We start from the raw sequence: 266,749 nt of genomic DNA, 5'->3' as shown, positions 1-266,749 counted from the left end.
TACAAAGCCTTCAAGTATCATAATACATCATAATTACCGGACACTCACTGACTTTTTCTTTTGGCCAGGATTATAGTGCATTATAATTCTTATAGTTGTAATGCATTATTAATTACATGTATTATGTATTATAATCACTAGGGCCCTATAAGTAATTATAAAATGCTTTATAATGTGTTATGATTATTGTTATGAAGCATTATGAGTATTTATGAGTGCTTATCCTATCCTACATATAATTAAAGAAAAGTCAGTCAGTCAGTCACACACACACACACACACACACACACACACACACACGGAAAGACCGTCTGTCCTCATCTTCATACCACTGGCACGCAGATTGACATGTTCGATGTTCCAATCCTGGTTGCTCAAACATCTTAAACATCAACTTCTCATGGTTGTGTGGGTGGCAACCATTCCACGTCGGGTTGTCGGAGCTGCACTGTGTGTGTGTGTGTGTGTGTGTGTGTGTGTGTGTGTGTGTGTGTGTGTGTGTGTGTGTGTGTGTGTGTGTGTGTGTGTGTGTGTGTGTGAGCATACACAGCACAAAGTCTGCAAATACTTCCGTCAGCTTTGGGATTATGGAACTTACTTTCTTTCTTATTTACTCCTTTCTTGATAAAGAGGAGAGCAAGCCGTGAGAGACTCTCCTCGCTCATTGTCGATGTCTGTAGACCTATGTCTCTATTTTAGTCTACTGATAAGAGCGTTATACTGCACACTATTTATTTTTTTTACAACATATCATATCAATAATATGATTATTGTATGAGAAAACTATGTTCTAGGGGATTGTCTAGATAGTTCCATCCATAAAATCTCAATTTACTGTGTGTGTGTGTGTGTGTGTGTGTGTGTGTGTGTGTGTGTGTGTGTGTGTGTGTGTGTGTGTGTGTGTGTGTGTGTGTGTGTAGTGGTACAGTTCTGGCTCTAGTTCTGAACAGGGTAGGTGCCGTCCATCATTGGAGGAACATCCTTGGTCCTGCTGACATCACCAAAGCCAAAGAGGAGCCTGATTGGTGAGTAATTTTAATGGTACAGCTCACTATCAGTGAAAACAAATCGCTGTGTCATAGGCAGATAAGCAGATGTTTGAAAGCCTTTCAGCCTTTCTCTGCTGCGAATGCACTTTAGGTTTACTGTTATTATTGCTCACATGGCAGTACTACTCTGAAATAGGCATTGCAGTCATTTAAAATCATGAAATACATCATTGGAAAGGTAGCCATAAACTAATACGTAAATACTGTACATAAATAATAGGCAACAATAACTGTAATCAATAATCCTATTTTAAAACACTGCATCAACTGTTTAACCACATGAACCCTAGTGTCCCTATTCTGAGCTTGTAGATTGGCTATTTTCACTATTTGATGTTTAACAAAGTATAGGGTTAAAGAAGTGGTTAAAAGCCTATAGTCACATGATTCTCGTTCAAACCTCCTGTGAGAGGTTAAGATATTTGGGAGGAGGTTGACTTCTACACACTAATGTGTTTGTGCCCATCTATCCCCTGACCCTCTAGTCTAAGAGCTCAGTTTGTGGTGGAGAACGAGCCCATCAACCAGCTGCATGGCAGTGCAAGCAGTGAAGAGGCAGAGAGAGGGATTGAATTCTTCTTCCCTAAGCAGCATACCCTGGCTGTAATCAAACCAGACGCCATGGAGGGACACCGAGGTACACAGCCTGGAAGCACTATGCTGGTTAACAAATCTATCCACTTAGCCTCTGCATAAATAGAGCAGATACAGTATGTACAGTATGAACTTCATGACAGTACTGGTTATTTCATGTCCTCTTTGTCTGCCTCCTCCCCCTCCTCTCCCCTCCTGACAGAAGCGATTCTAGAGGAGATCCGTGGGGGAGGGTTCTCCATAACTTGCCTGAAGGAGACCATTCTGTCCAGGGAGATAGCTGAGGAGTTCTATAAAGAGCACAGAGACGAGCCATTCTTCAGCCAGCTAGTGGAGTTCATGTGTCGGTTAGTTGCTGTCTGGACATAATCTCCAAGAAGAGCAGACCAAAGCGACCACATAACAGTAGACCTACTTTAAATTCCACTTCCGCTGCAAGCTGCAGTCAACCTTTTAAACAGCAATGTTTTTGCAGCTCAGAATCAAGGAAGCCCCAGGCAAGGGGCTAGAAAGTCCATCTCTGTTTCATTGTTTTTCCACTGTGCATCTAGATTTAACGCTGTATCTTCAGCTCCGATTAGGCCCTTTCACTGAGTTGTTACACAACGGTCCAGACATAACAGGCTGAGAGATGGGTGCAGCTTGGAGTTTCAGTTTAAGAAACTCTCACTCGGCATCAGCTCAGGTTGACCTCTAATTGTAGCAACAGATTCAGACCATCTCAGTGTATTTCTAAGGATGTATGTTTACCTTCCAACTCTGTGTCAGTGGGCCCTGCACAATGATGGTCCTGACCAAGGAGAATGCAGTGGAGGAATGGAGGGCCATGATGGGCCCCACAGACCCTAACCAGGCCAAAGAGATGGCCCCAAACTCCCTGAGGGCCCGCTTTGCTTCCAGCATTCTACAAAATGCTGTTCATGGTTCCTCCAGTCAGCAGCATGCAGAGGAGAAGATCCACATGGTATTTGGTGACATCTGCTCAGAGGCAGGGCTCAACAACAATGGAGAGGTTGAAACCACCCCTTTAGGTAATCATTTACCTAATATACAGTACATCTGCAGTAGTTAATATCAGTAAGTTTCTTTTAAGTGGAGAATTTCCTATCTTTTGCATTAACCCGAGATCCATTTTTCCTTCAGGAATACAACATGACAGTTTTGCAGATGCCATGAATTTCAGACTGTCAAGATCTACAACTGGAGAATTTTCAGGTAATATTCAGCTAGGAAATCAAGATATGCTGGGTATAAAAAGCGATGACAGCTCAGAAACTGCACTATATTCCTTGCATTCTTAGGAGACTGCTAAAAGTCTCTCAACACTGACATTCCAGATACCAACCACAAGCAAGCAGAGATGGCCTCTCCTGACTCAGAGAGAGTTGATGCTGCTGATATTCACAGTGTCGATAGCAGCAAATATGGTGAAGGTAAGACATCGCAGTATTTTTGTGTCAAACATTTTCTAGATCTTGGATCAGCAGCCTAGGACTCACTTGTCAGTACTGTAACTTTACATTTTCTCGATTCCCCAATAAAAAATGATTCCATTCCTTGTGCTGGTCCTATGAGCAATTCAAGACATGCAAAATCAGTGGCTAATCTGCTTTTAATTCACCCTAATAGTACTGTAGTATGCAAATAGTACTGCTTATTACAAGTTATTATATCATATGATCATTCCCTTTACATCACAGGAGACATGACACCGGAATCAAATCCTCTGAGTCCTACGGCAGCAGAGCCTCCAGAACCAGAGCACGAAGACTAAATTACAACCCTGCAACCCAGCAATGAAGACTGAATCTGTTCCACAATGATCATAAAATAAACGTAAAAAAAAGTAAAAAGCTGACGGTGAAGCCTCATTTCATAAATGGTGGAGATTATCAACATTAGTAAAGGAGTGGACACGCACTCTAATGTGCGTGTCAAGCTCCCTGAATTTTCTCGTCACCACGGTTTAGTTATCTACCTATGGTATCTCTTTTGCTTTGCATTCTCTCCTGGTCTACTTTTCTCCAGCTGTACTCCCTCATAGAAATGTTGTACCATTTTATGGAGTTTAGTTATACTTGCCTTTCCTTGTTAGAAGAATCGATTGTTGCCAATTTGGCCAACTACTGTGAGCTGTTCAGTTCTAATTCCAAAAAAAAAAAAACAGCTCAGAGTTCTGTTAACATTGGATACAAAACTCACTGAACTGAATTGTAGTTACGGATGTATTTATTTATTCAGACAAAAGCAAAATAAACAGTTTTGTTATTTATTCAACTAAAATATGTGAAGGCATTTTCAAAATAAAACATCGGTCATGATAAATGTCAAAATAAATGTCAAAAGACAAATGTCTGCCTCAGGCAACAATAGTCTATAGCGTGTCACTTCCTGGGGGGCTGTCCTCCCAGTCATCAAAAGCCTCCATTAAAACAGATTCATCCATGGCTTCATCCTCAGTGAATGACCTCTGGAACATCTCTGTGATGGTCCTCTGCTTAGGATCCTGAGCAAAACCCAAATAGAACTTGTGAGACAATGAAAACAGACCAGTAATCTACAGGTATATCTTTAGCACGGCCCTTAAATTAAGTAAATAACCTAGGTTCAACTACACAAATACAGTATATTGGTATTGTAGGGACTTCAATCCCACCTGACACCCATGCATGGCAGTAATTTAAATAGAATACCATATTATCTATCTATCTATCTATAAATGCACGGAAATTACGTGTGTGTGTGTGTGTGTCCTGGCTTTCCCTCACGAGAACTGTCCAAATTCAAACTTGCTGTGTGTGTTGCAGAGGACCTGAGGGAGTGCAGTGCCGAGTGGGAAGTCAAGAAATGTCTATAAATCCACAAATCAGTCTGTCTCCCTTTTATGTCAGTATATAGAGAACCGAAGGGGCATGCATTCTAAACGCATCATAAGCAGGCTTCCAAGGTACTACCCATGACAATGGGTACTGCAACAGGTATAACATAACCGAGTGGTGCACATTCCCATTGGGCATCACCCTAGTAAAAAAAAATCATATCAGGTGGAACTTGGGATCGACATGGGAACAGCATGGCTCCAATGTGGATCTTTGACTTCATGCCAGGCTGTGACGTCAGTCATCTATGACGTCATGCATTAGATATGACATATTCAATGTTTACATTCAGGAGAGGATCACAGCTCCATTGACTTCCACTATAAAATGTAAACATATTTCAAACAGTATAAAACGGAAAAAAATAGTAGTGGTGTCTGATAAAGTTTGGCACCGATAGGTCCAATGGTTTGGAGACTTTCTCCAGACACAGACAGAACCACTGACGGCTAGCGTCTTGATAGTTCAAGATAATTCATTCAATAATATTTTTTACAGCGTGGCTCTGAAAAAGACTAGGGTTTGTGTGTCTGTATGCGTAAGTGTGTCCGGAGACAATCTCGCAGCTGAACCGATCAGTGACAAAATTTGCATGCATGCTGCCAGTAGGCCACAGAAGTACATATGTTTTATCGGTTTTGAAATTATGTTTACATTTTATAATGGAAGTCAATGGAGCTGTGATCCTTGCCTAAAACCTTGACCTTGATTTTGGACTCAAATTGTGGTCCTCACTTTAACTGTGAATATTAACTGTTCATTCAAGAGTCCAGCAAATTATGTCATGAGTATACCAATTACAAATATACAGTAAAGCCCACTGAACATTATACAAAATAATTTTACAGTATACATAGCCCACCTTGGAATGGAAGCTGGCATTTTCTGCATTCTCTGATAAGTTTGACTCAGACAGGCCCACCTGCCCCAAGATGTTCATCTTCTCCTGAATCATGGGCCTGTATTAATAAATGCATTGTAAAATTACAACCAACGTACAACAAATCACAACATACTGTATTACAGAACATAAGAAAAGCCAGTGAGATGTTGCAAAGGCCAGTGCAATACAAACTCAAACCCCAACCTTCCCAGTGGTCCGTAACAGAAGTATGTTGTGAAAGACCCAGTTATTATTGTGTTTGAATCTGACTCAAGACAGAAGCAACATGCTTGCTCAGAGAAAAAAAAAACTCCCCAGATAAATAACAGCTAAAGGGCAAACACATTTAGATTGATTTTAATACACAGTAGGAACATAGGTCCCAGTGACAGATACAGTACGTACCACAGGTAATCATCAGCGGTTCCTTTGGCCACCAGGTAATGAATATCCACGTTGCTGGTCTGTCCAATACGGTGCACTCTATCCTCTGCCTGAATGAGGACCTACAGTTGGAAAGCATTCATTCTTTTAAGCAATGCCAAGAAACTGCACTGAGCTGTCACTTATTTTAACCACCAATCTCCAGTTTCTTGTCTAATTCTCCGTAACATACTCACTATGGGATATCAGCGCCCCCTGGCGTTGATGCAGAGCTACATACCATAAACTCCCGGGCCATTCATTGGCTGAGAAGGGTATGTCACGTGTCCGGTAGACCGGAAGAGGTATAAAACCTCTTGCGTGACGTGGCTCATCCTCTTTCGCTTCTCTGCATGGCAGATGCAACAGCTCAAGACATACCTTAATAATAACAAACGTAACTTTGATCAGGACAGAAACCAGCTTTAGCCCACTCGGTGGTACTTGTACTAACCAACGGGTTTTCCTCCTATTAAATAAAAAAAAAAAGTTTTATTATTTCCGCTCCCGCGGCTATCTTCTCTTTCTTTCTTTTACTGCTAAAGCAAGTTTTCCGCGCTCTTAGCCTTGCGGCTGAAAGCTAACAGCTCGAGCAGCGGAGCAGTGGAGTCCCCTACCGCGGGCTTCTCTGCTCCAATGCTCTCTGTATATAAGCTCGAGATGGAGGTTCCACGTCCCTGCGTGTTGCTGCTCTGCCGCTTGATGATCTCCGGGGATGACCCTCATGGTTTCTGCATCTCGTGCCTCGGTCTCTACGGGGCCGAGGCATTTCCAAGATGCACCGGGACGCTGCGAGGACTGCGCTGTTCTCCACGCTGCACCTCGATAGCCGCTTAGCCAGGGCAGCGCCCTGGCTGCGGGAGGCAGCGACGTCTCGTCCCCGGTCGTCGCGGATCCAGCAACACGGCCCAGGGAACGTGGGTGGTGGGGCCCACCACGTGCGCTCACAGTCCACAATGGGCCCTCCGGCAGTCCCGGCTGCGAGCGGCGTTAGCCCCCGCTCGCAGCACCTCCAGGCTGCTACACAAGCCGTGCTACGCAGCACTGCAGCAGCCGCTAGCACCGTGTCTGTGGGAACCACCCAGGTGCAACTACCTAGCGGCACTTCCTCCCCCTCTTCCCGGCCGTCTACTCCGCTGCCACAGCAAGCGTACCGGGCCAGCGGTGCGTCGCCAGGAGACAACGAAGGGGCTCCGGCGACGGCAGCATAGGCGAGGGGAGAACGAGGCAGAAGCTCGTGAGTGAGTTAGCCCAGACTAGCTACGTTAGCTGCTTCGCTAGGTTAACGTCGCCTTAGTCAGGCAGTGTTTTGTTGGCTTAACACCCATGCAACAGGTTATTAACAGCGTTGTCCTAGCCTAGCTTGCCTCGCTAGGATAACACCAGCTTGTTAGCCTTCTCACTCTGTGTATCGAGCAAACCTCGGGGGCTTCTGAAGATCACCGGTGCACAGACCGGTTCAGCCCCCCCTCCCCCCCGGCCGTGCTGGGGAAGAGGACCGTGGCTTTACAGGCCTCGATGGACAAGATGGACGGCTCCTCGACTGCCAGAAGGCCATGTTTAGTGGAAACGAATGTGTGTTTAAAAGTACAATTTTTTTTCTGCCAAAGAAATAAATGTGTTACATGATACAAACGATCTCGTTCTTTCACGTGGCTTGAGAGCAGCGGAGCAGTGGAGTCCCCTACCGCGGGCTTCTCTGCTCCAATGCTCTCTGTATATAAGCCCATAATGTCTGTGATGCCCGGACTCCGGTATCCCAGACATTGATGGGATAATATCTGTGCATGTAATGTAAATGTATCAACGTTCTCATTTGCATAAGCCCACACTGTCTAGAACACCCGAGTCCCGATGTTCTAGACATTGTTTCACGTGGCTTGAGAGCAGCGGAGCAGTGGAGTCCCCTACCGTGGGCTTCTCTGCTCCAATGCTCTCTGTATATAAGCCCATAATGTCTGTGATGCCCGAACTCCGGTATCCCAGACATTGATGGGATAATATCTGTGCATGTAATGTAAATGTATCGACGTTCTCAATTACATAAGCCCACACTGTCTAGAACACCCGAGACCCGATGTTCTAGACATTGTTGGATAACATCTGTGCATGTATAAGGTAATATAAAAACCCACATCACCCCTGTCCGCCAGAGGGCGCAAATGCGCCAGTGGAATGGGGTCACGTCGGTTTTGCCTTTCGCCTCACAGGCTTCCGTCTCACGGGTCGCAGCGAAACGCCACTGTGGACCGGAAGTCCTTGAGTCAGAAAGAGCGGACCTCTGTCTCCGCCGTTTTGGAGGGACAGATGCCCCCTTTCCCGCACCGCCTCACGATTTGCAGGCCACGTTCGCCAAAGCGTCCCCTACGGGGAGGAAGGTTTTGTCGCCTCACAGGCATCCGTCCCACAGGAAGTGCCCAAGCACCACTGTGAACCGGAAGTACTCGCCTCACGATTTGCAGGCCACGTTCGCCTTTAACGAGCGACGAAGCATCCCTTACGGGGAGGAAGGTTTTGTCGCCTCACAGGCATCCGTCCCACAGGAAGTGCCCAAGCACCACTGTGAACCGGAAGTACTTCGGTCAGACATGACCCCTTGGCCGTACCGCCTCACGTTCGCCGCTGGAGGGCGACAAAGCACCTCCTAGAGGTTTGTCGACACTCCGTGCAGAGCCTTTGGGCCCAGACAAGATGGCGGCGGCCAGAGTAAGTTAGGGAGAGAGTAATGACAGTAGCGTCAATCCCATTGTGAGAATGGAAGGCGGAAGTGCTCTGTCTACGTCAATGAGATAGTTCCAATGTTGGAACTATAGCCCATAGAGGCCCGCTTTGCGGCGAGAGCAAAGCGTGACGTTACTCTCTTTTCTACACTCTGGTGACGGCCAAGGTAGGATTTCTCATATATATATCCAGTGGTGTGATCTAGTTTTCACTGTATATATCTATGGGCTTAATTCTGACGCCGGGGTTTTTTCCCGTGGCCAATCACGTGACTCCTCCGAGTCCTCCGTTGGCCAGGGCTTACCAGCGCTACTAAACGAGGGCCACACAAACGGTCCCCATGGCAACGCTCCCACTCTCCGAGCGGCCGATGACGTCACGTCCAACCCACTCGCTCGGTGTGTGAAGCAATGGAGGTTTGCAAGCCGAATGCTTAGGTATTGCTCACAATACTAAAGGGTTTCAGGCTGCATTTCTCCACAAAACCCCCCGTGACAGAAAAAGTATTGTTTTCCCGTGCAAGGGGTCCAGCAGCCAATACTCTGAGGGAGGAGGTCTCCTTCCTCTTGAGCTTGGGCGCTATTAAAGAATTACTTCCGATACTTCTGTTTACTATCCCAGTACATCAGCGTTACACTGTGTGTGTACAGGGTTTTTCAGTACAGCAGTGACACACTGTGATTGTACTGATCAACTCCCCTGATCCGCAACAACACATTGTGGTTGTACTGGTGTGTTTTCCACGTGCTCTTATGCATATAATCTCCTATGTCGGACACGGTGTTGTTCCTCTCATGCAGAGGATAAGGCAACCATGTCTCTGAGAGAGGGGGTTCACTCTCTCTCCATAGTGAATATGTTACGAAGAATTTGTCTAGAAACGCGAGGTTACGTTGTAACCCCGGTTTCCTTAGAATTCAGAGTAACATAGTCAGAGAACTATCTATGAATCGGAACCAACTGGTTTTCTATTCGTAATATTTTCTGGTGGAAAAGAAGGGGGGGGGGGTACGACCCATTCTGAATCTGAAGGGTCTCAATAAATACTTGGGTCAAAGAGCGGACCTCTGTCTCCGCCATTTTGGAGGGACAGATGCCCCCTTTGCCGTAATGCCTCACGGACTACAGACCTCGTTCGCCACTAACGAGCGACAAAGCACTCCCTAAGGGGAGGACGACTTTGTCGACGCTCCGTCCGGAGCCTTTGGGCTCAGACGAGAGGGCGACGGCCAAGGTAGGCTTACTTCGGACGGCCCCGTTTGTCAGGGTGACAGCGCCGTTGGTTTCCATGGAAACAGACAGGCTGCGCTGGCGGACAAACCGGATGCTGACGTCAGGCAAGGTCCCCGTGACCGGTCACGTGACCCCGCCGGGTCCTAACGGACCGTTAGTACCTCTACTGCCTCGGGCGGTCACCTCAGGGTTAGCACCGCTGGCGGCAGTGGCAGCGTCGCTGGTCCCCATGGCAACGCACACAGGGTTAGCGCTGCTAGCACCAGTAGTAGCGTCTTTGGTCCCCATGGCGACGCACACACAAGAAACCGGTTCCCTTGGAAACGGATCTCAACGTTTCTTGGCTCATGGTGATTTAGCCTTGACTAGCTTGTTAGCTGCTAGGTTTGCAGAACCTCCAGTCAGGCTACTGTTGCTTCGATTGGCGGCTAACTGGCCTCACTAACAACAACACATTGCAGTGTTGTTTTTTGGTGCAGCGCATAGCCAGCCCCGCTAAAGCAACACCACGGTGGCCACCTTCCACCGCTACCCTTCCACGGTCTCTAACGGCCCCGCATGTGCGGGTCCGCTGGATCACGTGGCGACATCACCGGTCCAGTTGGAAACGTGTGCGTTGTCCGCACTGGGTGACATCAGAGCCCCTCCTGACTCGCTTGCTGAGGCAGCTTGTTGGAGAGTTTGCAGTCCGGAACTGTTTTACTATCCCGGTACTTCAGTGGTACACTGTGTGTGTAGGGGTTTTTTCAGTACAGCAGTGACACACTGTGGTTGTACTGGTCAGCTCCCCTGATCAACAACAACACACTGTGGTTGTACTGGTGTATGACCCTCTCTGCGGACGGTGCGGTAAGGAGATGGGTGGACCAGCATTGTTTTCAATGCTTATTTCCACGTTCCTTTCTATCCACCACAGTCAGGAGGTGGCGCGGCACACAGACGTGGCCGTTTCCCCACTTGACGTCGAGGGGTTTTTCACCGTCACCGTCCGTCGAGCGTCTTGGTCCGTCTCAGCAGACCACCTTCATAGGGGATCTCGCTGGGCTAGACCAGGCTCACGGCGCGTCTGTCCCGGGCGGGATAGACGGCGTTTCGGCCTAGGGTCTTCTCGCGTGAGACGACAAGTCACATACAGGCTATGCGTGCAGGCGACGGGTCTCATGACTTCGGCCTTACACCTGTTTCGTTTGGACAAGCCCCACGTGTGACCTTTTTTCCCCGGAGGTGGATGTGGGCTCTTGGAGCCCCGTCCACCTGAGGTTGTCATGTCCTGATCGGAACCGACAACACCACGACCGTGTGCTATGCCAAAAAGCAGGGAGGCCTGGCCTCTCCAGTGTTGGACAGGCTAGCTGGCGATCTGACGCTGTGGTGCGACGCGCGCCTTACGTCAACCAGAGCCTCACAGGTACCGGGCCTCCTGGACAGTGGAGCGACTCTGTTGTCCAGGGGCATTTTTTGGTACGCAGATTGGCCTCTCCTCCGGAGATAACAAGCCAGATCTGGGCCAGGTTGGCCGACTGAACTGCTTTATGCATTCCCGTCACTGGAGTTGGTCCTCTCAACTTGTCAGACTCCACGGACTGTCAGTGCCACTAGTGGCACTGGCGTGGGGCGCATGGAGGTTAGGAATAATCCTCTCCTCTACAACGAGCCCTGGGCCCTCCCCCCGATCAGAGATCTGCTACGGCAGGCAGGGGTCGGAATTTTCCACAAGCAACCTCAGGACCTAGACCGGTGGGCTTGGCCCGTGAGGGGGAGACCTTGACTTCTTATGGCCTGCCCCCTGAGGTGGTAGCTACCATCCAGGGGGCGAGGGCCCTTTCCACGAGGTCTGCGTACGACGACAGGTGGAACCTGTTCGTGTCATGGTGTCTGGGTCAGTCACCGCCGGTTGAGGCCTTCCGGGCCTCGGTACGCAGCATCCTCATGTTCTTGCAGGACAAATTGAACCAAGGTCTGGTTTTCTCGACGGTTAAGGTGTACCAGGCGGCCATTTCCGCTTGTCACGTGGGTTTCGATGACATGACGGTTGGCCGACATCCGCTGGTGCGTAGTTTTATGAACGGTGCCAGGCGGGCCAGGCCGGTCTCTAGGCCTCTGTTCCCGGCCTGGGACCTGGCGGTGGTGCTGGGGGCGCTTTGCCTCCCACCGTTCGAGCCTTTTCACTCTATGGATCTGGAGATCGTTAGTCTCGAAACGGTTCTTGTGGTTGTTTTCACTACAGCTACACGGGTCAGCGACATACATGCGCTCTCAGTAAGTTCGGAGTGCATGAGGTTCTTGGGAGACGACAGCAGGGTTTGGTTAAGCCCAACATGGCGTTTGTTCCCAAGAACGGAATGGTGACCCAGACACCGGTTGAGCTGAGTTTTTCATCCGCCTCCTTTCGCTTCGGCAGAGGATAGGCGGCTGCACTGTCTCTGCCCAGTGAGGGCGTTGAGGCTCTACTGCCAGAGGACGGCGGTCGGCCGGTCGTCGTCGCAACTTTTTGTCTCCTTCGGCCCAGATGGTCGGAGGAAGGCAGTGACTAAGGCGACGCTTTCTAGATGGAGTGTGGATGCCATTAGGCTGGTCTACGTCAGTAGTGGCGCTCCAGTTCCAGAAGGACTGAAGGCTCACTCTACTAGAGGCGTGGCTACTTCCTGGGCCCTCTCCAGGGAAATGTCGGTCCAGGAGGTGTGCGCGGCCGCAGACTGGTCGTCTCCATCGACTTTTGCGGCTTTCTACAGCCTGGATGTGGCAGCGTCAGTGGCGCACGCTGTACTGGACATAGCGGCTGTTTCTACTTAGGGTAGGGGAGGTTAGGCAGGTCTTTTGTGTAACCTGCCTTTTTTCCCTTCTCTACCTTCCTTCTCTTGAGTCCCCTCGGAACCACCGTTGGTAGGTTTCCAGGGGAGGAGGCCCTGTTTCCTTGTTTTCACTTATGGGTCAGACTTGTGTCTGTTCATTAGATGAATAGGCAGACTTGGTCTGTCAGGGTCCTTTTCTTTCAATTATATACCGCACCCCGGCCCGGAGGGCTGGGGCGCCCGTGAGGCCGAAGGTCACGTCCAGGGGGACGGGGCCTTATGGCTAGGGGGCGTGCGGACCTGAGATTCGGTATGGCTATAAGCCCCAGGGGGGTTTATGTATCCCATAGTGAGTATGTTACGGAGAATTAGACAAGAAACTCAGGGTTACGGATGTAACCCCGGTTTCTTTAGAATTCGGAGTAACATACTCACCTAACACCCCTGTTTGTGTGCATCTGCATGCAGGAAGCGTGTTAAAGAGGATGAGCCACGTCACGCAAGAGGTTTTATACCTCTTCCGGTCTACCGGACACGTGACATACCCTTCTCAGCCAATGAATGGCCCGGGAGTTTATGGTATGTAGCTCTGCATCAACGCCAGGGGGCGCTGATATCCCATAGTGAGTATGTTACTCCGAATTCTAAAGAAACCGGGGTTACATCCGTAACCCTGAGTTTTATCACATCCAATATCGAAGACTTATAATAATAGAACGGAAGGCAGGCAGAGTGGTACAGTCAGCGTAAAATGGATTATATGCTGTGAAAGCATAATAATGAAAACATTTTAACAAAGTGAATCATATATTCGGGAAGGTCTTCTCATGTCTTGCCTTACCCCTGGGTTCCAAAAGAGCTCTGCAAAAACCACTAGGTCAGCAGAGTGCAGGGTTATACCCATGTTGGCTGCTGTGATGGATAGCACAGCCACACAACAGCCTGCACAATGCTGAAACTTCTCACACAGCTGCTGCCGATCAGCTGACGGAGTGGTCCCGTCGATGCGGATGTAACTGATGTTCTGTGGAAGAGATGTGACAATCACAAGTGTTGATCGGTTATAATTGTATCAATCAAATTTAATACATAACCTGTCAGCAGGAAGTGTTGGGCGGGAGGAGTAGGACGAAGGCCCTACGGGTAAAAAATAATTGGCTACTCTAAATATATATTTTTAAATACAGAACTAAAACTAGAAAGGGGTGCTCTGCGGAGTACATATTTCTGCCAGGCTGGGTTGCCTAGACAGGGCTGTATAAGTCGTGGCTTTGAGCCGTCAAGACCAGATGAAGCAGAGGGGGGAAATAGCGTTTATACAACATACGGTTTAACTTTTGATTTTCTAGTTATGGTCCCTCCATTAAACTTTGGAAGGCCAATCGGAATAGAATATGAATAATCAGAATGACTATCACATGACTCCAATGTGTACCGATTTCTGAAAGGTTTAGAAATAATCTGTAGTAGCAAAAAGTACTATATGTTACAAAAATTGGTAAAGCAATGTTGATATTGCAGTATTAAATATACGGTAGTTAGCTACACTACGATAAATTGTTTGAATCAGCAGCATGGACCAGGAAAGTCCAGACGCTGTGCAACATAGTGTTATTATGAAAACGTCTGAAATACGTCCACTACTTCTCTGTTGCAGCCATAGGGTTTTATTCTTTTTTATATGGGTTGCAGGTATGAGGGGATATAATTCCTTTGTCGAGTAAATGCCTATGAATTGCATTGCACACTGAAATAAGTTGGTTGACATTCATTAGGCTAAAAGTTAGAATAATCAGTCTCCTCGACCCACGCGATCTTAATAATGCAAATGAAGAGGCACAAATTAATTAATCATACAGTGTTATATTTGCGTAAAAATAAGACAAAGGAGCGGAAAATACCAAGTGTTCTGCTGTCTGTGACTACGGTAATGTGGAGAATGTAAATAGCCTACAGTTTAAGAAGTCATTTGATAGAGCCTATTTGACACATAGTTATCATAACTGATTAGAATCTATAGGGCCTACAGTAGGTGTGTGTGTGTGTGTGTGTGTGTGTGTGTGTGTGTGTGTGTGTGTGTGTGTGTGTGTGTGCGCGTGCGGAGAGAGAGAGACACAGAACATTTTTAGAAAATCATTAGCGTCCTGTCTCAATCTCGCGCACATATCACAGGAACCTTACGCGTTTTTGTGAACAGACAAACGCTGGTGATGCGGAAGGAATACAATAGAATAGCCTACAATAGAATGTAAAATAATAGAATAGAAAATAAATTAGCCTACTTTATTGACCGCCGAGGAAAATTACAGTTGCCCTCATCAAATAGAACAAACATGAAAGACAATAAGCAATAAATATGAGATTTAAAAAAATATTAGAATGAATTGGAATAACAAAATGTATTGGGTCTGGATCGCATCCTGGTGAAATCTTGCAGTGTGTGATCCCTTGTCGGCGATCAATCATATAGTGTGAAAACCACTACCATATTATGACAGCCGATTTCAAGACAGAGTTGTATAGTTTTGTATAGTGAGTGACCAACGCTGTTCACCTAAGACCTGATCATTTTATTTGACTCCTTAGTACTTGGCAGCACTGAGAGTGGCCTCCAGAAATCCCAGAGTCATGCACCACCAACCAAGCTCAAAATGGAGACTTGCCACAAAGTTGGAGCTAGCACAGTCAATCCCTGTAACACAGCAAAGTCTCTTACCCTGAAGATGTACCTGCTTCTGCCTGATGTGGCAAAGAAATAAAGTATTTCATATTTGAACTGTTACTGTACCTTTTTAACCAGTTCACTGGTGATGTTGTCCAGGATGATCTTATGATGGGCAAAAACAAGAAACTTCTCCCTTCCACACTCCAGCATGTCTACGATGTACTCCCTAATAATGATACAAAATTACAACACTACATTCAATACAAAGTAAAAATCCAAGTGTTCATTTAACTAGGAAGAGTTTTTAAATCAAAGCAAATGAACCAGTTAAATTAACACTACGGATTGTATTGTGTAGAGAACCACAGTCATTATTAAGAGTACACAAAACATATCTAATGACTGAAAGACTAATGTCATCAAAGACAAAAAAAATGCCTTTATGAAATCTATGCCGATCTAACTTGCTGTTCCACCTTAGGAATGATTTACGCACAGTATGGCTGGTATCTTTGCTTCAGCCGTGTGGTTATAGAAGACGAGGAGGGCTTCCTTCTCTTTCGTCTTCTAAAAGAGAGATAAAGAACATGCGATAAGAATTGACCCAAAATTTTGTTTGATGATTCAATAAAGTTGCCATTAGTTAAGAGCACTGCGATAATGCACACTCAAGGTCAACTATGCACTTGTGTATGTTTATATATATAAACATTTAAAAGGTAATCTTCTCTCAAATATTCCAGGTTGCTTTTAAAGCAGTCATGTTGTAGATGTATCAATTTGTGGACATCAAGGCTCTCTCTCCCCTCCATAACAATTCACCTTTTTAAGAAAACCATGATACTTTGATTGTAAGATATATTTAGATATTTTGTGATTATATTGTATGACATTACAAACAGCACAATTTCAATTATCAATGTTTATCAGTATTTTTTATCAAGAAATTTGTTATACTTTCACACTTTTATTTTTATTTGCCCCCTTTTCTCCCCAATTTAGTAATTAACCACCGCACCACCCATGTGCCCTACATACTGTATACCGTCACCCTTAACTTATTATTCTAGTAGCAGCGAAGACTGATGTTAAACTTAAATATTAAACACCAAATGAGTTAAAAAATTAATCATATCACACAAAGTGTCTGCATAATATGCATTCACTTCTCATAAAACTTTCTGGGCTTGCTTGGTGTGTGCAATTTTCCAAATTCCATGTCCATTTGTCCATGTTTTCCATATCTACTGTTCGAAGTCAATGTAAACTCACATTGCCTTGTCCCTTGACCAGCTCCTTAGCTGCTGCTGAGAGGGCAGCCTTGGTGCGTGTGTTTACTCCATCTATGGTCACCGTGACAACTTTGCGCTGCTTGGCGGGTAGCTGGGAGAGAACTTCAGACTTGAGGCGGCGCAGCATCAGACTCTCGTCCAGCAACAGCTTCAGCTCCCCGAGGTTAGATGAACCTGAGTAGTCCCAGCCCCAGGCCAGCTGAAGAGGAGAGTATGGCGCAAGGAGTGGATGTAGGGGGACACAGAGACAAGGACTGAGGGGTTGTTTTTACACGGATTCTGTTTTTATTTATACAGTTTTTCCTTTAATTCGACAGCTAAACATAGAGAGACAGGAAGCTGATTCAGGTATTGAAGCGGGATGTTGCAATGATGAGGATGACACGGTATCCAGGCAGCTACCCCAGATGAAAAAAAGACAAAGATATATATGGTGGACAAAAAAAGTTAATGAAAGGGGGAACAAATAGGGGAAGACGTAGGGAAGAATGGACAAAAGGGTGGACATAAAGGGGGAAAAGACAGATGAAGAACAGAATGATTACTAGAGATGGTTGGAGTAGGACTGCAGGGAGGATAGGAGGGAGGATTAGTGGACAGAATAGAAGAGAAAGAGAGGGACTGGCGGTGGTGTGTGCCTTTATCTTCGAAGAGGGCATCGATTCATTAGGAGGAAAAGGACTGATTACAAATATCACAGCTTCCCTCCATCCAAAACCCATGCAAATGCAAGAGCAGTAAGCCAATTAAAAAACACTCTACATAAATGCCTAGAGAGCAAATTAAATGGGTGCCCGCTCAAGCAATGAAGACAACAAGTGAGGAGAAATACATTTAGAGAAATATCACTAAAGGGGACGTGTTCTGAAATGTAATGTTATACTTAATTTTTTTAATTAAATACATAAATACTACAGTACACACAGTACATCCATTGACTGTAGCTAGATAAAGTACTAACAATAAAAATATCAATGCTTCTCCCGTGTCATGTGTCTGGCAGCAATCTGAAATGTTATCCCTTACAGTATGTGTACATACAACTCCATCAGTGTAATGTAGACCCTACCGTGTAAGCGAGCTGGAAGAAAAAATAAGAGCTAATTCCACACCTAACATTCTTCTGTGTGGTCGCAGGTCTCTTGACAGGAGGCCAGATATTAAGTATTACAATCAAGAGAGGCGTTGCATGCCGAGGGCTTAAAGGGATAGTTCACCCAAACAATGACTTTTTTTCTATCGATTAGTCACCCCGTGGAGACTTGACTTCATGGATATTTTTTTGTTTTTGTCGCATTCCTAAGCCAATAATTTGATGACCAGCGGCCCGGTAGGTTCCGGTCATTCAAGTCTCGAAGGGGTGAGTAATCGATAGAAAATAAGTCATTTTGGGGGTGAACTATCCAGGTACCTGTTTGGCACTGCAGTAGCGCACCCCAAATTCATGAAAGCGTGGGAAGAGGGTCGGGTTGACAGCCAGGATCTGCGTGTAGAGCTCAGAGGGTCTGGACATGGCAGGAGTCCCAGATAGAAGGATCACTCTCTTCGCTGCCTGAGGACGGAAAATTCGAATCGATACACTGGTTAGTGAGTCTACAGTTAAGGTAGAAGGGCGTTGAAATGAATACCATCAGATTCAGATACATTTTGGCTGTGGCTGATATCTTACTTACAATGCCCAGGTAAACCTTGGGCATTGTGGGAGCAGCTACTGTTGCCAGAATGCCAGGAGGTGATTATATCCACTGTTTTTAAACCCAGTTTTAAATTCAGAGCTATGCATACTCTACTTTTGAGGTAGACTTTTTTAAGATTGTCACTACTTGTCCTATGTGGATTAGTGTACAGACCACATATCATTTATGGCCACTCACTCTACTAAACTGTTGACTGTAGGGGATTTTAACCTTCATATCTGTTGCTCAGTAAAACCTGCATGGTCAAAGAGCTCTTATGACTTGTGGATTCTTTTAATATCACTCAATCAGTTTTGGGTCAACACATGATAAGGGTCACACAGCAGATTTTGTGTTATCATCTGGTTATTTAATCCACATCGTGGATAATTTGGCTACAGACTTGTTTCCATTGGAAAAAGAAATGTAATGATAAAAGTGAGGAACCGTCATGTAAATCACCCATGTTTTTTTTTATCACCTGGGAAGTCCAAATACTAAACTCACTGTCTATCATGCCTGGTGGGAAGCCAGAAATGGAACCAGCCAGGAACTTGATTTGGACCGAGTAGAGGGTTTAAATTAGACCTCCCCACAAGTTTTCAAGTAATAAACCATGCCTTCAAAGTATTGGAAATGATGGGTTGTTGTTATAGAGATTCCTAACCGATTTCATATTCTTAAGATAAAATGCCCAGTAGTGAACCAGAAGACAGACTTGTTTGTAAATTCAAAGAAGTGCCTGAGAAGACACCAAGATTCCTTACATAAATGTACTGTTTGAATGTCTGTTTCAGATGCGTTCACACATTAAGGTAAATACTCAGTTTGATAAGGTTCTGGGTCTGGGTAGTAGACGCACACATCAGCTACTCCCCAAGTAAATATAACACAGGCACAGCCTGAGGGAGATGCGAGGATTAAATGCAATATTTTTCAGAGAACATTGGTCTCTATATACAGGAAGGTGTGCACTGCAGAGGGAAGCGTCAGGTGTCTCGTTGTTAGTAGTAAAGGTGAATATTTCCAACTCAAACGCTAATAAAAAGCAGAATGATTAAACAGTTTTTCAGTTTTCTACACTCTCCAAACAGCGTAGCGCTACTGCTTGGGATTCATTGCTTATGAATGCAACTTTTTTATTGCTATAGCACATAATGTGCTATATAATTTTCAAAAAGCTTCAATTCCTATTGCTTTTTATATATATATATATATATATATATATATATATATATATATATATATATATATATATATAGAATTTTTGGGGGGGATTTTCTTCCTTGGATAGTACATTTTAGAGTGACAGGAAACAGGGAGAGACGGACGGGGAGTGACAGGCAGCAAAGGTCTCGGAAATCGAACCTTAGAGCCTACGTATATGTGGTATGCTTTAAAGAGTCCAGTGTTGGAGCATGGCGAATCCCTATTGGGAGAGAGTTCCACAGGGTGGGGGCTGCCCCACTGAAGGCTCTGTCCCCCAAGGTTCGCTTGTTTGTTTTGGGGACAGAGAGGAGGTCCAAGTCTTTGGACCGCAGGTTCCATGACAGAGTCAGTTTATGGAGGAGGCCTGAGAGGTACTGTGGAGCCAGGGCGTTTTGACATTTGTAGGTGAGAAGGAGGAGTTTGTAATAGATGCTGAATTTAACAGGAATTTATCAGTGTCCCCTATTGCTTCTGTATTGTAACCAGCAGCTACCAACCTGACTAATGAAGTGGCAGCTAGTTTCCAGTGTAAACTCAAATGTCTAAGTAGGTTCCCCACCCCTGGCAAGGGTAATATATGAATCATTTCACATTCCCCAAATTAAATACCAGGATTAGATTTTTACATATTGGCAGAATCCACTTTGTTTGCATTTCCTTTATGCACAGAAAGTGTGATTTTGAGACCACAGACAAAGAAGACCAACAATCTTTTGCCAGTCATCATACAAACATAAGGTTCTACCGAAGTCCAACATCAGTCACACTTTAATGTGATCAAATCAATAAAAAGCAAAAAGTACCTTTAGTAGTGGCAATGCTGCTTTACAGCGGGCAGTCTTCATGTTCTTCAGAAAGTGGGATTCATCCTGCATAGTATAACATAAACATGTTCCCTCTGTCACATATACAATAAAACATAGTATTATTTATCAGTTCATTCGTTTTCATCATTTGCTAATACCAATCACCTAATGAATCGACTGATGTAAATTCATTCTGTATTTCTAAAAACTAAAAATTCTGAGTGGAGAACTAGCCATGTAGACCAACCACACAGTCACCCACTAACCATGATTAGAACATTAAAGGGATTGGTTGTCTGCTGCTTGTCCATCCTGCTGAGGAGATCATAGCTGGTGATGTTGACCAAACCGGCACGCAAGTTGTCCTTGGCCTTCACCACCACATTAATGCTGGCTGGACTCACAGAGGGAAGCCACCGTCTGAAGGCCTACAGACAGACATTTTTGCAGAATGTTAGTCTATCATGCCATGCCCAGAATTGGAACACTAGGGTTCATGTGGCTAATAAGAGTTTTAAAGATACTACTGCACCTTATGCTGTCAACAGTGGGGGTGAATATTCAGCTGAATATTGTGCTGACAACTAATAATCTGATACAATATGTGAAAATTGTAGTAGATTTTTAATGCCACAGAAACTAATTTAATAAATGTTAGTGACAGCTGATGCAAAGATTACACTTTAGACTCAGCCCATCTTATGTCACAGTGTTTCCATTTCTACACACAGCCAATCATGTAGTGAAAAAAGAAGAAACAGTGTCCCAAATCATTCTGACAATTCACTTCCCTGCTCTCCACTCGCCTGTCAACCTGGCTTTAACTCACTCCGTTACAGCTCACGTCCTTTGGAGTATATCTGGCTAAATGCAAAACAACAATGCAGATAAGATGCCAGCCAGAGAGATGTCAGTTTAGACTCTCCTCTCTGATCCTAGGCCTTGATTGGGGGGATTGGATCCGATGCAGGGAACCTATTTAGAGGACAGACTGTATCCATTTGTCAGTAGAAAGAAGTCCAATGTAATGTGTTTGAAAATATGCGGCTGGTGTAGCTGCTCATTAAACAGGGATTAATAGAATCTGAGATAAAAGTGTGAGAAATGAGAGACAGTGGAAGAGAACTCGAGAGTACAAGGAGAAAAGGGGGGGGGGGGGGTTAGAGCTGAGGCACACAGGGTTTCAACAATAATAAACAAAATACTTAAGATCTCAAGTCAGGTAAAAATTATCTTGGGGAAAAGACACGATCAACAAAGCAGCAGAACAAATAAATAAAAAAACAAACAGCTTAAAATGTCAGTGTCTACAACCAAACAAGTGATTCATGGTTCAAATTACCAAGTGCACCCTTGAGACAAAGAAATAGATGCATGAAATTCAATACTGCCGTCTTCTCTCTTGAAGATAAATTACCCATCAGAGTGCCACCAGTCTTTGGGGATGGCATTCAAATTCCTCAAATACAGGCGGCGCTGAGAGGTAGATTGAAACGGTACCCTTAAGAGTGTCTGTTGATTTAATACTAACGGCATCCGTCCAGTTCAAATAGAAAGAATATGATAGAGTCTAATACCTCAAAAACAATCTCAGGTGGTGGCAATTTTCCCATGTAAACAGACTTTGATTACTTAGAGAGGCACTGTATAAATCTGAGGTATATATATTATTATTGTCTCCACCAGGCCAAAGGCGTGGCCGAGACTATGATTTCGCCCCTGCCCGTCCGTCTGTGTGTGCGTCCGTCTGTCTGTGTACAGCTAATCTCCGACACCGTTGGCCCGATTGACGTGAAACTGTGCACACACACTCCCTGTAGGCCAGAGCAGAGCCTCTGCCCCAGATTTTTCACATCGGCCTGTTATAGTGCCACCAGGAGGACGATTTTTGCAAAACACATATTTTGACGTTACTCCTACAGATTTCGTCCAAACATCACGCAAATCGGTACACATTATATGTCCGATTTTTCATATTCCATCCTAATTGGCTAAGATTGGCATCTAAAGTTTGCAGGAGTGGTTCGCTTGAACAAAATGCCTCAAATCATGAACGCAGCATCCGATTGCCGTGAAAGGCAGAGGAAGAAATGCCACCCTTTTCACATTGGCCTATTATAGTGCCACCAGGAGGCCGATTTTTGAAAAACATTACTTGTGCACATTTTGTCCAAACATCACGCAAATCGGTACACATTATGTCTATAGTCATGACTGAATTCCGAACATTGCTGTCCCACAATAACCAACCTGACCTGGTGGGACCTTTTTCTAGTTTCACCCAATTCCTTACTTCACAGGACTGAGATCAACTAGATGATCTGAGAGAATGATTCTCACCTCTGCCCAGGTGAATCGCACAGACGAGGGAGCCACAACCAGTAATGGCCACTCCTTCTTGTAGTAGGCTGCGATGCAGATGGCCTGCACCGTCTTCCCCAGCCCCATGTCATCAGCCAGGAGGAGGCGGCCCTCCTTAAACACTGCAAAACTATGGACACAACCACTGAATACTGATGGCAGCAAATCACAGCAGTAAAATGAAAGCTATACTGATTCAGCACTACCAATGTCTCAACTTCAGTGTCACGAAAGAAACAAAGTACAGTACATTAAGCCACACACTGACCTCTAAGGTTGACGTTAGTAAAATGGCACACTTGGCAAACAACTATCGTGTTTATTTTGCACTCAGAATGTCAACTTTACATACACAATATTTAATAATCTCTCTAGAAATGTGTACAATCTCTGCGTATCTCTCCCCAATGTATCTCGAGAACCATCCGACCGATCAACTTCAAACTGGGGGCTGAGTGAAAAGTCGGTCTGATTGGCGGTTGTCCAGAAATATTTAAATCAGACCGTTCCTTGTGGTCCAAAGGCGAGAGCTCTACCAACTGAGCTACCCTTTATCGATTGTTAAAAATTGTGATCACCCCAACCCTATGAATGAGCAAACCATAAACGACCTGACCGTAAGCACCTATTAGGCAGCTAGATAAATTACATGGACAGAGTGCAGGCACTAATGACTGTCTGAATACACCTACTTGACTCCCACCCTCTGGAAGGGCATGAGGCTGCTTGTGAGTGAGGGGTCGATGCTGGAGAGGTCTGCCTCAGGGACCTCTAACGATCTGGCCCGAGTCCCGTCAAAACTGGCCGCGAAAGCCTGGATGACCGCCCTGGGCAGAGGCTCCACCTCCACTGCCGCTATCCCACTGAGGACATCCACTGGGTATATGGAACACAGAGCGCTCAGACAAGATGACAAATGCAACAAACACAGGTAAACAATATGTGCATAACAAAGGCATATTACTCACCCAGGCTTTTGTAATCCTCCAATGAAAAGCTCCACTTCCTTGTCTTCATGTCTAAGCGCACCAAGAATCACCAAATCAGGCTTTGGTACAAGCACAAGTTCAACTATACATACAAGGACCAAATAAAGTTGGCATACAATATAATCCAAGAATCTTTTACCATAGTTTTTGGATGGCATCTGCTTGAAAGCTGCTATGACATCAACGTGGTAGCCAATGTCAACTTCAAATTGGGATGGAGACACCAGACCGCACTGACCCTGGACAGTGGCTCCAGGTTTCTGCCAGCCTTTACACAGCTTCAGCAGCGCTCCCAGTGCTGCACCGTCACGAGGGCGGATAGATGATGCACCCATATCCAACGTCTCCATGCCCTCCAGAGGTTTTACGGAGACTGATGAGATAGAGCCAGCTTCTTCCACTACAACATGGAGAGGGAGGAGCAGTTGACATACGGCAATACCAAAAAGGGACATAAAGCATTGCAACATTCATAATCAAAATCCTTGTTAGTTTTGAAGGCCCCTTTAATCCATAAGAGTAGAATAAGCTAATACAAGGTGATAAGCGCGACCCTGTGGTGAGGTGCTACAGCATTGCAGGGGGGCGTGTAGAGACAGTCCCATGAAGTTACTAGTTATGCCCTCAGATTCATGCAATAGTTGCTACTGTACATTTGTTATTACAGTACCTATACTAGTTTGCCTAAATACAGCACACATATAGTGAAACGATGAGTACTTCTTACTTTCAGTTTCTATTTATACTTACTGATAGATACATTGTTATTCAACACACAGATAATTCATAGTAAAGTCAAAGTGTATTACATTACAAATAATACAATACAAACCCTAGTAATGACAGGAAAAAGGAGTTAGTTGAGGACCACTCACTTGGAGTTATGAGACAAAATTACCAACAAATAAATGCACATGAAAGTACTACAAAAACAAGGCGCTCGTAGTGGTATAGTGCCTGCCCACCACTGTGGAGGTTGTGGGTTCGAATCCACCGTGGTACATCTGGCTTTGTCGAGTGTCTACACAAACACAATTAGCCTGTGTTCGGGGGAGGGAAACCGGGCAGGTAGGGTGATATTTGTCACTGCATGTATTCCTACGGGATGGGGGCGGCACCTATCAGCAGGGAGTGTTGGACGGGAGGAGTGAGATGATGGCTCTAGGTCCTCCCGGTGGGGGCTCCTCACTGGCAGGTGAGACAGCAGCGACAACAACACACAAATGTGTGTGGGGAGGAATCTATTGGCATAACGACTAAATTGGGGAGAAAAAGGGGTAAAAGCAAAAGGCAAAAAAAAAAAAGTGCTCCAAAAACTACTGACCCAGTAAACCCACTATTTTCTCTGGTGCTCATTCATCTGTAATGGCATGCATGCGAAACATGGAAACTTCAATGGTACAACTTGTCGCAGCATAGCAAACTTGTACTTGAATTATCAGTTGAAAGTGGCACAGTCTGTTCATGAGGAAGAGATCTTGGTGAATGATCTCTCGCTCTCTCATTGGCTGGCACAGATAGGCCTTCCAAGCTGAAACAGGACTCAAAATGAGCGGTGTGTTGTTGTCTGCATTTCAGTATGATAATTCATATTTTTACACTTATGTTGACTTAATGCTGAAACAGAGCTTCCTGCATGTGAATACCGCAAGTTATATCAAGTTATATATATTTGTTTTGCATGTTGCCCATTTAAATACACATATAAACACATTTAGGACTGTCCTTACATTAGTAAATAGGCTGTTATTACTAGCAAAGACAGTAGCCGGGGGGAGGGAGGGGCAGTTGTCTCACCCCTGACCAGTGACCACTGTCACTGACTTTGAACCTGCACTAGGAAAAAGGCAAACGTACCAGAATCTGACATGGTGGTGGCAACAGCTCCCTATTCTACCTTTATAATAATTACACCGTCTCTATGTAGAGTGACGCTATAATTGAAATGTGGAAAAATTAAATTCACTCATCTTGACAATTCATAAATAGGATTACATACTTAGCTTCTGATAGTCCTCCAGACCAAAGTTCCACATTTTCGTTGCAGGGTCTAAAGTGAAGATAAATAAATTTAAAAAGATTTCAATCTGGTGTGAAAAATAAATCAACATCAGGGGTTTCAGTTGCAGGAGGTCAATTTGAAATACAAATCACTTGATGGGTACTTGGCAGTGACTCACCATAGCTCTTGGAAGGGATGGCTTTAAACACAGCGATGAGCTCTGCATGGTAGCCCACTTCTATTCTGAAGCGGCCCTCTGCGTGAGGCACACACTTCCCTCTCACAGCGATGGCAGGCTTCTTAGCAAGTACAGCATTCAATGTTGAAGGCTTTGAGGAAAGCTGTGTCCTGGGACTTTGGGCAGGTTTGGCACTTCCTTGTTTGTAAAATGCAGAGCTACTGGATGTAATGCTAGGGATGTTCACGTTCACATGTTGGATTTTTGTCTGAGGAAGAGGGTCTATCGTTTTTATCTATGGGGAAAATACAATGCAAAATATCAAAGACACAGTTTGTCCTCCATCAGTGCTAGTGCTAGAAGAAAATGACTAATAGAATACAGTCTCATAAGTTCCAGTTCCTCTCTCACCTGTCTCGGACCAGGGTTACTCTGTTCACTTTGCTTCCATACACCAGAGAACAACTGCTGGGGCTTGTCTTGGTTTTGGTGGATAGGGCTCTGTGATTTCCTTTTGAGTGGAGGAACAAACTGCCCTGGTCCAGAAGTTGAAGTAGAAACTGGTCCAGAAGTTGAAGTAGAAACTGGTCCTCTTTGATGAGAGGAGTCACGATAAGCTGGCACATTGTGGTTGGAGTATTCTGGGGTACTGGTGGCGGACCCTGTTGAGATTTTCTGACTGGTGTCGTTGACAGTCTGATTTGCTCTTTGGGCTCTTCTCTCTAAAGCCTTACGTCTGTTTTCCTCAATTTTTCGCTTCTGTTCTTCAGTCAACTGAGCGGACATTATTGAATTACATGCAGATACTGTAGCGTCAGCCTGCAAATACCTTACCCACTGATTCAATGTCCAGGCGTCCCAATACATTTGCTAATAATCGAATGAGCAAAGTGTACGACCCAGCAGCCCAGATTGACTAGCTTAAACATAATGTTAACGTTACGTTGTTGTGGCGGAAATCTAAGGCTGAAACTGAATGCCAGCAGTAAGACAGTGAGAGGAAAAGTCTGCAGCCAAGTCTCTGCTGCTTGGTCTGCTAACGATAGCAGCTAGCGAGGCTAGCAGGCTATAGCCACTTTAGCCAGTGAAAAAAACACCCAGTCAGCAGTAAAACGTCTTCGTCAGCAAATTAGATAAACAATCCCTCCTTTACAAACCTAACCGCTTGAGTGGTATGGATCTGTTGAAGCCGATTACAGACCTATAACTATTGACTGCGCGTAAAGTTGACAGTCAAGTAGTGTGTCTGGTCTATGGCGCTCTGCCGCGCAGGAAACTACGTCTCAAAACAAGAAGACACGTGGAGGCGTTGCCTGGGATACAGGATAAGTGGGCACTAGGGACATCTGGGCACCTCGATGTAAAATAGGCTATTTTGTCCAAAATGTTAAAAATAAATGATTTGAAAAATGCTCTTAAGTAATGTAAAGTATACATGATGTGAACAGGCACGGTACATCATTATCAGACTTAATTCTATCCTTAAACTTCTTGTTTATGCCCCAACTTGACTGGATATACAGGTTTTGTCGCAATTTGTAGAAATTGTAGAAATATTAGACCTTAATTGTCGAATGTTTAAGCAGGTTCTAATCGTGTATACTTTACTTTACTTGAAATCATTTTTTTAATATTTTATTTTTTAACATTTTGGACAAAATAGCCAATTTTACATGGAGGTGCCCAGATGTCGTTAGTGTTAAGCATCATGTTGTACGTATTTCTTATGTCTGAATAAATAAATAAGAATGTATTAATTTTGACTGAATAAACTCAATAAAATAAAACCATTAGCCTACTTAGGTTTAAGCATGTAAACTTCAGCTTTTGTTAAATATTATTGAATTTGCTTCTAGTCTGACGTATAAACGCCCACAACGAAAGTAACTTTTATATTTGGTTAACTTTGTAGCCTGATACCAGCACATTTGTATTATAGCACCGTCTACTATTTCCTCAGCAATAGATTCTGTTAGCATGTAGATCAGTTGTTTTTGGTAGGTGACATCGTACTACTGAGGGTGTAAGGTATAACTAAGTACATTTACTCAAGTACTGTACTTGGTACAATTTTGAGGTATTTTTACTTATACTGGAGTAATTTTCAGTACTATTACTTCTACTCCACTACATCTCAGAGGCAAATATTATACTTTTACTCCACTACAATTATTTTAAAACTTTATAGTTACTAGTTACTTTGAAGATTACAAAAAATACATACCCACTTCATACATTTCGGCAATTTGAAAATAGCCGACCTACTTTTACTTTTGTACTTTAAGTAACATTTTGATACCAATACTTTTGTACTTTTACTCAAGTACATTTTGATTACCGGACTTTTGCTTGTAACAGAGTGTTTCTACATTGCAGTATTGATACTTTTACTTAAGTAAAACATTTGAGTACTTTTCCACCACTAGTTGGGAGTAGACTTGAGGCTTCCAGCCTCCGCTTGCATCACTGTGCTGGTGGTGGTGACGTGGGAGCTGTCCCAGGAATCATGGTGCTGAAGCTGCAGCAGCACAATGATCACAGATGATTCTATTCACTATAGTAGTAGGACAGTCCGAGAATCGTGCCTGAATTTGACTGATGGAGGGATTTAAACGCACATGTGTAGCTATACTTCCCGAATATGGAAAATAATCGATAATTGGCGACTAAACATGTAAGAGACTTAATTGTCATCAACCCATGGCTGCTGCAGCCCATCAGCTTGGAATCTATCAGAAAACCTGAGAACGGAGACTAATATGGATCATTTGGAAATCGGTGTGGCTGTCCAGGTAAGGTTTTCTTTCTAACGCGGTTCAGTCAGTGGAAAGGACATGGACAGCAACAAGAAAAAAAACGAGTTTTCATAGATTATTTTAATATTCAAGCTTGAGCACTGCTATATAGGCTACTGTTTCATGATTGACTAAACTGAGAGCCGTTATAATTGCGGATATGATTCTTTCTGCATTGGATGAGAGAAGACAAACCAGATAATTAATCTATTATAAATTCACTGTGCAGGCCTACACTATTGGAAAGGATGACAGACATTAATGTGCGCGCCGTGGACATTTGAGTGAACGAGCCAATTTACTACTTGAATGAATGCACGTTCCTCTGATTGTAAATCTAACATTTTAATTTTCCCTTTTTAGCAAATAATGTATTGAACTTAATGGCTTCAGACACTTGTTTGCATCGATGGGAATTGTAATGTCTTTGGATTCACTTTCTTGTGGGAAGAAATTAAAAGACATCAACATTAACTGAAAAGAAGAATACGCATACTGTAGTAGGCGCAGAAAGCCAAACAACAATACCAACAAATATCGCAGGAAAGCCATTGAAGAAGTGCCTGCTCATGACAGCGGGGGCACATGTTGTTTGCAATCAGCATCATTGAACGGTGCTGTGAATTTCTAGTTGGAGACGGACTGATGTTACGCAGCCAGGGCATGCTGAAGAGCCGTTGTTGCGTCCTGCTCAGTGACCTGAGGGTGCTGCTTCTCGGGCCACCGGCACCGGCGACACCATTGCCTCCGCTGACCCCCATGAGCGGACAAACGACGGAGAGCCACGAGATCGGCGGAAGCGCTCTTTCAGGCGACAACACTGTCCCGGACAATAACAACACATTAGTGCGGGGCCATCAGCAGCAGCACCCAGCAGGTGGCTGGACGTCTCCACCCGCAGGAGGAGCCACTGGGCCGGGGGCAGAGCGACCGACGGCGCGCTGGGTGGATGCGGCAGAGCTGACGGCAGCCCTGCGCGGCTGCAGCAGCTCCTCCGATGAATGCTCGAAGGGAAAGCTGGAAGAAAGATTCTCCATCACCAGCTACTCTGAAAGTGGCTTCAGGACGCCTGTGTGTAGGATCTGCTTCCAGGGACCTGAGCATGTAAGTGGATCTCTCATTGGCAAGTGGTCCCTCTAAATGAGAGGATAATACTTATGTTTATATGTCTATATAGGCCTGACTTCCCCTGATTGACGTATCAGGCATTCTTTTACAGGCAGTTGATCCACTGGTCAGGTTTATTTTCAGGGCGTAAGAGAGTGCCCACTCCCAATTCCTTGTTAGGAAAATCACACAGTGGCCTGGGAGTCTGCTCAGCGAGGCTCACACTGCATCATGCTCTCATCAGTTGGTGAGGCATGAAAAGACAGTGGGAGATAATGAAATGAAGGACCTTGTCCCCCTTGTTGACAAGTGTGGAGCATACACACCGATGCCACACCAACTCATTAGAGCCATAAACTGATTATGAATTCAATTCACATACTTTACAATTATATGCATTGTTAATCAAATAATGCGTTTTCACTCTGTTGATCACACACCGCCTTAACAGCACAAATGAATGTGAACGGAGCAGGAGATACTTAGAGAACTGGAGATTCATTAGTCACAGTGTTTGTCTCTGCCTTTGAGACTATTGATGATTCTGTTACAATTCATGAATCAAGTGAAAGGATGGGAATCTAAAGAAAAGCCTGACAGAAGATACTGTGGTAAGGGTGTGCTGCAATTAAATTGTAACATACTGTAGCAGCAGGAACCTAGATTTACCAAATTAGTCACTGTTCAGCAGAACCTTTGTGATCAAATTAATAAATATATCACACTTCAGTAATAGTGGGTTGTTTATAGAAAAATACATCTTGAAAATTATGAGAAAAATACAGAAGAATATAGTCAAGGTGTAACACTATGACATTCTTGTACTTGTACACCTCTGCACTGTGGTGTACCTAGATTTAGATTACCTGACTTTTCAGATTCAGCATGTCAAAGCCATACAAACAAGTAGAATTTGTTCGTTGCTGTTTGTATTCACAACATTCAAAGTTGCCCCCTCCTCCCCAGACTCAATGACACCAATATTGCACACCTACTGCCCAAAGGTTGACAACCAGAAACATCCCGAACAAAATAAAATAAGAATAGAGGGAAGGGTCTTTACAAATACAGATAACCACACACTTCTAGTGGTCATAAGTGATGTATATTGTATGTATATTGTATGATTCTATAAATAGTTTTTTTTTAGAAAATCAGACTTGTTGTACCTTTAAGTGTTGCATGTGTTTTGTCAATGTATTACTCCAGTCGTGATACAGAGCATCAGTCTACCTCTTAGCTTACACTTTAAAATCATTGCTGCCATGGGATCTGAGTGGAAGACAAGGACTCATATCCTTGTTGTTTCAAAAGCTCCACAGATAGACAGCAGATCTGCAATGCATACAAAACATAGACAGCCTCAGAAATTTGCAGTATTACCCATGGCTTTCTCCAACACATCCTCAAGGAATCCCCAGACATTTCAGCTCCTCTTTGTATAGCACTTTATTTTATGCCATATAGTTTCATTATGCAAGTCCTTATCTATCACCATCCTTCCTTCTCCTATCGCCTGTGTTGTTGGTTTGGGTAAGGTCCAGATATAGATCTGCTGAGGTGTAAATGGGCACAGGAGCAGGCAGCTCTATTCCAAAAGAGAAATGAGTGGACAATGTGTGTGACTGTGTGATACAGGCAGCAGGGGACATTAGTTATCCTCTGTTCTTCCTTAGCCTCTGGGATGTCGACCAAGGCAGCCAGTATCTGATCTGACAATCCACCTTCAAAACACTTCCATTTTCGGGGGCTGCCTGCAACAGTCAAGATAATGTGTGGAAGTTCAGATAGGGGCATATTTTCAGTTAAGTAGCCTGCTAAAGCTGAACATATGACACAGGAAATTATTTGGAAGAAGTTTCTGATTTATAGACCCATCTAGTTTCTAGTAGATTTGAGAGGTACCCTATCTTGCTAATCTTGGTGAATAAATCTTGGTGTTTTTCAGAATTGCTGCACAATAAAATCCAGCATGTTAGAGTGACCCTTAAGGATCCATTTGACATTTTCAGAGTTAAATGAGCACTCTATATTTTACTGTGTGTAATGGAGTTGTCCCATGTGATTCACAGCTTTAGTCGCAATTGTTGTTTCAAGTCAGAACACTACTTTTGGAGTTAAGTCATATAGTCTCAGACACAGTAAATAATGAACTGTTGAGCCAGTTTCAGATGAAGTGTCAGTTTGACATTTCAAGGTAAAGACCTATAATAAATAAATGTCTGCTTTTACCTCGTGCTATGGCTTATTCATCTTGTTTCCATTTACTGCGACCTTGAGCCCTTTTTAAAGGCTTTTTTCTATCAGCGATGTTCAACAAAAGCCGAACAAGAGGCAATTACAAAAGGACTTGCACTTCTGCAGGATAGCCAGATCAAACCACACTTAAAATGGTTCACCAGGGTCTCTGACAGACTTTTGTCCTTTTGTTCTATTCAGGAGTATACTCTCAGGCTCAATCTGCTCTAGACTTCATCACTCAGAGATCCACCATGGAACAACTCCCCTGCCGTATCTTTCTCTGATCGTACAGATCAGCAGATAGAATAATACGGTATCCCATGCCCTTGAAGTAGGCTTATATCAAAGTGAAGCCACACAATATTTCCCCTGTCTGAGGGATCGTCTTCTGGAGTGTCATGCACTATTACATTGAAGTGCCCTTTGGGGCAGATGCTTGCACTATCTCATCCTCACTTGAGCTGCATGTCAAGAATGTGCGACTCCCTGCTGCTTATAAAAGACTGGCTTTCACTCCTAAATCATAACACAGATAATGCACTCCCACAGTTCATTTGTCAGAGGGACAATGAGAGCCCTTGAGGGGCTGAGTTAGCATCATTCTTTCTCTGAGCCCCCACAGCACTGAGGCACTATGCTTTCTGCATTCTATAACACATACAATGTCTCCTCAAACATTTCTTGGGGAATGGGATATAAACAAGTTATGTAAGGGAATTAAATATCTTGCCCTGTGCCAAAATCTATTGGCAGGAACGATGAAGCCATAAACATTAAATCAAGAAACCCGTTATTGCTCTTCTATTCAATTACTCTTTATTGGGGCCATTAACTATTAACCACAATGGTTCTAGCAGAATAAGCAATGAAGAAATTCTGCTGGCATATGTTTTATGACTGGTCATTATAGGTAAATAAATCTGAAATGACATGTGACCCTTCAATTCTATTCAGTATCTATGATACCCTATTGCATATTCTTAAAAGACAAAATGCTTTTATCCGGAAACTCATTATTGGACACAGTAAAACAATTTCACTTGTTTGGTTTCTTGGTGAGCGAGTTGTTATCTCACTATGTCCTCGTCGCCTATATTTAATAGAGTTCACCTGCCTTGATTTTCCACCCTTTTCCACCCAGAAAATGAGAAACCTATTTGAAATGCACTTTTATGTCATTTTACAGTAGAGGCCAGACGCGATTCAGGTTTTATAAGAGCAAAATGAAGTGCACCAGGCTGTCTGTGGAGGAGAGGTGATGCGACACAGAGGATTTGAATATACTGCCCAAACCACCATAGGGTTATTAGTACAATACACTATTTAAGTGTGCAAAGTTTCAAATAATCACTGATTTTTTGTTATCAGTTCATGTGAGGGTGTGTGTGAGATAAAACGCCACATTTGATATGGTTCTGCTCCTCACTCTCTGGCCTCTGTTTCTTGGGAGTGGATCCGGGTTTCAACTCTTGGCTGTGATCAGCCGTGTCACAGCGAGTAGCTCGAGTCACACTGGACAAGGCAGAACTGTTCTGGTGCTCCTGCCAACACACTCCCACCATGGCCATCTGCATGATGGGCCTTTTCTCCTTTACTGCTCCATTCTTTCCCTCCCTTCGCTGTGACCAGGGTGCTGCTCCTTATGTCAGACATGTCAGGACAATGATGGTGAGGAGATCATTTGGACCCTCGCTGTTTTTTCCTTCTCCACAAAATGTCTGCAGTGCTGTGTTCATAGTAGATATAGTATGACAGTGAGTGTGAATTCTGGATGAGCAATGCCCCAGGTTAGAGGGTAAGAGAGTCTTGCTGCAGTGGAGAAATCAACTTGTTTTTTCAGCTAATATCAACTTAATATTGTATTATAATTAATATTGTAATATTGTGTCTCTTTTAGATCGAGATATATTTGCCAGTCCTGGTTGGATGGTTTCATAATTCTACTGTACATTTCTTAAATCTACAGGTCAAAACCCCCAAATGGGTTGAGTGCCTATATTTTGTGGGCCCCCGATGACAAGAGTAGTAATATATTGTAATGAGCTTTGGGCCCAGGACAAGAGAATACATTTGTCATATTTTTGTCCAACAAAGGGGTTTTAAAATCCAAGATGGTAGAGAAGAAACTAATTTTAGTCTTTTGTGCTGTAAGTCGTAGTGCTTAAATTTAGCTAAGTCAAATCACTAGAAAGAAGTGCTTGGTTTTTGGAATAATGTAACCGGTAGAAATATTCCGACATTATAAATGTTAGATCCTGTTCATACATCTGTAATGGAGTGCTAGGTGATCTTTTTCACAAAAAAGAAGCAAATCAGTGCATGTGATGGAAGAATGTAGGGAAGAAGTAGACATGATTTAAGGGGACAGATGGAGGAATGGAGACATGCCAAATGTGAAAATATTTAGTAATATATAGGAATACACCATAATTCATATAAAATCACACAAGAGTCAAAGTGCATAACCATGATCAACACAACTTCATTGCAATATTTACACTGTTCAGTAATATACAGTTTTCATTTTTGTTTTTCAACAGAAGCTTCAGTGACTAATCCCTGTAGTTCTTAACCCACCCAGCCCAGTTAATCATTCATTATGACTGCCAACTATGTGGAATATATAAGACTTCCAGGCTGCTATGTGTTAACTGACAGGCTTTCTCGTGTAACATAATGGTGAAGTGTTTGTGAGTGTTTGCATGTGTGCATTCTACTAGGAAAAGCAAAATGACATTGCAAGGGATTGACAATATACTGTACCAAGCATGCTCTCACTTACTCAATATTACATTATTATTCCCTGTAGCAGGTTTTTCTGAACAGTGTAACTAAAGTTAAAGGTAGGGTAAGTAACTTTTTTTGGTAATTTTTGTTTTTGTTAAAAAGGTTAAAGCACTATATTCTGAATCATTGCTACAGAACGTTTGTAAGGTCACAGGGGTCTCTCCAGCTCTTTAGTAAACAGAATATAGTACATTTTCAGGTACAGTGACAGCATTTAAGCCAATCAGGAGAGACCACTGAAAATGCATTTTCTGTTTAATAAAGAGCTGGAGAGACATGGGAGACTCCTTTTACTGCACAAACACTCTATAGCAATGAGTACTATCAGAATATAGAGCTATTTAACACCAAAGTAAATCACTTACCCTTCCTTTAACCAAAGTATTTGTGATTAAAAAAAAAACTAAATTCAAAGTAACTGTTGCAACATTTTAATTCAAAGTAACTATTGAGACATTTTAATTGAAAGTAACTATTGGGACGTTGTCTGTTTTGTTTGGTTTCACCAAAAATAAACAGAGTGGATTTCTGAAAAACACTAGGCCTAATACATATTTATCAACTGAAGAAGCATGTTTTCATTCATTAAAACAGATTGGAACTTACCAATCTCTAAGAACCAGAGGGTTCTGATATATATTTATCATTACAAACCACCCTCTCAGCATTAGATTGGTGGCACTGAGTACTGACTCTGTCTTATTCCTACAGGGAGAGCTACTAAGCCCATGTCGGTGCTGTGGATCGGTACGCTGCACGCATCACCCCTGTCTCATCAAATGGATCAGTGAGAGAGGTTCCTGGGCCTGTGAGCTGTGCTACTACAAATACCAGGTCATCGCCATCAGCACTAAGAACCCACTACAGGTGAGGTGTTAGTGGAAAGATTAAGTGCTGTTGTCTTACAGAAGGTCCACATTTAGGGGAATCTATTTGTGGAATGAGGCAAGCTTTCAGTGTAATTTGCTATACTGGTGTGTTAGAAATATGCAAAGTTAAGAGTTTTAGAGGTTCTTGGCACTAAAGACAGGACAATTAAAATTCAATAAAAACTAGAAGTATGAGTGCTAAAACCCACATTTGTCACAAATCATCTGTGTTGAATTATTGTGAGGGGAGTGGGGTGGTAGTACTAATCTATAGATAGTCCGTTTTTCCCTAATAAAATTACCGTTATTCACAACACCGGGAGCTTTTAGAACAATATGTTCAGTAATAACCCCCACTGTAAGCACAACTTTCGCCCTGCCCTGATTATAAACCAAATTGACAGTTATTTGGTCTGTGTTGTGAATTTAGTAGACCCTCAATGTGGTCCTAAGAAAAAGGGTAGAGAGAGATGACAAAATGACACCAGGCAGTGTAACACGACAAGTTCTGAAGTTTAAGTACAATACTTACAGTACAGTACAGTGAATGTATAGTGTGGTTCACAATAAATGACCAGAAGATATGAGCTGTAACAGATACAGAAAGGAACAGAATAGAGTATGATATTAATAAGTACACAATAAATCATGATGTTCTACAGTGTAGATTCAACAGCTGTATCTTGTATCATTGGTCATACAGTATCTGATGAAGCAGTGACCATGGGTTACTATTATATATTACCACAAGTAATATATGACAGTCTGTGTCTATCTATCCCAGTGGCAGGCCATCTCCTTGACAGTAATAGAGAAAGTGCAGATCGCAGCGGCCATCTTGGGTTCCCTCTTCCTGATGGCCAGTATCTCTTGGTTGGTGTGGTCATCCTTCAGCCCCTCAGCCCGCTGGCAGCGCCAGGACCTACTCTTCCAGATCTGCTATGGCATGTACGGCTTCATGGACATCGTCTGCATCGGTGAGTCAGACAACAACACTAATAGTGTATTTATACTCCATTGTGCAACAAAGTAAGGGACATAACTATAAATATATAGTTTTAAAAATCATTGCAACTTAAGTGGATGGCAGACTCCACACCACAACTATAATAAAGTTATAGTTATCGTTATAGTTACAGAGCTTGGTGTGAACGGCCCTTAAATCAGGCTGAACCTTCAGCTTATAGGGGCTGGATTACTGTTCGGGTTAGGATCACTACTATTAGAATCTTTAAGCTTCTTGTAGAATTACTGTATACTAGCATAGAGTTCTACTGCATTTAACTCCCTCTGGACAAGTCAGCTACTGTACAAATAAAAGGTAAACAGACATGACATTCATCATTGGCTTTTGGAACATTATTCAAAGTCCTTGATGTATATGTGTATATACAGACAGTACTATGTTTTACAGGAATCAGAATTGGCCTTACAGTAGCTAACAATTAATAATCTTAATGTAACATGAATTATTGCTAACTAACATTGTTATGTAAATGAATGGCAAATGTTTTTAGATTAAAACACTTCTGGGGTCATTTTAACGTCTACTCTGGCTTTTGTGTACACCCCAGACAGTTTGTAATTTGCCTGATTCAATATTTGGATATTTGATATTCATTTAATCTGACACTGCTCCCTCCTACAAGCCCATTCAAATTCAAACTCCATGTTAACTACCGGTATCTTTGAAATCACACGTCCCTGGTTCTGGTGACTGATACTGTCGTTCTAATGCATGAGGGGACTGTAATTCTTAGATTTTATTAAATGAAAGAGAAAAAAAAGTAATTGAAAAATTGTGATCCCTTCATGCATTCGAAGTACAATATCAGTCACCAGAACCAAGAATGTGTGTTTTCAGTGAATCGAACATGCTTAAAGGGTTAGTTCAGATTTTTTGAGTATTTTCTGTAGGAAATACTTGCCATTAATGTAGTGGTTGCAAAGGTATTAATTGATTGCCCGAGTCCCGTGGTCAGAGTTATGGTCCGGTTCTGATGAATATGAAGTAGTTCCGGTAGATTAGTAGATTTGGTGGGGGCGGCTCATTAAAAATAAATTAATTTAAAAAACTAGCATCATTTGTATTGTTGACCTATTTCTACCATACAGTGCAGGTTTCGTTCAATTTCGACCCCTCTGTCACATGGTACTATTTTTTGTGTCATATATTTTGTGCGTGAGTAGGCTGCCGCGGCGCAGTGATTCTGGACACAAACATTAGTACCATGTGACAGAGGGGTCGAAATTGAACGAAACCTGCACTATATGGTAGAAATAGGTCAACAATACAAATGATGCTAGTTTTTTTAATGAATTTATTTTTAATGAGCGGCCGGTTTAATCTGAACTAACCCTTTAATGTGGAGTTTGAAGTTGAATGGGGGGGGGGTAGCAAATTTCAGCAAGCAACAACATTAAGCATCAAAATAGCGGTCCTACACAACCTTTCAAGGTCAGTGTACTTTGGGATAGTCTCTGAGAAATAAAAGAGCTAAGGCATTTACACCCAGTGTTCAGGATTTGTGTGGGTGTCCTAGGGCTTTAAACTGGTAGAAATCTTATAGCATAAATCCATCCCATAGTGGATGTTCTCCTCTTCAGCCTGTGGCTGGTTGATGGCATCACACATTGAAAAAATCCCCACCTGCCACTGCAATAGACAACGGGATAAGAGGAAGAGGAGATTGATTGTCTCCGGTTTGGTAGTGGGGATTGACTGTGGAGTCATTAACTCTGTACTTTATAGAGATTAACATGTCACCTGGCAGATTTTAGTGAGAAAATAGCTGACTTTCCCCTATCAGCGAACAGAGACCAAGTAGGAGACAAACAAATAACTCTGGAGGAGAGGTACAGTAGGATTTCTTGTCATTAGACTAAATTATTAGCTGCCCATCATATACCTGGCATACTATTCTTACTTTTAGTTGCTGCATATCTTAAACCTAGTGCACCTCTTTCTAGGATGAAATTTAAGACATCAACAACAAAATAATGAATATAATAATAATAATAATAATGAATCCAAAATGTTTACCTCAGCACAAGTAGAATAGAATAAAATAGAGCACCCCAAATTTCCCTTTACAATAACCTATATGTGACAAAATCAGGCAGTGCAATCAAACGACCCCAGCATCTCTTGTTACAGATTGATTTTCCAGCATACTGAGTTCAATGAGGACAAATCAATAAGCAATTTTGAACTCTGACAAGACATTATTGAACAAAACCATGGAACTAATACTTCATCTTTATAAACCCAAGACCTGGATTTGTCATGTATCACAGTGTCACAAGCTGTACCATAGCTACAGCCAAATGTATTTGAGGAGTTATGGTTTGGCTACCTCTTCAAGGGTTAGCTTTGTTGTTCTGCCACTCCCTCGGCTGATGCCAACTGTAAGCCTCACCTTCATTCTCTGTCCTTATCACAGTCACACGGCACATTGCTGCAGCGATATATCACCCTGCTGTATCATTAACACTGCTGCCAGACAGAGGCGTTGTCTAATTGATGTTCTGATCCCCACAGCGCTAATCGTCCACGAGGGACCCTCTGTGTTCCGCATTTTCCATCGCTGGCAGGCTGTCAACCAGCAGTGGAAGGTTCTGAACTATGACAAGTCAATGGACAGTGAAGATAGGAAGGACACTACTATGGAAAGGACTGTGTCTCCATCCGGCCAGGACCATCACACCGGGGTAGGGGTGTCTATGTCCACCTCCTCCCTTATGGTAGTAGCCTCCACAACACCGGGGTCAACCGCTACAACCCTGGTGACAGACACAGCGGCGCTGAGCACACTTGCGGACCCCGGCATCGATATGGCAGTGCCAGACCAGCATAGTCCCTACAACATTCTCCACCTCCTCAGCCACTTGAGACAGCCGGAGGCCCGCGGTCAGCCCAACAGCAGCACACGCGAGCTGGTCATGAGAGTCACCACAGTCTGAGGATTCAGTTGAGGCCTTATCTTGTGTGGAGAAGGTGGATATTAATATTAAACTGGGTGACAGTTAAAACGGCCTTGTCCTAACTGCACTGGATTAATACGATGTTCTTGTTTGTTTCAAATGCATCTCGGATGTCCTTACATGGACTCAATAAAAAATGAAATTTGTTTGATTTTCAAAATTGGTTGGTAATGTTTTTCTGTATTTTTTAATGTTGATATCTGTTGAGATTTTTTATTAGGAGTTCTGTAAATGTCAAATAGCAACAACTCAAAAAGACATATTTTACTTATAGTGTTTTGAAAATGAGTATTCTCTAACATTTTCATCAGCATTTGGTTGACTTTACATAATCTAAAGAACTGCATGTTCTGAAGTACAGCTGTCTTCAGTGAATAGCTAATTTGGCTTGGTTCTCATTATCACTAGGTCCTGCACCTTTATGAATCACATCCTCATCTCTATGCTAGGCCAGTCCACACCAATGCAGTTGCTACTGCAACTCCTCTCTAAAACGGTTTTGTTGCAAGGAATTTCATTGAAGTTGCATTGTTGTATTTTTGGAATGTTTATGCTTCATTTCATATAGGTCATGTGGAGAGACAGGAAACCAAGGGCAGAGAGAGAGAAGACACATGTGAGATTCAAACCCGGATCCTTCCGCTCACAAGGAACAAATGATCTGTGCACTACTTACAGTAACTGGCTCCCCACACTCCCCACAGACACACATCATGTTTTGGCTATGCCACCAACAAGCACGTCCCAGAGCCATTGTTTGTCGAGTCCCCTCTTCCCATAGTATCAAAACCAGAAATGCTCTTTGATACTTGTTCAGAGTGCATGATTCATGTCTGTGAATGATCTTAGTTGTCATCATGAGGGACAGTAAATCTCAGAAGCATATTGTGGGAAGGAACAAACACTGTGATAAACATGCAGACAGCAGTACAGGTTCATTCAACTTAAACAGAATGATGATTGTATTGGCTAGTACTTTCTATACACTGTGTGCTCATTAACCACGTTAACCCTAGAGTCCCTATTCTAGGAATGTCATAATAGGTGAACACTGGGCGAAAATAGCTGATCTTTAAGCTCTTAGAGCTTGTAGATCAGGATCAGCTATTTTCAGCAAAGAGATTTGGGTGTAGAGGGGAAAAGGTGGGAGCCAAGTATAGAGCCCTTGGGGATCCCGGTCAACTAAATATACTGTACTGTACATAGGGTGGTTAAGACTCCTTTTTCCAAAAGCATTTTTGGGGCTGCGATAATCCAGTGTAAGAAGGTTAGAAAAACACAATTATGCTCTTAATGTTTTGAGAAAGGCTATCCCCCTTTCCAAAATGCATTTGACAGAAACATCATCACAAGTAAAAGCTCATAAATACATCAAATGTGCATGATCTGCATTAACCAAAGTTATGTCGCAGGCTTGCAGCTCAACCTTTTTTGTAATTATGCTTCATCAGCTACACTTGTATGCCCTTGGTTTATTTGTTGTACAACAGCAGTTCTTCTAAATAAGCCACATTGTGGCCAAGTTTGATCGATATAACATGGTGCTGACAACAATGATTTAACCAGCTGAGCATTGAATTATATTTGACTTATCAAAGCATACAGTATAGCATGGTGCTCCATGGTGACAGGCACAACAGTTCAAAGAGCATAATTTGGCCGAAGTGTTGCTTCTCTCTGAATTTCACATTAATTTATCTACCTGTATCTAGTATCTGCAAAGGTTCAGGTACTGTAGCTCAGTGATTTTCTGCTGAATTATTCAAGTCATGAAGTGCTGATATTGATGGGTGGAAGCTACTGTACAACATCGACTCACAAGCAGCCGGGAGGTTGTTGAGAGTTCACCATGAATACATTTACATCCTTTTTATATTCACTCCCTGACTAGCTTTGATAAGCCCCAAATCAAAGGTGTGTGTGTGTGTGTGTGTGTGTGTGTGTGTGTGTGTGTGTGTGTGTGTGTGTGTGTGTGTGTGTGTGTGTGTGTGTGTGTGTGTGTGTGTGTGTGTGTGTGTGTGTGTACATGCGTGTGTGTGTGTGTGTGTGTGTGTGTGTGTGTGTGTGTGTGTGTGTGTGTGTGTGTGTGTGTGTGTGTGTGTGTGTGTGTGTGTGTGTGCGTGCGTGCGTGCGTGCGTGCGTGCGTGCGTGTGTGTGTGTGTGTACACGCGTGTGTGGGGAGGGCGGGGAAGGTTGGCGGGCTAAATAAACCTTATGGAAATTCTTTCATTGAATGTCATCCTTAAGGGTTAATATACTTATATTTATTTTATTTTATTTTGGGGACAGAATAATGTTGTGTCACAGGGTGAAGAACACTTCATTTTACTGTTACATTGCTGTGTTAGCTGTTCTCAGATCATCTTTTTACACAATAAATCCACCCATACAGTTTACAGGTATAGTATGAACGTTTTTTCAGTTCAGACAGTTTTGATTTAAGCACTGAATGGTTCGCAGTTTCTATTTATCCATTTTCAATTTGAAGGATTTTGCAGACGAGTGGAAAGGAATACTGATGATAAAAGCTGAATCTTTTAATAGGCTCAGTGGCGGCTCGTCCATTATGTGCGATGGGGCGACCCCCCCCCACCCCCCACAGGAGAAAGAAAGAGAAAATGTTTATTCTACCATGCAACTCTAAAAGCTGTGACTGGCATTGTATGGTGTTACACCAAAAGTGGTGTTTTCAAACCACCTACAGAATATCACTATCAGGGTCAAGAGTAGCTGTAGGCCCGCCCCTTTGGGGGGCACCTGGGTGCAAAACATGATTTGAACATTTCAATGCATTCTCACTGCTGCTGCGATATATCACCCTGCAGTATCATTAACACCTAATGTATTTGTAGTCTGCACGTAGGTAAATTAGAAAATGCAATATGACAATGACAATTCAACCTGATTTATATATATATAAAATGATATATACAGTATATACACATACACATACAGTCGCAAAATAATAATGTAATGAAAACAAAATCATAATGTTTCTAAAAGTAGCAGCATTTCACCTCAAGCAGCATTATAAGCCAGATTTGTGCACAGCCATGTTGACCATATCAACATACAATATCAGTTTGGCAAGATAACAGGAAGGGCTTTCTATCAACCATGGTATAAAGTAAATTGTATATTCCTTCCATTTAGAACCATGAGCCTTTCTACAGTAAATGGGTAAACTACAAGTTTATATGCTATCCAAACAGACCATCCCAAGTCTGAATCAAAACAGCAACACATTCACTAGCTGCAACTAAACTGGTAAGGAGAACCTTCTCAAGTTCCCCACATATTTTGTGGTGGGATGAAATGACAGCCATTATGTAGCACAGAAGCATCATCAGTCAAACACAATAGAGGAGAAATTATAGATGAAGCATAAACTCTCTTGTAACCTCATTGTGAGGTTCCACTATTCTGTGTACAGGGGTATTATATAAAAAAACTAGAAAAAGTGCTCCTCGGAGCACAGGTCTCCGCCAGGTCAGGTACGTTATTCTGGCTTCCTGGTGGCGCTATAATAGTCCAATGTGAAAAGGGTGCCATTTATTGTTAGGTCTTTCATGGCAATCAGACACTGAATTCATGATTTGAGGCATTTTGTTCCAAAAATGTGTTTTGCTAAATTAGACCTGCTGGTGGCGCTATAACAGACCAATGTGAAAAGGGTGGCATTTCTTCCTCGGCATAGTGGGAATGTGCGTGTGAAATTTCACGGAAATCGCAAGCTGCGTGCATAGTTTGAGGCTTTTTGTTCAAAACGGACCAATCCTGCAAACTTTGGAAGCCAACCTTAGGCAATGAGGATGGAATATGGGAAATCGGACAGATCTGTGTTGATCACATGACTGTAGAGATACTGTGTACCGATTTGCATGACGTTTGGATAAAATCTGTAGGAGTAATATAAAGAAATGGGTTTTGCACAAATCGGCCTCCTGGTGGCGCTATAACAGGCCCATGTGAAATATTTGGGGCAGAGGTTCTGAATTGGCATCCAGGGAGTGTGTGTGCACAGTTTCGGAGCGACCGGGCCAACGGTGCCGGAGATTAGCTGCTAACACACAGACAGGACGGACGGACGGACGGACGGACGGACGGACAGACAGGGGGTAAAACATACTCTCTCGCCATGCCTTTCGGCCTGGCGGAGACAATAAAACATCAAATGCAATCAGTGTATTTGAGACCTTTCATTATAAGGAAACATTATATTTTGAAGAGATACTGTAGATAAAGTATGCAAGCCAAAGTGTATTCTCTTTATCTCTTTATACTATATTCAAACTGAATGTGGACTAAAATGTTTTGGCCCTATAGGACCTTTTTAAAGTCAGAGTAAGGATTACATAACATAAGGTACTTAACAACAGTCCGTGATGGTGTATGTGCCACAGGAGCATACATAATTAGTAGGGCCTCTCAAAAACATAATTTGTGTTGATTCCAGCCATAATGTCATACATTACAATATTAAAAAGTGATAAGCTACAGTCATACATCATAATAAAGATGTGTTGTTATAGTAATTCACGTAACTTGAATAAATACAATAAATAAATGAAACTCAAAATCAAGACCTAAAATTCTAGTCTATACATGAGTTTTAGATATTCACTTGTTAATATTGTAACCCTACTACAGCTATTTCCTCTATGAGAGGTCCTACAGTATACTCCAATGCTACTGTGCATGTTCCTTATGTTATCCTTTCCGTATGTGATTTCTTACTCTGTCTTGAAAAAGGCCCTGGGGTGAAACATTGACATTTTAATCTAAACTCAGTTCGAGTATGGAATGAAGAGATGTGTGAATGTTTTTCTATCCATTCTTTATTTTTGTAGCCCACATGGAAAGTAGCACCTCAGTTGCGTCACCTTCAATTTCTTGTTTAAAGAGATTGGTGCCATGATGAATAGAAAAAGAGGCCTGTAACTATCCTCTTGTCAACACAGAAAAATTAAGGTGTCAACTGGAACCGAAACTGGTTCTTCAGAGTGATGCCATAGAAGAACGATTTTTGGTTAAAAAAATTACCTTTTAGACCAAAGTTCATTTTAATGGTTCTATAATGAACCCTTGTAAGTAGTGAACACTGAAACCCTATATACTTTGTCGACTGGTGTCAGGGATCTATACATGGTCTGCTCCTTTTTTCCTCTCCACACCAAATGTCTTTGTTGAAAATAACACATCTACACGTTTGTGAGCTTGTAGATCTGCTATTTTCTGCTAATGTTTGCCTATTAAGACATACCCATAATTGGGATGCTAGGGGTTCAGTGGTTAAAGGTGCCCCAATAAAAAAGGTTCTCGAGGAAAATGAAGCCATTCACTAGATAAAATTGTTCTTTAGTCGGTGGATTATTCGTGGAACATAGCCTTTAAAAGAACCATTTTAAAACCATTATTTTTCTGTGTGAAGAAAAATAGTCATCTGATAGAAGAATTATGTAGCTTGCATTCCCCTCTGGTGGCTTATTTATGCACTGCTCAGAAAGGCCTGTAATTCAACAACTACACTCTCCCTGTCCACAACCAGTGGCCACAGTGCAGTACCTTTACTCAAGTCCTGTACTTTTGTTGAAAGATTTTTTGGGGGCTTTTCATGCTTTCATTTTTTTCTAGAGAGGGATAGGGAAAGTAGGCTGACAGGAAATGGGTAGAGAGGATTTGGAATGTACGTATGATGATGTTGATTGGCGAAACGTCTTAGAAAGAGCTCAGACAGTCCTGGTCTCCACGAAGCATAGACAAATGCAATTCAATATCTTTCACAGGACTTATTTTACTCCACTAAGGCTACATAAAATCGATGGAAATATTTCTGCCATGTGTCAGAGGTGTAAGATTAATGAAGGTGATTTGACTCATATGCTTTGGAATTGTCCATATTTGGTTGATTTTTGGAAGTTCATTATAACCACTGTTTCAGATGTCATAGAATTTGAGATACCTTTTGACCCCAGGATTTGGATATTGGGTGATGTCAGTTTAATTCATGTGAATTTTCACAGGAGGTATTTTGTTTCACTCGCCAGCATGGCTGGGAAAAAAAATTATCCTTGTGAATTGGAAATCAGAAAATTCTCCATCACAAAAGCATTGGTTGAATGAACCTCTTATTGTACTCCTGAGAAGATCCTGTACAATGTAAGGAGAAAACCCGAGACCTATAACAAAATTTTGCCTTCACTAACTCTTGGTTGAGGTTATACGTTGCTATTACTGCAAAGGTTGTTGTAGTCAATGATGTTTATTGTGCCATTCTGGGGTGGGGGGAGGGTTGTTTTTTCTGTCTTTTTGCTTTCTTTTTTCTATTGTTTCTTTTCTTGTTTTGTTGCATAAACATGTAAAATGGATGGATGTACATTGTACTCTGTCAATAAACAAATCTTTATTAAAAAACAAAAAAGGAAGTGGGGAGAGAGATGGGGGGGTGACACGCAGCAAAGGTCATCGGGATCGGGAGTCAAACTCACGACACGCTGTCAGGCTGGCATTGCAACCTAGGGTGCCTGGACCGCCATGCTACAGCCCAGGTACAATTACAGGTACAAGTACAATTTTTACTTCAGTACTTTCATTTTTTTATACTTCTACTCCACTAAAACTCAGAGTCAAATATTGTGCTTTTCACTCCACTACAGTTATTTCACAGCTGTAGTTATTATAGTTACTTTGCAGATTTAGATTAATACCAAACATGCATTCAAGTGCTATTTTATACTTTAGCTATTTGAAAATAGCAGATCTACAAATGAATATTTTTACTTTGATTCATTGGGTGTTAATTCATACCAATACTTTTGTACTTTTCTCAAGTAAAAGTTTGAAAACAGGCCTTTTACTTGGAACAGAGTATTTTATATTGTATATTTTACTTAAGTAAAAAATCTGAGTACTTCTTCCACCACTATCGGCAACCAAATTGAACCAATATCCATCCAGTTCAATCTCAAAATGTGGTTACTCATTAATATATAACAATATATCAATGATGATATAGCCACTTATTAGGCGGTGTCATAAGGTGAACTCTTGATTTGCTGGGCCTATAATAATGATAATTTGTTATTACTATCCAAAATGTTTACATTTAAGTGTTAAAAAGCGGTATTTCTGTGGACACATCCAACACCTCATTACAAATACTGGATTCGATTTTTTTCCCAGCCCACTTGCATCCCCCACCCAATCCATCTGACCCTACCAAAGCACCTTTCTCTCTACATGTCTATCTCCGTCACCAAATGGAAATAGTAATATTTTAAACCGTTTTAATTAATAAAAACGGTTTCCCCCAACATTGCTGGTGTAACTAAGAATTACATTAGCTGCCAAGCATGCATGCATACATTACGTGTAAGATTATGAAGAAGCTCCACACTCTCTTGTGACAATATATTTTCTGGTTGTTGAGGTGCATTCACATCAGGCGTATATACACGTACAGTATACCTATTATTTTGAGTGATGCAATTCAATATTAAGTCAGGTACATGGTCCTGATACATTATGTCAAGAGACTACAGAAGCTTGAAGCTTACAATGAGAAACAGAAAATATACAGGAAAGACATCCTGGTACATTTTAACCACATAGTCTTTGCAGAATATAGCCATTCTACAAGCTCACAACGCATCGCAATATGACACGTTGTCAGCTTGTAGATCTGCTCTTTTCCCTGAACATCCATCCCATGATAGGGACGCAAGGGTTCAAGTGGTTTGTTTTCAAAGACGCCAGGCCGATTCTCATTCGGAATCTTCCTTTCACTCTCAAGATCTTTCAGTCACACAGGAATATACATACAAACAGACAAACAAGACAGGATGTTCTATAAAACAGCTGCTGCGCTCTGAGATCCGGTCAATGGCAGCATCACTCTGCTCCTCTAATTGAGCCCCTGATGAGTGTCTTCCTGAGTGCACTTCCTTTGAACATTGATAAACAGTCAACCATACAAAAATGATCATGTAAAGCAGAGGCCCAGTCTCTAGTGGCACGAGGGCTCCCCCTGTTGAATCGCTGTCACCCTGCCACTGGCTTTGCCTACAGGGATGCAGCTCTATGTCAGGGACTGACAGATCCTTTTTATTTTTACGCTTAAAGTTATTGACTTGTCACATACACACTGCACTGATGGGTGGTGGGTCAGGGGTGGGGGTATTGCTCCCCCAACATGTTTTAAAAATAATAATAATGTCGGACCAGTGGCCAGCCTGTGACCGTCACATGACGTCAGGAGTCTATTATTCTCTACTGCGGTGGGAGGGACTTCCAGCTTGTCCACCACCCGGTGGACATCTTCCGGTCTGCTCTTGTGTTAAGCCATTATTCTCTGACATTTAGAATATGTTTTGTTTACGTTGCTTTTTTCAATTTCATTAACTTGAGTTTATCATTTTTGTTTGTATTGTTAATATAATTTACAGTTCGTTTTGTGTTTATTGTTGTCAGTGTCTTTATCAGTGTCTTTGACGTTTTTACAACAAATACTAAACATTTCAGAAGGTAGGTGATTTTCCGCCTAAATAAATAAAACCAACAAACAAGAAAAGCGTTCATTTATTATGCTATATATTATGTGAGGACGCTTTTGCTGCTCGCTCTGCCCTATGCTTACATTCCTCAGCTGATATCCATGTTTTATTTTTATTTTTTTCCCCTGAGAAACCACGAATGGATCCTGGATATTTATAAACACATGGGACTCTATTTCTTCTATAGATAGAAGCTTTTGCCATATTTCAATATACTATTTTTCGATCTATTTGTCGACCTCCAGTGACTGGGTACGTGGCATATAGCCAAAGCTAATTAGCATCAGGATGTACCCGACTGTTTCAACAGAGGAATACCAAAAATTGCTTCAAAGGATTGCAGTGCTGGAAACGGACTTAAACTTTTTAAGAGTTAATGTGGAAGTGAATCAACATTATGGAATTCCACAGTCTCAGAGCAACGGACAAGACCATGACAAAGCTTTCTCATGGAACACTCTCGGGGCAAAGCCAAAGGCTTTGAAGGGGCGAATAACTGGCAGAACTCGGAGCCCTGTGATTACAGATCTGACCGGCTGGCCTGCGCTACCACCCGCGCGTCACCATCATCGCCCCCGGACACAGGGTACCGCGTCTTTCACCCCCCTTCAACAGCGGAAAACTGCCAACGGGAGATCTACAAACAAATCTCCCAAAACATCGAGTGCTGAGCGTCCGGTGCGGCTGGGAAATAGATTCAGCCCATTGCTTCAGGACCCCAGATGCCCGTCTGATGACAGACCAAACAAATCCTCCTCACCCAGCAGGGTAAGAACCAAGAGTAACTCAGAAGGAAAAAGGCTATATGATGAGCCTGAATTTCTGATCATAGGGGATGCCGCTATTAAAGATGTTAAAAGCTTGATAAGAAGAAAGGCAAAAGTGTTATGCTTCCCCAAAGACAAAGTCTCTGACATGAATGACAGAATTCTGAATCTTGTCGCTGAACACCCAACGGTGAAAACCCTGATTTTGCACGTTGGCACATGTGATACAGAGGACAAACAGTCAGAAATCCTAAAACGGAATTTCACTGCCTTATTCAGCAAAATCAGCTCACTTGATGTGAAGGTGTGCATCAGCGGCCCAATACCACCTACAAGAGGCGGCGATGAACGTTTCAGTAGACTGTCTGCACTGAGCAAATGGCTTTCAACTACGTGCACCAACAAATCTGTACATTTTATTGACAATTTCAATTTTTTTTGGGATAGAAGACACCTATTTTCCTCGGATGGGCTTAAATTGAACAAGCTGGGAGCAAAATTGTTCATGTCTAACCTTTTCTATAATGTTCCTATGTCTTCACCAAGCTCTCCCAAGGCCAGAGCACAAGATTCCATAACAACAGATAGTGCTCTGTTATCTGCTACCGCTGCTGAAAAACATGAATGGCTTTGTGTAGACGCTACCACACCATCCCCCACCGCTGCTGAGGGGGAGGGGGGCGCCACACCCCCCCCTACCAAGGATGGTGGAACATCCATAACAAATGAACTCTCTGATAACTCGGAAACAAAAACAAAAGCTGATGACAGCCTGGAGGAGATTGTCGACTCTGATGACAGCCTGGAGGAGATTGTCGACTCTGCAGCCACGGTCTGCAGAGGGTCACGCTGGGAGGGATGGACTCTCGATGAGGAAGATCAACCAACTCTATCACCTTCCTCCTCCTCATCATCATCTTTTTCCCTGTCCCCAATACCCCTTCTGGAGTTCACCAGTAGCATGAACGACTTGATTAAAGAGGGGACTAGAATCACCCCCCAAATCAAACGCCAGGCCCCACAACCATCAACCGTGCCCTGCCCCCCAACCATCCCCCCTCGACGGTTGACGCTGTTGGCACTAGCGATACAGAGGCGCAAGATCAGGAACGAAGAACGTGAAGAACAGCGCAAGAATTGTCCCTACGAATTGTCCCTACGTCTAGAGAATACATTTGACTGCTGAGATAGGCAGGGTCCATTATGCATAGCCAAAATCATGTCTGGGCCCAAGGCTATTTCAGTTAGCCTTGTTGAAAACAAGGTTTACAATATTCCCACTGTTATCTCAAATAGAGCCTCCGGGACAAGGAGTGACTTTAAACACTCTGCAAATATAGCAAATTTAACACGCATCCCCTGTAGAGGCAACAGCCAGATAGTTGAATGCCTGAAGCTAAACCTGGCCCTATTTAACATCAGGTCACTTAATGACAAGTCTTCCTCTGTAAATGATATCATCTGTAAAGAGAAACTAGATATTATCTTTTTAACAGAAACTTGGCTTGGATCTGATGGAGCGGTGCCCCTAGCTGCAGCATGCCCACCAAAGTACAGTTTCATTCACTCAGGACGTGAGGGAAAAAGAGGAGGTGGTCTGGCGAATATCTTTTCTGACACTTTAAAATTCAAACCTCTGCCAAACCTCGGCAGTTTTAAATCATTTGAATACCAGGCCACCATATTGGAGAGTCAATCCTCTGTGCTTATGATTAGTATGTATCGACCTCCAAAGTGCAGCAAAGCCTTATTTCTAACAGAAATATCAGAACTTTTATCTATCTGTTCCACTAATTATGACAGAACTCTGATTACTGGAGATGCTAATCTACATGTTGACATTGTTTCGGATGTTGTGGCTATGGGTTTCCTACAGTTACTGCACAACTTTGACTTTATTCAACATGTTGTTGGGCCAACACATAAACATGGCCATACCCTGGACTTGGTGATCACTAAAGGTTTGAATATCACTGTTGACAGTATTATTGATAAGCCCGAACTAACAGACCACTATTTATTGTGTTTTAATATGACTGTCTCTGATCTAGGGAAAAACAATACAGAATATACTATAAAAAAACGTTTTTTTAGCTCATCTGCAGCAAACGAGTTTCCTCGTCATCTGGCGTGTGTGCAGGTGCCCCCCCTACTTGATGCTCCCTCAGTGAATGATATGGTTCAACATTTTAATCTCAAATTAGAGTCAGCTCTCGACATAGTGGCTCCTATGAAAACTAAAAAGAAACTTAACTCTAGAGTAACACCCTGGATCGACGCGCACATGCGCTCACTCAAGAAAGAATGTCGTAAAGCTGAGCGAATTTGGAGAAAAAACAAACTCACTGTCCACCTAGAGATCTTTAAGAAGTCAACAGTGGCCTATAACAAAGCACTGCGCTTGGCAAGGCAGGCATATTTTTCACGCATTATCAATGACAACAAGCAAAATGCCAGAGTCTTATTCTCTACCATTGAACATCTCTTAAACCCCCCCCAGGCTTACAAGGAGTCGCTCCCTGCTTCTAAAGCTAAGTGTGATGAGTTCGCATCCTTTTTTGAAAACAAAATTTTTAGCATTCGAGCTGGTATTATGAATGCTGCTGCTAGCACTGCAAATGCGGCAAATGGTGCATGGTGCAAAAATGTAGATCCCTCCAGAGGAAGCCTAATATCATTCTGCGCAATTAATGAAGAGGAACTCCGTAAAACTATATCACAGATGACATCATCATCTTGCTCACTGGATGTAGTACCCACCCCGTTTCTCAAAGAGGTTTTAGACAGTGTTATTGGAGATATCCTAAGAATTGTAAACAGCTCTCTACTTTCAGGCGTCTTTCCAGACTCACTGAAAACGGCTGTAGTCAGGCCGCTACTCAAGAAACACAACCTTGATCCATTGGTGCTGGGTAATTATAGACCAATCTCAAATCTGCCATTTTTGGGCAAGGTCTTAGAAAAAACTATCTTTCATCAACTGGATGTGTTCCTACAGAACAATAAGGTTCATAACAAATTCCAATCTGGCTTCAGGAAAGGTCATAGTACAGAAACAGCACTTGTAAAAGTAATTAATGATCTAAGGGTGTCCGCTGACGACAAAAATGTATCTGTTCTCCTACTTCTTGACTTAACCGCTGCTTTTGATACGATTGATCACACAATTCTACTACAACGTTTGGAGTACTGGATTGGTTTGTCAGGCACAGCCTTGTCTTGGTTTCACTCTTACCTAACAGGCAGAAGCTATTTTGTCAGTCTAGCTAACTTTGACTCAGACAAACACAACATCTGTTCTGGTATTCCACAGGGCTCAATTCTGGGTCCCTTATTGTTCTCCCTGTATATACTACCGCTGGGAGAACTCATCGCCGATCACGGAGTGAACTTCCATTTCTATGCTGATGATACCCAGCTGTATCTTTCAGTAGCTCCAGACGACCCCTGCGCTCTAGACCCATTGTTGACCTGTCTGTCCAGTATAAAATGCTGGATGAGTGAGAACTTTCTTAAGCTAAATGAGGATAAAACAGAAGTTCTCATAATTGGCTCCAGTGAGCAGAGAGAATCAATAACAAGTAGACTTGGTAACCTGGCTGTAGAAAGTAACACCACAGTAAAGAACCTGGGGGTGATTATCGATTCTGAATTGAATTTCAATACACACATTAATCATGTCACCAAGATTGCTTTCTTTCATCTTAGAAATATTGCGCGAATTAGAGACTATCTGTCGTTAGACGATGCAAAGACGCTGATCCACGCTTTTGTTTTCTCTCGGCTTGATTACTGCAACGCACTCTACTCTGGCCTGCCAAAGAAAACAACTGACAGATTACAACTTGTTCAAAATGCGGCAGCCAGAATTTTAACTAAAACCAGGATGAGAGAACATATCACTCCAGTTCTTGCTTCACTACACTGGCTCCCGGTTGTTTTTAGGATTGATTTTAAAATTCTTTTAATAGTTTATAAAGCTCTAAATGGTCTGGCACCTACCTACCTCTCTGAATGCCTAGAGAGATATGTTCCAAACCGGGCCCTCAGGTCTTCAAGTGCTGACCTGCTCGAGGTGCCTACAATGACATATAAAAAATACGGTGAAGCAGCATTCTGCTTTTACGGACCGACAGTGTGGAATAAACTCCCATTACACCTAAGACAGGCAGCCTCTGTCGATAGCTTTAAAGCACAGCTCAAGACCTATTACTTCACTCTTGCTTTTAGCTGATTCTTTGGTTGATTTTTAATTCCTCACTGTATTCCCTATTTTAATGTTGTTTTATGCCTTTGCTTTTGCTTGCTTTTATTTTATTTTATTTTATCTTTGTTTGCTTTATTGTTAAATTGGTTCTAACTGTAATTGTATTCTTGCTCTGTAAAGCACTTTGAGCTGCATTTCATGTCATGAAAGGTGCTATACAAATAAAGTTTATTATTATTATTATTATTATAAAGCTTAGTATACTGTACATTTTTATTCTGATCTCTGTTCAAAATTGATGCCAATTAGAGCATAAAAAGCATTCAGAACTAGTCAAATCTACAGTACAAAAACAGTACAGTAATGCCTGTAGAATGGGAGTCTTCCCCTCAAATGACTACAACCTGCTGAGTCATCTATAAGTTCTTTGAATAATGTTTTTACAACGGCATATCTGAACTTGAAGTTAAATGAGGCAGAGTTTCAATCACCAGGACAATCGAATGACCTCACTGCTGTTGCTGCAGCAGACACCTGCCCGTCACTGATGTATTGAAAACATGACTAAAATCAAAGAGCGTGAAAAGACAGCTAGGTCACCTGTAATAGCCTACTATTGTGCCTGCAAGGAAGAACGCCCCTTTCTCTGTAACAGGGGAACAATGAAGATTAGATTTTGGTCTCATGGCAGTCAGAAGTAGCCTAAGCAGATATTACCGTCCCAACAGTGCCATCACATAGAATGTTTCCATGCAACTGTAATCTACAAATATATGTATTTGTTTATTATGTGTATAGGCATGTTAATGTTTATGATTTTAACCACTTGAGCCCCAGCATGCCTATTCTGGGGGGAACATTTGCCAAAAATAGCAGATCTACAAGCTCACAACGTGTCGCGGTGTGATGCGTTGTGAGCTTGTATATCAGCTATTTTTGGTGAAGAGATTTGGTGTAGACGGGGGAAAAAACGCTCCAAGTACAGTGCAGGTGGAGAAGGGGTTTCCACATAAGTCCACAGGTGTGGTGTTCCCTTAATGATGCTTATATGGAATGCAGGGATCATTGTGGTTTGAACTGATAACTTGCAGTGCCTCTTGTGTTGAGGGTTCGGTTCATACTTGTGTTTAAAAGCTTGCCATATACCGTTCCCCCTGTATAGAGGGTGTAAGGCAAGCGTTAATGTGCCATGTCCATTGGTGTGCCTTAAACTATATTGCCTTGTTTGCTGTGTTCCTAACCTGTACGGGATCTCTGTTTATCCTGGGGTGGCCCCTGATCCCTGCCGATCTCCTCACCCTTTTTAAGCGGTGCGCCTTGCCAGCCGCTTCTACAAGTGACTTTGTGTGTTTGTTTGTATGTATGCATGTCTGTATGAGTATGGCATAAATAGCTGTGACTGATTGCAACACAAAGCTGCAACTAAATGAGCGTTGCGCTTAGCACAGACATGCGCAAAGCAAGTTCTGTCAGGGAACTCAGTGCAGTTGTTGGCGGCTGACCATTGGGCCACCTCAGCTCCACATCCACTCATCCAATCACACCCTCATTTCATTCTCAGACCGCTCTAAAGCTGGAAGTTTGCACTACTCAGCCTAGCCCTGGTTCAGAGCGTTAGTGAGTTCCCTCTAACGCCCTGAAAGACCCCTCGCTCTGCGCATGTACAAGGAATTCCACTGCCCTGCCAGCGCTCAAGAGTAGTGAAAATAAACAAAACCATTTCGCTACTCACTGAAGCAAAGGCTGTTTTGTGTTGTTGAAAGTCTATTCTCCGCACTGGGGAGCCTCTCAGCACCCCACCTACTCTGTAAAATACACTTTTTGGGCAGAAAATAAAATATGTCAGCGAGACGGAATTAAATTGTATTTACTCCACAGTGCCCTCTACAGATCTGGAGGATTTCACAATTTCATTAAAGGAGGAGTTCACCCAAAAAATGACTTATTTTCTATCAATTGCACACCCTATGAAGCCTTGAATCCATGGATTATTTTTTGTTTTTGTCGCATTCCTAAGCTAATAATTTGATTCCCGTCTCCTACCGGCTAATGTATCCGGTAGGAGACACAAAGTAGATTATTTGTGTCTCCTACCGGAAATACACACGGTCATCAAATTATTATTTTAGGAATGCCACAAAAACAAAAATAAATCCATGAAATCAAGGCTTCATGGGGTGTGTAATTGATAGAAAATAAGTAATTTTTTGGGTGAACTCCTCCTTTAACCAAAATCTGTAGAGGGCACTGTGGAGTAAATAAAAATAATTTCCGTCTCGCTGACATATTTTATTTTCTGCCCAAAAAGTGTATTTTACAGAGTAGGTGGGGTGCTGAGAGGATCCCCAGTGCGGAGAATAGACTTTCAACAACACAAAACAGCCTTTGCTTCGGTGAGTAGCGAAATGGTTTTGTTTATTTTCACTACTCTTGAGCGCTGGCAGGGCAGTGGAATTCCTTGTACATGCGCAGAGCGAGGGGTCTTCCAGGGCGTTAGAGGGAACTCACTAACGCTCTGAACCAGGGCTATACTCAGCCCTGCTTGCTTTTGCTGCTGCTCATGCTGATGCTGCTGCTCTCACCACTGCTGTCTTGCTAAAAAATTGCTGCTCACCCTCCACCACCTGTCGTTTTGGATCTGCTGTTTATGTACAGGGGAGTCGGAGTCCCTATGGTTGACAGATGCGCTTTATCAGAGTACCTAAAAGCAGATCCAATTCATTGCCAAACCATAATAAATATATTGCTAATTTTATATTAAATTAAAAAAAAATATCCTTCATGAGTTGTCCTTTATCCATTCATGAGTTGTCCTGACAGAATTGCATTAATTTAACACAAACAGGAGGCATAGTGCACCACACATACATGCACCTTGCATGCAGACGCACATGGGGCAGGCCCCCACCTGCAACTAATTAGCAGCTGATTACAACACAAACAGGACTGCAGTGCCATTTAAAAAGACAGTAGGGAGCAGCAGGGAGTCAGTAATAAGGGAGCATAGGGCAGCATAAGGCAAGTAGCGAGTCAATAATAAGGCAGCATAAGGCAGTAGGGAGTCATTATTAAGGGAGCAATATAAACTCATCAAAGGCACCGATTTCTTTTCCACCTGATTTTTATTTGAGCAGATGATTTAACCTTCAACTGTATCATATGTGGTTATTCCAATGATATTTAACTGCAGTGTTCTATAGAAAGGCATTTATTGTATTAGCTACTACAAAACAATAAGCCATTCAAAAAAATAGCTATTTAAAACTGCAGCATTTCAAGCTCAAATATTAGAGGGCGTACATTGAGTAGACTGGCTACTAACATTGACCCAAAAAAAACATTCTGTAACATTTATTGAATAGCCAAGAGCATAAACAAACACGACATACCACGAATAAAGCAATTTTGTTGAAAGACAGTAGGCCTATGGCCCTTTAAGTAAAGATGTGTCCAGTCAGTGGCCGACACTGCGAGACATAGATTATAGAAGCAACAGTTGGAAAGAAGCTGGAGAGACGCATACATCATCCATGCTACAGCCTTGAGATATACACAAAGCTGGAGGAGACACACAGCTCACTCCATGTAAGGGAATGAAGCCGTCTGGAGGCTGATCTGTAGACACAATCATTTAGGACTGACTGTCCGCCGAGGAATGCAAATTACGTCTTTATTATATCAACAAAGTGCACTAGGCAAATAGAGTAGTCTACACTATAAAACAAGGCATTTTAAAAAACATTTAGGGATTTTAGGGGAACATTAGGTGACAATTAGCTACTCTACTCGGCAACATTACACACGAAATATTCACAAATGGCACCTCTTGGCAAATCAGCTTTAGATCTTAGCTCAAACGTCCGAGAACTATCTTGCGAAAATGAGTATATTCTGCTGTTTGACCTCTGCCAAGGGCCAAGAATTTGGAGCAGAACCAGTGATTACAGCATGTGATTTCCAACAGCTGAGTTGCCGAGTATTTGCAGTGGTGTTAAGTAACTAAGTACATTTACTCAAGTAGGCCTACTGTATACTCATAAGTACAATTTTGACAATTTTAGGGCGGCTGTGGCTCAGGAGGTAGAGCAGGTCGTCCATTGATCCGTGGGTCGGCGGTTCGAATCCCAACTCCTCCTGTCCACATGTCGAAGTGTCCTTGGGCAAGACACTGAACCCTACATTGCCTCCAATGATTCGGTCGGCGCTAGCTTGCCACCATTGGTGTGTGAATGTGGGAAAAGTGGGGACGCTGGCGTCGACTGTTCGCCGCTCCACCTCCCAATGCCCCCCCCTGTATGAATGAATGAACCATTGTAAAGCGCTTTGAGTAAGTTTGAGTACTTAGAAAAGCGCCATATAAATGCAATTCATTATTATTATTATTATTATTATTAATTTTGAGGTATTTTCACTTTACTTGAGTATTTCCAATTTTCATTAGCCTATACTTTTACTTCTACTCCACTACATCCCAGAAGCAAATATTATACTTTTAATCCACTGCAATTATTTCAAAACTTTAGTTACTAGTTAGGCTACTTTGTAGATTTTGATTATTATTACAAAAGATACTTTAACCACTTCAGCCCTATTTACATTTCGGCCACTTGAAAATAGCCGATCTACAAGCTCACAGTCACCATGCAAAGAATTGTGAGCTTGTAGATCTGCTATTTTCAAAACATATATAGGCTACATTTTATACATTTGAAAACTTGTGAAAAGGGACGTTTCTGCATAATGACTACTTTCTACTTTTGGTACTTTTTGTAGGCCTACTTAAAGTTGTACTTTAAGTAGGCCAACACTTTGATACCAATACTTTTGTACTTTTACTCAAGTAAATTTAGAATCCCGGACTTTTACTTGTAACAGAGTAATTTCTACATTGCAGTATTGATACTTTTACTTAAGTAAAACATTTGAGTACTTTTTCCAGCACTGAGTAGGCTATTTGAGATATTGGGCTCACACACTGCACTGGGCTGTGTTTCGGAGTCGGACAGATACGCGCCCCATTACGCGCGGAGCGCCTGTGCGTGCACGCAGATGAAGCGCTACTCGACCAAGAGCTGACCCCGATCCACTCCACTGATATGGGTACTTTCCGATGAAGATGGCAATCTGTTGTTTATAGTCTGTGGAATTTGCCTCAATTACAGACCGACTTTTCGCAAACGGTGTTTTTTTTTAATACATCCTCATTAGCCGGCTGGTAGCAGGCTAGACTAAACTTCATACCCTCATTTTTCCAACAATGCTGTGTGGAGTGGAGTCGGCACAAGAAGTTGGCAAAGGTAGTGTAAGCTCTTTAATAGTTAAGTTAATTGTTTCACATAATGGTTGTTAAGAACTTATTTGGATCTGCTTGATTCTAAACGCATAGCTTTTTGAAGATAATATGGCAATGTAGTATCTAATCGATTGATGCACTGTAGCATGATACAGTAAGATATACGTTGTAATACCTACTAAATTAAATGTAATCTGAATGTAAAGTAGCCTACAGAAGGTGCGATGTGGCAGCCAACAGTTCCATTTCACCATTTTATTTTATGTTATATCGTGTGCTTATACTCCAAGTGTGGCTATTCCTTGACATTGTTTAAAACAACTCTAAACATTCCAAAGCCCTCTGGAGATGCCTTCTGGGAGGACTCACTTGTTTGACAGCCATTTCCTGCTGTGCAAAGGGAGCATCAGAAAGCTGCTTCAAACACTATCCTATCCACCCCGCTGTCCTTTCTCCTCAGGGTTGAGCACCATGATGCTGGTCTCAGGGTTCCTCTTTCTGTGCATTCTCCAAGCTGCAACCCCTCAAGGGGATTTCAGCCCTCGTGGACCAAGGCCATTTCCAGGACCAGGTGACCAACCGAAACCGACTCCACCCCCTGTCAAACCGCCATCACCTACAGGTTGTGAGAGTGAGTTAAGTAGCCTGTAAAAGCTCTGAGTCTGGATTCTGGCCTGGGTCACTTTAGTGGGACTTAAGTGAAATTGTACAAAATGTATGTAACCAAATGTACTCGTAAGGGTCCATTTGGTTATATTTGTACACTCAGAAATGTTTAGGTCACTTTAGTGAGAATTTAGTGACGGTGTACAAATGGATAAATCTCAGTATGAGATTTGACTGTTTACAGTTGCATGAACTTCTACATGTGTTTAGACCTGTGTTAATATATTGTGCTCTCTCAGAGGTTATTGATTGTCCTATCCGGCTACATTTCACCATCGACACGTCTGAGACCATCGCCCTACAAGAGTACCCTGCTGGTATACTAGTGGAATATATCAAGGAGTTCACCAAGATTTTTGCCGAGGATCTTACTGATGAAGTGTACAGGGACCAAGTCAGGTTCACCTGGTCCATAGGAGGACTCCACTTCTCCCAGAAGCAAGTGGTCTTCAGCCAGTTCAACACCAGAGAGAGCTTCATCAGGAGCTTAAGTGGGATTGAATACCTGGGCAAAGGCACCTACATCGACTGTGCCCTAACCAACATGACTTATGAGATGACCCACCACAAGCCTTCAACAAAGACTGCCCTGTTTTCCGTGGTGATCACTGATGGACATGTGACAGGAAACCCATGTGGAGGGATCAAGGTGTCAGCAGAGAGGGCCAGGGAGAAAGGGATCCACATCTTTTCAGTGGCAGCCTCCAGGAATATAGATGAAATAGGAATGAAGGAGATCGCTGACTCCCCCTCCGACGTGTACAGAGATGACTACATAGCTGTGGAGATCGTTGACGGACGACCAAAAATAATGAAAAATAAAACCATTGACCGTATCATAAAAGCCATGGTGAATCAACCCTAACCCTATATATATACGTGTGTGTGTGTGTGTGTGTGTGTGTGTGTGTGTGTGTGTGTGTGTGTGTGTGTGTGTGTGTGTGTGTGTGTGTGTGTGTGTGTGTGTGTGTGTGTGTGTGTGTGTGTATACAAATTATATGCTTATATAATATATAACATAAGTACTTCCTCTTTTATTTTATTTACAGAAATATCAAGCCTATTTACAGGTAAGACTATTTTAGATTAGGCTGCAATTTCAAACTGTTTTTCGAAACAGAGTATCAGGTTCTCTCTGGGAACTGCTTTCGCATTATACCCCATAATTATCCAAATCAAAAACATTGCAAAAATCCTCCGCAGTAAGCTTTTATCCATCAGACAACTTACAAATCTCTAGCTTTTCTCTTGCTTTAGTAATATTAGTGTTAATGTTTTCAGAGGTTTCCACAGCTTAAATAATTTGTATCCACCATTTCACAGTGTTACCAACATACATGCCTGGAAACTCCTGGTATTCCTGGGCCAAAAGGTTATCGAGGTACAAAGGTGAGGATGCTAAGAAATCATTAAGAAGTATACGTTTTTGCTTTACACCCATCTTAAAACATCAATATTTTTTATTTCATTTCAGGGTGCAAAAGGAGGTAGTGGTCTTTCAGGACTGAAAGGTGAAAGGGGTCATCTAGTAAGTAGGGACTCTGACCACAGGAATTTGCAGCAGTCTACAATACTGTAATATTGTTCAGTTTAATATGTGCAGTCATACAAAGAATTCATACCAAAAAGCTGCACTGTATAAAATTTGTGTATCTTATGTCACAGGGTGATCCTGGTATTGAAGGCCCAATTGGACGACCTGGTCAAAAGGTTTGTTGATCAATGATCCAACATGTTGCAGAGACATTCACATTCTGTATTATATATGTCTCTTAAACATGTCTTGTGTTGTGCTGCCATACAGGGAGAGATTGGTGGTATGGGTGAAAAGGTAAGATTAATGTTCATGTTCAAGCTTTTGCATTTCAATCTTTAAAAAATTACATTTTAATTTGTATCTACGTGTGGCTTATTTTTGGACAGGGTGAAATTGGAGCCAGTGGAGCAAAGGTGAATACCATTGTCTTTGATGTCTACATTTGTATATTCGCCTCTTCTCAGTTTAATATGTTCTATGCTGACTGACTTGTTACTACTCAGGGCGTTGCTGGATTGCATGGTAGGAATGGAACAGATGGACAAAAGGTGAGACTCCTTTACTGAGTCCTTTACTACATGTTACTGGAACAGAATTGTGGGTGACACCTACGTATATGGAAACTGATATGGTTGTCGGTGTCTTCAGGGTAAAGTTGGGCGAATTGGAGCTCCTGGCTGCAAAGGTGATCCAGGAGACATGGTGAGTCCAACATTCATACAGAATATCTGTTCATACAGTATATACACTGTTTTGTATGTTACTTGTTTTTTATGTTGGGGACAAAATGAGAGAATTTGCATCTCTTGCTAAATTATATGTATTTACAGTGCATTTTATGTATTGTTGTACCTCCCAAATAAACGAATGAAATTAAAATCGAAACATGTATTTTTTATCATGTGCTGTTATCAAGGTGGAGCTTGATGGCAATGTTTTCCTCAGCAAGGTTCATCCCATAATTACGCAAGCATATTGCTGCCATGCCGGGGGGGGGAACCCTATCACATTATAACAGAAAAAGCTTTTCACAAAAACAAGATGTTTTTCACATTATAACAAGATATTGATACCTTTTTTCATGTTCGTTACGACTCTGCAAAACACAAGGAACATAAAACACAGACACACAGCAACACCACACCCGTAACAATGTTATTATAACTAGATAAAAAGCAACGTAAAATGTTTCACGTTATAATGTAACGTGATAAGTGATCATGTAATAACGTGATAACTTATCTTGTTAAAACCTGAAACGTTTCACGTTATAAGGTGATAAGTTACATGATGAGTTGTCATGTAAGTTGTTTTCCTGCCATGGCAGCAATACGCTTCCATATTATAATCAATGTCACTTAAAAAAATTAATTGTGTGACTGTGTGTGTGTGTGTGTGTGTGTGTGTGTGTGTGTGTGTGTGTGTGTGTGTGATATTATAAAAACATAGTTTTTTAATGAAAAATGCATTTCAGAGGGAAACGTTTTTTCTGTTTTGTTCTGAAAGGGGCCAGATGGCTATGCAGGAGAAGCTGGTGGCACTGGGGCACCTGGACATGAAGGACAGGAGGTTTGTACAGCACAACTAAATTGAATGGTTGAAATTGTCCAAATTTAAACCACTGTTCCACAAAACTTCGAATGCCACAAAGGTTGTTAACTCCCCATCGCAAAAGTTGTGACAGGAAACGGTCATCTGTTTGTCATTATTATTCATGAAAATATCTTTTAAAATATCTTTTAAATATCTTATTTGGTTTCCAGTAGTTACGCAACAGCAAAAGCGAAGCAGAAGTGTGTGTGTGTGTGTGTGTGTGTGTGTGTGTGTGTGTGTGTGTGTGTGTGTGTGTGTGTGTGTGTGTGTGTGTGTGTGTGTGTGTGTGTGTGTGTGTGTGTGTGTGGGGGGGGGGGTATCCACTTTATTTTCTATGCATTTTCAGTGCTTCCGATGTACAGCTTGTTACATGGAAGCATCTGAATATTGTGTGAGCCAACAGTCTGTCTCGAGATAATACTATTTTGCAAATGTAAACTGTTAAACACAAAAACAAGCTGGTTTAAGACCATGGTTTTTCTATTTTGTATGTTCTATTTTTAGGGCCATCCAGGTCGCCCTGGGAAACCTGGGCCGTCTGGCCCCAATGGTGATCCTGGGCCAAAGGTATAAACACATTACATAAAATATTCTGTGCAAATGTATACTCTCCTGTACCTTGACTCCAATGAATGAGCAAAATGTTCTTCTCATACAGGGTGACATAGGAAATCCTGGCTATGCAGGGCTGCCAGGAACAAAGGGATTACAGGTTATTATTATTATGGTTATTTATTTGTTTGTTTGTACAATTATAGCTGTTATTAAAGGTAGGGTAAGTGATTTGCATTGGTTAAAATAAGTGTTAAATAGCTCTATATTCTGATAGTACTCATTGCTATAGAGTGTTTGTTCAGTATTAGGAGTCTCCTTGTCTCTCCACCTCTTAATTAAACAGAAAATGCATTTTTGTTTCAGTTTCAGTTTCATTTCCAATTTTATCCAACCAGGACCGAGAATTAAATCAGGATATAGATTAAACAAGTGAAATTGGAAGTGATGACACTAAGAAATGAGCAGACAAAATTGGAACTGGAACACTATACAAATTAAGCTTAAAAATAGGTACTTTCTCCTGATTGGCTGAGATTTTGACACCTACCGAAAAATGTATTTTCTGTTTATTAAAGAGCTGGAGAGACAGGGAGACATCTGTTACTGAAAAAACACTCTATAGCAATGATTACTATCAGAATATAGTATTTTAACCTTTTAACAAAATACTTTTTGTTTTAACCAAAAAATATCACTTACCCTACCTTTAAGTTATGAAGTGTATTGTAAATGACACTTTCTTTTTTCTTGTAGGGCATTGGAGGGGAATCTGGACCAAAAGGCGAACCTGTAATCCAATACTTTATTTTGTTATTGTTGTTTTTTATATTGTATTTGTAAGTCTATTATGAATAATTGTAACATAAATGTCACCAGGGTAGGAGAGGAGATTATGGACCTAAGGGAAAACAAGGACGTGTTGGGCCAAATGGCGAGAAGGTACTTTTAACACTCTTACAGATGTCTACGACACATACTGTAGGATGTAAAAGATTTTTACTTCATTGAGGTTTTCGTATTTTCATGTAACCTTTTTGATTCTAAAAATGTCTTCAAAATCCTACAGGTTTCTGAAAAACCTGCTATATCAGTGGTTCTCAAACGTTTTCATGTCAAGGACCCCCAAAATTATGTATTTGGCTGTGGACTCCCATCTCAAAAAAAAATTGTTCCAGGGACCTCCAGAAGCAAAGAAAAGTTAAAAAATGTTTGCTTTAAAAATAAATGTATATTCAAAAGTTTGCACCGATTTTCATGATTTTACAAAAATAGCAGATCTACAAGATCATAGGGCGGCACGAAGTGACGCGCTATGAGCTTGTACATCTGCTATTTTTGAATAGCCAAAGAAATCTAAAATGACACAGATGCTTACCTGGTTTTAATGGGTTAAAACAGTCCCACTGAGAACAGAAATCCCTTCCAAGGAGATGACGCCAAGAAGTCAGCAGCATAAACTTATACAAACAACAATGAAACAACATTTAGCATGGAAATAATTAAACGATGAAAGTAGAAAGATTGAATGAAAAAAAGTTGGCAGAGAGGGAAATAGTCTGGGGACAAAGATAGCGATAGAGATAAAAGGGTGCAGAAACAATGTTCTCCCAGCAGATTTATCATCCACACGCCCAAATAATACTGTTCTGAGCAAGGCAAGAAAAATAATTTCAAGAAGTCTTTGTCCATACTGTTGCAAGATCACTTTTCCAGTACAACTCAGCACTGCAGTAGAATGTTTCACAGTTTCTCCCACAGACAGATTATCTACATGGTTTGTTAACAGCATGAAGATTACAGTGACTACACTTAGAAATATGCTCTGTATATATTGTTATTATTATTATGATTAATGCTGCCTGGTGAAACTTGTTCATTTGTTTTGAGGGCGAACGAGGGCCAGAGGGAATCAGAGGTCATGCGGGGGAAGATGGATTAAAGGGCACAAAGGTGAGAGGACAGGAGATGTGAGTGCTTTTGAAGAGATGACTCAGCAACTGTAAGACATTTCACATTTTCCAGTTCCACTAATGTTACTCCTTCTTGAAATTCTGCCAGGAGGACAGCCTGATCCGAGGCTTTTATTTAAAAAAAACGAACGTTCACTGGACATTGAGTCCATAACTTTCTAATTCACCTTGAGAAACTTATGCAAATTGAATGATTTTGTGTGTATTTTGACTAGCAGCAAAACCAATGGTCAGTAATGGTGTTTTGTCTGTGGTACTGTCCTGCTCTTTCAGGGGGACCTGGGTCTACCAGGGCCACGGGGCCAACCAGGAGCCCAAGGCAGCACTGGGGGAAATGTATGTTGTTTTCTAAGTTTGGGTGCTCATGTGGATCAAACAACAAAAATGTAATTATTACAGCTCTTCAAAGTAAGCAAAAAATACTCTTCAGCACTCTTCAGTAACTACAGGAATAGGAACATAAATTAAAAGCCTTTATTAACAGACAATAAAAATGACCGGAAGGCCTTCATCAGGGTGTGTGTGATAAAGACCTTCTGGTCAAAACGTGCTGGCATTTTTATTGTCTGTATTCCAATAGTCACTGTAATAATAAAGGCTTAAATAATTCTATTACTTATTTGAAAAGCTGGAATACTTACCTTTGCTAATGCTAATTGTTTAAGATTGCTTCGAAATATTTAGCCCACTATCACAATCTACCCATTTGTTATCTCCCTTAGTTTGACCTGGAAGATGAATGTAGATATCTCTGCTGATAAGAACAGCTGAATGGACCTCCAAGCTCACAGTGAGGTTGGAGGTCAAAAGGGGGTGGAGCCTGGAGTCAGCTAAACCAGCTAACTCCACCCCCCTTTGATGGAGTAAGCTGGTTTAGAAGAAAGTTTGAGGATCCAATGGAGTTAGCTGGTTTTGTCAGAAGCACTTTTTAATACTTATCATTGGTAGCACTGATTTATGGAAAAAAATGCAAAAGCGTAAAAATTGAGTTAGCTGGTTCCTGCCGGACAGCAACAATATGTACAATGTAACAGTATATACAATACAAATGATGATGACAGTGCATTGTAATGGATCCTCTTCCTTGTTACAGGGAACTGGAGGAAACCCTGGTGATGCTGGACCGAGAGGAGAGCACGGTCCGCGTGGGCCAAAGGTGTGCCCAAGAGGAACTTATTTTTCCTACACACTAAATCTGTGAAGAAAACCACAACGTTGAACATTAAATAAATGTTTCATCTTATTTAACTTAGTAAAGAACATGGCAACTCTATAAATATAACATTGTTTCCTTACTTCCCAAAGGGAGACGATGGAAGAGGTGGATTCAGCTATCCAGGATCAAGAGGACCCACAGTAAGTTTACCTGTCTCTTGTGAGAGCGTTGGCTTCTGTCACTATACTGTGATTGTATTTTCGACAGTCATTCGTTTTCATCTAGTGATGCAGCTGTGCAACAAAGTATAAATGAGGCTTTATTCCCAGGGAGACAGAGGTGATCCAGGCAGTAGAGGACCTAGGGGGAGCAGAGGTGATTGTGGCACCAAAGGAGAACTTGGAGACAAGGGACCATCAGGAGAACCTGTAAGTTAACCAGTTCAAACTAAGTACAGTGGAAAGTTATGATATTGTTTTGGAGAAGTGTTGAAGGACTACGGTAAATACATTGACAACAGTCACCTAACCAACTAAAATGTCAGAACCAAAACAACATACAAATTTGGAATCCTCAGTGTATGCAGGAAGCTTATCAGGAGCAGGAAGTAGATCAACGATTATGGAAAGTGGCTTCATGGCACATACTCATCCAAATGTTTATTTTAGTCTCAACCAAGCCTTCAGCCTGGCGGAGACAATTTGTAGGGCCAATATGCCAATCTACGCCAGGATACGTCTTTTCAACGCGCCCACAACACTTGACTTGGGCTGTCTCGTTACTCGATGTTGTTTATTGTTGCATCTTGATGGATTCGAACAGGTTGATTTATGGAAGGAGTTGTGTAAAAGTTTCAAATAAAACGGGGGGCAAACAACGAAACAAGAACAGGCTCCAGACTTAACTAAAAGGGTTTCAAAACAAACAGGCGCAGCATAAGGGTTCAAATAAACTCAAAATGATTCTAACAAAGTCTTTCATTCATAATCTGCGCTGTGTGTGTGTGTGTGTGTGTGTGTGTGTGTGTGTGTGTGTGTGTGTGTGTGTGTGTGTGTGTGTGTAGGGAGCGAGGCAGCGAGCAAGCGGTTGAAAATCTGTTTCTCTTCTTACTGTGGCCTGATTAATAGGACCATGGTGCCATTTTCGAAGGCGACCAGTGGGGGCGCCATTTAGTCAAAAAACATTAAATCAAATGAAATGGCTCCTACACAATTATTAAATAACAATCAAGACAAGAATAGAATAGATTAATTCATCAAATCTGTAGAGGTGCAGGTGACATAAATCTCCATGGACTTGTCCTTTAATGACCCCCTGGAATTGGCCTGGCTTGGATATTGTGAGTTACTGCAGCTGTCACTGTGACATAATGGGAAATGTCACTTTTACACATAGAACTGTATGTCAGCCAAAATTGTGTGAGGGAAGTATCTACTTGATAATGATGTGACGATGACTCAATTTCATTTTGACAAAAAATAAGTTCTACAGTACACACCTGGCAAATCGCTGCGGAAAGTCAGAGTATATGTTTTTGGATTGTTGGTTTCGGAAAGTAATGTTTGGACACACTTGCACATCGCTGGCCATTTGCACACAGCATGACATTGAGAATAGGGGACTGACAGTTGCACATTGTCCTTTCAATAATGGGTAGAATAGAATGGATTCTATTCTATTCTATTCTATTCTATTCTATTCTATTCTATTCTAGGATGGCCCCATGGGTCTGGCAAAAAATGGATATTGTATGACAATACCACTGGTAGAGTGGTAATAAAATTTGCTAAGAATGATAAAAGGGAACCACATCGAATTAAAAACTCATTCCAGAGTATTGACCAGTGTCGCATTTCGTTGAATCACATCCCAAATGTACCAAAAATATGTCTAGCTCTTTTCCAGAGAAATTACTAATTTCTACCGAAAAATGTCTACTTTGTACTCTTCAGGCTGAGCCAGGCCTACAAGGTGAAGCAGGGAAGAGAGGCCCGAAAGGAGAGCCTGGAACTGATGTAAGAAAATAGAATCTGTCGGGTAGAAACTTTGTATGTCCAAAACCCCACCATTACTTTTCAGGAAATTGAAAAAAAATAACCTGTGTTCCAATATGGATCCAATGTAGTGATTATTGAGTCACACGCTATTGTTAATACTTTTCATTGTTTAAATACTTATAAAATGCAAAGACCTCTTTCAGCCTGGCATCCCTATTTTTGGCATTTCATTATAGATGAAAATCTTCAAAATGTTTTAAAAAATAGTGAAAATAGCAGATGTGCAAGCTCACTACACATCGCAACACGTTGTGAGCTTGTAGATTGGCTATTTTCACTACTTTTGTGTGACCCTGGCTGTCATACAACAAAGTATAAGGTATTGATTTATGAAAAAACATATAACAATGAAAATGTTTGCCTTTTGTTCTATACCCACAGGGTGATATGGGACCAGCAGGAGATCCAGGCCTCACTGTGAGTGATTTCTTAATTATTATTTGTTTTTAAATGAATATTGATCTACTTTTTCATAGCTGTGACGATGCTAATCTGTGTGTGGCTTAATGCAGGAATGTGATGTCATGTCATACATCAGGGAATCATGTGGTTGTTGTGGTAAGTAACGGCTATCACGTGTGTGTGTGTGTGTGTGTGTGTGTGTGTGTGTGTGTGTGTGTGTGTGTGTGTGTGTGTGTGTGTGTGTGTGTGTGTGTGTGTGTGTGTGTGTGTGTGTGTGTGTACAGTACATTGTGTGCAAATAAAATAATTATTACAAAGGTGTAGTAGCGGTTACAGCATGTTGTGTTTTTTGCATCAATACACTGAACCCAACGTTGTCTTTCACCAGACTGTGAGAAGCTCTGTGGAGCTCTGGACATTGTGTTTGTCATCGACAGCTCAGAGAGTGTTGGGCTGACAAACTTCACCCTGGAGAAGAACTTTGTTATAAGCACCATCAACAGGCTTGGCAATATGGCAAATGACCCCTCATCACTTACTGGTACAGTTAAGCAAAAGCTAAGAAAAATAAATTAAAAGAAAACGGGCACCAGTATAAATCCTTTTGCAGACATTTTTTCAAAAGGAGTGAAAATGGAGACTGCCGCATTAGACAACTGTTTCCACAGACATAATCAGCCCACATGCTAAGATACACTATGAACTCCAAAAGTACTTGGACAGTACTGTAATTGCTTTGGCCGTGAAATGACAACGACTGTGAGGTCAAAGTGAGAACTGCCATCAGTTTAAGTGTATTTTCAGCTTTCTAAATGAACAGATCACACCTGTTTTACCACCTCATATGCAAAATAATGATAATAGATTATTTAAAATATTGTTTTTCAGCTAGTGAAATACACACTATATGAAAGTCACTTGTATGAAATTATTTAAAGAAATGTGATGCTTAACTAATGTACTGTATATGGGGAGGCATAGTGTTTGAATATTGTACCTAACACATGCCTGTCTTGCCTATAGGTGCCAGAGTTGGAGTGGTACAGTACAGTCACAATGGGACCTTTGAGGCCATTCATCTCAGTGACCCCAACATTAACTCCATGTCTGCCTTCAAGACAGCCGTGAAGAACCTACAGTGGATAGCCGGGGGCACATTCACCCCCTCAGCTCTAAAGTTCACCTACGACAACCTCATCAGGGACAGCCGCAGAGCCAAAGCCAAGGTGTCTGTGGTGGTGATCACGGACGGGCGCTTTGACCCGAAAGACGACGACACTCTTCTCTCCTACCTCTGCCATGACAATAGTGTGGTGGTCAACGCCATCGGAGTTGGGGATATGTTTGGACAGATTGAGGATGATGAGATCCTGACATCTATAGCGTGCCAGCGGAAGGACCGTGTCACACCCATGAAGCGTTTTGTTGATCTGGTGGCTGAGGACTTCATTGACCAGATGGAGACTGTGCTCTGTCCAGGTGAGGATTCATATAACTAGATTGTATCTATTTTTGAGCTGTGATTTGGTATACACCCTAGTTCAGTAGGATGACAACGCTTAGCTTTTATGGCACAGACCTTTATACATCTTTTTTTCCAGAACCGGTGATTGTTTGCCCCGATCTTCCCTGCAAAATGGGTAAGCTTTGCGTTGCGAATGGTCAGCTAATTATCTGTATAACATCATCTGCATGCACGTTAAGTAGGGGCCAGTGTCGGTCAGACATGAACATTATGTGAACTGAACTGCAGAGGTGGAAAGAGTACTATAACACCTTCAGCACTGTTAGTTGACTTAAATATTACTCACGTAGAAGCCAGATTTACTTGTGTTGACCACTACTCAAGTAAAAGCAGTAGCAATGACTTGCCTGCATATGTGGGTCAATGTGACATCCTAAATGTATTTTTTTCAATATGAATATGCCCTACCAAACAATCTCTCCCCAATTCAGTGAGGCCCTCCAAACTGGTTTTACAGTAACGGTAGCATTTATTACTTTTGACCCACACTGAATTGTATATTGATATCTGGCTGTTTAGATTTCATCACTTGAATGGTTGATCAATGATTTATTGTGTCCATCACTGCAGAGTCAGATGTGGCCAGTTGTGCCGAGAGGCCTGTGGATGTTGTATTTCTGCTGGATGGCTCAGAGCGTCTCGGCATGGAGAGCTTCCGCCACGTCCATGGATTTTTGCAGAGGGTGGCAGATACCTTGACCTTAGCTCGGAGTAAGACTGACCACATGCGTGCCCGTCTGGCGCTGCTTGAGTACGGCAAAGAAAATGAGAACCACCTGGTCTTTCCTCTAACGCATGACCCGGCCGTCATCGCTGATGGCTTGAGAAACATGACGTACATGGATTCCTCCTCTAGTGTGGGGCCTGCCATCTTCTATGCAATCAACAATCTCTTGACTACTGGTGGCGCACGCCAAACGAGACGCAAAGCAGAGATAAACTTTGTTTTCATCACCGATGGTGTAACCGATAATAAGAGCCTAGAAGAGGCTGTAAGCGCCATGCGTAGGGCACAGGCCGTCTCCACAGTGATCTCCGCAGGAAGTGATATCGACCAGGAGGTTTTAATCAAGCTGGCCATGGGTGACCAGGAGGCCATCTTTAAAGGAAAAGACTACTCTGACCTGTCCCAGTCAAGTTTGTTTCAACGTTTAATCCACTGGATATGTTGAGGGGCCATTGTCAGGCGGACATGAACCTTGAATGTGCACTGTACATAACAGCAGTGCTAATGCTGTTGTATCCATTATTTTATACATGGAGATATTGGTTTACGATTAATTCTACTGCACTGCAAGGGCTGTCCATGATGTCACTTACTGTATATGCATTGTTTGTGCTTCACGGGATTTGGCACGAAAATGTATTCACCTTGGATATAATGTTTTACAGCAACATAATAAAAATTCTGCACATTTCATCCACCATAAAACTTTACTGATACATTTATGGTTAGATTAAAAAGACATTTCTGAGACAGTAATGTTGTAAAGTAGGAACAAATCGAAATAAAGAGGGGAAAAAAACACTTTTATTTAGCCTAAGATTAGTAAAAACTTGTGGAAAAAGAGCTTCATAAAAATAAACATATAATAGCATCTAACATTTTAAAGATGAGACAAACAAAACTTATCAATGGCACATTTTTTTCTTTTAATTGGTTACAATTAACATTCAAACATTACACTAATGCAAACTATAGGCTAATTAGCTAAATAGCCAATAAAGGCTAATGACTTTAGCCTCACATTCCTTTCGAGCGTGAGACAGAACAAAGGACGGCAGAATGGGTTTGGTTCTGATTGAATGGATGCCTTCTTCTCATTCCACTATGTGTGCTCGAGAGGCTTCCCATCATCTCCCTTCTTACATCATGTCCAGCTGCACAGGAAAAGAAGAAAGGCAGAAACTAAGAGGTTATATCAAATGTCTCAATGGCCAGACGCACAATCGGGTTTCTCACAAGAGCATTTCCTGCAAATGGCCTTAATGTACTCCCACAGTGATTTCTGTGCACAATAATGAAGTAACACTGAAAGTTCCTGTGAAAGAGAAGTCAGTTGGGGTCAACACATACCAAGTCATCCACATCTCCATCATCCTCCACTGCAGGGGCTGCTGCCTCCATCTTCTGCTCTTCTGTAACCAGGAACTGAGGGAAAAATGTACCATATTCATGTCAGCCATTTTGGCAGCGGAGGTATAGATAAAGTATGAGGAGCTTCTTCAAGTTACCTCAGCAGCATCCTGTTTGGATATAGTGCTTCCTTCGACCTCGACCTTGCTGATGAGAGTTATGGCATCTGTCAAACAGGTCAAATCAAAGGTTAAGGATACAGAGTGAACAAATATGTAATGAGTTGTGCCAACTATTTCTTTTCAGCCCAGGAACAGGAAAACAGCTGATTTAGCTCTAAAATAGCAGCAAGCTACCAATGCACAAAACTATGAAGAAATTGACTTATGTTATTGTTCCCTGACACAAGCAGGTAGGGTTAGTGTGATGGCACTCTTTACCCTGCAAATAAGAAATCTCACTGAATGACCCAAATAAGAACAATCTATAATTGCAATATCACTCCCCAAAATGACTGACGATGGAAAAGGGAGGCATTTACTGTGTGTGAAGTATGTGTAATTTGCATCAAACTATTTATTCGGATAGCACTGGAACTGACAGAGAAAGTGGGAGTTTATTGAAAAACAGGTGTTATTTCTCCAAGAAATAACCTACCCCTGTTACTCCCATGGAAATATGATCCCCATAATAATCACAAATATTCCTATTTTCCACACAGTGGGCTTTATATCAGTGAATCGCGTTTCTTCACCTCATCCAGTAAAACTAATCTCATCCGGGCAGGACTTACGCCCACTATCAACTACACTTATTAAAACAGACGTATACTCTGATACAACCCAGAGCACAATTGCAAACATGCACTCAGTCTTATCTCCCTAACTCTGGCACAAAACACACTGGAGAGAAATTTCAAGACATATTCTTGGGTGTGTGAGGATTTGACTAGAGGAAATCCTATCGTCTTTAATAACCAGGGCCTTATCGTACCTTGAACAAGCAGATCCCAGAAGTCCTGCAGGCCTCTGTCTGGAATGCTCCTCTTCAGGGACTGTAGGTAGCTGTTGTACAGAGCAGCATTCCCCAGCTGGATTTGTAAAAACATACAAAATTCAGTGACCCATTTACAATTCTGCTAACTAACACAACATTCTAAACAGGTCTCACACACACACACACACACACACACACACACACACACACACACACACACACACACACACACACACACACACACACACACACACACACACACACACACACACACACACACACACACACACACACACACACACACACACACACACACACACACACACCTCACTCGTTCTCAGTGTCCCACTCTCTCACTCATGAGACACTAAACAGACTCTGTAATCTTTTCAAGTTGACTCATACTATGTGGTCTGAATATCAACATTAGATTCACAATGCTTCTCCAAACAGACAGACAGTTTATTTATTTACCTTAATAGACTGCTCTCTAAAGGTCTGGATACAGTTGATGCATTTCATGAAGTACTGTGTGTTCTTGATGCCAAGCAACTGCTCTATCCTTTGAGTTAGCTGCTGACAGACTGGGAAGGACACATGGGTCATCATCACATATGAAACAAAGAGAAAATAAAAACAGTATTGATGGGGCTGAACATGACTTATCACAGTATTTCAAAAGGCAAACAAAATGTTAAGCAAGCTCACACACACACACACACACACACACACACACACACACACACACACACACACACACACACACACACACACACACACACACACACACACACACACACACACACACACACACACACACACACACACACACACACAAGATCTGATCTAACCTTCTCCAAATGGAAGCGTCTTCTGCTTGATTAAAGAACGGAAGTCTTTGACTGGATCCACACTACCCACCTAGTGTAGCATTGAGTAATGGTGAGACTCAAGTCATAAAAGATGAAAGCATTCTCCTTCAGAACATGTACATGTTTGATGATTTATGTTTTCTAAATGTTATCTTAGAGCGGTCCTCTTTGATCTGTCAGAAACATCATAATTCATACAGTCATGCAATGATGTTTTCCAATACATTTCAAACTATATAGTGTAGTGTCTATCTATTTAGGACTCCATGTGCCTCTCACCGAAGTGGCATTGCCTTCACTGATGTCAGCCAAATTGAACTCCTCTTCCTCATCCACCTTTGCCTTCTTGGAGTCAGGCTCTTCTGAGCTATAGAGTGAAAGGGTCAGTTGGACAGGCTGTATACACTACACAAACTCCATATAGAAAATTCTTGTTCATAAATGGTTTTGTAAACCAACTCCGCTTGTACTGCAACATAAACATAGGGGCAAGTAAAAAATATATATATATAGTGGAAAATGTAATTTCCGTAAAAGAAATATGTAAGGAATATGGCAGAATGTATATTATTATAGTGATTATTGTGATTTAAGTAATTAATTAATTACATGTACAGTAGACTTTTGAGATATTGCATTTTTGATACTGTGTCATGAATCTAGAATTCATGACATTTCATATATGAAAGTTACACTTTTTGAATTAGATTACGGAAAAAGATTGAACTTTTCCACAATATACATTTTTTTGAACGTTTGGGTAAGATGGCTGATGGATTCATGAACTAAATTTACAGAGCTCTGCAAGGTAAGTACAAACTGTATGACAACACTATAAAGTATCCCCATTATGCAAGTAAAGAGAATAAAATTCGATATATATTGTAGGTTCATAATTAATAGGCATACATATTTAAGAGGTTATTTCAAATCGGTGACCGCTCACATGAGCGTGTATGGGCGAGTGAGCGCAAGTGAGCGTGATGTAGTGCCCCACTAGTTAAAAAATCCCCACAACATCCCTCTCTGTAAAACACAAAAAAGACAAGCAACAAAGCAACTAAAAAGGGCCCTTTTTCCTTAAGAATTTTTCTTCAATACAATCATTAGCTTTTGAGCTTTTGTTGCTTTTGGACACAAAATGCACATATTTCTTACATGACCTACGGATAGCCTCCCACCCACTTCCTATTTGGCTTCAGGCCAGACATACCCTTGGCCAAAAATCTCAGCACTGGTCTTCAACTGCTTCTTCTTCTCGACCTCCTTCAGAGGGAACAGCTTTTTCATCTCCTCCAGTGGAGCCTTGCAGGATGTACTGATCGCCCTGGGTAGCTCCAGAATGGCCTTTAGCCATGGCTCTATGGAGGGCAGAGGAGTGTCAGGGCTCACTGCCCGATGGTGCAGACACTGAGGGACAGAGATGGAAGGGTTGGGGAGATCATTCACAGTCACGGGCAATGTACCAGAATAAGATTAGTAAAGATCAGAAAAGAAATGAGACATTTCATAAATGGTTGATCTGAGTCTTTCTGGGATTATTCAAGAAGAAAGGAATCTTGTGGGTGTCAAACGATGTTTTCAAAATGCTTAGCCAGAGCACCTTACAAAGTGCAATGTCACAATAAGCTGCATGAATGATAGTCAACCAACAAAAAGCTAAGTGGTCGAGTAATTAGACCAAGAAACAATCTAAGATTTTCAGCAGAATCGCAACACCAGAGAATTTACAGTAAATGAAATATTTTGATGTTCTGTCTGTTATTGAGTGATTTACTGTTTGGCAAAACTGGGGTGACGAATGAAAACTGGTGGACGTCATTTCTTAAAAGGATGTGACAGGGTTTCAGTGTCAAAAGTGTGTAAAAATTACACACCTATCCTTGCAAAATTTACTGGCAAACAGTAGATACTGTTAAGAATCATATACATTTACAATTTCCGGGTGGACTGACACATTGGCACATTCCCAAGCAAAGCACTACAGCGCTGCATCCTCTTCACACAGTTCCCATACCAACTATGTTGTAGTACCTGGAAGAGCCTCTGGAAGGCAGGGTTGGGAATATGGTGGACCTTGAACAAATCCTCCTTCTTTCCGTTCTCATCCTCTTCTACCAGCATCATGGAGTCAATCAGAGAGTCCACTGCAGACAGCTGAGTCTCTGGCAGTATCACAAAGCATACAAAAGTCAATGTTTCTCTCAACCAAGATGTACAACTTTGAAGCACAGCTGGCAAGTATCATATACTGTATAAGTACATTTTGTTACTTTAAGAGCAGTATTTATACCTGAGGGATTGAACTTCTTGTTTTTTTCTAAAGAAGGAAATGTGAACTGCCTGAGGTCTTCCATGTAGGGCAGCTGAACGTACATGAGACACTGTGAAACACAAAAGAACAGGAGTTAGCCCAGTATTTCTCTATTTGCATTTATTTTTCGAAAGCCATATTTACTCTGAATGCTCATACAAATAATTTTGCTTCATATTTTTCAGAAAACTGAATATAAAAAAGGCATTACATTTTGTAGCTAATGACCTCACCTCGTACTTCTTCTTGACACAAGGGAAGGCTGCTCCTACTTGAGGGTTACTGCGCCGGTCATAGGCGTAACGGACAATAGCCACCATCTTGAGTTCATCCAGTGCCTGAATAAGAGCCGACAGAGCCACTCCTGCATGCTGCTCAACACAGAGAATATGTTTTATGTTGTTGATCCATGTTGACCTTCTGTTAAATTTGTATTTTGAAGTGTATGTTATTTCCTTTGTTCAGACCTCATCATCGCTGGGGGCAAATATTTTGACAACCTGGTTTCCCATGAACTGATGTCGCTGGATCTGCAGAGACAGATCAAAGTGTCAGCAGAGGAATTATATACACATTGGAAACAATAATTCACATTTAATGGAGAGAAACTACAAAAGGTGTGCACTGTGGAGCACAAATCTCCGCCGGGAGGTATCTATTAAAAAATAATAATAGTGATGTATGCAGTTAAATTTCTACCTAGATCCATGAAGGAGTAGTGTGATTACGAGTTGTAGATTGTGTCTAATGTACAACTCCCTCCTCCCTCTCTACACAGATGGAGAAAAACCTTTCAACCTGAATCCCATCGTTCTGATGCAAGTTGATGAATAATACAGGGAAGCCAAAAAAAAGTCTTGTGTATTTCTCTGTGAAATGTTGAAAAACGATGTCAAACATCTTCTCATGTCATACGAAGTACGCTCGAACGACGCATTTGACATAATCTTTCAGCAGGACAGGTGCCCTACTGAATAGTTCTGATCCATAGTCTCACAGGGCGCGTATCCAATAGCCCTGAGGGACGATTACTCTGCATTTATTTTAATTCTTTATGACATTATTGTTGTTGCCCGATTTGAAAAGATATTAAAGAACTTAGATACTAGTGGTATGTGAGATTATATACGGGTGGACGGACAGACAAGACGGAGGCAAATGTATGATTTCCTGGCAGAGATAATTATAACACATCAGTGCCACACAACTGTCATTCCCTCAATTCATGTCTCTTTCAATTGGCATTGATATTCTTAATGGTCATACAGAATGACAGTAACAGAGGAAGTATAATACCAGGTTCTGTTTGGCAAAGCCCAGGACAGCAAAACATTTCCCATCATGCTTGTATTTCATCTGATCCTGGTCTACTTTGGAGAAGGGAACAATGTCGCTCCCATAGCGGAATCCTGAATACAGGGAATAAAAGAGAAAATGACACTAGATAATTTCTTGGTTGCTAAGAAGAAATAATAATAATAATAATAATTAAAGCTATGTTTTTAATCAAATAAAACCAATTTATAGCAAGCAGTTCTTGTTTGAACATCATTTCCAATTTAATGGCAATGGAAATGGGACATGTGTGTTTGCAAAAGCTTGTGTGTGTGTCTGTAATTAAGCAACCACACTCTCACCATGAATGGTGTCCTCGCTCTGCACCTCGGTCTCATTGTCGTCGTCCCGACAGAATACGGTTTCTCTCTTCACATCTTCTTTGCGGTGGGACTGAGCATCCACTGTAGTCCACGTCTTCCTGAGCTTCTCACTTGTCACCTTCAGGAGACACAGTGGCTCTTCATAAGATAGCCTTGATCTTGTCAGAAGAGCATTCTTTTGCTATTAAATAACCACTTTGAAGTTCAATCTGGTGTGCTCAGATCTACAAGCTCACGCAAGCTTGTAGAATCAGCTATTTTCACCGATATTCATCATAGATGAAGTACAGTATATAGGGTTTAGGTGGTTAAGAGTACTACTACTAATGTTCCATTATGTATGCGTTAAGCGCGCAATAATTATAATAATATTATAATTATTGCGTGCTTAACGCATACCATATTATGGTCAAAAACCGAAAGACCATGTTGAAATATATTTGACATCAAGTACAGTGTGTGCAGTCATACTGCAGTGTGCATACAAGTTCAGATACACAGTAATTATTCCATATGCTTCACAGTCTACTTACTGCTTTGTATCCCACAATGCGGATGGACAGAGAGCCGCCGATGGTGAGCAGACAGGGCCAGGCCATAGGTCTCTTCTCAACACACTTGAACATGGCCAGCTTCTCAATGGCACCGCTGCAACAAGAGTCAGTCACATGGATAACATTCAATAACATTATGATAACAATACCATACAGTAAGACTCAATACTGTCCTTCCATGATAACTCTCAGTTCTATTTGATGTTTGACTTGAGATAGGAGATTGTGAGGCTGCATAAATGTGTGCTGGAAGACATAAGATAGCTGGATTAACAGCCGTGACTGGCTCCCAACCTGAAGGAGTAAACTTCATCCAAGCCGTCTACGTCATCCAGACCCAGCATGATCTGTTTGACCAAATCCAGGCCGCACTGCTGTTCCTGGGACAAACTTTTGCCACTGCCTGCATGACTGGATCCACTACTGGCCCCGTCGGCTTCTTTACCATCATTAACGTCCACTGGGAAAGGTAAACTGAAAAAGCAAATGTTATGGGTGGTCAAGGACCAAAATCTGGTCAAAGTAGATACACTGGTTGACTGACATCAGATGATTTGAGGATTTAAAAGATTTGAATTAATTAAGAGTTTAATCTGGTGATAGACCATTTACATTTTTACCCCCAGTTTTTATTTATTTAAATCTTTTTTGTAGTATTTACTACAAAAAAGGTATTTACTCGTTTGTGCAACTGTTCTGAATATAGTCCACACAAGATAATTGATTAATTCTGAATAAATATAGGTCAATATCTAAATAATACTTCTGTTATATAAATAACAAGTATAATAGTCTTTATGAATTAACCATGGAGGGTTGGAATATAGCATGTTGACTTAAAGATGTTAGCTTCAAAATAACAGTGTCTGAGTATTACAAGAACTGCAGGTTGATGTCATCCTTTGACAGATTTTGAACGATAACCTCCAGCTGGTCCTGGTTGGCCTTGGCACTGAGGTCTGTCAGGAGGGCAATGTTGAGCCGGTCAAACTTTTTCACTCTGAAAGGAAAATAAATGCAATGACACTCAACTTGACGGTAACCGGAATGTTCGCCCCATGACAGACTCGCGGACCGCTCACCCCCAGCAGTTCTTGTATTCTTGTATTCGTTTTACTGAGGTAAAGGTTACGAATACGTTTAGGACTAGCCATAGTTTTACTTAGCCCCTTTTGGAACCCTGTATACCTTTTTTGTATTTGGGATGTCGGTATCCAGGGTCCCTTGAAAGTCATTGTCTTCTCTCATTCACCCGCTGGTACCACACTCTGGTCTCGAACAAATGAGGCGCAGTTTACGGAGCTAGTTCAGGCCAGGCAACTCAAGGGATTGGGGCAACCGATCAGGTGACTAGTCACATGCACTTTCCTCCTGATCGGGTGGTTATAGGTACTGCGTTGTTACCTGCTCACTCTGGCTGCCCTGTCTTGCTGAGCTGACGTGTGTCGCTACTGCTGCTGCTGTTGCTGAGATCCTGCTACCGCTGCTTACCTGCTGCTGCCCATGAAGTCATATAAACTCATCTTCTGGTCGTTCGTACTCCTCACCATGTCCTCCTCCTCCGGACACCGGGATCGCGTCCCTCCCCCTGGGGGCATCCCGGGTTCCCCCGGCCAAAGAGATCGACTCTGGTAGTCCAAAAACAGCTGGGTACCTACGTATGCTGCTGACCATGAATAGTCTCATATTGTTCATGTAGGTGGTCATACGGCGTCGTTGTTCCTTGGTTGATGGTTGTAATCATAGCTACTCAGCTGCGTGCTACTGGTTCTAATCGTGGTATTACTTTCTTACTTAAGTAAAAAACTAAATTAAATTATGGCTAAATCTCTTGCTAAACGCTCAGCTCAAAAGCAGTAGCGTTCGTCATTGCTCGATATCAGTATGGTCAACTAGAGTGTAGAAATAGAGTAACGACACGCTTGATTCCGCCGCAAAACGGGCTCCTTGGGCGTAGTTCCAAACATTGAGTTAGACGGAGCACTTCCGCATTCCGGGCTATAGTTCCAAACAATGGGACTGCCTCATTGAGTTAGACGGAGCACTTCCGCATTCCATTCTTACAATGGGAGTCGACGCTAGTGTCAGAACTCTCTCTATGGCACTGGGTTGACGGTAATTCACCAACAGTGTTGCTTAAGTTGCTATGTTTTCTTATCGTAAGCAACGATGGGCTTGGGGTTCTGTTATGGTCCCCAGTTTAGCGTGTATTTGTTCAAAGTAGTTCACTTTATCTCAAGATTGGGTTTCTAGACCTGGTTGTTTACTTCTCTCTCAAGAGATGACGTCACCGATCTGTGCGCGCTGATATGGCTGGTAAGTGCTACTGCTTGGTAGAGAGAGGGCATGGCTTCACTTTGTGATTTGCTTTGCTTGTTCTGGCTCTAATGTTCAGATTAATATCTTTATGTACTGGTTAAAACACGGATATGCTCAGTTGGCTGCATCTTGCTTAATTTATAGTTTAATGTATCATGGTTAGTTCAGTGGCTTTAGATGGTACTCTTATTCTGAAGAGATCGTCCACCGGATGTTGTTTGAGGCTTATAGTTGATGACCGAACACTTCTCTACCCATGCGAAGGAGAGATGGGAAGCTAACTTGTGAGTAGCGTTCAAGAAGTAGTTGTTAATGCTGCTAGAATTCATTGAAATTGATTTAGCAGTTATCTATAGGAGGTTCTGTTTTGGCGTAGGGCTGGAACGGATGAACTATTACGTTATGGGATAAAGGGATACGTTTTGTTCCGTAGTCATGCTGTCTGACTCTATGATTGGTTGACTTTTCTGGTGTAACCTGGGAATTGTAGTCTCTGCTCAAGCCTCCGGCGTCAGATCAGTGGTTATGATACAGGCAGAGATTTTATTCACGTGCCAATCGTGGCATAAGCTATATTTATTATTTTATGTAGTCTGCGTGGTAAAATAAATTTCAATCAGGCTGGATGGCATAAGATGTTAAGTAATCTCAGTAAGCCACAGCAACTAAAGCATTATATTGATACAATTATTATACGTTATGAACTTGTTGTGACTTGCAAATACGTGTTAAACAGCAATAATACTAAGTATCACAGCGTAGGATTAATAAATGTGCAAGTCTAGTTGGTGTTAAATATCATAGGTTACGGGTCCGTTCGGATTCCAATCATCATTTAGCAGTATCTTTATCAGAAGGCTGCGAGCATGTTGTAAGGATGTGCATAGATCATTCTATGCTTAAAGCAGTCTGTAGTTGTGCAGACGGCATTATATCGCGTTAATTTTATTTATGGTGCTGATGGTGGCTATAGTTTATCGCTCGTGTAGCTATGTCTGGCATCTATTTGCAGAGTAGGAAAATGGCACCAGACGTTGTCAATTCATGTAGCAGTTCAATTGCTCTAATATGTGGTGGAGGTGAAGTAGGCCGTTCATATTACGATGAAATAAACAAATGAACTTGCAGTGCAGATTAGACGTTATTGGTTGCATTCTATCGTTGCTTATGCTCTTGTATTGCTAAATTACACTTGTTAAGGATCAGGATGAGTTAAAGGGATTCTCATTTTGCTGCATACACTTGGATAAGAGATGGTAGAGACGTTGTAGCACAGGCTAACACAGTACGTTTGCTTCTTTGTGGAAGCTTTAGATTGTCGTAGCACAGGTTAGCACAGCATGTTTGCTTATGTGGAAGCTTTAGATTGTTTGTAGCACAGGCTAGCTCAGCATGTTTGCTTCTATGTGGAAGATTAGAGTGTTGTAGCACAGGCTAGCACAGCATGTTTTGCCAACGTGGAGGCCGAATTGTTAGCACAAGCTATCTCAGCATGCCTTGCTACGTGGATAGCTCTGGATTGGTTGTAGCACAGGCTAGCATAGCATGGTTTGCTTCCCACGTGGAAGCTCGAATTGTCTTAGCACAAGCTATCTCAGCAGGCTCGCTACGTGGATAGCTCTGGATTGTTTGTAGCACAGGCTAGCATAGCATGGTTTGCTTCCCACGTGGAAGCTCGAATTGTCTTAGCACAAGCTATCTCAGCAGGCTCGCTACGTGGATAGCTCTGGATTGTTTGTAACACAGGCTAGCATAGCATGGTTTGCTTCCCACGCGGAAGCTTGGATTGTTCGTAGCAAAAGCTAATTCAGCATGTTTGCTTCTCATGTGGAAGCTTGGATTGTTGGTAGCACAAGCTAAACACAGCATGTTTTGCTTCCCATGCGTAAAGCTATCAAATTGGTTGTAGCACAAGCTAAACTCAGCATGCTTACTTATGTAGATAGCTCTGGATTGTCGTAGCACAAGCTAAACACTGCATGCTTGCTTCCATGTGGGAGGTACATGGTATATAAAAAAGTTGGCTGCCAAGTGATGTTGTCATGTTATGAGCATCAAGATTACAGAAGTAAAGTTATTGCAACAGGATAGATAGTGGAGCTTCAGTAGAGTCAAGATATCAGTCATTGTCCATGATTGGCTGGTGCGCATCGATTAAATAAAATATATATATTTCGCTGCGACATATCTCGCAGGACGGATAAAAGAGGGACTCCGATCCTGGCTGCTCCTGTTATCAATAGTTACACTATGTTGATGGGCTTTGCTTGTCTCATGCTTATCAAAAGCTGGGTGACTGGAAGTATTTGTCCCCGTATAAGAGGCGCTGCGGTATCCGCCAGAGTGGGATGCTCACGGCATATTTAGCACCACATCACGGTGTGTTCATCACTGGTGACGAGTGTTGCAGTGCAACCAGCAGCTTGCGGTGTGCGACTGACTGTGTCAGGATTGAGGCCACACTCGTGCATTGACGTGCAGCATGCGTCCCCACTCATCCACAGTGAAGCACGCACGCTTCACCGTGGATGTGTGAGTGGCTTCAGGAAGTAAATTCCTGTCCCAGCGGTCTATAACGGCGTCTTCTCGTCCAGGGTGGCTCATCATGGTAATTGCAAGAATAATTCTGGTTCTAGATTCCAGGTTGAGCTACCTACGCTCTTGGCGGCACTGTGAGCTCTCAAGGCAGCGTGAGAGAGCTGCTTGAGATGTGGGCTTCTCAATGTTCTCAGCACTATGCTGCATCATCTACTGTGCTTGAGATGTGGGCTTCTCAATGTCTTCTCGGCACCTATGCTGCATCATCTACTGAGCTGCCTAGCCTTGCTGCTAAACTCTGCTAAATCAATTCTGCCAACCTCTGGCGTCTGGCTCTATTGGGCCGATCCAGACTTGCAACAGATGGCATTTCGTGCTAAATCTATTAGGCTATGGATGGAGAGGGATATCGGCGTTAGTTAATATTATTCACATGTCTATCAATCTGCGTCAAGCTCTGCAAGCTATAATTTAAGTTGTATACCGTATTCTTTCTGCATCAACTGCTATGAGGCTAATTGCTAATATGCGCCACAGGGCGCTTAACCAATTTAGACCGAGGCCGATTCTAAAATCGCCTTCTAAATTTTGACTAAGTTCTGGAAAATTTCAAATAGTTATTCCAAAAATACAAATGCATGTTGCTATACGGTAAATGGCAACATGAACCCAAAATGGGTTAAACTGGTCATAGGATGGCCGGGCTAATCCAGAATTGCAATAACATTGTGTTTGTCTCTCCATCTGTAGGCCTAAACTCGAACTGGTTCTCTGCAAGCTGCGAGAGATCGGCTCAAGCTGTGGGCTTTCTCCAACCTCCGTATTGATGCAGCTACATCTACAGCGCTGCTTGTCTATGCTTTTCTTAAATCTCGGGGGCAATGGTCCTCAGGAGCTTACGTAGATATTGGTTAAGGATTACATTCTGCAGGCTAAAAGCTCATGAGTATGAGTGCTCACGCTGTTCTATCGCTAATTCAATAAATGCTGCTTGCGTATTATTGACGCTTTAATTACAACTCGGGTGGATTGCTGGGGATTTAGTTTAGTGGTGATGTCATGGTGCTAAAAAATGTTGGTTTATTCCTATAGCGCTAAAAAAGTTTTTCTATGGCTATGTAGTCAGGCTAATCATATCAAGCTCAGTCTATTAGTAATTGCTGCTCAGGTATCGTTGGGTACTGATTCAGATGTTAAGTAAAGATAGCACGTCTTTACACACATAGTCAGTACACTTTATTTATTATGGATGATAAACAATAGTTATCATTCATCATAGGATGACCTCATTTATATATATACGATATATATATATATATAGCAGATTTCTTTGAAAAAGAAATAAATATAGAATGTCCTTTTCGAATCCTACTCGTGGTGCGGTACAGCAGTGGACACTGTAGTGTTAGGATACCGTCTAGGACTCCTGGTTTCAGGATCAACAGGTACCTGGATTCATCAGGCTTGTTGAACACATGGTTGCATGCTGCATTTGTTTAAGTTAAAACTTAAAAAATTAAATGTGAGGAACACTATCATGTTAGTAAGAAACAAGTCATGGAGCTCCACCATTCTCACAGATGGTTGGTCTGGCGTCAGGCCCTGTGCTCCCAAGCCGTTTTGGGGGTTCTTGCTGTTTTGGGGGTTTAATTCATTCCCTGTAAATGCTAATTGGCATGTAACATTCATTAAAATGTTATCCTTACAGGGAATGAATGGATTCAGAGGCCTGACGCCAAACTATGCTTCCTCTTGTTTTCTATACCATGCTCAAGCTTGCAAATATATATTGCTAATAAATATATATTCTAATCCAATCTAAGAGTTGTCTGACTGAAATGAGGCGCAGTTTACGGAGCTAGTTCAGGCCAGGCAACTCAAGGGATTGGGGCAACCGATCAGGTGACTAGTCACATGCACTTTCCTCCTGATCGGGTGGTTATAGGTACTGCGTTGTTACCTGCTCACTCTGGCTGCCCTGTCTTGCTGAGCTGACGTGTGTCGCTACTGCTGCTGCTGTTGCTGAGATCCTGCTACCGCTGCTTACCTGCTGCTGCCCATGAAGTCATCCCACCCGCCTCCCCGGCATCCACCTGTAGGCTCTGTTTCTAGATCCCCTTGGGGGTTTAATTCATTCCCTGTAAATGCTAATTGGCATGTAACATTCATTAAAATGTTATCCTTACAGGGAATGAATGGATTCAGAGGCCTGACGCCAAACTATGCTTCCTCTTGTTTTCTATACCATGCTCAAGCTTGCAAATATATATTGCTAATAAATATATATTCTAATCCAATCTAAGAGTTGTCTGACTGAAATACTGTATAACGTCTCTAAAGTTTTGCAGAGATTTCAAAGATACTCTGAGCTGCATTAGGGTCCCGTGGAAACGTGTGTTGATCGGCGCTAATTGGAGTTGCCATTAAACATGTTTAATCCTTATTTTAAAATGTAGTTTTGGTATCTCTCACGCTCTATGTCCCTCCTCCCCCGTCTTGTGATGCTGGAAAAGTGCAACTAGCCAACGGGGGAGGTGGGACATGGAGCGTAGAAGAGAGGAAAACTAAAATAAGGATTATACATGTTTAATGGCCACGCCGATTAGCGCGGATCAACAAACGTTTCCGTGGGACCCCAACGCAGCTCAGAGTATCTTTGAAATCTCTCTGCAAAACTTTAGAGACGTTATATTTGTCCGAGACCAGAGAGTGGTACCAGCGGGTGCATGAGAGAGGCCATCGACTTTCAAGGGACCCTGGATACAGACATCCCAAATACAAAAAAAAGGTATACAGGGTTCCGAAAGGGGCTAAGTTATACTGAGGCTAGGTTTAGGAATACAGTAGTCTTACTGACGTTACGTTTAGGAATACAGTTAGGTTTAGGCATACTTTGACTGAGGTTACGTTTAGGAATAAGGTTAGGTTTAGGCGTAGTTTTACTGAGATTACGTTTAGGAATACCCGGTGGCGACTGTTCTGAGGTCACCGGATTTGACCCAGGTGAGCGTGTTCGGGGGGAGCATTCTTGTATACAATATGACAAAGTGGGTGCCCAATCTGCCCATGCAAGTTCTTGATCAGTGATTTTAGAATTGATTCTGTGTGAGCAGCAGGTGGTCTTACTGTGTTTCTCTCTGAAGAAGATCCATGCAAACAACAAGAGCATCGAGCCCTGGTGAACAACAGTTAAGGGATGTGTACACATTTGAAATTGGACAATTGTGCAATAAAAATTAGTTCTACTTTATTTACACAACACACATCTAAACGTATACCAAAAATAACATGCAAGAATGAGGGTGAGCAATTTCAATGATAATTCCACATTCAACACCCTAGAAATATTAGCTCATTAGCTCAGTCTACTGAAAGTAGAGAGTGATTTGAGAAGGGATACAATCAGATTGTTGACTTTCTGTTTCTGAATTCTGAATCTCCTCCAGAAGCTCAAAATCAGGTATCGACAGGTTGCGATGTACAGTGATGTTTTGGTACTCGCCACTTTGTGCTAGTTGGTTCTTGGTACCATCTGTGCCAAAAAGAACCAAAGCCAATTCATCTTTTGTCTCAGCAAAAACCTGGGGGCGGGGGGAGACACAGACAAAGTAATTTTTCATTGTACAGTACACTGGGTAGAAGAAATATAAAACAAAACAAATGTAGTACTTTTATTTCTTTCAAAACAAGAAGAGGCATGTAGGCTACCTGACGCTGAACAAATTTCTGAATGACTTTTTTGGCTTCATCAAAAGGAGATTCTTGGCCTTGAGCAGAGTTGGACATGGAATACCCCACATCCATGCACAGCACCAAAGCTGCCTGCAAGCGGAAAAACATTACATTTCATTTAGTTGGCTTTACATTGATTGGTTGATTGAATGCTTTATTAACAGTTTGCAAAAAAACACAGAGGTACAGTTTCATACACAGGGATGCTAAAAGGATAAACCCAAGAAAGCACTATGGCTTGTTTCGATTGGGGTCCTGTGTACCCAATTCATCGAAACATTTAAAGACAAACAATAATTTACAAAATATGCAAAGACATCATATAAACAAGACAAGAATAAAACATTACTTAAGGTGCTCGTACATTTAATATAAGGGACTCTCTGGTAAATCAAACTCATAGGGGCAGATTAGCCTTGGATCAAGACTATCATAGATGCATTTGATCAATTTTGACATTTTTAAACATACGAAAGTAAAAGTCAGACTCAATAAAATACATCTATGATAGTCTTTATCCAAGGCTAGGGGCAGATGGTGAGATTTAAACTGTTAGCCTGCTGCACTGCTTTTGTTATGGTCGCTGAATGAATAGGGGGCGTGACAGTGTGTCAGTGTTGCCAGGTTTTGCGAAAGAAATAAGCAACCAGGGTCTATGAAAACAAGCCCAAAAGCAGCGACTAGGCTACGGCTATTTGAATATAAAATAGCCAATCTACAAGCTCACAACGCGTCGCATGCTTGTAGATCTGCAATTTTCAAAAAAAGAAAATAACACAAAATACTTTCAGATGACAGTATGGCAAATACATATTAATTTGGGGGGGTCCTTGACATGAAAATATCAAAAATGAACCACTTGTTTAACAACATTAGGAAACAAGTCCAAATAAGCAACTACACTTTAGAAACCAGGCCCAAAAAAACGCCACCACCGATATTTATAAGCAACTTTACAGAAAAACAAGCCCACAGTAGCTAGCAGACATGGCAACACCGTTCGCCGTCGTCTCAACTTGTCACTACATGCCCGAAAGCTAAATGTAATGAATAATGAAACAATAATACAACCATCTGCATGTCACGTAAAACTGTTTAATCACTTCGGAAACCAAATGTATAACTCAATAATATATTGCATCACAGCGCGTGATGGAAAGTACCTTAGATGCTGGTGGCATGATTTCTTTCTTTCTTTTCCCTCTTTATTCCTAGATACCGTGTCACTCTGTTATGACTCCGGAGAAAACTAACTAACAAAAGGTTCCTGGTTGCGCTGTAATCTCGCGTCACCAGGCAGCTGTGGTGTATTTACTCAAGTACTGTACGTGTACGTACGTACTTAAGTATATATATATATATATATATATATATATATATATATATATATATATATATATATATATATATATATATATATATATATATATATATATTATTTTTTATTTTATTTATTTTTTTTACTTTAATTGAGTATTTCTGATTGTCAGACTCAGTGCTTTTACTTCTACTCCACTCCATCCACTTATTTGAAAACTTTTAGTTACTAGTTTGGATTATCATTACATTTGCATAGTAGTGTACATTTGTCTGTCATAAATGTTTCGATAAATTGAGTACAAAGGACCCCAATGGAAACAAGCCATAGGCTTTCTTGGGTTTAAAATCCTCTTAGCAGACCCATTGAACTGTAGTTTCCTGTGCTTTTTCTGTGCAAACTGGCTGCTAATGATTGTATTCAATCAATCAAAAAAATAAAACATACATTAACCACTTCAGTCTTATATACATTTTGGCCATTTGAAAATAGCTGATCTACAAGCTCACAATGAGTACTTTCTACTTTTGGTACTTTAAGAACATTTTGATACCAATACTTGTGTACTTTTACTCAAGTACATTTTTAATTCTGGACTTTTACTTGTAACAGAGTATTTCCACATTTCCACCACTGCCAGACAGTTGCCCAGATAGTTTTCTTTATACATTGTATTGTTTAATCAAAGTAGTAAACTACTATAGTAAACAGTGCGTGCTGCACGAATGTGTTGATGGTTTGTTCTTCAAAAATACTATTTAGTTCTGGTAAAGAATTAAACTTGTAAACATCATTGTCAAAACAAAAAAGTAGGTTAAAACGCCCTCCAGTGTTCATAATGAATTATGCGTGCACTGTAAAATGCATGCTCATGTTTTCATGATCACTGCAAATGGACCCAGCAGTTCATAAAGTGATACAAAACAGTGCCTGCAGGTTAATACATATACTGTAGGTAATTTTATCTATTTATTTATTGCCCTTGATTGTTTTATTTTGTGTTTTTAACCAGGTAGCCTACAATCATTTTGAACTCTATGGGGACAATGCACATCAATCAATCAACATTTCTGTTTTCACGTCAATGTATATGTGCCAGTTAGCTATACGAAATACATTTCATCAGGAGTCTCTCGGCTTGTTAAAATTGGTGGTTTACTCTAAAATGTATCAATTCAAAACAATACAACTAAACATAAGTACAGAATGACTAAACAGTTACAGTATAAGAAAAAAGAAGACACAACAATGAAAATTGAGCTGGTTATCCATGATTGCAAGTTTGGTTTGGTTTAAGCCGTCTCTTACGTTTCAATAGTTGATTATAGCTGCTCTAAGGTATTTGGCACAGAGTGCGTGCTGGTCATGGAAATTGTCCAATGTCTATAGCCCTAGTCCCATATGTAGACAACACCAGGGTGCCAATAATCAGATCTGAAAGCTGAGGAGCATCACCAACCTGAAAAAGAAAGGTTAACCCCCCCAACACCCCACAGAGAGCCATCTGTAGCCTAGCTATAATTTCTGAGATATGCAAACCTCATCTTTTTCAAAGAGCTGAACAATAGTGTTGTTGTGTTATTGTGTGATTATACATACAATATTTCTCAGAATAATGAAGAGTCAATGAAGACAACACATCACACAGAATTTCATGTGGAGTGTTTATTTCAATTTGATGTATCTCTTTGCATTGCATCATCTAGAGGCAAATTACAAAGTACAAAAAGCATCCCATATATACAACTACTAATTCATGCTTTGAATTGTCATACAGTATTTGAAAATATAGAATCGCTTCACATATTTGGTCCGAAATATGAAATATGTTAACTTCTCCAAATATTTCAACCTGCACAGTAAATCCTTTATTTAACTCCGTTAGTCTCTTATTACCTAACATCAAACTTTTTGTCCTTTCTGTCATATCAGTCTTATATTATGTGAACACATCTCTCAAATAACAATATATCAGTTGTTTACCATACATTTAATCAAGTCTCTGACTATACAAAACACCTCTACCATCTACATACATTTGAGCCAGTTTGCCCAACTCAAATGTATTAAAAATAAATTAAAGTAGGCTACCTCAAAATAACAACAAAAAGTATCAAATGTATCTTCTGGTGCAAATACACAGACGTCTTGATTTCATTTGAGTTTGGACCATAATTGTGAAAACATCACCGAGTGGTTCAATATTCCAAACACCTGTTCTGCTGGTGTTAAAAATATGTGAGAACACAGAAATTTGCACAAAATCTCTGATTTATCAGCTTATCATGACTATGGCTTAAAATACAACTTCAATGCATAATAATAATAATAATAATCACTTAACTTGGAGAACACTTGAAATTTTCATTAAAAAGTAATGATTACAGTGTACAGTACATAGACATCAAACACATTAAAAGAAGTATATTTACATAAAAGAGGTATGTGTCCATTTGTGTCCAAGATGCACCCAAATCTTAACACAGGAACTGGAGAGAAGATGTTATCAATATGGTATCAATCTTTTCTGAGTAGAATTGCTATTCTAGGATAATCATTAATCAATGACCATTTTGTACTGTATGCAGAAAGATGTGTAAGTATATAAACCATAACCTCAAAGTAAACAAAAATGCCCTACATGATTGCCCCTGACTCAGAGAAGCCTGATTAATACAGACCTGGCTCAGGTAGTACTTGCTAATCTTTTTTCTCCCTGCTTTATTTTCGATAGTGACAGTGAAAGACTGGAAAGGCTGGAGAGAGAGGGTACTTGCAAATCTTTGCTTTTTAAAATGCTTGGAACTTTAGGGTAAAGTTCCATCACAGTAAAGTGTTTTAAAGCAGCTTTCAAATAATTTCCTGTACTGGTCCTACGTGGCAGTCCACAAATGTAGGTACTGTAGGTAGCCTTAATCAAGTCTTTAAAGCAAATCCAAATACTATTTGACCCAGGTCTGGATCCATGTGTGCCTTGGACGTAAGCGTCACCCTGTTTTTACACTGAGGAAGTCTGAGCGAATTCACTAGGGGCCTTGCTCTGCAGAGTCCCAGAGAGAGTGTCTGAGTCCAGCAGCTCCACAATGCTATAGGGGGAGCAGTCCTCCAGGCCTATTTTCCCACACGCCCAGCCACAGAAGCCTTTCTCCAGGTCTCGTACAACCTGCCACCACTCGCCGAATGCCCAGGACACCTGCACTACAGCAGAGTACAGAGCCAGTGACAGAGCCATGGGCATGATGAGCATGGGGTAGAAGAGGATGAGGAAGGGACACACAGTGATCTTGTGCCAAAATGTCCGCTCCTCATTGTAAACCAAGAAGACGTTGTACCATGTGAGCGTCCCGTAGTAGAAGGAGGTGATGAAAGAGAACAGAAAAACCAAGGGAGCACAGGAGAGGCTCCAGAGGACAACATGTGGGCCCTGGCACATGCCGAAGCCACACGTACACTTGGCACCGTCCCCTGCCTCACATTCGGCGTCAAGTCGTTCCTTTGACTTGGCCAGTTCCCTGAGTTCCTTTCCTGTCAGCGTGACGTGGATGTCCACCATTTGACCTTTCTTCTTACCCCGGGTGATGGTACCTGTCAAGGTCACGTATCTACTGTCTGGAGGTAGATTCCACCCTGCCCCTGTTAACAGGTCACATGACACTATTAAAATACATGTTGTTAATTATGCACAATAATGAATTATTTGCATGAATTGCAAAAACTTGAACACAAAAAGGCTACAGCAATAACAGCATATCAACCCAATGGCAACAGCTATGTATTTAAATCCTACGCCTTTTTGCGTACAATTTTGCACAAAAGTTGTCCTTGAACTGAGTGGCTTTCAATCGTTTTCATTGTCATTTTTGAGGGGCTGTTTGGAAGGCCTATTCAGATCAGTTTCAGATTAAAAAACAATGACATGATAAATCACAAACGGACACAAAATTCATGACTGTGCTCATAACATCAGAAAATAACAATTTATTATAGTGCAGTGTCAGGTGTAGTATGTCAAATGCATGAGAATTGTTCAAATGAATGACTCATTACTGTTGTGTTGTACCTGAGTTGAAGTTAAAAAAAAAGACAGCATCTTCTCACCTTCGCCTGTTGGTGCAGAAAGAAATTTAGCACCCTCTTCAGCGTTTCTCTCTGCACCTTCCTCACCCCCTTGTTCCTCTCCAGGTGCTCTTTCCATGTCGGACCGGTAAACAATGATGGACTCTGGGCGAGGATCTTTCTTCTTCTTTCTCTTCCTCCTCATGGCAGGTCCCACCTCTCCTTCCTCTGCATGGCTCCCTGATGTGTCAGACCTCAAGGAGGTCATCGGGGGGCTACTCGCCCCTTCTGTCTGTGGTTCCTCTACATGGGCCATGGTCTCACCTAGCAGAGTGCCCTCTGACTTTTGACTACTGTTGGGGAATTATATGGAAGCTAATGGTGATTTATTTGACAGGACAGACTGCTGCCATCCATTGTAAGGAAATCTACAAGGGACACTATACTATTACTGTACATTGCAGTGTGTGTGTGTGTGTGTGTGTGTGTGTGTGTGTGTGTGTGTGTGTGTGTGTGTGTGTGTGTGTGTGAGAGAGAGAGTGAGAGTGAGAGAGAGAGAGAGAGAGAGAAGTTATACAAAAATAATCGTTTGAACAGGGCTATGAGGATAGCTGTCTGATACTGAATAATTTTGTTCTCTCTGTAGTCCATGCCTGGATTTTGTATGAGCCATATCAGGCTATGATCATTAAGCTAAACCGTTCTCTTCTGTTAGCTGCTATCTGTAATAAGGCAACTGAACTGAGGAAGCAGTTAAAACATTTTGCACCAAAAACATACAAAACGTAAATGTAGTTCTCAGTTCTGCTAAAAATATAGCCTGATAAGATCCTGCTTGCACTGCCAACACCCATATTATCAACCATCACGAAAATCCCGGGGCATTATAGGAATTAAATCATTATTACAGTAGACCTGGCTAACTTACATTGTGGACAATGTGGGGAAAAGGCTATACATGCTTTTAGGCGGATTTTCCAAAGGCTGAGAGGGGATATCATATCCACAATGTCCAGTCTACACAGCTGATCCCCCACCCTTTAAATCACACCCATGTCTGCTCTTTTGTCTATAGACCCCAGCGACGAATGCAAAAACTGGATCTAAAATCGCAAATGAAACAGAATCTTACCTCAAATCAGTTGATTGGACACACAACTAGATGTGCACATGATCTATATCGTCGGCTGTATTCTTGTTCTATTTGTTTGACACACATTCGTGGTGAGCAGCAGATACAGATGCGCTCCGCAAACTGTATTCCAGAATAGCACTAAACCCGCCCCTACCCCACCTCATCTGTCAAACCATTATCCTCGCGTCACCAGGCTTTTCCACTAGTCAAACCTAGCCATGGATCCAAGACGGATGAACTTCAATATAGTATTTGCACCTTTTCCCTTTTGGCCTGAACATCTACATAAACGTTCGGATTTCAAATATGAAGTAATAACCCCATGGCCACGGATGTCACAATTATGTACGGGCCCTCAGAAGTACCCTTGTGTTCCATATTGTTTAATGAAAAGCATTTTAATCCAATTTGTGGCCATTTTCTCATAGTTCTAATGTTTAAAAGTGCAATACACCTCCCAACCGATAGGATCACGAGGTTGAAAGCGTGGAGAAAATATGAAAAATGTGGCCACCGATCGGATTAAAATACTTTTTATTGAATAATACAGAATATACGGCTACTTCTGAGGGCCCGTACATAGTTATAACATCCGTGGCCATGGGGTAAGCATTTTATACTTGAAATTTGAACGTTTATGTAGATGTACGGGCCAAAAATAAATAAAGTGCAAACACTATGTTGAAGTTCATAATATATGACAGTCATGTATCAGGGCTAAGTCAAACCATGAGCAATATGCCATCTTCCTACTGTACACAGATCATTCACTTTACTTTATTTTTTATTAAAACATTCAGAGAGACAGGATTGGGCTACAACAACTTCTACAATTACAAGACAAATAAAATAACAGGACATAAAATAACGTACGGGGGAGAGAAGAAGAAAATCATGATATGAGACTGCAAAATGGCACGTTTAAAAATAGTTATCAAGGTTCATTCCGTCCATTGTTTCCATCCATAGAGCGTTTCCTTCACTGTTGACATGACTTCCCCTCATAAGTGAGGCTGGGACCGAGGCTACTCCTCAGGTCAAATAACGCGCTCTTTCCAAAACAGTGGTTCGGGACCCATATGTGGGTCGCGAATACATTTGTATGGGTCACGAGTAAATACCATAGAGGTATAATATAACTAGAGGGCGGATTGCCCCGCCCCCAGCTATCATTTCAATGAATGTGCTCAGTGGCGTTTTGAAGCAACCGGAAACCTGCCGGAAGTAGAATTATTGGTTTGATTTTGTACCCCCATAGAGTTATGAGCATGCGCACTAGTGTCCTTTTTGCGTTCTACGGCAGCCCGTGTGTCAAGGATTGAACGCGATATATTTATTAAATACACTCGAGATGCCTATGTATAACTAAATGCATATGTGTTTATGTATAATATGTTTACATATTTATATCTATATATATAAATATCTCTCAGCATGTTTTGCGCGTGCATGTATTTCTCCCCGCCTGCAGTTCCAGCTTTGGCCACTGGGGTGGCAGCTTCAATGTTTCTCAGCAACTCTGGGGGCTTGGTAAATACACATCACTTAATTTTTGTTTCCTACATTTAGTTTTTAATTATTATTATTTCAAAATATTAGTAAAACAAATTCAATGAATTCAAAATAATTTCATAAAAAAAATAATAATAATAACCAAAAATTAGAAAACAAATATTCAAGAAGTAGTGAAAATAGCAGATCTACAAGCTCACAACGCGTCACGATAGTTGAGACGTCACATCAGATCTCTTTTGGGTCTCGAGCTAAAACCTTTGAGAACCAGTGAAATAACGCATCCTGGCGCCCTCTACCGATTAAGATCCAAACTAATTGACAAATTGACAGATTAACCGTGTTTGTTGGCTGTTATTAGCATTAATGTTCACATGGATGAATGTTGTGCTGTAGTTAGTTAGTTAGTCCTGTTCTTTTAATAGTTAATGTCAACGTGTCAGTCGAAAAATGGAGGACCAGAATTCACTTGATAGCCTCATGTTTCAGTTAGGTATGAGATGTTTCGTTTTTTTTCTCCATTGTTAGCTTTAGCCAACACAAACTATAAACTGGTTCGCTAGCTAATAATACAGAGACTAACACATTGTTCTAATTTCATCTGTTGTTTCTCTATGTTCTAGTTCTTGAAACTCGAGGGTTTTCTCAAAAGAAGAATGAGATAAACCAACAAACTAAAAGTAAGTCAGACACCTGCCCACATGCAGTGGTGGAAAAAAGTACGACATTTATTTGCTTAAGTAAAAGTATTAATACTGCAATGTAGAAATACTCTGTTACAAGTAAAAGTCCGGTAATCAAAATGTACTTGAGTAAAAGTACAAAAGTATTGGCATCAAAATATACTTAAAGTACCAAAGTAAAAGTAATCATCATTATGCTAAATGTCCAGTTTCACAAGGTATCATATGTATGTATGTATGTATGTATTATCATCTTTTGAAAATAGCAGATCTATAAGCTACAAGAACTTGTAGATCTGCTATTTTCAAAGAGCCAAAGTTTAAATAGGGCTGAAGTGGTTAATGTTTTGTAATAATAATTAAAATCTACAAAGTAACTAGTAACTAAAGTTTTCAAATAATTGTAGTGGAGTAAAAGTACAATATTTTCCTCTGAGATGTAGTGAAAATTGGAAATACTCGAGTAAAGTAAAACTATCTCAAAATTGTACTTAAGTACAGTAGTAAATGTACTTGAGTAAATGTAATTAGTTACTTTCCACCACTGTCCACATGTAGAATTATGTGAATGATTGATATGAACCTTAGCATCTCTTTTTGGAATGATAGTGGATCTACAAGCTCACAACTTGACACGTAGAACGGCTATTTTCAGTTTCGGCAGATTTTTGGTGTAGAGGGAAAAGGGAGGGGGCCTAGCTATAGACCCCGGGGACCCTGTTCAACAAATTAGGCCTATAATTTTCTCAGTTCTTAAACTTGCAGTAACATGATCTGAATTCAATAACATGAACATCTTTGATGACGAGGATACTTTATTTTTTATCAACAGTTTGCAGAGCTGCCATAGCAGAGACGAAATCCCACATCGAAACAACCAAAATAAGTATCCAGAGACTTGAGGGAGAAATAACTCCAAAACAAAACACTGTGAAACATATCAAAGACAATGCAAAAAGGTATGGATGAGTAACTTCAAAGAAGGTAGCTGCATTGCAAGGACGGCTATAACATATTAAGTATACTATAGTTGTTCAGTTTGTTAATAACAGTATATCAACTTGATATCTGCCCAGCATGAAGGCAACGAACAGCCTACTTCTTCAGTATGAGAAGACACTGAAGGCCGAACTAGACACACGTCGGGACAACTATAACCAACACATGTAAGTTCAGTGGTGGCTGGCTGCCTGCCATGTTAAATTTGGACATGAAATTAAGAGAATTGAGTGGAAAACTGTTTTCGATTTGAATCTAAACAGGTGCGTGCACGAAGAGCGGGTTGCAAGCTACAAGAAAGTGTACCAGCAACACAAGGAACATTACTGCCAGAATCCCCTTGCTAAAAAGCTCCTCACAATACAGGCTGAAAAAGAGGAAATTGAATGTCGCATTAAGGATCTTGAAGATGAAATGACAATGAAACAGAAAGAGATGGCAAATATAATTGGTAATACACTTTCTTTTATACAATCCCAATTATTTTCCTAATGGGCTTTCAAGATTTATTGCACTTTACACAAGGCTCATTTAATTTCTGACTGTGCAGGTCAAGCAGTGAATTCTTCTTCCACCGGGAACACACCAGAGAGGTATCCTTTTGAAAAAACTTAATGACATGATGGGGGGAAAAACGTACCTTAAACAGTACTCAATTTTTCTGTAACTGACTCTGATTTCCCTTTAGTATCTCTGACCAGCTGACCGTGACAGAGACAGAGAAGCAGTTGGATAATCCGACTGAGGACATTCATTCTTCCATAGACATCTCCTCTATTCATCTCACCCACACAAAGGTATTCAGTCAGCATTCTGTTTATATTGTATCCTGAATATTTGTTCCCATTCTCTAGCATTGTGTTTAAGTGCCTTCTTTGGTTCACTTTGAACAGAATTTGCAGGATGTTCATAACTTATCTTGGGAAGTAAACACAGAAGAGACTCAGGAGAGAAACATGGGAGAGGATGCTCCTTCTTACCCTCCTGCACCACAAGAAGAAAGCCATGAACGGACTAGTCAAGAGTCAGCTGGTATGTACCATCTTAGTAAGTTGGACATGAATTTTACTGAATGCAATAGACATAGCTTCCCATATAATTTTTTTATGTGGTGTGTTTAAGTCTATTTTCCAGGCAACCTTACAGTAAGAGTCATTTTATTCCTTCAGAACAATTGCAGCGCTCAGAGCAGATGCCAAGTGTCGATCAGGACCAGGGTTGTGGGCCAATGGATCAGGTCTTGTGCTTGTTTGTTGACTGTCTAAATTCAGATAGAGATTAATTTAGTTTGAATTAGTTTCAGAGAGTCAGATAACTATAATGATTTGTTGACCATTCCCATCACACTGTTCCTTGTTTGCTGATACTGTTTTTTGGAGGCATTTCCTCTCCCAGGGTAAATGTTCTCTCAAGGTGTTCTCTTGATCAGGAGGAACATTCCACCATGTCAGAGATAGAGGATGCAGTGGACAAAGGGACAGAGGAGAGAGTCACTGTGGAAGAGGAGCAGGTGGAGTTTTCTACAGACGAGGAGGAAAAAGATGGAGCCGCAGCTTTTCCTCCGTCTTCACCTCCATGTGTCAATTCTCAGACCCCGCCGACAAGAATGAAAGTTGTGCCCTCAACTCCGACCTTTTCACTCAAGTAAGGCCTTTGTGTTTGTGTTGCTTATGGGTACAGTAAGCTACAGTAATACAACTCAGCCAGGGGGGGATATGAATGCCAGTCACTTGTCACTAACGAGAGTATGTGATAACTCAATTTAGCAGTAGCCCTGGCAGCTCGCCAGGTCACGGGACCTCTGATTCCAAGTCACCTGCTTTCTCCATGCCGTTCTCGAACCCTAACGATGACAGCACCCCAAGCTTCTCTGGATTTGGATTTGACATGGGTTCTGCACAGGAGGAGGTGAGGAAACTAACTGATCAGTTTTCAATGTAATAAGTAATTCTGTACTAATTGAGTACCAGTAGGTCATATTGTACTGATATATGTATACTGTAACTGTTTCCTTACAGGACTCACCTTTCACTTTCACCAGCTCATATTTCAGCAACAAGGTACCATTACATTTATAACATTATAACTTGACTTAATTTCTTTCTTCTTCTCCTTTTTCCTCTTCTAATGTTTATGTATCTGAAGTCAGTGTTTATCTCTCTTTTCAGAAATCTTCTGAATCCAAATCCCCAACTGGTAAATATGCAAATATTATAGCAATTTAATATAGCAAATAATAGATATCGTTGCTGTCAGGCAGAAACCCCTCACCTAAATTTTTCGTAGATTAATGCACTACTTTGTTGTACAAGAGTGTCACACAAAAGGAGTGAAAATAGCCGAAGTACAAGTTCAAAAGATGCCTTGTGAACTTGTAGATCTGCTATTTTCACTATTTTAATAGGTTTATTAAATAATAATAGGAACGGTTTTGGACATACAAGGTTTTCACCCGACAGTGACGATATAGCAAGTGCTAACTGTGAGGTATAACATGTTTCAGGGTTCCTATTCGACCAGACAGAGAGATCTGAAGATGATTTCCAGTTCTCTTTTGCGTCCAAGAGTCCTGAGGCAACTGTAGGCAGCAAAGAAAAGCCGAGATCTGAAGATGATTTCCAGTTCTCTTTTGCGTCCAAGAGTCCTGAGGCAACTGTAGGCAGCAAAGAAAAGCCGAGATCTGAAGATGATTTCCAGTTCTCTTTTGCGTCCAAGAGTCCTGAGGCAACTGTAGGCAGCAAAGAAAAGCCTGCTGGAGATGCTTTCCCATTTTCATTCAACTTTGGGAAGTTTTAGAATAAATATCTGACTTTGTAAGATGTTAATTTCCTGTTCCCACTATTAATATTCTTACTTGGAGGACACTGACAAATGTGTTTCAATACTGTGTTTCAGTATAGGTTTTATTACTTTTGGGCATATTTAGTTGAACATATGTATTCAGTTGATTTAAAGACCAAATTCAAAATTGTTTGGGAAATTTCTCGTAAGCTGCAGATAATTTATTTGTGTTTGCCTTCACATATTAACACCCATTTGTTTTCTTTAAATGAAAAAAGTGTTCTATTTATGTTCTATATTGGTTTATAAAAGACATTTCTGAAACGATCTTTTGTACACAAGTTTTTATTTGAGACATACATGCAGTAGTATTAAAATGTATCACAAGGACATAACATTCACATTACTTCTAAGAAGTCTCCTGCAAGTTGGTGTAGGGACGGTGTCATAATATTAGACTTTAGAGGTGATTGCACATAAAATGTAATAAACTGCATATTAGTGAAATGTACTGTTCAGTTTGTATCAATTAGAAAAATGATGGCACTGGTGCTTCAATTACAAGCAATATAATAATTTGAAATGTACATTTCAGAGAATAACTGGTTCCAAAACATGAGCTAAGTTATGACTGTCAACTATCAAGGATGTTCTGCATCAATTGACACTGACAGATCCAACTAATCTCTTACTTCGTAGATGTATTGCCATTGAGACATTACCTTAAAACAACAGTCCTACTCAAAGGCGTGATTCATAACACACACAAAAAATTACTTAAATGACTGTATTTAGATTCCAGATTCATTATCTTGGATTCCAGTTTGCAGATTAATTTATACAATTTTAAAATAGATTCACTCTTGTATTAATGTCCAAAGTATTACATTTAAATAATTATCTTTGTTAAAGGTGGTGTTTGCAATGTATAGGTGCAATTATAATACATTTTCACATTTTAACTTTTCAGACTGTGCAAATAATAGTCATAGTAATTTATAATGCATAGAAATGTATTACTGGGAACATTTCGTCAATAAAGGTTTCTTTGGCTTACATTGTTTTGAGCCTCATGTGAAATATTCAGTGTTATACTGTTGGACAGTAGTCAATCTGATTAGTAGCTAAACCAAGTGATTATTATCATCACTGAAAATATTATACATTATACAGTATACTGCTGTAGCAAGTGCAACGACTAAAATGATTGAGTTCAGTGCTCCTTTAAAATGCCATTAATCTCTCAGGTACACATAATATGCACAAACCAAATACAATACAGTTTTTATATAGAACCAGGCAGGAGGGGCTGATTGATAAGGGCTATTTAAGAGAGAACAGAGTTCCGGAATGTCTAGAACCCAGGGTCGATGCTGATTGATCGACGAGTCACATGTTCGATCTCTCCTGGGATGTATTCAGTGAAGCTGGTTTGGTACTTAGCCAACATTTTAAGCATTGGCCGCAGGTTAATCCACCACTGGACTTTGGGCATCCGATGCCTGCATAAACCAAGGCAGAGTTATTTACCCATTGTGCTTACTTAATTAACATACAGTACTTATATACTGAATACTGATATGGTCATTTGATAGTACAGTGGATGTAGCTTGGGATTTCTTACTCAAAATCTGTCTCAGCCTTCAGTTCAGTGACAGGGATAAACGAGACAACCTTCTTTTGAAGACCAAGCACACATGCCGTCGCTGGTGAGTTGGCATACACACGCCCTGATGAGAAAGAAACGAACATGTCACTTAGAATTATTCAATTATGTCATTGTTACTATTTTCCTATAACGTTCAGAAATAAATCCTTTGCAACAAGCATACATTTTTGAAAAGAAACGTATATATAATTGACCTACCTTGCCGGAGGTTTTCAGTCAAATGCTCAGAAAGCCACTGCATAGCCTTCACTCCCATCTTAGTGCCCAAATTTCGATCAAAGGGTGAAGGTGCTCCTCCCTAAAAAAAACATGAACAGAAAACAGAAACACAGCCACAGAGTCTATCTAGTGTTACTACCAATGGTCAAGTATAAGTATATGTATATGAGCAAGTATGTGCTTCCCATTCACATAAACCCTGTGACATACTGTAGTGGCTCCATACCTGCTGAAGGTGTCCCAGCACATTGACTCTGCAGTCAAAGATGCCTTTGCCCTCCGCTGAATACAGCTTGTGGATGAACTCAGTAGTGTAGTGCTCATGGCATTTTTCATTCCTGATGATACATAGTGCCGATGACATTAATATAACAATATTCATATTATTATTATTGGCTTAACAGTCAGCAGTTGATCTCTATGCATATGAATGAAGGCATTATGTACCTCAGTACCAGACCTCGCTGGATATCTTTCTTCATCTTCTCTGTCAAATGCTCCACATTGGTCTGGGCAAAAGGCAAGGTAATTAAAGAGCAGTCTTATCAACTGATGAAGAATATCTTGCTGTTCTTAAACTAAAAGGTCACACAAATAGACTTGCAGTTGCTGCATATATTATTTGTAATACTACTCATCACCATCAGCCACTATCACACTAATGTCAGACTGCAGGGAATTTATTTATTACTCATTGCTTAATTCACTCTCTCTTTGTCTTGTCAAGAACTGGAAAACAAGGATGGATTGTTTTAGCAACACCTTCTCCTTAATTGAGACCGCCGATCAAATACTCAACATCCCTGGTTTAAGCAGCGCTATATGTCATTCCTCTCTCTTAAAGGTGTGTTCAGACAGAGGCAAAATATTTTTTGTTCCGGCATGATTACATACAAAGTTAATGCAAAGACAGGAATTGGTGCAATGCTGCATCTGGCGGCACGAATGAGACGAAACGGGCGACACAAATGAATGAATTTAGCGTATTCCTCCTATTTGCTCAAGTTAAAATACCAACAATACCAAATAATACCAACTTGAGTGAAGTTTGCTTCACCATTTGCGTCTCGACATCCATATTTTTACAGTATTTATTTTGGTGAAATGATGGGGAAAAGTCAGGGCTTCCATTTGTAACTCTGAGAACAACAAATGGATACATTCCCAGAGTTAAATTAGCACAGGTAAATTAAAGCTGGAGGTGTCCTTGTGCACATGGTCTTTGAGTCAACAAACTGCTTATATTTAGTCCCAATGCCAGTCTTATCCCATGCAAGAGAGTTGCCAGCCGGGGAGAAGAAGAACACACACTGTGTGCAGTCTTTGACAGCTTGACTGTAATAACAGTTTTAAAACTGTTATTAGAATTCTGTACTGTTTCTTAGTATGTGTACGGTGATTGTCAGTATGCGCAATTAAGCAAATAGGTGAACACACAAATGAACACTTTTGTCCCAGTGACTAGAAAAATATTTTCGCTTCTAATTTGAACACACCTTCCCTTTCCTGTCTCTATTTACTGCCCATGCCTAAAAATAATGTTTGAATAGAGAGACAGGAGGGAAGGCACTGGTAGGATACAAATGCCTAAAAGGCCCTAAATGGTTCCTCTGTGGTGTAGTCAAACTACAACACACTGGGCCTCGACAGAAAACAAAAAAACATATTCTCACCTTCAGGTCGCGGATGCTGAAAGGCTCTTCGTAGATATAGGCTGCATCGGCACCTACTGCTATGCCAGTGCTAGTAGCCAGATAGCCACAGTAACCTCCCATGGTTTCCACTACGAACACGCGCCTCTTGGTTCCACTGGCAGACTGCTTGATCTTGTCGCATCCCTGGAGAGGAAATTGGTGACATGACGGTATTACAGGATGCACACAAATTAACATTCTAAACTAGGATGAAAGCATTTTGAAATAGTATGCCGGCATCTGTTCTAAAAGTTCCGTCTTTGTGACAATTTGACATCACCTCCATGGCGGAGTTGACGGCAGTGTCCGCTCCAAGACTGAAGTAAGTCCCAGGTACGTTGTTGCTGATGGTAGCAGGAATGACACACATGGGGATGCAGAGCTCATCAAAACGACCCCGGGCTTCAGACAACTGTACCAGACCCTCATAGGCCTGTCAACACACAGATGCAGAGTGAAAACCATATTCATATTGACTAAGGCCTGATTTATACTTAGTTGCACGCCAGTGTCGCACACTGACAATAGCATTTCCACAACATGGCACAGCGCAACACGTTGTGAGCTTGGAGATCTGCTATCGTTGGTTCACGACACTGGTGCACAACTAAGAATAACTAAATATAACAGGAATGTAGTATTTTAGTGCTGGCTCTGCCGTTTTGAGCCTACCTCAAACCCTCCAATTACAAGCAGAGCTGAGATGCTGTACTTGTTGATTGTCTCCACAATCTTTTCCATTAATTTACTTGGAAGGGTTCTAAGGGAAGATGCAGAAATAAATTTATTATTTTACGATGAAGCACAGCAGCATGGATAATCATGTGTAAATTATATTAAGACTACAAAAAAGTTTATATATATACGTACATATGTATATATATATATATATATATATATATATATATATATATATATATATATATATATATATATATATATATATATATATATATATATATATATATATATATATATTAATAATAATAATAGTAATACAGCACCATTGTATTTGGGGTTTTTTTATGTAAGAGTACACAAGCGAGAACAACTAGAAGCAGGAGATGCCCTAATAATAATAGCTTCTGTATGTATGCAGTTAAATTTCAACATACAGCTATGAATGACTTGCGTGGCATTTGATTTTCCAATTGTACATCGTCTCTACTGTCTTCCTCCTCTCTCTCTCACACACATTCATTGTCTAATGTCTACCTTTCTTCTTCTCTGCTTTGCTGATCATCCTCTCTCTAAACTCTGTAAAAGGGGCTAGACTGAGAGAAGGTTCAGACTGAGTGTAATGTTTACAAAGAAGGTTGTTGTCATGTTCATAGATATATATTTTCGTGTCAAACTAACGTCGGCTTGCAGTGAAGTTGCGGGTCTGGCTACTTCCGGACATCTCATAAACCGAAGGGACAGGAGCATAGTAATTGGCTAGTTAGTAGCAGGACACTTATCAAATAGCCTGGAGGGATGTTAACTGAAAGATTATTGATTTAAAGAAGACATCATTCTTGTTGACTGACTAGAAAAATATTTGAGAATTGAGGTAGACAGACAGACAGACAGACAGACAGACAGAGGATGTGCCTCACCGTTTCGTGCCTAGCACGGAGCCTCCTTGTCCAGTCCATCCAGCCACAGTGTGCCATTGCATTTCACTCACCTACAAAAAGCAACATGCCATGTCAATGCCATATAGTTAAAGACCAATAAAAAGCAAATAAAAAACAACTGTCGAGTGAGTCTCGCGATACAGCAGAAGCATGGCAATCAGAAGGCCTTACTGCTCCATTGGCCAGTCCTTGAAAGCCATCGTTGACACCATAGACCTTGTGTCCATAAGCCAGTGCCACTCTCACAGCAGACCTCACTGCAGCATTCATCCCTGCTGCAGGGGCTCCCACATTCAGAATGGCTATAGAGTGGTTGCTCTGAGGGAGGAAAAAACAAAAGAAGTTGTAATTTGTTCAGATGGTGTTTATACAGCACCATTGTATTTGTTTATATGTAAGAGTACACAAGCGAGAATAACTAGGAGAGGGAGGGAGAGAGAGAGAGAACGGTGAGTATTACCGCAGAAGATGGCTTCGGGAACGCAAGCATTTTGTAGATGTTCAAGTTGTTCTCAAAGCTCCTATCAAGACATTATAGTTCAGTTTTGGGTTAGGGTTATTTGTAAGATGATAAAACATATGATGAGGTGCTATACTGTATCTGAATAAACAAAACTAGGTTGTGCTTCTCAAAGTTTCATGGCAATCCACCCACTGGATTTTGATACTGTATGCGTGCAAGTGGCCTTTTTGCCTATAGGTGGTGCTAGAGGGAAGGTCATGGGGTCATCAAAATCTAAATGAGGCTTTTTATCAGAATTGTCTATCTTTCCTTTGGGGGCTGCAGAAATGGGGTTCAAATAACATCTTGGTTCTTTTTTTTTTTTTACACCAAAGCATGTCCTGACAAATGTTACATCAGTGTGAGGTTAAGGTTAGGCGTCGTCTTTTGTGTGGTTAAGGTTAGGTTTAGGTAGCCTCGCGTGGCCAGACTATTTTTTTGCACTGGCAGATTCGTCTGGTCCCAGGCTAAGGTTTAGGCATAGTTTTGTGAGGTTAAGGTTACCGTTAAGGTTGGGTTTAGGCATAGTGGCAAGCGCTCAAGGAAGAAGTTGGATAGACTTAGACAAGGAGGAACGTGGCCACGCCACATGGGCGAGACCATGTTTCTCTGCCAGAAAGCCTTGAGGTCAAACTTCTCCCCTGTGCGCATGTTTCATCCTCCAGTTACTGTAGCATGGTGCACAGCCCTTTTGGAACATTTGGGACGAAAGCGTTGGATGGACATACAGAATGGAACAGACAAGTGACTCTCTTTCTTATGTGTATGCCTTCTTTTGCAAGTTGGATTTTTAGACTGCTGCTATAGTATAAGATAAATTGAATCTGCACATTGTACTTGTACATTTTTGAAACTGCACCTAAAAGATAAGTGATTGTGTCTAAGACAAGACCCTATCCCTTAGGCTACATCCAGTATTTTATCATTATTGTATTAACTTTTTTTGTATTGCAGTATTATGTTTGCACAATTCTGCAGAACAAGTCCCACTAACATTTCGCTGCTTGTACTTGTATAAGTAAAGTAAGTGACAAAAAACTTCTTGATTCTTGGACTGATATTTTGGAATAAACATTCCTACTTCAATTTAACAGCCAATCAATTCCAAAGCCCAAAATCAAAAACTACAACAGTAACTATCATGTAAATCATTTGGTAAGCCTCTATTCAAAATGCTTGTTATTTTGGAATTAACTTCTGTGTACAACTTCGAAAACAGTAACAGATTCACTCACATTAATATTTAACTAGACACTTAACATTAGAAACCCCTCTGGGGAAAATCAGCAATTGCTGTTTATTCCATGCATGAATGTCATTCTTTATATACTACTTTGTAGTTACAATAAGTCAATCCAAACCAATGACAATTTGTTTTAAATGTATCAACAGAGTGCAATTGATTTCTTATAATGGCCTTTAATGCATGTGCTTCTTGAAAATGTACTGTATGTTTTATTACTTTTGTTTACTATGTTGTATCGTAGCCAGACAGTTCTATTATAGAGTGCACAGCTCTCGGGCACATCCGTCTGCATAAATAAAGTAACTAACATAAAACCATCTATTGTACAGTACATCTATTCTCTCACCCGCCACGTAGTTTGACAGCCTCGTCAAATCTCTTCTCATTCATGGCGGTCTGCACCAGTTTAGTCTGCAGATGGGGATACAGTGTATGTTAGTAAAAAAAAAATACATATTTGACGTTTAATGGCTACATCTAATAGAATTAATCAAGGTGAAGTGTACTAAGAGGACAATGAGAATGATCTACCATCTCTACACACTCCATCAGAGGCAGACGCACAGCTTGGTTACCGGACAGGCCAATGACGCAGGCTGGAGTGTCAGGAGTGGCATCCATCAGAGCCACCACTGCCTCCAGACCCTGCTTACTGCTCTGAAATGACACACACACACAATGACACACACGCACGCACGCACGCACGCACGCACACACACACACACACACACACACACACACACACACACACACACACACACACACACACACACACACACACACACACACACACACACACACACACACACACACACACACACACACACACACACACACACACACACACACACACACACACACACACACACACACACACACACACACACACAATCATCAATGTTGTGCTAAATATAAACACAGAAACCAGATAGCATGACTTGTACCTCTCAAAGTCCACTTACTACAATGTATTGAATGCAGGAAGACTATCTGAAGTGCATGAAGTTATGAGGTGGAAGAATGATAAAATGTTAGGGAGAGTGTCTTGCTCTGGGACCATTCGAAATGTAGACGGTCGTGCCGAGGATCAAACCGGTGACCTTCTGATTACCACACAGCCTCTATAACCACTCAGATATGGCTGAGTGTTTCAGTTTAAATTTAACAGAACCAATTCAAAGACCTAGACAATTCAAGGACCTTGGGCGGTCCTTAATATGGGATGGTAGCAGGATTGGTTTCAAAGCAGTGGGCATGGGTTCATTACCACTGGTTTTCTCTGGTGACCATGCCCATTCATTGAATTTAGATTCAGGCTCCGCCTACTGTTACAGACGTATCAGTAGCCGGAGATCTTTGATTGTCTGGCTATGCAAGACTATTCAATATGTGTTCGACTTTTCAGCACCTTGCCAAAGTACAGACAGAGCCTTAGGTTCTACAACTCACCAGTATTCTGTCAAAGGCAGAGGGAGTTCCTCCTCGCTGCACGTGTCCCAGTACAGTCACCCTCGTGTCATAACCCAGCCTCTTTACCACCAGCTAGAGACAGGCATAGGTTTAGTTTATTACGCTACATGTAACGTCAATGTATTAGGCAGACATAACTTATCATGTGGATATGGTCCAGAGAGTCTGCCAATTCCAGGATCATCAATAATAAAATGCTTACATCCTTAACGTAATCTGCAGAGATTGGTTCGCCGTCTCGGTTGATTGCCCCTTCTGCCATGATGATGACGTTAAGCCGGCGACCTTTACTGCGGCTCTGAAAATAAATACATTATGGCATTAACATATGCCTAGGGCAACCACACTAACAAGCCTGTGTTGAGAGAAAAAAATACATGTTTAAACTATTCTAAACATGCCCAAGGACAAAACTTTTAAGTTTATTTTTGGTCAATATCAGTGGTGGAAAGTAACATTTAAGTACATTTACTCAAGTTCTGCACAACGCTCACGTTATGAGCTTGCAGATCTGCTTTACTTTTTGTATAGCAATACTTATGTACTACTAAAGTAAAAAATTTAATCCAGGCCTTTTACTTGTAACAGAGTGTTTTTATATTGTGGTATTGTTATTACTCAGTACTTCTTTCACCACTGGTCAAGCTGTAGTACGTCTCTGAAACAAAATGTCAGTCCTGTCCTATCCTTACCCCTTCCAGACGGGCACACATACGGTCCTCCCAGCCCTCCAGAGGAGGAGCCTCTGGAATGAAAAGCCAGTCTGCCCCAGAGGCCAGAGCAGACACCAACGCCAGGTACCTGAATACCACATGACAGGGAGGAAAAGGGTCATTTAGAATGACAAAACACACACCAACTAATGGTAATTAATCAATATTGCATGATGTAGTGAGTGCTGAGTGGCATAAAATGACAAACAGATAAAGACTTACTTACCCACAGTGGCGTCCCATGACTTCTAGAACAAATGTACGCTGATGGCTGTTGAGAGGAGCATTATTGTTTTTTATTGGTGTGTCATATTTACTATTGAAAAAGACAATTACAATTACAGACCACAACACACAAAGAAGGTGTTGAATAATATATTTGGAGGTTGACTGTTGTCCAGTGCAGTACTAGAATGCTCAATCGCAGGGGAACAAGTATGGACAAGATTCCTGCAAGCATGAACAAATAGGCTTGAATGTGAGACATGGATATTACCAACAGTTGGCCTGTGTTTGGTTGACTTCCAATGCAAATGTCTTAATTCCACGCCATTCATTAAAATGTAGAGGCCCAATTACTTTGCAAGATCTCTTTGATTCCAGTGTCACAAACATACAAAAATAACAATGTAAAAAAGAATAACGAGTGTTATGTTTGCATTATACATTATGGCATAATTTCATGAGTAACTACTATACAAATGAAATGCTACTTCAGTCAGTGATTTCTTGGCATTTGTTTTCAATGGTAGGTGGTACAGTGCCATCAGGGGTGTGCTGGGGTGCTTTTTAACTAGTGGAGCGCTACCTCGCGCGTACGCTTAGGTGCTTGCGCATACACACACACGATCACCATTTGAAATAACCTCTTAAATATGTAGGCTTATTAACCCACAATACATCACATTTCTTTCTATTTACTTTCTTAAGAATATCTGACAGCTATGCTACACCTACAGTACTTAACAGGTCACACAATGGACCATTGGTATGCATCCAGCCAGGGTTAATTAACGCACTCTCGCAGGTACGTACTTGCATGTCCATAAACAGGTATGTCCATGCATGTGCGGGCACGAGTGCAGCTCAAACAACTAGTGGAGAGGTGCTCCATCCCGCCCCGACCCAAGTACACCCTTGAGTGACATCAGTGCTGTGTTACAGTGTAACAGTCTGACCTTTGAGCAGTGGTGGTGATGGCATCAACGATCTCCATGATGCGATGCAGGGCAGAGTCTGCACCGATAGTCATGTCAGTGCCACAGAAGTCATTGTCTATGGAGCCCACAAGGCCCACAATGTTCAGGTGGCTATGCTGCTTGGCTAGTGTGTCTGTGATCCTTCCTATAAGTGAGACAAACACACATTAACAGACAGACATATCTGTGAACATCAACGCATCGCGAGCGTGTGATCAATTAAATCGATTAGTTTGATTAAGCAACCCTTTTGACTAGTGAGACAGCATTTGACAGAGAGAATCCTTACCTTTCTGCACCAGCTCATCCAGCAGTCCGCTCCACTCACTGCGAAAGATGTTGGCCCCGGTGAGACTGCCATCTCCACCACACACACACAGATTGGTGATTCCCCTCCTCACCAGGTTAAATGCTGAAGCAACACGACCCTCACGGGTCGTGAAGGCCTTACATCGAGCACTGCCTATCACAGTGCCACCCTGTAGCAGAGATATAAAGTAGCAAGACAGATCACAATCTGAGCTAAGGGAGGCACATGTAGGAAAACATATAACGCTGACTTGGCCTGTCTGTCATTGGAAACGGTCATGCTGAATGACAGATCACAGACCCTTTAACTCTGGCCCCTATAAAGCAAATCAGGGATAGTAAATCGGAGGTTGCGTTAGGATTTAAAACTGCCAGCCAGAATGTCCAGCATGATTACAGTTTACCAGACATTTGTCTATTTTAACGACCATATCAATTTTCAATGCATGCCATGAACAACACTATAGCGTAACTTGCGTTATGGTGCTAAATAACCCATTAGAGCTTGATGTTACATCGCTTAACAACAAACACATTAACATGCCCGCATGCTTAACTGCGGGGCACACAAGCATTGACACTGTACAGGCAAGACCCACATTCTAAACCTTCTGAATCTGTAAACCGCTTCGTCTTTGTCTTAAAATTGACGAATTTGCTGTGCTGCGTGTTTGTAATGATGAATCATGCATTATTAGTTTATTAGAAAACATTTTATTGTATGAGTTTTGACAAATATACCTTTTTGATTCTTTTTTTTTTCACCTCTATTTAACCAGGTAAAACAAAAACATTCAGAATAAAGAGCAAAGAAAGGGTACTGCAAAAAAGGCACTTAATGGCTCAGCTGGTCGGCAATAAATCAAAATATAGGCTACTCACGGGACATGAAAATATATACACTAGTATTCAGTGGTGAGTGCCTTCCATGCGTCACTCTGTGAGACCGTTTTGGGACAGTTGATTAAGCTTTTGCAGAGATCTTGTACAGCTGTCTCAGCTTATCAATTAGATTGGTAACATTTTATGGAACAGGACCGTGTATTTATTTTTTGTGATTAGCCCGGCACTTTCACCTGCACGCGACAGTATGGATGGACAGCTCACAGCTGTTGTGAAGTCTCTTTGGGCAACTGTGTTGGATGCTTTGTCTTCAAATGCATGCACATTGTTGTTCATTTGAAGTAGGACAACTTGGCATTGCACAGCTTGCATTTGACCTTGTTTTCACTCACTATCAATGCCGCTATCACCCTCCCGGGTGAAAGTCGGTCTGTGATGTGTGTGTATGAGTGTGAGTGAGAGGGAGTGAGAGAGGGCGAGAGAGATCGAACAATTGTGGCAGTTGTTGTTTTTTTTACAGGCCAGGATGTCCGGAGAATAATAGTTTCTGGTATTTGTCTTAAAAAAGAAAGAAACAGGCAAAACCGGTAATTGCCAGCCTAACATGACCTTTGAATCAGATATGTCCAATAATAAAGTTGATGGCTAGCGCTTCCTGCGTTGGGTGTTTGAGCTCTATAAATATGGATCTTACTGAATGAATTACAATGTCAGTATAATGGCAAATACACCATTAAATAAGCCTGCAGAAGACTTAGGCAATACTGAATGTATATGAATACAATAGTATTGAAACCAAGACTGCGTATATTTCACACAACAGGCTCCTGTGTTGTGTCACAGAAACAACAAGAAATTGCAACAAACAACAGACAACAAAGACACTAAGTAACGTGGATGTAAATGTATATTCTAAGCAAGCCTATAGGGCAGGTTTGCTTCAGTTCTTAACTCAGGTTTTGGTTCACAAAGCATGCCCTTTAAAAAATATCAGATGCACAAATCCAAGAGAATGAATAACATGGGGTACAAATGGATAAAGAAAATGCTTCCAATATTCGATTCTATAAAAACTTGCAACTTGCTGCTTTTCTACTATTGAGGGCTACAGCACATGCAGCAAGATGCCTTACCGGTTTATAATCAGTACTAGACACGTAGGGAGAAGAGGTGTAGTGAAGAGAAGGGTGAAGAGGTAACAAGAGTAAAGACCACACAAATGGGAGGAAAAGAGAAACGGGGAGAGAAAGAGAGTCGACATGAGACGAGAAATATAAAATTACAAACCAATAATATACAAATAGTAGTGCTGGTGCATTATAGTCAGCGAGGAACAGTGTTGTTGTCTGCCTACCTGCTGAATGATATTGGTCACACTGTGCCAGTCCGCAACTTTGATGTTGTCGCCCCCATCTACCAGGCCTTGGTACCCCTAGTAGAAACCAACAGCATTGACTTAAAATGACAGCACTGTGCAGTGTGGGAAGTCTGGGAACATGGATTAATTTGGTAATGAAAAATTACAACAAAGAGGGCTCAACGAGATGCTCTTCATTGCTAAGTTGGAACAAATCCGTCATGACAGAATACACAAGCTAAATTCCAAAAAATGTGGATGCCGTTCCTGGCATTGCTTGATCTGGATATCTGGCTGCTATGGTGCAACCATGAAACCTGCACTTATGGACTATCCCTGCTTTCTGATTTTCGATCCCACCCATGTGTCCTTTTTTTGTGTCTAATTGATTTTTATTTGTATGTACTATGTACTGTACTGTTAATCTTATTTTTCTGTCATTTTGTGTCTTGCATTGTTGTGTACTATTTGACAAAAAAAATCTAAATAAAGTATGTAAAGAAAGTAAACACACAACTACAACGAGGAGCTGTTATTGGATCGACTAAGTGCCTCACTATAAACAAGACAGTATAAACAGTTCACAGCAGAAGCAGGAAACAGGCCTAGCTCAGCATGTACTGTATGTTTGTTAATATATCATCGTGCAAAGGGGATGAAAGTACCTCATGAATAAGATAGACCTTGGCCCCAACATATATACCCATCCGGGTCACAGCTCTGACAGCAGCATTCATTCCTGGTCAAGAACAAACGATACACATTTCAGATTGCATAGATTACTACTACTATAGTAGTAGTAATCTATGCAGTGTCATCATGCAGTGTACATGTTTCATAAGAGCTAAGACTTCAATGCAGTAACTGCACTGCAGTCATAGCTGTTATGAAAAATGTAAATTGCATGATGTCACTGCATGTTTATTGCAACATCTCTATTTAAGCAAAGGTGCTGCTATATCCACTCTGACAACCTGCTGCAACATTGACAGTCCTTTTAGATTTTACAGTTTGGAGACACACCCCGCATCCGCACCCACTGACCTTGTGAAGACAAGGCAGCTTTCATTACATTCTTATCATGCTTCACAATCTGAGTAAACCGTACTGTCGATCTTCACAAGATGTACGACCTTGGAGAAACTAAATTATTTTTAGATCAGACGCAATTCGGCCTTAACTCTGTCATTTATCTAGCCTTGGATCAAGATCAAGACTATCATAGATGTATTATATCGATTTTGATCTATATAGAATAGATAATGTCAAAATCTATAAAATACATCTATGATAGTCTTGATCCAAGCCTATAATTTACCCATGTAAACTACTGTCAATATGGCAATTATTAACAAGCCAACACTAACGACATAATCATACATTTGACAGATGACCAGCACAATGTCACAGTCATGTTACCTTGTGCATCTCCGCCACTGGTCAGAACTGCTATGGCTCTTCCAGCGCACGTCATCTTCAGCTTCTCCAAATCCATCGAAGACATGTCGACCACGTTGCTAGCTATAGATCTGTATCTGAACTAGTAAATGAGTTGTTTAATATTTATTCAGTAGCTTCTTAATTGAACAGCAGAGCGAGTTACAGCTTCCTTGTTGGGAGCAACAACATTAACAACCACTTGTCTGGAAATGCAACTGGCTCCGCCCCCATCAGCCCAGCTCCAAAAAAATGTTATTGTTATGCAACACAGAGTCTTCCAAAATACTGTGTAGAGCAGGGGGTCTTCAACGTTTTTCAGGCCAAGGACCCCTTAGCTGAGAGAGAGATGAAGCAGGGACCCCCGTACATATCGTATGAAATTGTGTTGCAGATTAAACTTTTTCATCGATTTCATAGATAGTTTAGACGTGTTTGACAGCACTGTCATCAGTGTATGTTGGATTAGTAGGATTACTTAGGATAAGTCGGGGCTTGATCAACCCTGGCTGGGTCACCTGGGCGAGGGTGTATGTTGCGAGGCCCGAAACATTCTATGACCCCAGGCCACAACACTGATGATACGTCCCAGGTGCATCCATGTGATGTTTTTTCGTTATGGATTCATGTTAATGTGTATTTTCAGACATTTAACCACAACCCTCAATACATAAACTTGACCTTTGGCGCTGTACATGGTCTGCTCTTTTTCCCTCTACACCAAACCTCTTTGCCAAAAAATTGCTGATCTACAAGCAAGGCATTGTGAGCTTGTAGATTGCTATTTTTGGCTAAAGTTGTAGGGTTCGAGTGGTTAATGTAAAAATAACAAAACAAAAGTTTCTATCACACAAAGATTTGTCGGACCCCCTGTAGTAACTCTGAGGACCCCCTAGGGGTCCCGGACCCCTGTTGAAGACCCCTGCTGTAGAGCTTATCAGCTACATTGTATCCAGTACGCTAACAATGTATAATTTGGAGATTATGTGCGGTTAACCACCAAAATTGTGAAACAGCAGATCTACAAGCTTACAGAGCGTCGCATCGCAATGCATTGTGAGTTTGTAGATCTGTATATCCTAGGCTTGTAATATGTGTGTAAAACAGACTGATGGAGACACCCTCCTTTCCTGCCCTGCTCTTTGCCCAGGTAACACCCTCAGGTGAATGATGCCAGTCTTTTCCGGCTATGGGAGATACTCACTTATGCTTACAAATAAGAAGCCAATCTGTCCTTCACAAAATTAAAAGAAATTAACTGACAATTAATTAACTGAAGTTGTTTTTCTTTAGAAAACAGACAGACAGAGACCACAGGATGTTTGGTACAGTACATCAGCGTTTATTCCATGCAGTTGTTTGCTCTGATTTTATTCTCCCGGATAACCATTGCACTGTACACAGAATAATACAGGACATTGTCAGGATTGGTTGATCATAATGCCATTCAAGAGGAGAAGGAATTGGAAATATGAGAGTGACAAAGAAACAGATGTTTGGTATAGGACAAAGCAAAAATTATGTTCTACAGTTAGAGTCACTTGCACAGAAACTCAAGTAATTGGTATTTTGGTTAAGAATAGGGACAGATCACTGCAGAATTGACAGAACCTGCATTATACATGTCTCTCGGAGACTGCCTTATAGCCTATATCAAGACATAATCTTTAGGAAAACTTGATGTTGCTGTGCATAATTGTAAAGCCAGCAAGATAAACCTGATGTCTAATGATATCAAAGAGAAGTTCTACACAAGACTTTAATTGATGAGTTTTCAGGATTTTAATTAAAAGACATAAGATACCCCAAAAAAAAATTAAAAGATAAGATGACCAGATCAATGCTGTGATTATGCCTTTTTATGCTTCACAATACTGTCCGCTTCCCATACCCATTTGTTGTGCTTTCTTTTCATAATACTTATCATGAGAACTAACCCGAGACATAACATTTCTAAAGCTGCCTGAAATTAAAAACAACACTAAACATGCCCAGTCATTCATTCATAATAAATTAATTCCATAATCATGTAGACCAGCTACAAAAGAAAAACAAAACAAAAAAGCAAAAACCTCAAAATAATTAAAAACTTTACAACAATTATACCTCACGGGATATATGCCAGAAAGACAATGCTGTTATCAGCTTGGTCTAATTCCCAGTAATTATATTACACTAGGTTATAACATTTCACTCGTAAACATGAGAAGGTTGAACATGGACAGACTCTCAGGTGTATTCAGTACCAGTGGGAAGCATCTCCATCCAGCTTTGAAGCAAACGTTTTCTGGCCTCCCAGGCACAGACTTTCAAAATGAACCCAGTTTTTATGAATCACACCCCAATGCAATGTTCAATACTGATGAAATAACAGATGAGGATCATTTAAATAGCTTGCTACTTGTGGACAGCCAGTTGGCTAGTCAGCAACAAGAGGCCCCAAGCTTGTTGTAAGATACGTTTGGAGAAGACAGAAAACAAGTCACATTACATTTTACAGATGCTTATATACAGGAGAAGCTAACACTGAGATGAGGTCGTTGAAAACCAAGAGCGGACTGGTTGCTCTGTGGCCTTGTCTCTGGCTTATATTCCTTACATTGAATCACAGCCGACTCCACACACTTCAATTATGACATGTATACATTTGACATTAACTTGTTAACTTCAACCCTGACTTGCTATTCTAACTACACAATGATCTAGATGGATGACAAACACTGGGACAAGGAAAAATACCTTATAGCTCCCAAAGATGCAGTATCCCCTTTCAAATATGACAAGATTAAAAACAAAAAGTTATATTGCTAGGATTCCATGAACACAGTGCTCACATCAACACGGTGCTCATGTCACTGGCTGAGGATAGAAGGAATGAAATCATTACATTTACACAAAACAAGGCAAAACAATTCAATGTAGCTGTCGCCATCTAGAGGAGATTGATATATTACTCCAACTCTCATTCAGCAACTTAAACCTGAGCATCAACGTAGGAAAAGGCAAGTTCACAGAAAAAAGGACAGTTTAAAAATATAGGTATTCATAAGCTAATAGCCATAAATTGTTGTCTTTTGTCACTAGTCACTCTGTGTTGTGCCCAGCCAGCTAGACACCCCTTGTCCTGAGCAAACAATCCTTCACCTGAGCATCAAGCTACGTTATTGCTGTTCATTCATTACAACAAAGGAATCAATTAGGTGCCTGTACTTTCGACATTGCATTTCACTGAACGGTGCAGTTAGTGCCTTGCCACAAACACACAACTCTATCGTACTGTATTACCCTGCTAGAAAATTGAAAATGGGAGAGTGTTGGGCCTAATGTTTTTTTTCCTTTCTTTTTTTTGTACAAAAAAGGATACTGCACCATAATGGCAACTAAAACGCTCTACTCCGCTAAATAACATTAATGTCTATTACCACAATAAAGGGTTGAAGAACAAGGCTATCCTTAAGACGTTTTAATATACCTGCATGGTCCATAATAATATGCCACTCAAAAACATTCAAACACACAATTGGTCCAGTCTGGTTTCTCACAGTTCTAGAGCAATCCTGAGATGAGACTTGAAACCATCACAGTCATGTGAAGAGGAAAGGCTTCATATTCATAAACACTGACATTTGATCTGCTCATGACATCTGATTAATGATGATGATCATGTCGGTATGTCTCTGATAAGGATGAGTTGGGTCACACTTGGAACCTGGGAGAGAAATGTCTCTTTATTTATTCTTTTCCTTGTTGTGAGCTGGGTCTGTGTCTCCTCTCCTCTACGTAGGTTGTCCACTCATGCAGTCTTCTGGCAGCCTTTGCACGTACGAGCCAAATCAGACATGCTAGGATGTTTCAGCAGGAATCCTGATGACTAGATGCATACCTTGGTTGGCCAACAAAGGGGAGATGGGCTGGGAGGGTCAGGGTGGATGAGACAGGCTGTTCATGCTGGTGTTTGGACTTTTTTCATGTCTCCCTGGTACACTGCTAGCCAGGGCAGGGAGCACGTTCTGGGGGTTTGTACTGTAAACTCATGATAAAGCAATTAAGTCATTCTGTTGTAATCAGAGAGTGCTGGTTAGTGGGTGGGTGGGTGAGTGGGTAGGGGGATTGATCTAATGCATTGAAAATCTTACAACGGCCACAGCCACTCTTTCGACCTACATCAGAATACTTTTTATGACACCATAAGTATGGGTCAGTCACCTGAGAGACCAGCGCTTACTGATAGACAATAGACATATTTGACACGCACCATAATGACATGACCCTCACTGGTGTCCAGAGGATAATTTCTTCACTGCATCCTTCCCCTCCTCATCATCTTCATTCATCATCTTCACTCTCGATCTCTCACCACCACACAGTCAGCCCATGCTCAGTTTCGTGTCTTTTGTTGTTTTGTATTTTGTATTTTGTTAGTCTCAGAGAATGTACAGAGTTCCTGATTTTCCCTCAAAACTCAGAGAAAAATAAATTATGAATGTTACACGATCTACTGTACAATATCATTCAAAAGGGAATCCCTGCCTTTTGGTTGCCTGGATGCTGGGTTGAAAATGGGGGCAGGTGGTGACAAGAACAAGGTTGGATCTAAGAGCGACTGCATGATGTTTTTGCCATGGGAAGCGTTGTTTACAGTGTGGTCCTCTTATTGCTGTAGTTCCTGTAGGGCTGAGTGGGTTACAATAGCCTCCAGGCAAAGAGAAAGTCCCACTGGGGATTTCACCATGAGGATGGGGCCCCCTGTTTGTTGTTCCTAATGGTGGCATCAGAGCATTCTGCTTCTGAAGAGTCACAATCAGAGTCACCAAACTGTAGTGGATTCTGCAGGGAACACAGTCGAAAAGACAGAGAGATCTTAGTATATATTCAGTGTTACAGATCAAACTTATGCTCAAAAATACATTTATTACAGGGCAGATTCAATGTTCTGATTCAAGGCAGTGTAAATATCAGAGAAAAGCAAGTTATAGGAATAAGGAAAATACTGAGATAAACATTGAGGGGTGTAAAGAGTAGAGGTGTGTGTGTGTGTGTGTGTGTGTGTGTGTGTGTGTGTGTGTGTGTGTGTGTGTGTGTGTGTGTGTGTGTGTGTGTGTGTGTGTGTGTGTGTGTGTGTGTGTGTGTGTGTGCCATATATTTCTGGCCTACAAGTCGTTGATTACAGTGTTAACATATCATATTAAGCTAACAAACTAAAGTGTTACATTTCATATAGATTATCACCCAGGCATTCGTTGCTGCCTAAACCCTCTCTGTGCTTTTATCACTTCTTTCTCCCAGGGCAAATAAAGGCTGAAGAATAAAGACTTTATGAAGCTCTAGAGGCCCCTAGAGGTGATAACTGTTATCAGCCCCCCACCAAACACATGGAACTCAGTTTACACACACATTTGCAATCAAAGGACCACAATGGAAATAAGCTTGAGCCTTTTGGTGTTTTATCCTTTTCACAGATATGTTCAAATATATGGTCATATCTATTTCTTTGGTCAGTAAAAGCATCAATCAATCAAGCCTTTGGGCTGATTGTCAGCTGACCAATGAGCACAAGCTAAAGTGCCACATCTCACTTAATCAAATCCTCTATACTTAGTCAACTTGACCAGTGTCAGCTCAAACTGGAGACATTGACAACAGGAAACAGCTAGTGACGTTCAGCGGATTAGTGAATCATGGCCTCAATATACAGTCTACTATACTATACAGTATATTGTTTTGTTTTTTTACTCAATGACCACCGGTACTGTAGACTTGGCGTGGTTTTGTGCCACATCTTATTTACGGGTATTCTTCTTAGCAGTGTAGACACATCTATGTTCTTTTGGGGATTTCACTATTTTGAGGAATAATTGTGGAAAATCTAACAAAAAAACACTACACTACTTACTGTAGGCCTAATTCCTATCTATTCTTTACATCCTGGGATGACTTGAGTTCCTCCACCCTCAAAACTCTCCTTCTTTTCCTGTCACTACCATAATGTAAAATAAATAAACCTAGCTGTAATAGAGATGCACCGATACAGGTTTTTTCAATTCCGATCCGATCCGATATATCAATTAGGATATTTTTCGATATCCGATATATATGCCGATATCCGAGCAAAACTTTAAATACAAAAAAAAATGCATTACCTTTCAATTAAAGACATTTATTACTGAATATTTTAAAGTACAATAACAGTAGAAAAAACCCAAATACACTATGATCTATCACCAAAAGAAAATACCTATAAATAATAAATTAAAACAATGTGCATACTTAGCTGCTTCTTAAAATTGTATTAAACACAAAAAAAAAAAAAATTACTTTTTTTTATCGGAACGTGGATCGGTTATGTCATGTCCGATATCCGATACGTGAAATAAGTCATATCGGTAGCCGATACCGATACGGTATCGGTGCAACTCTAAGCTGTAACAGCAATGACTGACACTTATCCATACCTACCTATATACCTATACCTGTATACTGTATACTTTTTTTCTGCATACATAATCTACTCAGTTGTCAATTTTGCTTCTCTTTTCTTCAGGGGACATCGCATAGAGTCTGCTTCATTGAATGCACTTTGCTTCCTCCATCTATAACTCACACAACCTCAGGCCACGAGAACACCCTTATTACCCACATCACCTGCATCTCATATCTGTCCTACATACCACTGCAGCATGCCCAAAAGCAAAGCACCTCTTGTACTGAAGACTCTCTGCGGCAACTTAACACATTCAAAATATCATGACTGATAGTTGCAATTGCATTTCACCCTCTCAATAGGACGAAAACCTCCAGGTATCGACCACTCATGTAATTCCCTCGAATGTATTCACCCCCTCCTTGTCAAAAGGAATGCCACCTATTACCCCCTTCGGTGAAGCTTTAGAAAACAAGATACTTCATATCCTCCTTTATATACAGAGCTTTCCTTTTCTGTGCATTAGACCAGAGGAGCATTCAATTTTGGTCATCCTGCTACAAGTAACCTTAGCGAGTCACCCATTTTGCAACGTTAAGCTAATCATCAAATACAGCAACTAGTTAATTCCCCTTATTACATTGTTTCACTCCAACACAAATCTTCAATCACTATGTGTCTCAGTTGACCTTCAATAGTTAGTTTTTTTCTTCACAAAAGACTTCAAATGCATCTATTTACATCTATTTTAAGTGAGATTTCTTCGTTGACACTGCCCCCACCATCCACAACTACAGTGCTCCCAAGTTGTCCCAACCCAAATTATGCAATGAAATGTATGCAAAAAACATTATGCAAAAAATAAACTAAACTAAAACTTCACAAGGCCTTATTATCTGACCTCAAAACTGTGGTCATCAGAGCACAGTTTGCCAAGGGAAATCTGGGTCTTGACCCTGCGTACGGCGCACTCCTTGTCGGACAGGCCGTCCGACTGTGTGGAGATGTCAATGGGGATGTCTGGCGTGTGCGACAGCAGCTCGTCCAGGTGCTCCTCCTGGCTGGTGCTCATCCGCTCCAGGGGCCCGCTGTGGGAGTGGTCGCTGGTGTTGCCCTCCTCTCCGTCGGACACAGACAGGTTCTCTGAGCTGAAGGTGGAGTAAGACTGGAAGCTGCTCATGCAGCGGTGAGGTCTATGGGAACGTAAAGAGAAGGCAAGGGAAAATGGAGAAGGACAAGGGGTAAAGGGGAAAGATAGACAGAAATAGGGAAAAAGTAGATGAGGGAAGACAGAGAGAAAGGATGAGGCAAGAGAAAGGGGCGATGTCCAATAGAAGAGAGACACACAGTAGGGGAATTAATGTAATTATTGACAGAGATTGTTGTAATTCAGTGGTTGTTATCTGACTGGTACTGGGAATTCTAAAATATCATATCCGTCTGAATGAGTTGAGTTAAATCCATGTGAGCAAAATGTTAATGCTAACGCATCTATTACCTCTGTCTCCTTGGAAACTCCACTTCACTGTCCACCTCCCCCTCCTCCTCTTCAGACGACTCATCACCACCCTGATAGAGGAGCAATTATGATCATTAATCCATCATAGTTTCACTGGTCGGTGTCACTGCCTCCTACACACACACACACACACACACACACACACACACACACACACACACACACACACACACACACAATCTCGGCCAGCCATAGCTGTGTACTTACCTTCCTGAGTGGTCTAATTGTGCGGGGCAATCCAGAGGACGCCTCCTGTTCCTGCGGCTCTGCCTTCTCTGCGTCTTCTCCGTCAGCAGCGGGGTCGGGGACCCTGCCAGGCGCTGCCGGTGTGGACGGTGTCCCCTCCTGGGTGCCGAGCAGAGAGTGGAGGGGCGGTTCTGGGTGGCTGGAGGCAGGAGGGGTCTCCTGACAGTGCATGCAGCCAGGGAAGGGGTGGGCCTGGCAGCAGGGGCACAGAGAGCCCGCACCACTACCTGGAATGGGATCGGAACCGGTGGACGTGGTTCGCTGGCGGGAGGCCGCATCCACAGCGGTGGAGATGAGGTCCGGGCTGGAGCCAGAGACGCGCCGCTGCAGGTGATCTGTCTGGGGGCTGCGGAGGGCGGCAGCTGGGCCGAAATAACGCAAGTTGTTGGCACAGTTGGCGATGGCCTCCACACGGCCCTTCAAGGGCAGGAGGGGGCCATCTGGTGGTGGGTGGTGGTGATGAAGGTGATGGAGATGATAGTGGTAGTGCTCCCCGTCGAGGGGCTGGGTCTCCTCTGCCGCCCCAGGACCAGGCTTCAGCATCCCAGGGAACTCACTGTGACTGCCTTTGCTGTTGGCGCGGCGGTGGCGAGGTTTGCTCCGGTAGCGGGCCTTGCCAGGAGGCGTGGAGACCTTGGGGCTTCCAGATAAGGGTGACGGGGAGGGGAGGGGATCAACACTCGGGATACCATCAGAGCGAAGCAAGTCCGGCCTGGATAGGAGTACAATGAGCAATATGAATGCACAAGAGGTAGGTAATTATGCCTATGTTGTTACATTCTATCTTGTGTTAAGAATTGGCCAATGATGCTGAACAGTATATGGCACATGACTTAACTGGAACATAATGAAAGTTGAAATCGAGGTCAATTTGTCTTACTTTCCTGGGCTTTTGGGGATTACTGTATGGATTAGTGTGTGTACTGTATGTAAATCCTATCTTGATGAACCTGCAAATTCTGACATGTGCAGAGCAGCAACAACAGGGAATTATTGCCAAAGGGCTTAAATGTTTTTTTCTCCTATAGAAATGTGTTCAGAATGCCAGGGCTCAAACCTTTTGGTGGGAGGCATCCCAGGTTTATGCGACATGCTTCCTTTCTTTTTGATGAGCTTCTCCACAGCGTTGGGCCTAACAATGGGCCTGACCAAGTGGCGCTTGTAGTTGCCTGGATACTTCTTCTCCACCACTTGTTCTCTCCTACAGAGAGGTGACAACAGCATTAGTTGGGAGATACTGCAGCACAGTGAAGGACATACAGAGCCAAGTGCTTTCTTCGTTAAAGCCCAATGATAGACTGATATGAGTTTTTAAAATGGTGTTTTCCTTGGATGAGAGAACCTAATCTAGGACCATGCTTAATGCATGTCTGTGAAACTCAGGGTTCTCAAAAGATGCTCATTAATGTACAAAAGAATGTACACAAAACTGCAAAATATATTATGCAGAATGTTTCAGTGTAAATTGAGGTCAGGCAAACGACAACAAAACAACAGTTAACACTGTTAACTCATACCCATGAGACAACTCATACCCCCACATTTTTTAATGAAAAGTCAGTCTAAGTAGTTTAGGCTGAAACCAAGAAATTGTCTGAGAATTGGTACTCATGTGACTCACAGAATATACCTTATTGTTTGACTAACCGCAAAATGGCCCAAAATAGCTCCAGAATGCTTCTATGCCCATTATGAAGACACAGTGAGGCATTGCTCCAAGCATGACTATAACTCACAGTAAGTGGCTGTAGTCTGAATATGATTTAGGTAATCTTACTAGGCAGTTATAATAACGGTAATTAGCAGTCAGTCTAATTGGCACAGAGCAGAGTCCATGGCATTTGACAATAACTACAGAAACAATGGGTACAGAGAGTCCCAATAATGGATTAGGATAAAGGTAAGAGAGGATAGTTTGCAAAGCAGTAAGGGGTTTATCAGTGTACTTACTTCATCAGGTCCTTCTCTCGGACCTCCAGCTGCAACATGATGGCACTCAGCTCCATATAGAGGTTGTTGGCTCTCTCCAGTTTTCTCTCATAGTGTTCCCGGATGTCCAATGCATGCCTGAGAGGATCGGGAGATACAAGTATGCACTCTCAATTTCAAATGACTCTCAAATCTGTTTCAAATCAACACTGTTTAGTACAAAATAGTGAAGCTACATCCAGATGACACTGTAAGGCGCTTTGGGTAAGCGCGTATAAGCTTACATGACTTAATACCTGAGTTCATCCCTCCTGCGTCGGATCAGCTCTTCATCCAACCTGTGGATGCAGGTGCCTTCACTTTTGATCTTCTCAAAGTGTTTCTTCACTTCTTCCCTCCATTCGGACTATAAATTACGGACGCACACACACACACACACACACACACACACACACACACACACACACACACACACACACACACACACACACACACACACACACACACACACACACACACACACACACACACACACACACACACACACACACACACACACACACACACACACACACAGTCAATGGTCAGAGAAATGCTTTCAGACTAGCTCAACTCAAGGGTGTGCGCAAAAAACAAGAACAATGTTATCTAAAACATTTTAAGATACAGAGCTTGAAGTTCTTGAACTGCAGTTGAAACGCTATGCTTTTGCATACCAGACTTATCTTTAAAAATCATTTTCTTATCTTGAACCCTATAGCCTATACAAAAGCTGATGTCGTGCAGCAGACCTGGGACTTGAAGTAGGTCTCCTGAGCGGTTCCGAGAATATCAGCAGAAGCGATGTCCAAGTGTAGCAGGATCTGACGAAATGATGGCCTGTTCCTTGGCTTTCCTTGCCTGGGAGGAACAAATGGAGATGGCAGGGGGTAACTCTACATGTTATGCACACAGCTACTGTTAGGGACCAGCAATTTTCTCATTGAGCTTTACTGTGAATTTAACAAAATATATTATATTATTAGTAGCACTTGAGAAGCAGCACTCATACATTTGTATATAATAATTAACATTACTATTACTACAGAATAATGATAAATAAAGATACTTGTATGGCATTTGTAAGTAATCTAAAATTAACTCACCATGTTTGTTTCATGAGGATTTTGAAGCCATCGGGGCAGGTGGAAGGGACAGGTAGGTGGAGACTATTGCTGCCGACCCCCCAGATGATGGCCGAAGAGTCCACGTCTTTGTAGGGGATCTCTCCTGTCAACAGCTCCCATAATACGACGCCAAACGACCTGCGTCACACAAGCAAGGTTACACAGCTTCTAATACACTGAGCAGTAGAACTTTGTTTTCCTCACAGTCCTCCTCATTAGGCCACACACCTCTCAGAAATATGACCAGTGAGATCAAGTGTGGATTATGCAATTATCAACCTGCTGTTTCTCTTCCTGTAACAAGCTAGAATGAGAAATGTATTGCAATTGCAAATCGATAGCTGTAATTTGCTAGGTTCACTTACCAGATGTCTACTTTCTCAGACACAGGCTCATTCCTGATCACTTCTGGGGCCATCCATGCCACTGTACCCGCAAATGACATCTTAGTGCTCTTATCGCTGAGCTCCTTGGATGTTCCAAAGTCAGAGATTTTCACAAAATCGTTGCTGGTCACCAAAACACTAAAACACACGCACACACACAAGAAAATAAGATGTCTTGAAGGTCTTTCAAATGTAATCATTATTATTTAGTCACCGGAACAAAAGACTGTCACAGATCTTTGTGTCTGAATCATCCTTCTGGGGGAGGGAGAGTGACCTATCCAGCAGATTCAGTCTGTTACCATTCTGCTGACTTTAGCGCTGCCGCAGCATAATGATATTGATTAGGGTAATGGGGATAAAGTGAGGGCTGCATGGGCTGGACAAGCCAGGACACTGTGTCTTATAGACTCGCTATAAGGGCTAACGGCTGGTGTTTTCTTAATGCTGAAAATTAAATTCCAGCTCAGACAGACAGACTGGCTAAGAGTCAACTGACTGAGTTGTTGCAGCTTTACCCCTGGAGACCAAAAACACACACAGGGCTGCCTTTCCTCAGCTTTAGCACATTCGTCATAGTAGCTCATGTGCTAATTGATGAACTAAAACATATTTTAACTTGTGAAACAAAATAACTGGGATCGTCCTCTGCAGCTCATTGGATAATCAGACAACGTGTCACTCACTTGGGGGACTTGAGGTCTCTGTGGATGATCTTATGGAGGTGTAGGTAGTTCATGCCACTGGCGATGCCCGAGGCCCAGTCCACTAGAAGCCTGGGAGTGACTTTCCGTCCTGCCCTCAAAACCTCGTACAGCTGGCCCTGGGCGCAGTATTCCATGATGATGCAATAGCATGGAGCCTGGGTGCACACCCCCCTAGCATGGAAAAACACACGGAGAGGAACTGAATTTAAACAAATTACATAACACAATGGCAATTATTTCCTTGTCTCTTATCAGACGCTTGCTAGCCTAACTTCAAATACAAAGGACAGGTGTGATAGGCATTCTGTCCCTAATGACCATCAATTAGAGTGTAATGTGAGAGGGCCACACAGTGCAGTTGCATGTTGAGTATTTGTCATCATAGCAAGTAGTGAAAAGAGCCTAAAAACACACAAGGTGATCACAGACTCACTTGAAACCGATGATGTTGGGGTGCTTGAGTTTTCGCAGGTGTTTGATGTCCGTCTCCTTCTGCTCGCGCACCTTCTTAATGGCCACCTCCTCGGAGTGCAATTTGCCCAGGAAGACGGCTCCCTGAGCCCCGCTGCCCAGCCACTGCAACTCCGAGATCTCCTCAAACGGAACCTCCCACATGTCTGGATGCACCGATGGAAAATGTCAACACATAAAAAAAAAAAATCACATTTTGAAAAATACCTTTTCAAAAACAGCAATCTACAGATCTACAAGCTCAAAACCTTGTAGATGATAGATCGGCTATTTTCACTATTTGTCATACGATAAGAGTATATAGGGCTTAAGTGGTTAAATTAAGAGACGATAGCAGGCCAGTGAGAACAGGACAGCATGTACAAATATAAAAAAATAAACCTCTCATAGCGGTTATCATTTGGTTTTCATTAGATAAACCTTGTTAGTATATATTGTGTTTTATCTATTAAGTAGAAAAACACATAATGTACATAATTAAGGGAGATATGCCACATTATCAGCAAACCACACCAACCAAAAATAAACTGAAGGCCTCGCATGAAAAAGCTGTAAGTGTCCATGCATTGAGGACATGAGTCACATCCTGTTCCATCCTTGTTATGTGGTTATGGAACAAATGTGGAGGAGAGGCTGTGCTGCTGAACACACACTACTGCTATTGGAGCACAGAGGAATGCCAGCTGACCAACCACAGGGCCTAACCCAATTATGTCTGACCATAACTTGTAGGCTGCGCGTCCAGCTACGCCGGGCAGCCCCTGAAGAGGGAGTGAGGCCTCACCTTTACCCTGACCCCAATTCAAATGGACAGCTGTAGCGCCCCGCATACAGCAGCCAATACGCTCGGCCAGGGAAGGCCTAGTCAATTATGGTTTCTAAATACAACGTTAGAAATGGGAGAGGCATTTGAGAAAGGGAGTGGAGTGGTATTAAAAGGGCAGGAGAACTAGGATTGATATTTGATTCCCCCCGCCCCTCTATTCTCATTAATATATGATTTTATTAATGAATTGATTATAATTAACCACAATTCAACCTTCGCTAAAGCTCCGCCCCCACCACCAGGTCTGGCAAACAGCGCTACACATCCATTGACTTGCATTGGAAATCACGGATTTTCCTACATAAATAATCAATCATTTTTGGAGCCAGAGCTTCTAAATCTCTTCTAAATCTCATCAACAAGGCCTGCAGTAGTCTACATTGCAGTAGTAATACATTGTAAAAATGTGCATGATTACTATACTATTTAAACAAACATAATACAGGCAAATATCACTACCAAAGAAAGAGGGAGAAACCGGGTGAGTCATGCAATTTTCCCGATGTTAAGATGTGTGTGAGTTTGTTCAGCAACACAGCTATAGCCTTGGCGTTTCCAGTGCAGATTACAGCTTGGGGAAAGGGATGAAACAGGCCCCCTCAAACCGCTCTGGGTAGATGAAATCACTGTTGCTGGTCCCCCAGCACCTTAGTGTTATTGTGGTATTCCTATTATTGCTATTAATGTTGAAAATTATTGTGTGTGTGAGGGCTATTTCACATTGACAGCCATGATATGAGAGGGGAGCATGCCAGGCCATATGCCAGATGGCAACGGTTGCTAAGCTAGGATTGGACTATCGCTATTGGGGGGTGGGGCTTAGAGAAGGGCAAATTTGTGGCTAGCAAGTGAAAAAAAAAAAATGCACCTAATCTTTACACTTGTAAACTTGTCATGAGATAAATAAAGTGAAGTTGAAGATGAAGTTTTGAACACAATTGACCATATTCACATGGCGGGCATTTTGTTCTTACATTATATTCGGCATGGTGTAAACTAAATTACAGAATGGCATAATGTATAACAAAGTATAACCTAAGAACAAAATGGCCTCAGTGTGAATTTGGTCCATGCATATCAATCCCTAAAGACAGTAGCAAGAACTGACCTTGCTGCTGCAACTTGTACTCTGTGGAGTAGGTCTTCCCTATAATGTTCCAGACAGGACGTAGGCAGCCAAACAGCCCCTCCAGGAAGCCCCCCGACCCAGGCCCTGCTCGGTGGAAGTGCAGCTTGATGTCGTCGGGATGTGGGTGGTGGTGGTGGTATTGGCTCTGCCGACCACTGTGGTCCATGGGACAGTTCCCCTCTCCCGTGCCCTCCTCCCCTCCACTGCCACAGCCCACATGGTCACAGGAGGCCGGCGACACAGCCTCCTCATTGTCCTGCTCCTGGAGCTGGAGCACACTGTTGTCAAAGTGTCCCCCTTCACTCCGCATTGAGTCCTCGCTCAGGGCCGTGTTGGGGGTGCTTATTCCTCCGCCCAGAACTGAACCCTCGTCCTGGCCCAGGGGCTGCGGTGTCTGCGGAGGAACGGCCAGGTGTGTCGGAGGGGCCAGATCGGTGATGATCTGGGGGGGTGGGTTAGAGGGAGGGGCCTGAGGCGGCTGGGGTTGCTGGGGGGCGTTGGGCACATTGGACTTCTTCATGGTGTCCCCGACCACGGTGAGTTTGAGCTCCTCCTTCAGCTTGCCCACCAGCAGGCTCGGGCAGGAGGTCCAGGAGAGCACCTCGGGGGAGCTACCCATGGTGCCGTGCATGTGCATGGGCTGCCCGGCGATGTGGGAGGGGCGTGTTCCTAACACGCTGGTCTGCCTGGATGCTGGGGCAATTCACCTGTAGAATTGAGAGAGAGGGATAATAAGACATTAATAAGAATATAACGAATCGAGCATCGCAATAGTTCAGGGTGGTCATTGTGTGGTCCCACACTACAATGTACTAGCATGGTTATAGCTCTGGTCATTCAACTTGCACCACAATGACACAAATGTCAGATAGCTGGGTTACATCAATTGATAACTCAATGCTTGTGGGTACAGTATATTGCTTGATCTCAGTGCGGCTTTTGATGTGATGAACGACATTTTAATTTCCGAACGTAGTAGTTATGATTTTAAACCCTGATTGAATAATAGTTTAAGAGTAGTATGGCAGTACAGTACAAAAACTGTGCGCGCATGCGCTTTGTTCAGCCTCACATTGTCTTCACAGAATATAACTATTTATGTCTTGTCTGCCATGTCAGGATGTGTTCTACAGCGTGTAAATATGTATTGGCTCGTGGGTGGGGATTTAAAAAAACGCTTTGTATTAGGTCCGCTGAGAGCGGAACATCTGGCACGCACGGCCTATTCTCACTGCATAACGGTTAACCGACTGGGCCGGCCTCAGCCAATGCAAAGGCCTGCATCCAGCTGCACAGCGAAACACACCAATTAATCTACAGTCCAGTGCATTCTGCTACCAGGAAGAAAAATCGAAACATCCTAATCTGCTGGCTACTGTTATGCAAGTCAGTGCTGAACCGGGGGACAGGGGCAGAAAGGTAGCTCTCCAAAAAGGTCTGATAAGAGTCTAAATACACAGGGATCGCAGAGCAACCAAACACCCTGATGACTGCAATAGTGTGGGGCAGCTGCGATGTTGAGTAGTATAATTGTTTCTGCTACTACAAGCACGCAAATCCTTCTCAGTAAACATTTAAGCTAAAATGCTAATTTGTTTGCATGAAAAAGCTATATGAAAATGCTCGTACTCTGCATCGGCTCATACAAAAAAATAAAGCACTCGTATTTGGTCATAAATAGGTGAATCAGTGCACCCCACATTCAGTTTATTATTAGGGAGCCCAAGATTTCTAGCTGCGCCTCTGCATAGGTGCTTCCCTCCCCAGGACAGGCCAACGAAGCTACAGCATAAGTTCTGTTTTCAGACGCTGACGCCACATCAACACATGAACAAGGCATGGATACACAATACATTGACGAAACAAGCACTACATTAGCTAGCCTAGCACTGCTAGCTACCGCTCCCTCTTTGTACCATGTGGCATTAACCACATTAACCCTGGCGTCCCTATTTTGGGCATGTCATTATAGGCTAAATTCTTTCAACAAATTGCAAAAATAGCAGATCTACGTGTTCACAACACAACGCAATATAACGTATTGTGAGCTTGTAGATCTTGCAGATCTGCTAAATGGATCAGGTCCATTTGGGTCTATTTCTCAGAGGTTTTTACACTACATACAAAGGTTGACATGGCAAACATCATGACAGGCTGATATGATGTAAATATTTACAAATCTGTCAGCCAGTGGAAACATACAGTGTGTGTGTGTGTGTGTGTGTGTGTGTGTGTGTGTGTGTGTGTGTGTGTGTGTGTGTGTGTGTGTGTGTGTGTGTGTGTGTGTGTAGGGGGGGGGCATACCACTCTCATATCACTCACCTCTGCAAAGCAAAAACATGCCCATTCCTAATGATCTACTACATGGTTTTAAACCACTGAAGCAGCCAAGAAAACATCTGAACTTTGCCATCCAATGGTCAACCACCTACCCCACTTTGCTGCGCTGCCGCTTTTAATTGGTTGTGACTGTAGCTCACCCTGTGTGTTTACAGACAAACAGATGGCTATTTATCCTCAGTCTTACTGTGCTTATTTACCAATCTATGAAAAAACAAGTCAAAACACATGGCGGCACTGAATAAATGTCAGCGTAAATGACCCAACTTTTTCATTTAAATCCCCTGAGGCCGCTCTGAAACCAAATAAAATTTGAACTGAATGGAAAAAAAGGAGCACACTGGTGCAGTTAGGAAATATTAAGAGCAAGTAACACAGAGTGAGAGTGATGGTGAGAGAGAGAGAGAGAGAGAGATCAGCGTACATTCAGTACAGCTGGAACCAAAGTCCACAAGGGAAGAGAGAGAGAGACAAATAGAGAGAGAGAGACAGAGAGAGAGAGACGGAGAGCAGAGTGGAAAGGGAGAGCAGGCTCTGTGTAACGTGGCACAAACCTAAATCCAATTAAAATGCACCCCGTCTACACTGCAAGGTAAAATCCTCAGTGTTAATTTAACCCTGAACAGACACTTTTATTTTACTGTATGTAGTTTTTTTGATTGATTGAATACTATATTAGTCAGAAATGTAAACAGCATGTGGTACAGTAAGACATAAGGCTAAAAGGATAACACAAAAAAGGTCCTGGGGACTTGTTTCCATTGTAGTGCAAGGGCTCTGAAATAGCGACGGCTATGAACACACATTTTGCCCACTTGGCAACATGCACAAGCGTAATCAAATTCAGCTGAACCAGTGTCATGACCATAACTGGACAGCTGCCAAACACTGCCTAAGGGTGATTTATTCTTAGTTGTGCACCGGTGACACGCACCGAAAAATTAAGAGCTACAATCTCTGAGGCGTGTTGTGAACTTGTATATCAGTTAATTTCGGTGCAGGACACCCACGCTCAAGTAAGTATATAGACATCCAGACTAGAGCATAGACTCTGGACATCTTGTGCCTGGGTTCTGTGTGTGTGTGTGTGTGTGTGTGTGTGTGTGTGTGTGTGTGTGTGTGTGTGTGTGTGTGTGTGTGTGTGTGTGTGTGTGTGTGTGTGTGTGTGTGTGTGTGTGTGAGAATGCATGTGTATCTGCTGGGTAACCTGAGCGTTGTGAGAGTGGAGTGACTGCCAGCAGCTCATCTATAATGCAAGCCTTTCTCTTAGCAGGCTGCTGAGAGTGCAGGGGGAAGGAGAGAACAGCTCTCTCAGGTATCCGATAAATCCTTCCCTTCCACAGTCGAGACAACCGACCCTAACGAGTACAGGGCCCCACACTGTAATTCCACCCCACGGACGCGCCTCAGAGCCGGGCTTCTGACGTGGGCCATGGTGGGCGGACATATTCGAGCGGATGGAAAGACACCCGTGCATGAAGATGCATGCATACATGCACACACACAGGAGCATGCATGCATACACATGTGCGAGTGTGAGCACACACACAGGAGCATGCACAGACAGGCATTCATACTAACCCCTGTAACCCCATTAGGCCACTCAAACTCTATTAAAAAAACACTGTTATCATAATAATTACCACAGTGCACAGCAGGGAGGACTAAAAAAGCACCTACAGGTGGCTGCATATTGTAACTGGACCCTGTAAAAAGGAAAAAGTCTAAGCTTATCACCAAAAATTCCCCCCCCCCCCCCCCCAACGTTTACTGTACATCATTTCTTGCTTATTACTACTTGTATATATGATTTTTTTTGCATATTATTGTATATTATTGTTTGTCTTTAAATGTCTCGATGAGTTGAATACACAGGACCTTAATGGAAACAAGCCCTGGGTTATCCTTTTAGCATTCTTTTGTATAATTCTGTGCCACCGTGCCTTTTATTCAATCAATAAAAAAAAATTCAAAATGTTTTCTATGCAAATATCTACAGTATGTTACAGTATGATTGGAAAACCAGTCAGATTGAAAAAGGAGTGCTCGTTTTCTTTCACCACCCGCGCTCCCCCGTGGCAGGGCGGGCCCCCCCGTCCAAAAAATAAATGACGTCTCAGAGGTACCGAGACGATGATTTATGATTCTGTCCCTATCGGCACATAACTCGGACGGCACTGAATCGGCTGAAGGTGAATTCGCAATGTTCGGCACGACGACTCGCTCGCCTAAGCGTGCTCAGCGGTGCCTATCGTGGCTCAAGTCCCCTTCAGATGGCGCGTCTCCATCGGTGTTGAAAAACAAGTGCACCTTTTTCAATCCGACTAGTTTGCCAATCATACTGTAGCATATACACGTACATGGGGACTCTCTCCTGATTGTCTGAAATCTGGCAACCCACTTAACATTTATTTTCTGTATATTAAAGAGCTGGAAAGACAGGGAGACTCCTGTTACTGAACAAACACACAACAGCAATGATTACTATCAGAATATAGTGCTTGAACCTTTAAAAAATAACTTTTTGTTTTAACCAAAAAATATCACTTACCATACTTTTAACATTTCCATTTGTAACTCAGAGAGTGTACAAATGTAACCAAATCGACCCTTACAGGTCGATTTGGTTACATTTGTACTCTCTCAGAGTTCTATTAACATTGAGGATTATATAGTGTGTAGAGGAGAGGCTGTGGTCTTAATTTGTGTATCCATTTCTGACACTGAGAATAGGAAATGGGCTTCTCTCCGTTTCTGCCATTAATCACTAATGAAAGATCTCTATTGCCATAGAATCTCATGAATAATGTCTGCATCCAATTCACAAAGGCCTCTGGTGTCATTTACACAGTCATTTATTCACAGGATTTTCCGAAGTGACCACGGCTGGGCCTCGGTGCACTGACCATCTACTGTAACTGGCCAGAGAGAGAGAAAAAGAAAGCACGTTTGACAGACATTCTTCAGACACAGCCATCCAAACTAAATTAATTAGTGTGGTTGCCCCTAGGGGCTACACATTATAGTGTTTGTTCACCTTTATTTCTGGACGAACCCCAAAACTTTGGCACGCTACTTCTCCCATAGTGTTGGTAGCACACACACAAGCCATAACATGTCGAAATTCACTGGCTTTATCTGGAATGGTGTGCTTGCATTTTGCTAAGTAATATTTTTCCTAGTTTAATTAATGTATTAGTTAATTACATTTCCCCATTGATATTTTTTGAATGGGTAAAGGGGACAGCTACCATTCAAGTATTTTTCTCTCTGAAACAATTACCACACTTGGTAGAGAGAGGTTCACGGTCCAGTGTCCTATGCAGGAAAACATAATTACACCAGTTGGCCTCATGGTGTTACTATAACAGCCCACTTTACATTTTGGCCTATAACTCTTGAACCATAGGCTCCCTCGATTCCTTGGATTATGACGCAACTCCCCATATAGGCCACGACCATTTGCATCAGGCTAGATTTTCCACCATTTAGAATTTCTTTAAAAACACACTTTTTGCTCCTCCTCCTACAAATTCTGTCCAGATCTCACAATAATTGGCACACATGATCTCTGGACCCATGTGTTAAAAAAGCATCACACAGAATTGTAATAGTCTATAACGTTCTGCCGTAATAGGCTTCCAAAGTTAATGGGAGGGGACAATTTTACTAGCCTGGGATCCAGCCTGATTCACTACGTTCGGCAGATAATTTTTTCTTACTTTGCTTATTTATGGTCAGCTTCCGACTTGACTCGTATTTCAATTACGTAGGCAAGTGTGATCAAGGCAACCACACAATTTCCCCAAATTGCACCTTTCTAGTTGCAAATTCATACTTTGTTGATCGGCATGATAAAAAAAAATTGGTTTGTTTTTAACAATGGAAAATTATGTTTTTGTCGTATGACGTGGTCAAATGATAAATTTAAGTATTAAGTGTAAATTAGCCTTCAGTGTGGGAAGTATGAGACCTAGAAAGGGGACGTCTTTAGTAGGCCGATATATATCGGTCATTATGTGACTTTTTTGACGACATTGCATCGGCAATTATGCAGCCAATGTGTCCCAATTTCTAACCTCTTTCAATCTTTCCATCCCTATATTTTGGGCTTGTAATTCTTGGTGAAAATGTTGAAATTTTTTCACCAATGTTCAAAAATAGCAGATCTACAAGCTCTCAACATGTTGCAAAGTAAATGTTGTCAAATAGAAACTATAATCAAATCCAAGTTTTTCAAATATATTAAAAGATGCTGCACCTTTTGACAAAATAACGGTCAATATCGGTAATCGATGGTTCCAAAATTGGGATCGGCATCGGACTAAAAAAGTCGGGCTCTAGTCTTTAGACACACAATGGCCAAAATAAACTGGATATTGAGAATAAAAGGGAGAGAGAGGCAGTGCAGGGCGGGGGTGGTGTGGGTGTTTGAAAGAGAATTATCAGGGGCTGATCCTTTAATCCTTCAACAGGACTCTAGAGGCAGGCCTGTACATAAACACACACTCTGCCCTCCCCCTCCAAATCTCCTCTGTATACTGGCATCTCCATGGAAGGGCTGTCACAATCCCAATCCACAATAATACAGTATAACATATTAGATCTGGCACAAAAATATATTATTGGTACTGTATCATTCATGTATGTGCGTGTGTCAGCTGTGTGGTGTATCAGGTCAGGGAAGAAAAAGATAGATGCAAACACACACACACACACACACACACTATCTGATTTAAAAAAAAGGAGAGCACACACAAGCCAAATGGACACACATGCCTCAGGCTTGTCTGGCAGGATCCAATAATCCCACTCCTCCCAGCAATCCACTGGGGAAGGCCGTTGTGTTCTGTACCACTCAGCAAATTTCAAAGAGGCTTCATAAAGCAACCAAGGCCTTAGTTTAGATACAACTGTAGTGGTGCAAACGGTTGAACCCCCCCCCCCCCACCCCAGCACACCCTACACACCCCACACACACACACACCCCAGCACCCCCTCTACACACACACACACACACACACACACACACACACACACACACACACACACACACACACACACACACACACACACACACACACACACACACACACACACACACACACACACACAGCATCTGTGTCCCCATCAGTCTGGCCCTCATTAAGGGAAGCCCTGCTGGGACCCACAGGGGGACCGTCTTTAGTTAACAGCTGCTCCTGCAACAAAGACCCAATTTAGACCCCATCCCAGCCCAATCATTCACATGTTACCATGTCAACGCAGCATCCATCCTGACTCTGTTATCAGTCATCACGCGCACACACACACACACACACTTTATGGTGTGTTTCATTAGTCGTCTCTCGCAGTATCTCCTCCCCCTTGGGTTGTTCATCCTTTAGCAATGTCCATGACCACAACAGTGCTAAGCTATCGCTAACTCTACCAGGAAACGATCTCCATTCTAACCAATACAGCCCACCAAAACAAAGTTTCTGGTACAATTAAGGTAAGAAATAGGCCATGCGGTTGATCAACATTGATTAATTAATTTCATTTCTAGTTTAAACGTTTCTTAATAGTTTAAAGAGCACAACATAAAGAGACTTAAAGATAAATACGAGAAAATGTTCCATTTATTGCTACAGTGACATTTATATTTACAAGAATAGTGAAATGATTTTAAACAGCTCATGCTACTGTATTTTGGACAATGTGCAGTGTAGATGCAGGAGAGAGAGAGAGAGAGAGAGTGAGAGAGAGAGAGAGAGAGAGAGAGAGACAGAGAGAGAGAGAGAATGGAGGCATAACTTTGGCCTACAGAGCCGCTGGGAAACCCTGTCCACCTGTCAGTTTTTCAGTCAGATTTTCAGATCAAGCCAGAGGGAGGACAGACAACGTTACACATGTGGAGAGCGATTTTGTCGAGAACACTAGGGTAGCCTCAAGGGCTTTCTACCCATCCAAAGAGGCTTGACAAAATCCCAGTGCTGAGCTCCCTGTCTCCTGCATACTTCAAGACTTTCTCCCTTGGAGACACGTGGAGTGAATAATGGCTGCTGAAATGGCTCGCGAGGGCTGCACAGAATCAAGCTCATTACCATTGGTCACCTTGAGGAAGTCATAAAGGGAAAGTTAAGGCTAGTAAAATCAAAGGAGGCCATTGGACTAACTGCACGGTGGAACATTAGTGAGTCAGGGGTCAGCACAGTCAAAGTAAGTCACAGTGATCTGGACTGTACACCTGACTTAGCACTCTCTTGTTTTTTCTGGGTCGCACAGTGAAACAGTGAGTTACTCTCTGGTAACTGTTGTTTCTTTCTCTGCATCAACATGCAGAGAAAAAAAATGATCAACTTTCCCAGGGTCACATTCAGCAGGCGGGTATACAAACAACCTTGTGAAATGTTTTGGCAGGAAATTAAAAAACAGTATGAGGACATATTGTAAATTGTACCTCACCTCTCTTTAGAAAATGGAGGTAGGCTCAGTTATATTGAGATTGGACGTTCAAATGATAACTCCAGTCCACACTAGTTATAACGAAGTCCAGTCCGGAGAGTCAAACATACAGATGTCCTGAATACCATTCAGGTTCAGAAAACCTAATATGACCAGCAGAGAATGTGGGACAGTCAAAGCTTTCCCTCATCTCTTAGTCCCTGGCCCGTAGGCTCTGCCAGGGCAGACTGGGCTAGTTGCTGTGCCGTAGGTGGGCAAAAGTAATAATCTCCCTGTCTGTCCAGGCGCACAGATGTAGAAGGAGAAATTAACACAAAAGTGCTCAGGCATCTGTCGAAAGTCGTCACGCAGCTGACGTTTTAGGCTATAATCCCGCTCTCCCCGAATTCCGATCCTGGCTGGTGCAGTGACTCACCTAGCTGACGAAAATACCTGGTGGTCGCCGGAGGGGAGTGCGGACCACAGGAGCAGTAATGCAGCCTGCCTACCATGGTGTTCAGACGGGTGCTGCTGGGCTAAAGAGAACAAGGTCAAAGTGAGCACTGCTCCGCTTGTCGGAGCCATAGGGAAGGTGTCAGGTGGAATCATCTGGAACGTGCATGGTTTGTTTTGAGTGCTGGGTTTCTCGGGGAGGGGGGATGGGGGTAGTCAGGTGAATGAGTGTGATATCGCTCGAGCGCTGTCGCTGACAGACAGACAGATAGATAGAGGGCTGGACAAGAGAGGGAAGTGAGACAGATGCAAGTCAGACTCAGATGTTGCAGTTGATTCAACTGCACAATGGTACTTTTTGATGGTTGGTTGGCTGATCTGCCAGTGAATTCAATTAGCCTTTACACAGTGAAATCCTCAAGGTTCACTTAACTCTGAGAAAGTACAAATGCGTAAAACTCTACCCAGTTGGGTCCAGTTTTTGAGTCACAAGTTAAAAATTAAATTTCAGTCAAGGAACAAATAGCCTTTACACATCGCAAGAAAACACACACTAGTCAGTACATGTGCAGGCGTGAGGACATACTTAAACTCAGACACTGCTGCATGCATAACAATCAATATGGCCAGTGAGAGTGATATACCACACACACACAGGCCTGAAATAGTCTCATCCGGTACCAGCCAGAACCGGAGAGAACAATAAACAAGTGTGTGTGTGTGTGTGGCGTGTCAGTGGCGCACATGCTCTCTTCTTCACGCTTATAAACGTGAAGAAGAGAGCATGTGCACAACCGACACGTCTCTCTGACTCTCTCTCTCTCACACGCACGCGCACGCACACACGCACACACGCACGCACGGTCTCATTCTTTCAGCAACCCCGCGAGGTTGCAGGGAGTTAGCAAAAAAAAAGCACTATATAATCTGCAACTGTCACGCACGCTGCCCCCTCAAAGGCCTACTCCTCTGCCCGGCCCCAATCTGTGTGCACGGTCACGCTCGATGATAAAGCACTCCACAGGCTCTATACTTACGCACTCACTATGCAGATCCATCCAGAGAGAGATGATGATGATGATGAATGCAAACAGACAGAGTGACACACAGGGGTCAAGGAGTGGTAGGAGGCCAGATAGGAGAAAGCAGGGAATTAACAAATATAACAGACTGATAATACAGGAAGAGGGAATAGGCCGCAAAGACAAACGGACGACATTGACAGAGGGGGTTGTGAAATGAGAGAGATGCGGAGAGAGAGTGGTCTGAGGGAGATGCGACGAGGGACAGAGGAAGCAAGAGCAGGGAGAGCAAAAGAGAGAGAGAGAGAGAGACAGTGACAGAAGGACAATGAGGAGAGTTGGAATAGAAGCCGGTGCTTCTTTGCTGCTGTTGAATTGGCTGCTTGCAGGCTGCACCCACACAACTCTGGTGGGAAACACTCCCAGAGCGACAACAAAGGACACAAGTGGAGCCGGCTCCATGTGAACTGGGCCCGTCTGCCCTGCGCGTGCGGCTAGGGGACAGCACAGATACGCACACATGCACACGCACACGCACACAAACATACATATTTTTGTACTTCATATTTTTGTACTTCTATTCTGAGGACTTTCGACTGATTTCCGTTGCCTGCATTCATTCCCTATACTCTAACCATAACCTTAACCTTTGTTAAGAAAAAAATAATAATTAAAAACTGGCTATTGAAGAGTGAGGACCAGCAAAATGACCTCACCTGTCCATGATGTTTCCTCATCTTTTTATACTATAGTGTGAGCGAGGACATTTGGTCCTCACAAAGATAGGACAAGCACCCCCCACACGCACACACACACACAAAACACACTCTGAATAGCAGCTGCTGCCACAACAATCCCCCTTGTGCTCTTTTAATAGGGCCGTCTTGCCCGGCTCGCCAACAATGAGGGACGGAGACAAGGCCCACACAAAAAAACACAACAGACAAACACACATCTTGCAGGAGGCTGGCCGTGACTGACACCACTTTTATGGTGGGCAATGCGAAAATGAAAACGTTCAATAAAAAGACAACAGGGGTGGGGGTAGGGGGGTGTTAAGTTTTGAGGAGAGGAAATGAGAGTTGCACCGCATTCTTTCTTTCATTTGAAGACCAAAAGGAAGCCAGGAAATCAATACATACAGGGGGGGCATACTATCTCTGTTTTCCCCCTTGAAAGAAATCAAAGATGGATGTCATCCCCATTTGGATTCTCAGAAAAATCACGTTGAAATTCTGTCAGCGCTCAGGCAGAAGGCCAGCCCTCTGAAAAGGGAGGACAACGCTCACTGATATAAATGTGGAGCCAATGTTCACTGCTCGGTGGAGAATGAGTGGATGTGTATCTTTGCTCCTCTCTCTCCTCTGAAGCCTGGCTGCTGGCTGTAGTCATCCTGCACCGTTACATAAACAAGGACACACACACACACACACACACACACACACACACACACACACACACACACACACACACACACACACACACACACACACACACACACACACACACACACACACACACACACACACACACACACACACACACACACACACACACACACACACACACACACACACACTTCTGTCTTAACAAGCAAAGAAATATGCCTGATGGAGAAGAAAGGACAAAGAGAGAGATAGAATAAATGTTCAGGAGAGAAATGGAGACAATATGAATAAGGCAAAAGACAAACTATGACATGAAGAGAGAGCCTGTTAGGCTATCATCCTTCATTTCAGCACAGGGCTGCGTGTTAGGCTACTGATGGAAAAGTCTGTCCTCTCTGGATATCAGCACTGTGTGTTTTAATGTCATCGAACTGGTGGTGGTGGTGGTGGTGGGGGGGAGGGGTCTGCTGGTCTCTGTATATATAGCATTACCTACCCCCGACAACCTGTCCTTCATCAGAGGGCACCCAGAGAACTCTACTGCATCAAACACCAGCAGAAAGCATCACTGACAGAGCTGCTGTTGCCGGAGCCCAAAATAGCTCTGTACGCACACAGCGCCAGGACCCGCTCGGCACGCTCCCATAATTGCAACACCGGCGGCATCCGGTAGATGTACACACATCACATACACAGTACCCAGGATGCTACTGAGCATACGTTAACCAACTGACTCACAGAGGGTTTGAGCACATACACATGCGAAAAGGGGAGACACATGTGCACACGCCACACGCGGAAACAGAAACAAATACTTAGGCACACAGAGGCATGCACATCTACTACGCAAGTACGCAGACACACACATAGACAGATTCGCCCACGCAAAACTATGTGTGTGTGTCCAAGTCGACGGCACTGCACCAGTACATTACTCACAGCAGCAGATGCAGCTCAGACGTATGGTCCTTCCTCAATTCGGACGGGGAGGAGATAAACCCCATGTCCCGACCGGCGGGCTGGGGAAGAAATACTAACTAGACTGACGGACGGTCGTGGCGATGCAGGGGGAAAAAGGTGGTGCTGGTGGAGGATAGACACATTCCTTTAACTGAGTCCTGCAGTGGACACTCTGCGAGTGGATGAGCAGCGTCACCAGCAGCTGGAGAGAAGCTGCTCTGCTCACGTCACGCTTTTCATGAATGGAGACCGCCTGACGCAGAGAGCACGAGGAGGGGAGGGGACAGGAGAGGAGAGGATTGAAAGAGAAGGGGGGGGGGTGAGGGTGAGGTGTTTGTAAGGGATGGAGGGAGGGATATTTCAAAGCAGAACGAGCTGGGAACAGCAGGTTGCTTGGGCTGGTGCCTGGCAGTGGCGTCTAGCCCTCTGTAAGTAGGGCAGGCTGCTTCCTCGCATGGGAGAAAATCCTGTTGTAACAGATCGGTAATCGGTACCAGGCCAACAGGCCGGGAGGTGAAGATTATGTTTTCACCCCTGCGTGTGTCTATCTATCTGTCTGTATGTCTGTGTCTGTGTGTGACTGTGCTTCTCTGTCCGTGACTCATCATGTACTGTATGCATGCAGGGTTGCACGTGTCTCAGAAAATAACACAGGCGCGAGCGTGCACGGGCATACACCTGCGCAGTAGTTCCTTATGTGTAAGTGTCATTTATTATCCTACACCACATCAGCGCCCCAAACACGGCTATGGGAAGCAATCAACGCCTCCCAGGCGATGGGAGGCGATTTCATTGGACAGAGATGCAGGTTTTGTTTGTGCACACGTGCGCAGTAGGGCGGCCCCCTACTGTGCAAAATCTGAGTTTTTATCAAAGTTTAAGAAACATTACGACACTTAAAAGCATGAAAGCTAGCCTATTAAATGTCCCCAACTCATGACTTATATTTGTGCAAAGTTTGGAGACAATTGCACTTCTGGTGTGCTGTGAGAAGGCGAACGGACATATTAACAACACATTGGTAATTATAACTGTAAGATTATAACTCCCCACATCGGCCATGCCTGTTTCTGGATGTGACCCAAAAACTATATTTTCTGCCATTTTGCATTATCCTCAAAACACACTTTTTGCTACCACTCTATTGGTCATGCTTTAAAAATCATGTACGCAGCATCCGATCAATCCCAAATATGAATTGAACACACATTGAATGGCCTCGATCAGAGCTAAAAGCATTTTCACTTCGACCCAAAGGGGTGCCACAAATGCTATAAAGGTCACTGCTTGTTTCAGAAACGAGATTTTTTCCCCCCACCAAATTAGGCACAAATGATCTTGTGAGTCATGTAACAATGAAACAGGGGCTTGATCCCTACTGTTTGCCGGTAATTGGCAAAAAGATTTGTGAGAGGGGCCTATTTCTTTAAAAAATACGCAAAATCCCCCAAACCCAAATTGGAATCGCATGTTGAGGGGTATCTATAGAGTGCATATCAAAAAACACTTTCACTTCTGCCCATAAGGGGCCCAATAAACTTTATGACATACTATGACAGCTTTTTAGGGTCCTGACAGCTGCAACCAAAGACTTAAACGGCCCTGGCTAGGCAACCCACCTACTTCAACTACTGCTACTTCAACTTTAGCTGTCTCTGTCTGTGCATCAGCAACTGGTGTAATATACGCTGAATTCACCCCAGCAGCATCGAGTGAATGTTCAGTGTGTCAACGTGTGTCTGCTACCCAGGTAAAGAAACGGTTGCGAATAATGATAACAACGTTTTCAACTAGCAGCTGTAGATGTGAAGCTGGGGAGTTTACAGACACTCAATGCTCATCTCTGGCAGCTTTTTTGTAAATTATTTATACATTTTAGGCTATAGATAGGCCATTCAGTTCCATTTTAAGTAATTTCACACCTATTAGCTACTTCCATAAAGTAATCATTTTTGTAGAGTTAAGTGTATATGCCTACTCCACGCCAATTTCAGAGCACAGTGCACTGATTGGCTTGTCGCTCTGTGCAAAAGCGTCAAAGTTGAAGTTTTCTCAACTTTGACAGTTCACTTTTTGCCAGCTCAGCCCCCAAACGCAGTGAAGCAGCGGTCGTCCTCTCCATAGACTTTGCATTGAACCTCACTGCATTCAGCGTTAGTGATAACTAACAACAAAATTAAGTAGCTCTAATAAACCTTTATGAAAGCAGCCATTTTTACATATATAATACGGTAGCAAGGTACTGAATATACAGGTGTGGCCATACTAATTAAGGTTGTGTTCCATTCAGGTCGGACAGAGTCAGGGCGCTGCTATCATGCATGTTGCCTCACTGGAAAGGCTCTGCTACACTAAATAGAATGGAGCATGAGTAAGTATCATTGGTAACACCTGTATTCACCCTACTATTTCATTTCAATATGGTTGCTGCGAAAAAGGTCTATTAGCCAGCTTCCAATATCCATACACTGGACAGTGGACACCATGAATAAGAAAGCAGTCTACAGCAAAGATGTATAGAGAGGAATGTTTAAGCCATAGACAAGGTTAAGAATGTCTGAGAAATATTAAAAGGTCAGAGGCAGTGTCAGCTTGTATATCTTCTATTTCCGCTATTTGTTGTTGTGCAATGAAGTATAGGGCTTAAGTAGTTAACCACACAGATCCAAAGAGCAGAGTCACTCACAAGGTCAGTTAATCAACGTCAAAACTCTTGGTCTGCAGGCTATGAATCCTGTGCGCATGCACTGTGCTTTCGGGATCTATGAATGCAAATGCATGTACAGCACACATGCATGCATGTGCACGTGTTTGCATTGCACTGGTGTGTGTTTTGTACGGACCTGGTTGTGGGGAGCATCTTGCAGGTGTGACGAGGGAGCAGACTAGATTCTCAACGCCTCTTCACCTGCATCAACAAAAGAAAGAGTTCAAATCAAACCAGCGAAACATAGCCACTGTGTACAAACTCATGAGATGCATTCAGGGCCACCCCCTGGTGGAAAAAAATGGTGACCCACCTGAAAATGTTCTGTTTATTAAAGAGCTGGAGAAACACTGAGCTTAAAATGTATAACAAAAACCTTTTGTTTTAACCAACAAATATCACATACAGCACCTTTAATTATTCATACAGTATATACATACATAGTAAGTCTACAGACTAGAGTAAGAAGAGGAACTTTCAGTCTAACCACAGATTGACTGAGCATCTGATTCTCTGCATAATGAAAGGGAGAGGAGAGAAAAAGGAGGCTAGGAAGGTAGTGACTGATGAGATATCATATCAGTGGTGTGTGTGTGTGTGTGTGTGTGTGTGTGTGTGTGTGTGTGTGTGTGTGTGTGTGTGTGTGTGTGTGTGTGTGTGTGTGTGTGTGTGTGTGTGTGTGTGTGTGTGTGTGTGTGTGTGTGTGTGTGTGTGTGTGTTAAAAAGGACTTGTGATTGAGTGGGAGGGCCGAAGGCTCAGGGAACAGATGCTCCTTCCCCTTTCATTACGGACCCAAACATTTGGGGTGTGGAATGGGACAAAGAAGGGTGGTTAGCGTATGTGAGTGAGTGCAGGTGCGTGCATGCTTTCTTCTCCATCAAGACAGAAGTGTGTGTGTGTGTGTGTGTGTGTGTGTGTGTGTGTGTGTGTGTGTGTGTGTGTGTGTGTGTGTGTGTGTGTGTGTGTGTGTGTGTGTGTGTGTGTGTGTGTGTGTGTGTGTGTGTGTGTGTGTGTGTGTGCGCGCGCGCGTGCGTGCGTGTGTGTGTGTAATGATCCATGGAGTCAGATGGGGGGGATGGGGGAGCACAAGAGTGACGTTTTTGTCCAATCTCTGCCCTCCAGGCCACCAGACCCCAGCCAGCTGGGGGTTGTCCAGGAGAGGAGGCTAAAGCAGAGGCCTTTCAACACACCCTATAAATGGCATGAAATTACGTTCAAATGAGTCATGGCGCAGATGGCCGAGGACAAGTGGGTCAGACTGGACCAATGTTAGGCTAAACATCAGAATGCCATGGTTGAGCATTGGCTCTGTCCAAAACCTAAAAACTGGTTTATGAATCCAAAAATCCTAAAGAATATAAAGTCCCTTATATCAACCAAAATGGCTTCTCCAACAGACAAATAATAACTTTGTTGTTGATGATGATGCTGCCTGTAAAAGCACACATCAGGGGGGTTCCCGTGAACTAGAATTCTAGTTGTACATTGACCAGCAAAGTTGAAAGAGAGACAAAACACAGAGGCAGGGAGTTCAGCTATCAGACCTGTTTGCTTTGCAAGATTGTCTATCTCTGTTCTATAACCAAAAATTCCAAAGGTCAAGAGATCACAAGCTTGTGTGCTCATGTGGAAACGGGCAAAGCCACGTAGCATTAGGAAAAGCACACAGCAACTCCCTTAAGCGCGTGTTCTCCTGTACAATTGATGAGTTTCAATCTTTGAACATGAATAGAGAAATTGCACAACAAAGACACAACAAAGAAGAAAGCTTGTGCCGTGGCTTTCACCATTGCTGCTGGGAGAGCATGTGAAATGGCCAGGGGCTAAGTGAGCTGCTCCATTATATAGAAAGAAATGATAGGATAGGCGCTGGCAAGCGAATGCACAGTTCATACACGCTGTACTCTTTGAGTCAAGAGGAAATATAGCCCAATGCCCATTAAAACAAAGTATTGCAGATAAGTATTTGTGAATGTATTACCAAATCAGACCTCCAAACCAGATGTCATCTGCACATTCAAAATGTAGGCTTAATTTGTAGACACGGTCTGCTACCCCCATAGAAAGACTATCATACTGGTGTTTACATTGTGATAGAATGGGGATAACAAGGCCAAACAACAATTTCTAATAAGGGAGATCTCACCTCATTCTCTCAGTTATCCGTATTCCAGTAGTAGGTAAAGCTTTATTCCCTGTCATTACTGACACACAGCACAGGCCGACAACACTGTACCAATAGTCAGGGTTGCATGTGGCCTGTCCTCTCCAGCTTGTAAGTCACACTGGTCTAGCTCCGTTACACACACTCATTACTATTTCACCAGCAGCGGAACAGCAACACTGACAGCTCCTGTGTCTCCCACATAAATAAGAGAAAAAGCATCATCGGCCACACAGTGGTTTACCTTTCCGATCTGCCAACGCACAGCACAGCAGTCACGCACATCCATGCTGACGCTTAAGCAATAACGTACACGTATAGTACACAAAATAATGTATGCCGCGAGTTACCTCTACTGTACATTTCAGGCTGTGCCGGTGTATAGATTAAACATTCGACAACATTTATTGATCCCAGAGAGGGAAATGAAAATGATATGCCAGCATAAAAGGAGTAGTTCACCCCAAAAAATACTTATTGTCTATCAATTACACACCTCATGAAGCCTTGAATTCTTGGAGATTTCTTTGTTTCTGTCGCATTCCTGAGCCAATAATTTGATGACCGGCGGAAAGATGCTAATGCCTCCGGTACGAGACTCAAAGAGTCTCCTAGTGTCTCCTACCTGAGACTCTGAAGTTAGAACAAAAATAATTAATAAAATGCATAATAAATCAAAGAAGGGAGATATACACATGATAACTGCAAGGTAAGCACATCTTCTATGCTCTAGTATTTGCTGGTTCAGTAACTGTCTATAAGTCATCTATGCAATAAACTTGTGTCGTGTGCGATGTAAGCAAACGAAAGGCGAGGGACTTTCTCAGCCTCTGTGATTGGCTTAAGAAGAACTATTGAGGCATAAACAACACAAATTTTCTCTCTTTGGTTATCCTCATGAAACAGGGTAGGTCTGAGCCCACAATATGATTCCCAAGCATTTTTTGTTCACCATTCTATAGTAAAATGCATGAAGATATAATAGCAATTCAAAACTTTGTATGGACTAGGCTTGGTTCTAATCACTCTTGCACATTGTCTTTCAATAATTGCGAAACCTTGGTCAGGAAGTTTAAATTCCTTCGGTATAGCTGTGTCGAAAACGAAAAGCAGCCATTTTTCACCACATAGAAACAAAACAACATACGACTAACAGAAAAACAGAAAAGGGGACAGACAGAAACAGGACTGGCTCATTGGTTGGAAAGGGGAACGCAGGCATGGCAGAGTGAGTGGCTGTACACACAAATTCTGATTCCGAGAGACAGATAATGCTAGTGAGATTACAGTGAAGGCCGGGCCCACCAACGGCCTGGCCAAGCCGCGTTGTGAGGAAATTACATAACGACTGTTCACTACTCCCAGAGGAATCTGTCCACAACAATCCTCCCTTGCTCGCTTCCTCCCCCCTCAATCCGTCCAACCATCCAGATTCCCTCAATCATCAATTCAGAGTAGGCAGTAGGAGGAATCAGAACAGTGGACAATAAGTATGCCAGGTTGTTGCTGCTCCCCCTCCCCCTCCCCCCCCCCCCCCCCTTCTCTCATTCCACAATACTAGATACCTGGTAATCCCAAGCCTGGTTCATGTGGGATTGCGTGCATGGCTTTTATATAGAACCCAGCAGCACAGCACAGCAGCACATCGTCTTAAGTACAGTAACATTATCTAAGACAAGATGTCTTGTATTCAATTATGACTCTTGCAATTCCACTGAAAAGAATTACGGGGCGTGAGTCGACAGAAGCCAAGTGAACACACCCCAGGAGCTAAGACGGTGCTCATAATGCAGCCATCTGTATCATCCCAGATTTGCAGGAGGTTATAGGGGGATGGGGAGAATTAAATTGATGGGGTGGGTGGGAGTGGCAATTTTAATGTGGAGCGAGAAAGAGAGAGAGAGGGGGGATTAGGGAGGAGAGGCAGGGGGTGGCAGAAGGTGATGGTCTGGCTGAGATTACCACTGTGGGGTAGAAGGGGGTAAGGTATGGCCCCGGTTGCCTGCTGCTCGATGTGCTGTGTCAGACTGAGGTGATGCACAATGTCAGTGTAGAGCTGAGGGGCGAGCATGGTTGTCGGGGCAGAGGCTACTCTGTGTATAATATGCACTGAAAGGACACTGGGAGGATGCAGCCCATGTACATACTTTATTCTACATGAATACCCACAGATACCACACAATGCATAAAAGCATGCGCTCGCACACACACACACACACACACACACACACACACACACACACACACACACACACACACACACACACACACACACACACACACACACACACACACACACACACACACACACACACACACACACACACACACACACACACACACACACACACACACACACACACACACACACACACAATATAGCCGGAGTGCCTTGTGTGTGTGCTTGAGTTGTCGCTCATCCACTCGTGTGTGTTAATGTGCTCCCCATGAGGTGCTGCAGGCTGGGGTAATTATAGAAACTCAGCTTGCACAGAGATCACAAGAAAGCATTACATTTACAACCATGTGCATATTGTGCACTCTCATCTACACACATACTGTACACATAAAATCAACCCACCTGCACGATTGTAAGCAGTCTTCCAAGAAATTACACTTCCAAGAGAAAATACACACGGTGTGATTTCTTTAGCATTCACAATTAGTTAATGGTTCAGATATGCATAATTATGCTAGTTATCACTGTGCTGCCATAATAACCACCTGACATGACCTGGTGGCATTGCGACAACATTCAGCAAAGTATATTTAGGTGGCAAAGCCATTACTATAACAGTAGTAGCATTGCCACAGTGCACAAATTTGAACGAAATCCTCACTGTAAAACTTCTGGCCCAAGCGCTGTGGGGCATAACCCAACTTTTCAATCACTCCTTGAACAGGCTGACCAGCAGAGAGAGTCTGCAAGTCTGCTCAATAAACCCTTGGCAGATGACAACATTCTATCTCCAGCATGGCCAACAGTACAGGGTGGCCAAGAGGACAGAATATGCTTATTTTCTTCATCAAGCCAAGTCGTCATTACTGGCATTTAGGAGTCTATGGATTTGTGCAGCGTGCCAGGCAGCCTCCTAATGTGACACGCCAGGCCAGGATGGAGAGCACAGTAGGGGAAGGATGAGATAGAGTCAGGGCCCTGTGGAGCTCAGACAGTGTCATTACAGAAATGTCACTCAGTTGGAAGGAAAGGAGAGGGTGAGAAGAGAAGAGAGGGAGAGAGGGGGCCAGCCATTTATGTTCACATTCACAACCCTCCTTTAGTCCGAGGTTTGCCTGTTGTTTGCGTTTTTCCACTCAACCACTTCCTACACAAGGTCTCTATTTTGGGCGTGTCATAATAGGTGAAAATGAAAGATCATAATAAAAAAAAAACATGGGCCAACGCCAACCGCCCAAGGAACGGAGCAGACCGTCCAGGGGACACACCCTCAGCAGAAACAGCACCCGCACGTATGATTCAGCGTCGCACACCAGGTCAGGTCCAGTAGCCAAACCAGACAATCGAGAGATCGGGCTTCTCAGAAGCAGACAGTTGAAGTTTTCGAGTTAAAAACTAAATGAAAACAGGTCCAACAATAACAAAATAACAACTAGCTAAAAGTTTAAGATCACTGGAACGGATCAACGGTAATTTGTGAGGAAGAGATAACATAAGAACAAATAAACATAACATCTAGCAGCGCGTGTAACAAGCGTGCCGCCATCTTGGATCCTCGGCATGTCACAATGAATACATTGTGAGTTTGTAGATCAGCTATTTTCGTTATTATGTATGACGACAAGTCCTTTTTATGCCCATAATGGAGTTCCGTGTCATACAATGCTGTCTCACCCCCAAAACTCATATTGTGACTTATTGACCAACGTCAACATGTGACTTGAAGGGGGGGGCAAAAAAGTAACATTTTGGGGAATATATTATTTACGATTCTGTCCCTATCGACACACAACTCAGACGGCACTGCGTCAGCTCAAACAGACTTCGCAACGTTCAGCACGGCGACTCGCTCGCCTCAGCTTGCTCGGTGGTGCCTCCCATGGCTCAAGTCCGCTTGAGACGGCACGCCTCTGTCGTTTTAACTGTTTTTTTTAATTCCCTATATCCCCCTGCTGTTTTATATTAAACAGTCCTCTAAAATATCCAACAGCCATGTCATATAGCCTCGCTCAAACATCGGATTGGATGCCAATGCAAAATAAGTCACAATGTTATAACCTATTAAAAAGAGTGCTATTGTGTTTGCATGTAAAACAAACAAACAAACAGGTTAACAAGAAGCCAACATCCTACTCACTGTTATGAAACAGAAATCTCAGGGCTTACTCATGCATCTTACAGCTTGACAGCATACAGAATTCCCTTTCACTGAGCCCTTTGCTATAAAAATGAGACCTAAAACAAACACTGTAGGCCCTGGTCTCAAGGGCTGGGATTACAGAGATCAGTCCAGCTGCATGGCAGCACTGCTGCTGCTACACATGTCAATTACATAAATACAGCTTCCTGTCAGCACCAGCATCAGAGCCCGCCCCCTTTCTATGTCAACGCTCGACCACGCTTCGGACTGAATGATGATGGCTCAGATGTGTGGGTTCCCTTGACAACTGGACAAACCACGTTGCTATGCAACAGCGTCACTGTGGGCGACCCTCTTCTTCAGGACAAAAGGGCCTAAGTGTTGAACCGAGGACCAATAATCGTAACACGTGACGTTAACCGCTCCCTCCATTTGAATGAAATGAAAAGGCAAATCCCTGACCCTGATGCATGGTTTCTATTCCAATGGTTGTGGTGCTGATCCACTAAGCAACCCACCTATCCCAATCATTGACTCTGTTATGTGGCTAGATGGATGCATGTTTTTATCCAATAGTAACAAACAAATCTGTTGATTCACAGATGATGGTGCACAAGATGCTAAGTTCTATTTCAAAACATACAAGACTCTAATGTAGGCCTATACTCTATGGAGCCAGTTGTTACTACACCAAGAACACTGCAAAGCTATTGTAAACAAATTACCACAGTTTTCTCCGTAAGTGGGTTGGTTATCACATTATCCTTTTGCCTTTGGGGTAGAGGGCCTAAAACGCAAAACCACTCCACGCTTTGCTATTCACACATTTTACAGCTGGTGTTAGGTGACTTTGTGCCATAGTTAAGAACACAAAGAAAAACATGAGAGTGATGTAGCCCTTCAACACGTTTGCGGGGGACTACATTTGGCTGATTGGTGCCTTGTGTGACCTGTAACTGCACCCTGCACCACTCAGCTGATGGCAGACGAGCAGCGGTTACAGGAGCAGTAAGCCATTGGTGACACACGTGGACACACTTACTGGAAATGTCCCAGTCAGCACAATGGAGTAGAACACAACACCGCTCTCTCATGACAGTACACAGCATCCAGGCGTCACACATGCAGCAATTCACATATGGCTCACTGTCAAACCAAAGCACAGCACAGGAGTGAAAAGCAGCAATCGCTTGAAACTGTGGGTCAGGACCCATGTTTGGGTCGCGGACCACTTTTTATGGGTCGCGAGTAAATATCCCCTTTTTTTCGTTTCCTACATTTAAAATATATATATATATATTATTTCAAAAGATTTTAAAAAGTTTGAACAAAAGAAAATCACAACTTTTCATCAATTAAAAAACAATTCAAATCCCTTGATGAAACCCTTTTTTTCAAAACTATTTCATGAATAAAATTTAAAAAATCTAATAATTTCCATAAAAAGTTTCCACTAGTTTGGGTCCTCGGGCAAACGTAAGATTTTTCTTTTGGGTCTTGAGCTAAAATGTTTGGGAACCACTGGTTTAGATGAACAATTCAATGGTTCATGACACATTTCAAGAGCATGATAGTGGAAGTGTATAGACAGCAAGCAGGGAATACAGTCTGATGAGTGATTTATTGGTTTATATAAATTATATACATTGTGAAAGACTATATCCCTCTATTCCTCTGGCTACATTATGTCATCATCCGTACCACACAAGGCAATAGGGAAAATGCTCTGATAACTATCAAACAAAACAGTTCTTCAGTTCTGCATATTCAGCATGTACAGTATCAGGTCGACAATACACCATAGATGCGATACAATGCGAGACACACAACTCCAAATAACCTACAAAAGCTATTTCCTTTTTCACTGCTTGCACGTCATAAAAATACAAATACAATTATTGTATGTATGTATGTATGTATGTATGTATGTATGTATATATATATATATATATATATATATATATATATATATATATATATATATATATATATATTCCAATAGAAGTCTTTACAATGCTCCAATATTCCCCCATCTCTTGCATAAGTGCAATAGCCTATAACTTCCTACTAGGCTACTGTACCACAACAGGCAAGGAAAAATACTTATATATGCCTGTTGTTGTAGAAATACATAGTGTGTGTGTGTGTGTGTGTGTGTGTGTGTGTGTGTGTGTGTGTGTGTGTGTGTGTGTGTGTGTGTGTGTGTATATATTGTGCTTACGATTTAAAATATACAACTAGAGAGAGAGAGAGAGAGAGAGAGAGAGAGAGAGAGAGAGAGAGAGAGAGAGAGAATGCTACAGCAGCACTGTCCAGTTGGTTGGTTACATAATAATGGTGAAAAAGAGCTCTAACCTATTAAAACTCTATAAAAGCCGGGACAAGAGACCCGGTATCAACAATTTCAGCTACCCTTTTGAATGAAAATAGTTGACATTAAATAGACCTACTTCCATTACCAGTGACTTACATATTGAGTTGCAAGAGAGTGTTATTCTATTATAAACAGTATCCTAGTGATAATATATTAGCGCTGTAAATGCTTGTTAATGGTAATAATGCCTCAATGCCTAATAACCGAAGCTCCAAAGACAGCCGCTTTAGCCATTTAGGCTACATGCATCCCACAATGAAACCATGTCCATAAATAATACAACTGTAGTAACCTAAACATTTTCACCGTTGTGCTCTATGCAATTTAAAATATAAAACTAATAATAAAGAAAGCAAGGTACCATTCACTACGTCGCTCTGTCGGAGGTCCCACCGTTCCTGCTCGGTCCGTCTATTTACTGTGTAATCCAATGGTTTAATCGGTGTTGCCAGGTTTCGCGAGAGAAACAAGCAACCAGGTCTAGGAAAACAAGCCCAAAAGAAGCAACTATAAGCACATAAGCACTTTAAACCCAGACCCAGGTCGCGATGCGACGCGCTGTGAGCTTGTATTTCTTTTTGTTTTTGCAATAAAATATGGAATATTTGGAATATTTTTTGAAAAACAAATTCTCCCTAGCAAAAAATATTTTCATAAAATATTTGAGAACCACTGGTTTAAATAAAAAAAAAACAGAAATTGGAAGCAAGCCTAAATAAGCAAGTACACTTTAGAAACCATCCCAAAAAACGCAACCCACACCTACCAATTTATCAAGCAATTTTACAGAAAAATAAGCCAAAATCGCTTATAATAAGCCGACATGGCAACGCTGGGTTTAATCCATGTCTTGTGAGCCTCGGCGTCACTTCCGGACTCTGTTCTGTACACCTGTAACCTCTGCTTGGGTTGATGTGGGATAAAAATAGATCCTTCACTTCGGGGTGGAGCACATGGCGGCAATGGGGTATCAATCAAATGGAGACCAAACTGACATCAGATGATTTAAACACAAACACTGCGCGAGATCGCCATCAGAACATCCTTGATCCTTCGGAAAAATTATTTCTTTAAATTATTTGTTTTTCTTTCTTCTTTTTGTGAGGGTTTTAAATCCTAAACAAGGGAATGTATTGTAGCTGAGCCTGCGAGGGCGTTGAACCGATACTGCACTCTGGCGGCTGGCCACCTAAGCACTTTCACTCAGCCAATGAGCGCCCTCAGAAGTTGGCTCCGCAACTACAGGAACGAGGTGGGCTTGACAGATGGAGAAGGAATATTCTGTTTGGAGTTGAGTGAGTTGACAGATATTGATTATGAACTGAATTCAGAAAAACGCAGACATGACACTCAAAGCATTTGAATGTGGTTTATTTTTGTTATGCAGCAAATTAATTATAAAATAACTTGTATGTATTTTTCTATAGCATATTCACATTTATTTAGGCCCATTATTTTATTATTGTGTAATTAATCAATATTAAGGCTAATGGTGTTTGATTTAATAAACACGTGGAATATACAGTACTGTATGTATACAGTACTGTATACTGTATGTACACAGTGTGTGTGTGGGTGTGTGTGTGTGTGTGTGTGTGTGTATGTGTGTGTGTGTGTGTGTGTGTGTGTGTGTGTGTGTGTGTGTGTGTGTGTGTGTGTGCGTGCGTGCGTGCGTGCTTGCGTGCGTGCGTGCGTGCGTGCGTGCGTGCATGCGCGTGCGTGCGTGCGTGCGTGCGTGTGTGTGTGTGCACATACATAAACACACACACACACACACACACACACACACACACACACACACACACACACACACACACAGTATAATTAACACCTTGACATGCCAAAATGAATAGAAACTGGTTAAAGTGCAGATTTGAAGGCATATATTCATCATACTGTATATACAACATTAGAGTGCACAGTTCAGTGTGTGCCACATAAATCCAGATTACAGTGCCAATATGTTTATGTGACACATAACAGGTAGACTATGGCATTGTATCTTTAGCATTGTTGTCAGATGCTGTCAGTGCATTAACATTAGTCTTGATAAATGAAAGGCCATATTTTAAGACAAATTTTAAAACCTGAGGACGGATCACAGCCTGTAACAGTATTGCAGTCACGTTGTCAGAACTTCCTGTTGTGTAGCTCTGCGACCCTTCGTAGAGCGTCTCTTTGGTGTGGGCACAGTTGTGTTTTACTGCTCAGCTCCTGCCACTGGATAAATTCTGCAGAGCCATGCAGGCTACTGGCCACCTGAAGAAATAATGAACCCAAACCATTCAGTATAAATACAGAGGATTCAGTAAATAAGTGTCAATGCATTGTCAAAAAAGGACACCAGTTACCTATTAACCTTTAAAAATGTTATAATTTTGTACTAATACAGTAGCAATCACTTATTCAAATGGTGGACATCTTATTTTGGAATGAAACCATTTGCATTGTACCTATTTGTACAAACAAGATATTTGAGTCCTCACCATATGGTTGATGTCTGACATAAGCAGGCCCTGTCTGTCCAGGTGAATGTTTAGAACAGTGGTTTCTACCCAAGCATGATCTGTATTCCTGCAGTCATCCACGTAGCCCTCAAACACCTAAAGCATAACAATGTACGTGTGCTGTTTGTTAAAACACCTCTGCATTTAGCATTAGTTGCCTCCGCCAGGCCGAAAGGCATGGCGAGAGAGTATGTTTTACCCCCCCCCCCCCCCCCCCGTCCGTCCGTCCGTCCGTCCGTCCGTCCGTCCGTCTGTGGACAGCTAATCTCCCGCACCGTTGGCTTGATTGCAGCAAAACTGTGCACACACACTCCCTGGATGCCAATTCAGAACCTCTGCCCCAATTTTTTCACATGGCCCTGTTATAGCGCCACCAGGAGGAGGCTTTTTGGAAAACACATTTTTTCACAGTATTCCTACAGATTTTGTCCAAACATCACGCAAATCGGTACACAGTATCTCTATAGTCATTAAACGAAACGGGTGTTTCAGATTTTTCATATTCCATCCTGATTGGCTAAAAATGGCTTCCAAAGTTTGCAGGACTGCTCTGTTTTGAACAAAATGCCTCAAATGATGAACACAGCATGCAATTTCCGTGAAACTTTGCACGCACATTCCCACTATGCCGAGGAAGAAATACCACTTGAGATTTTTCTAATCAGCCTCATGGTGGCGCTATAACAGCCCGATTCGTGTTTTTACCTATAACTGCACCAATCTGTGTAAAACTTTGTATGTGCACTATAGAGGTCAAGGAAAAACCTTTGCCCTGCATTTTTCACATCTGCCTTTTATAGCGCCACCAGGAGGCCGACTTATGTAAAACATATTTCTTTACATTACTCCTTCCGATTTTATCCAAATTTCAACGCAAATCAGTACACATGATCTCTATAGTCATGCGATTAACACGGATCTGTTTAATTTTTTCATATTCCATCCCGATTGGCTAAGATCCACATAGTTTGCAGCAGTGGCCCGTTTTGAACAAAATGCCGCAAATCATGAACGCAGTGTCCGATTACGGTCAAACTTTGCACGCACATTCACACTATGTTAAGAAACAAATCTTACCCTTTTAACATTTGCCTGTTATAGCGCCACCAGCAGGTCTAATTTAGCAAAACTAATTTTTTGAACAAAATGCCTCAAATCATGAATGCAGTGTCCGATTGCTGTGCAAGGCCTAAGAAGGAATGGCACCCATTTCACATTAGCCTATTATAGCACCAACAGGAGGCCACAATAACCTACCTGACCTGGCGGAGACCTGTGCTCCGAGGAGCACTTTTTCTAGTTTCATTATCAGTTACACAGAAACAGGAATGAAACAAATGAGGGGTGATGAGAGGATGGCAATAATAATTATAGACCATCCTGAAATGGAAACGTCACAGGTTCCATGTCAATAATAGCTGACCTTGCAATGTGTCCTTGAGCAAGGCAGATTATTGTTAGTTTCCCTTATAGCAGTGTCAGATAAATGGCTAATTGTAAGTCAGTTCGAGATTTTGTTGAAACTGCTTACCTTGGTTCCCTGTCTGACCTTTGCTTTCATTTTTTCAAAGACCTGTTTCCCCATGATTCTTGTAAGCGTCACTGGAAGGAGCTCATCAGATTGGACAGGCCCCTAAAGAGGACGTTTCAAAATCAAAACACATTATACTTCGTTGCATGACCGCGTCACTTGACAAGAATCAAGTATTTTTGTCGTCCGTATCACTAAGTATAAATTAACTTAACCATCTTAAGTCAAAGTATAATACATAAATTAAACCCAAGTCTAACCCAGCCAATCTGAACAAAATGGTTAACACAGCTCTCAAAACGAAGTGAACAAACTGCTAAGCTCACCCCATGGCAGGGTCCATGTCATTTGAGTCTCATTCCAAAGAGCCAGAAACTCCAAAGAACATCGCTCAGCATTTTTTTTCGTGTATTGGTAAACAAAATGCTCTTCCCCTGATGCCTGTTCTCCCTCCTGGGTTTCTTATGACAGGGTTATGACAGGAAAGATGAGTAATATGACATATCAAAACATGTTTGTTATAATAATACTTGTTATTTAATGTCACATGTCTCATATGGTATCATACCTGTAATTATCCAAGAACAGAGACTCTGATCTGTGAAGGGCATACCTCAACACTGGTGCCTTATCAGATGACACAAACCCCCTTAGGAGCCAGGATGTAGTTGATTAACTTTAAACGTGATCCAAGAAAAAACTATTTCCAGCTCTGAAAGCAAAACTGTTGTCTTCCTTTACGTAAAAACATACCTTCGATATTTTCAGAGACATAAAAAGGGGGCATGTATGAGGTAAAGCTGACCTAGAAAAGAGAGGATATTACTTATTAAATCCAATAAACCCAAACGGTTATCATGCAGCAGTCATCTAGGACCAGCTACAAAGTCTCAGCATTGATTATTGAATGTCCTCCCACGGCACCTTCTCCTCAGGCACAGGAAAGCCATTGACATTGCTGTCTGGGTAATGGAACTAACGGGCATTCACATGAAACTTGTCACAGTCTCTTTCTGACATTTCAATAAAAGAGAGATCACGCCAATTTGATAAAAAAGAATGTTTATTAAGAGTAGATTTGGCAATTAGACTCCATTAGCATTTAAAATACATAGATTATGAATAGGAGAGAAAGCCCCCATGGAGTCTAGAGTAGACGCTGGTGGTGGCAGTGCAGAAGAATCGACCTCCCTTCGGCTCTTGGACATCACGAGATGGAGGTGGGTTGCTGTTCGCCGACTGAAAGGAGAATGACAAGTTAGAGGCGGTGATATTTGATAGAGCGGAGCCCAATCGCTGATTGGCTGGCTACAGATTGGTCAGTATTGCTCGCTTAGATTTGTGAATGGCAGCGTGGGAACGGAAGTGACGCAGAGTATAGCGAGGCGCTACGACATATAGGCCTTAGGTCTTCTTTATTGAATTTGCGCTTAGAGCTCTCCTTATTTCTGGGGAGTCACTTTTTGAGTCTGTATTTAATACTGGTGAGGAGACAAGCGCAAGCAGTTGAGGCAAAGTCGTGTCAAATTCATTGTGTGATGCTTTTTGTCAGTGTATTTCAGATACTAACTCAGTTGTGGTGGGTCCTCTTTGGCCACACGACCCTGAGATTTGAGACTGTCCATAATCCACTGCAGGGCTTTGGCTGACTGGAAGACCTGATGAGATGAAAAGAACTGGGTCAAATACTGTCACTCACAAGCATCCAATATACATGCACGATTGAGCGAGTCAAGAACTATGTCAAGTTGTGAATCAACCCTGCAGTCATACAGTAGCATAACAGTGACTGCTTAAGGCTATTTTACTTTGTCGTATGCCCGTATCGCTCGACAGAAATTAAACGAGTCATGTAGAAAACACATTGTTTTTGTCAAGCGACGTGCGATGGCAGCAGCTTATTAGCTCTCATACAGATACAGATGCAACATCAGCAATAACTGAAGATGGGCTGACAACCTGCTCCTCAAGTTGAACTAGTCTTTTCACCAAGGCAGCAGAGCTTCTCTTTTCCTCCTGCTCCAACTTTTCTGTTATGGTGGTAACCCTGAGGACATAAACAAGCACATACTTTTAACAAGCAACCTCTGGAGTGAATTTAAAAAAGAGGGAAAAAAACATGAGAGTACACTACAGAGGCACAGCTGCATGTTGCATTGCCACCTCAATATACAGTATGTATATTTCCAGTCAAAGTGCCCAAGGGAGCTTCTAGGGAGCTAATAAAGGCTTTTACTTTTGAGCTGTGTCTAGAATGCGGCGCTCCATGCTCTGACTCTGAGAACGCCTTGTGGACACCAGGTAGTTGTCCTTCATTAAGGCCTCCCAGGACAGCAGTTCCTTTTCTTCTGCATTAGGCAACTCATTCTCTGAGGAAACACAGGAATAAGCATTATTACATTATAAGTGGGACAAATTTTACAATACCTTTTTTTTTACCCTAACACTCACGGACCACGACACATAAAATTCCCTCATTCCATTTCTCTCTCACATACAAACACAAAAACGTGGGTTTTGTTAACTTTTGGGGACATTGCATTGACTCCTTAACCTAACCTTAAGCATAGCCAATCTAACCAATACCCTAACCTTAACCCAAACCTTATGAAACTTCAGTTAAATCCAAATGGGACAGAAAGTTTGCCCCCACACACACACCCACCCACCCACCCACCCACCCACCCCCACACACACACACACACACACACACACACACACACACACACACACACACACACACACACACACACACACACACACACACACACACACACACACACACACAGTTCACCAGTACTCCACTACTACTTTACAATTGTAAACGTTAACTAACTTGGCACTTACTGAACTCCTTAGATTTGATGGGAGGCTTGCGCAACACCATGCGCCTGATGAAGATGTAGAGATGGCTGAGGATGATGAAGGGAGGAGGGGCAGCGGGGCGGCTGTAGTACTCCTTGATCAGCTCATACCTCTGGAACTTCCAGATCCTGTCCGTGTTGTCCTGCACCACCTGGAAGGTAAAGCTGCGAATGAACAGAGAGGAGGAGACGAGGAAAAGACAAAATATTGGCGTCAATCCACGTTTACACCCACAAACTTTACATAATAATTGTTCTACTTGAGGTGATCGTTTGGCTTCAGATGACTTGGATTATGCTGCATAAGCTGTATGGAGTAATTTTATTGTGATGTATTTGCCCTTGGTGGAGCTGTAAAGAACTGGTTATTTTTGACTACAGCTGTTTAGGATAATCTGCTAGAGTTGTGCTGGCAACCTCCCTTAGTGTGATGTGGACAAAGGAAACTCACCTAGCCTACATTTCAATTGGCATGAGGGAGAATTTGGAGTTTTAGGTGAACTTTAACTTGAATTTGAAGCGCTTACTTACATACATACCTGTTTTCACATATGCTATCAATCTGAATATAGGTATATATCTTTATTTGATCTATTTAACCTGTTCTCTATCTCTATCCCTGGTTTATATCCCTTTGCTCTCACTCTGAGATTTCGGTTATAGGTGAATTTTGGGCGAAAATGTGCGGTTTTCAGGTGGATTTTGAGCGTTTTGGGGCATTTTATTGTTACTTTATTTCGGTTTTAGGGTTAAGCAAGAGCTAGAGAAGGTGCTGCCATCCTGAGACGAAGGAGGAAAATGCAACTTTCACTTTTATAAATCTTTTTTATTTTTTTGAAGGTGCAGGCGGGCCGTTCATAATACAATTTAGGAATGAAGCCAAGGGCCGTATAAAATTGGTCCTCGGGCCGCAAATGGCCCGCGGGCCGGACTTTGGACACCACTGTCCTAAGTGATTCAGTCTCTGTCATGCATATATGATTGAACCAAAGAGCACAGATGCTCAAGGTGAACTCACTTGAAGATGGCTATGAGGAGGTTGAGTAGCAGTATGTTGGCAAAGAGCAAATAAACACAGAGCAGGATGATGGTGAGCCACTCCGGGAATGCTGGCATCTGGTTGTCATTGAGCACAGGACACTTAGGCTTGAGAGGATCTGTGCCATTTACACTGCAGGAGCTTATGTCAAACCCAGCATCTATAGAGGAATAAATACTTAACATGGTGACATTTCACTCCCAGCAATGGGAGTTTGAACTACAGAAATGTCAATACGTTTAGGATAGAACTACAGCATGGCGTTGAATACAGTGTCTAAGGTGTTTTAAAGGCAAGCAGACCTCCAGAATAATTGTCTGAAGCTAGAATCCTATCTGTCTGCTGTGGCCTGTGCTACCACAATGTCACTTCAGTAATGCTTTCTCTAAATGTACTTACTTATGTACTTACTTATATATTATGATTAAACTTGAAAAAAGTTCCAGGAGTTTGAAAATGATCATTATTTGTTTGTTAGTACAGTACACCATGCAGCTCAAATAAAAAAAAACATAAGCGACTGGAGTCCCTGGTGGCTAAACCAGCTAATGAATGACCAAGTACATATTCGCCCGTAGCTTAGTGGGTACAGAGGTCATCTGGTAATCATAATGGCACTGGTTCGTGAATGGCATTTTCTCTGTTTGTTCTATCTCCACCTATCTCCATCTAAATGTTTTAAAATAATGTGTAATAACAGGAATAGAATGGTCCTTCTGCACTCACTATCAATATTTGAAGGGACATTCCCAAAAATGGTGAGGTATGGTTCGTACACAGCACCCCGGACAATCCAGTCCAGCCGGTCCTCGTTGTGTACGAGGATGGCCTGTTTGGCCACGCCATACGCCACCACCCAGATACTCAGCAGGAACATGAAGAAAAACATATCCGTCATCTGTGGGGTGGAGAGGCAAAGACAAACAAGAGAGATGCAACAATTGGAACAATGGAGGATGATAAGAATACAGTATGCTTAGAAACCAGGTGCCTGTTACATCTTAAAGACAGACAACAGTCACAAACTAGAAGCACTGATGTCTGGTATCAGAATGGAAATATGTCCACAACAAGATACCAGGGTTGTGGCTCTTTCGGAGTGGGAACTTTGGGGGGGGGGGGGGGTGGGAGGGGTAACATACAACATTTCTTGAATGCTTTTGTTTTATTGGCCTGTATGTAAAATAGAAAATACCAATAAAGAAACCTTGAACAAAAAATAATAATAATGGAAATATGTCTGGAAACATTGTTACCTTTTGTATTTATTATAACAATTTACAAACAACTGCATTTCAAAACTTTCACTGGGAAACGTTGTATTACTCTGGTTTTCTATCCTACCAGGATAGAAAACCAGCAGTACTTGGGAACTCAGAACCAATATTGTACTAGATGAAAAGGTGTTTTGAAGCATTATGCTGCCAGGTCTACATCTGCTGTCAGTTTAGCCATCAGTGTCAATAGTCACAATACCAGAATGGACTATCCCTCCCTCATCCATCTTCTCACCATTCTCCTGACAATGATGATCTTGGGGCCCAGGGTTCTACTGATAGTGAAAATGGCCATCAGACGGAGGGAGAAGACTATGAAGTCAATGCAGAGGAGGATTTTACCTACATAGAACAGCTCAGTCTTTAACCTAAAAGAGAAGGAGAGCATAGACAGAGTCGTTTAGCAAACCCAACAACTTGTTAATCTTTTGATTATATCTGCCTTTCTCAGAGGGGTGAAGCTCACCTAAAGGCAAGGCCGATAATGAAGAGGACAATGGAAAGCACATCTAGTATATTCCCCAACTCATTGATGTACATCCTTGCCTTCTTACGGAACCCGAATCCATCAGGGTCATGAAAAAGCTGAAACAGGAAGGACGGGCAAAAATATAAACAATGCTGTTTTAATGCGGTCATCAGTTCATGAAGTGATCCTCATTGTAAAAGCTGTTATTCATTGTTTGCAGTGGTGTTAAGTAACTAAGTACACTTACTCAAGTACTGTAAGTACAATTTTGAGGTATTTTGACTTTACTGGAGTATTTACAAATTTCTGTACTTTTACTTATACTCCACTACATCTCAGAGGCAAATATTGCACTTTCACTCCACTACAATTATATGAAAACTTTAGTTAGTTACTTTGTAGATGTTTGATTATCCTGCAACACAGAGTCCATGCCCTTTCTGTACCAAAAACTTTAGGTACAGCTCACGGCCAAAGCAGTGGTCCAATTCACTCCCAACTTGCTACAAAAATCGCTCATGGCTTTTCTGACAATACAATCTAATTTATTTTCCACTTTCACATTTGTCTCCACTTCTAATAATCATAAAGTGTTTGCAATATTTCAGCTCACAGTTTACTTCCGGGATGTGTGCAACGTTAAAATTATCACAATCTGGCAAGCCAATCATGTGCCCGTTTCACATCCGTGAAAAAGGGGCGAGAAACAAGCGCTGGCGTGGTCTATGAAAACGAGACCAAAAGAAGCGACCAAATAAGCCCAAAATCGCTTATGAAATAATCGGACCTGGCAACGCAGGCTAAGCCAATCAGGTGCGAGAAACAAACAAGCAAGCAAGTGCTGCACTGGGAGTGGGGGGGGGGGGGGACACTCGCGCTGCGACGCCATCAGCATTCCACTGTTGTAAGGATAAGGATAATTCCTTTTAACAGGATGTTCATGAAAGTCCTTGCGGGCTTGTTTCCAATGAGGGCCTGTGAGCAATTAGGGGTTAAGAGTCTTGCAGGACAAATTTCATTTCATCGACACATATGCTGGCGTGGCCTGGAATCGTACCTGGGGCAACCAGGGCCTCTGGCTCCCTAGGCGGGCTCACTAACCACTCAGCTATGGCCGCCCCCATGTGTTGACTACAACTCATGCTACGAACAACACGTTGAATGGAGATGCACTATTTTCTTATACAAACTAATCATCATGTCACGGAGAAACCGAGCACCAACATCATGCACTTGCATCGCACTACAGCTAGAGAAACAGGTCGTCATTATGTCAACATATATGTGTGTGCGTTTGCATGCGCAGATCCGTACACGCACGCACGCACGCACGCACGCACGCACGCACGCACGCACGCACACACACACACACACACACACACACACACACACACACACACACACACACACACACACACACACACACACACACACACACACAGTGCGTTGCCTGCGATGTGTGCGAAATAAAGCCAAGAGAGTTACTCAAGGGCTGCACCATGTACAATTGATTCACATAACTACAATGCTGCGCTCCTCCTCAGTGCAGATCTCCGCAAATCAAGTTCTCTACCCAGGGCCCGCAAACTTTGCCAGGCAGCCATAGCCACTTGGAATGGGAAAAAATCATAACTTTTCAAAGAATGTTAACTAATCTTCTTCAAGAACAATCTGAAAATGTCAATGACAGTTGATCAAGCCTAAAGTTTCTATTATCAATATTAAGGGACAAGGAATGACAGATAGAGATCTCCATATATGGCCATATCAGTTGGATTACTGGTACAACGTAGCTGGTGGATTTGCGATGCGAGGTGGACGCTACGTCAACTAGCCCAAAAGTAGCGCGCGCGCGTTTGTGTGTGTGTGTGTGTGGAACACGTGTGCAAACGTGCACAGAGACACACACAGGGGGAGAGAGAGACAGAGACGGGGAGAGAGAGAGGGGAGAGCGACAGAGAGAGAGGAGGACAAAGAGAGAGGGGAAGGGGGCGAGAGTGGGAGAGAGAGGACCGTGGATCTGGCCGATCTGCGCTGCAAAGTGGGCGCTACGTCGCGCTAGATGTGAGGCCCACGCAGCGGGCCGAACTTCTAGTTATTACAAAACATACGTGACCCACTTCAGCCCTATATACATTTAGGCCTGAACTGTCACTACACCTTGGGAAAACTGAATCCATTCTCTTTGGGACCAAACATTCCCTCAGACAGATGGATGTAAATGATTTCAAGGTCAAAGTCGATGACACAATTATCTCTAGCAAAGAAGAGATTACCTATTTGGGTTGTGTTCTTGACAAATACCTGACAGGTGAAAGCATGGCTACAAAGGTGGTCAAAAGAGTAAACCAGAGAACCAAATTTATGGGCAGAGTTTCCTCTTTTGTCAACCCTCAGGCCCTCAGGACCCTCTCTGGGGCCCTGATTCAACCACTTTTTGACTATGCTTGCACCTCCTGGTACTCCAACACCTCAGTGTCACTGAAGACTAAGCTTCAAACCTCCCAAAACAAACTGATTCGGCTACTCCTCGGATTGGGGCCCATGACCCACCTTTCTCCCACCCATTTTGCCAGCCTAGGCTGGCTCAGGGTGGAAGACAGGATTAAACAACTAAAAATGGGACTGGCCTTCAAAATTGTAAATGCAAATTTGCCCGATATGCCCCCTATTCCCGCATATCTGAGTAAATACCTCCAAAAGGTTAGCGACACCCACAGTCACAATACCAGAGGGAGCGTTAACAACAATTTGGTACCACCCACCCATAAAACAAACATGTGCAAATTCTCCTTCTACAGCACTGCCACCCAGGATTGGAATAGTCTAACTCCATCCCTCAAAAAATGCAGTTCGCTGGGCTCATTTAAAAGAGCCTTAAAAAATCACCTTTCAGGAGGCCAAAGGAGGAGGTAGTACCATTTTCCCGTTAGACAGCAGACCCTCCCCCCCCTGTTCTTGTACTTTTTTTTTTTTTTTTGGGCGGTGAAACCGCCCCTATAAGTGAGGTTTGGATATTTGTACAACAAATCCTGCGCTGTGATTGGCCAAAAATGTACCCCGCCTAACCCTGCACCGTGATTGGCCAATCACAGTCTATTCAGGACTGTGATTGGCCAGTGTCACATGACACATGTGCATAGCCCTATATAAGAAACCATAACTTTAAAAAAAACATACATTTGTTTTTTTTAAGTTATGGTTTCTTCCATCATAAAGAGTGTTTCAATAAATGTATTTATTTTTTGTACATGATTGGTTGACTCCATTCAGTATTGTGATTAGCTAGCAAGACACCGCCCACTTCACACAGGGTGTGATTTTTCCCCTCTTTTCTATTTTTTGTTGTTGTACATAGTGTTATTTTTTTTGCTGTTTATTGTCTCCGCCGAAGGTGGAGAATATGTTTTCGCTTTGTGTGAGCAAACATTGTTAGCCAAGCTAACATTGGGCAAGCTCCACGTGACACGTGTCAATTTGTTGACACCAATGCCTCTGATTGGCTAGAGGGACGCGTGACGAAATAAAATTCTATAAATAGGTGTGTCACTTCAAAAAGCTTCTACTTTTTGAAGTGAGGTAAAACAGGATCAATCAGATTTGATTGGAACAGTACCTTCAGTAAGTCCAAGTCACCCGTCTGTGCGTGTGTGTTTCCCTCTGAGAACACCTAACATTGGTCAAGCAAAGGCGCAGAAGGCCAAAGCTAAGAAAGCATACTCATCTACAATTGTAACGTAGAAGAGGACTAGAGTTGAAATGATCCCACAACAAAGCCGAACTCTTAATACGTGTCAATATGTTGACATCAATGTCTCTGATTGGCTAGAGGGACGCATGACGAAATACAATCCTATAATAAAAAGGTGTGTCACTTCAAAAAGCCGTTTACGTTTTTGAAGCGAGGTAAGACAGGATCAATCAGTCTTGATTGGAACAGTATCTTCTAGTCCAAATCACCCGTCCGTGCGTGTGTGTGTCCCTTTGAGAACACCTGACATTGGTCAAGCAAAGGCGCAGAAGGCCAAAGCTAAGAAAGCATACTCATCTACAACAGTAACACAGAAGAGGACTAGAGTTGAATTGATCCCACAACAAGACCGAAATCTTAATACGTATTAATATGTTGACACCAATGCCTTTGATTGGCTAGAGGAATGCATGACGAAATACAATTCTATAAATAGGTGTGTCACTTCAAAAAACCGTTTACGTTTTTGAAGCGAGGTAAGACAGGATCAATCAGTCTTGATTGGAACAGTATCTTCTAGTCCAAATCACCCGTCCGTGCGTGTGTGTGTCCCTCTGAGAACACCTAACATTGGTCAAACAAAGGCGCAGAAGGCCAAAGCTGATCAAACACACCAATCAACTGCTGAAACTGTTCAAAACATATTTTTAAACATTAGAAGACAAAATATGATTTTTAAATCATTTTTTTTTTAATAAATATTTCTTTAACATACACCTTTTTATTTAACTACAGTATATATCTTTTACTCTACTGTATCTCATTAGTTATTGCTATGATAATATAATTGCTATAGTCTGCTGGCGGAGACTTGTGCTCCGAGGAGCACATTTTCTAGTTTTGTAATGATATTTGAACTGTGGTGCCACTATATATGCCTATGAATTGAATACCAAGGCCCTCATTGGAAACAAGTCCGCAAGGACTTTTATGAACGGACCTGTTAGACAAAGTATTTTAAATGTAACTGTGCTGTTTTAATTTTTTTGCCTAATAAAATATTCAATCAAAAAAAAAGGCCATTTGAAAATGGCCTAAATGTATATAGGAAGAGGGAGAGGCAAACCTCTCCGGTGATAAAATGGCCGAAAGAGTGGTCAAAAAGGTCAACCAAAGAACACGCTTTTTGTATAGGATTTCCTCTCTAGTCAGTAAGAATACCTTGAAGATTCTTGCAGGGGCCCTCATACAAGGTCATTTCGATTATGCATGCTCCTCATGGTATCACAACACCACTAAGTATCACCACTCACTTTCAAAACTGCCCTAAAGAAACACCTTCAGGAGGCTGCAATTCCAAACTGACCCCTCTCAAAGTCTTAACCCCCCCCCCCCCCCCCCCAACTTTTTTTCTTGTACTGTACATATTTCTTATGTTTCATACCAGTAACCTGTAAGCTGATTGTATGACGTTCTGTAGAGTAGTGTATATCTGTCTGTCTCTTATATGTCATCATGATTTGTGTGCGTGGGAACTCATTTTAAACAAGCTTAGTGCTTTATGAGTTATCCAGTTTAGTAGACCTTGTATTGTGAATTGTACTTCCATGTACTGTTTCTCATGTCTGACTAAATAAAGTACATCAATCAATCAATCAAAATAACCGATCTATAAGCTCACAATGCGCCGCGATGCGACGCATTGTGAGCTTGTAGATCTTCTATTTTCAAAGGATTTTTATGAATTTTATACATTTGAAAACGGACATTCTGCATAATGAGTACTTTCTACTTTTGGTACTTAAAGTATATTTTGATACCAATACTTTTGTACTTTTACTCATGTAAATTTAGAATTCCGGACTTTTACTTGTAACAGAGTATTTCTACAAAAAGTATTGATACTTTTTGTTAAGTAAAACATTTGAGTACTTTTTCCACCACTGATTGTTTGTCTGTGTTTGTGCACATGCAGTATGTTATGCGTGAATTTCCGCACAGATTGATATTAATTTTTTTTAATTTAAGCTGCTTTGATGGAGTCAACCCACTGCGGTCGTCTTACCTGTCTGACCTCCTCACACACTAAAGAAGCGAGCCAGATGTAGAGCAGAATCTCTGTCCAGGAGGGCGTGACCTGGAAGTCAACCATCAGCACCACGGCAAACAGGAAGAGGAAGGCAAAGTAGGACACGATGTTCCAGTAGAACTTGACCTGAGGAGAGCCGTACAGGCTGACCAGTCTGGACCAGCACCCCAGAGGCTTCAGGGCCTTCAGAAGGGGAAGGGTGCTGAGGAGAGCAGCAGAAGTCACTGAGCTTAAATGGATATCCCTGTAAACGCCCTTGATAGCCAAATGTCCACAAAAGTTATTTGTTTTTGTGCCAAGAAACCACTCAGAGCCAGGTAAGGAGTGGATACCAGCATGTACTGTATGTACAGTAGAACACTATAAACATTCAAACACACGTAGCTTGCATATACATAGCGTTCACATTTCTGCCGTAAGCATTCAAATCATACAAAGCACACAGCTATTGTCCACTTACGGAACAAAAGACTTTCTCAGAATGGAACTTCCTGTAACAGTCTCCATGGTGATGATCTCCTCACTCCGCTCTGCTTCTCTTTGGATGACTTCATCACGTCTTTTTTTATTCACAAAGAAATGTAAAACACATGAATACTGTATAGAACTCTTTTAGGTAACAATTGCTATGTATCCTAGGTCTATAATGCATTATAATTATACTTATAATGCATTATAATCTGCTTATAACACAGTATAAATATAGTTATATAGTTAGAAGAAGAAGTATTATCATATTTCATAATTGCTGGACACACAGAAATTTTTCTTTGCAAGGATCATAGGGTTTGATTGATTGATTGAATACTTTATTAACATTTTGAATCAGTGCAATGCAGGTATGCTAAAAGGATAACACATTGTGGTCCATTGTGTCCATTGTGGTCCTATGATCCAGGGTATTATTAATTGCCATAGTTGTAATACATTATAATAATGTATTATAATCACTGTTATAATGCATTATAGTGTGATTATAAGTCACTATAAGTGGCCATGGGATGCTTTAAGTAAAGCAATTACATTCCTGAAACGTTTTGTGTTGTTCTTGCACAAATGTGATTCTATTTATTTTATTTAACTTAACTTAAAGCACCCAATGACCATTTATTGTGACTTCACACACATAATGCATTATAATAGTTAATATAATGCATTATATAATTATTATAATATATTACAACTATGATAAAACTATGATCCTGGTTAAAAGAAAAAGTCTGCCAGTGACCAGTGATTATGAAGTATTATGATACTTGACTTTTTTATAAGTCATTATAAAAGGTTATAATTGGATTATGAGTACTTATAACTGTAATTATGAGTGTTATAAGTAGATTTTAATGCATTATAAGCATGTTTATAAAGCATTACAGACATGGGATGCATAGCAAGTGTGTTACCTCTGAGGTATACAAAGTTTGTGCTTCACTGCCACCATGTGCTGATAGATGTGTACAACATCGTTTTGATAATAATGACTTCTAGCACTGTTGTATTACAAAGCAACTACATATCTATAAAGAATATTATATAGGCTATAGCTACGTACGTACCATTAGGATTATAATACATGATAGCTCATAACAATTAATTTATAACAGTGAAAAATGCAGTTTTTACTTGAATATTGTTATTTTCAGCGAGCCACACGGCATACCACAAAGTATAAAGGAGGCTTATAAGAATACCCCCAACCTAAAAGCCAGAAAACCAGTGTAGATAAGGGGGAAGAAGAACATGCAGGTCAGTACTATCCACACAGGATTGTCCACCGCTAGCTCCCCACACCAGATCTGGGTCAACAGAGCCTGAGGGACGAAGACACTTCAACTGGTTAGATCATCCATCTTTATAAGCGAAGCATCAGAAAGTAATATCTACACATCATTCTCTATTATATTCAAATAGAGATTAAGACAGATTTATGTACAGCATTTTGTGTAAATAATCACGCAGGGGTCATCAACATGTCCGCACACGGACAAACGTGTCCGTGGCAAGACTTGTCCATGTCCGTGGCACATTTTGTATTTTGGTTATAATGTGTACATATCTATCCTAAATATTCACAATATATTTTTTAGATAATTTGTTTGGATGATTTTGGTGACTCGTAAAGTGTCAGGATGACATGCTCATTAATACGCTGCAGGAGATTTGTTGTGTTGGTACCCGTACATGATTGCATCAGGTGATGATGCAAGACAAGACAGACAGCTAGAAGTAATATTTGCTAATAGCTGCCTTAATTCTTTCATTGTTCCACTGGCATACCTTACATCATACCACCAATGCATGGTCTGAGACTTTCTCAACAACATCGAGGTGCATCGAATACTTCTTCAGCTTAACGGAAACCACAACTCTTGAAACTAACAAATGAGTGGGGCAGTATGAATTAACACTGGATTGACCCTGGCAGCATATCAATGGTACACGCTACTACTATTTTTTCAACCACATCTAATGAGACAAGACATCAGTTGAATGCGTTTGGGAACAGACCTCATGAGACAAAAGACATAGTATACAACACATTATTTTGGATGGAAAAATAAAATGCAACCACAACTGACACTTTCTGACAAACCATAAATCATTTGACCTTTCCAGCAGTCCCTGGGAAAGCTGAGAAAAAGGAACTGAAATCTCAGCCACATGTATTTGTGTACCATACATGGAACTGGATAGAGCCCTCTCATCATTATTCTACTGTAAGTAGAAAGAAAGAGAACTTGAAAAGACACTTGCGGACAAACCACACATCATTTGACTAGACATTTCCATCAGGCAGAGAACTGAGAAAAATAAATAAACTAAGAAACTGAAATTTCAACCATTGCCATGTAAAAATATCAAGTCAAGTGCAATCATCAGTATGTTACACTTTTTCCATAATTATACATACCTAAATGACTTATTCTCTTGGCATTATTTGAATTAGGGGTCTGTAATAAGATGAAAAAGCGTTGGCTAAATAGATCATGCCCACCATGAAACTGTTGGGGCAGAGAGGGGGCCCTTCTGTTCTAACCTTCTTGAATTAGCACTCACGTCACGAATGTGTTTCGTGTTGTGAGCTTGTAAATCTATTAAATGTTTTCAGATTATATATATATATATATATATATATATTATCTGAAAATGTCAGTTTCTTAGTTTATTTATTTTTCTCAGTTCTCTGTCTGCTGGAAATGTCTAGTCAAATGATGTGTGGTTTGTCCGCAAGTGTCTTTCCAAGTTCTCTTTCTTTCTACTTACAGTAGAATAATGATGAGAGGGCTCTATCCAGTTCCATGTATGGTGAACAAATACATGTGGCTGAGATTTCAGTTCCTTTTTCTCAGCTTTCCATGGGACTCCTTTGTCAGAAAGTGTCAGCTGTTATTGCATTTTATTTTTCCATCAAAAATAATGTGGTGTATACTATGTCTTTTGTCTCATGAGGTCTATATATATATATATATATATATATATATATATATATATATATATATATATATATATATATATATATATATATATATATATATATATATATATATATATATATACACACTGTATATAGTGGCTCAGTATTTGTGGCACTAGTGTTTATGCTAGTTTTAACATGTGCAGCACACTGGCATAGACACTATGGCACATTAAAAGTCCATTTGTTTACATTTAGCGCTAGTCATTTGGGTTTCTGGTAAAATTATTGACCAGTTATTTTTTGTATGTCCGTAACAACATTGATCAAAATGTCTGTCACAAGCTGGCATGGTGATGACCCCTGAATCACTGAGGTGCTGTTTTAAGTTTTATATACTAGAGATCTTTTAAAGTCACATAATAATAAAGCTGAGGGTACTGTACCTGCACCCCTGACTGAGCCACAAAGCTTTTGTCATCTGCCTCTAGGGCCAGTCTAAGGCATGTGGTCGACCCCCAGGACGGTGAGACTCGAACCAGCAACTTTTGTGCTCGTTCCTCATCACAGCTATGGCACTCGCTGAACACACCTGGAAAACACATACACGCACACACACACACACACGCATGCATGCACGTACACACACACACACACACACACACACACACACACACACACACACACACACACACACACACACACACATGCCCGTGCGCGCACGCACACCCACACACCCTTTTAATTTCAACAACCCTCAGTTTGATTTAAAGTAGACCACGGACCCCCATTTGAAACTATTTTTTATCTCTGAGACCCCAGTCTACAATGTAAAATCATCAGTGTTAATTTAATTCTGAGAATGTACATGGAGTAAGGGTTAATTTGGTTCCTAACAGTCGGTCATTTAGCAGGGGATCAGCTGGAACCCTCTCTAGACCCAGACCCTACGTGGGGAAACAGTGGTTGAAGACGTGGTGGTGTACCTATGGCATGCCTCTCATAGTGATCGGCTAGCTCTTTCATTCCCTCCGCCTCGTCTGCATCGCCGACCTCTGAAGCCATCTTCTTCAAGATCTTACTGGCAGCCAGAGCAGCAGATATGCCGTCTCTGCACTGTACGTACACACACACACACACACACACACACACACACACACACACACACACACACACACACACACACACACACACACACACACACACACACACACACACACACACACACACACACACACACATATATACTGTACTTATGAGCAGATGTGCATACGCACACACAAGCAAGTAAAGATTCATGCTTTCATGCCTGATAATGTATAAGGCCATGGACCTCACTCATATTAATTTTGCTCGTTAAAAAAAAAGGCTGCCGTGTGAATATCGACATTTATCACCTGCTCCCAGGCAATTTCAGCTAAGTCCTTATTGTTCTGGAGCACAGCCCACAGGAAAAGGTCTCTCCCTGGGTCTCTGAATGGCTCATCTGTTCGTTCTCTGTGCTGGAGCTGAAGAACAGGAACAGAAAGTACTGTATACAGTAGCAGATTAATTTGAAGATAATATCATTATATTTCATTGAAGTTACAGTAGTTTGGTAGCCAATTAACAACCATATCATACTGTAGGTGTGGCCTTCTACATGGATGTCATTGTCTATAGTGGTTCAGTTAACCTTCAGTGTTTTTATAAACGGACTGCAACATGTTGGACAGATAGACAGAGAGAATGGCTTGCTGTCTGCCCTTTGCTACGCTACTCACTGGCACAGAGGTGTCCTGACTGTCCTCGGTGTCATCACTGTCCATGTAGAGAGAGTGCCTCCGCTGCCTCGTGGTGGACAGAGGGTAGAGCGGCTGGGTGAACCTGCCCAGCAGGTGGCACAGCTCTTCTGAGACGTGATCCATAGAAATGGGACGATTTTTCACCCGCTTAGCCAGCTTACGGAGGAAGTAGCAGCTAGGCAGCTGGTTGTAGAGTTCACATAGTCTGTCCTTCTCCTGGAGGAAATGCCTCAAGGACACTCCGTTGTCCAGCAACAGATGGACAAACTGAGGTTTGTCACCCACCAGTGCAGAGAACATGGCCTGTTCGAGTTCACTGGACTAGAGAATGGACAGAAAGCATGACAGGAGGATGGACATTGTATAAGCTACAGTATACAAATCATTTTCATGACTATACTTGCCATTTTCTGTTGGCTGTTAGACTCAATTGACTGAATTTCAACAATAGCCGAGATATGTTTAGTTGACCTGGAGTCTGACATACTGTAACCATCCAATCATCCATCCATCCATTCATCCTCTACCACATATCCGGTCTATCCGGAATTAACAGTTACAGCAGAGAAGTTCCCAGACCCGGGCCACATTTGCTAATTCTGACTGGGGGATCCTGAGGCGTTCCAAGGCCAGCATGGTGATATCATGTTATGTACCTTCCATTGGCTCTCCTCAGTGAAGATCTCAGTTTCAGCTATGTCTACACGGTTCCAGGCCACAGCCAGCTCCATTTGTCTCTGCAAGTTCTTTCTGCACAGGGACTCACTGCTCCTGGAGGCTAGGAGGACAATAAAACGTATCTACATGAATGTTTTTTGACTGATGTGATTATCCAATTAGTCTAATGAGATGCCAGTTTGCTCAAGGATACTTGAAAAGGGGACAAACTCTGCGAATACTAATGCCCTTTAAATACTATTTATAATGTGTCATTCCTCTGTGGTGCTACACAGATTTCATGTTAACTGGAATGCAACCGAACACAATCAAGGGACAGCGATATTGACCTGATCAAAAATATAGTCTATCAAAGCCAAAATACTTCAGAAAATACTTGTTTAGGGCACATGATCAGACTGTGTAACAAGGCCCAACTTATAAACAATAGTTTGGAAAATATTGTAAACACTTTGTGGGCATTTCAGAGCATATTAGATCAATAACAAGGGGCAGAGCAGGTTTAGATAAAGTGATGAATCATCATAATCCTAGTGTGAGTCTCTGTGTAGTGGAACATTAAGGATCTACATTTTAGATTAGTATGCTTTAATACCATGCTTTATGTCTTATTGGGTTAGACTAGTCGTTTGGAACATCAGCAAGAGGCAATGTGAGCTTTACACAAGCACTCTATGTCCTTTATACATTTCTCTAGATAGAAACGCTGTGCAAGTTATCTTACAAAAAAAAATCTGCAATGTCTTGGGTTTCAAACTTCAGCACATTTGATATAGCAGTTTGGTCACTACGTTTTTCTGAGAGGGAAGGGTACACCTGCTTGGCACAAAGCCCATCTGTATCTCTGTTGGTCGGTGCTGTACACTGCATTCCTTTATTACAGGAAGGGATTGAACATCTTCGATTGTGGTCAGCCATGTCATATGCAACCATCCAATAATACACATACATAAAGGATACCATTTAGCGGAAGTTCTTTCCCAGGATGATTCCCAATAAGTAATAGGTAGCAGGTCCTGGGTCAGAACTACAGACATGAGGCCCAGACCTTACCATTATGGGAAATATTTTCTTTACCCTTCTATTTAACCACTTAAACCCTACATACGTAGTTGACCAGGGTCCCCAGGACTCTATACGTCTGCTGACCCCCGCCCCCCCAACACCAAATCCCTTTCCCAAAAACAGTGGCGTTTGGTGGATTCTAACGTTGACCGGGCCAGAACCGGTTTGACGGCTAAACTGGTTTTTAATGGCCACTCATTAAACAATTCGGCCGAATGCAAATGAGACCCATTTGAAAACAAAGGCGACTTTCTGTGGTCGGCTACAACAGAATAGGGTGAGGGGCTGCTAATGTTGATTTTTAGTTTTTTTTTTCCCCTGGATCTTGCCCCTACACAGGGACAAGCTGGGTTTACAGACCGGGCCATGGCCTCGTTGGCCCCAATGACGATACGCGCCTGCCCAAAAATAGCTGATCTACGAGCTCACAATGTGTGAGCTTATTGATCTACCAACTTTGCTGAATGTTTTCCCCAGAATAGGGACACTAGGTTTCAAGTAGTTAAAAGTACTGTATGCCAACCCACCTTTAAATAGTGCTTGAAGAATGGCCACGTCCAAATCCCCATGCTTCTCCTCATTGATTCTGAACACTGTCAGCAGCTGACTCAGCTGAGGCATCCCGATAATGTCCTGTATCTGGTATAGAGAATGTACTACAGTTAATTACAATGTCTATGTTTTCACATCATAAACACATTGCTCACTGATCTTGCTAGAGCTCTGAGCACTGTTCAGGCTTTGAAGCCTGTAATGTTACCTTCTTGGTCCAATTTGAGATCTCAAGGTGAGAGAAGCCGTCATACTCAGCACCAAAGAATTTCTTCAGAAGCTGATGTATGACGGCATCTGTGACACCCATTATGGTCATCCCCGCCACGTTGGCTATCACATCCGCTATCCGACCTGAACCCTCCAAGATCACACATGGCGTGGCATTTTTCATGGCATTGAAGATGGTCTGGGTGAGGAGAGAGACCGTCAGAAGAGAGAGAGACATCGAGGCAGGCTGACAGACGGACAGAGACAGACAGGTATACATGGATGATATGACTCACATTTAGAGTGCCTTCTCCTCCATCCAGAACTACACACACCACTGGGATTTTCCCGCAACTCTCTGGAGGACAACAACATCAGTGTCACTGACAGGATGGACAAAAAGGGCACACCTCCTCCCACAACAAATATTGCAATTATAAATTAGTATGTGGACAACCTCACCTCTGTTCCCCAGAGGCTGCTGGTTGATGAGTTTCTCCAGACGGCTGCGCAGTTCGATCTCCACGCCGTAGCGTTTGTGAGTCCCGTCGTCCACCAGCAGGAAGTGAGAGTGGTTGTTGTCGAGGCACGACAGCCGGCCTTGTCCTTGCTCATCCATCACATAGTGAGCAGGGAAGCAACCCTGGGGAAGAGAAAGGAATAGAACAATAAGGAGATATTAGAAGAAAAAAAATAAAGAATAATGATGAAGTAGCTACCCATGAATGGATGTATTTTTAGATACTTTGAATAAAATGGGTCTAATCAAGTAAATCCTTATCACATTACATAGTTTCAAGTTAATGTATCTAATGCTCATGATGCAGGTTGAAAATACTCATATGTAAGCCTTACATCTGGATGCACCAGGGATTCCCTGTTATGGAGGGTTCCCCAGGTAGCCACTCCAATGGTCACTATCTGTTCCTGTGTGGAGCTGCTACTCAGGGCGTAATCCCTCACAGCCCTCCCTACATGTTTCATCACACCTGTATGTGTACCACCTGTGATGATCCATGCACCTGCACACAACATGAGGAGTTGGGACCAAAATTAGTGCGCTGCATACAGCAGAAGGAGCGAGTGCATTCTCCGGCAGCGGCAACAGCCGCGGAACGTCCGCGGAACTTCCGGTGGAGGAGCGGAAGCTCCCGGCAGTGACTGCCGGCGGTGGAGCGTCAGCTGCCGGCGGAGCAGCGGAACTGCCGCGGAAACTGCCGGTGGAGGAGCGGCAGTCGCGGAACTGCCGGTGGAGGAGCGGCAGTCAACTTCTTTTTCCGCCGATAAAGTATAGTTTTGGACCATGACGGAGGCGCGCCGAATCAGCAGACCTTGAGGCCAAGGAGTCGCGCCCGAGCGCCTCCAGGCGCGAGTGCCCGCGACGACCGGCCGATGGTCTGCTATTCGACTAAGCGCCGTCCGAGTTATGTACCGATAGGCACAGAATCGTAAATAATATTGGTGGGGACTGCGTTACACAAACGCAGCACACTCCCAAAGCTGACGCCACCGGCAGCTCCAGCCGCCGCCGCCGCCGCCGCCGCCGCCACCGGCAGCAGCCGCTGCCGGAAAATGCACTCGCTGTCCCTCGCATATAGGTCGAAACACAGCAAACCCATTATATGACACTAGAGGAATGGAATTTTGAGGCGAAGCTCTCTACATACACAGTTTACAGGCACGTGATCATCCACTAATCTCTCTTCCAGACATTTTCTAGTGTCCTCTCAGTCTCTTTCTCTAACCCTCTGACTCTCTTTCCATCATGATTTTTATCTCTGTCTGGGCTGACCTGTTGTCTGGGCCACTTTGATAAGGCCTCTGTGGAACATGCCCTTGAGATGAGCTTTTAGGTAAAAGTTCTTGGCTCCTCCTGTGACCGAGATCAGCAAGTTGGGAGGTGGAAGATTCCACTGCTCTGTCAACAGCTGGTACAGGACCTCCGGAGAGGTGTCTGTGGATACTCGCACATACTACACACACACACACACACACACACACACACACACACACACACACACACACACACACACACACACACACACAAGCGCACACACACACAAGCGCACACACACACACACACGCACGCACGCACGCACGCACGCACGCACGCACGCACGCACGCACGCACACACACACACACACACACACACACACACACACACACACACACACACACACACACACACACAATTCATAGCAATGAATGCAAAGAATGCACATTGCACACATGCACAAAGCTGAAGTTATAGCTCTGTGAAAATAACAACAATACATTATGTTGTTGAGTATCTCACCTTGCCAGTTTTCTGTGCCTGGCCACCAAAGTTGATGTGTCCAAATGCATCAGTGGGTCTTTCACAGACATGCGTGTCTTTGTTCCACGACTCTCCCGCGAAGTCCTCCGGCTTCACAGCTTCATCTACATGATGTTTCTTGGGGTAGCCGCACTTACACACACCCTCTCTAACGGAGAGGCCAGACCCGAAGTTTATTCATTTACACAGTCAAATATTGTACACTGTAAAATCCTCTGAGTCCAAAGAGTGTGCAAATGTAACCAAATCCATTTGGTTACATTTGTACATTCTCAGAGTTACAAATAGATACATGAGCAGTGAGCACTGAAGCTTTTACTGAATAGGCTAAAATGCAATGCAAATTCCTGGAATTGGATACCATGTAACATATTAAATACTATGCAAGACACAGATAACGTATGATACATTCATAGTACATTCAGTAAATAAATAAATAAAGCTAAAAACGTCAAGCCTGTTCTAAGACAATGCTGCAATATTTTATTATTCTATCTTTTGAAAGAGTTGCATCCTTTGAACTAGAGGGCAACTGATATCACTCCTGTGATGGCATGCAAACAGTAGCATCAACAGCAATGACAAGGTCAAGTCAAGACCTACAGTCATACCTCACCCTGCTTTTCATCACAACACTCCCAGTATACACCCTACCCGTTTTCCTCTTCATAGAAGCAACACTCCTTCTTCTTGATGTTTCCCCTGATCCAGGAGGATAGACAGCAGCGCTGAAAGGAGGGAGACAGACTCAGGTACTTGTGCTGTTTGCCACAGCATGAACAAGGTGAGGTTCCACTACCTCAGCTTCCCCCATCCTGCAGATGGTAGACACGGGGCAGACCGATGCTCCTCGGATCTGGGATGGGCTGCAGTTAGGACTGAACTGCTAAACATAAGTGCAGGGTAGGCTCTGCAAACAGCTACTGGCTAGCTGCACCTCCATTCTGCATTGGTGATGTCACAGCAGAGAGATAAGTGAGGGCTGCTGAGACAGGCTGAAATCGCATGCCTCTATTGTCTTCTATTGTTATTTGTCACTTGCAGATTGAATGGCTCTACTTACATGCAGACACAGCCCTCTTACATGGAGCATGTGTGCACTGAAAATAGCCGATCTGCAAGCTCACAGCTCATGATGGAAGAAGTACAAAATATTTTTACTTAAGTAAAAGTATCAATACCCTAATGTAGAAATACTCTACAATACTCTACTATACAAGTAGCCTACAAGTGCGGTATTCAAAATTGCAGAGTGTCCCGTTTCACAAGTTATCATAATGTCTAAAATGTATAAAAATCTTTTAAAAATAGCCGATCTACAAGCTCACAACGCCTCACATTGACGCGTTGTGTGCTTGTAGATCGGCTATTTTCAAATAGCCAACGTTTAAATAGGGCTGAAGTGGTTGAGGATGTAAGAATAATCTAAATCTACAAAGTAACTAAAGTTTTCAAATAATTGTAGTGGAGTAAAAGTACAATATTTGCGTCTGAGATGTAGTGGAGTAGAAGTAAAAGTATAGAAAAATCGAAATACTCCAGTAATAGGTCTATTATTGCAATAGTAAGGTCTATTATTTTCATAACAATAATAATAATAAGTGTGCTTATTATTATGTTCTGCAAGCACTTAAGTTGCTCAAACATATACGTTGCAAAGCCTGTCTATTAATAATAATAAGAAGTAATAATAATACTGGCACCCGCGATAAAAACACAATGTATTGACACAAGGAATTTACAGTCACACTTTTGTGGATTACAGTAAAATTGTAATGACAATCACATCATTTAATTCCGAGATGAACTCACTGAGAATCCATAGCATTGCATGGACACCATATGTCCGACGTTTACTTATAGGCTCTAGTCTTTGATTGCCTTTCAATAAAACCATATTTGATGGACATATGTATCACCTACCTGTTACTGATTTGAGAGAATTGTATATTATTGTAATCAGTTCATTATTTCCTGCAATTTGGGAACCCATCGCCAAATGAAAAGGAAAAACAGCGCCCTCTGCTGTTTTTTACTATCTCACTTGGCTCTGGGAGGAAGTCGACGTAGCACACATACGCAAGGAAACCGGGGTTTTGGTCTGCCTTCAGCCTTTCACTTCCGGTGGTGCGACTATGTTTTCATTCCCACTAACAATATTTCTACATGGAACACTAACACCACTTCTCCCAGAGAACATGGATCGTTTTGGTTATAAGCCCACTTGTTTCTATGATGAAAGAGCAAGTTAAAATGTGAATATCTTTCCGTGGTTTTGTCTGCTCCGAGGACGCTATTGTTAAATGAGTTTCGGTTTGTTTCTAGTGGGGAAGGATCGGCAGACACGTAAATCCCGCCCACTACATTTGATTGGGTAAAGCGCGGCCTGCTTCCTGATCTGAAGGCACGCCCACTTGTAGGCCAGTGCGTACGCGATATGACGAACCCCCCCGACAGATTCAAACGCAGAGCAGAATCTGTTCTAGAGAGATTATTTCCTGCGTAATCTATGAATAAAACTGAAGTGTCTATTGGAGCGAATGGCATCGCACGGAACAATTGTCTTCTTTGAATAGACTATCATCTTATATAAACATAATTGACATCTGCTGATAATAGGAAAATTATAATCACAGACATTCCTGGAGAATTAGAGGATAGAATGTTGTGTGCCAGGCTGTGGGTGTGTTTGGATATGCGCACAAGCGCATTGGAAATTTGTATCGTATTGGACCAGTCCAACGAATAATAATAATATTATAATAATAATAACAATCCTTGGATAGCATCAATTTCTCCACCATAATAAAGAAAATGATGAATGCACATAGGCTATTATGTTGCATAATCCCAGTAAATATGTCTCTAAACATGGCCTGAGTACATTTACTCAAGTACTGTACTTAAGTACAAGTAAAGTAAAGTCATCCTAACTATCTTGTGGCCTCGAATTAGTATTTTGTGGGCTCGAAATACTAACTTGTTCCCTCAAATTAAGTAATTCGAGCGAACGAAAAATTCCCCTCAACGGCCACTCCAGGGCTCCGTAAATACCTACTGATACAAACTGATTGACAGTATGAAATGGAAACAAAATTGAAACAGAAAACAATCTATTCCGCAAATAGCTATATTACTAAAATGTACTGCAGATATATCATTCTAGCTGGCAAAGTGAATGACTTTCTTCCTGCTCAAACCACACTTGATCTTAGGTTTTTTAACATTTGAAAGCATGCAACAGAAGTCTAGCAATTACCTGGTCAGTAGTAGAAAGCAGTCGATTTGGACGTACTTTCCCCAGCTCAAGCTGGGCATCAGCTTCCTGTGGGTGAATTTTGCTTTCAGATCTCGGCAGCATCTCTGAGAGTTTGGACCAAACAATGTCATGGTCTCTTTTTTCCACTATGTACTGTACAGTATGTACTGAGGAAAAGTGGAAACAAGTAACACAGGACCCATCCCACCAACAATGTTATACTAATTTCCCAAGAATTACACAAACTGGCACTTTTGTATTTCTTATCCAATTCTGATCCAATTTGATTTCAGTAATGATGAGATCCCAATGATAACCCGCGGCTAGACACAGTGAATATAAATATGCTTCCCTTATCTCACACTGTAAAAAAGGCTCCTCCTACTGAGAACAATAATAGCCACCCTCCCCCTGTTTGCTCCAACAATCTAATCCATTTTGTGAAGAAGGCTTTTTGTTGTACAGTAAGGTTTCACATTACTTTGCACAAACAAACCAAGGCAAATACTGTATGTTGTATCAAATTAGTTGGAACACTGATGCTACCAGCTGGTGTGAATTCAGCACAGAGCTTTGACAATCCAAAACATGTAGATTGCAGAACACACTTGTAAAAACTGTCAGAAGAGAGTTTACACATTTCACACACCAGTAAAAAAGTAGTATGAGGAGGAATGACCTCTTGTTAACATCCTTACCTTTATCACTTCCCTTACATCCTCCCTTTCCTTGAATGAACGACAGCAGAAACATTAAGGCGTTTATGATACAGCATTAAAGGCATATTTTTCATTCGTTTGATTTATTGATATGTAGCCCTATCATTACTATTAGTATGAAGAAAATGTTGATAAAACGAAGTTGTTCAATGTGTTTAAGTGTCCACCAAGGTTATCATTAAACATAACTATGTCAATCAGATCCTCTCACCTTTGTTGGTTGTGGGGCTACATATGAACTGGGGGGAAAAAAGAAAACAAACTCAATAATGTCCCATTATGTCCAATGGGATCCTCCCACACAACATTTGGGCTTCTTGTGGTCAACAGTGGGTAGCCCACACACTAATAGTCAGGGCTAGTGGCTGCTCCCGCAGGGCCAATCACTGGCCGAGGAACAAATTCTCATTGGCCCTGTGTTATCCCTGGTGAAAAAGAATAAATTCTGCACACTGGTTCTTAGCTTCACTTTTTTATTGCTGCTCAATGTTTTGATCAAACTGGTCTATTGAACTGCACCTTAAGAACACTGTACCTGCTGCTACTTTCTTTAACCTCACCTCAGGGCGGCATGCTATGTATAGCACATGATGCTAATGTTCCTAAAACGACATGCACACACATGCATAAGGTAATGCTCTAAATCATGTACATAGCTGCTACTACACACACTACTTTGATTATCTGTTTGTATCTTATGTTCTTTTATTTTATTCTTACCTCTCCTATCTCTATACTCCCACAAAAACTACAAATGATGGAGCGCACAAGAAAAAAGGAATAAGGGCGTAGCACCAAATTCTGGGCCCTGGGGACAAAGATTCACTGTGGGCCCCCCTATGATTGTTTTTCTTTAAAAAAGAAAATGTTTAGGCCCCCCTTACCTGGGGCCCTAGTAACTCAGTCCCACTTACACCCCACCTGTGACGCCTCCACCATTTCTTTACACTTGTAAACCTGTGATGTGACAATAAAGATGATTCTGATTCTGATCGCAAGATCTTCATCAGGATTTTTTTTTAGATTCCTGGTGAAGATCTTGATCGAAACATTGAGCAGCAGTAAAAACGCAGTATCAGTGTGCAGACTTTATTCTTTTTCACCATTTTTGTTTAGATTAGAAGAAAATGTTTTAAGCGGAGCATGTGAGAAACTATTTTGCTACGTTGTTGGTTTATATTTATTGTCAATATCAGCTGTAGCCAGGTGCAATGTTTTAGTAGGCTATTCATTGTCTGGGTTCTATGACTATATTAGCAGCAAACCTAAGGCAGACAGACTGTATACTTCAGTATTTGTTTACTTATTGCGAGTCATATCATCATTTCAATATTCAACAATGTTATCGCATATCACATGTTTTCCTAATATCGTGTAGCCCTAGTTTGTACACATATGCACTGCAATATTTGCATGTTTATGGGCCAAATAGGGTTAGGAGAAGTAAATAAGTAATTTCATTCAAATGTTACTCATCTATCAGCAGAGGTGGACAAAGTACTCAACCCCAGTACTTGAGTAAGAGTACAGATACTCCTGGTCAAATTTACTCCACTACAAGTAAAAGTAGCTCAGTCAAAATGTTACTCAAGTAAGAGTAAAAAAGTAATTGCTTTTAAATATACTAAATATACTATAGTATACAACTATACTTGAAGTCCTCAACTACCTACAGTAGAGCACTGTCCTGTCGGCAGTGGCAATGATGTCCTCTGTGTTAAATACCGATACATTTGTTTTCTTGGAATAGAGCTTGAGGCAGATCTTCCTGCACTCCATTTCTACTGCCCGTAGTAGTTCCCTTACATTCTCTGCTGTGTCCGAGACTCGGGCAATGTCATCTGCATAGTCGATGTCAGTAATCATGATGGGAGTTACTAGCTTATCATTCAATCAATCAATCAAACAAACATTATTTATAGCACATTTTCACACAACCTTAGTTGACCAAAGTGCTGCACAGGTAAAAGCAAAGCAATACATCAAAGAACAAAAACACATAACATGTATAAAACACATAACTAAACTATGCATATAGACACAGACACAGAGCGAGATTGTACATTTACACCCATGTACACAGAAGGTAGGAAACGTTAGATAGGAGTTAAAATAGGAATAATGTGCCTCAAAAGATTATTATTTTCTCATGAGGAAATAACAGGAGTCACACATGAGTGACACATCGCTAACAAAGCTGCACTCAGATCACATTAATTATATTCCAGTTCTTAATGTACTTTGGTGAGTAAATTCTCAGATCCAGGGCCATCAACTGTGACCTTTTTGTCAAGATACAGTAATATTCAGCTTCAAAGATTAGGACATGGAGCTAACTTTAAACTGAGGCCATCTGTTAAAAAACTTTTTTTTTTTACAATTTTTTTTCACCAGACTATAAGTAACATCTGGTGATATCACACAATACCTACAATAAAGGATTATCCGCACTCTCTTCAGTTATATTCTTGATTTATTTTTTAAAGATGAACAGCCGTAGCAGACAGTCTATCTAGAGAAACGGACGCGTTTCGGCACGTCGGCCTTCCTCAGCGTTTCAAACTAGAATACATCAAACAGGAAGTGACATATATAGCTATGCGCTATATATGTCTCTAGATAGACTGTCTGCTGCGGCTGTTCATCTTTAAAAATAAATCAAGAATATAACTGAAGAGAGTGCGGATAATCCTTTATTGTATGTATTCTCAAGAATCTGCACCCAGTTAATCCCAAAAGATTACTTCTCAAGACTCCCCTTGAGTAGAGCACGCCTTCTCCTGATGGTATTATCCGGTAGGAGAGCTGCCTTCATCACACAATACCTTACATGCTCATTCTGCATGCATACAGTTGACATAGAAAGCAGAACATTCTCTCTGTTCAGTGTATGTTTGTGCAGAGACCTGCAGACATTGGCGCCAACCCTGAGGGTGCCGGGGAGCCCGAGTACCCAAGGAGAAAGCCGAGCACCCACAGGAAATGTGTCAGTCGGATGACTATTGTGTGATGCTTTGTAACGTGCACAGGATGCATGATGTACCCACTCTGATACCGTGTGTTGTTATTGTGAACAGATTCAAACTCTCTCTCTGAAATCTGCAAAGTCCTTATGCCAGTTATGGTTTCATCATCAGCCAACAATCAAATTGTATGACTTGAAATGTAGTAAAAAAAAACACCTACTGACAGGTGCGTAGGAGCAGGCAGCCAGTGCATGAGACAGTAGGCTAAAGAATGGTGATCGCGCACCGCACACATGTCTTCACTTACAGCAAAAAAGTATTTTATTGCGAGTAGTACAATGTTTCCAACTGACATTCATCAGGTATTTCTGATTACGGGGCTAAAACTTGGTTGATGTGTGTGTGTGACTTGTTGTTGAGTACTCTACCACACATCCATGCCTGCAGAGATGGTGGTTGCAGAGAGGCAGGTGTTGTTTGCAAGGCATGTCTTTCTTTTTGACCACATTCTCTGCTCTCATGAGAGCAGAGGATGTGGTCACAAAGAAGACGCTGTTATCTGCATTTTCAAATATACCCACACGCACATTACATTACATTACATTACAGTCATTTAGCAGACGCTTTTATCCAAAGCGACTTACAATAAGTGTATTCAACATAGGTAGGGAACGAAAACTACTAATCACCAGAAGTCTTTAGTGCATTTTCTGCAAAAACAAGCAACCAAGAGTATACCTAGCGCTAAGGTAAAAGTGCAATATATCAGCTACCTATTTCCTTAAACAGATGAGACAAAATAGCTAAATCAAATGAGCATGAGCTAAAACAAATAAGTGTATCGACTAAACAAGATCCAATAAACAATCCAATAATCCAATAAACAATACAGCAATAGAAAACAAGCGTTCGTACAACTAGTTAACAACAAGTAGGTCAGGCAGAGAGGAAGGGTAGTGTTTCCTGAAGAGGTGGGTTTTCAGTCTGCGGCGAAATATGGGCAGTGACTCTGCTGTCCTAACATCAGTGGGAAGTTCATTCCACCACTGTGGGGCCAGAACAGAAAAGAGTCGTGACCGTGTGGATCGGCCAGAAGGACCCTTGAGTGACGAGGCAACCAGTCGCCCCGAGGTGGCAGACCGAAGTGGTCGGGCAGGGGTGTAGGCATCGACCATAGCCCGGAGGTAGGAAGGAGCTGTTCCTTTCACTGCCCTATAGGCTAGCACCAGGGTTTTGAACTGGATGCGAGCCGCTACGGGGAGCCAGTGTAGAGAGCGGAGAAGGATGGTTGTGTGGGAGAACTTGGGGCGGTTGAACACCAGACGAGCACAACCGTTAACAGACACACACACGGACGGACGGACAGGGTGCAAAACATACTCTCGCCATGCCTTTGGGCCTGGCGGAGACAATAACTGAGGAACCAGAACTAAATACTTTTATTCCTATACACCCATACAAAAAATCTAATACTCAAGTAAAGTACAGATCCTCAGAATCTACTGAAGTACAGTACTCAAGTACATTTACTCCGTTACTGTCCACCACTGTCTATCAGGGGGGCGTTCGAGTTCAGCTCTTGTAAAACATTGCACCATTGGCTCAATGAAATACAAATAAGGATAGTTAAAAGTTAAAAGTGCTATAATTTAGATCATTCATCATGATCAGCCTTGTTTTTATTAGTAATAGTTTAGGTAATATTTTTTTACACTAAGTGAAGATCTGTGTCTAGACATGTCTCACCACTTGCTGTGTGTGTGTGCGTGTGTGTGTGTGTGTGTGTGTGTGTGTGTGTGTGTGTGTGTGTGTGTGTGTGTGTGTGTGTGTGTGTGTGTGTGTGTGTGTGTGTGCGCGCGCGAGTGTGTGCTCTGTGATAACCCAGACATCTTTGCGACTTTAACAGCTAATACACCAGATGTTGTTGTGGTTGATGAAGAGTCCAGAGAAGTGGACTCGGTCATAATGACCACGGTGTTTGTTCATTAATTAAGGTGGCTCCCTCAGCCAGCAGCCAGCTCAGGTGTGGCTGGTCCCAATCAGCCCAGCTGCTCCACATCACCATCAACAGGAGCTGGCCAATAGAAACTGCTGAGAACCGACGCCTGGTGCTTGAAAATTAAAGGTAGGGTAAGTGATATTTTTTGGTTAAAACAAAAAGTATTTTGTTAAAAGGTTAAAGCACTATATTCTGATAGTAATCATTGCTATAGAGTGTTTGTTCAGTAACAGGAGTCTCCCCGTCTCTCCAGCGCTTTAATAAACAGAAAATATATTTTCCGGTAGGTGTCAAAATCTCAGCCAATCAGGAGAAAGTACCCATTTTTAAGCTTCATTTTTATAGTGTTCCAGTTCCAATTTTGCCTGCTCATTTCTTAGTGTCATCACTTCCAATTTCACTTGTTTAATCTATATCCAGATTGAGTTCTCTATCCTGATTGGATAAAATTGGAAATGAAACTGAAACTGAAACGAAAATGCATTTTCTGTTTTATAAAGAGCTGGAGAGACAAGGAGACTCCTTTTACTGAACAAACACTCTATAGCAATGAGCACTATCAGAATATAGAGCTATTTAACACTTATTTTAACCAAAGAAAATCACTTACCCTACCTTTAACTACTGTGGCTCCCTCCACCTAAAACCCAGTGTCTCCCAGCTCCATCCACGCTCCTCAGCCCTCTCCACCAGCGCTCCACTTCCTCCCTGGGATCCAAAAACCCTCTCACCTCCCCAGGACTTTCCCTCCCACCGTAACGTTTATTATTTAATAAAATTCCTTTTACCCCTATTCCTGTCTCAGTGTCTTTGCCTTTGGGGTCCCCGGCACATTTAGCTACGCAGCACCGGTCGAGCGTAACAGTAACAACGTAAATGACTTACAGACCCACTAGGGTAACAGGACATCTGGGCACCTATGTAAAATTGGCTATTTTGTCTAAAATGTTAAAAAATAAAATATTTGAAAAATGTTCTAAGAGTAGCCTATATATGATTATAACATGCTTAAACATTCGACAATCAAGGTCTAATATTTCTACAATTGCTACAAAACCTGTATATCCAGTCATTTGGGGGCATAAACGAGAAGTTGAATGATAAAGTCTGATATTAGTTTAGCTCCAATCGGAATATTAAGTTATTATTTATTATACTAACACCTTTTACTATAGTGTTTTATTACTAGCCCCATTTGGAACCTCTCCCTCCGCTGTATAGCTCCTATGAGGCTCCACAGCGTCGGGTGCCGGGACGACACTGGCGAATATTGGCCACTACCAATAGGGAATTTTAGCAAGATGTTTGGACCATCTGTGAAAAAATTTACTACTAATAGCTTTCTTCACCAATGTGTTCTTATAGGTGTCTAGAATCACCTCTCAATTAATGCAAACCCAAATCCTTGTGGAAAATCCTGGAGAGCCAATCAAAGTTAAGGAGCCCAGAGGGCTTGGGTCAAGCCCCCAGAACCCAGTGGTTTCACTGAAGCCAATTGAACATGCTGGCCATTTGAGGTATTGCAGGTGTGGCCAATGTATGTGAACGAGGCCATGGGGCTTCGAGAATCTTCAGTGACGCGTTCGAAGCCCCAAATAGGCCGCGCCCATCACATTTTCCAATACGTTTCCAACCCGGAAGAAGGGTTCAAATAGGCACATGCGCTGGGTGAGCAACTCAATGCAAGTGGATGGGAGGCGATATCCGGTGCCCTCTCTATTATTTTTAACTCTATGGCTTGGGTGAAAAATATGAAAAAAAAAAAAAAATGTCTAAAATTAACTTGTGAGGTGTCTAACTAGGGGTTTTCAGGGGTGCTGAATCCATTCCAACCATTATTTTTGAGTAAAAATATTGGTATATTGGTTATTGTTAAGCTGTAATGTAAAGCACAGTGTACTGTATAATCAACGGTAGGGGATTGGGGTGTTGTTGAATTGATTCTATTCTGAAAAATAAAATAAGAAAATATTGCAAAACACTTGATAAGAGTGTACACCTACTGTGCACATGCTCAGTGGGATACACTGTCTGCATTTGGGGAAGGAGCGTGAGTGTTGCATCCTGGAAAATATTTCTGGACGATTTTATGGTATGGTAGTGTATCTACTTTTTGGCATTTCTTTTCCTCTGCTGGCAAACCTTTGATTACTGTGAAATTAGAATATCAAATTTCTCTAGCCTATTGCTTACATTGAACAACCATTAGTTAAACAATCATGACACTTGTCTTTTAGTAGGCAACAACATGGAAGAGGATTCTGTAGCTTGTGACTTAAGGTGCTTCATCTGTGGTGGTCCTGAGACTGAGATTCAGAAGCTCTCCAAAGTCACCTAAAAAGGCAATGCACAGATTTTGTCTTATTCTGAGAGTGTGGATGATGCAGCATTAATCAGAAGAATACATGAGGACTGGAAAAACAGAGATGACCCCAAACTAAGATACCATTTGGAATGCAAAACCGAGCTGTGGATGTGGAGCTGCTATCACTTGAACTACTTGACCCAGACAATGCCCTGCATCTTTTCTTCCTGTCTGGCCGTTGGTCTTGCTCATCTTGCTCTAAAGAATAGATTATGTTTAAAGTTTGTATTAAATTATGATGTCACTCACAACATAGAATAGGATTGAAATCTGCAAGTGGCAACAGGGTCTTGTTGACGAGTGAGGGGAGGACGGAGCAGGAGATCAGCCTGAGAATCGGAGCAGCAGGAGCGGTATTGCAGTCGCTATACCGCACTGTTGTGACGAAAAGAGAGCTGAGCCAGAAGGCAAAGCTCTCGATATACAGAGAAATCTTCGTTCCTACTCTCACCTATATGGTCATGAAGTGTGGGTCATGACCGAAAGAATAAGATCGCGAAATGAGTTTTCTCAGACGGGTGGCCGGCCTCTCCCTTAGAGATAAGGTGAGAAGTTCGGTCATCTGCGAGAGACTCGGAGTAAAACGGCTGCTCCTTGACATGGAAAGGATGCCTCCCGAGCATCTCCCAAAGGGGATTCTCGTGGCAAGTCCCACTGGGAAAAGACCCCGTGGCAGACCGAGGACCAGATGGGGGGATTATATCTCCACACTGGCCTGGGAACGCCTCGGGATCCCTCAGGAGGAAGTTGCTAATGTTGCTCTGGTAAGGGAAGTCTGGAAATCTCTGTTGGAACTGTTACCCCCGCAACCCGATTCTGGATAAGCGGTTGAAGATGGATGGATGGATGGACGGATGGACGGACGGACGGACGGACGGACGTGGCAACTCATGTAGTCTTCTGATTAATGCTGCATCATCCATACTCTCAGAATAAGACAAAATCTGTGCATAGCCTTTTTGGGTGACTTTTGAGAGCTTTTGAATCTCAGTCTCAGGACCACCACAGATGATGCACCTTAAGCCACAAGCTACAGAATCCTCTTCCATGTTGTTGCCTACTAAAAGACAAGTGTCATGATTGTTTAACTAATGGTTGTTCAATGTAAGCAATAGGCTAGAGAAAATTGATATTCTAAATTCACAGTAATCAAAAGTTTTGCCAGCAGAGGAAAATAAATGCCAAAAAGTACATACACTACCATACCATAAAATCGTCCAGAAATATTTTCCAGGATGCAACACTCCCGCTCCTTCCCCACATGCAGACAGCGTATCCCACTGAGCATGTGCACAGTAGGTGTACACTCTTATCAAGTGTTTAGCAATATTTTCTTATTTTAATTTTCAGAATAGAATCAATTCAACAACACCCCAATCCCCTACCATTGATTATACACTGTTTACATTACAGCTTAACAATAACCAATATACCAATATTAGATGGCCAGGGAGACATTTTTACTAAAAAATAATGGTTGGAATGGATTCAGCACCCCTGAAACCCCCTAGTTAGACACCTCACAAGTTAATTTTAGACTTTTATTTTTTATTTTATATTCTTCACCCAAGCTCTCTGGGCTCTTTAACTTTGATTGGCTCTCCAGGATTTTCCACAAAAATGTGGGTTTGCATTAATTGAGAGGTGATTCTAGACACCTATAAGAACACATTGGTGAAGAAAGCTATTGGTAGTAAATTTTTTCACTGATGGTCCAAACATCTTGCTAAAATTCCCTAACTACCCTGAAACATGAGACGAGCGTCATGTGAACCATGGCTAGGAAAACACGGCACAGGCTGACTAAATAAGCGATTTAAACGCTTGTTTCAACCCGTCGGTAACATTTTCTTGGTCGCTAAAATGTAAAACATCTGGACTACCTTTACTTTTTGGATACGATGTGCGGGAAAAGGTAAGAATCATGCATATTAGTGGCCAATTTTCACCGGTGTCGTCAACTCCTTATATATATCTATGGTCAACTCCCCCCCCTAATTCTATGCGTCAACTGCCGGCACTCGACGCTGTGGAACCTCATCTCGGAGCTATAGCTACAGTGCGTGCCAACCATAGAGCCTCTATGGTTGGCACGCACTGTAGCTATAGCTCCGAGATGTTACGTTATAATATACCTCTATGATAGAGGTATATTATAACGGTGCCAACGTATCGTCACCGCGGGGGGGGGGGGGGGCGTGGCCGCGTGGCATAGTAGCTGCAGACATACTTGTGGGGGACAATGTTAAGTCAACCTGTTTATACCCACAAAGATGTCTGCCGCTTCCAAATGACACTTGTTGACGCCCCCTTCAGGATTTTTGGCCCGCACACTATATAAATGGGGCTAATATGAGTTAAACTTATTAGACTTAGTTAAGTGATAATGATGTACCGTGCATGTTCACATCATGTATACTGTACTTTACTTAAGACCATATTTGAAATATTTCATGTTTTAACATTTTGGACAAAACAGCCAATTTTACATAGAGGTGCCCAGATGTCCTTAGTGCCCACCTGCTATGAATCAGAGCTAGAACGAGGTGGGCTTGACAGATGGAAAAGGAATATTCTGTTTGGAGTTGAGTTGGCAGATATTGATTATGAACTGAATTAAGAAAAACGCAGACATGACACTCAAAGCATTTAAATGTGGTTTATTTTTTTTATGCAGCAAATTAATTATAAAATTACTTTTATATTTTTTTCTATAGCATATTCACATTCATTTAGGCCTATATAGGCTAATTGTGACATCAAAACTATATTCAGTTATTATTGTGTAAATAATCAATATTAAGGCTAATGGTGTTTGATTTCATAAACTAACACATGGAATATACAGTACTGTACTGTAATGTACACAATGTGTGTGTGTCATGTATGTGTGTGTGTGTGTGTGTGTGTGTGTGTGTGTGTGTGTGTGTGTGTGTGTGTGTGTGTGTGTGTGTGTGTGTGTGTGTGTGTGTGTGTGTACTGTATGCATATGTATATATACACACACACACACACACACACACACACATACACAGTATAATTAACACCTTGACATGCCAAAATGAATAGAAACTGGTTAAAGTGCAGATTTGAAGGCATATATTCATCATAATGTATACAACATTAAAGTGCACAGTTCAGTGTGTGCCACATAAATTACAGTGCCAATATGTTTATGTGACACATAACAGTAGAATATGGCATTTTTCTTACAGTATCTTGAGCATTTTTGTCAGATGCTGTCAGTGCATTAACATTTGTCTTGATAAATGTAAAACCTGAGGACGGATCACAGCATTTAACAGTATTGCAGTCACGTTGTCAGAACTTCCTGTTGTGTAGCTCTGCGACCCTTCGTAGAGCATCTCTTTGGTGTGGGCACAGTTGTGTTTTACTGCTCAGCTCCTGCCACTGGATAAATTCTGCAGAGCCATGCAGGCTACTGGCCACCTGAAGAAAGAATGAACCCAAACCATTCAGTATAAATACAGAGGATTCAGTAAATAAGTGTCAATGCATTGTCAAACAAGGACACCAGTTACCTATTAACCTTTACAAATGTTATAATTTTGTACTAATACAGTAGCAATCACTTATTCAAATGGTGGACATCTAATTTAGGAATGAAACCATTTGCATTGTACCTAATTGTGCAAACAAGATATTTGAGTCCTCACCATATGGTTGATGTCTGACATAAGTAGGCCCTGTCTGTCCAGGTGAATGTTTAGAACAGTGGTTTCTACCCAAGCATGATCTGTATTCCTGCAGTCATCCACGTAGCCCTCAAACACCTAAAGCATAAAGATGTACGTGTGCTGTTTGTTCAAACACCTCTGCATTTAGCATTAGTTTCATTATTAGTTACACAGAAACAGGAATGAAATAAATGAGGGGTGATGAGAGGATGGCAATAATAATTATAGACCATCCTGAAATGGAAACGTCACAGGTTCCATGTCAATAATAGCTGACCTTCCAATGTGACCTTGAGCAAGGCAGATTATTGTTAGTTTCCCTTATAGGAGTGTCAGATAAATGGCTAATTGTAAGTAATTACAAGATTTTGTTGAAACTGCTTACCTTGGTTCCCTGTCTGACCTTTGCTTTCATTTTTTCAAAGACCTGTTTCCCCATGATTCTTGTAAGCGTCACTGGAAGGAGCTCATCAGATTGGACAGGCCCCTAAAGAGGACGTTTCAAAATCAAAACACATTATACTTCGTTGCATGACCGCGTCACTTGACAAGAATCAAGTATTTTTGGCGTTGAGCGACACGTCCGTATCACTAAGTATAAATTAACGTAACCATCTTAAGTCAAAGTATAATACATAAATTAACCACTTGAACCCCATATGGGTAACCGGAGTCCCTCAGAGCTCAATACTAGTGTATTTTCTGTTTTGTGTTATTGTGGGGAAAGCTTTCACTTTCACTAAAGCTTAAGCTTTCGCTTTTGTTATCTTGGGGAAAACTTTCGGTGAAAATCAAAGCTTGTCGATCTGCTATTTTCACCAAAAGCTTTCCCCACAATACCGATGCTGGGGTTTAAGTGGTTAAACCCAAGTCTAACCCAGCCAATCTGAACAAAATGGTTAACACAGCTCTCAAAACGAAGTGAACAAACTGCTAAGCTCACCCCAGGCAGGGTCCATGTCATTTGAGTCACGTTCCAAAGAGCCAGAAACTCCAAAGAAGAGCGCTCAGCATCTCGCCATCTAAAAACACATTTACAAGGGCTCAGTTCATCTTTTTTTTCCTCCTGTATTGGTGAACAAAATGCTGTTGATGATACTTGAGAACAAAACACACACCTACCGTGTAAGAACAGGGTCTATGATCAGGTTAGGACCCAGGTGGCCGAGTACACCTCTTCCCCTGATGCCTGTTCTCCCTCCTGGGTTTCTTATGACAGGATTATAACAGGAAACATGAGTAATATGACATATCAAAACATGTTCGTTATAATAATACCTGTTGTTTAATGTCACATGTCTCATATGGTATCATACCTGTAATTATCCAAGAACAGAGACTCTGATCTGTGAAGGGCAAACAAAGATTTAGCGTAGATTGGGTAATACCTCAACACTGGTGCCTTATCAGATGACACAAACCCCCTTAGGAGCCAGGGTGTAGTTGATTAACTTTAAACGTGATCCAAGAAAAATCAATTTCCAGCTCTGTAAGCAAAACTGTTGTCTTCCTTTACATAAAAACATACCCATCAGTCTGATCTTCGTTATTTTCAGAGACATAAAAAGGGGGCATGTATGAGGTAAAGCTGACCTAGAAAAGAGAGGATATTACTTATTAAATCCAATAAACCCAAATGGTTATCATGCAGCAGTCATCTAAGGACCAGCTACAAAGTCTCAGCATTGATTATGTAATGAATGTCAAGTACCTCCCACGGCACCTTCTCCTCAGGCACAGGAAAGCGGTTGACATTGCTGTCTGGGTAATGGAACTGCCGGGCATTCACATGAAACTTGTCACAGTCTCTTTCTGACATTTCTCTCCTTGTTTCTGGGGAGTCACTTTTTGAGTCTGTAATTGTTACTGGTGAGGAGACAAGCACAAGCAGTTGAGGCAAAGTCGTGTCAAATTCATTGTGTGATGCTTTTTGTCAGTGTATTTCAGATACTAACTCAGTTGTGGTGGGTCCTCTTTGGCCACACGACCCTGAGATTTGAGACTGTCCATAATCCACTGCAGGGCTTTGGCTGACTGGAAGACCTGATGAGATGAAAAGAACTGGGTCAAATACTGTCACTCACAAGCATCCCATATACGTGTGAGATTGAGCGAGTCAAGAACTACGTGAAGTTGTGAATCAACCCTGCAGTCATACAGCATTATTGTATATGTTACAGGGTGAATGGAGAACCAGGGTGATTGAAGAAGGCTCGCTCGTTTTTACCCACCCAGCAATTCTGTAGAAGAAACACTAGAGGGAGCCACAAGCCAGGCTTGTGCACAAGCATATATGGCCGCGACCACCCACACACACACAGTCACACACACACACACAGTCACACACACACACATGCGCGCGCACGCACACGCGCTCATGCTTTCAATGGACTGTTAAGATACTTTTATTGTGTTCTGCTGGCTTTTGTTTTAGTTTCTCCCTGACACACACACACACACACACACACACACACACGCACACAGTGATCCATGAAAAGAACTATTCTGTCCCTATCGGTTTACAACTCGAACGGCGCTGTGTCGACTAGTAGAGCATCGGCCGGTCAGCGCGGGCACTCGCGCCTTGAGGCGCGAGGGCGCGCCTCCTCGGCCTCAAGCTCTACTAAGTCGGCGCGCCTCCGTCATGGACAAGCGTGTGCGTGTGAACGTGTGTTCAGCGCTCCCCTAGCGTAGCTTCCTGGTTGCTATGTGGGGGGGAACAACAAAAGACAGGTCCGCGTCGCATCAAAGCCCCGCCTCTTGGCGCCGCGTTCTCCTTCTCCTCGGAGGAGGAGGAGGAGGAGGAGGAGGAGGAGGAGGAGAAGGAGGAGGAGAAGGAGAAGGAGGAGCTCCTCCTCGCGAGCCTCTCATAATAAACCCCCGCCTCGCAGCGCCGCGTCCTCCTTCTTTTGAAAATAGCAGCAATCTACAAGCTCACACTCCTTCTCCTCCTCGCGAGCCTCGCTAATAAACCCTGTCTCGAAAAGCCCCGCCTCGCCCGAAGCCCCGTGCCTAAAAACGAGCGCTCTGTCTTCAATCACCCTGGATCTCCATTCACCCTGTGACATATACACTGTATATAGCTTAAGGCTATATACAGGCATACTTTGTCATATGCCTGTATCGCTCGACAGAAATGACACGAGTCATGTGGAAAACGTTTTTGTCAAGCGACGTGCGATGGCAGCAGCTTATTAGCTCTCATACAGATACAACAATTCAGCAATAGCTGAAGATGGGCTGACAACCTGCTCCTCGAGTTGAACTAGTCTTTTCACCAAGGCAGCAGAGCTTGTCTCTTCCTCCTGCTCCAACTGTTCTGTTATGGTGGTAACCCTGAGGACATAAACAAGCACATACTTTTAACAAGCAACCTCTGGAGTGAATTTAAAAAAGGGGGAAGAAAACTTGAGAGACACTCTTGAGAGAGAGGCACAGCTGCATGTTGCATTGCCATCTCAATATACAGTATGTATATTTCCAGTCAAAGTAACCTAGGAAATTTCTAGGGAGCTAATAAAGGCTTTTACTTTTGAGCTGTGTCTAAAATGCGGCGCTCCATGCTCTGACTCTGAGAACGCCGAGTGGACACCAGGTAGTTGTCCTTCATTAAGGCCTCCCAGGACAGCAGTTCCTCTTCTTCTGCTTTAGGCAACTCATTCTCTGAGGAAACACAGGAATAAGCATTGTTACATTATAAGTGGGACAAATTTTACAATACCATTTTTTTACCCTAACACTCACGGCACATAAAATGCACTCATTCCATTTCTCTCTCGCATACGAACACAAAAACGTGGATTTTGTTAACTTTTAGGGACATATTGCATTGACTCCTTAACCTATAACCTTAAGCATAGCCAATCTAACCAATACGCTAACCTTAACCCTAACCTTATGAAACTGCAGTTAAAGCAAAATGGGGACAGAAAGTTTGCCCCCCCCCCCTCGCGCACACACACACACACACACACACACACACACACACACACACACACACACACACACACACACACACACACACACACACACACACACACACACACACACACACACACACACACACACACACACAGTTCACCAGTACTCCACTACTACTTTACAATTGTAAACGTTAACTAACTTGGCACTTACTGAACTCCTTAGATTTGATGGGAGGCTTGCGCAACACCATGCGCCTGATGAAGATGTAGAGATGGCTGAGGATGATGAAGGGAGGAGGGGCAGCGGGGCGGCTGTAGTACTCCTTGATCAGCTCATACCTCTGGAACTTCCAGATCCTGTCCGTGTTGTCCTGCACCACCTGGAAGGTATAGCTACGAATGAACAGAGAGGAGGAGACAAGGAAAAGACAAAGGATTGGCGTCAATCCACGTTTACACCCACAAACTTTACATCATTATTTTTCTACTTGAGGTGATCGTTTGGCTTCAGATGACTTGGATTATGCTGCATAAGCTGTATGGAGTAATTTTATTGTGATTTATTTGCCCTTGGTGGAGCTGTAAAGAACTGGTTACTTTTGACTACAGCTGTTTAGGATAATCTGTTAGAGTTGTGCTGGCAACCTTAGTGTGAGGTGGACAAAGGAAACTCAACTAGCCTACATTTCAATTGACATGAGGGTGCATTTGGATTTTTAACTGAACTGTTCCTTTAACTTGAATTTGAAGTGCTTACTTACATACATACACATATGCTATCTGAATATACATCTTTATTTGGATCTATTTACATTAACCTGTTCTCTATCTCCAGACCTGGTTTATATCCCTTTGCTCTCACTCTGCTGCTGTCCTTTCTCTTCTCACAGAATACTACAAAATGGTCTGATTCTGATACCTACAAACGTTCCAATATGTATATCCTACGTGAGTCACAGTCTCTGTCATGCAGATATGATTGAACCAAAGAGCACAGATGCTCAAGGTGAACTCACTTGAAGATGGCTATGAGGAGGTTGAGTAGCAGTATGTTGGCAAAGAGCAAATAAACACAGAGCAGGATGATGGTGAGCCACTCCGGGAATGCTGGCATCTGGTTGTCATTGAGCACAGGACACTTAGGCTTGAGAGGATCTGTGCCATTTACACTGCAGGAGCTTATGTCAAACTCAGCATCTGTAGAGGACATATAGAGGAATAAATACTTAACATGGTGACATTTAACTCCCAGCAATGGGAGTTTGAACTACAGAAATGTCAATAAGTTTAGGATAGAACTACAGCATGGCGTTGAATAAAGTGTCTAAGGTGTTTTAAAGGCAAGCAGACCCCCAGAATAATTGTCTGAAGCTAGAAAGTATCTGTCTGCTGTGGCCTGTGCTACCACAATGTCACTTCAGTAATGCTTTCTCTAAATGTACTTACTTATACTTATACAGTATGATTAAACTTTACAGGTATTTGCAAATGATCATTATTTGTTTGTTAGTACAGTACATCATGCAGCTCAAATACAAAAAAACATAAGCGACTGGACTGGAGTCCCTGGTGGCTAAACCAGTTAATGAATGACCATGTACATATTCGCCCGTAGCTTAGTGGGTACAGAGGTCATCTGGTAATCATAATGGAACTGGTTCGTGAATGGCATTTTCTCTGATTGTTCAATCTCCACTGACTTATCTAAATGTTTTAAAAATAATGTGTAATAACAGGAATAGAATGGTCCTTCTGCACTCACTATCAATATTTGAAGGGACATTCCCAAAAATGGTGAGGTATGGTTCGTACACAGCACCCCGGACAATCCAGTCCAGCCGGTCCTCGTTGTGTACAAGGATGGCCTGTTTGGCCACGCCGTACGCCACCACCCAGATACTCAGCAGGAACATGAAGAAAAACATATCCGTCATCTGCGGGGCGGAGAGGCAAAGACAAACAGTCACAAGACAGATGCAACAATCGGAACGATGGAGGATGATAAGCGTACAGTATAATTAGAAACCAGGTGCCCGTTAAGACAGACAGTCACAAACTAGAAGCACTGATGTCTGGTATCAGAATGGAAATGTGTATGGAAACTTTGTTACCTTTTGTATTTATTATAACAATTTACAAACAGCTGCATTTAAAAACTTTCACTGGGAAATGTCGTATTACTCTGGTTTTCTATCTATCCTACCAGAATAGAAAACCAGCAGTACTTGGGAACCAATATTGTACTACAGTAGATAAACAGGTGTTTTGAAGGATCATGCTGCAAGTTCTACTTTTGTCAGATTAGCCATCTGTGTCGATAGTCACAATACCAGAATGGACTATCCCTCCCTCATCCATCTTCTCACCATTCTCCTGACAATGATGATCTTGGGGCCCAGGGTTCTACTGATAGTGAAAATGGCCATCAGACGGAGGGAGAAGACTATGAAGTCAATGCAGAGGACGATTTTACCTGCATAGAACAGCTCAGTCTTTAGCCTATAAGAGGAGGAGAGCATAGACAGTCGTATAGCAAACCCAACAACTTGTTAATCTTTTGATTACATCATGCCTTTCTCAGAGGGGTGACGCTCACCTAAAGGCAAGGCCGATAATGAAGAGGACAATGGAAAGCACATCTAGGATATTCCACAACTCATTGATGTACATCCTTGCCTTCTTACGGAACCCGAATCCATCAGGGTCATGAAAAAGCTGAAACAGGAAGGACGGGCGAAAAATATAAACAATGCCGTTTTAATGCGGTCATCAGTTCATGAAGTGATGAGAGGATCCTCATTGTAAAAGCTGTTATTCATTGTTTGTCTGTGTTTGTGCACATGCAGTATGTTATGCGTGAATTTCCGCACAGATTGATAAAAAAAAAACCTGATTTAGGCTGCTTTGTTTGAGTCAAGTTGTGTAAAGTAACTAAGTACATTTACTCAAGTATTGTACTTCAGTTCACTTTTGAGGAATTTTTCCAATTTCCAATACTTTTACTTCTACTCCATTACATCTCAGAGGCAAATAGTGTACTTTTTACTCCACTACAATTATTTGAAACCAATAGTTACTAGTTACTTTGTAGATTTTGATTATTATTATTACAAAACATACATTAACCACTTCAGCCCTATATACATTTTGGCCATTTGAAAATAGCCGATCTACTAAGTATATTTTAATGCCAATACTTTTGTACTTTTACCCAAGTACATTTTGAATTTCGGACTTTTACTTGTAATGTAGTATTTCTACATTGCAGTAATAATACTTTTACTTAAGTAAAACATTTGAGTACTTTTTCCACCACTGATTGTTTGTCTGTGTTTGTGCACATGCAGTATGTTATGCATGAATTTCCGCACAGATTTTTATAAAAAACCTGAACTTTGATGGAGTCAACCCACTGCGGTCGTCTTACCTGTCTGACCTCCTCACACACTAAAGAAGCGAGCCAGATGTAGAGCAGTATCTCTATCCAGGAGGGCGTGACCTGGAAGTCAACCATCAGCACCACGGCAAACAGGAAGAGGAAGGCAAAGTAGGACACAATGTTCCAGTAGAACTTGACCTGAGGAGAGCCGTACAGGCTGACCAGTCTGGACCAGCACCCCAGAGGCTTCAGGGCCTTCAGAAGGGGAAGGGTGCTGAGGAGAGCAGCAGAGGTCACTGAGCTTAAATGGATATACCTTGGACCTGGCGGGCGTGCGTGCGTGCGTGGAGAGGGGGTTTGACATAGCAAAAGTAACACTCAAAAAATAACTAAATAAAAAAGGTCAAGGTATCCCTGTAAACTCCTTGATAGCCAAATGATTACAATTTCCAAAAACGTAATTAGTTTTTGTGCCCAGAAACCACTCAGATAAGTCAGGTAAGGAGTGGATACCAGTACCATGTACAGTAGAACATTATAAACATTCAAACACATGTAGCTTGCATATGCATAGTGTTCACATTTCTGCTGTAAAAATCATACAAAGCACACAGCTATTGTCCACTTACGGAACAAATGTCTTTCTCCGAATGGAACTTCCTGTAACAGTCTCCATGGTGATGATCTCCTCACTCCGCTCTGCTTCTCTTTGGATGACTTCATCACGTCTTTTTTTATTCACAAATACATTTAAAACACGTGAAAATATAACCATTTTTGGTAACAATTGCTATGTATCCTATGTCTATAATGCATTATAATCATACTTATAAGGCATTATAATCTGCTTGTAACACAGTATAATTATAGTTATAAGAAGAAGAAGTGTTATCATAGTATTATCATAAAGTATCATATGAATACTTTATTAACATGTTGCAAGTTAACAGTATGGCAAGTGCAATGCAGGTATGCTAAAAGGAGAACACAAAAAATCCTGGGGGGCTTTTTTCCATTGTGGTCCTATAATCCAGGGTATTATTAATTGCCATAGTTGTAATACATTATAATAATGTATTATAATTACTGTCACTGTTATAATGCATTATAGTATGATTATAAGTCACTATAAGTGGCCATGGGATGCTTTAAGTAAGTACGTTTGTGTTGTTCTTGCACAAATGTAATTTAACTTTTAATTTAACTTAAAGCACCCAATGACCATTTATTGTGACTTCACACACACTATAATGCATCATAACAGTTAATATAATGCATTGTATAAGTATTATAATGTATTACAACTATGATAAAACTATGATCCTGGTCAAAAGAAAAAGTCTGTGTGACCAGTGATTATGAAGTATTATGATACTTGACTTTATTATAAGTCATTTCTATAATGATGGGTTATGATTGGATTATGAATACTTATGAGTGCTATAGTGTTATAAGTAGATTTGAAAAGCATTATAGACAGGGATACATACAGTAGCAAGTGTTACCACTGAATTATACAAAGTGTGTGCTTCACTGCCACCATGTGGTGATAGATGTGTACAACTTTAAATTTACAGTATAACATCGTTTTGATAATAGTAATACAGACTTCTAGCACTGTTGTATCGCAAAGCAACTAAATATCTATAAAGAATATTATATAGGCAATAGTTACTTATGTACCATTAGGATTATAATACTTTATGATAGCTCATAACAATTAATTCATAACAAAAATGACAGATTTTCAAGTGAAAATATTTGTTTTTACTTGAAAGACTGTTATTTTCAGAGAGCCACACGGCATACAACAAAGTATAAAGGAGGTTTGTAAGAATACCCCCAACCTAAAAGCCAGAAAACCAGTGTAGATAAGGGGGAAGAAGAGCATGCAGGTCAGTACTATCCACACAGGATTGTCCACCGCTAGCTCCCCACACCAGATCTGGGTCAACAGAGCCTGAGGGACGAAGACACTTCAACCGGTTAGATCATCCATCTTTATAATGAAGCATCAGAAAGTAATATCTACACATCATTCTCTATTATATTCAAATAGAGATTAAGACAGATTGATGTACAGCATTTTGTGTAAATACGTTTTATATACTAGAGATCTTTTAAAGTCACATAATGATAAAGCTGAGGGTATTGTACCTGCACCCCTGACTGAGCCACAAAGCTTTTGTCATCTGCCTCTAGGGCCAGTCTAAGGCATGTGGTCGACCCCCAGGACGGTGAGACTCGAACCAGCAACTTCTGTGCTCGTTCCTCATCACAGCAATGGCACTCGCTGAACACACCTGGAAAACACACACACGCACTTTTCATTTAACACATTCCATGCCAGAGGTTAATATCATAATGTACTCACCAGTGCCAGCGTTTTATTGTTGTTTTTTTGTTTTTTTCATGTCGCCACAGACCTCGCTAAATAAGTTAAAAGTGCGCGTTCATTTGGTTCTAAACACACAGCGGATCTGTTCTTCTTCTTAGGCCTTTCAATGGGACACTGCATTCATGATTTGAGGCATTTTGTTCCAAAAATGTGTTTTGCTAAATTAGACCTGCTGGTGGCGCTATAACAGGCCAATGTGAATGTGAAAAGGGGGGAATTTCTTCCTCGGCCTAGTGGGAATCTGCATGCAAAATTTCACGGAAATTGCACGTTCATGTTTTGAGGCATTTTGTTCAAAACTGACCAATCCTGCAAACTTTGGAAGCCACTGTAAGCCAAATAGGATGGAATATGAAATATCAGACAGATCCATCAGAATCACATGACTATGGAGATGCAGTGTACCAATTTGCGTGTTTTTTGGACAGAATCTGAAAGAATAATCTCCAAAAATGTATTTTACATTAGTCGGCCTCCTGGTGGCGCTGTAAAAAGCAGATGTGAAAAATGCAGTCCAGATGTTTTTCCTTGACCTCTAGGGAGTGTGCGTGCAAAGTTTCACGCAGATCGGTGCAGTTATAGTAAAAAATGCAAATCGGCCAGTTATAGCGCCACCATGAGGCTGATTTGAAACATTTCAAGTGGCATTTCTTCTTCGGCCTAGTGGGAATGTGCGTGTGCAATTTTATGGAAATGGCAAGCTGCGTTCATGATTGGAGGCAGTTTGTTCAAAACGGACCAATCCAGCCAACCTTAGCCAATGAGGATGCAATATGGGAAATCGGACAGATCCGGGTTGATCACATGACTATAGAGATACTGTGTACCGATTTGCATGACGTTTGGTTAAAAGCTGTAGGTGTAATGGGAAAAAATGGGTTTTGCACAAATCGGCCTCCTGGTGGCGCTATAACAGGCCCATGTGAAAAATGTGGGGCAGAGGTTCTGAATTGGCATCCAGGGAGTGGGTGTGCACAGTTTCACAGCGACCGGGCCAACGGTGCTGGAGATTAGCCGCTCGCAGACAGATGGACACACGGACACACAGACACACGGACGGACGGACACACGGACGGACGAACGGACGGACGGACAGGGTGCAAAACATACTCTCTCGCCATGCCTTTCGGCCTGGCGGAGACAATAATAATAATAACTAGAAGGTACTGTTCCTGAAGAAACAGTGTGGGATCGCTAAGAATGTTGATGGTATTGAGTATTGATAGTGTTAGTAGAGTTAAAGGTTTGAAAGGTTTAAAGGTTTTAAAGGTTTTAAAGGTTTTAAAGGTTCTAAAGTTTTGAAAGGTTCTAAAGGTTTGAAAGGTTTGAAAGGTTTAAGAGGTTTGAAAGGTTTGAAAGGTTTAAGAGGTTCTAAAGGTTTGAAAGGTTCTAAAGGTTCTAAAGCTTTGAATGGTTCTAAAGGTTTGAAAGGTTTGAAAGGTTTAAGAGGTTCTAAAGGTTTGAAAGGTTTGAAAGGTTTAAGAGGTTCTAAAGGTTTGAAAGGTTCTAAAGGTTTGAAAGGTTTGAAAGGTTTGAAAGGTTTGAAAGGTTTGAAAGGTTTGAAAGGTTTGAAAGGTTTGAAAGGTTTAAGAGGTTCTAAAGGTTTAAGAGGTTCTAAAGGTTTGAAAGGTTCTAAAGGGTATTTACTTAAAATTATTTTTAGTCACTTTATTTACTTTAAAGTATTTTTTACTAATTTTTACAACTTTTAAGTATTTTTACTATTTTTTTCAACTTTTAAGTATTTTTACTCATGTTGAGTACTTTTAAGTATTTTTACTCAGTATAAGTACTCTTAAGTATTTTTAATCAAGGTACTTACTTTAAAGTATTTTTAGTCACTTTATTTACTTTAAAGTAGCTTTTACTAATTTTTACAACTTTTAAGTATTTTTACTCTTTTTATCAACTTTTAAGTATTTTTACTATTTTTTTCAACTTTTAAGTATTTTTACTAATTTTGAGTACTTTTAAGTATTTTTACTCAATATAAGTACTCTTAAGTATTTTTACTCAAGGTATTTACTTTAAAGTATTTTTAGTCACTTTATTTACTTTAAAGTAGCTTTTACTAATTTTTACAACTTTTAAGTATTTTTACTCTTTTTATCAACTTTTAAGTATTTTTACTATTTAAAAAGTGAAATATCTCTAAAAGTACAAATTATTTCAAAAAATTCTAATGGTAGCCAATATGTCCTAAGTAGGCTGAACGTTATAGAGTTGGAACGGAGTTTCTATCTAAAAGTATGAATTTCTCCATTGAAATGAATGGGAGTTTTTTAGAAGTAAAAAGTGAAATATCTCTAAAAGTACAAATTATTTCAAAAATTCAAATGGTAGCCGACATGTCCTGAGTAGGCCGAACGTTGAAGAGTTGGAACGGAGTTTGTAGCTAAAAGTATGAAGGACTAGTTAGGGGCCAAAAAACGGTGTTGACAATAACAGTAGTGTGATCGCTTTAGCGATCCCACAATAATAATACATCCAATTCATATATAGTAGACAACAGACCCCCATTTGATATGATTTGTATCTCTGAGACCCCAATCTAAAATGTAAAAGTGTTCATTTAACTCTGAGAATGTACATGGGGTAAGGGTTCATTTGCAGGGGATCCGCTGGAACCCTCTCTAGGAACCCTGGGGGTCCCCAGACCCTACGTGGAGAAACAGTGGTTGAAGACGTGGTGGTGTACCTATGGCATGCCTCTCATAGTGATCAGCTAGCTCTATCATTCCCTCCGCCTCGTCTGCATCGCCGACCTCTGAAGCCATCCTCTTCAAGATCTTACTGGCAGCCAGAGCAGCAGATATGCCGTCTCTGCACTGTACACACACACACACACACACACACACACACACGCACGCACACGCATACGCACACACAAGCAAGTAAAGGTTCATGCTTTCATGCCTACTGTATAAGGCCATGGACCTCATTCTTTTTTTTTTTAACTTACATTTTTTATCCCGCGATTTTTGTAACCCATTTTTTTCACCCGGTGCCAATTTCCTAAGTGATCCTGGGCGCTACACCAGCCCTACACCAGCACTACACCAGTCCCCCACAGTAGGGAGGCCAGGGCCGAGCTCATGCTTCCTTCAGGCATGAGAGCCAACTGACCTTCTTGTCACCTGACAGGGGGAGTTTCCCTGGTTGGACGTAGCGCGTGGAAGGAACACGTTATTCCAACCAGTTCCCTTCCCCTCCATCAGGCGCCCCGGCTGTCATGGGGGAGGCGGTATAGCGACCAGGATTACTACATGTTTTTGTGAGGGTATTAACTACCCTAGGAGACACGTGGAGAACATGCAAACTCCACACAGAGTAGGCCCTTTCGCCAACCCCACCTAGGGTATGGGCGCTGATGACGCGGAGGAGAAGACACGCCCCCAGCGCCCACAGCGTCCCCCGGCGGGAATCGAACCCAGGACCTTCTAGCTGTGAGGCGACAGCGCTACCGACTGCGCCACCGTGCCATGGACCTCATTCATATTCATTTTGCTCTTACTTCATACTGGGAATATGAAGTAAAAAAAAATGGCTGCCGTGTGAATATGGTCAATGGCATTTTATCACCTGCTCCCAGGCAATTTCAGCTAGTTCCTTATTGTTCTGGAGCACAGCCCACAGGAAAAGGTCTCTCCCTGGGTCTCTGAAGGGCTCATCTGTTCGTTCACTGTGCTGGAGCTCCGCCTGACCTTTGACAGGAAGCTGAAGAACAGGAACAGAAAGTACTGTATAGCAGATTCATTTGAAGACAATATCATTATATTTCCAAGTTACAGTAGTTTGGTAGCCAATTAACAACCATATAATACTGTAGGTGTGGCCTTATTCAGGCATGTCTATAGTGGTTCAGTTAACCTTTTATAAACGGAATGCCACATGTTGGACAGATAGACGGGAGAGAATGGCTTGCTGTCTGCCCTTTGCTATACGCCACTCACCGACACAGAGGTGTCCTCGGTGTCATCCCTGTCCATGTTGAGAGAGTACCTCGTGGTGGACAGAGGGTAGAGCGGCTGGGTGAACCTGCCCAGCAGGTGGCGCACCTCTTCTGAGACGTGAGCCATAGAAATGATTGTGCCTCCCATTGAGCTGGGCCGACTCCTGATACCAACCATTTTCCCCCAGCGGTTTCGGTCGTTTTTCACCCGCTTAGCCAGCTTACGGAGGAAGTAGCAGCTAGGCAGCTGGTTGTAGAGTTCACACAGTGTGTCCTCCTCCTGGAGGAAATGCCTCAAGGACACTCCGTTGTCCAGCAGCAGATGGACAAACTGAGGTTTGTCACCCACCAGTGCTGAGAACATGGCCTGTTCGAGGTCACTGGACTAGAGAATGGACAGAAAGCATGACAGGAGGATGGACATTGTATAAGCTACAGTATACACATTTCATGAATACTTGCCATTTTCTGTTGGCTGTCAGACTCTGAATTTCAACAATAGCAAAGATATGTTTAGTTGACCTGGAGTCTGACATACTGGATCCATCCATCCATCCATCCATCCATCCACCCTCTACCACTTATCCAGAATTAACAGTTACAGCAAAGAATCCCAGACCCGGGCCACATTTGCTAATTCTGACTGGGGGATCCTGAGGCATTCCAAGGCCAGCATGGATATATTATGTTATGTACCTTCCATTGGCTCTCCTCAGTGAAGATCTCAGTTTCAGCTATGTCTACACGGTTCCAGGCCACAGCCAGCTCCATTTGTCTCTGCAAGTTCTCTCTGCACAGGGACTCACTGCTCCTGGAGGCTAGGAGGACAATAAAACGTATCTACATGAATGCTTTTTGGCTGATGTGATTATCCAATTAGTCTAATGAGATGGCAGTTTGCTCAAGGATACTTGAAAAGGGGACAGACTCTACGAATACTAATGCCCTTTAAATACTATTTATAATGTGTCATTCCTCTGTGGTGCTACACAGATTTCATGTTAACTGGAATGCAACCTAACACAATCAAGGGACAGCGATATTGACCTGATCAAAAATATAATCTATCAAAGCCAAAATACTTTAGAAAAGACTTGTTTAGGGCACATGATCAGACTGTGTAACAAGGACCAACATATAAACTCATAATTCCACATTTATGCTACCTCAGAGGAGAATAAGTAGACAATATGGGTAACAATAGCGTGGAAAATATTGTAATCACTTTGTGGGCATTCCAGAGCATATTAGATCAATATCAAGGGGCAGAGCAGGTTTAGATAAAGTGATGAATCATCATAATCCTAGTGTGAGTCTCTGTGTAGTGGACCATTAAGGATACTGGCAGAGAATCTAGATCTCTGCCAGTATCAGAAATCTACATTTTAGATTAGTATGCTTTTAACACCATGCATTACAGTATGTCTTATTGGGTTAGGCTAGTCGTTAGCAAGAAGCAATGTGAGCTTTACACAAGCACTCTATGTCCTTTAGAAATCTCTCTAGATAGAAACGCTGTGCAAGTTATCTTACGAAAGAATATCTGCAATGTCTTGGGTTTCAAACTTCAGCACATTTGATATAGCAGTTTGGTCACTAGGTTTTTCTGAGAGGGAAGTGTACACCTGCTTGGCACAAAGCCTATCTGTATCTCTGTTGGTCGGTGCTGTACACTGCATTCCTTTATTCCAGGAAGGGATTGAACATCTTCGATTGTGGTCAGCCATGTCATATGCAACCATCCAATAATACACACAAATAAAGGATACCATTTAGCGGAAGTTCTTTCCCAGGATGATTCCCAATTGGTAATAGGTAACAGGTCCTGAGTCGGAACTGCAGACATGAGGCCCAGACCTTACCATTATGAGAAATATTTTCTTTACCCTTCTATTTAACCACTTAAACTTTACATACGTAGTTGACCAGGGTCCCCAGGACTCTATACTACGTCTGCTGACCCCCCCCCCCCCCCAACACCAAATCCCTTTCCCAAAAATAGCCGATCTGCTAATTTTGATGAATGTTTGCCCCAGAATAGGGACGCTAGGTTTCAAGTGGTTAAAAGCACTGTATGCCAACCCACCTTTGAGTAGTGCTTGAAGAATGGCCACGTCCACATCCCCATGCTTCTCCTCATTGATTCTGAACACTGTCAGCAGCTGAGGCATCCTGATAATGTCCTGTATCTGGTATAGAGAATGTACTACAGTTAATTACAATAACTATGTTTTCACATCATAAACACATTGCTCACTGATCTTGCTAGAGCTCTGAGCAGCGCTCAGGCTTTGAAGCCTGTAATGTTACCTTCTTAGTCCATTCTAAGATCTTGAGGTCAGAGAAGGTGTCATACTCAGCACCAAAGAATTTCTTCAGAAGCTGATGTATGAGGGCAATTGTGACACGGATTATGGGCATCCCCACCACGCTGGCTATCACATCCGCTATCCGACCTGAACCCTCCAAGATCACACATGGGGTGCTATTGATCATGGCATTGAAGATGGTCTGGGTGAAGAGAGAGACCGTCAGAAGAGAGAGAGACATCGAGGCAGGCTGACAGACGGACAGAGACAGACAGGTATACATGGATGATTACTCACATCTAGAGTGCCTGGTCCTCCATCCAGAACTACACAAACCACTGGAATTGTCACGTGACTCTCTGGAGGACAACAACATCAGTGTCACTGATAGGATGGACAAAAAGGGCACACCTCCTCCCACAACAAATATTGCAATTATAAATTAGTAGGTGGACACGGCATGGGTCACCTCACCTCTGTTCCCCAGAGGCTGCTGGTTGATGAGTTTCTCCAGACGGCTGCGCAGTTCAATCTCCACGCCGTAGCGTCCGTGAGTCCCGTCGTCCACCAGCAGGAAGTGAGAGTGGTTGTTGTCGAGGCACGACAGCCGGCCTTGTCCTTGCTCATCCATCACATAGTGAGCAGGGAAGCAACCCTGGGGAAGAGAAAGGAATAGAACAATAAGGAGATATTAGAAGAAAAAAACTAAAGAATAATGATGAAGTGGATGTATTTTTAGATACTTTGAATAAAATGGGTCTAATCAAGCAAATCATTTTTACATTACATATAGTTTCAAGTTAATGTATCTAATGCTCATGATGCAGGTTGAGAATATTCATATGTAAGCCTTACATCTGGATGCACCAGTGATTTCCTGTTATGGAGGGTTCCCCAGGTAGCCACTCCAATGGTCACTATCTGTTCCTGTGTGGAGCTGCTACTCAGGGCGTAATCCCTCACAGCCCTCCCTACATGTTTCATCACACCTGTATGTGTACCACCTGTGATGATCCATGCACCTGCACACAACATGAGGAGTTGGGACCAAAATGAGTGCGCTGCATATAGGTCCAAACACAGCAAACGCATTATAGGACACTGGAGGAATGGAATTTTGAGGCGAGGCTGTCTACATACAGTACACAGTTTACAGGCACGTGATCATCCACTAATCTCTCTTCCAGACATTTTCTAGTATCCTCTCAGTCTCTTTCTCTAACCCTCTGACTCTCTTTCCATCATGATTTGTATCTCTGTCTGGGCTGACCTGTCGTCTGGGCCACTTTGATAAGGCCTCTGTGGAACATGCCCTTGAGATGAGCTTTTAGGTAAAAGTTCTTGGCTCCTCCTGTGACCGAGATCAGCAAGTTGGGAGGTGGAAGATTCCACTGCTCTGTCAACAGCTGGTACAGGACCTCCGGAGAGGTGTCTGTGGATACTCGCACATACTGGATACACACACACGCACGCACGCACGCACACACGCACACACACACGCACACGCACACACACACACACACACACACACACACACACACACACACACACACACACACACACACACACACACACACACACAATGCATAGCAATGAATGCACATTGCACACATACACAAAGCTGAAGTTATAGCTCTGTGAAAATAACAACGCTGAGTGTCTCACCTTGCCAGTTTTCTGTGCCTGGCCACCAAAGTTGATATCTCCAAAAGCATCAGTGGGTCTTTCACAGACATGCCTGTGTTTGTTCCACGACTCTCCCGCGAAGTCCTCCGGCTTCACAGCTTCATCTACATGATGTATCTTGGGGTAGCCGCACTTACACACACCCTCTCTAACGGAGAGGTCAGAACCGATGTTTACTCATTTACACAGTCATATATATTGTACACTGTAAAGTCCTCTGGGTCCAAAGAGTGTACAAATGTAACCAAATCCATTTGGTTACATTTGTACATTCTCAGAGTTACAAATAGATACATGAGCAGTGAGCACTGAAGCTTTTACTGAGTAGACTAAAATGCAATGCAAATTCCTGGAATTGGATACAAATACCATGTAACATGTTAGATACTATGTAAGACACAGATAACGTATGATACATTCATAGTACATTCAGTAAATAAATAAAGCTCAAAACTTCAGGCCTGTTCAAAGACAATGCTGCAATATTTCATTATTTATTCTTTTGAAAGAGTTGCATCCTCTGAACTAGAGGGCAACTGATATCACTCCTGTGATGGCATGCAGACAGTAGCATCAACACCAGTGACAAGGTCAAGTCAAGACCTACAGCTATACCTCAGATAGCCTGCTTTTTCATCACATCACTCCCAGTATACACCCTACCTGTTTTCCTCTTCATAGAAGCAACACTCCTTCTTCTTGATGTTTTCCCTGATCCAGGATGATAGACAGCAGCGCTGAAAGGAGGGAGACAGACTGAGGTACTTAGAGGTTGTGCTGTTTGCCACAGCATGAACAAGGTGAGGTTCCACTACCTCAGCTTCCCCCATCCTGCAGATGGTAGACATGGGGCAGACCGGTGCTCCTCGGATCTGGGATGGGCTGCAGTTAGGACTGAACTGCTAAACATAAGTGCAGGGTAGGCTCTGCAAGCAGCACTGTAGCTGTAGCTACTGGCTAGCACCTCTATACTGCATTGGTGATGTCACAGCAGAGAGATAAGTGAGGGCTGCTGAGACAGGCTGAAATCGCATGCCTCTTATTGGAAGCGGGACAGAAAAGGGACAGGGCACACTTCCTGATGCTGGGCTGTAGATAAGATAGTCTACTTGAGACTAGATTAAATTATTGTCTTCTATTGTTATTTGTCACTTGCATATTGAATTGCTGTACTTACAAAACAAAAACAAACAAACAAAAAGTGATAGCCTACCTACTCTTACAAACTGATTGACAGTATGAAATGGAAATCTATTCCACAAATAGCTACAGTATATTACTAAAATGTACCGCAGATATATAATTCTGGCTGGCAAAGTGGATGACTTTACCTTTCTTCCTGCTCAAACCACACTTGATCTGAGGTATTTTAACATTTGAAAGCATGCAACAGAAGTCTAGCAAATACCTGGTCAGTGGTAGTAGGTAGCACTCGATTTAGACGTACTTTCCCCAACTCAAGCTTGGCATCAGCTTCCTGTGAGTGAATTTTGCTTTCAGATCTCGGCAGCATCTCTGAGGGAGAGAACAAGAGAGTTTGGACCTAACAATGTCATGGTCTCTTTTTTCCACTATGTACTGTACAGTATGTACTGAGGAAAAGTGGAAACACAGGACACATCCCACCAACGATGTTATACTAATTACTTTTGTATTCCTTATAGCTGACATGTGATAAATAATTTCAACTACTGTCAATTCCAATAAATCAAATATATTTGAATGAATGTTTAAGGACCTATATACTTACGGTACCACATTTTTTAAGCGTGCCATAACACTTTGATCCAATATGATTTCAGTAATGATGAGATCCCAATGATAACCCACGGCTGGACAGAGTGAATATAGATATGCTTCCCTTATCTCACACTGTAAAAAAGGCTCCTCCTACTGAGAACAATAATAGCCACCCTTCCCCCGTTAGCTCCAACAATCTAATCCATCTCGTGAAGTAGGCTTTTTGTTGTACAGTAAGGTTTCACATTACTTTGCACCAACAAACCAAGGCAAACACTGTATGTTGGAACATGCTGATGCTACCAGCTGGGGTGAATTCAATACAGAGCTTTGACAATCCAAAACATGCGAGTCACTTCACTTGTTTCACTTGTAAAAACTGTCAGAAGAAGAGTTTACACATTTCACACACCAGTAAAAAATTAGTATGAGGAATGACCTCTTGTTAACATTCTTACCTTTATCGCTTCCCTCAGATCCACCTTGAATGAAGGACAACAGCAACATTAAGGCGTTTATATTTATGATGTAAAGCATTAAAGGCACATTTTCAGTTGTCTGGAAGTGCTGTGCATGTTTTCTCACAACTTTACCTGCCGTTACAGTAGCTGTTGCCAGGTGACACCTCAAGAGTAGGTCTATATTCACCTAGGGATCTTGTTACTGAATGCCGTTTAGTTTGGAGTCACTGGACTGATTGCCATAACAATGTGTATGGTAAAAACAACACACAAAAAAGGCAATCACTGATTGGACAGATTTCACTCGTTTGGTTTGATTTATTGATATGAATGCTCAATTAATACACCAAAGGCCATGTCATTACTATTAGTATGAAGAAAATGTTGATAAAACTAAGTTGTTCAATTTGTGTCACTGTGTTGCATCACTTTGGTGTCCACCAAAATGATCATGAAACATAACTATGTCAATCAGATCCTCTCACCTTTGTTGGTTGTGGGGCTACATATGAACTAGGGGGGGAAAAGAAAAAAACTCAATAACGTCCCATTATGTCCAATAGGATCCTCCAACACAACATTTGGGCTTCTTGTGGTCAACAGTGGGTAGCCTACACACTAATAGTCAGGGCTAGTGGATGCTCCCGCAGGGCCAATCACTGGCCGAGCAATGAAATTCTCATGGGCCCTGTGCAGGCATAATGAATTATGAATTGCATTTTTATAGCGCTTTTCCAAGTGCTCAAAGCGCTTTACAATGGTTCATTCATTCACACATACAGGGGGGGGGGGACATTGGGAGGTGGGGCGGCGAACAGTCGAAAAAAGGAATTCCACCCATTTCTTTACACTTGTAAACCTGTGATGTGACAATAAAGATGATCACAAGATCTTCATCAGGAATTTTTGAAAGATTCCTGATGAAGATCTTGATCAAAACGTTGAGCAGCATTAAAAACGTGGAGCTGAGTACCAGTGTGCAGACTTTATTCTTTTTCACTGTTTTTGTTTAGATTAGAAGAAAATGTTTTAAGCGGAGCAGTGAGAAACTATATTCCTACGTTGTTGGTTTATATTTATTGTCAACAATATCAGCTGTAGCCAGGTGCAATGTTTTAGTAGGCTATTCATTGTCTATGTCTATGTCGTATGACTATGTTAGCGGCAAACCTAAGGCAGACAGACTGTATACTTCAGTATTTGTTTACTGCGAGTTATATCATCATTTCAATATTCAACAATGTTATCGCATATCACATTTTCCTAATATCGTGTAGCCCTAGTTTGTACACATATGCACTGCAATATTTGCATGTTTATGGGCCAAATAGGGTTAGGAGAAGCATCGTGTAGCCCTAGTTTGTACACATATGCACTGCAATATTGCATGTTTATGGGCCAAAATTTAAATAGGGTTAGGAGAAGCAAACAAGTAATTTGCATCAAATGTTACTCATCTATCGTTCGAGCGTTCGAGTTTGAGTTCAGCTCTTGTAAAACATTGTTCCATTGGCTCAATGAAATACAAATAAGGATAGTTAAAAGTATGCATTATGCAAGTGCTATAATTTAGTCATTCATCATGATCAGTCTTGTTTTTATTAGTACTAGTTTAAGTAACATTTTACAATGAGAATTAGAATAATTCAATCCCCCCCCCCCCAATCGACACCCCACTCCTCCCTGAATGCAGATCATGCCCCTCTGCTCAGCCTGTCAATCTCTACTGATCAGAACAGGAATGAGATGAGGTGGCTACACACCCTAGTAATGTCGTGGGGCCCGATGGTATCAGCCCCAAAGTACTCAAGGCATGCCAACCTTGTTTTTTCATTACGTTTTTTAATCATTGAGCCTTCAGTGAGTGTGGAAACCAGCTCCAATAAAGGGTTGTCCCATGGTTTTTAGACTTTAACATAACACAATTTGAAGACCTTTGAGCACCTGGTCCTGGGCCACCTGAAAAGTTCCAGGTGAGCAACTTCATGGACACTCTCCAGTTCACATGCTCAAAAAGCCCAGCAAAGGGTCGGAAATGGAAGATGCAGCTGCAATGAAAATCTTCCTGCTCCAGGGGGCGTACTCTAACATTGGCTGGAAAACATGAAGAAAACCAGCACAGTACAAAAGTGATGTTATTATTTGATAATAACAAAAAACTAATTGAATGATGAAAGCGTTTTTAAAAAGAAATGATATGAATATTTTAATAGCTAAAAATGTGGTCAAAATGTGCCAGAATTCAAGTGCACATAATTACACAGATAACACAATATATTTATGTCCATGGCCATCACTATGCTAGTATTAGCCATAGAATGTCTGTGATATTACATACATTTCATTATTCCAAAATGAAATGTATGTAATATCACAACCTCGTAGGCAACTGTTACAATCATTGCACATTCGACCGCTATATCAAAATACTAGCAGCAGAGCCGTGGCCACTAAACTTATTTCAAAAGTTTTGAAAATGCACATGCGCATACTCTCGTTAATGCTCGGTAATGGGTACAGTATTTGTATCAATACGGTACTTACCCGATTATGTGTGCTCGATTTGTATCCCTCGTTGTGCCGGTCGGTGTTATTTAACTCCACCACCGTGACCAGTGTTGCCAGGTTTTGTGAAACAAACAAGCAACCAGGTCTTAGAAAAGAAGCCCAAAGGAAGCGACTAGGCTGCGGCTATTTGAAAATAGCCGATCTACAAGCTCACAATGCTTCACGATGCGACGCGTTGTGAGCTTGTAGATCTGCTATTTTCAAAGAATCTTATTAGACATCTTGTATGGGGGTCAAGATGGGGGTCTGCAGACAAATACATATTAATTTTGGCGGTCGTTGACTTGAAAATTAAACACTGGTTTAAACAACATTAGGAAACAAGCACAAATAATCAACTACACTTTAGAAACAAGCCCAAAAAAATCCGCAACCCGCAACTACCACAAGTTCCACAACTAAGCAACTTTACAGAAAATTAGCCCAAAGTCGCTTATAATAAGCGGACCTGGCAACACTACCCGTGATAGACGCTCTGGGCCTTAAAACATGCGCATACAATGTATGACATTCGGCGGCTATGTAACTGGCTACTGTGGCTAGGGAAGTGCAATGTTAACACACTTACTTAAACACTGTACGGCCACATATATTATATCTATAAAATATGAATAATATATCGCATGTGGAGACAGCCATTCAACCCAGCATTGCCAAGACGTGACGCGTGTCAATCGTGTTTAGCTTGTTGCAGACACACGTGTGCTGCTCAGTGGGCAATACGTCTCAAAACATCTCCAGATGGACCTATAGTGCTTTAAATGTGGATTATCATGATAGTTTTTCTGATTGAGGTCAGTGTGTCATAGTGTTTGTTATACGTGCCTCTCCTATAATATGGGAGATAACGTTACACTTCGAAATATTTGATCTTTTATTCTGACGACTTTGATTTGACAGTCAGTGGACATTGATAATGTGGAGCTGTATTCACATTTGAACTGAAGTGGTCTGAGCTCTGACTCTGAGGGCCAACCACCATGGCTATGTTTCGGTTCCGAGCAGTCAAGTCCTGCCTGCGCAGGGCACTACATGCGGGGTCAGGGAACAGCAGCGACCACCTCTTGGAGAGACTGCATGTCTGCTCTGGTGAGGACCAGGTGTTTGAGGTGGTGGGCAAGAACAAGGCTAAACTCAACGTGAGCCATGTTGGCTGTGCTGTGGGGATGCTCTGGCAGTTCCAGAAGGAGAAACCACAGATGCTGAGGACTGTCGATCGCATCAAGAACCACCCAGAGTTCCTGACCCTCCGGGTCCTGGCCGAGAATAAGATCACCCTCATGGAGGATTCCATGTTGGTGGACATGCTGTACAATATTCTCAGGTAAGGAGGACAAGTTGAGGTTCCTATCTAGTAAAAGTAAGAAACTAGACCAGGGGTCTTCAACGCTTTTCAGGCAAGGACCCCTTAGCTGAGAGAGATGAAGCAGGGACCCTCACAACATATTGGATTCATGTTAAATGTGTATTTTCAGACATTTAACGACTTAAACCCTCAATACTTTGTAAACTTGACCTTTGGCTCGCTACTTGGTCTGCTCTTTCCCTGTACACCAAACCTCTTCCCAGTGTTGTTAACTTGTAGATCTGCTAGGGTTAACCTATCACGGTCACACAAAGATTTGGAGGCTCCCCTGTAGTATCTCCGTGGACCCCCTAGGGGTCCCGGACCCCCTGTTGAAGACCCCTGAACTAGACCGATATGTTGTCAAAAATTGCAACAATAACGGGCCGATACATCAGTCGGGCTGTGTATGAAACTGCAGCTTATCAATGTCATGTATCATTGGATTCTTTCAGACTCAATGTGGACCATCATGACACTCTTGTTCAACACCTGGTTTCAGAAGCATGGCTCAGATTAGACAGGTACAGTAGCCTACATTACATCATATGTCTGTCCATGTGGAATTATTGTTATTCACTTTGAATAAGTTATTTCATTTGTTTTGCCAGATTTCCAATGTCATCCCTCTCCAAGTTCGCCATCTGTCTAAATGATCAACACCTGCAACATAGCCCTCTGATGGGTCATATCACTGACATTCTGGATCAGAAGCTGTCGTCTATCGATGATGCTAGGTATACAATAAGTCCGGAGAAAGGAAATTGCCTTAAATTGTGTTTCCTATTTTTAATATCCATTTATGTGTTGTTGGTTGTTGATTTTAGGATCCTGACCACACTGATGATTAGCGTGTCTTCCTTGGTGTCTCCTCGTTTGCGGGACGCTCTCATGAGCAGGGCAGATGATCTCCTGGACACCCAGGGTACCCCACAACTCAACAACCCAAGGAGGGTGGTGCAGTTCCTGCGCAACATCAAGCACAGCCACCGGCCTCTGCTGGAGAAGTGTAACCAGATCCTGGTGCAAAACGTTTGCAGGCTCGATGCAGAGAACATCAGCATCATCATGGGGCTGTATCAGTCACTGCAGTTCAACAACTGTGACTTCAGGCTGGCGGTTAAACAGAGACTCCTAGAACTGATTGACTCAAGCACTGATCCTTTCGCCTTCACCAAACTGTTTGTTGCTCTTAGTCCCATGGCCAGTCCAGAAACCAGAGAAGGGTTTGTTTGTATTATTATTTTATTGTATAGTTTTATACACAACTGTTAACCACATGAATACTAACATTCCTATTCTGGGGGCGAACATTAGCTGATTTACAAGCTCACAACGTGGGCATTGTAGGCTTGTAGATTGGCTATTTTTGGTGTAGAGGGAGAAAAGGAGCAGGTCTAGTATAGACCCCTGGGGGACTAGATCATATACTTCATTAAACAGGGTTAAGTGGTTAAAACTTAACTTAAAGTTGACTTAAATGTGCAACATTGGTGCGTAATAGAATATAAATCGAGCCGTAGTGGTGTGAACTAAGAATTAGAATATTAACAGCATGAAATGTAATCTAACCCATGGTACATAGATAGTTTCTAATATGCCATTTCAATCCTTTTAGATTGGAGAACACAGCGCTCCTATTAGCAGATGAGTTCAGTGCCCACCAGGCCCTGGCTGTTGTTGAGGCACTGGAAGAGATTAATAGTAGGAATCTTCAGCTGATCAGCAAGTAAGTTGCTTATCTCTGTCATTGTCATGTAGCATCCAAATAGCCTCTACAGTGTATAAAATGTCATCATCTTATCATTTCTTGACAGGATCGCATCAGTAGTCCAAAAGAACCTTCACGTCTACAGGCCAATGGAAGTGGCCAGAATTACTCAAACACTTTATCTGCTGCATTACCAGAACCCTGAGTTCTTCACTAAATTAAGGAATATTCTGGTCAAGTGAGTACGAGCACGCCCAGGCGTGTTCTTCTCTCGTGCATGTCACGGTTTGAACTGGAAGTGAATTAAAAAGTATAATTTCTTCAGCATGAAGCAACGGTTCGAAAAATATTTGCATATTGTCACAATACAATAATACAGTATCGTCAAAATATTGATATCAAGGTACGGTACAGTATTTGTTAAAAGATATATTTGATTTTGTCATTATGGCCTAGCTCTATTTAGAGTGACTAGACTAATGCCATTTTCTCTCACAGCTTCTTGCAGAACAGCATCTTTCCTTATGAAGTGACCATGTTGACCCGCGTTTTGTCCATGCTGCCCTCCCCGCGAGTTGACGAAGGTGTGATCTCACGGGTGGAGGCGGTGCTGTCCCAGTGTTCTCTCAGTGACCTCAACACTTTAGCCGTGGCGATTGCCAAGTGGGTGCGCAATGACCCCTCCTACCGTCACAACGCTCCCGGCAAGTATGTCCGCTTACTGCAGACGCTGAACCACTGTGGGCACGAGAGACTCCAAACAACTGACCGGCTGGACGTGGTGCTGGAAGAGCTCAAGTACATCTCAGGAGAGTGGTTTGAGGAATTGCTGCTGGAGGAGACCATGGTCACATTACAGAGGATGATGGACCAGATAAACTGGAGTAATGTACCTGACTTGGCCTTCTTCTTAACCCGGACAAACTATCTATGCACTCCTTTAATGGATCGTGTTGCTTGTGTGGCAATTACAGACATTGACAAGGTGTTGTAGATGCAGTACATCATTTTACATTTGAAATAATAATCATTTTAAATGTAAACGGCAGGAAAAGCAGAGCACACACAACATTAACTGCGTTTTTTTCTCTCTCTCTGTCGTCTTTAAGATTCACCACTCAGCGACGTATGCTACACTGCTACCCTTTGCCATACTGAATTATGATCATCCTGGAGCAGATGACTTGTTTGAAGTTTGCATTCAGCACTTTACACCTCATATCAGTAAGTGAATATAGTTTTTTTTTAATAATCATTGTTAATCAAAAAGTCAAGTCATCTTTATTTATAGTACATTTAAACACACTAGGAGTTTACCCAAAGTTCTTTCCAATAGAGGATGATCAACCACAACATCATAATCGTAATAAATCATAATCCACAAAAGTAAGACAAAAGTCATAAATCACAATACTATTATAGAATCAAAGTAAAACATAAAGTAAAAATTGAAAAGTTAACAAGAACTGAATAAAACAAATGACATTAAAATGCTGTAAAGTTGTTGTTTTTTTAAGATCACATTTGCATATTTTGATCTGTTTGTCTCCAGGTTCCATTGATCCCCATTTGCTAGTGCTTCTTGGCTATGCCTTGGCAATGGCTGACTGTTTCCCAGAGGAACTGATAAGAGAAATCTTTAATATAAATTTCCTCGGCAAGCTGGACTCACAATTAGAAAGTAAGAATTATGTTAAAATGATCAAAGGCGATTGCATTTAAATGATTCATTTTTTAAATCACACCTTAGAGGATCAGTACTTCACTAATACTAAAACATCTCCCGACAGCCCTACATGATGCACTCAACATGCGTATTCGACTGCGGCTTATGGAGCTGAATCGAGCTGTGTGTCTTGAGTGCCCTGAGTTCCAGGTTCCATGGTTTCATGAGCAATACTGCCTGCAGTTGCAGAGGAAAGGTAAAGACTGTTTGTCAGTGTAGAGCTGCAGAGAAAAGATACTCTATATAAGTAGAAAGTGTAATCATATCATCCACACTTTGTCTGGATGATATCAATTGTCTGTCAAAAATGTTTTCCAGGGAATGGATTTATCAGTTCTGTCCAACAGCAAATCCACAGAATGCTGGGTGAGGTCCTGGGGGGTATTCACTGCGCCAGAGTGGCAGTTCTCACCCCTTATTTCTACACAGTAGGCAAGTAATGTATGACCATCTTATTATGATAGTCATTTCCACAATTCTAATACTACTTCTAATACTTCTCCCTGGCTTTGCTAAGCAATGTTTTTATATATAATGTATATTTTAAATATTGTATTGTACTTTGTTCTTATAGACTTTGAGTGTGTGTTGGACAAGAACCACCAGCCTGTGCCTTACATGGAGCCGAGCACACTGCAGATCTCTGACAGTGGAAAGGTTCAATGGGGCTCTGATTCACTGGAAAAGAACAGGAATGAGTTGCCACCTGGAGCACAGCGGTAAGAATATATTCCACAAGAACATTGTGATGAAACAGCAAAAATAGCTGATCTACAATCTTACAAAATGTCATCGCAACACTTTGTAAGCTTTTAGATCAGCTGTTTTCATGCAAAACTGATGTACAACAATGTATGAAATGGGGCTTAAAGTGGTTAAGAAAGCAAAGATGTGGATATGTACTAGGGGTGAAACGGTTCTCGGTGTGACATTGAACACTTACGGTTCACCATCCACGGTTAAATATGCACTTGTGAAATACGGCTTTCAGTTTTGCTATAACATTTTATGATATTACCTTTACCACTACTGAAATGACAGTGTCTTGTGTCACTGGAGAAAACCCCTCCCTGCAATTGACATGTTGTACATTTCTGGATGGGCTGTTTTCAGTGAGCAACACCATTGGCGTACTGCATTGACATGTCGTGGTGTCGTCTGGACTCGCTGTAGCTTCAAGTCCTTTCCTCATTCAAAAGTTTAGTTATTTCCAACACAGCAGCTTGAACTAAGTACTCCATGACAGCAGAGAGGGACAACACTTGTAAGCACAATTAGTTTTAATCCTTATACAGATTCACACAATCTAAAACAACCAGTTTTATTCCATGAAACACAGACAATAATATTGTCAGACTGGAATGTGTCTGAATGGAAAAACGTTTTGCTAATAAGTAAAATATGTTGAGAAATTTAGAAATATTTACAGTAATTCTTTCATTACAAATCTTTTCAAAGTGTACCAAAACCAAGACCCAAAAACCGAGCTACGAACTGAACCCTGGGCTAACTGAACTGTTGCACCCCTAATAAGTACCATGGGAACTTTTTTGTTGTTGACATTTGCTCACCACCTTGTTTTAACTTGTTAGTGTTGCTGTGGACTTCTTGGATTCCAAGTCGTTTTGCAAAAGTTCTCGTCACATGAAAGGTGAAGCCATGATGAGAAAGAGGCACCTAGAAATCCTTGGATATCATGTTGTTCAGGTGAGAGAGGCAAGCCTAGAGGTGACCAGGTTGAATGTGGTGTATGTTTACTTGTATGACATTTGTATCAAAAGTGTTCAACAACCAACCAATGTTTTCATTTGCACATACAGATCCCTCATTTTGAGTGGAACTCCATGGAACTCTCAACACAAGATGCTTGGAAGGAGTATCTTAAGAAGAAAATATTTTCAGATCTGCCTTGTTGAAAGGGCCTATTTATTTAATTAATGATGCTTTTAATACTGACTGAGCTTTAGATGTTCAAATCAGAATGGTAACACTTGCTATACATCCCGTGTCAATTTCAGTGCTGTCATAACATATTTATAATGCATTATAAACTGCACTGTATAATTATGTTCTAAGAACTCATACTGTAAATACTCATGCTCATTACAAATGACTTATAAGGTCACATACCGGTAATATTATATTACTTACTATTACTATACTTGCCGAGAAAGTTTATATTATGGACACTCAAAGACATTTTTGGGCAAGGATTATAGTATATTATAATGATCATAATTGTAATATATTATAATCATTTTATAATGATATACATATAGTGGGATTACAAGTCACTGTAAGTGCTCATTGGGTGATTTAAATAATTACATTACTGAAGGTGTTGGCAGAAACATTTTGTGTTCTTATTTAAATTGAGTGCTATTTTTGCTTTACTTAAAGCACCCATTGACTACTCAGTGACTTATAATCACACTAGTTAATCTACTGATGCACAAACTTTGTTTCGGGTCTTGTAACAGACACGCTCCTCCAGACGACCCGACCAAGGCTGATCAGACCCCGGCCTGTGTCCAAGTGGCATGCTACTGATTATATTTCATTATAATGAATTATTACATCTATGAGAATTATAGTACACTGATTCCGCCCACAAAGGTCAGTGAGTACCAGTAATTATGAAGTATCATGATACGTGACCTTATAAGTCATTATAAAAGACGTTGTGTTATGCTTGCATTATGAGTACTTACATTTTGAGTCTTCATAACTGTAATTATAGTGTTATAAGCCAATTACCATGTGTTTATACTTGATATGAGTCATAAAATGCTTTATAAGGTGTTATGATCATGAGTATTTGAGTTCTGATACTATAATACAGCATTATAAGATTATAATGCATTGTATGTTTATAGTGCATTATAGACATCTGATGCAAAACAAGTGTTACTGAGAAGGCCTTTTATAGAACTTGCATATTTATATTAAGTGCTCTTTATTTTCACTGGAGAGCCTAGAGTTGACATACTGACCTCATAACTTCTAAGACAAACGTGTCTTAGAGACCTTTTGTAATGAGAATTGTCGAAAGTTTTATAATAAAATGTTACCTCATACAAGTACCTTGTATATACGTTTTTAAAGCAATTCTACTCTAATATCTATGAAGACTTCTGATACAGTAGGTGTCCCTGCCCCTGCAGAGGAGGCTCCAGATGGGTAAGACTTCCCTCAGCAGCTCAGATACCTTTAGCATATTGCACATATAAATTATATTTAGTATGAATCCATGATTTAAAATAAGGAAATGGGAATTCAAATTTATATGATTTATTAGAAAAAACACAACAAAAACTGGTATTACGCTCCTAGTGAGCCACAATTAAAAATAGAAACAAGAACACTGCTTTCACAACCAGAAACAAAAGTATCCTCCAATTGTTACAGTTTGGGCATTCTAGCAGCATTGAGGCGCATGGACACACAAGTGGCCCCTGCTGCATAGCGCATCTCCTTAATCATCCCACTCCACTCCTTATTATCTTCTTCATACCTATTAAGAAAAGAGACATTTGTTAGCAGCATACTGCACAAGTGAAACATACAAATATGATCCTACAGTATAGTCTTAGAATAGTGAAGTATGATCGTAATGTATTAAAGAAATGGACACTTACTGCCAAATGTCATTGATTTCGCTGGGGACTGCTTTGCCCTCCATCTCGATCACAGCAAAGCCTCCAACCGCATACAACAGCCCTCCACAGCTGATCAGATTGACTGAACTCCTCTCCTGGGGAAACTCTGTGAAGGGTGACCACCTGGAACAAGGCACATTTTGTTTCATTCATGGAAATCTTCCATATGATTACTGGTCCAAATGTATATGTATATCTTTCCAATGATGGTCTTGCCTAAATGGAATTTTATGAATTTAGAGATTCTAGGGCAGGCACAATATGTTTATTAATAAATGAAATATAACTATATGCACATACTTGTTGGTTCCAAAATCATAGGCTTCACATGAGTTGATGAGGCCGTCGTCATTGACTCCACCAGTCACAATAATCTTCCCATTGTGGATGACTGCCCCAAACATGGATCGTGGTGTCTGCATAGATGCCACAGACTTCCACTCTGACTTCTTGTGATTGTATGCAAACATCTTATTGGTTGCTTTGCTTTATTAGTGGGATAAAAAGATTTAGAAAAACAGTTTTATTCATGTGAAGTTCATACTTGGATACATATAACATTCAAAATGTGTAATTGCATGTTTTTATTATATATTATTTTGTCATTGCAGCCTTACTTGTCATCTGTTTTTCCTCCAATGCAGTACACAAGTCCGTTCTCATTGACAACACAGTGGCCGTGTATTTTCATGGGCAGCTTTTTGGTTTCAGTCCACTTCATTTTCCTAATGAGTAGATGTCACAATTATGAATATGTTCAAAATTATGAAATATACACAATATATACAGTAAATGTATCAATTTGGGCAATATGTACTCACCCCACATCATAGCACATGACAGAGTCAAGAGACTCATTGGACTGTAGTTCTTTGCCTGCTACAGCAAAGATGAGATTGTCACATTCCCCCATAGCAAACAGACCTCTGGGGGAAGGCATTGGTGGCAGAGCTATCCAGTTACTAGCGAGACTATCCATCTGTGAAAAACATTGTTTTGGTTACTGAATCTTTGGCAAAGAAATTCCATGAACAGTACATTTGAAAATAAAATTTACCAACGAGTGTAAGTTTTTTGGGTACCTGGAAGAAGTAGCACTGTAATGGGGCGTCTTTGTTCTCTTCATCTGCAAACAATCCTCCCAAGACATAGAGGTTATTCTTCTTTGATACCACACTGACGTGGTTGTGTGGGATTAGCTCAGACATTGCAGCCAGGAAGCATTCATTTTCAATGCCATCATAAGCCACGGCAGCAGTGTCACTGATCATCAGCAGCATGTCTTTGGCATACATGCCTTTTCTGCGGTTGTCATTGAGATGGCCAGGCAATATGCTGTCCTCTCCTTCACCATCTTGTCCTGTCTTTGTCTCCGGGAGTTTCCCAGAGAAGGCGTCTTTGACTTCTTTGATCTTTTTGACGAGCTCTGGGTCAGACTTGATGATGTCATCCTTCTCCACCTTTTCGTTGAAATACTTCTCTGGGAGCAAACGGAAGCGAATGCAGTCGAAGGCTTCGTCCAGTGACTTGGTGCGATTCTCCTTATCTTTCCTGACCCACTTCATCAGGGACTCGAACACAACCTCCTCTTTCTCAACATTCAGGGCATCTGCTCCAATGATCGCAAAGAGTTCATGAGAAGCCAGCTCCAGGAAAACATCATCGTTGACCACACTTTCAAACCGGTCTGCAACAAAGTCTCGAGCAGCTGCTGCCAGTCTGGGGCAGTCGTGCATCAGCGCTAGTCTGTAGATGGCCAGGCAGTTGGCTCGTGATAGTTTGTTCTGAAGGTAATTTACACAAACAGTGAAGACTGAAGGGATCTGGAAACGGTTTGCAACAGCAAAAATATCCTGCACATTGTCATCTGTGAGATCGATCTCTGCCGAATACATATAGTTCACTATCATTTCCATGATAGCGGGGTCCAAATTCTCGAGAACAACCTCCTTCTTGTTTTCCATCTGCTTGCCATCTTCTGAAAAGTAAAGCTCTCGGAAATAAGGGCTGCATGCTGACAGAATGAGCCTATGGCAGGGGAGGCTTCTGTCCCCTACTTTAAGTACACAGTCAATGAGCTTATTCTCATTCAGGAGCTCTTTTAGCCCATCTTGGAGCAAAGTGCTCTGAAACAAGCGAAGATCTGCCCTCAAGCCTTTAGCATCCATGCTGAATAGAAGGAAGTGGATTTCAGAGAGACTGTTATCAGCACGCTGTCCAAGCTGACAGAGAACTATAGGCCACCAGGTCTGAAGCCCCTTCAATATAACCATGCCCATCTAAATATAGCTCAGTGCTCACCACCCCATCTAGGAAGAATTCAGGTTGGCCAAATGCAAAAGCCGCCTGCATCACACAGCTGTCACAGAGTAAATACAACAGAGGATCCTTGTCACCCTGGTGGCAAAACAATGTTATATGACCTCACCGAAATAACCCATGAGTCAAAAGATCTATCTAAAGGAAATATGGTAAAACAATTAAAAACATTGTATGAAATGTGAGGAAAGACCCATTTGTTCACATGTTATAGCATTTACATTTAGACCTGTTTGTTGTGTTTACTACATGCTTTAGTATTCTCCAAACATCTCCAAACATCTAAATATAGAGAGAACTGATTCACGATTCACTGATAGAACTGAATGTAATCCTGTGTATAGAAGTATGGAGTGTGGTGTATAGTAGCACAACAATGTCATATGACCACACCGAAATAGCCAGTGACCATTATATAGTCAAAAGATCTATTTAAAGGAAATATGGTAAAACAATTAAAAACATTGTATGAAATGTGAGGAAAGGCCCATTTGTTCACGTTATACCATTTACATTAGACCTGTTTGTTGTGTTTACTACATGCTTTAGTATTCTCCAAACATCTAAAACATCTCCAAACATCTAAAATCTAAATAGGGTGAGAATAGAGAGAACTGATTCACGATTCACTGATAGAACTGAACGTAATCCTGTGTATAGAAGTATGGAGGGATGAGTCACTACTAGTGTCTAAATTTAGAGAGAACTGATTCACGATTCACTGATAGAACTGAACGTAATCCTGTGTATAGGAGTATGGAGTGATGAGTCACTACTATGTGTGAACAAGCCCAGTTAAGTATGTTATAAATTCAAATGAGTGTTTCCCAGGGGGAGTGACCTTCCTAGTAGACAGGGTCAGAGAGCAGCTGCATCCACACCAGGTGACATTTGTCCCCTACTGCCATTTCTAAAATACCTCAACTCCTCAGACAGTTTTGTATTTAGCCTGAGATCATTGTTCACAGAAGGAATGACTCAGAGTCCCATGTACAGTACAACTGACTTGTACCCTCATGATATAAATATAAAAGGTACATGCAAATTAAAATGAAATGAAATGTAAGAAGAAATTTAGTCATAAAGATGTAAAGATATATCTAAATATGTTTATTGACTAGTTTCACAATTCAAAATACATTATACATTATTTAACATATTCTACTCAATAGTACAAATTATATTTTAATAATGTACAGCTCAATATTTTCTAAATACAATTTGTACCTACTATACTGAAATGTACCCATAAACTTTGAGGCTGACCTATAAATAAATGATGGTAGTAATGTGTCATTACAGTATGTACATACTTACAACACATGCAAATATAAAACATTGTTCAAAATCATTTCAGCCCATAACTTCCCATAGTCCTTGGAGTGTGAAACCTTCCTTCAGCTTTTCAATGGCAATGCCCAACTCCTCAGAGAACACAGGCTCCCGGTCTTGTTGCTGTGGAATAATGATAAACAGAGTAAAGTGACACACTGGTTTTTAGATTACAGAATGTCCAAGATTATGTAACAGAACTGGGATGATTGTGACACTTTACCTTATTTCCATCTGCGAAGTAGGCCTTAAAACAAGCAAACACAAAAATAAGAACCAGTTCATAGAACAAAGTGAAAACACAATCAAATGAAGTCAGTGAGAGGTCAGAGCTACAGCTGCCTCGTGAGCACACCTGTGTTCAAACATGAGCACCAGGCAACACACTTTACTGTTTGTGCTTCATTATGTTGACACTAGCAACGTGCTATTTTGAGAGTGTGAAAACTAAATCATGGCATCCCTAAGGATGGATGAGTATTGGATCAACTCACAGTGAAAGCATCAGTCTGCTCATCAGGTTCAATCTCCACATCATCGGGTTGCTGTTCCACTGTCAGCTCTTCAAGTGGCTGAGGCTGGAATCATAGGTAGGAAAACGAGATCAACTGCCTGACGTACGTATGTAATGTAAGTGCAAAGCAAACAAGGGTGAATAGTTGAGTCACAAGTCAAATGCAAGTTTGTTTTAATTTAATTCAGTGTGCAAATGGAACCAAATGGACCCGTATGTGTCCATTTATTCCTAACTATCAATAATTTAAGAATTTTGTGTTTACCTTTTCCTCCATTTCATAGTCCACTCCAAAGATGGGGTTGGCAGAGTACACCTTATGTAGTGAGTTGATCTGCTTAACTGCATCTTGAAGCTTATCCATGGGGTCAATTTTAAACCCAAGCACATAGCCTCCAGTCTAAAACAAACACAACACTTTTTGACATTGGCCATAATATATACACATCATATTCAGAAAGAGCGATTAAGATTTACTACCTGCTGCGAGCTCTCTATCACCAACGCCAAGCCAAACTTTGAGTCTCTTATTCTGATGGAGCGCTTTTAGGGAGAAAAATAACATAAAACACTTTTTAGTATTGTAGTATTATTTTGTGTACATAAAATATTTGTATAGGGCTGTGTGAAATGTCCATCTCTGTCTGCAGCGCAGAAACTTTTATGTAAATAATTCACATTGATGAAGGTAGCTCTTGCCAAAACATTGGTGAAAAACAACAACAACACACACATCAGAGGAGAAGCTTGACTGCAAAGCTCTCAATTTTGTTTATACAAATGGGTCACTACAATATATTTGACCATGTAAGTATTCTTGACTCATTATCTCTGCTCTGTAAAGTCAGGTAGGAAGTGTGAGGTTTGGACCAGCGAGTTTATTTAGCATACTACACTTACAATCTGTAAATAAGGAATGCTGACGTTGAAGCTCTCATTCATATTGGCATGCCACACAATCCGGACATTGGTGATGAAGAAAGTTCCCAGATTTCCCTAGAAGCAACAAACACAAGAAAAAAACGTCAAGGAAATTGTTTCACTGATCACTGTCCTAAAAAAGATACTTTAGGCTACTGGTAGTGATGCAAACTTGTATGTCTGATACTACAAGGCTAAAGTGTCTTGACTTGCTCTAGTAGGGACACTTGGACACTTGGACATGAAGCCTGGAGGAAACGAGGATCGTTAGACATAATGGTCTATTAAATTGAGGTCCTTACTATAGCTCCTTTTTTGAGTGTCGAAATGTCCCTGTGCAAGACACTTAACCCTATCTTGCCGCCTTACCCCTTATGCCTAAACATTTTTTGCTTTTTTTTTTACTATTTTGAAAAACATTTGATTTTTTTTGATAATTTTTGGGGGCTTTTATCCCTTTTTGTTTAGGAAATGGGGAGAGAGATGGGGGGGGTGACACACAGCAAAGGTCGTCGGGATCGGGAATCGGGAGTCAAGCTGAATTACGGCCATAGGGGGGCGGCCATAGCTGAGTGGTTAGTGAGCCCGCCTAGGGAGCCAGAGACCCTGGTTGCCCCAGGTACGATTCCAGGCCACGCCAGCATATGTGTTGATGAAATGAAATTTGTCCCTGAGCAAGACTCTTAACCCCTAATTGCTCACAGGCCCTCATTGGAAACAAGCCCGCAAGGACTTTCATGAACGTCCTGTTAAAAGGAATTATCTTATCTTACCAGCGTATGCGCCTGGACCGCTCGGCCAGTGGGCACCCCAAAAAACATTTAAAAATAGTTCAAATAGTAAAATGCCTAAAAAGGCAAGATAGGGCCCACATTTAACCCCTTAACCCTGCTCCTAACTGATAGGATTGGTACTGTAAATGCAGAGGACAAATTTCACATATGTGCAAGTGTACAGTCAATGACAAAAAAATGAGGGAAAAGAACATTTGGGCTTGACTGGTCTGGACAAAGCAAGGGGAAGACAAAGATATGTATACACTACACATGAGAAGGTGAACCACACTTTGCTCCCCACATGCCGACCTGCATGTTAGCTTTGCTCTTCACTCTCAAACCTTTCACAAACACCCATAACACATTAAAAGTCTGAAGTAGAAACACAGTACCTGGTCACTGGATAAGTTCCACACTCCGTTAATTTTGTCATACACTTGTTCCTGAGGCAAGAGTCTGAGCTGCTTGTTTTGAATAAGAGCCCCTCGCAGTTTCAAGTCACGGTACATTTTGGATGTCTCGTAGGCCCTATAAACAAAACAAAATGCAATATATTATACACACATTCACTAACACAACATGCATTCTGATTTATGGAGTGACGAAACAGATTGAAACATATGATCATGATGCATTACCTGTGCACAGCTATGACCGAAGTAAACAGCCTTGGGCTTCCTGGAACCACATTTGTGAAGATGAATTCAAATCGCGTGTTGTTGGACTTCGTCAAAATGTAGAGAGCTTCAGTTTGGCCTCTCAGTTTCTGGAACAGAAAATGTTAACACTTGAAGGCAACTTGGAAAGGCTTGTAACACAGTCTATGTTTGTCTGGTCTAGCTTTCTTATTGCCCTGATCTGTAACCTGATCAAACACTTTTACATCACTGTTACTATTGGTAACGCATCTGGGAATGCATCTGTGTAATTTTTTTATTTGAGCTAAAAAGCATTATTTCACAGCAGATATACAAGCTCATAGCACGGCACCGAGTGGTAGATCTGCTATTTTTGAAAAATCGTGAAAATGTGTGCAAAATATATATATTCTTTTAAAGCAAACATTTTTAACTCAAATCTTTGCTTCTGGGGGTCCCTGGAACAAAATATTTTGAGATGGGGGTCGGCGGCCAAATACATATAATTTTGGGGGTCCTTGACATGAAAATGTTTGAGCACCACTGATATAGAAACATACGTTTTTCAGAAAATTGTTGGGATTTAGAAGACATTTGTATAAATCGGCTTCAGGTCTTCAGGATTAACTTAAATAAATTTTTATAGAACACAAGTATTACAAGAGCTTGTGACTAAATAATAACATTGGAACACAGGTTAATTTTTCCATTTCCTTAAAGCATTTTGCACATCCAAGGTTTCCACCCGACAGTGACGATGTGCTACATTCAGTCAGTCAGTGTACTGTACATTCACTGACTGAGCTTATGATACAAAGACTGATCTACAAAGACAGACTATTTGTCTGTCATTAAATGTTTCGATGAATTGAGTACAAAGGACCCCAATGGAAACAGCCTTTCTTGGGTTTAAAATCCTCTTAGCAGACCTTGTATTGAACTGTACTTTTCTCAGTTTCCTGTGCTTTTTTTTGCACACTGCTAATAAAGTATTCAATCAATCAATCAAACTGAAAGTACTGTATGTGACAGACAACCATGTATTTTGAGGCTGTACTAATATTCAAATACCCGTGTGATCATACATGCATAGACATGAGTGATTTTAAAGTTTTACTTACAGAGTTTGCTGTCCTTGTTGTGATGTTTATGATCGAATTGTAACCCACAGCTGATGAGAAAGAACAAGTGTCAATGATTTCAGCAGTTTTAAATGTTTTGTTTGCAAGATGGACAGCTGACAAGACTGCCACAGAATTGTGTCAATCAAGGGCTGCAACTATCAATCATTTTCTTAGCAATTATTCTATTGATAACTTTTTCGATTAATTGAATCATCGAGAAGCACTTAAAAAAAATCAACAAACTGATTAGTCACTTAAGCGTTATTTCATAATTTGTCGTACAAATTTGTCGACAAATTTGTCGTTGTGCAAAAATAGTGAAAATAGTATATATATATATCTACAAGCTCACAACGTGTCACAATGTGATATGTTGTGAGCTTGTACATTGGCTATTTTCACTATTTGCGCTTTGAAACAATATAGGGAATGATTATTAATTGATTATTTTATTAAATAAAAATGTATAATCTATTACATTACTGTAACACCCCCACAATCAAGCTACCAATTTATTTTTACATCAATACTCACACAAATTGACTCTGGGCAGAGCCAAAGAATGCCAGATGATCCTCAGGTTTGTTACCAAGAGTCTCCCTGCAAAGACCAAGAAGATAATGGTCAAAGTCTGTAACCAGCTTTCTTTTCATTTAAGGCTACCTCAAGGCTCGATCCTAAAAATGCTCAATATACTGTATCATGCATTAAATACCTCGATCCCCGTTGTTCCCTTTGGTGTCTTCTATGGAGTCAAGGCAGTCTATCAGTACCTCTCCAGTGCGAGTTTTCATTTGCCTGTTATTATAAGCAGTGGTGGGAAAAGTACTCAATTTTTACTCAAATACTTTCAAATACATCAATACTGTAATGTAGAAATACTCTGTTACAAGTACAAAGTACATAATGTGAAGTCCAGAATGCAAAATTTACAAAGTACAAAAGTATTGGTATCAAAATGTACTTAAAGTACCAAAAGTAGAAAGTACTTAAGTAAACTCATTATGCAGAATGTCCCATTTCACAAGTTTTCAAATCCATCTGGCAAATTAGCAAATCTGCAAGCTCACAATGGGTTGAAGCATTGTGTGAGCTTGTAGATCGGCTATTTTCAAATTGCCGAAATGTAGACTGGCTGAAGAAGTGGTTAATATGTTTTTTTAATTTTTATTTTTTTTACTAATAATCAAAATCTACAAAGTAACTTAGTAACTAAAGTTTTCAAATAATAGTGGAGTAAAAGTACAATTTTCCTCTAAGATGGAGTATAAGTAAAAGTACTGAAAATTGTAAATACTCCAGTAAAGTAAAAATACCTCAAAATTGTACTTAAGTACAGTACTTGAGTAAATGTACTTAGTTACTTTACACCACTGTGTAGCAATCATAGACTGTGGTAGCCATGGGGATTAGCTGAAGGGCTAACAGAAAATATGGTATGCGGTCGCTTTGTATCTATAACATAATAATAATCAACAGTAGCTGTTTACATTTCACAATCAGACGCAAAAAATTATGTAGATGAATAAAGATAGATAGGCCTATTAATGCTGCTATGCCTTTAGACTTTAGAGGTTGCAGCAGAGTGTATAGCGTAGCCAATTAGCTGCACCGTGGTGGATAAAAAGGCTGAGTAAATGCAATTGTGGAACTTACTGTGCTGTTATGTCGAATCTGACGTCTCTGTCCTCCCAAAGAGCATCCAAAATCGATGCCATTATTTCTGATCTTCAATATCCACCGTCAAAGCTAATGTTAATTGACCGAGTTAGATTAGCAGATAGACAGTTCCTTTGGTAATCTCAAAACCAGTGTTGCCAGATATTTCGAGAGAAATAAGCAACTAGGTCTATGAAAACAATCCCAAAAGAAGCGACTAGCTAGCCACATGAGAGTCGGATATTTGAAAATAGCCGATCTACAAGCTTGCAACGCGTCGCATCACGACGGGTTGTGGGCTTGTAGATCTGTTTTTGAATATATACAATTTTAAATATTTTAACACTAATTTGGTACAGGGGTCACATAATACTTTTAGATGGGGGGGGTCCGTGGACAAATGCATTAATTTGGGGGTCCTTGACAAGAAAATGTTTGAGAACCACTGTTTTAAACAACATTTAGGGAGCAAGCTTAAAAAACCGTAACCCAATATTTACAAGCAACTTTACAGAAAAAGAAGCCCAGAGTAGCTTATAATAAGCGGACATGGCAACACTACTCAAAGCTTGTCAAAATCACCGTGGTAACAGACGGCAAGAGAAAGGGACAAACAGAACTGTGTGGTAAAACAGTTTATGGCGTGTTCTTCTTTTGGCGTGTGATGGTTGGCATCCATATGCCATATATACCGCCATCTACTGTAATATATCAGAGCAAAAACTAATATAATACAGTGTTGTACATATTCATACCAGTAACCTGTAAACTGATTGTATGACATTCTGTATAGTAGTGTGTATATCTGTCTGTCTCTTATATGTCATCATGATTTGTGTGCATGGGGTTCTCATCTTAAACAAGCTCAGTGCTTAATGAGATTTCCAGTTTAGAAGACCTTGTATTGTGAATTTGTACTTCCATGTACTGTTATGTACTGTCATGTAGCCTACTGTTCTCATGTCTTACTAAATAAAGTACATCAATCAATCAATCAATCAGTGATCACATTCCCAACTCCATCCCCCTAGACCCAATATTGTCTGAGATGATGTGAATTCCCTCAGGGTATTATCCAGATATTCTCCATGAACATCCACATTCAGGAATCCTGGGGCCCATGGCTGCATCCAGCTCAATCTTGATTCTCTCCGACTTTGTTTGTATATCCAGTTATCCACAGCACAATTGTTGATGACCAGCAATGAATGCTAAATTGTTTCTTGTCCTTGTAAATGTTTTGATCAGTTACTTTCCTTTTTCCCTCTGATTCTTGCTGTATAGGCTACTGCCCTATCAGGTAACTGGACTGAACAGTGCGCACCTAATATTTATTTAATATAATATTAAAAAATATATGTATTTGAATTTGAATTTACTTTACAAATGATTGGAACACAGGTTCTTTTTTCCATTTCCTGAAAAGTAACGGTTTTGGACGTACAAGTTACCACCTGACAGCGACGATATAATACTATAAAAACTATTCATAATTCACATTCAATCAAAATCACATGCTCTCAATCAGGCACGGACTGCTGGCCATTTTGAAATTCGGGAATATTCCCAGAGGGCCAGTTGGTCCATGGGCTGGCCCTATCTTGTTTTTTTTGTGTTTGTTTTTCTGCTGACAACATTAAATGTATATGGCGCTCTCTCGCACACAGACTCATGCATGTTGTCATGGCCTGACGATTGAGCAAGAAATAAGACAAGCAGCTATACCTCGGATATAACACTCCTAACTTTCTAAACTGGAAAATCCTCAGGCCAGTATAGCGGTGAAGCTGGATATTTGTGCATTTAGAAGCGACTCTCCAAAACTACATTTGTAATAGTCTCAGCTTTTGTTTAAACTCACCAGTGAATCCTGATACATCATCATAAGACTTCTCTCATAGGAATGCTTTTTTATTTTAAACAATTTTGATTACAACTTGCAAGCAATATTTCACAATATGGTACAAAGAAAATCTGGTAACAACAGACAAGACTGGGTTCACCTCCATTCAATCGACGTCTCACATGAGCTCATAAGATTTATATGAACCAGGGCAATGGTCAATTAGAAGCAAGAATCACAGCACAAGAGCACATGGTTCATTTTTCAAAAACTTGCGACAACATGGCAAATCACAAACATGGCTTACTAGCCGTCTTTCAAAAAAAGAAAAAGAAACATGACATTGGTCAGAGGTATAAGAATAATCTCTAATTTGTATGTTAACCTGAAATGGTAATAGTTTTGACTGAAAATTACACTTAAATTGAGGATAGCTAAACCCTTGACTGAAAGTTTCACGGAGAATATTACACTTTACATAATGTGAAGTAATACTGGTCTTTATGATTTGTGATGATCTTAGCAGTAGTTACTAATTAACAGTGAGCTTCATCGAAAAATCCTCATAACATGTAACCAAATTGACCAGTAGTAGATCAGCTATTTTAGTTTTTTTTTTAAGATTACCCCCCCCCCCCACTTCCCAAAAAAAGAAAGAACTACACGCAGTTTTGTCAAGGATCAAGAGTTTTACCAGTTCCTGATGGAATGCATGTATTTTTGCATTGGTCTAGCGTCTTAAAGCGATTGTCATTTCCCCCGCAGCCTCCATACCAGAACTGTGCACAGGCATTGGTCTGTTTGGAGTAGTACCAGAGTTCAGTGTAATCACGACAAGGACCTTGCTTCAAAGGCAGGTTACAGCGTGGATCAGCAGGTGTTGGCACTGATGGAGAAATAGTGTGAATTACAAGTTTTCAACCTTTATATTATTATTATTATTATTCATTGATTCTAGCTGAACATTAAACATGTTTGTTCAAAGTTTAAAAGTATTAAATATATATTTATTTACATCTAGAATTTATTTTAAAACATTTTCACCTATAATGATATGGCCAAAATAGGGACACCAGGGTTAATGTGGTAATTCTACTGGATTTGAATCAAGTTGCAGCTCACCTTCAGGCAGGACAGGAATCACCACAGGCTGAATGTGATTAGAAGTAGATGACGATGAGGTATCTCCATGCCTACGGATGTGGCGATGGATAAGGGCACCATATATATCTTGGCGCTGAACCAGATTAAAGGTAGATGGCAATGTATCTCCATGTCCACGGATGTCGGGATTGATAAGGGTATCAAATTTTTTACAGACTTGACTGAGGAGTTCTGACTCCAATTCTGAAAACAGATTAAAAAAAATTAGAACACTAAATGTCAGGTAATTCATTTATTCATGTAAGACCTGTTGAGATTGTGTCATAACAAAGCCACTGTTGTGTAACAGCATTTATCACTTTTTTTCTTAACACACAACTGAACATTACAGAACATAATCACCTGATAAAAGACTGAAGTTGCCTTTATAGTGTACATTTTCCGGGGCAGAGGCAATGAGCTCGAGCTCTTCCAGGAACATGTCCAATTTAGCGTTAGAGGGATCTAAAACCCCCACGGCATGCATGTCAATCTTGTAGTCACGATGTGCCTCCCGCACGGCATCCTCAAGCGTCCCACGGTCTCGCTCATTCGTCGGTCCATCTGTGATGACGATAGCTACTTTCCTGACTCCCTTCCGGGCGTTGGAGAAAGCTTCACGAGTGGCCAACCTGATGGCTTTACCAGTGTAAGTGCCATCACCAATAATGCTCAATGCCTTGATTTCATCTATGATCTTTTGTTTGGTCAAGTATCTAGTCAAGTTGAACTTCAGGTCAGCACTCTGGCTGTAGAGAACCAGTCCTATCCTGGTGGCAGTGGGTCCAATCGTGAAGCGTTTTACTAAATCTGTGACAAAGTTCTGGATCTTTTCAAGGCCATCATTGCCAACGCACTTTGAGCTGTCAATGACGAACACAAGCTCCATCGGCTTATCATAGCATGTGCCAGTGCTACATCCTGAAAACAGAGGAAAGCAAAATGTTTTGTTTCACAGACACTTCATTTCTTTATTGGCTTTTGTTATCTATCACAGGTAGCTAACACAGGCAAGCTGTCGGAAGAACCTTCCCTAAAACATCTGGGACAAAGCTCCACACGTCCCTTCTGGCTCCCAAACTGTGGAACAAACTCCCCATTGCAGTTAGAACTGCAGACTCACTCCGAATTTTCCGCCGAAATCTGAAGACTCACCTCTTCAGATTCCACCTTAGCCCGTAGCACTTGCCCTATCAGTGCAGTCATGTTATTTAGACAGATGCCAGATTCATTTGTTGTCCTGGCATCCTAGAGTTTGTATAGTTTCAATGTACATATTATTTATTTTTTGATATTGTAATGTTTAGACTGATATTCTTGGTTTATGTGATCCTAGATTACCTCGTCACTACACTCACTGTCTCTATGCATCTGATGTATACCTTGTGTTTACCTTGCTTACTGTAAATCACTCTGGATTAAGAGCGTCTGCTAAATGCCTAAATAGTAAATTATTATTGCAGCATAAATGAAATCTTACCACATATTTCTCTGATCAACTGGATGGTGACTTCTCTCTAGAAAACATGAGCAAAGTATGGGTTATATCAGTACCAATTCATACCTACAGTAGAATGTGTGTAGTCATTCATTAGTGCAGTTGAACTTACTGTGAGGCCTTTGTCTCCTTTTGGTCCTCGTATGCCCTGGGAGAAAAGAAAGAAAAAAGAACAACATCATCATCATCACTGTCTCTTGTTATTCAGAATGGCTCAACATGTATTCTCTCTCCCTCTCTCTCTCTCATATACATAGTGTGTTTGTGTGTGTGTATACTACTTTTGTCCAATCTGTATGGTAGAATATGTTAATACAATATAAATGTTCCCCCTGCTCTCCTATTGAGACATTTAGATTGTGTCAAAATAGGGAAGTCATGTGTAAATTGGTTAATAGACATTGCTCCCATCTTGAAACACTGAAATTCTGCAGGTGAATGTTCACTTTATGCAGTAATGTGTACACACACACATGCACGCACACACACATGCAAGCACGCACGCACGCCTAAACACGCGCACACACACACACACACACACACACACACACACACACACACACACACACACACACACACACACACACACACACACACACACACACACACACACACACACACACACACACACACACACACACACACAGCATCTAGGCATAATACTAAAGAATTGAGGCTCTGCCCTTATTCTATATCATCATATCAGCAACATGAAGCTTGTTTTATTGTAAACCTGGCTGACAACAGAATTAAATAAAATACTCACTCTAATCTCTAATGACATGTTAATAAAATGAAGTGCAGGTCTAATATACTTACAATTTCACCAGGTGGTCCATGATGGCCCGTGTCTCCATTTACCGGTACGGCCCTTGGGCCTCTCTCACCCTTTAGGCCACGTTCTCCCTATGAGAGGGCGGGAAGTCTACGGTCAGTCAAGGTAATAAGCAGTGTTGCCAGATGTTGCGAGAGAACTAAGCAACTAGGTCTATGAAAACAAGTCCGTGGACAAATATTAATTTGGCATCCTTGACATGAAATTGTTTGATAAACACTGGTTTAAACAACATTCAGGAAACAAGCCCAAATAAGCAACTACACTTTAGAAACAAGCAAAAAAAAAAAATGCAACCCAAAGTCGCTTATAATAAGCGGACATGGCAACACTGTAAAAAAGGTGGCAGTACATTTCCAGTGTGAGTATCCATGTACATTTGAATCAGATGAGAAGGAAACATTCAGAGAAGTAAATTAAACTGACCTTCTCCCCCTTGATGTCCTCTCCTGGCGGGCCAATTTGTCCAGTCATACCCGGAGACCCTGGCTTACCCTGAAATAAGGTTGGGTTGTTTTTATGAACCCAGCAGTAGATCATTACCACATCTTACTATAATAAAAAATCATTAGTCCACCAAAGCGGTTTTTTTTCCTTGCTGAAAATGCATGCCGCTCTCCTTAAAGCGCTTCCAGAGTTGCCCAGAGTTGTACATATTTTAACTCTGGACGACCAGATAAAAACACCAGACATGAACGCGCAGCGCAGAAAATACATTCAGTGCGTCGTCACACTGCTGGCGTTTCCAACATAGTGTAAATACGCTGCGCTCCCATTGAGAACAATTCATAACACACACTGTGCTCAGGAAAAACATCTTGGTGGACACAACCCCTAATACTGCAGGCAAATGCAAATGTGCAAATTAAGGATATTATATTTAATGTACACACATAAACTTGCACCAGTTTACTTACCTTTGAACCTTGAGGACCCAAGCCTGGAGGTCCTATTGGACCTGAGGACCCTGGGCTTCCATCTTCGCCCTTAAAGCAAATTATCAATAGTGATCAGAGTGCTGCTGTTGGTTGATAGTAAAATTAGCAATGTGGGTTGATAAACCTACAGTCATACACATACTGTACTATACAGACAAACGTAGCAGCCTTTAAAAGGGTTAACACAGGAGTATTCCACTGTTGGCCCAGATAATGTTTCTTTTCATTTGGTTCTTTCACTCGTGACAGACACATAATCATACCGTTGGTCCGGGGATGGCCTCGCCTGGGGGTCCTGGGGGTCCTTTTGGCCCTTGTAGCCCTCGAGGCCCCTGTAAAAGAAGATAGTCAGCATTGTCTCCAAGACTAACTAATCATATCATCATACAGTATTGAATATTACATACAGTATGTACACACTAACCTCGAGACCGGGGATTCCTATACCTGCAGGGCCCGATTCACCTTTTAAGCCTGGCAATCCAGGAGGACCCTAGAAAAGGAGAATCAAAAGTCAACTTACCATTCATTTGCCCAACTTAATTGAGTTCATATGTAGGTAATTCTGTTGTTTCTACGAACCACTGGGCCTGTGGAGCCTTGACCCGGTGGACCAAATGGACCTGGGAAACCAGTACGACCACGATCACCCTGGTAAAACAGTATTCATTGGTAAGCAAAGTAAAATCTGTAGAGCTTGATCTTTACACTCAACAAGTTAAATTAGCAAAGAGTTGGCTATGTACTAATTATACAATTCTTTACCAAAATGGTAACAAACAAACAACCAAACAAAAACGAAATAATTACATAGTTTTTTTTCTCCAAAATAGCAATACTAACCTTTAGACCAGGATCCCCTTTTTCTGTTTGCCCAGTAGGCCCAGGTGGACCATTAGCACCTACATCACCCTAAAATAGACAACAAGGTAATACGGAATTCACGTCAATGAAGCATTGCATCAGACTCCCTCTATTTCTGACTGTCTGACTCTAGGCCTAGTTGTCTACCTTTCAAGACCTGTGTAGACAGGCAGTGATAATTGATTTGTATTTGTTACCTGGGATCCTATTATGGCTGGTCCAGGGGACCCGGGCCTGCCTATCGAGCCTGGTGTGCCAGGCTCACCCTGGAAGACAATAGTTGGGAAGAAACTTTAAATTGTATTCAAAATTTGTTTTATCCAAACATATTTTACAAAATAGTACTAGTGTAAATATTGCAATTATTTGGCTTGAATTCTATAGTCGATCTAATGTGACATACTGTACAGTAACTTTTGCGCAACAAAATAAGAGTGAACAAATAAGAGTATTATTATGACTTGTACATTTAACAATATCATCAAAGTAAAAAAAACATTCCAGTCTTCTTGGTCTGAATGCAGGTTAATCTCCTCACCTTTGCTCCAGGGAGCCCTCTGACTCCGAGAGGTCCCGTAAACCCATCGATACCTTTCTGACCTTTGTCACCCTGGGAGGGAATAGAGCACATTTTGTTTTATATTAGCATGTGCTCGCTCTCTACAGTGATAGGAAAAGTTAAACACTTACAACATGGATGTGAATATAAAACACACCTCCTCTCCTGGAGTGCCAATGCCAGGTGCTCCCTCGGGACCGCGTGAGCCAGGTAGGCCAATCTCACCCTGAGGAAGGAAGAGAATCTCTCTGTCGTCAGCATCTTAAATTCTTTCCATTCTGTCCACAACAATTCTAGCAATAGCTTCACATTTGGTCTACTCTCTCTCTCTAAGCTAATAGACAGTAGACTTGTGTTATTAATTTTGTTCTGTACTACTCTTGATACACTGTACTATTTCAAATTGCCACTTGCATGTCTACTCTGATGTACTGTAGGTAGACATGCAACACAGTGCAACTACATAAGTGTCAGCTAATCAAATTGTCTGCTGCAACCTAACATGTACAGTAGGCTTGCACATGGTGATATGTATATTGCATTATCCTGCACTGCCCCACGGTACTAAAAGTGAGGTCCTGTTGCCAGGCTATACAGTATTCTGTATTCTTTAATTTTACAGCTGATGTGAAGCGGCAGCTGTAGTGACTTGGAACTGTGATTTCTGGGGACTGCCTGGTTACAATACATTTCAGTGACCCGTGAGTACATTTTGCCAGCTACAGTATAGCATCAGACTTTTCCAGCTGTGAGTTTTAAGAGAGAGAGGACGCAAATGGTTGAGAAGCCACTGTCCTAGACAAACTCCTGCAGGGCTATAGACCATTTTCACATGGCGGCCATTTTGCTATTAAATTGATTTAATGCCACCCCGTTGCCACCCTGTTTCTTCAATGCAAAACGCCAGAAATGACCGCTGTGTGTCTATTGCACTTGGCATATGAAGTCTTCCTGATTGTGATTGTCAGAGGCCGGATGCTTTTGGGCCCCTGTAGAGTGGTGTTCAAAGAGCTCTCCTCCTGTACTGTACCTTCTGTCCTGGAGACCCCTTTTCTCCTGGAGAACCTTCGCGACCATCCAGACCATTTGCCCCAACCTCACCCTGAAACAGTGAGATAGAAGTGCTTATTTGTTGGGACATTAAATGAATGTCACAGCTCTCCTACAGTACATCTCTATACTGTATACTGTAGATCATGATACCAGGATTCTTTTGTTAGCAGTCCTACTGCACCTTTATGCCAGGTTCACCGAAGCCGGGCTCCCCATTAGGTCCTTGTTCTCCTGGTAAACCTTGGTCTCCCTGGAAATAGAGACAACTTGATGATTTTGCAAAACATCAGAATTATGAATAAAATAAAAGCATGGACAACATGTAGAGTATACATCATTGCTGGTCAATATTTAGACAGGTTACATTATTTTCTTTATATTTCGTTACGCAGACGTCAGAACTGTTGGTTGGCGTTCATGTTTATCATATTTATTCACATTAACTTGTTTTACAGACCTTGAGTCCAAGAATGCCTTCGCCGCGGTGTCCTATGGTTCCTGGTCGGCCGTCTGGCCCATCCTTTCCCTGTGAGATAACAGTCAGAATATCAGTCCAGTGTTGTGCATGTGTGCATATCCATGTGCATTTGAATCAGATGAGAAGGAAACATTCAGAGAAGAAATTAAACTGACCTTCTCCCCCTTGATGTCCTCTCCTGACGGGCCAATTGGTCCTGGATAACCTTGATGTCCGAGTTCACCCTGGAAGTAACACATAAGAGAATCAACATTCAAGATTCATGAATACTGATTCAGTCAAAAGACTGCCTGTAAGATATAGTTGACAGGAGAATTTACCTTTGGTCCACGTGGTCCGAGTCCGTCGTCACCTTTAATTCCCGGTGGGCCACGGTATCCCGGGTCACCCTATACGATCACATACATACATGCAGATGCCGTTAGAATACACATACTGTACATACAGACAAACGACAGCAGCCTTTAAAAGGGTTAACACAGGAGTATTCCACTGTTGGCCCAGATAATGTTTCTTTTGATTTGGTTCTTTCACTCGTGACAGACACATAATCATACCGTTGGTCCTGGGTTGCCCTCGCCTGGGGGTCCTGGGGGCCCTTTTACCCCTTGTGGCCCTTGTGTCCCCTGTAAAAAGAGCTAGTCAGCATTGTCTCCAAGACATGGCTCTGATCAAGGCAGTTTACTGCCCTCAAACTAGGGCAGAAATGTCATGCAAGGCGCGCTGCATGTGTGGTTTCTTAACTTACAGGGAGCCCAGTTTGTCCAATCCCTGGAGGTCCATGAGGGCCATCGCTGCCCTTTAATCCCTTGTCACCCTGTAGATACAAATATTTAGTGAAGTGCAAACATTGTCAAATCCTGAGTGTGAATTTAATTCTGAAAGTGTACAAATGTTACATTATCTTTGTTGCTATCGGGTGGAAACCTCACAAGTTCAAAACTGTTACTTTTCAGGAAATGGTTTAAAGAACCTTTGTTGCAATGGATCCAATGGAGTTTTTATTTAGTCACAAGCTCTTGTTAATACTTTTCATTGGTTCAATATTTATAAAATGATGACCTGATGTCAGCCAAATAAAGACGTTTTTGTACCTACTCTGGTGTGCGGGCTCTACCCTGTTTGAACTCAATATTTATAAAACCCACACTTAACTATTTTCACTTTCACTTTCAAAGTTTGAAAACAAATGATAAAATAGCCAATCTACAAGCTCACAATGCATTTTTTGCTACTTTTGTACTCTTGCACACTCTTGTACGATGAATTAGGGAATTCATGTATTAAAAAAATGGTTTCTGCCCGGCAGCAATGATTTTGTACATTCTCTGAGTTAATGGATAGATGAACAGGATTTTACTATGAACATGGTACAAAACAAAATCAGCAAAATGTCAAAAATATTGCCTGTAAGATATACTGTTGATAACTTGACAAGAGAATTTACCTTTGTTCCAGTTAGTCCGAGTCCGGTGTCACCTTTAAATCCAGGTGGGCCAGGTGGGCCAGGGTAGCCCTGTCATCACAAGCAAAAATACATTTAGATAACGCACACGAAGCACTGAAACTCACTGTGTGTGTGTGTGTGTGTGTGTGTGTGTGTGTGTGTGTGTGTGTGTGTGTGTGTGTGTGTGTGTGTGTGTGTGTGTGTGTGTGTGTGTGTGTGTGTGTGTGTGTGTGTGTGTGTGTGTGTGGGTGTGCATGCGCGTGTGCATGCGTGCGTGCGTGCGTGCTTGTGAAAGGCCTATCCATGAATCTTCTTCAACTATAAGATACACAATATGGGTCAGTGGATTTATAATTCTGATTGGAAGGGTTAACATCCATTCTGATTGGCGAGGTTGTAATGTGCAGAATATAGCACATCTACACCAGCGTGCAACTACTGTAAGTATAAATCAGGCAGCAGAGGTTCTTTGATTGGGTAAATTGATAAAAGGTGTCAGTGGCCTTATGCTATGTTAGAATTGGCTACTGGGAGGGCAGCGGACCACAGTCACTCTGACTCAGACATAACCATAAAAGGAGTTCCCAATGCAGCTACGCCAAAATATGGAGTGTGTTGTCTGACCTCAATGTGTCGTAATGGCATCAGGCACAAACAAATCAGTCAGCTCCATACATGAGCACAAAAGGGGGAAAATGCGCATGCGCATATATGGGCATATACTGATGACATCAGCGATCTCCATATATGGCCATAAAAGGGACAAGGACTGACAGATACAGAGATCTCCATGCAGTATATGGGCATATTGGTTGGATCGGCGGTGCGACGTAGGCGTGAGGGCCCGAGAACCTCTAGTGTACTAAATGCACTAACCTTGTTACCCTGAGGGCCCTCTCGTCCGATGTCACCCGGCGGTCCTGATAAACCCTGTGTAGGAAGAAGATACAGCTACTGTGTTAATAAGCGTATTCTAATGCAGCGGTTATCAAACCCCAGGGGGGGGAAATGAGTTACGTAATATAGCATAAAAATCTGTTTAACCACTTTAGACATTTATCAATTCATGTACTTTTTCCCTTCCTAGAAATGTAGAGGAGTCAAAAGTACAGTACAATACATTGTCTATGAAATGTAGTGGAGTGAAAGTCATCAAGTCAAGAATCCAAAAATACAAATACTAAAGTAAAGGTATTTGTGGTACTGGGACAGGCACTTTTCATTCAGTGGAAATTTCCTTTTTTCCTTTCTGTCCTTTCTCCCAATTTCCTGTCAATATGCCAATACCCAAATTTCCCTTATACTGTGGTCTCTTGTTAAGTGCTGACCCCTACTGGTTGGTTCAAGGGTGTAGGTGAGCATGTGTATCCTCACTTCTTTCACCTGACAGTGAGGAGTTTCACCAGGAGGAACGCCACAAAAAGCATGTGGATGAACATGCTATTCCTCTCAGTTCCACACCCGACTGAGCAGATGCCCTGACCAACCTATAGAAGTCGCTATAGTGCAGTGACAGAGATCACCCTCCCCTTCCCTCCTGCAAAAAAACTGTTAATTCGCAACCGGCTAGAGGATTAAAACCTCTACGCTCTGCGTGGTGGGCAGGAACTTTAAAACTGTGCCACCCGAACACCCTGAAAATGTACATTTGTATCACACAGTTTATGGGCATGACTCTTCTTGTATCGTGTTTACTAATACAAGCTGCCCATAGCAATAATAAATGTTTAAAGGTTAAATCACTGACCTTCTGGCCTTTCATTCCGTTTTCGCCAACTGGACCCGCAGGACCCTGATCAACATCACAGAGGAAAGACAATGAGTATCACAATATGTATTAAAAAAAAGTATTAGACTGAAAATATGACAATAGATTAGGGCTGGGCAATTAACCGAAACTATATTGAAACCAATATTTAGATACTTTTAACCGAATAATTGAGAAGCAAGGTTTTCTTTTAGATAATATATTTTTGTTATATATCAACAAATCAACACAGAAAATTCTAATAGATCTTTTATAACCACTTAACCCTGTGCAACCCTGTCCTTGTACAATGGTGGCATACAAAAATAGTTAAAATAGCCAACCTCACAAAGTGAGATTCAGCTATTTTCACTATATATACTTTTTTTTAAATTGTATATTAATCGTAATTGAGGCAAAAGTTTGAAATAACTGTAATGTTGATTTAAGGTCGTATCGCCCAGCCCTGCAATAGATGTAAATAGATGGTAGTTCTATACCACTTCTCCTTTGATCCCGTGGATCCCGCTTCTACCCCGTTCACCCTGAAATAGAAAATAGCATTAAAGATGGTTCCAACTACATCCAACACCATTAAATACTATAATTAAACTGAACCACATAGGCCTACCTGCCCTCCTTTGGAACCTGGTTTCCCCTGCAAGTGGATATAATCAGAGATTTATTATGTGAATGAGGTATCAACAAATATATTTGTGTGGTAACAACACACAATTTTGCGTTGTTTGAGAATGGTAATATTTACCGCAGGGCCATCCCGGCCAGAGGGTCCGCTTTCCCCTGGTTCTCCCTGTTACGAAAAGAATATACGCAGTCAAAAGGAGTGTTAATTTAACTCTGGCCTCAATTCATCATACTGAATAACTGATTTTCAAGTGAAAATCTGTTATTTTAGAGTATGAAGTGTTAATTATAGGCTTAAGAAGACCACTGGTTAAGAAAATCTGAACGAATCAAAAGGCAAAGACCTTCCGGCCATCCTGTCCAGGGGTCCCGTTATGTCCTTTAGCTCCGTCCATCCCCTGTGGAATGAAACAAAAAGATGCGAAAATAAATCGTATTAGCTACAAAATAAGAAATCTATTCATTCTCAGCTCTCAGCAGCATCCATTTCTCTATCTATCTAGAAAACAAAAAAAGGCATGTTTGAATATCATTAGGCTAATAGTTTTTATTTCTTCTGTGTTTTTTCTCATAGGCTAATAATGCAAAACAATCATTCTGCAAGCATATAATTTGTAGCCCATCTTTTGGAAAATGACAGATGTTTCAAATGCTGACACCTGTAACCTCATGTGAAATGGATATTTTTCTCATGAACATGATCAAAAAGAGGCTACTGTAATTGCTTACCTGTGATCCGTTCATTCCCTTCTCGCCTGTACATTTACACAGGGGCTGAGGCGTTGGTGGGGGGCACTTAAAAAAGAATAACATGTTATGTCAGTGTTGTGATGGAATTCTATACAGTTAATCCTGCATATGCTCGATATGTTCGATACATGTATGTGTAACATACATATATATGGGCAATAACATTTAAAAAAAACTACTTACCCGTTTATAAGCCAGTTCCTCCTGTATAAAACAAATACAGATGAAAGTGATGAATAGCAAACAGAAACTTCTTTGAAGATGGGGATGGGGAGTCAGAGGGAGTTAAGACTTCAGAATATCAACAAAATACAGTGGTGTATATAAAAATCATATTGACAGGAAATGGGGCGGAGTAGAAAACGGTGAAATCAGCTGGGGCAGTGCTGTGCATCAAGGCCACTGTGGCTGCAGGGCATTATCCACCGTATCCACTCAGACTGAGTGAACACAGTGTTGGTGGCCATGGCCTTCATGGCCACCATGAAACAGTTTTCTGAAAAACGTTGCTATATCAGTGGTCCTCAAACTTTTTCATGTCAAGGAAGGACTCCCAAAATTATATGCATTTGGCCCGCCGACCACCATCTGAAAACATCTTGTTCCAGGGACCCCCAGAAGCAAAGATTTGAGTTAAAAATGTTCGCTTTAAAATAATATATATATTCAAAGATTTTCAAAAAGTTCACGATTTAAAAAAATCTACTATATCTGCATTTGTTTTGCTATTCCGATGTGTGTATATGTGTGTGCACGAGCACACACTTGTGCATGTAGCCGTGTACACACCTGAGTGCACTTCATGCCATCCCTGCATAAAATAGTGGCCGGCTACCCGAGTCAAAAAAGTCTGGATACTGGTTGAATGGAATCCCTTAGGGATGTGCACTCACAATGCATACATGTCATCTACATGTTCCGTTAAAAACGTGGAAAATGACTTTTCTACACAGTCAACAAAAAATAAATTGCTGTCATCCACTTTCAACAATTTTTTCCACCATTTCACCATCACTCCACCACCTCGGAATGAATGGTTGAACAAACCCATCGTCTTGCCAAATCTGAATACTTTCTACAGCTTTTTTGTTTATTTGTTTTTTGGTTTAGTGCAGAAACACAAAAGGTAGGATACTTACAATTTGTTTAAGGACGTTCTTTACAATATTCTCATCCAGCAAATTGTAGCATTGTTGCATTCTGGCATGCTGGCAAGCCACGATGTCTTCCGATTTGACGCCCACAATGATTAAGTTTATGTCCTTTTCCTTGGCTTCGGAGACAGCCGAGGGGGAGTTGGAGAGTTGTTCGATTCCCTCTTTGTCTGAAAACAGCACGGCTACTTTGATGCTGAGATCGATGGACTGCTCCTGGTACATCTTAGTGATGTTGGTTACGGCATAGATGGTCTTAGTGCCTCCACCCATGTGCTTGAAATTCTGCACGCGGCCTTTGAATCTCTGGGTTTCCCACCACTCGCTGAAGGTTTTAGGCGACTCAGGATCAACTTGGCTGCTGTACTGCAGCAGACCCAGCCTCCACTTCAGGATGCGGTGTCTCTGAAGCTTGAGCGTGTGGAGACTGTCCACCACTTCCACAGCAAACTTCTTCTCCTGTTCATAGCGCTCCTTCTCAATACACTCAGAGCTGTGCAACAGAAAGGAGAGCTCCAAGGGACACTCCGTACCTTGGATGTCTGTGTGCACACATAGAGCACATCAATGTTATTGATAAAGGCAAGCCTTTTAGTCATTTTGTCTTTTGATATGGTCTGGCTTGATATGCAACCCCACAAACTGTAACTTGTTATAGGTCAACTTGTTTCATAGTTAACATAGGCATAGGACATTTACTCCTTAATTTATTGAAGTACTCTTTACTGTGCAGATACACATAACATTTTGGTAGTTTGATCTTGATCTTCCTCGTAACATGACACATAGTTAGCACCAGTAATAATCTTTTTTTTACCATGTCCTTCATGTGTATATGCATATTACTTACCTCCGCATGGAAGCTCGGCCTTGGCACTGACGCTGGTCAGGGCTGTGATGAACAGCACCAGCTTCATGGTGGGGTACACCATTGTCCCAACTGTTGACAAGAAAATAAAATATTAATAATCAACACCAGGTCAACTTGATAAAATATAAATAATTATATAGTCTTTGTGGTAAAACTTTCTATGAAGCCCATGTCTATAATACATCATAAATATTCGGCTAAAAAAAATGTAAAAATGCATTCTACTATGCTGTAGATGTGGAATGACCTACCAAAAGACATAAAGGAGTTCGATTCCAGTCCCTACCCAAACTCAAAACTAACCTAAAATAATTCCTTTCGTCAAAATACAGGTGAACATAGTTTAACTATACCACCATTTTTAACAGCCTGCTCAGGGACTACAGATGAAAATTAGCCAACTCTGGCTCATTTACGTGGATGTGAAAAACTGACATGTTGATTAATGTGCACTGTCCCTGATAAATAAATAATAAATAAATACATCTAACTCCTTGAACACCTTGATAGTAGAATCCCCTGACCCCCGCCCCTTCCCCTCCCCTACTTTCTCTGAAAATATAACTTATGATTCTACTGAGCTTTATATTTCATAATTGCTGGTCACTCACAGGGTCATAGTGTATTATAATTGTAATATTTGTAATACATTAAAATCATTTTATAATGCATTATAATCACTGTTATGCAGTCTAGTATGATTTAAGTCGCTACAGTATAAGCAGTCATTAGATGTTTTAAGGAAGGAGAAAGAAATTGCACTAAATCTATGCAAAAACAACCCACAAAACATTTCTGTCTACTCTACATACGAATGTGATTACTTAAAGCACCCAATGACCAATCACACTATAATGCATTATAACATTATACTGCAATATAAATTATTATAAAAACAATTAAAAACCATATAAAATACCAAAAACAATTCCACCAGCAATTATGAAGTATTATGATACTTGTCCTTATACGTCACTATAAAATGTTATAAGCATATCATAATGCATTATAAGTATGTTTATAATGCATAATAGACGTGGGCTTCCAAGAAATTGTTATCATCTTGGTTTTAATTGTATTGTAGATTGACTATTATTGTTTGGATTAGGGAAGCAATGAGAGATTATCTTCGTATAATCGCTCACAGTTCAAATTATTTTGAGAATGCTGCCTGCTACTCCAGTACCTCAAAATCTTACCTTGAGAGCAGGGGAAAATTGTGAAATTGATGATAGGGACAGCAGTCAGTCAGCTCCGGTCAGCTCCAGTGTCTCATTGATGTGCAGCAGCAGCAGTAGCAGCGGTGGTGTCAGCTCTCCTGTGGAGCAGAGAGAGACTGTGACTCCTGAGCCTCTCCCTCCTTCTTTATAAGAGGAGAGAATCCCCCCCCCCCACCCCCCTTCTCAGACAGAGGGATTACAAAGCCTGTGGGTCTGTGAAAGTCACCTCTGGTCTTTGGGGTAGATTTTGGAGAGGTCAGGAGAAAGATAAGGAGGTTAAAGTGTCTGGGATCAGCTGATGACTACTCAAAAAGGTAGTTAAGACATATCTTGATATCTATCTAGAAATTCCAGGAATCTCTTTCTGTCTGTCTGTCTGTCTGTCTGTGTGTGTATCTGTCTGTGTATCAGTCTGTCAATATGACCAAATATTGAGCTGACTACTGTACTACTACTGATGTCATTGAGTGATTGAATACTTTAACAGTTCAATACAAGGTTTGTTTAGAGGATTTTAAACCCAAGAAAGCACTATGGCTTGTTTCCATTGGGGTCCTTTGTACTCAATTCATCGAAACATTTAGGTAGGCTTTGACTTTTACAGGGGCCAGGAGCGGTTTTGAAGGAGAGTAAGGATTCACATGTTTTTATAACTATTGGTAGGGCATTCCATATTTTTGTGGCATGGCAGTAGAACAAATGTAATTCTGATTGACTTCTTGGTGTGTGTATTGCAGAGGACTCAAGGGCCTGATGTGCCAAGTGGGAAGTCGGTTGGAACCAAAATGCCCAAATCGCTGGATCTGTCTGTCTGTCTGTCTGTCTGTCCCCTTTACGCTCATGTACGGATATCCCTGATGTTGTTCCATGGCATCATGTCATGGAACAACCTCGTAGACTGGTACTATGATAATGGGTACTGCACCAAGTACTCTGACAAGTATAACAGGTGCAACGGTTATTGCATAATGGGAGGGGCAAGTTATTATTTCCAATAGGCATCAGCCTATAGTATAATTAAAGGTACATTTAAAAAAATATAAAAATATGTGAAAAAAGACTAGTGGAGGTACTTTTTGTCAGTGTGCATATGAAGTTTGGCGCTTGATCTGTCAAGCAGTTTGCGAGATTAGCTCCCTCTGGACACGCACGCACGCACGCACACACACACACACACACACACACACACACACACACACACACACACACACACACACACACACACACACACACACACACACACACACACACACACACACACACACACACACACACACACACACACACACACACACACACACACACACACACACACATATAAGTTGCAAATGCATCTCAATTCTGCACCTACTACATTGACGGTGGTAGTTACAACGGGTGTGGTTGTTAGGATGTTATAAATAAGAAGAATAACATTGGCTTTTCGCCGGTGCTTCATCTCCGTGCTGCTGCTGCTACACACACACACACACACACACACACACACACACACACACACACACACACACACACACACACACACACACACACACACACACACACACACACACACACACACACACACACACACACACACACACACACACACACACACACACACACACACACACACACAACCTGACAACAGATCTAAGAATGTGATTTAGATAGCACACTGTTGAGACAGATGCTAGGTTCACTGTTTACCAGGTATTCAAGTTTCGTCTATTATTTACCTTGTTTATTGACTAGAGCTCACGCTTATTTCACACTTGTAAGTAAGGCGCTCTGGATAAAAGCGTCTGCTAAATGCCTACGTTTTGAATTGTTTGCTAAATGCCTAAATTGTGACGTCACGTCAGTCGTCTATAGTAACATCAGTCGACTGGGTTTGCGAGATTAGCTTCGGAGACACATGTGACTCAAGGTTAGGTTATCACTTATCACTAAGTGCAGAATTGATGGAGTAGATTATGTCTAAAACATCATCAAATGTCATTCAGTGCAACATTCCTTCTTGTCAGTCACTCTCCCCTAATTACTCCTGGCAATAGGGTCATAGGTCATCACCACTGGTCAGTGGTTAGTGTTCAGAGGCCGGGTAGTCTCGCGTGGCCAGTGTTGCCTCCCACAATTTTCAAATGTTTCCGGTCATACAGTCTGGAGCACGGAAGCTCTGTTGATGATCAAGCAATAAAGCGAATGTGAAGCCTCCTTCCCACTTCTGTTTTGTCTTTACAGTCGCACAAATGTATAATATAAATCAAAGTCATCTAGCATATATAGCATGCTGCTTAACAGAAATGGAAATAAAAACATTTAATGTAAAGATATTTTAAAATATATCTTTGTGAACGGAAATGACGAACAGATGCCAGCTTCCTGTCTCGGATTTTGGGAGGTGTACTTCCAGACTCTAAATAGCATTCGGATATTATGGAATAGTTGTCTGGCTACACAAAACTAGAGGCTGGGGTATCTATTGAGGGAAGGTAAAGCACCACACCGCTTAATTCAACATCATTTCATAAGGTCCTATCTTGCAGATGTTTGTCATTCATTGATATACAATAGTTGCCCATTCTTCAGTGTTGTGCACCTACATACAGTATATCCACCTCTTAAGAAGCTTTGTTACCTGCTATGAAAGAGTTGTTTAGAACATTATCAAAATATCTCTCACCTAGAAACTGGGTTCAAACTTTTTAATGTTAGTCTCTTTTTGGAATAGCCGGGACTTTTGAAATCATTTAAAATATATATATTTTATATATATATTATATACAGTACGTATATATACCATATATATTGATGATTTGTCCACCTCAACAATGTACCCAGAGTTTGGGAATGGATGACGTTTTTTATCGAACATCCTGTGTCAGATGTCAAGAGATCGAGTCTACACGGTTCCAGGAACCGTACCAGTCTAGTTCCTTATTTGAAATCCTTCTTTACCATGGTCTGAATATCATTAGCAAAGTACTTTTTACACTGTGGCTCAGCAGGAGGCTAGCCGTCTATAAAGCCCTCTCCAGACCAATCTGAGTCGGCCCGATTTTGGGCCGAATTGGCTTCGGGAAGCGTCGGCCAGTCGGTTAGGGGTCCGTCGGGGGGTCCGTCGGGACCTTTTCGGCCGACCCAGAGCCGACCGAACATGTTCAGCTTTTTAGCCGACTGGTAGCGCAGTGGCAGTGACAACAGAGGGCTGTCGGTGTTGCCAGATTATGTGAGAGAAACAAGCGACCATGTCTATGAAAACCTACATTCACTGTTTCTTGTTGTTGCTCCCAGAGAGAGAGAGATTGATTGATTTGCCCTACTTTTGCGCTGTGGTGATTGGGAGCAGGTGTGTAAATTTGTCCAGTGACGGAGTCACATGCATCCGTGTTTATGTATAAATATGTAATGCGCAAGTATGTAAACATGTCCTTCTGAGTGGGAGTTCAAGCATTGCATGAATAGGCTCGTAAAGCAGGGAGATAGTGACAGAGGAAGAGTGGTAGAGGGGGAGAGACAGAGGGGGGAGAAAGAGAGAGAGAGAGAGGGAAAGAGAGAGAGAGAGGGAAAGAGAGAGAGGAGGGGAGAGAAAGAGAAAGAGAGAGGGGAGGAAGACAGAGAGAAAGTGGGAGACGGAGAGAGAAACGGAGGGAGGGAGAAAGAGGGAGGTAAAAAGCGGCAGAGAGAGAAGGAAAGAAAGAAAGAGGGAGAGACAGAGGGAGAGAAAAAAGGGAGAGTGAAAGATTGAGAGAGAAAGAGCGAGCGAGAGATTGAGGAGACGGAAAGAGGGAGAGAGAACGAGCAATTAAGTGAATTGCTTTCACCTGCTGCTGCTGCTGCTGCTGCTGTGCGGAGTGTGCTACAGGGCATATCTCCGCCAAGCCAGGGTGACCTACCCAGGCTCATGAAATTCATATTCAGGCTAGTAGCCAATTAGAATGAAATCTTCAAAAACGGACTCATATACTGATACAGAACCATATATTGGCTATATATTATGGCTGTCGGGTGGAAATCTTGTATGTTCCTTTTTTATTATTATTTAAAAACAATTTAAAATCGTGAAAATAGCCAATCTACAAGCTGTAATTATTAATAATTAAGAAATACTATATTTTAAAGAGTGAAAAATCAACTAAAGTCATTATTAGTGCAAGTTCATTCACATTTCATTTGAATGAAAATAACTTGTGGGTAAAATACATTCTGTGAATCTAATGTGATTAATGTGACCGCTACTTCAGTCAGTGAAGTCCAGGGCTGAATGTGACATATTGAGACCTATATAACTAAATATTGGTCATTTGCCAACACATTATTTTGTGAAATAAATGGGTAATATTTCACAGATAGTTATACTATTCTTATAATATATTAAAATACAATCATCCTTAACCTTCAAGTTAAATGCATTATTTCCGTGGACTTAAAAATCATTTTTGGACTTAAAAATCTTTATTCTTTTTTTGGATGGCCTTCCTGCCCTGGCAGGAAGGCCGGGCAGGGCCTTTGTGCCCTCCAAAAAATTACAACACCAAAGGCCAAGTGGCCTTGCCCCTAAAATGACGAAATTCCAGGCTTGAATGCAATAGATGTACTCTGAGTCTGTTACAAGTAAAAGTCTGGAATTCAACATTTACTTGAGTAAAAGTACTAAAGTATTGGTATAAAAATGTACTTAAAGTACCAAAAGTAAAAGTACAAAAATGTTTGAAAATAGCAGATCTACAAGCTCAGAACGCGTGCATCGCAACACGTTGTGAGCTTGTAGATCTGCTATTTTCAAATAGCTTAAAAGTATAAAATAGGGCTAAAGTGGTTAATGTATGTTTCATAATGATTTATATCTGCAAAGTAACTAGTAACTAAACATTTCAAATAATTGTTGTGGAGTACAAGTATAGACAATTGGAAATACTCCAGTAAAGTAAAAGTACCTCAAAATTGTACTTAAGTACAGTACTTGAGTAAATGTACTAGTTACTTTACACCACTGCACGTCAGTGAAGAAAAAACGCTGGGAACATCCCTAAGTGGCTTTGCAGGGAAACAAGCCCAAAGTCGCTTATAATAAGCAGACCTGGCAACGCTGGCACGCTAAAAGTCTAATTAGCACATGAATGGCCAGTCGGCTGACAGACTTAAATGGCAACTTTTGCCAACCGAATACCAGTCTGTTGCAGTCTGGAGTAGTCTGCAATAGTCTGGACGAGTCTGTTTGGTGCGGAGTTGCCTTAAGAGGGTTAGTCTGTGTGTGTGCGTGCGCGTGTGCGTGTGCGTGTGTGTGTGTGTGTGTGTGTGTGTGTGTGTGTGTGTGTGTGTGTGTGTGTGTGTGTGCGTGTGTGTGCGCGTGCTTATGGGTTGACGGTGAGTGGACAGTGGGAGGGTGTCAGAAACATAACACTCCGGATTTAGTTAGCAAATCCAGTCGCAAATGTAACATCTGGATTTGAATGGCCAAATCCTCTCACAAACATAACATACGGATTTGATTGGCCAAGCTCTGTGTGACCTACTGCTCTGATCAGCGCTTAATGTGCATCATTGAGCCTTGTCAAAGAACAAATTATGTTACATTTAACAGACAAGTTATCTTGAATCTAGAAGCCCTACTAGTGGCCAAATGAGGCCATGCTGCACCTTATACACAACCAACCAGAATTTCCTTCCTTTATGTCAGTGAGTGTGTGTTTTGTGTTAATCCATCTTATTGTTTTAACAACTTTGTTTTCTATTACAATGTTATGCCTTTGGCTGATACAACCTAAAATACTGTATCTCATTAATGGAAATATAAAAGCTGTGTAAACTAAACTTTCATTTTTTATCATTTTAAAAGGAGGGTAAAGTTTAGGTGTTGGGTTCCATCCAATCAGATAAAAAAAAGGTGAAAATATTGGTCACATACAAATAAAACAATTACCTATATACGTTGATACATTTAAATTTACATTTTATTATGTATAAATGCATAAGAGTGGTGCAAGATAAAAGGCCATGGGTCAACAAAATCAGTAGGGTTCTTCCTGCTATCTGCCTGTTATATTATGCAATATCTTGTGTGCAAAGTTGAACTTTTGGCCTGATATTGGTACTAGAGAGGATATGTCATGGTTTCATGGCATTCCATCTTTCTTTATCCTGCACCCGTTAAGTTTGTTTTGTATCTACGTGCATTACTCTGGACTGTGTCTTCATGGCATTCCACCCATTTGGTTTTGAGATATCTTGGAAGTGGAAATTTCTGCCTAAAGGTGGCGCTAGAGGAAAGGCCATGGGGTCCCAAAAATCAGTGGCGTTCATCATTCAGGAAGCATGAAGGCATACAGCAAACTCAGCTGCAATTCAATTAGTAGATACATATACGGTTTGGGACCAAAGTGGTGGAACGACATAGTGGCAATCGCCATCCTAAGAGCCGCTGCTAGTGGGGCTAAAAATCTAAAGATCTTAATATTTGAAATACTTGGTTTATTTCTGTGGAGTGAGAGTACACTTGTTAGGTAAAACCAACATAGTAGTGACTGACAGGCAGGTCACCATGTGCTTGAACCATAGTACTTTGCTTAAACTAATTACTTTGTGTGTGCTGTGTTTAGAAGATGACCCCACTAGATAACTCTTACAGTATCTGGCTCTTCACTTTTAAACTCATTAAGGGATATTTCATTTTCAAACATGTTTGTGAGCACCCCAAACAGTTTTTAAGTATTTTATTAAACATTTTTCATTTTCCCAAAGAATGATAAAAAATAAATGAAAAAAGTAATAAAAAAAAAGTAAAACACGGCCGCTCACGCATTAGAATGACAATATCAGTCACCAGAATCAAGGACGGGTGTTTTCAATGAATCTTACATAGATAAAATTGAGTTTGAAGTTACAATGGCTTTGTATATGAAGGGGGCGTGTCTGATAAAATGAATATCAAATATCTAAATACAGGGTCCCCACACATTTTTAGCAATGAATTTCCAAAACTTTTCCAAAACTTTTCCAGAATATTTAGCCCAATTTCCAGGCCTATATAACAATCATTCAGCGCAATAATGTGTCTCTTACTCCTATGTAGAATGCCCAAAGATAGGCAGTGTAGCAAAAATAAAGCATAGAATATAGAATAGTACAATTTCATTCAAAATTAGGGCATAGCTCACTGGAAGACTCATTATGGCATCCGTATGACTTATTTTATTTAAATAATATATGCCATCACACAGCCCGTTCGGCGAAAAACTACTTATGTTACATATTTCGTGTAATGTTATACATGTTTATGAAAATGTTTTGTATTAACAAAATCAATAGCCAAAAACAATGCATAGCCAAATACTTTTCCAGGACCCTTGATACATTCCAGGACCTTTGATCAATTCCCAAACTTTTCCAGTACTGGATTTTATTTTTTTCAATTTCAAAATATTTCCAGGAATTTCATGACCGTGGGGACCCTGTAAATACTGAATCAAGTAACTTAAAAACTCTCTGGGGTGAAACAAAAAAGCCTGAGTAGAAAAATGACCCCAAACATGTTTGAAAGTGAAATATCACTTGGTTCAACTGAATTTAATGCAAACTGATTTTGCTGGGGAGTGGGGACCCCCAGGAACCCCCTCAAGAACCCCTGGGGGTCCCACTATGAGAACCAGTGCTTTACTGTCTATGTATACTGTAGAGATAACAGTGATCAAAAATAACCATTCTTGAATGATGTGCACTTGTTCATGTAATAATATAACAGGTTATCAGGCTCTATCTGTTGGCGAACCTGAGAACATGGGAATCCGTTTTAATTATAGTTTATCGATATCTTTAAATTGAAGGATATTATGAGGTCCTCATGTCATTTGGACCACTCTTCATGCGGTACTACAAATAATTTAAATATTGCATTAATATTTCTGAAAAACTCGTACAGTATGCTTTAGTGATTGGTATTGAGTATTGAGGCAAGTTTTATACGATTTACAGTAAAACGTCTTTTAACTTCATTTAAGAAGGTGTCTGACATTATATCCATATGGTAACCGTGGTAACCGGGAGGTGTTGCCAGTGTCACTCTCTCATCACTCTGGCCGGGTGCCTACAACAAGGGTTCCCAACTCTTTCAGAACGTGACCCCCCAGAATAATCATATTTGAACTGGGGACCCTGACAAGCACCTGGAATTGTAGGAGTTTAGGCATTCAATTTAGTTTGACTCAGTTCCACAGATAAATATTGTGAAAATAGACAATCTACAAGCTCACAACGCCTCACAATGCAAGGCGTTGTGATCTTGTAGATATATGTTTGCCTCTTTCTTAGGTAATATATGACAATTTGGCCAATGTTTGAATTTTTTTAATAGTATAGTTTGTTGGTTACCTTGGATGTAGTAATTGTCTTATTATTAGTTTTTTTCCTCTTTCTTTTTTTTTTTTTTTTTACAAATCTCTTTATTATTTTTTCAGACAATAAAAATTACATCATGTCAAGCAGTGACAACAAAGAGGTCTGATTTTTTTTGCCTCTTTCTTTTTAATATATATTTTAGAGGTAGGCTATGAAAAAGGTCTCCAGAGTCCTTAAATTGTCAGAACTGTGCACTTATATGTTGAGTGAGAAAACAATGTTGTACATTAAGCTAATCATCTGGGCTGGGGACCCCCCAAAATCATTTGGGTAAAATGTTTCAAGATCCCCCGGAAAATAGCACCCTACATTACAAGCTCACAATACGTGGCGATTATAAAATAGGGTTGAAGAGGTTAAAACTCTTCCCCAATGGAACCCCCCAACTTGGGACTCCACTTTGAGAACCACTGTACCATCGACTACTCACGTGCGGCGCCCTCTTGCGGTAGATGGAGTATTCCTTAGATAAGACGACGATGCCGCACCGGGGCTCTGCAGCAGGCCCTGGCTGAGGCCTGGCGTCAAACAAGACATGTTGCTCTTTGCACGCGTAAGTTGATTAAATTAACTTTATGATAAATTCCCGACAGCCGTTGAGGCATTTAGAATGATTTCATTCATTTGCCACACACACACACACACACACACACACACGCACGCACGCACGCACGCACGCACACACACACACACACACACACACACACACACACACACACACACACACACACACACACACACACACACACACACACACACACACACACACACACACACACACACACACACACACACACACACACACCTCAAGCACAACAGGTGTTTGTAGGCTACTGTAACATGTTTTGTAATCGATAATTGATTAGCTACTTGGCTACTTTTGTTCCGGGTTCTATTTTAGGCAATGAGCCAATGACCATACCAGCTTATTACCCCAGACCGCACCAATCGCAACGCACCTGTCAAAAAAGTGCCCAATAAGGCTTAGCACTAACTGGCAGTGGTGGAAAGTAACTAAGTACATTTACTTAAGTACTGTACTTAAGTACAATTTAGAGGTACTTTTACTTCACTGGAGTATTTCCAATTTTCAGTAGCCTACTTTTACTTCTACTCCACTACATCTCAGAGGCAAATATTGTACTTTTACTCCACTACAATTATTTGAAAACTTTACACTAGTTACTTTGCAGATATAAATTATTTCATTATAAAACATACATTAACCACTTTCGCCCTATTTTACCTAGGCTGTTTAAAAATAGCAGATCTACAAGCTCACAACGCGTCGCATCGCGACACGTTGTGAGCTTGTAGATCTGCTATTTTCAAACATTTTGGTACTTTTACTTTTGGTACTTTAAGTATATTTTGATGCCAATACTTTTGTACTTTTACTCAAGTAACATTTTGAACACAGGCCTTTCACTTGTAACAGAGTACTTCTACATTGTGGTATTGATACTTTTACATAAGCAAAAAAAATCAGTACTTTTTCCACCATTGCTAACTGGCATAGCAGTGGCGGCCATTTTGTGGTGCAACAGATAGAAAACCCATACATTTTCCCATAGAGATTTCTGAAAATATTTATAAATTATTTTATGCCTGGAACCAAGTCATAGGCTCCTGATGAATCATGACCATAAAACATTTGATTCTGTGTCAAAAAATATTTGAAAACTGCAAAAAGGGTATTTATTAAATGTAGTATAATATAATTAGATATTCAATGTCTTTTTTAACAGAATCAAATGTTTTCTGGTTTTTAAGAAAATAGCTAGTCATACAACAACGTATATAGTGGTTATATTAGCCTTTTCCACCATAAAACATTAATTGTTGAATGTTACAAATTAACAGATTGTCTCTATCCATTCTGTTGTCTCCCCAGGCAGAGCCTATGCTGTACCCGATGCTCTGGCCTAGCTGTAGAATACAACTCTCATAGACGTATTTATGAATCATAAATACGTCTACGAGAGTTGTATTCTACAGCTAGCTCTTGCCAATGGCCGGAATTGTGGCTGTGATTGGTGCTGTAGTGGATGTTCACTTTGATGAGTCTGCCTCCCATTCTCAATGCCCTGGAGGTGCTTGGACGGGACAGCAGACTGGTTCTGGAGGTTGCCCAGCATCTGGGTGAGTCGGATGAATCAGCTGTCACTTTCTTACGTGCTTTTGTACCATCACATGCTATATCTACTGTACTTTTTTCTCCTTGCCCTGTAACTTGTTCTTAACTGCTGTACTGTCTTTGGCGCCTGAATTTACCTCACAGGATCAATAAACGTCTTATCTAATCTTGTCTTATCTTATCATAATTGCACATTGTTTGCATGTATGCTTTTTTAATATTCTGCATAGTCAAGATTCAGTTTGCAAAATCTTTGCACAACAGATACCTACGTCATAATTGTTGGATTTCATTTTTCCTTTCATATACTGAATATAAACCTGTACTGTATAATAATCAGAGGTTGCGTTAGTCCGGTAATTGCCGGTTTTTACCATTTTTTATGGCCAAGACCTCTCTCTCTCTCTCTCTCTACCCCTCTCTCTCATATATTCAACTTTCCCTAAGTTGATTGTGGCCTAATACAGCCTAGATAATTAATCTCCTTATGCAAAATGTAGCTGTAATTATTTCTATATCCTACTCCTTTTACATTCAAATCGTTTTCAGTCCAAAATATAATGCTTTAACTGTTATTATTGGCTACGTTTATGCACCTGCTTGTCATTCATGCATTAAAAATGGGGATCATGTCTGTTATTCTCATCAGATGGCCGATAAATTGTAATCAGTTTAAAATCCTATAGGATGATGTGATGAGGGGTGAGGTGAAGAAGGAGCAAGGGGACAAAGGGTGATGTGATCAAGATGAGGTGAAGGGGCAAGGGGACATTACAATACAGAGCACATTTATATGACTATGCTGCTCTTCTTTTGAGACATTTACGTAGATCGTGTCAAAGGTCATGTCTCACCTAGACAAAGGATCTGAAACAAATTTTTACCTGATGGTCAAGATTAAATTTATCCCCATATCAAACAGGCAGTCTCTATTAGCTCAATGGAAAAATGTCAGCACTTGCACAGAGGAAACCGGGTTCAAATCCGGGGTAGAAGACTAGAAGAGGAAAGTTACATAGTGAAGCTTTAAAGAAATGTTGTGCAAATATAAAAGGGTAGATAACCAAGTGAGACTTTATAGGAAAACATACCAGTGCTGCATCCTGTGTGTTGATAAGGAAGACCAACCAACTAAAGAATAAGAATGCAGTGATGAGTCCTATAGGCAGAGTTAGAGATGAATCTCAAAGCAGCATGATATATAGATGTTCAAGTTTGGCTAGTGTGGTAGGACAACCAAATCTATAAACAGTATCACCATAATCAAGTTAGGCAGGTAAATGTGTTTTGTTTCAACAGTTTGATAATAAACTTTTGTCATGGTGGCACTGGTGTATGGGCAAATGAATTAACTCCCGGGTGCCCGTGCCATAGTTGCTCCTATAGGTCATATTTCCGCGATCAAGAAGTACAGCATGTGCTTCTCTTCATTGACAACATCTTCAAGTTCACCCAGGCTGGATCAGAGGTCAGCACTGCTGTGGGGAATGTTATTTTATTGACACTCAGGTCAGGGAAATAACACGTGCTTGCTGGTAAATTACAAAATTAACCAGTGCTTTTACTATACTGGCGAATTATTTTAATTTGCAAGAATAGACTAGCACCTCACAGCCCTATTTACCAGCTATAGAGAAGATGTATGCCGTGTTCAGACTACCAGCGACAAAGCTACAAAATGGCCAAGCGTGGTCAGATACATTGTCACTGAGTCGCCGTTGAAGTGTCACAATAGACCTACAAGCTCACAATGTGTCGCAATGCAAAGCATTGTGAGCTTGTAGATCTGCTACTTCTGAAACTTTGTTTTTACCTATAATGACATGCTTAAAAAATAGTAATGGGGTTAAGTAAGTGTCTGTGGGTTTTAGAAATATTTAACAGGAGCTTGTGACTTGGGAGCTTGGGAGAGCAGGTTCTTTTTTCCATTTCCTGAAAAAGTAACTATTTCGGACATGCAAGGTTTCTTTTTTTCTGTTTATTATTTATCTGTTTATTGCAATTATTCCTTATATAAAGGTATTTTCAAGAATAATAACACACACAGGACTTAACAGAAAAAATATATACCACATAACAAAGGGCTACACGAACAATATCACATCACAAACATATTTGACAGGTATAGACAAATGACACTAGGGGGCAGCACAACACTGTGCTCACTCACTTCAACTCATAAAGCAGATCAATAATGGGTAACCCAATTTTCTGGAATAAGGGCTCCTTATTTGACAGGGTAAATCTTATTCTTTCCAGATGCAACACACCTCCCAGCTCCTTTAACATGCAAGGTTTCTGTCTGACAGTGATGACATGTGGCGGATCTTATGATTCAAATAATTAAACCCCCTCTAGTCTAGACTTAGTAAACTGGACCTGAGTCCAAACCAAATCTCTGAGTCTTCACCAAAAATAGCCAATCTACAAGCTCACAATGCGACGTGTTTTTAGCTTGTAGATCAGTTATCTTTGGTAAGTGGTTAATGTTTTTTTCCCCCTTTCACTTTCACGTGTCTGCACTGTTGGGTCGTATTCCATCTGCTGTGGGTTACCAAACCCTGGTAGCTATACAACCCAAGGTTATACCAAAATTCAACATTACTTTAAAACAACTAATTCCCTCAACAGGCCATCTACTGTATAGTGCCTGCTGTGGACCCTCTAGATTCCACCTCCCGTATAATGAACCCCAACATTGTTGGTGCTGAACACTACGATTTGGCTCGTGGTGTACAGAAGATTCTTCAGGTAAGCGTTAACTTAGGCTATATCACAACTCACAAACTAAACAATCATCTCTGAGCGTATTGTTTTATAATTATCCATTGCTTTTCTTGTAGGATTACAAGCCCTTACAGGATATCATTGCTATTTTTGGCATGGATGAGTTGTCGGAAGAGGACAAGTTGACTGTAGCTCGTGCTCGCAAGATCCAGCGTTTCTTGTCTCAGCCTTTCCAGGTGGCAGAAGTCTTTACTGGCCATTTGGGCAAGCTGGTGACCCTTAAAGAAACAAGCAAAGGCTTCCAGAGCATTCTAGCAGGTAAAGCACAGTTCTGATTGTAAAAACATTTTAAAAGAGGGATTCAAATATCTTATAAATATTTGTCAGTCTTCTTAATTATTACTGAAAGCAGCAAGATTCAAGACCCTCAATTTGTATGTAAAGAAAGTAAAGGGGTAAATATACAAATTTTATTGCCAGATAAGCTACATTGCTGAGTAAAAGGCTTGTCTTCAGCCAATCATGTGGCGTAGCTTGATGTTTAGCTCCTTTTCCTGTTTAAGAAGATTGGAGCAGTGTTGTCTGTAGGCTTCAAAATCCTATGAAATATAATAGAGGAAAACTGTTGTATGAGTATGTTGTTAGCCCTGTGACACAGCAATGACAATGTCAACTGTTTTCATATTTAAACAAACCTGTTTGAGCTTCTCGTGTATCTTAATGGATTCATCAAGAGCACGCTGGAGGTTCTTCACTTTCTGATTTTCATTCACAGTGGCTTCGTCCTGTAAAAATCTTAAGGAGGGACAAAGTGGATATTGAAGAAGATGGTTACTCAACTTTTGTGTGGCGATTTTCCTCTTGAGCAGTCTTGCTGTAAACAGTGTGAGTTGAGGCTGGGGGCTTTGTGTTGGATTGAAGTGTTTGTGTTAATCATTTGAAATATGCTTTAAGCAGGAGTAGACATGCATGCAATGGTGCACATCAGTTTGCTCCAGTTTGTCCATGGAAGTGATTCACAAAGTATCAGCACTCCCAATTTGAAAATTAGTTTTTATTAATATTAACTGCAAAATACCAGCATCAGCGCAACAGATTTGACAATGGTGCAGCACTGCTAGCTAGCTTTGTAGAGGAAACACTGTGGTCAACTAATGTTCCTACCTGTCTTTTGATTTGACCCTCACTTGTTGTTCTTTACATTTTGTCTCCAGCTGCAGAATTTCTTCCTGTTTGTCCTGCCATATGGGGAAAATGCATGAACAGATTGACATTTTAAATTACAGTAAAGATCTGTGAGGAAGATCTATGTAAATTACCTGTATTATTTTTCCTCTTTCAATTGATAGATTCAAGAATTTATCCTTGTCTTTAGTGAGGTTGGTTTGAATTTCTTTCATTCTGGTCTCCCCCAAATGATGATCATTATCTGCTTCTTGTAGATGTAGCTTCAGCTCTGACCAGTGAGAGATAAACGTAAATTACCACTTGCTTATTAATAAGTAAGTAGGCCTACTATGGATCATTGAGATAAAGAAAAAAACAACTTTACCTTCACACATATTCACAGCATCCTTAACCTGTTGCTGAGCATCATGTAATTCATCAAGTAGTGAGGTTTCCTTGAATTGATGGGTGGTCATTTGTTCAGTGAGTTTTGTCTGCCATGCTGCTATTTCTTTCCTAATAAATTGAAAATATATAGTGATCAAATAATATAACCCAGATACCTTTACAGGAAATATACATAATTGAATTATAGTAAAGAGATCATGTTCTTACCCATATAGATCTTCCATGGTTTTCTGTTTCTCTGTGAGTTGCCTAACCTCTTCTGTAAGTTTATCAATAACTGCCTGTTTATCTAGTAGTTTTTGGGAGAAAAGTGTCTCATTTTCAGTTCGTAGTTGTTCGTTCTCCTGTCTGAGCTGGGCATTCTGCCGTTTGTATTCGTCCTTGAAAACAATAATCTCTTGATGGTTGTCAGCTAGCTCCATAAATCTTTTCTCTAACCCTGCTGATTTCTTCTTTTCAAATTCTAACATGTCTTCCAACTCTGTATTGATTTTCTGCAGTCCTTGACAATGAATAAGCATACTGTCTGCCTTTTGTTTCAGTATGCAGATTAAACTGGATTGCTCCTCTATTCTTGACCGCAGAAGCCTTGCATCTGTTTTCTCCTCTGGGGTAAACCCACACAGTTTATCCAGTGAACCCTGGAGGCAGTCTATGTCCTGCACAATGGAAAAATAATATATATTTTTTAAATATTTTATTAAGCAACCAGTCAAAATAGCTCATATTATAACATTAACCAAATAAAGGTTATAGGATAGTGATCTGGTAGGTTAGGGTAGTGATTATGGCACAATGATCATAAACTGTAACTGCAGATCAGTGAGTGAAGTGTGATTTATCAAAGTTCATACCTCTTTAGTGTCACTAATAATCTTCATGAGGTTTTTTGAAGCTTTCTGCAACGAGGCCATGATTGAAGTTTTTTCACGAGTAGCTGTAGTATTGTAAACTGTCGACTCTGAGTTTTCCAAATAATATTTTCGTTGTACTCTGTTCCAGTCTTCGTAGAAATACAAGTTGTAAGGTTGTTGCTACTTGGTTGCTAATGGCAACTGTAAGCTTTTCGCTCGAAACCTCGGAGCCACTTCCCAACCACAAGATGGCGCTGATGGTCTTCTAATTATGAGTGGTGCACGCATGGGTGCAACCCAGGTTGACTAGCCTCGGATCAAGACGGTCATCGGTCATAATGACTTATATCAAGGCTTGATTGATTGATGTACTTTATTTAGTAAGACATGAGAACAGTACATGACAGTACATAACAGTACATGGAAGTACAAATTCACAATACAAGGTCTACTAAACTGGAAATCTCATTAAGCACGCAGCTTGTTTAAGATGAGAACCCCATGCACACAAATCATGATGACATATAAGAGATAGACAGATATACACACTGACACTACTATACAGAATGTCATACAATCAGCTTTCAGGTTACTGGTATGAAGAGAGAAAAAATATATATATAAAAGAGGAAAATGAAAGAGGGGGGGGGGTAGGTTAAGACTTAGACAGGGGCCATTTTCGAATTGCAGCCTCCTGAAGGTGTATCTTTAGGGCAGTTTTGAAAGTGAGTAGGGTTTTACACTCCTTTACTCCTTTTGGTAGGGCATTCCACATTGGCTAGTGACCAACTCAAAAAGAAAAGGGTTGCCACT

General features: G+C 41.6%; 15 protein-coding genes across 17 annotated transcripts in view; 5 read left to right on the top strand and 10 right to left on the bottom strand.

Moving 5' to 3' along the window:
• The window catches only part of LOC308106008 (thioredoxin domain-containing protein 6-like), a gene marked incomplete at its 5' end in the record, with an annotated part of 9,515 nt that extends 6,035 nt beyond the window's left edge, over window positions 1-3,480 (top strand). The window contains 7 exons of the mRNA XM_080457005.1: window positions 921-1,025; window positions 1,535-1,686; window positions 1,846-1,990; window positions 2,412-2,674; window positions 2,787-2,858; window positions 2,981-3,076; window positions 3,344-3,480. Of these exons, the coding sequence (XP_080313131.1) occupies window positions 921-1,025; window positions 1,535-1,686; window positions 1,846-1,990; window positions 2,412-2,674; window positions 2,787-2,858; window positions 2,981-3,076; window positions 3,344-3,417 (907 nt within the window). The 3' untranslated portion in view covers window positions 3,418-3,480. The remainder of the gene's footprint in view (window positions 1-920; window positions 1,026-1,534; window positions 1,687-1,845; window positions 1,991-2,411; window positions 2,675-2,786; window positions 2,859-2,980; window positions 3,077-3,343) is intronic.
• A 374-nt stretch (window positions 3,481-3,854) lies between these two features.
• On the bottom strand, window positions 3,855-27,013 carry smarcal1 (SWI/SNF related, matrix associated, actin dependent regulator of chromatin, subfamily a-like 1). Its single transcript, XM_080456981.1, has 17 exons — window positions 26,164-27,013; window positions 25,753-26,047; window positions 25,572-25,622; window positions 23,712-23,972; window positions 23,552-23,602; window positions 23,276-23,459; window positions 22,563-22,713; window positions 20,489-20,650; window positions 20,220-20,285; window positions 17,943-18,083; window positions 16,512-16,730; window positions 15,736-15,806; window positions 15,363-15,465; window positions 13,416-13,598; window positions 5,811-5,911; window positions 5,385-5,481; window positions 3,855-4,149 (listed from the first exon to the last, which is right to left on the bottom strand). Exons 1-17 carry the CDS (start codon window positions 26,617-26,619, stop codon window positions 4,018-4,020), a joined length of 2,724 nt encoding a protein of 907 aa, XP_080313107.1. The 5' UTR covers window positions 26,620-27,013; the 3' UTR covers window positions 3,855-4,017.
• A 2,179-nt stretch (window positions 27,014-29,192) lies between these two features.
• On the top strand, window positions 29,193-39,514 carry marchf4b (membrane associated ring-CH-type finger 4b; the record flags this gene model as incomplete). Its single annotated transcript, XM_080457019.1, has 4 exons — window positions 29,193-29,651; window positions 35,394-35,549; window positions 36,336-36,528; window positions 39,093-39,514. 4 exons carry the CDS (start codon window positions 29,193-29,195, stop codon window positions 39,512-39,514), a joined length of 1,230 nt encoding a protein of 409 aa, XP_080313145.1.
• An 18,699-nt stretch (window positions 39,515-58,213) lies between these two features.
• Window positions 58,214-71,235, top strand: LOC308073699 (collagen alpha-2(VI) chain-like). Its single transcript, XM_080412767.1, has 28 exons — window positions 58,214-58,358; window positions 58,815-58,985; window positions 59,260-59,870; window positions 60,070-60,090; window positions 60,344-60,409; window positions 60,495-60,548; window positions 60,686-60,730; window positions 60,825-60,851; window positions 60,944-60,970; window positions 61,061-61,105; window positions 61,206-61,259; window positions 62,064-62,126; window positions 62,655-62,717; window positions 62,809-62,862; window positions 63,459-63,494; window positions 63,582-63,644; window positions 64,593-64,655; window positions 64,949-65,011; window positions 65,769-65,831; window positions 65,981-66,031; window positions 66,161-66,259; window positions 67,784-67,846; window positions 68,270-68,305; window positions 68,401-68,446; window positions 68,679-68,831; window positions 69,314-69,769; window positions 69,892-69,930; window positions 70,386-71,235. Exons 1-28 carry the CDS (start codon window positions 58,319-58,321, stop codon window positions 70,985-70,987), a joined length of 3,174 nt encoding a protein of 1,057 aa, XP_080268893.1. The 5' UTR covers window positions 58,214-58,318; the 3' UTR covers window positions 70,988-71,235.
• A 91-nt stretch (window positions 71,236-71,326) lies between these two features.
• LOC308073700 (X-ray repair cross-complementing protein 5-like) lies at window positions 71,327-88,106 on the bottom strand. The gene is made up of 21 exons (XM_080412768.1): window positions 88,039-88,106; window positions 86,852-86,965; window positions 86,544-86,724; window positions 86,270-86,318; window positions 79,164-79,286; window positions 78,581-78,760; window positions 78,266-78,380; window positions 77,712-77,850; window positions 77,371-77,483; window positions 76,542-76,604; window positions 76,308-76,445; window positions 76,054-76,144; window positions 75,795-75,925; window positions 74,974-75,170; window positions 74,040-74,127; window positions 73,740-73,809; window positions 73,363-73,472; window positions 72,886-72,982; window positions 72,051-72,118; window positions 71,893-71,967; window positions 71,327-71,696 (listed from the first exon to the last, which is right to left on the bottom strand). Exons 1-21 carry the CDS (start codon window positions 88,054-88,056, stop codon window positions 71,682-71,684), a joined length of 2,175 nt encoding a protein of 724 aa, XP_080268894.1. The 5' UTR covers window positions 88,057-88,106; the 3' UTR covers window positions 71,327-71,681.
• Window positions 88,107-89,858: 1,752 nt separating this feature from the next.
• On the bottom strand, window positions 89,859-93,513 carry tmem169b (transmembrane protein 169b). The gene is made up of 3 exons (XM_080456654.1): window positions 93,382-93,513; window positions 92,292-92,700; window positions 89,859-91,826 (listed from the first exon to the last, which is right to left on the bottom strand). Exons 2-3 carry the CDS (start codon window positions 92,563-92,565, stop codon window positions 91,192-91,194), a joined length of 909 nt encoding a protein of 302 aa, XP_080312780.1. The 5' UTR covers window positions 92,566-92,700; window positions 93,382-93,513; the 3' UTR covers window positions 89,859-91,191.
• Window positions 93,514-96,656: 3,143 nt separating this feature from the next.
• On the top strand, window positions 96,657-99,374 carry LOC308073334 (uncharacterized protein; the record flags this gene model as incomplete). The annotated part of the gene is made up of 7 exons (XM_080412209.1): window positions 96,657-96,745; window positions 97,267-97,375; window positions 98,008-98,222; window positions 98,345-98,486; window positions 98,597-98,638; window positions 98,747-98,774; window positions 99,082-99,374. The coding sequence occupies 7 exons, from the start codon at window positions 96,657-96,659 to the stop codon at window positions 99,372-99,374; spliced, it is 918 nt and encodes a 305-aa protein (XP_080268335.1).
• A 323-nt stretch (window positions 99,375-99,697) lies between these two features.
• On the bottom strand, window positions 99,698-113,839 carry pfkla (phosphofructokinase, liver a). The gene is made up of 22 exons (XM_080456516.1): window positions 113,619-113,839; window positions 112,865-112,938; window positions 112,197-112,274; window positions 109,980-110,169; window positions 109,670-109,835; window positions 108,718-108,762; window positions 108,471-108,579; window positions 107,981-108,076; window positions 107,758-107,850; window positions 106,840-106,965; window positions 106,655-106,719; window positions 105,021-105,081; window positions 104,732-104,878; window positions 104,540-104,610; window positions 103,614-103,701; window positions 103,222-103,374; window positions 102,921-103,085; window positions 101,695-101,756; window positions 101,474-101,585; window positions 101,227-101,326; window positions 100,984-101,089; window positions 99,698-100,861 (listed from the first exon to the last, which is right to left on the bottom strand). Exons 1-22 carry the CDS (start codon window positions 113,701-113,703, stop codon window positions 100,714-100,716), a joined length of 2,340 nt encoding a protein of 779 aa, XP_080312642.1. The 5' UTR covers window positions 113,704-113,839; the 3' UTR covers window positions 99,698-100,713.
• Window positions 113,840-114,982: 1,143 nt separating this feature from the next.
• map3k13 (mitogen-activated protein kinase kinase kinase 13) lies at window positions 114,983-153,027 on the bottom strand. Of its 2 annotated transcripts, none has more exons than XM_080456472.1 (15): window positions 152,952-153,027; window positions 143,869-143,933; window positions 128,416-129,143; window positions 126,444-126,627; window positions 125,990-126,181; window positions 125,283-125,441; window positions 124,897-125,055; window positions 124,543-124,651; window positions 124,048-124,157; window positions 123,773-123,889; window positions 122,880-123,023; window positions 121,784-122,534; window positions 121,556-121,626; window positions 120,959-121,250; window positions 114,983-118,463 (listed from the first exon to the last, which is right to left on the bottom strand). In XM_080456472.1, exons 3-15 carry the CDS (start codon window positions 129,071-129,073, stop codon window positions 118,362-118,364), a joined length of 3,048 nt encoding a protein of 1,015 aa, XP_080312598.1. In that variant the 5' UTR covers window positions 129,074-129,143; window positions 143,869-143,933; window positions 152,952-153,027; the 3' UTR covers window positions 114,983-118,361. The 2 variants fall into 2 exon arrangements, with proteins under 2 accessions (XP_080312598.1, XP_080312599.1); XM_080456473.1 differs by lacking the exon at window positions 152,952-153,027 and adding an exon at window positions 145,880-145,982.
• A 4,646-nt stretch (window positions 153,028-157,673) lies between these two features.
• Window positions 157,674-181,656, bottom strand: LOC308073815 (transient receptor potential cation channel subfamily M member 2-like). Its single transcript, XM_080412986.1, has 26 exons — window positions 181,339-181,656; window positions 178,734-178,807; window positions 178,059-178,227; window positions 177,554-177,734; window positions 176,617-176,783; window positions 176,224-176,404; window positions 176,058-176,119; window positions 175,760-175,960; window positions 175,527-175,638; window positions 173,913-174,034; window positions 173,236-173,577; window positions 172,870-172,980; window positions 172,459-172,588; window positions 171,919-172,064; window positions 169,756-169,868; window positions 168,518-168,616; window positions 168,034-168,259; window positions 162,275-162,393; window positions 162,044-162,176; window positions 161,258-161,429; window positions 160,511-160,691; window positions 159,476-159,657; window positions 158,865-158,997; window positions 158,588-158,675; window positions 158,199-158,286; window positions 157,674-157,867 (listed from the first exon to the last, which is right to left on the bottom strand). Exons 1-26 carry the CDS (start codon window positions 181,438-181,440, stop codon window positions 157,836-157,838), a joined length of 3,666 nt encoding a protein of 1,221 aa, XP_080269112.1. The 5' UTR covers window positions 181,441-181,656; the 3' UTR covers window positions 157,674-157,835.
• A 10,892-nt stretch (window positions 181,657-192,548) lies between these two features.
• On the bottom strand, window positions 192,549-211,562 carry LOC308073333 (transient receptor potential cation channel subfamily M member 2-like; the record flags this gene model as incomplete). Its single annotated transcript, XM_080412208.1, has 32 exons — window positions 192,549-192,837; window positions 193,065-193,181; window positions 193,471-193,572; window positions 194,029-194,107; window positions 194,208-194,294; window positions 194,402-194,509; window positions 194,614-194,678; window positions 194,797-194,951; window positions 195,041-195,128; window positions 196,334-196,421; window positions 196,616-196,748; window positions 197,220-197,401; window positions 198,025-198,205; window positions 198,771-198,942; window positions 199,375-199,507; window positions 199,605-199,723; window positions 200,436-200,661; window positions 201,017-201,115; window positions 202,235-202,347; window positions 202,545-202,690; window positions 205,484-205,613; window positions 206,368-206,502; window positions 206,739-207,122; window positions 207,434-207,555; window positions 208,824-208,926; window positions 209,048-209,248; window positions 209,344-209,405; window positions 209,521-209,701; window positions 209,902-210,068; window positions 210,317-210,497; window positions 210,712-210,880; window positions 211,396-211,562. The coding sequence occupies 32 exons, from the start codon at window positions 211,560-211,562 to the stop codon at window positions 192,709-192,711; spliced, it is 4,524 nt and encodes a 1,507-aa protein (XP_080268334.1). The 3' UTR covers window positions 192,549-192,708.
• Window positions 211,563-216,034: 4,472 nt separating this feature from the next.
• On the top strand, window positions 216,035-223,439 carry fastkd1 (FAST kinase domains 1). Of its 2 annotated transcripts, XM_080412871.1 has the most exons (14): window positions 216,035-216,825; window positions 217,302-217,370; window positions 217,458-217,583; window positions 217,674-218,072; window positions 218,465-218,575; window positions 218,664-218,795; window positions 219,056-219,542; window positions 219,667-219,781; window positions 220,110-220,238; window positions 220,348-220,479; window positions 220,602-220,715; window positions 220,858-221,002; window positions 221,876-221,990; window positions 222,104-223,439. In XM_080412871.1, exons 1-14 carry the CDS (start codon window positions 216,482-216,484, stop codon window positions 222,197-222,199), a joined length of 2,514 nt encoding a protein of 837 aa, XP_080268997.1. In that variant the 5' UTR covers window positions 216,035-216,481; the 3' UTR covers window positions 222,200-223,439. The 2 variants fall into 2 exon arrangements, with proteins under 2 accessions (XP_080268997.1, XP_080268998.1); XM_080412872.1 differs by lacking the exon at window positions 217,302-217,370.
• Window positions 223,440-223,558: 119 nt separating this feature from the next.
• On the bottom strand, window positions 223,559-226,187 carry klhl41a (kelch-like family member 41a). Its single transcript, XM_080412873.1, has 6 exons — window positions 225,025-226,187; window positions 224,764-224,921; window positions 224,560-224,667; window positions 224,243-224,428; window positions 223,922-224,065; window positions 223,559-223,797 (listed from the first exon to the last, which is right to left on the bottom strand). The coding sequence occupies exons 1-6, from the start codon at window positions 226,108-226,110 to the stop codon at window positions 223,686-223,688; spliced, it is 1,794 nt and encodes a 597-aa protein (XP_080268999.1). The 5' UTR covers window positions 226,111-226,187; the 3' UTR covers window positions 223,559-223,685.
• A 1,267-nt stretch (window positions 226,188-227,454) lies between these two features.
• On the bottom strand, window positions 227,455-233,372 carry bbs5 (Bardet-Biedl syndrome 5). Its single transcript, XM_080412684.1, has 12 exons — window positions 233,223-233,372; window positions 232,282-232,364; window positions 232,101-232,166; window positions 231,564-231,613; window positions 230,443-230,570; window positions 230,197-230,332; window positions 229,008-229,103; window positions 228,588-228,650; window positions 228,373-228,507; window positions 228,088-228,171; window positions 227,817-227,840; window positions 227,455-227,716 (listed from the first exon to the last, which is right to left on the bottom strand). The coding sequence occupies exons 1-12, from the start codon at window positions 233,282-233,284 to the stop codon at window positions 227,615-227,617; spliced, it is 1,029 nt and encodes a 342-aa protein (XP_080268810.1). The 5' UTR covers window positions 233,285-233,372; the 3' UTR covers window positions 227,455-227,614.
• A 30,647-nt stretch (window positions 233,373-264,019) lies between these two features.
• Window positions 264,020-265,996, bottom strand: LOC308073332 (coiled-coil domain-containing protein 89; the record flags this gene model as incomplete). Its single annotated transcript, XM_080412207.1, has 6 exons — window positions 264,020-264,106; window positions 264,203-264,302; window positions 264,672-264,745; window positions 264,827-264,961; window positions 265,337-265,741; window positions 265,937-265,996. The coding sequence occupies 6 exons, from the start codon at window positions 265,994-265,996 to the stop codon at window positions 264,020-264,022; spliced, it is 861 nt and encodes a 286-aa protein (XP_080268333.1).
• Window positions 265,997-266,749: the final 753 nt, after the last annotated feature.

This window comes from Gymnoscopelus braueri (assembly GCF_963280865.1).
Source record: "Gymnoscopelus braueri genome assembly, chromosome: 18".
Taxonomy (NCBI): Eukaryota; Metazoa; Chordata; class Actinopteri; order Myctophiformes; family Myctophidae; genus Gymnoscopelus; species Gymnoscopelus braueri.
Note: the sequence above shows the minus strand (reverse complement) of the source record. Positions and strands in the feature narration are given on the sequence as shown.

Excerpts from the sequence above, each read along its gene's own strand:
- smarcal1 (XM_080456981.1), bottom strand. The coding sequence starts at position 26,619 with ATGTATTGGGACGCCTGGACATTGAATCAGTGGGTAAGGTATTTGCAG. Across the intron at positions 15,807-16,511 it reads TGGTCAAGGGACAAGGCAAT|AAGACGAAAGAGAAGGAAGC; the intron begins GTGAGTTTACAT and ends TCTCTCTTTTAG. Across the intron at positions 13,599-15,362 it reads CCAGTGAACTGGTTAAAAAG|AACATCAGTTACATCCGCAT; the intron begins GTACAGTAACAG and ends TCTCTTCCACAG.
- bbs5 (XM_080412684.1), bottom strand. The coding sequence starts at position 233,284 with ATGGCATCGATTTTGGATGCTCTTTGGGAGGACAGAGACGTCAGATTC. Across the intron at positions 232,365-233,222 it reads AGATTCGACATAACAGCACA|GCAAATGAAAACTCGCACTG; the intron begins GTAAGTTCCACA and ends TTATAATAACAG. Across the intron at positions 230,333-230,442 it reads TCGGTCATAGCTGTGCACAG|GGCCTACGAGACATCCAAAA; the intron begins GTAATGCATCAT and ends TTTTGTTTATAG.
- fastkd1 (XM_080412871.1), top strand. The coding sequence starts at position 216,482 with ATGGCTATGTTTCGGTTCCGAGCAGTCAAGTCCTGCCTGCGCAGGGCA. Across the intron at positions 219,543-219,666 it reads CAATTACAGACATTGACAAG|ATTCACCACTCAGCGACGTA; the intron begins GTGTTGTAGATG and ends GTCGTCTTTAAG. Across the intron at positions 220,480-220,601 it reads CCTGCAGTTGCAGAGGAAAG|GGAATGGATTTATCAGTTCT; the intron begins GTAAAGACTGTT and ends AATGTTTTCCAG.
- klhl41a (XM_080412873.1), bottom strand. The coding sequence starts at position 226,110 with ATGGATGCTAAAGGCTTGAGGGCAGATCTTCGCTTGTTTCAGAGCACT. Across the intron at positions 224,922-225,024 it reads TACAGTGCTACTTCTTCCAG|ATGGATAGTCTCGCTAGTAA; the intron begins GTACCCAAAAAA and ends TGTTTTTCACAG. Across the intron at positions 224,429-224,559 it reads GGAGGAAAAACAGATGACAA|CAAAGCAACCAATAAGATGT; the intron begins GTAAGGCTGCAA and ends CCACTAATAAAG.
- pfkla (XM_080456516.1), bottom strand. The coding sequence starts at position 113,703 with ATGTCTTCGATGGATTTGGAGAAGCTGAAGATGACGTGCGCTGGAAGA. Across the intron at positions 109,836-109,979 it reads GGATGAGCTGGTGCAGAAAG|GAAGGATCACAGACACACTA; the intron begins GTAAGGATTCTC and ends TCTCACTTATAG. Across the intron at positions 104,611-104,731 it reads AAGGACTGGCCAATGGAGCA|GTGAGTGAAATGCAATGGCA; the intron begins GTAAGGCCTTCT and ends TGCTTTTTGTAG.
- map3k13 (XM_080456472.1), bottom strand. The coding sequence starts at position 129,073 with ATGCACATGCACGGCACCATGGGTAGCTCCCCCGAGGTGCTCTCCTGG. Across the intron at positions 126,182-126,443 it reads CCCAACATCATCGGTTTCAA|GGGGGTGTGCACCCAGGCTC; the intron begins GTGAGTCTGTGA and ends TTTCCATGCTAG. Across the intron at positions 121,627-121,783 it reads CAATTAGACCACTCAGGAAG|GGTGGTGATGAGTCGTCTGA; the intron begins GTAAGTACACAG and ends CTCCTCTATCAG.
- LOC308073815 (XM_080412986.1), bottom strand. The coding sequence starts at position 181,440 with ATGCTGCCGAGATCTGAAAGCAAAATTCACCCACAGGAAGCTGATGCC. Across the intron at positions 175,961-176,057 it reads GAGGAGAAGGCACTCTAAAT|ACCATCTTCAATGCCATGAA; the intron begins GTGAGTCATATC and ends CTCCTCACCCAG. Across the intron at positions 161,430-162,043 it reads TCATCATTGTCAGGAGAATG|ATGACGGATATGTTTTTCTT; the intron begins GTGAGAAGATGG and ends TCCACCCCACAG.
- LOC308073699 (XM_080412767.1), top strand. The coding sequence starts at position 58,319 with ATGCTGTGTGGAGTGGAGTCGGCACAAGAAGTTGGCAAAG. Across the intron at positions 58,359-58,814 it reads GGCACAAGAAGTTGGCAAAG|GGTTGAGCACCATGATGCTG; the intron begins GTAGTGTAAGCT and ends CTTTCTCCTCAG. Across the intron at positions 64,656-64,948 it reads ATGGATTAAAGGGCACAAAG|GGGGACCTGGGTCTACCAGG; the intron begins GTGAGAGGACAG and ends CTGCTCTTTCAG.
- tmem169b (XM_080456654.1), bottom strand. The coding sequence starts at position 92,565 with ATGGCCCATGTAGAGGAACCACAGACAGAAGGGGCGAGTAGCCCCCCG. Across the intron at positions 91,827-92,291 it reads TTCTGCACCAACAGGCGAAG|GGGCAGGGTGGAATCTACCT; the intron begins GTGAGAAGATGC and ends ACCTGTTAACAG.
- LOC308073700 (XM_080412768.1), bottom strand. Across the intron at positions 78,381-78,580 it reads GATGAAGTTTACTCCTTCAG|CGGTGCCATTGAGAAGCTGG; the intron begins GTTGGGAGCCAG and ends CTCTTGTTGCAG. Across the intron at positions 76,446-76,541 it reads TTGCCCCCAGCGATGATGAG|CATGCAGGAGTGGCTCTGTC; the intron begins GTCTGAACAAAG and ends TGTGTTGAGCAG.